This window comes from Ixodes scapularis, unplaced genomic scaffold (assembly GCF_016920785.2).
Source record: "Ixodes scapularis isolate PalLabHiFi unplaced genomic scaffold, ASM1692078v2 PGA_scaffold1__304_contigs__length_218370807, whole genome shotgun sequence".
Taxonomy (NCBI): domain Eukaryota; kingdom Metazoa; phylum Arthropoda; class Arachnida; order Ixodida; family Ixodidae; genus Ixodes; species Ixodes scapularis.
In genome coordinates this window covers 98112672-98352395 of record NW_024609846.1, presented here as the reverse complement: position 1 = coordinate 98352395, position 239724 = coordinate 98112672, and the positions used below count along the sequence as shown (strand labels likewise).

The 239724-nt window shown below is 46.8% G+C and overlaps 4 protein-coding genes and 1 pseudogene across 6 annotated transcripts; 4 read left to right on the top strand and 1 right to left on the bottom strand.

The window, feature by feature from the left end:
• The first annotated feature begins 2317 nt into the window (after nucleotides 1–2317).
• On the top strand, nucleotides 2318–3612 carry LOC121835960 (annotated as a pseudogene).
• Nucleotides 3613–18289: 14677 nt separating this feature from the next.
• Nucleotides 18290–23535, top strand: LOC8029224 (phosphoserine phosphatase). Its single transcript, XM_002403802.5, has 6 exons — nucleotides 18290–18530; nucleotides 18772–18992; nucleotides 19489–19623; nucleotides 20451–20596; nucleotides 22023–22171; nucleotides 22743–23535. Exons 1-6 carry the CDS (start codon nucleotides 18495–18497, stop codon nucleotides 22851–22853), a joined length of 798 nt encoding a protein of 265 aa, XP_002403846.3. The 5' UTR covers nucleotides 18290–18494; the 3' UTR covers nucleotides 22854–23535.
• A 2310-nt stretch (nucleotides 23536–25845) lies between these two features.
• Nucleotides 25846–27452, top strand: LOC120838283 (tRNA wybutosine-synthesizing protein 5). Of its 2 annotated transcripts, XM_040208135.2 has the most exons (7): nucleotides 25846–26059; nucleotides 26131–26285; nucleotides 26360–26429; nucleotides 26490–26672; nucleotides 26753–26840; nucleotides 26928–27044; nucleotides 27111–27452. In XM_040208135.2, exons 1-7 carry the CDS (start codon nucleotides 25982–25984, stop codon nucleotides 27353–27355), a joined length of 936 nt encoding a protein of 311 aa, XP_040064069.2. In that variant the 5' UTR covers nucleotides 25846–25981; the 3' UTR covers nucleotides 27356–27452. The 2 variants fall into 2 exon arrangements, with proteins under 2 accessions (XP_040064069.2, XP_042146788.1); XM_042290854.1 differs by having other exon boundaries at nucleotides 26360–26672.
• Nucleotides 27453–27851: 399 nt separating this feature from the next.
• Nucleotides 27852–47374, top strand: LOC120837088 (cdc42 homolog). Of its 2 annotated transcripts, XM_040206261.3 has the most exons (6): nucleotides 27852–27943; nucleotides 28641–28695; nucleotides 30158–30278; nucleotides 41877–42059; nucleotides 45062–45259; nucleotides 46281–47374. In XM_040206261.3, the coding sequence occupies exons 3-6, from the start codon at nucleotides 30174–30176 to the stop codon at nucleotides 46368–46370; spliced, it is 576 nt and encodes a 191-aa protein (XP_040062195.1). In that variant the 5' UTR covers nucleotides 27852–27943; nucleotides 28641–28695; nucleotides 30158–30173; the 3' UTR covers nucleotides 46371–47374. The 2 variants fall into 2 exon arrangements, with proteins under 2 accessions (XP_040062195.1, XP_040062196.1); XM_040206262.3 differs by lacking the exon at nucleotides 28641–28695 and having other exon boundaries at nucleotides 27866–27943.
• Nucleotides 47375–66251: 18877 nt separating this feature from the next.
• Nucleotides 66252–214296, bottom strand: LOC8039649 (helicase domino). The gene is made up of 44 exons (XM_029974730.4): nucleotides 214049–214296; nucleotides 187716–187877; nucleotides 180549–180726; nucleotides 179487–180296; nucleotides 177494–178047; nucleotides 175867–176221; nucleotides 168617–168876; nucleotides 165006–165150; nucleotides 164375–164500; nucleotides 163636–163790; nucleotides 163220–163330; nucleotides 162968–163145; nucleotides 160903–161039; nucleotides 159848–159958; nucleotides 159164–159415; nucleotides 158614–158750; nucleotides 151271–151457; nucleotides 149795–149995; nucleotides 148765–149131; nucleotides 147988–148263; nucleotides 146342–146488; nucleotides 143188–143273; nucleotides 141360–141658; nucleotides 140903–141105; nucleotides 139424–139790; nucleotides 138691–138805; nucleotides 138038–138334; nucleotides 135324–135407; nucleotides 130412–130552; nucleotides 119705–119740; nucleotides 119465–119624; nucleotides 116538–116860; nucleotides 103189–103416; nucleotides 100920–101210; nucleotides 99002–99196; nucleotides 98710–98850; nucleotides 94649–94928; nucleotides 93010–93143; nucleotides 77781–78122; nucleotides 77261–77491; nucleotides 74913–75062; nucleotides 71435–71608; nucleotides 70667–70930; nucleotides 66252–67389 (listed from the first exon to the last, which is right to left on the bottom strand). Exons 2-44 carry the CDS (start codon nucleotides 187851–187853, stop codon nucleotides 67312–67314), a joined length of 9444 nt encoding a protein of 3147 aa, XP_029830590.2. The 5' UTR covers nucleotides 187854–187877; nucleotides 214049–214296; the 3' UTR covers nucleotides 66252–67311.
• Nucleotides 214297–239724: the final 25428 nt, after the last annotated feature.

Genomic DNA, 239724 nt, shown 5'->3' with positions numbered 1-239724 from the left:
GGAAATATGCGCGATCCCACGTGTTTGGGGACAGTCTCTTGACATCGAGAGGCGGGTCATTGAGGCATAAAAGAAATAAACTGGGAAGTTTACGCGGCTGGCTCCTGCCCTTTTACACAATATGGAATCCGCTACAGTGGAGACACAGGTAGAAGAGTGGGAGAGAGGCTGGGTCGTCATGTTTCAGCTTTTTGGCGGACCCACAGAGCCTGGAGGGCACCGGTATAGGTGTACAAGTATCATGTGCATAGGCACCAGAGTCGGGAGAAGCTCCTGGGCGTGGGCACCGCAGGAGCAGCAGAAAGGGCGGGAAAAAGCCACGTAGAAATAAGAAATAAGGGAGTTAGAAACAGAATAAAGTGTGAGGAGATTCATGAACAATTAAAGGCTGAAAATTTCAGTGTGTGGGGTAGCAGAAACTGCACATTAAGCGCCGTTCACACACTTGAAACCGAGTATAGGATGAAGAGAGACAAGGCCGGTGTTTAAGCCTCTTGCGACGGCGTAGGACCAGATGCGCTGCCGCGGAGCGGGTCTGACGCCGTCGCAAGAGGCTTAAAAACCAGTCTCGCCTCTCTCCGTCCTACTCGGTCGCAAGTGTGCGAACGGCGCTTTACGGATGAGGAGGAACCACCGTACATATCCTACGGTATGAGCAGCAGAGTAGATGAGGAGCGGAATTGAGTAACAGTGGAGACGACCACAAGGGAATGGGATAAGGCAGAAAGAAAAGTTCCAGCAGGTACGGCGACAGGCCCAGACGACATACCCATAGACCTCATAACGACACTAGAAAAAAACAAGCAAATTTAAGTTACGGCATGTGATTAATCAAAGAATTATGGAAGGAGAGGTACCCAATGATTGGAAACTAAGTAATATTAGACTAATACATAAAGCTAGAGGAACCAGAGACAAGATTAAGTCCTATCGCCCGATAACGGTAACTTCAGTTCTGTACAGATTAGCTATGCAGATGGTAAAGCGGAAAAATGGAAGAATAGGTAGAAGATATGCAAATACTGCGTGACCTCCAAAATTGATTCCAGAGAGAAAGAGAACTGGAAGATAATTTATTCGTCACCACTCAATGTATAGAAATAGCAATAAATAACCAAACTTCTTCATGGTTAGCTTATTTAAACATCAAGGGAGCGTACGATAATGTGAGCCAGGAAAAACTCAGGGGTAGTATAATTTAGATGCAAATTTTCTTCAGTTTCTTCAGCGGGTGTACATAGACAATAAGGTAGTTATAACACAAGAAGCCGAAAAAGAGGGCTCAGGCAAGGCCGTCCACTGTCACCTCTACTCTTTATGATATATCTAAGTGAAATGCAAAAGAAATTAGAGCATATCAACTTAGGTTTTCATGCGAGTTATATGAAAGGAGGGAGAAACGTAATGCCGGTATAATACCAGGAATGATGTATGCGGACGACATAGCATTCATAGCAGATAACCAGGATACATTACAGGATATAGCTGAAATATGTGGGGAGGAAGGGGACGTCTCGGGCATGAGTTTTAGTAATGACAAGTCTGGAGTAATGGTGTTTAACGAAGAAAATAGGGAACCCCTGAAGATACGAGACATTGTAATAGACCATGTAGGAAAATACAAATATCTGGGAGTCTGGCTCAGTGAGGAAAGGAAATATCTAGAGTATGGCGCCCCGTGCATTCACGAGGGCGCCCATCAAACCACTCTGCCATCTTGGCCGCGAGTCGGCTATGCAGTTGCTTCGCCTCAGACACGACCACATGGCCCTGTCGCCGCGGGGTCGATTGGGATCTCAAATTCGGCTCCCGACGTGCCGCTTTCTCTCCTAGCCACTGGATGGCGCTGCAGGCGCCCCAGTCCTAAGGCCTTACCCAGTCCGGGCGAGGAAAAACCTCCTCGCCCATCGATCGACATAGTCGGGGGACCGGGAGGCAAAAGCCTCTTAGTACTCCGGAAGGCACCGAAAACAGGCAAGTGTGTGCGACCGGATCTAGGGTAATCGAGGGAGACAAGGCCTGGGGGCCGTCTTTGAGTTTAACTCGAACTTTACGGGCGTTTGTAAATATTTGTGTAATGTCGCGGGTATTTGTAGTTTCGACTAAGTGTTTTGTAGCGTTGTGTTTTATTGTACCAATAAGCGGGGAGCGGAATCCCGCTCCCGTGAAAGAACCAGGCTGGACATCGGGTAGTTGACGGACCACGTGGGAAACGGCGAATCGGCGGCGGTACGCGAATTCCTAAAAGAGGAACATGAGAATATGATTAAGAAGGGGAAAGAAATTAATCTGTTAAGAAGCTCAAGGCACTATGGAACTATAATAGATATGAAGTGGTCAGAGCTATATGGGAAGGAGAGATGGTACCAGGACTGTCTTTCGGCAAGGAAGTACTGTGCATGAAATTGGAGGTTCAAGAAAAACTAGAAATACGACAAAGAAGCGTAGGCAGATTGGCACTGGGAGCACATGGAAAGACACCAAATGAGGGAGTACGGGGGGGGGGGGGGGGGGGGACATGGGATGGCCGTCTTTTGAGAGCAGGGAGGCAGGCAATAAAGAAGTTGAAATTCGAACAAAGGTTGACCGAAATGGATGATACGCGTTGGGCACGGAAGGTATTCAAGTACTTATACATGAAAAGTTTAAGCACAGAATTAATGGGCAAACCGAACCTGAAAGAGTGATGGGGCTGAGCGGACTAGGCGGATCGGTGGCCGAGGCAATAAAGAAAAAAAAAAGGATCGGTGGCCGAGTGGGCTAAAGCGGCTAAAGCGCACACCCAGCTCGATGCGCGTGGAGCGAAACCTCGCGCTGCAGAACCCAGGGATCCTGAGTTCGAGCCCCACCCCTGCCCGTTTCGATCTGGATGAGCATCGTACCGGCCTGCGGTCGTGTATCATCACTACTGCGTGAGCACGTTAAAGACCCCAGGTTAGCAGTCGTACTGCACTGGCCAGATTGCTCATCTACAGTGTAAACCAGCGTCTGGCAGACCGACCTTACCCCCCATTCACACTGAAAGCGGATCCGCGTTCGCGAAGCGGTTGCGAAAGCGGTTGTATAAAGATCCAGTGCAATTGCACGCGCATTTGATGTCATCGTGTGCGCGTGCAATTGTACTGAATCCTTATACAACCGCGTTCGCAACCGCTTTGCGAACGCGGATCCGCTTCCAGTGTGAATGAGCCCTTACGCTGTATAAACGCTAAAACGCCCATTCTGACTTTATGAGCAGACTACTTCAGTGGAAAAGGGAGTGAAAGAGGCAGAAAGGAAAATGAGGGAGGGAAGAAAGCAGGAAAAATCAGCTCTTACAATATACAGGTCACAAAAACAGGACATAAGAAAGGAAAATGTGCTTGACAATTCACTGGGATATTAGAGAGTTTTAGTAGATCGTTCCCATGACTCCGATAACGATACCCGATACTCCGCCACCGCCTCCCTTGAGCATGCATAGTATCGTTATCGGGGCTATCGGAGGTATCGGAACGATCTACTAAAACTCTCTATTAAACGGGTATTTCGAGGACGAGGACGCTAAATTGCAGGAGACATACACATTATGTGCCGCCCGCCACAATGAGAGCGAGACAGTAGAGCACCTGGTTTTGAAGTGCATGGGGCTTCGCCCTGACCTCTCTGAGGCATTAACGGATTTGGTCGAGGCTCTGGGTTTTGCTGGCAGGCATGGAAGGACGGAAAAGAAAAGGATTACAGTCACAAAGAGGCGATTAGGAAATTGGTGGAAATTTTTATGGAAAATTCAATGATGGACAACTAACTAGCACAGATGAGGACAGGCGAGGCAGAGGAAAATTAGGACTCCCTCCCGCGTGGCTGCGACCCAAAGTCTCAACCTTGTCTCTCAGTGGGTCCGGTGCTGGGGTAACGCCGACAAAGCTTGACCAGAGCTAAATTGGCGACTCCCTCGACGGGGAAAAGAGGCGGGGGTTGACGTTTTTAGTATTTTTGCCCGATCCCCCGAAGGTTATCCTGGTGATATCCCATAGCGCCTGGTGATAGTTAGGGGGAGAAAATTTAGCATACAAGGACGGAAGGAATCAAATGTTTGTCTTTTTAGATAGGCTAGCTGGCGCAAGCTACCGCCCATTAAAAAAGGTGTCGCCATTAGCATACATTCATCCATCCACACTGTTCGCCTCCTTGCCGATACGAAGCTGTCGGGTTGCGGATCGATTCCCGGTGCACCGCTTGATAAATCAGTTATGATTAAGTATGATTAATTAGGACTAAGTATAGCTTACGCGTTGCCCTCTATGGGCTATGCATGCTCGATGTTGCCTTGGCATTCATGCAACGGCATTTCGCCAAACTCGAGCGCAACGCTTTTCGCATGAAATTCAGCCTATAAAGTTTAAACACATTCTGCGTAAAAACTAGCTGCGATCATACCGCGGTATAGCGAGATGACTGCTGCCGAGCCGCGCGCCTCCAGCGATCAGCTCACGAAATTTAACGAGTTCGGAATACAGCTGATACAGCTACTTTTAGTGAAGCGTCAGGGCGATGGAAGCAGAAGCGATCGAACGGCCTTGCTCAAAATCCAAACTAGACCGCTCTCCGCGCGCGGGGTGCATCATGGAGCATGCACGACGACACCCGAAGCTCAATTGTATCGAATTACAGTTACTCTTCCATAAAAGTAAGTGACCGTTATTCCTCAAAGCGTTACTTTTCGGGCGTTACTTAAAGCTTCCTAGAACACAGTAGTGTTATAGAAGCGTTTGTTGTTGCACCCAGTCAACAGGCTCTGCCTCAAATTACGCATTTCTGCTGATGACGAAGCGACATGGATGTCAAGCTTTAGTAGTTAGAAGACAAGGTGAAAAGCGTAACAAAATCGAATAAACATTCGCATCTTCCAAAGATGAGAAGTGTCATAACATCTTTTGAGCAGCGTGCCAGTTATTGTCACACCGTTTTCAGTCGATTTTCGAACATTATTTCAGCGTTAGAGGGAACGCCCCCTCCTGTTAATACATTATGCAAACTGTCGTCATCGAAATTTTGGAAGGCGCGCAATCGTTTGTGGTCCTCTCTCCGTCTTCGAATGCAAAACAAACAACCAAAAAAAAGTGAAGCGACCAAAAGAAAGGCGCGCACATATCCGCTACTCCAACTCCCGTGCACTTTGATCTTTATATATATATATATATATATATATATATATATATATATATATATATATAGTTTGCATTGAAAGTTTGCAATCTTTAAATCAGTATGCTCCACCCTTCCTTGTAGGTGAGCAAGCTGACAAGTTACGGTTTAAAACAACGAAATAAGAGCGAGAGAGAGAGAGAGGCTTTGCGTTTTGTAAGTGCAGGTGACAGTGTGATTTTGGCTAAACTTCCTTACAAAAAAAAAACATTTTTTTGTTGACGTTTAAAATTTCTGGTGTTATTCATCAGTGAATGAAAACGAGGACCTAACGGATTATAATCACGCCCTTTCATAAAAAGGTAAAGAAGGTACTTTACAATTACTGTGTAAAATGCGTAATTATTCCCCTACATAATTACTGATACATGTAAGGGATTATAAGTAATTTCGTTGCTTGTAACGGAGTACGTGCAAGGCTGCACGACGGTGCACGTGAGCCTGTCCAAGTGTGCTGCTCGGAAAGTTGAACTCTCCTTCTTTGTGCGCTTATGCCGTACAGTGTAGTGCACGTGAGCTTTCTTGTTTCGCATTTCGGCAGGCGCTACTAACGTGATGTGCCTGACACTGATCCTCTCTGGCCATTCTTTCTCCCGCAGACGCCCGAAAAGATTCCGGGATTCCTAAGGTCGGACTCGAATAATCGCTCGGGTAGGTAGAGCCGGATGCGCAGCGACCATTCCATCTGACTGAATAACAATGTCAGTCACGCCTCCTGTCATTCAAACTGTGTACAATACAACAAAACCCTACTCGAGTGACTCTCGCACGTCGGTTGTCAAGCGAGGAAGGCAGCCAACCAATACCAAAACAAAACAAAAACAGTGTTGTTTAACCGTCAAATATCACAATTTTCTTTTCTTTTTTTTTTCTGTTATCAGGAACGCTTGGAATATGTCCTTTCTTTGCGACACTAAAAACCGTGTTGTAAACATCTTTTTTTTTTTTTTTTTTTTTTAAAGTTTGATAGATTTTTTTGCAATCTACGAACCAGAAAGCTAAATAGGCATTCATCTTCTGCGGGACGTTTTACTCCCAACAAAGCAATGAATGGTCGCGAAATAATTTTAAAAAATACGCAATATCGGAGGAAAAAAAGAAGAAAAAAAAAAAAAAGAAAGCCAACGTGACAAGCCAGAACTGCAGGACCACAGAGAGGCGTAGAAGACCGACCGGTTCATGATGAATCTAGTCCTAGCCTTAGTTCCTCCGGCTCGGTTCTGGCAGACATCACCCTGCTTCGTGTAACGGTTTGCATCACCGTGCCGATACAGAGAGCTTTAGTGGATCGTTGCAATACCACGATAACGATACGATGAGTGTGCAAATAGGGAGTTTTAGTAGATCGTTCCGATACCTCCGATAGCCCCGATAACGATACTATGCATGCACAAGGGAGGCGGCGGCGAAGTATCGGGATATCGTTATCGGAGTCATGGGAACGATCTACTAAAACTCTCTAATGAGGCGGCGGAGTATCGAGTATCCTTATCGGAGTCATCAGTACGGTCTACTAAAACTCTCTGTTATGTGCTTCAGTGGGGACTTTTAGCAAACCGCTTCCGCGTTCCACGTGCCGCACTACCGGAGCCTTTGAAGCATGCTTTTAAGCGTGCAGGCCTCGTGGTCACGGTATCACCCGTGCGCGCGCTAGTGCGGTACCGGTGCCGTTACCGCACTACCGTTACGTGGACCCGACTGCGCATGCGCGACCGCGTACCGTTCAAGACCTGCTAAATTTGATTCTATCATACCGGGGACTCGTACCGTGGTACAGGAGCTAAAGTCCCTCGATGTGTTGTAATGCAAGCAGCGTGAAATGCACCAAGTACACGAGAAGCGTGTCTCGAGCGGCCCTTAGCACTGAAATGAACGGCCCCTTGGAAGCGAATGGCGGCGGAGCACCCGCTCGTGGAACGTGTCTGGCGCGTTTTCACAACAATGGTTGGCGGTGCTTGTAAGCGTGGAGTTTATCAAGTGACTTTAACCGGAGCAAGAGTACCTGTATACGGTACTCTGCTCCCTGTAAAGCAGAGTACCGCAATGGTGCTTCCAGGGCGGCCATGTTGGATCCAAGGCCGCACTAGAGTGTACTAGCAAGGCCAAAAGGGGAAACCGGAGTGCTATTTCTGCATAGAGTTATTATAATGTACGCTAGAGGTTCAACTGGCGCTATATGCGACTTCCGTGGCGCAAATTGAAGCAGACAGCAACCAGTCTACTTTTACAGAGCTCCTGTGCATTCCTATGGGAAAACGCGCGTGCATTTTGCCTCTTCGGCGAAAAATAACACGGAACACTTTGGTTATTTGGGTCCTACCGAAGAGTATACACCTTGATTAACGCTGTAAAAGTGTAATTGCTTTAGTTAGCGCATTTTTCTTCATCAGTGAACGATGCTTAACTTCGCTACATTTCAGTCCAAAACGTGTGTTCCGCAGCAGGTGTGTAAAAACAAGCGACGATTCAAAGCAAAATTGCAATCGAATGGAATATAGAGTATGTTCAAGGTTCACCAGCATTCCGGTGACGCTGATATAGTGATAATATGCCAGTCCTGTCACTATATGAAAATGACCCCGTCGTGCATTAGCGGATAAAAACATTCAAAACGTAGAGAATAAAGTCCGTGGGCTATAAAAGGTGTCTCTTCGTATTGTTTTCTCTGCCGGGCAGTTTTTATCGGTCACTTGGGCTCAAAGATTTCGAGCGTGCGAGTGATATTTTGAACGTAGAACAAACATCTTCGCTCAGAGCAGAAAGAATAAAGGGTACTTACTTATTTAAAATCGGAATAGATTACGTGGCGTTCAATTTATTTTGATCGTACATGCACAAGTAGTTACTGATCCAGTATTACTGCGTAGTTCTTGCTGTGTCCCTTAATTTCCAGATGTCCTTCGTTCGTTTGGCACGTGTATCCCTCATGCTGAAAAGCGCCGATGTCGTGTTCGCGCTAACAGTGTCCGACAGCGCACATAAATACACGTACGAAGCCGTTTTAGCACCGTTTCTAGTGCAATGAATTCGAGAGAAAAACGCCGTAACTGACCAATTTTTTCGTCGGCCTGACTGAGAAATGTTCGAAGCTACCTAGTACGTACGAATTATTGGGGATATTTGCTCTTATGATCGAGCGCAGGGACTTTTTTTTCCCTTTTTCGCATAGGAATGCATTGCCTGAAGTCAGTTTTGGACTGGTTGCTGTCTGCTTCAATTTGCGTCAGCACACGAGCGCCACTCGAACCTCTAGCCTGCATTATAATAACTCTATGTATTTCTTCACCTCCGCATGTGTGAAAAAAAGAAAAAAAAAAAACGGCGAATACGAATTACTAAAGAACCACTTCGCTCGTAGCGCCCTCTTGGGCGCTACGAGCGAAGTGGCTTGGGATTAGCCGTTTTTTCATGAAAAACGCGTTGCGTTCCAACGAGCTCGACCGGTTCACTGGTCAAGGTCATATGAACACTAGAACGCCTGGCTATATTTTTTATACAACCAGACGTGAGGCGTCACGTCAATAGATAACGTCACCGCGACCTGACCTGTCGTCACAACGCCAAGCGACATCACACGACGCCTTGACGTCAACGTCATCATCGACGTGGACAACGCGCGTTACACAACATCAAGGCTGCGTTCTGACGTCACATTGCGTTGACAACGACGTCGATGGAAATGTTGACGTTAACGACGGCGACGTCACGCGACGTTAAGATGACGGCGTCCTTGTCAATGCGACGTCATAAAGACGCTTCGTGTCAGGTCACGACGACATCCCGACAACTTCACTCCGTCGTCGTTGACGACGACGACGTTACACGACGTCAAAACTTCGTCGTGGCGGAGCGTCGACGTTGATGCTTGTGAAGACGACGACGTTACACGCCGTCAAGGCTTCGTCGTGACATCGTTGTGACGTTGAAGTTGACGACGACGTCATCAGGAAGACGCCAACGGAACGTCATAGCGATGTTTTCCGTGGGGTGGGGCGTGGACGTCAACGTCGGCATCGATTACCACGTCTACGTCGTTCGCGACGCGACGCGATGTCACGACCGCGTTGCAACGGCGACTTGTTGTCGCGTCGTTCTCAAAGCGACGTCGCAACCGCGTTACAACGGCAACTTGATGTCGCGAAACGGCGTCGTCCTCGACGCGACGCGATATCACGACGGCCTTACATCTTGGCGTCGCGTAACGTCGTAGTCGATGATGACGTCGTGGCGTCGTCGTAACGTCACGTCGTCGTGACGGGCTGTATTGACCCCCCCCCCCCCCGCCCCCCGCCCCCAGCCCGGGGGCGGGGGGGGGGGGGGGGGGGGGTTTCTAACGTGCATTATGCAGTAGTGATCACACTAACGCAGTGCTTAACTCATCCAGTTCGAAACGGCCAGGTGGCAGGCAGGTGGTTGAGACCCAGAAAAACCTTGAAGCTATCTGGCAAACTTCCTCTCTACCTCCTTGCACCCTGGTAGTAATCCGATCGAACGCCGTCCGAGTGACGCTGGCGTATAGTAAGTTTAGTTTGTACATGATGCAAAATCCTCAGACTGGGAATGAAATTTGAAAGAAAAAGTGTAAGAAGACAGAAAAAAAGGGGACAGGACAACGTCTCAAACTCAGCTCAGGAGAACGTCTCAAACTAAACTCAGCTGATATATCTCAAAACAACGTCTCAAACTCAACTGAGCTGAGTTTGAGACGTTGTCCTGTCCTCTCCTTTCTGTCTTACACTTTTTCTTACAAATATCATTCCCAGTTTCGGGATTTTGCATCATGATCAACATAGACCAGCTCGCTTGCACCTTGACAATTTTTTTAGTTTGTAATTGCTTTGGAGGTTTATTTTCCGGGACGGAAGAAACGCAGAGCAAAAAGCACAGAAGCCTACACAACTCGTGGTCGACGAGCGTTCTACCATACCAGTGGCGTCGGAAGAGGAAAAACGGGTAAGAACGGGTAAGAAGGGGAGGGCGGCTCCAGTCTCCCCCTTTTTCAGATATTTCGGACTGTTAAAAAAAAAAACAATACAGGGAAAGAGGCCATGGTCGAGCTTATTTTAATCTGAAATTATTTATGCATATGTATAGCCACTGTCGCTCTTCACTGCATAAAAGATCGCGTAGATTGTCATTGTTAGAAACTCGTTGTCAGAAGGCACTACTCGTCACATGCTCGGTGGTTCGGAAGTTCAAAGCTACGTCTTTTTGACCTAAATAACTGTGCCATTGGTAAAAAAAAAAAAAAAAAAAAATTAAACATAACAATAAACGTAAAAATAAAAAGCTGGAGAAAAAAAACGGTCCGTCGGAAGTGTTGTATTCTTGCATATTCAGAGGTCCAGAACTTTGAAACAAGCTTTTCCTACCAAAAACCAGAAGAGGCTGAAAGAAACACGTCCCAAAAACGTAAAATAAAAAAAAAAAGTTTTTTTTTTTTTTTATGACTTGCTGAATTTGAACAATATTAGAAATCTTCTCCCGTGAGTTAATTTATTCCTCAACACGGAAAAAATATCAATAAATACATTATTTTGTATTCTGCAGATGGCAATGATATGTACTGTCTGTGGTGTTAATTTAAATGCGATACCTCGAACAATTTAAACGAAAAAAATTACCAAGTTTAGGGCATAATTCCCGTAGATAATGTTTGGGCACTTCTTCGAAACTTATCTTGAACAACAATAATCATATCTTAGGACGAAAATTACCTAGGCTATGCATAGATCATTCTTAAAAAAAGTTTAACATCTCTAACATAAATAGCTTCGGCTCTAGCGCGCTTCAAATACGGCACAAACGACAATTGTCAAAAACCCGTCGTCCTTCCTCGCTCCTTCGGCAATTAATTTCTTTAAAACTAAGCATGCCAGAACATTGAAATAAATGGCATTGCCTTTCGCAAGGAATGCAACACCGCATGTAAAAATTCGAGAAAAAAAAATTACGAATGTACCTCACTGCTTGAATCCAAATGAAACCGCCCGCCGGTCTTTCGAAGTTCAACGTACTTCGAACTTTTACCCTAAAAGTTCGAAGTTCGTTGAACTTTTGACTTTTCTAATCAGAAATTTTCGAATCTTTTAGATAAATAAGTTCGAAAGTTCGAAAATTATCAAATTTTTTAGCGCAGGAAGTTCGAAAAGCTTCGACCTTTTTATTGCGAGAAGTTCGAAAGGTCGAAAATCATCGAGTCAAACTTTAGTTTGATTTAACTACGCATTTCAGTGAGGATAATTTGGTATACTTTGGCTTGAAATCGCCATTCTTCAGCCCACCATTGTTTCGAAATGTCAGGTTCCTCACCCCATCGAGTAAGCATGAATGAAGAAATATTGACTATTTTACTCATTTGAGCATTTTCTACCCCACAAACATTCCTCCCGAAAGCATATAAGTTGGAGATGGTCCTCGTTCCCCCTTTCCTCCGTGCCCCGTGCAAGACCGACTGCGTGAGCAGGGTTGCGAACGGGCCCAATGACCCCCCCCCCCCCCCCCCCCCCCAAAAAAAAAAAAAAAAAAAGGGGGGGGGGGGGAAGGGTAGCTTCGGCATTTCGGGGGGGTTCGACCCCCAAACCTCCCCCCCTGCCTACGCCACTGTTGAGAGAGTTTGGCCAATGGGCGGAGCTTGCTGCCCGCAAAAACCAGCGGATTTCGCGGTAACACAAAATGGCGCTACTTCTTTCTCTTCTTTATTAATGAGAAATCGCGTAGAGTTCCTGTGGAGTTAGAGCCACGAGCTTTTCTTAGAGCGCAGCTCTTAGGCGTCCGTTTCCGGCTTGAGCGGCGTCGGCGTAACCGCGCGGTGCAGCATGGGAAATGTCCCATAATGCACCGCGCGGGACCCTCGTGACGTCACGCAAGTCCCGCGCGGTGCATTATGGGACATTTCCCATGATGTAACGCGCGGGTAGGAGGAGGGGAGGGGAGGAGGAGGGAGAGGGGGAAGAGGAGGGAAGAAACTTGAAGGAGGAGGAAGATGAGGGAGGAGGAGTAGCAGGGAGGATGAGGAGGGAGGATGGATATACCCTTCCCTCCTCCTCCTCAGGATCAGCGCTCTAATTCGGCGTCAAAAGGTGTTGTACACGCTTTTCATTTTGTTTTCTTTCTATATAGTATATATAAATATATATATATTTTTTTTTTTTCAAGGATAAACGACTTTGTTAGTCGTTATAAAAGCAGCTCTCACCACTAAATATGACTTTACTAGCAATATTTGTTGCTGCGATTGTTTCAAGATGTCTTATCCAGCATTCTGAAACAGTAAGTGTGTCCTCGACACCTGCATTGGTGGAGCGGGGGCACCGTCATGTTGACAACCAAATATGCACCAAATAAGGGCGATAGAGACTTTTAGCAAACCTTTACCGTGTTTTGCGTACCGCACTACCGGAGCCTTTGCAGCATGCTTTTAAGCGCGCGCCCCGCCGTCACGGTATAAACTGGTGTGTGTATGTTCAGCCAGAACTTAGTTTGCCTCAGCGGGCGTCTAACCTGTAGATGAGCAATTTAGCCAGTGCAATATAACCGCTAACCTGTGGTCTTTAGCATGCACCGCGCAGTAGCGGTACACTACCGCAAGCCGGACAGACGCTCAACCAGATCAAATCGGACTGGATTCTGCAGCGCGAGCTTTCGCTCCACGTGCTCCAGGCGCGTATACCAGGGGGGGGGGGGGGGGGCATGGGCCCCCCCCCCCCCCCCCCCGAAATCTTCTATTTTGCTCGGACCTCCTCTCCCCCCTCCCCCTCATACAGCATTTTGTCATGGGTAAGCCCCCCCCCCCCCAGAAACAAAATCCTGGCTACGTGCTCCGAGCTGGGGTGCGTTCCGGTAGTGTGGTACGCGGAACACAGTAAAGGTTTGCGAAAATTCCCTACTGTAGCACAAAGTAGTGGATGGATGGATGAATACGGCTGAGCCCTTTGGATCGGGCGGTAGCCGCCACCTAGCCATTTTGTTTTACCATTTAAGCTTAGAATATTTAAATGTGAAATCTATATTCACTCCGCAGTGCAAAGAAAGTGAGGCTATGAAACCCCCTTGCCATCAGTGAATAAGAAAATACCTAGTTTTCTCTCGATTTCTGCCACCATTCACTTAATCTTTGCTTGGTAATCTCTACAGTCTTGAAATCCACTCTCCCTTCGCTGTCTCTAAAACCCAATGACTTTATTAAATCTATGTTGTCTTCGGTAGGCATAGGGTGAAGCCCTTTACAGTAGAGTATCAAGTGCTCAGCCGTCTCGTCCTCCTCTCCACAAGCATGGATGGATGGATGGATGGATGGATGGATGAATACGGCTGAGCCCTTTGGATCGGGCGGTAGCTTACGCCACCTAGCCATTTTGTTTTACCATTTAAGCTTAGAATATTTAAATGTGAAATCTATATTCACTCCGCAGTGCAAAGAAAGTGAGGCTATGAAACCCCCTTGCCATCAGTGATTAAGAAAATACCTAGTTTTCTCTCGATTTCTGCCACCATTCACTTAATCTTTGCTTGGTAATCCCTACAGTCTTGAAATCCACTCTCCCTTCGCTGTCTCTAAAACCCAATGACTTTATTAAATCTATGTTGTCTTCGGTAGGCATAGGGTGAAGCCCTTTACAGTAGAGTATCAAGTGCTCAGCCGTCTCGTCCTCCTCTCCACAAGCAGTGCACACTGTATCAATTTCCTGGTACTTCACTCTGTATGTTCTGGTTCGCAGAACACCCGTTCTTGCCTCAAACAGCAATGAGCTTCCCCTAGAATTGTCATAAATGCTTTCTTTGGCAATAACTCTTTTGTTTAATCTATAGCTTTCCAGAGCAGTCTTTGTCTGCATTCCCTCTAGCCACCGATCTCTTTCTGTGGCCTTAACTTTCTTCTTAACTGAGACTTGCTCTTCCGTATCTTCGCTATAGCCCAAAAACCTTCCTCTTAATTTCCTAGTGCGCTGTCTCCACTTTGTGTCTACACTCCTCATGTATAAATAGCTGAAAACCTTTCGTGCCCATTGCTCCCCATCCATTAGCCTCAACCTATCCTCAAATTCTACCTTGCTCACCGCTTCCCTGCTCTCAATGATGCCCATCCCATGTCTCCTTGTACTCCCTGGTTTGGCGTTTTGCAATGCGCCCCCAAAGCCAGTCTACCTACTCCGCGCTGTTTTATTTCTAGTTTCGCATGCACTTCGGATTTCATGCATAGCACTGCGTTTCCAAAAGTCAAGCCAGGCACCATGACCCCTTTCCAAATCTCTCTCACCACCTCATACCTGTTGTAATTCCAAAGTGCTCTATTTTTCATTACAGCTGCATTTCTGTTGCCCTTACCTATTATATACTTTTCATGGTCTCTGAGATATTCTGCACCATCACATATCCATACTCCTAGATACTTGTATTTACTAGCTCTCTCAACTGTAATATTCTGTATCTTCAGCCTCTCAACTTCATCCTCGTTAAAAATCATGACTGCCGATTTTTTGCTACTGAATTCTAAACCTAATTCCTCTCCTTCCCTACCACAGATGCTCATTAATTCCTGCAACTCTGTCCTGTTGTTAGCCATTAGTACAATATCGTCCGCATACATCAATCCCGGTAAGGATTGCTGAATTTTTTGGCCTAGCTTACTGTAAGAAAGGTTGAACCCAAGCCCACTCTTCTCTAGTCTATCCTCCAATCCTCTCAGATACAACATAAACAGCAAAGGCGATAACGGGCACCCCTGCCTAAGGCCTCGTCTTATCTCTATTTTCCCTGTCGCCTTTCCTTCCCATGTTATAATCACCTTGTTATCTTTGTAAATGTTCCTTAATAGTGCTGTTAGTCCTTCATCTAGGTTTAAGTTCTCCATTATGTCCCACAGGTTTCTTTGGTTCACATTGTCATAGGCACCCTTGATATTCAGAAATGCCAGCCAGAGCTGTCTGTTTTCTTTTTGCGCTATTTCTATACACTGTGTTAGAGAAAATAAGTTGTCCTCCAACCTTCTTTGTTTTCGAAACCCGTTCTGTAACTCGCCCAGTATGCCCTCACAATCTACCCATTCCTCCAGTCTGTTCTTTATAATCTGCATTACCAACCTGTAAATAACCGGTGTCACGGTTATAGGACGATAATTCCTAATATCAGACTTATCTCCCTTTCCCTTATATATCATACTCATCCTACTAAGCCTCCATTCATCTGGAATATTTCCTTTTGTTATCATGGTACTCACTACCTCCCTTAGTTTTGCCTTAGATTTAGGACCCAAATTCTTCACCAGCTTGATAGGGATACCATCTGTGCCTGTCGACGTGCCACTGTATCAGCGCCCAAAGCAGTGCACACTGTATCAGCGCCCCAAGCGGCTGGCTTTAGAACTACACGGATGAGGACAACAAAAAACAATGACTCAGCGCCCCGGCTGGAGTTCGTGTTCTCCGGGGAGGCGGGGGGGGGGGGGGGGGGGGGGACTCTTTTTTTGCTACTTCGGCCTGCATGAATTATGCAACACGCACGGTGCAAATGCCCAGCACAAAAGCCCAAGTCGGTCAAGCTCGAATTCTCTGACGACTGCTTTCGGGAGGGATGCGGCACTAACAATAAACGTCACTTCGAGTTTCACGTTACACTGTGCCCCGAGCTCTATTGCAGAAGATGGTGTAAAGAATCAAGTGCACAGGCCTTGAGTTGGATGACACCGAGGTGCGGGGACAAACAACAAGCGGGTCGGCGCGACCGCAGGCGGTTGTTGATGTGCCTGAACGACTTTGCGCTGTGTTCTGCACCGGGGCCCGCCGTCTGGAATGTCTCCGGCGGGTTGCACCACTGCACGCCTCCTCCTCGCTATCCGTGACGTGTTTCTCGGATGACGCAAAAAGAGACGCGCTCCCTTTATCGCAACCAGCGCTGATAAGCCGACACGCGAGGATCCTGAAGGATCGTCCGCCTCCGATAACGGTCTAGCAGCATCGGCGGCTGGCTGGGCGACCCCTGGCCCACGGCCAGCGCCAATGATGATGCCGTTTTTCATCGCACCGTAGCAACAACACGCGGGCATGGTCAGTGCTGGACCCACGATATACGATACGCGAAAACCAACGATGGCGAAAAAAAGCGAAATTTCGCAGATTCCACCCGTGACATCATAATGGTGACGGCCCATATCGGTTTTTTTTTCCCTTCTCCTTTTACGCCGCCATCAGAAATCGGAGTAGTGTGTTTCGCGGGAAAGAGGGCCACGAAAAGGAGCGTGTATGTGAGTCATGTGCGTGCGTTCGTGTAGATACCAGTCTGCTCAAGGCCACAGAGATTACTAGTGCAATGACCGGAAGCAATATGTTGGACGAAAGCGGCAGCGTCCCGGCCACCGTGGTCCCGGCTCGTGAAGCTGCAGGAGACATCGGTCCCAGGAATACTAAAAGCATCAGGGAACAAGGAGTAGAAAGAAGGCAAAAAGTGTGCTTTGTCTTCTTCACTGCTGCATGGTGGTTTTAGTACTTCTGAGCAGTAACGTAGCCAGAAAAAAAGCCCCCCCCCCCCCCCCCCCCCCCCCCGAAAAAAAGAAAGTATTCCGCCTACGCCATTGCGGTGCCACCAACTAGTCCATCTTTCCAATCTATGACACTGGTAATCGGCGGAACGGCTGAAGGAAGAGTAGTGAAAAGTGGAATAATAACGGTTGAACCAACGAAACGATGCAACTATATATATATATAATCATTCTGGTAACTGGCACACCGCTGCAAAAGGATACACAACAGTGTGTGCGCTGCAAAAGATAATGTTTCGCGTACGTACGGACGCAACTAGCTTGTGCACTGCTGACTTTTCGATCGCTATAATCTCCTGAAACGTCTGAAACCCGACCGCCGTCGCTTCGCGTGCTTGCTTTCTGCTTGAGACCACAGTGCCTCTTTCCTCGGACAAGATATCAGCCAATCGGACGGGGATCGTACGATCCCGGGCGAGGAGGCAAGGTCGTACGACAATCCCTTTACATTTGTCGCATATTTTCCGCACAGTCCGGTCGTGGAAAAGTACCCGGATCAGCCGGGAATGTCGAAGTCAAGGGAGCGTTTGTTTATTCTAGTTCGAAGAAAATCGAGACACGAGCCAACTATTCTCCTCTGCGTCAAGGAGGGAGGTTGTTACACCGACACGGTTTTATAGCCGACTAACAACCAAAGAACGAACGAAAACGACAGCAACAAAGAAGGAAGCACCGGAGGGGGATGGGGTACACGCTACACGAGGCCGCAACTGTTCACGCGCTCGCCACGTGCGCGCGTCCCACGGTCTCGCTCGCCAAGCCGGAAGCGCTCGGCTGGCTTCGCTGCTTCTCGGACACAGCTGGAACGGGACGGCAGCGCGGGTTTCAAGCGGAAACAGCGCCGCAAAAGCCGCCTTCCCGCCTGCAATGACCGGAAACTCCTTGCAATCATTGCACGAAGCAATCTGGGGTAGTTTGGTGCCTGCATCTGCGCGCTGTAGCAGATGCCTGGCTCATTAGATGAACTCTTGAACACACAGACACAGGAAACGAGTTTATAAAACCTGCTATTAGATCGATTTCTGTTGTTTTCGAGCCGAGGAAGGTCATAGAGGCACAAAACAACAGACGCGTTAAAAGTGGCGAAATAGCACTGGGGGACGGGCCAAGAACGTCAGCGCGGCAGCAGCAACAACCACTGGCAACAACAATCGCCACACACACTCCAAAGCGGAATGTTACGCAAGCCAGGTAACACGAACGCAGCATACTACGCGCGCGAAGGCGTTTCCGAGGGTAATATTTAGGCACAGAGTCATCGGGAACACGCGGAACAATATCCGCCCCCAACAACAACAGGTATGCCGCGGACAGCTGGGGAAGTGAGTTTCTGCGGCCTTGAACTCTCCTCGCGTCTCGAGCGAAGGACATCGCCGCGCCAGCCGCGCGGCCACTCCAAGCCCGCCAACGCTCAAGTTGAGCGTCCGTTGGCACCGAAGGAGCTCCGAACTTCATTCAAAGAAAAGCGCTAAACGCCGCCGATAAAAACAAAACCAATTCGGAAGGATCGCCAGCGGGGGGCAAGGGGAGGAAACCGACCGGTGTGCTGCCGAAAAAGAGCAGTGGAAAGTCCCCAGCTGAGCGGCATAAATACAGTGCCGCGGCAGAAAGAAAAAAAGACGCGCGAAAACTAAAACAAAAATCACCTGAGGGGCGCGCGCCGCTGCCGCCAGGGGACAGTCGCGCGCCGCGAGTGGCTGAGCCCCGTCCGCCTCGTGCAAGGCGGGTCCTGATTGGCCGTGCGGAATCTATTTCACGCTGCCCGTCCCTGATGCTCAATCTCTTCGCTAGATCTCTGGCCGTCCGCGTAAGTCCACCCCATCAACCTCATCCCCCAATCCGCGAAACAGTTAGACCAGTGGTCCCCCTCTACATTTCCCGCCCGAGACGCGAGCATCGTCTGCTTCCTCGCGCGCGATCCGTCTGCTGCTAAGCACGCGTCGTCTGCTAGTTGTGCCGAGGGGAGCGTAGCAACGGAGCAGCCAGCAGCTTCCTCCTCCATCCCGCCGCAGCTGACCGACGGGCGCGCGGTCTCTGGGAACTCGCAGGCCAACCGACCACTGAGGCACCTGTCCTGCCGTTACAACGGAACCAGCAACAACGCTAGCATGCCCGGATCCCTGACCGAGAACCTGACGGAGAGCCAGACGCGGGCCATGTGGAGGGCCGCAGACTGCGTCTGCTTCGACGTCGACTCGACCGTCTGCATGGACGAAGCCATCGACGAACTGGCCAGGTTCGCCGGAAGGGACAAGGAAGTGGCTGATCTGTGAGTCCGCTTTGACGACGACTCCACGGGCGACGTTTTTCGACGCGAGAGGAGAGAGTCTATTTTCGGCTCGCTGTAGCGCAGCTGCCGCATTGGCTGGCTGCTCGGTTCGGTGATCGGCGAGGTCGCTGCATCCTACCTTCCGTAGCAACAAGTGATCATTCAGATGCGGCGGTGAAGCTGCTTTAGTGAAAGCTGCGTCCGCTGTCCAAGACGCAATTTGTGTGATGTGCTTTGGGATTTTGGAATTGACAGCATCGCCAAACAAAACGCGCGCACCCCTATCCCCCCCCCCCCCCCCCCCCCCCTTTTCCAAGATCGCGCGCGAACACTTAGATACCCTGTGTTATTACCATTTATGAGTACGTTCGTTATTACTATTTCTTGCGTCTTGGTTCTTTTTTTGACGGTTGTTGGCAGGCTCGGGTCGCGAGTAAAACGGGAATCTCAAGGTAGAGGGGAGCGGGGCCTAAAGCGTGTGCTTCTCCGGGCGCAGCACCAACAAAGCCATGCGGGGAGGCATGACGTTCAGGGAAGCACTGGAGCGGCGGCTGGAGCTGATCAAGCCGACGGCACGCATGCTCCAGGAATACATCGAACAGAACCCTCCGCGGCTGTCCACAGGCATCGAGTAAGTCCGAACTTTGCAACTCTAATTAGTTGTTGTATATGGAACTGGCAATTGTGCAACTCATCCCAGCCCCGCGTGCATTATCATATATGCAATGCGTTCCTCAGCGTCAGTGAAGAGATAGTGTACGCTAGAGCCCTTGGCCTTCTTTTGGTACAAAGCCTTTCCTGATAAGACTGGAGAGGGTACGGTGAATTGGCATTCGACGTACTCAGTTCTTACGAAAACTTTTCACGTGGCAAATATCTGAAACGTGACATCAATTTCTTAACTTTTCATCGAATTAGAAATTAAGTTTTGTAGATTTTTGTGGAACACTGGCAATTTATCTCCTGGGCGTAATCACTAGGTGCATTTGTTTTACTAATAATACTCAAAATTGATGGTCTGTTTTTCATTGCGATATATTATTTTTTGTAATTTAATTATGGCGTCTCAGTATACATTTAGAATATAACGCGAACCCAGGTGAAAAAAGTTCCGGTATATATTTTTGTTGTCAAAGATATTGTAATCTTAAGAATGATTCACTTCAAGACATTTTTACTAAAAGGTTATTTGGTAATCAACTGTGAAAACTAATTCCACTGCTGTCAGGACCACGAGGTCAGCTTTAATTCCTATGAATCCTCGGATGGTGGGTTCGAACATCGCAGTCAAAACGCCTACACCTTGTGAATGAGATTGTGGCTGCATTTTTTAAGACTCTCAGGTGGTATAAATTACACCCTCATTCCTTCACAGGGGCTTACCAGCTGCTCTTTGTTAATCTAGCATGTAACCTCCGGAAATTCATTTGTTCTATCTTCTATTGCTGTCCGACTCAGGGAGCTAGTGGCACAACTGCAGTCTCGCGGCGTAGCAGTGTACCTGGTCTCGGGAGGCTTCCGGTCCATCATCGAAAGCGTGGCTGATGAGCTCGGCATACCCCGCAAGAACATCTACGCCAATCAAATCAAGTTTTACTTCAACGGTAGGTTTCGAGTTTGGCAACGCCAGCAGGCTGTTCCTGCCATCTCTCTTTTCCCCTGATAATCAATCTGTGTGCTTCCCACAGCACCCAGGCTGCTTATCACTCTCCAGAAGTGGCAGGCTGTTGTGTCAGGAATAGCTTCTGTCCCAGAGAGATACTGGCGGAAAAGAGATAGTCGTGTTTGTTCACTCGTGATAATGAAGAATGATGACTAGCAGAAAGGACTCTTTATCCCAACGTAGGGACTCTAGGTGCAGAATCTTGGAGCACAAAAGAGCATAGATATGCCCTGTAGTGTTATCCTGGGACGCTCAAGTGCGTGCACAGGGGAAGGATAGGTTGGTCATTTCATAATAATTCGCATCACAAAGCAAGGTGCAGGGCATTTCAAAGCGGGGTCGTTGATATTTATGACAGTATTCAATTAGATAATACCTGAAGAGTTAGTACCCACCTATGAATCTATAACTTACCCCGACTTCTTGCTCAGCAGTTTACTCTTGAAAAGAAAATTTTGTTCACTGCTGCTCACCGGAATGTAGCCCATGGAATTTGTTTACACAGTACACTTTCGAATTCAAGTAGGTTTCCTGCCAGGATATGGCAGCAGACTTCCGACAAGGGGGAAATGGGAAAGATAAGAGGCTGTCTGGCATTTCTTTGCAGCATTCCTAGACGTGAGCTAGATAACCCTCCTGAACTACGGCAAAACATTTATTCCTATGTCATATCACCACAACTGAATATTTCACCAGTAATTTTTTGGAGTAAGCAAGTTTTTGGACTATTTTGTGCCGGTGAAAATTTGTGATGAAGTGCAATGATTTATGGAGGCAATTTTCGTGCTTGATATTTTTTTTATTATTGGTTTTTCTTCGTGAAAGTTTGGACAAAATGAAGTGCTGCAAATTATGTCCTTAGCATATACCAAACATGCTTATGCTTTGAAAGTCACTAATACAACAGGCCTCGTGCTGAAAGTGCTGAATCGAATAGTGCAATGTCATTCGTAGCTTCAGCACTGTGGAAAACCAATATGTCGTAGCCTTTCTCTGCACTGCAGAAGCTGCGAGTGACATGCCACCGTTCGCTTCAAACCACTATCCCCAAACCCCTGGATTCGAGCAGTATTGAAATGATTTTATTGCAACACCATGGAAATTATTTCATTGCGACACCATTGAAGCTACAGTCTGTTTTAAGGAAAGTGGTACATGCTCTGCTCACCACGATTAGCTGTTTCCTCCTCTCCATAATCCGCTCTGCTGAAGTGAAAAGGGTCGAAGATTTTGTGGGAGGAGCCGGCCCCAGTTTGCTTAATCTGTAAGAGACTGCATTTATTTGAGAGAATATTTAAATTATTTCACGGCAGCGACATTGGATAGAGGCAAATAAGAATGGTGGCACTTGCGTCTCTTTCCACCAGGGGAGTATGCGGGCTTCGACGAGACGCAGCCCACCTCGCACCAGGACGGCAAGGCGAGAGTAGCAGCATTCCTCAAGCAGAAGCACGGCTTCCAGCGCGTCGTCATGGTGGGCGACGGAGCCACGGACATGGCTGCTTGCCCTCCTGCCGTACGTAGAAGCATTACTAAACTCCATGCACGTCGTAATCCATCTGGCAGCAACAGGGGCTGACCATTTTGAAAAAAACACAGAAACAAATTTTGCTAAAAAGAAATGTACAGCAAATAAAAAATAGCTCAGTCGCGTTTTTTTTTTTTTAGTTGAAGTTATAGTATGTGTTTTTTCCAAGCCAAAATTTATATTTGTTTCAATTGCGATGCCAGTGGAAGTCTTCTTCTATCAAGATCATGGTCAAACAAAATAAAGTGAATTTGGGACAGTAACGAATTTTCTTGTACAGTATTTTTTTTTTCTGGCAAGTGTTTTAATATTTAAAAATAAAAGTGCATTGAAATAAAACCCAGAAACTTCCAACCTCAAAAATGTAGAACCACAAAACATTTTGTTGGGTGAAAATCATGTCCCCTTACCTATCATGTTAGCCCATCACCCGATCGCATAATTTCTACCTTGACAGGCTGATGGAGATTAAATATGAGAGATGGATAAGTGTGACTATTTCGTGTATTTTTGTGTGGTTAAAAATGCATGCCAAATGTCTCTCTGTTGTACTTTCCAGGATGCTTTCATCGGCTACGGGGGCAACCAAGTCCGCGAGAAAGTGAAGAAGGCGGCGTCGTGGTTTGTCTACAGTTTCGACGAACTAGTGCAAGAGCTGAATAGGAACTGAGTGGAAGCCGTGCTCTCGCGCATATTTATTTTGTACAGCACACTAGCCAAACCTCTGTCCTTGTGCCTGTGACGGGAACCGAAAGTCGCGGAAACAAGCTCAACAGTTTTCTTCGTTGCATTGTCATCTTGTTTAACTTAACATTTTAGAAACTAACACCAACTAACACTATGATGCCTCCATGCTTCGAAGCTTCGTTTGCCAAGACGTGACACAGTGTCTACTGGAGGCTACTTTGTAGGGAGCACCAACAAAAATGCGGAACTAAACTATCCGCTCCAACAGCCTTGCAGGTTTTTGACAAAATGGCAAGTTGTTGATGAGCCTTTAAAAGTTCGACGTTAAGTTTTGCGAGAGTTGCTGTTGCTGGGAGTGGTTCTATAAAAATATACACAGTAACCGTTAAAGGGCGTTGTAAATGTTTGCCAAACATGGCATATAGTTTCATAAATCTTTTAATTGAGAGCTGTTGTAAATGTATGAAAAGCATGACATAGTTTAGTAAACTTTTGAAGAGCTGGCGTTCATCGTTTGGTCCACAAGCGATGTGCACGAGGACATGTTGGACCACCGTTCGTAGAGGTGAAGCAAAAAGATCTGGCCGCACGAGACTCTTAGCACGTGTGGATGTTGTGTACCGAAAAGAAATTGTGAAGAAAAAAAAAATGGTTGAGAAATGTGAGAAAGCGTTGTCTCCTTATTGTGAAAACGATCTATTAAACTCGCTCCGAGAATGGACCGCGATTCACGGTACATTTTCGGAGATACGCTGACCCGACACGAACTATACTCTCCCGTTCGCCTTCGGCACACCAGCATCATCGACTTGCTTTCCCCGTAGCCCCGAGGATAGCGGAGAGAAATTGGGGGAGAAACGAGAGTGCGCGCGGGGTCGTGACTCGTAAAAGCGTCAGCTCCGATTGGAAGGATAAGTGGGTGGACTCAAAGGCCAGCTGCCTTTGTCTGTACCCAAAGCGTCGTCTGCTCCTCGCGCAGTCTCATAAGCAGAGTAGGGACAAAGGCACCTCTTTCGCCTCCTTCCATTCGGACCTCCACGTTCGGACATCCCCGCGCGCTTTCATCTCCACTTCCTCGTTTATCTCCGTATTTTAACTTAGCAAATTCAAGCCTAGATCCAGAGCTACGACCTGCCTTCTTCGTATCTCCTTTTGGAACCCCGAAGAGAAAAGCAGGAAGGTACCAAGAGAGGGGCACGAAGTCAACAAATTTGTTTCGAACATATGACACGAGTGACACTCGGCTGCTCAAGCAACGTGGGCTGCAGTTACATGTCTAAACGTCGCATAGGATCAACCTAAACAATGCCATTAGCGAGCAGCCCGAAAATGTCCCAAACCAATGCTCAGAACCCGCATTTTTTTTTTTTTTTTTAACGAAACAATTTGTCTTACCGCGGTATGACTGTATGAACTGCACTGTGTTTTTTTCTTTAAACGCACCTGCCCAGTTAAAGGCCCCAAGGAAACTAACTCCAAGATGAATGGGCGAGCAGAGAGCAAACAGCCAGGTCTGCGCATTATCAAAAGACCGCGAAACGATTGCCAGCGAACCGATATTCACCGCTTGTTTCCGTGCTTTTAGAAATCAAACATTTCCCGTACGTAGTAAAAACATTCCATGACTGGGAAAAAGAGTCGACGGGCAAACACAGTCAGCACAGTGCACAGTCCAACCCGGCACAAATGCACGGTCGCACGCTGGAACGCGTCTACAACTACCACAACTACAATACTGTGTTATCATGTCCAAAAGAGTGGTCCCACGATTTCCGCCTGGTGACGTCAAAAAAATGTCATGCTATGCTATCGCCGGTCGCTTTCCTGATGGTGTCCCAGCAGCGGTGATGTTTCTGGCAGACGCCTGTCCTACTGCAGGTTGCTCTCCAGTTTGACAGTCCACAGAAGTCTTAGCAGCCAGAAGTTGAGACGCCGCGACGACAGCGACAATAAATACGTTCGCTCGTGCTTTTTGCCAGCATTTGTACGACCAACCGCCAGGACCGCGACATCCGACGGCATGATACCCCGGCTTCTGTGATGTCATTTGTTGCCTTTTCAGAGACACTTTTGATGCAAGGGCAGAAGGGAGACGCGCTCCGGGCCTGTCGGATTCGCTACGGATTTGTATATTAAGCATGTCTTGACTTCGTGGTCAGCATATTATTTTTGAATATTTTAAGATACGAAAAGTAGGGGTGTCGCGAACTTTTGTCGAACCAGATTTTTTGGTCGAACTTCCGGGGTTCGACTGAGTCGAACCGGTTCGACGAACCTTCGAACTTTTCACCAGAATCGACCGTTCGACTTTATGGACAGTGTGGCCAGACCTTATTACAAGCATCTCTAGGTTTGGAGAATTTTTTTTTTTTTATGCAAGGGGTTATTTTATTTTTTGAACAGCTGCAATTAAAAGAAACTAATTCTAATCACTGAAGAAGTTAATAACTTAATATTTAGTACTGTATTGACTGAAATAGCCAATCAGCGCTGCACTTAATTCATCCCTTAGCCATTACCATCCAATCCGAAGCCAACTGGCCAGCCTGTCGCGCATGCGCACACGAGTCGAACCTCAATACAAGGTTCGTCGAACTTTCCACTAAAAGTTCGAAAAAGTCGAACCTGGTCGAACTCGAACCGCGACCGGTTCGCGACACCCCTAACGAAAAGTTTTGTCAACAAAGGAAAAATATGTCTGGCTACTTGAAATAAAAGGGCACTATTTAGCGAAGTTTGTAGAGCATCGAGCATCACTGAAAATTGCGTTCGTTTGTAAGATTTATAACTGTTATGACGTCACAAAACGTTTCTGGCATAAAATTTATAAACCCATATTATAGCAATATTCAACAATTTTAAACATAAAACAAATTTTACCAAGGCTTTTTTTTTTTAATTAGAAGTTAGCGCTTTCAAGTCCTTGCGCAGTGACGTCACGGCAACTAGGAATTCACCGACGCTGGATAAAAGAATCGTGCTTGAAATGGCGTTATTTTTGTCATGGTTACTTTGCGTCGTGCTGCTTCGGTTCGGTAGCTCCCTGCTGATACGAACCTTCCTGAATCCTTACGACATATTTGTTGCTTTGGTTGGACGCCCCACAAGGAGATGAATCCTGCCTGCAAACGGATAGAAGTTTGGGAGGGTGTCGACGAAGAAACGTTCCGCCGTGGTATCTACTCGGCTGTACGTACCGCTGGAATTCTTCGTACAGTACATTGCAAACTCAAGCGAATTCCCGTTTTGCAACATTGCAGAGAGTGCCGGCTGTCTTACGGGGCATTCCTATCGGACCCTGTCAAAGCTTGTGGGACTGCGAATACCTCTCCAAGCACGGGGGAACGCAACCCGTCAAAATCCACGTCTCTCCTGACCGACACATGAATTTCCTGGACAAAAACTTTGTTTATAGGTGTGTGAAGACGCGAACTCTCAACACTACCTGGAATAGTCAATGAGCGACGTCTTTATTTATTTATTTCTCAGGACTTTGCCATTTGACGAGCTTGTGAAGCGATCAGCGCGCTCCGTGCAAGAGGAGTATTTTTTATGCGAGGTGAGCGTTATTTGTAAGCACATGCTTGTCATCAACACTATGCCTCTTCTTGATGTTCAGACGGAGCTTTACTACCTGAGATCTCTTGGGGCGGATTCCCGGAAGCAACCAGCCAACATTCAAGTCGAATTTCCCGAGCTGGCAAAAGACGTTGTCCTCCCCAACTTTTTTCCTGAGGAGGCATTCTTTTCGAGCGTGCTTCGAGTGGCTTCTCCTCAACTTTGCCTGTGGACACACTACGATGTACGCATTTTGCACCCTTGAATAATTGTACAACTTGCTGTACTTGAACTGTATAACTGTATACCTCTTGTCTTCTCTAGGTCATGGACAACTTTCTGATTCAAGTGAGGGGAAGGAAACGTGCAATATTGTTTCATCCCAATGACCTCGAATACTTGTACATGAAAGGCGAGTTAATCATCTTATATGTTAGTGTAATATGGAGCACTATGGCCGTTGCAAGATGTTTGGATAACTTTTGAACTTCTGTTGAAGGGGACAAGTCGCAAGTGCTGGATGTAGACAATCCAGACCTGGAAAGGTACCCGGACTTTTTGAAGGCGACACGCTATGAAGCCACTCTAGATGCTGGTGACATACTATTTATACCAGGTGAGGTAATTAATTACAAGGTTAATTTGTGGTGAATGTTGGCTGATCTGCACTTTTCCTGGACAGCCCTGTGGTTCCATAACATGACTGCATTGGACTTTGGTGTTGCTGTGAACGTTTTCTGGAGACACTTGAAGTCCGGACTGTACGACAAAAACGATCCCTATGGAAACAAAGATCCCTTGCCAGCTGGAAAAGCCCTTGCGTTGATCGCAAGGGCGCTGAAAGAGCTCCAAGAACTGCCAGAAGACTACCAACAGTTCTACAGTCGACAAATGATTTCTCAGATCAGGCAGGCACTTCACACATGAGAAAGAAAGCATTTCAATAGGTGCGGCGAAAAACGTTTTATAAGAAGCGATTAAAAAATTAATAAAAAGTCAAAGAATAAAGGCTGGTTCACACAGAGCCGTTTTCTTACATTACGTGTGAGTTAAGTCACCAAAATATTCCTGTCTCGAATGTCGCGTGCCAGGCTATCTTATTGCAAGGTAGCAATGCTTAATATGAGGCAGATATTTTCCGGTTATTTGTAGAGAAGGTTTCGTAACGCAACGTAACGTAAAAAAAAAAGAAAACAAAAAAAAAAAAACATTTGCTTTTACTTTTTTTTTTGCTTGCTCCGTAACGGTAACACGGAAATACATAATTAGCAAGCAGATATTGCATAAAGTGCCCTCAACCAATTTTAAAATCCAGTTCATTCCCAGCCATTCATAACTCGTAAAAAAATGTGTCACATAAAACTTTACGGCTGACTGCTGACTCTGCTTGCGGCCGCCAATCGCCGCGCCTGTTCCCGTTTCGATAGCGGAAGCGGAAATGACGCCATCTTAATAGTTACGCCCAGTAAGGCGAGTTTGTTGAGGCCGGCTGAAGAAATTATCGTTGTTCTCTCGGTGAGCTGAGTTCTTTCGCACCTTTCTCACGTTTGTCGAGCGAACACAACGCGGAAACGAGCCCAGTTCGTCACCCAACATAGCTGGCTTGCGCTGTCAACTTTGCTGTGGTCAATCTGACAAAGCTATCAAAATGGCGGTGCACGGTAAACTGCGTTGCATAAAAAAAATCGTTGCCACTAGGCCTAACATATTTGTATCTTCACACGTTCGACCAAGTTGTAAAAGCGGCTTAGTGAAGTCCGAGCTGTCCGCAGTAACGCGGGGAATCGGTCACTCTCATCTCCGTGGCAAGGCCCGTCGGTCTTTGTCATCGCGCTTGGCCATCGGCCGACTGGTCACCCGGGCGAGGAACCTCGGAGCAGTGTCATAGTTGAATAACTTGTTCCGGCATTTCCTGACTCGCGAAGTTTTACGTTCCGAGAGAGAACATACAGACGCATGATCGGTATTTGCTTTAACTGTTAATCGTCTTCTGTTTGTCGTGTTGAGGGGCAACTCTTCGGAATAGCAGCGTGCCGATTTTTACGCACTAGCTTCCCGTGTAATGCCGGCATTCCTCGAATGTTTCGCTGCTGCCGATGTCACTCTTCAGTTTTCTTTGACTTGTCGGCGCTCATCGGTCATGCGAAAGCGTCTCAGTCGAGGTTACAATATGAACACTGAGATCTTCGTCTTTTTCTCTCTCCATTGGCAGCGAGAGAAAACTTGCTTGATTAGGCCCACCTTGGAAGCAAGGTTTCCACTTCCAGGTAAGCGACTCTGACGCCGCGAGATTTAAGTAAATTTTTGGCGGTCGGTGTCGTATGCCGGCCTGTGTGTTGACAAAACCGCAAAACTTTAACAAACGTAAAAAGCAAAAAGGAATGGAGCAAGCTAACAAAGCATGGCATATTCAATTGGTCCCAACCACATACTCAAATCTGTATAATAATAATAATCTTTATTGGCTCAGAAGAGCCGTGGCACCGCGGAAAGGCGACTTCGCAATTTCCTTTTTGAGTAAATGGCGAAAGGGAACTTGTTTTCCTTTAGGAAGCGCGGGTAAAAACAATTAACGGCGCCGTTAAGTCCTTTGGTGTTTAGTGCGTGAAGGCTGTAAAGCTTGGAGGCAGATGGATGGTCTATTACATTGTGAGTGTACCACACAAGCAGTTAAATTTCCTGACGTTTTGATGTTTATACTAAAAATTCGGACGATTCGGTGTGCAATGCAGCATCGAGTAGTTTTGTGAATGCGTTTGGACAGGTTCGGTGTCAACAATAAGAGTTGCTTCTTTTTGGTCCTTGCTTCCTTTGAAATATGTTGTCAAACATAACACCTCAGATTCTTTGAGGCCCACCACAAAAGTATAGGGACATTATTTTCAAGTTTATCACATCACTTCTAGAGAACATAAGAATATTTTTATTTTGAAGCTTTTTTGTCAAAATAGCTAATATATTACTTTGGCATGTCCTTCCTCAATCAGCAGGTTCATTTTCGGTTGTGGAAGAATGTCAACATAACAATATTGCATACCAGAATGAATGGGGCCTTCCTGAGCAGTCCGTTTGGCACTCAACTTTATGATGATTTTCTCTAATTGTTCCTCAGTATGACAAACTATCTGGTAATAAATATTTGCACAGACAAAAAAAAAAAAAAAATTGCTAGCAAGTGAGAAACTTGTGTCAGATGCTGCTTCTCCAGTAAAGACACCACCTACAAGTTTTAGCATGCATGTCTGCTGTGTCTGAAATCAACATAGCTATATCTATTGTGAGGAAGATCAGTAACTTTGCAACAAGTGTGGCATTAAACAATTGATTTGATATGACCTTCATATAAACTAAAGGGAAGGAACTGCATGAAGCATGATGTATAATCTAAGACACACTTCTTTGTGGCAATGTGTCAGTGACAAAACCGAGGCTAAATTAAAGGACTTCTCATTTTCTCTGGGCCTCGAAGCACAAGTTTCGAGGTGAAACTTGTGCTGTTTTTGGAATCTCTGTGGCATGATTGAATTTATTTACACTTTCTCATTGTAGCAAAGGCATAACGTGCAGTTTTTGGGGCTGACCAGACCTTTACCTACAATCTGGAAAGGATTTTCACTCCAGATTCATTTACTTTTTGTGATTGGAGACAAATCGGTTGGGTAGAAAACTAAGCATGTACAAATATGGTGAATGAAATTAAAATTGACAGAATGTTTTCATTCTCTGCAGGGACAGTGCGACCACGATGCAGACCATAAAATGTGTGGTGGTTGGTGACGGCGCTGTTGGTAAAACATGTTTGCTGATTTCGTACACAACAAACAAGTTTCCATCAGAATACGTCCCCACGGTGAGTGGTGGTTTGCATTTCTACATTCCTCCTTTCTCTCGTCCGTCAGTTCTACTCGAGAAGTCTAACAACCCTCAACCTTGGCAGCTCTGTCACACATCCAACGGCTCCTCTTTTGTGTTACAATAGTGGCTCTAAAGGGCTCTTAAATGTTTTGCTGGCCCATGATAAATTAAAAGTTCCCACAGGGGCACCTGTGAAAGAAGATGTCTGGTGAGTGGCGTCGCCACAGACCCCGAGCCATGTGGGTTCGCCCTCCCACGTCTGGCTGTGTGTGGCTTTCCCGTGTCCGGGGAAAAGGGCGTACTGGTGGTTCAGCCGAGCCTGGTGTAGGTTTGAACCCTTCGGGGCCCCCTGGGTGAGGCTATACACCACTTCGGCCAGTCAGTCGCCTTTCTTCTCTCCTACCTTTTCCTTTTTTCTCTTTCTGCCCTTCTTTCCTCTTTCACCTTCTTTGGCGGCAAGGGCTAACCTTGGGTGTTGTTGACAACCCCAATTAGATCCACACTTGGTCATAGTTTCTGGGTAGCGCTAATACAGTAACACTTCCAGCAAAGTCATTTTCGTTATGGGGCATTACCTATCCCCTCTTTGGGCGCCAGAGATTCAAAACATTCTTTGCTCTCCTATGGTGCCCCACCCTTCCGAACCCCGTTCAGGGCAAGCCTTTAAAGGTTGCTGTCTTGAACTCAAGACCATCGACAAAGATTCTAAAGTAGAAGGATTTACAAAGTTTTTCGTTGTTCATTTGCTTGATGAACAGAAACCTGTTGCAAAGCTGTTGCCTTTTGTTGTAGCAAAGGTACTGGAAAACCTTGTCTGGTTCTCCTACAAGGCTAAAAAGCAGCACTCCGGAACCTCCTAGTGGAGGTAACCACTAAGAAACAAAGTGAAGCGCTCCTGAAGCTGACCAGTATTCTTGATGTAAAAGTGTCGGTGAGCCCTCACCGCATGCTCAACACCACCCGCGGAGTCCTCTCCAAGGATGACTTCTTGCACACTAGTGAGGAAGAACTCCTCAAAAGACTCCAAGGTGTCGGCATTGTTGCCATCAGTAGCATCATATTTCGTAAAAATGGTGAGGAAACTCCTTCCTAACACATCATCCTTACTTTTGAAAGACATGCACTGCCAGAAACTATCAAGGCAGGATATCTTAACTGCCGCATCCGCCCTTATATGCCCAACCCCCAGCGGTGCTTCCGTTGCCAGCGTTTTGGCCACGGATCACGCAGCTGTCGGGGGAAGGGAACATGTGCAAAGTGCGGCAGCCACGACCATCTAGCTGACATCTGTTAAGGTGCAGTTTCCTGCACCAACTGCAAGAGTCCTCACCCTGCATACTGTCCCTCCTGTCCCTTGTGACGGCAAGAAAGAGAAATACTCACCCTAAGAGCCAAAGGAAACATCTCATATCCATAGGCAAAGCAAAGATTCCCTTTCCTTTTGAAAGGCACATACTCTGACATGGTGCGCCCCCCTCCACTGCAAACGTAATCAAATTCTACCCAGGTCTCGCCTGAAGCCCTGGCAGTAGCTCTTCAGGCCCCAACCCCCACCCCCCACAGGGGCAGCAGCTCCCCCCACCTTCTGGAGGGAGCACATTAGCTGCCCCCAAGTCTTAAGACGGGCAGGCAACGCCTGTGCTTGTCCTTACTCCGAGGCCTTCCCCCGGTGGGAACGAGCGACACTCTTGCCCCAACTCACTGGAGAGGGCCTCCTCCTCCAAAGAGCAGCACAACTTTCGTGCTGCTTTCTCTCCTGGTGCTCCCGGAGAGGGCAGAATTGAAAGACGCTTTGTCCAGCACCTCCGCTGCCTCTTTGGCTGGTCGCGACCGGGGCCTTGCTTCCCATGATCCAAGCCGGAAGAAAACGCTAGCTAATACCAGCGGCACGCCCGAAGTCCGGGGAGTTTGACGATTCGGCTGCTCCTGCGTCCGACTCGGACAGCATGGAGTGGCAGATGCAGACCTGTGCAGCGAGGAACAAAAAAAACGCTTACTGCACCAAAGTAGTCCATGTTGTCTCTCTGCCTAGTTTAAATCTTTTTCACTACCAAGTTTTATTGATTTACATTTTCCGGTGTAAACAAATTTTATAAATGGCAAAAGTACATTTTATGCAATGGAACTGTCGCAGCCTTTTAATAAATATTGGTGATATAAATAATTTTTTAGATGAGCTTCGGCCGATAGCTCTTGCTCTGCAAGAAACTCATCTTCATGATCGCTCCGCTGATATTTTAAGATGTCGAAGGGTCTTTAGGAAAGGACAGTCTTTGTGATACTTCCTCTGGTGGCGTGGCAGCGATTGTACTGGGTGGGATCGCCTGGGTCCCACTTTGTACACCACTTGAAGCTGTGGCAGTGTGCCTTCTTTTAGACCACCTCATAACATAATCATAACTGTATTTACCGCCTATCACTCCGTTACATCTTGGAGAATTGCAGGGTCTTGTGGGCCAACTCCCACAACCCTTCATGGTTCTGGGTGATTTTAATGCCCATCACCCCATGTGGGGTAATGTTCAAGACTCCCATGGAGGTGTAGTCAAACGTCTTTTATTGGCATCTGGGCTATGTCTTCTTAATGGGAGAGAGCCAACATTTTTCAGTGCAGCTGACACCTCATTTACATCCATAGATCTGTCAATTTCGTTGCCGTCATTATTTCCTTGCTTTACTTGGAAAGGTCTAACAACCCTTTTGGTAGTGATCACTTTACGATTGCCTTAAAAAGGTTCAGCTGCCCTCAGTCTTAAAACGAATCCCTAGGTGGAAGTTAGATAAAGCTGATTGGTCACTTTTCGTGCTACATTCCACTTTGGACCCGTCTCTGCTTCCTTCTACTTCGCCCAAAGATGCTTCGCTCTATGTTACTGAGCAGATACTAAATGCTGCTGAGGTGTCTATTCCACGAACCTCGGGTAATGTGCCAAAGAAATGCAAACCATAGTGGAACAAGTGTGCCACAACCCTAGCGGATCAAAACAGACCTTGGGGAAAATTTTGCAGGTACCCTACATCATGTAATCTTGTGGAGTTCAGGCAGCAAAAAGTTAAAGCCCATTGGACCAGGAAGCAATCAAAATGGAAATCCTGGATGAAGTATGTTTCTTTTATAAATAGTTTTGTGCCAACCTCCTTGTTTGGGATAGATACAGGAAAATAAATGGAAATGCAGGGATAAATGGATATAGGAAAATAAACGGTGCAATTTCCACTCTCAATACCCCTCCTACATCTTTAGTCGACTTCGGCAACATACTTTAAGATTTTTATAACACGTCCAGCTCGGCAAACTACAGTGATTCTTCCAATAGATTTAAATCTCGTGCAGAGCGACAAAACGTCTCCACGTCTGGGGGAGACTCGGAGCATTATAACCAGCTGTTTACGCAGCGTGAACTTGAAATGGCACTTGACATTACGAGGGTTTCTGCTCCAGGGCCCGACGCAGTTCACTATGAAATGCTTCATTGCCTTTCTCCCGAGTCTAGTCTTCTCTTGCTCTTCAATTTCTTGTGGGAAAAAGCCTGCTTTCCCCATGCCTGGAAGCATGCACATGTCATCCCGCTTCTAAAGCCTCAGAAGGACCCTTCACTACCATCAAGTTACCTCCCAATTGCTCTGACGAGCTGTCAGGAAAACATTTAAAAGGTTTATAAATCGGCAGTTAGTATACACTCCGTGCGGGAACTATAGGGGGCGCTTTGAAAAACGCGCGCAGCGCCGCTAGCGGTGGAGCTGGCGTTTGACCGTGAGGCGCGTTCAGCAGCCTGCGGCGCCTTTTCGCATGCCAAGCTGTGGCGGCGGAAGTGCGCGTGGACGAAACCTTTGCTTTTTGAGCCGATACGTTGAGGGTGACATTGCATGAGTGCTGGGGCAGACCTAAGAAAGGCATTTAGCTGTTCTCCACTTCTTATATATTGAGTTTGAGTCGTTATTAGGGGTAATTTCTCTAGTTGCAGCCAAAAAAGGAGTTGGAGCGATTTTCCGAAAAGCAAGACGGCCGCCACCATAATTGCTCTGAGTGGTAAATTTATTCCGCTTATCGCTGTAAACGTAAGACTGCTGGAACGATGATATTGGAGGCGAGTGAGATGTTCACTAAGTTTGTGCACGAAGTGTGCCAAGTTTGATTAAGACAGCAGGTGTGAAAGTTATGTTTTTAACGAATAAAGAAATAAAGCTGTACGGTATATCCAATATTGAACCCAAAATGTTGTGTTATAGCGGGCTGTGCAAAGTGCAGATTTGGGCACACAGGTGCTTGGACTTGACAGTAACATGACACACCACTTATTATACAAAAAAAGGTGCCATAGGCAAACCAGGTGAAAATTTGGTTTGGGCGGCGTAACTCAATGGGAACCGGTTTTGACCATGAAAAGGCTGTCAAGAGAATACCACTGGTCGGGGGAGGTGGAGACTTTAGAGGTAGGAAGGGACTAGTGGGCTCTACTTCCAATTGAAACAACTTTACGAAAGGTGGTTCCAAAGCCGAGAAAACAAAGTTGTCGGCCAACACACGGTTTGGCCGCCAAGGGCTTTTGCGGTCAGCTGTTGTGTAATACCCTGTTGTGCGAGGTGCTGATCTCCGGCGCACAGGTACTTTGACATGACCGTCACTTGGCACAACACTTATTATAACAAAAATAGTTGGCATAGCGAAACCAGTTGGAAATTTAGTTTGGGCGGCGTAACTAAATGGGAACTGGCTTTTACCGTCAAAGGCTGTCAGATATTACCACTCATCGTGGGAGGTGCACACTTTACTGGTAGGAAGGGACCAGTGGACGGTACTTCCAGTTCGAACCACTTTGCGATAGGTGGCTCTAAAGCCGAGAAAAAAAAAATGTTGTCTACAGAACTCGGGGTGTCAGCGTTTCCACATCTAGAAGGAGGCTGATCAAGAAAGAAAGCACACCACATAAACTTCCATACCCAAACGCCGATTCTCCAGTGATTCCGAGTTTCATTGTTGTTTTCTTTAGATTTATATTTGTCACTTTTTTTACTCTTCGAATCTTTCTTCATGAAGTACAGATTGCGTGCCATACTTGTCCGGAAATATCATCGACACGTACGATGGGGACGAAACTTGTTTGGAGGCCATTCCTCCAACGAAATCGGCACAGCATACCCGCGAGTGTGGGTTGGCATTTCAGTTCGTCCCATCGGCGCTGACACATGTAGGCGTTACTGGTACGAAAACAAACGCAGAGCGCAAAGCGGCAGTGTAGAATATGTCAGCCGTGCCGACACAGTGGCAGACATGATCGGGACACCAAATTTCTCGCGTCGCACGGCACGGCTCCATCGTTGTCGCTGCCCCACAAAACATCGGCGAGGTGAAAAACTGTGAAACTTTGTCTCCACGAGATACGACGTATAACTATTGTAGAACTTAATGACGCAGCACAGGCAGCACTTCAGGCTGTGAACCCAGTGCAATCGCACCACTCCGCCTTCAATGCGTACCAACGTACGCGGCGTGGTTTCGGTTTCGTTTTCTCTGGAGTTCTCACTGCCCACCTTCGGTACCGGCTGCGCGGCGGCGCGCCAGTCGCGTCGCACGGAGTGTATAGATATTAGAAAAGCCAAAGGTCTTTGACAAAAATCAGTGTGGGTTTTGCCGAGGCCAATATACTCAATGATTTGGTTAGCCTGGAGGCGAACTATATTCACATATGCGAGGCGTTTGTGAACAACCGGCACTGTGTCGCGGTCTTTTTTTATTTAGACAAGGCATGTGATACGACTTGGGGATAAGGTATCTTGCAAGACTGGCATGCTTGCAATATCCGTGGTTGGATGTTGCAATGCATAAAGGACTTCCTAACAAACAGAACCTTTCCGGCTTGGCAGCCTAGTCTAATCCTTTTGTTCAGGAAAACAGAGTCCCACAGAGAGGCATTTTGAGCGTTACTTTGTTTGTACTGAAAATGAATTCTTTTGCGCAAATGCTACCTCGGTCTATTTCCTACTCTCTTTATGCTGATGATATACAGATCTCATCATCATATTGCAATATTTCTAGTTGTGAGTGGCAGTTACAACTGGCTATAAACTAACTTTGTAAGTGGGCAGACGAAAATGGTTTCAAGTAATAAGTAATATGTATCAACTTATATAGTGCTGTGTTGTGTTATGTTTTCATCCAGTGTTCTTGTTATTTATATTGTTTATTGCTTGTTTAACATTGTTAATGCCATCAATGTAATCACCTTTTCTTTTTTTTCCACTTGACCCATTCGTACCAAACTTTGTACCATCGCTTCCCACCCTTTGTAATGCCCGTAAGGGTCCTTTAGGGTAAATAAATAAATAAATAAATAAATAAATAAATAAGTTCTCCATTGCAAAGACAGTCTGTGGGCCTTTACCCCTGCACCACAAGCTGTCCTTGGATCCAGCTTTGGAACTAAATGGGACTCTGATCCCTCTAAGGAAGGGAGCAAAGATTTCTTGGTATTATATTTGACAAAAAACTTATTTTTGTTTCCCACCTGAAACTTTTCAAGAAAAAGTGCCTTTGTTCCACAAACCTTCTGAAACTTTTGGCTCATAAGTCATGGGGGTCGGATCGGAAATGTCTCTTGCTTTTGTACAACGCCCTTGTGCGACCTCGTCTTGATTATGACGCCGTCGTGTACGATCAGCTCGCTTGTCCGCTCTCAAGATGTTGGATATTGTTCATCCTCTTGGCTTGTGTTTGGCAACAGGTGCTTTTCGGACGTCACCTGTACTAGTTTGCATGCAGAAGCAAATGAGATGTCTCTGTGTAAAAGACGCCAGTATCTCAGTCTAACATATGTATTTTTATGCAGAATCAAATTAAATGTCTCTGTGTAAAAGATGCCAGTACCCCGTCTAACATATGCGTCTAGGATCCTAGCCAACTCTGATCATCCAACATATAATTCAGTACAAAGCTGTCAATTCTACCGTCTCTTTGAAAATAAGCCAAGCATTGTTAGACCCTAAAGTGTTTGTATAAAGCAATTTTGTTCCTCGCTTCAACTTCGTCTGGGCGAACTTAATCTATTTTAGAACAGAGTCTGCGTTGCCCCCTGGAATGTGGCGCGTGTTTTTTGCGGCTTGACTTTCACTGAGTTTAATTAGAATAGCATATCGGCTCTTGCAATTCAGCGGGTATTCCTTAACCTGGAAGAGAAATATAAAGATTATGCTCACTTTTACACTGATGGTGCCAAGACTTCATCTTTTGTCGGTTATCCAGTGCACTCTGGTCATTCTGTGAGAGTAAAACGTCTTGATGATTTTGCGAGTATATTTACTGCTGAAATCTATGCTGTGTCTTTTGCACTGGATTATATTCTGCGGACTAAAACTAGACAGGCCATATTATTTGTGGACTCCCAGAGTGCCATTACTGTAAATGCTCTCTAAAAGCCACTGAGGATATGCTTGCGGGGCAGGTGCGAAGTAAACTTAACGGAGCTTTACGTAAAGGTGACAATATAAAATTCTGCTGGGTTCCAAGTCATGTGGGAATAAATGGTAATGAGGAGGCAGATAGGCTCTCTGCATACTCAGGTAACTGCTCTCAATATCAAGCTAGCTTACCCTATCAGGATATCAAACCATTAAGTCGTCACTCTTTCGTTTATGGCAGTCAGAGTGGGCCAAGGAGTTTACTAACAAGCAGGGACGCCGGAAGTATATCGTGAGTGGGGGGGCTGAAGCCATGTTCCTTTTTGTCGTTTTTTGTATGATGTACTATTTTTTTTTTTACTAAAAAGAATTTAAATATTACGATCTGAGTTTCGTTTGAGAGAAAACACTATCCTAGCGGGTTCGTTTTTGTTCCTTTCACTAGGTCCTGTGCGGTTTCTATTTTCTGCATGAGAACTTCACGATGACACTGCTCGAGAGGCCTTTCAGAACAGGCATCTGGTAGCGATAGGAAAGCGAGGAAACAAGCAGTGTGATTGAATTGACGCATTTACACAAACGGAACTCATGATGAGCTAAGAAGAACTGCGGAATATCTTACCTTGAGAATCTCCGCTTCCTAGGCATGTACGCTTTGGGGCTGGTAGGAAGAAGCTGGTGATCTTCTTTGGATGGCCAGACATTGCATGTAATGGTGGAGTCTAAGAGACACTGACTGACGCTGACTGCATACGCCTCTGACGGGTTGGACCCTCCCGATGTCGTTGGGAGGGTAGGATCAGCCCCGATGATCTTGGAGCTTGGTGGCGGGCACGTTGTTGAATGATGCTCTGACTCGCTGCTTCTCATAAACTTCAACGTTTATCTAAACGCATTCTACTTGGACGACCACCTCGCTGGTTCCGAGTCTAAGACGAACTCCGCTAATTTCATTTCTCGCTTTTCGCATCACAACTCTTAACTTTCCCTCGCTCTCGAAGAAAGAGCCAATAATTTCAAACCTGAAGATCATCACGTGCTCTCGACCGGACCAGTCGCCGGCAAGGACATCTTGAGACCTTCCTAAACGAAAACAACCGTCAAAGCTCGTCAAATATGACAGAAAGCGTCCGGTCCGAGGCGACAATCTGGCGCCACACATGTCTCGTCGCAGTATCCCCCACGCTACGATAACAGCAACACCAACAAAACTATAATCCCCGGGCTCTAGAGGCCCCCATACTAAGCCCCAGTTGGCCCCCGCACGCCACTCCTCGGCCTTGCCACGGGCAGATCGGGTCCAGCTTGCTCTAAACCCTCGTAGCCGCCGTGCTGATGGACGACAGACATTGGATTAAAAAAAAAAAAAAAAAAAAAGTGCGCTCCCGAAACTAACTGTTCTTGTCTAAAATCTCTACGTGCGACAGGACTGTGCCTTGCTGCTCTGTGGCTTGCACCTAACATGGACGCACGTGATGCCTTCGTGACGAGCGCCTGGCTGGCGTTATATCCCCAAACTATTCTTATGAGGGCAAGGGGGCTGAGCCCCCCCATAAGAATACTTGGGGGGGGCTCTGGCCCCCCCTGCCCCCCCCTGCTAACAAGCTCAATGTAACTGGCCAGTCCTTGGGTCATGGAAGAGCTCCTCACTTAAAGGGGCCCTCCGGAGCGTTCTGCGATGGTCTATTTATGGCGGTAACAAAATCTACAGGCCCTAAGGATCCTAAAAATTATAAAATTACCGTCATGCGCCGCGGATTTTCCTTCTAAAATTGCTATCAAAGTCCCCGGCACTCCCCCCTTTCTGAGATGACCCTGGAAAACGGGAGGGGCGTCTCTTTACGCGTCAGCCAATAGCAAGCGAAGGATTCCGGCGTCACTGCGCGTCACCAACGCGGCCGACCGCCGACCCGCGGAGGAACCTCTCGAACACGCGCGGACCGTCGTCAAGGAGCCCGGACTTTGTGCTCGGCAGTCATCGTTCGTTGCACCGCACCGTCGCGCTGCTACTGCAATATGCAGTCGCATTCCACAGATGACAAGGAAAAGTTTAACTCGTTGACGTGCAAGGATCGCAAAGCTGGCTTCGGAGTCGGGATCCACGGGTAGAAGGAACACGTGTCCCGCAAACGCACGCCTGCAGACGCCCCAGGAAGCAGACCTGCAGACGCCCCAGGAAGCAGACGGGCCGACGCGCCGACGCATCACCCCCTAGCAACAAGCTTGCGGGGAGAAAACATAGTTCGCTGGTTTTGGAGCGATAATTGCGGACTATGTTTCCCGCACCACAGTCAGTTTACGTTTTTCTCAAACTCTAATTTACAACAAGCTTAAAAAGTGTTGCAATAACGTTCGCATTCACCGCGAGATGCAGAATTTCCATTGGTCAAGTTTTAGCGATGGGCAGGGAATGGGGGATTGTCTTCCAAGAGAAAATAGTCCCGATATATTTCTACTGCCATCTGCTTAATAAACGGTTTTGTAATCTAAAACTTTGTATACATATTAACTTGCACCTACTACACAATATAACAACATAAACAGACGATCGCAGAAAGCTCCGGAGGGCCCCTTTAAGGGGCAACACTGCTTCTAGAGCTTTTTTATATAACTTGTGATTCAATTCAAATGAAATTTACATGACTTATTTCCCATCACAAACTGACTACAAATATGTACTTGGTTTTGATGTAACCTAATTAGTTTTGTTAATATTGAAACTTTCATTTGCTAAGATTATGGGAAGGATTAAGACGAACTGAAATACTGAAATATAAAAATAAACATATATCAGTGACCTAAAAGGTATGTGGAATCCAACAAGGCATAAATGAAAGCTCTAGGATGCTTTATAAACTTTTTTGGACACTTTTGAACTTTCCAGTTTCAAAATGATTTATTGCAGGATGCCTAAAAGGCACCTAAAAAAGCCTGATACCCTATTTAATAAATTTGTACCCCTTATTGCACATGTCACACATACACCTAATAGAGAAAGAAAAAAATATGAAGAGTAGACATGTGCAAGTGGAGATATGGCTTCCATAAAATAGTAAAGGGTGTAAATAGTTCAATCGGAAATAATATAAAAAAAACATCCACAGTCTCATTTTAATTTGTTTCCAAGACAATATTTCAAGATAAGAGATTTGTTAAAAAAAAATCCTTCAGGACAAGATAAGTACCTGCCAATCTTCAAAAACACAATTTCAAAAATATGTTTTCTTGGAATATTTTTGCCTCAAAGAGGCAGTGTCTTCCCTTAAGAATTGCTTTCACGGAGTTGTATTGTGCTGGCTTCAAATTGTTCACTCTTTCCTTACACACAAATATCTCCTTTGTGGGGAAGATTCACGAGTTTGTGAGCACTGTGGAGACCATCTTACTATTCTCCATATTTTGTGGCTCTGCCCTGGATTGGACACTGAACGATATGCTCATTTTCCAGAGTTTTTTTAGATACAGTATTCCATTTCATCCCGCTCTCTTGCTGGAAAAGCACCCTCTCGTCCCTCTTGATTGAGTTTTAGCATTTATTACTAATACTGGCCTTATACACAAGATCTAGTCTTAGATATTTTCAGGATCGTCATTTTGTAATGACATGACCATAGGAGTTTCATCAGTTAATTTAGTCTGGTGCAGTATGGCCTCCGTTGCTGTTGCGCCATAAAACCTGCAAACACCATTTATTAGAGGTTAGAATACCCCATTGCAGAACATCTACTTTTAATGCCTCCCTAAATCTTGATTGATTGGAATTGCCTTCCCACAGTGATACTTTCATTACTAACACTGCTGATTTTAGAATTGCAATTACTAACTTCTTAAAGAATGATTTATACTAATTTTTTATGTGTGCCTTTTATTTATTTTTTTAACTTTTATGTTTATATTATAGTGCCTACTCCTCTCTCTAATGCCTTTGGTCCTGAGAGTAATGAAATGAATTTTGAAACTGTCTATTACGAAGAGAAATAGGAGCGACAAGCTTGCTATATCAAAGGAGGCACGTGGATGGTTGGAAGTTGCTAGGGCATGATAAGAGAGACTTGGTGTAATAGTGATTACTTGGCCATATTTCTTTGAAGATGGGAAGCCAAATATATCTGTACAGTGGGACTACCTTCGTCTCTCTTACACGGCGGGGGAGCTTTGAGTGTTTTAAGGATGCTCATGGATTGCTCGTGGCTTCCAGGTTTTCGACAACTATGCGGTGACTGTGATGATTGGTGGAGAGCCATACACTCTAGGACTGTTTGACACGGCTGGCCAAGAAGACTACGACCGATTGCGGCCTCTGAGCTATCCGCAGACAGACGTGTTCCTTGTCTGTTTCTCGGTGGTCTCACCCTCTTCATTTGAAAACGTCCGGGAAAAGGTAATTCTTTCTTTTCGGCGTGCCCACGTCATGGACACCCCAGCAACCTTAGCCCCACCCCTTCCCTCAGGAAATTTTGCCGGTGGAGCCCTCTTCATCAGTATGGCTCATTTTATCTTCAGGCAATCATTGAAACATGGTAAAAGTCAGTAAAAGTGAGTAGAAGCCACATAAAAACGAGGTTTGCATACTGGCACGGGCATATCTGAAGTTTTGAGCGCCTCACTCACATGCAGAGACGCGTCCTGGCAATTTGAACTTTGCGCGTACACAAGAAATGAAAGCAGACGATAGAAACGTGGGAGGCGTTCCAAAATATCCGAAAGCTACTTCGGCAGCTGTTGGCCTTGTTCGGCTCTCGGTTGCTATAGGAACTGAGCCAGCTCAGCCGGTTGCTATGACATTGTGCTAGGCCAATCGCTGCTAGAGGCTGCGCGGGGAAAAGCGTAGCGTTACTCGGGCAGCTAAAGCTGCCGTATACACAGACCCAACTCTGTTACGTCACATTGCAGTGGTGGTGCGTCGGGCGCACTTTCAGTCTGGGGCTGTGGGCGGAAGTCACCATATGGGACAGGCATTCCTGTGTTGTTTTAGAAGAAAACCAGACTGAAACCTGCCTTCTCGTCAAAAAAAATTGCGACTGGGGCTGTATACAGTTGGGAAAGGTTTGAAGATCACTTTTTATCTGTTTCCTGCCTGCTCGGTTTGTCTGAGAACGTTGGTAGGTGTTGTGAAAAATAAAATCCAGATGCTGTAGGACCACGATCGCTTGTGCAGGAAGCACTTTGGGTTGAATTCACAAATACTTATGGTTGCCAGATTTTTTTCTTTTTTGTTTCAACATGAACGCGGGAAATCATAAAGTTGGTCGGACCACCTACGGACCATGTTCAGTGCCTTTTCATGTTCAGATGGCCATATGCTCGTTCAAACTTGAGACGTTCTTTGTGTCTGTTCCTTCTACTGAAAGTTCTTCCGATTTCTTCCACCGCAGTCTCAGGTGTAATACGACATGATTCGTTCAAACTGTTGTCTGCACTTTCAAATGTTTCTGCTTGTTGTCTGCTCGTTCAAACGACGGCGGCCAGTAGACCAAACGTTGCGATAAGAGGGAAGTGCAGGCCTCGGAAGACTTTTAGGTTTGAAGGTTGTCTGGGTTAAGTATGCTCAATGTAAGGAGTAGATACAAGGCGATGTTCATCATTGTTACCAGTGGCCATCACCGACTTGTTATGCCCGATTCACTTGGTCCGATTCTGCTTGCAATTTTCAGTATCAGTGTTGAGCATCGCAGCTACCGTCCACGCTTTTGCAGCCCAAGCAACATCTCAACCGAAAATAGCGAGCAGAATCTCATCATGTTAATCGGGCTTCAGTGTTCATTCTGCTACACTCACGCGTAATGAATCGCCGCACGTCACATTATTTACTAAAAGTTTTGAGGTGCAACGAGCCTCATTAATTTCGTTCAAGCTACTAAAGTGGTTGCTAGGAAAAAAGTAAACAATTCCAATGCAAAAAAGTGCACGGGGAGTAACGCCGATGCCGACATCACATTCCAATGGTTTGTTGATGCGGGACAAGGCATTTCTTGCCCACACTTCATTGCGCATGTACCAACTTACGTTGGTGGCTTGCTGCTAGAGGCGCTCCAATTCGTTTGTAAACATGAGCTGGTGTATACAGTGAGCGACTCTAGTATAAGCAAGTGGTTGTCAGGTGTGAGGGTTTCAAGGTCATAATGTCATCTTTGTCCACACAGTATCACAATAATCAGAGCTGATGCGAAGCCAGCGAGAATCAAAACACTCATTACGGTGTTGCCAATGGGCATCTTCGTGAGTCCAATGATTTGGATATTTGTATTTCAACGATATTTCTGATATATTTTTGCTTTTAAAATGTTCGAGTGACTGGAATGGGGTTCTGTTTCTAGATATTTCAATTGGGCTGTAAACCTTAGGATGAGTGGGTCCGCCGATTGACGGCCATGTGGCAAGCGATTGCAAACATTTTGCGTTTGGTACACTGCTCATAACTTTTGAAAAAAATCGAAGGCGACCAGACTGGTGAAAGTTCAGTTTGTTTTTTGACCAGCTTGAATGAGTGCCTGTATGTGGCTGGAATATTTTGTGAACTCTGCCCCTCCATATGCAGTGGATCCTTTCCAAAATTCATTCTGGTCACTTTGATCACTACCATCATCTGAGGTATGGTGCATGTGTCAAATAGTGGCGGCCTTCTAGCGACTGATGGAGAAAGATGATGAAGGTATGTGGAAGCGGATGCAAGGCCTGCATATGGGAGACTTCAGTACAGTGTGACAAATGCATTGAATATAGACGCTTTGCAGCAGCTGTGCATGGACGCCGCCATAACTGACCTTCAGTTTTTGTTTCCTCTTATTTCGTTTATTTCACTTCATCATTACCATAGCAGACCAGGTTATTGCCACATTAGATTCAACTGTGTCCTTTTCTAAAGCATCGGCCTTTGTAGAGGATCGTCAACTACTGTTTCAGTTGCTCGGCATCTCGGTAAGACAACAGAAGGTCAGCAATGGCGGCTGTAATTTGGCGCGTGTGTAAAGCGTCTATAAGAGCTCCACAAGCACTCAATTAAAAGTTGGATCCCATCAATTTGTCGGGTCCCATCAATTTGTTGGCACGCAATCGGCTCTAAAGCACGTCGTGTAGTATTTTATCAACGTGGGTTTCGACCAATGGAATCTTCGTCGCCATCAAAACTGACCGGGATGAAGAAAAAAACTACACGGCGAACAACACTCGTCTGCCGTTAGACTCGCGAAAGTGGCTGTGCCCAATGAAATACACGTTCATTACCCTCCAATAGTATGGCAAAATATAAACTTTTCTTTGAGCCACCAGATGACGCTGAAATTTGGAAGACGTCTATTGCTGTAACGGCCTGCGCAGCCAGTGTTGTTGGCAGAGAGGCCATTGGGGTGTCTCATGCGCATCGTTGTTCGCCTTCCCTCTCAGTGGGTGCCCGAGATCACTCACCACTGCCAGAAGACGCCGTTCCTGCTGGTGGGCACCCAGATCGACCTGCGGGACGACGCGGCCACCCTGGAGAAGCTGGCCAAGAATAAGCAGAAGCCCATCTCCAATGAGCAGGGAGACAAGCTAGCCAAGGAGCTCAAGGCCGTCAAGTACGTCGAGTGCTCCGCCCTCACCCAGGTCAGTGGGACCCCCTTTGTCAGTCGTCGCGCATTTCGAATCGCCATGCTGTGGAAGGCACATTGTGGAAGGTGTGCGCAGATATCTAGCCACGGCCCGCTGCGCAAAATTCTTCTCGAGTCGTCTAAAACTAGTCGGAAAGACAATAGTCTGGATTCTTCAGTGTACTTCAAACAATATTTCGATGTTGCTGCTGGGCGCAACTTAATCGGTGAGCTCCTGGATGGCCAACGCTTCCGCCTCGCTGGCAAACCACCAGACTATGTGGGTGTTCTTTGATAAATTTAATAAATGAAGATAAAAAAAAAACTGTCAAATGTGAAAAGTTATAAAAGCGGTAGAGTGCAAGATATCGGTGCACTTGTTACCAGAGCGTGGTAGAAGGGCATGTCCGTCTCTCCCTGCTCCCAAGCCAGGCCGATGAACACCGCGTGGCTGTAACCTGGGGTTGCAACGAACTCCCTTTCCGAGGATGCATAAACAAAGTCTCGTTTCCATGTTTTGAGGGTTTTGGAAGGTTGCGGGGTCCTGTGAGGCAAGACCACATCAGTCGTAAACAAAGTGGTTGCCAGGCTCGCAACAGTGTATGGGTGTCACCAGACACATTCATAACATTTCTCATAACCTGAAGAAGATTGGGAATCGTGCAAATATCGATGGAGCCCCGCGAGTTTGCCACTCGTCTCTCGGCTCTGGTAGCTCTTAATGAACAGACTTGCGTGTCTGAAGTACTGCTACTTAAGATTGAAGTTTGGCGTTGGAGCCGAAAATACTTGAGTTTTAATTGCACAATTGTAGAGCGACTAGATATTGCTATACAAATTCAATGTTTTGATACAGCCTTCTATTGCTTTGATCGGAAAAGTTTATTCGCATGTATTTGTAAAGGTTGTGAATTTTGTTTGGAATATGGCTGTTATAATGGACTACATTTTTATGCCACCGAGCAAGTTTTAACTTTTAGTTGTCTTCTCGAGCTTGCCTCTGACCATGCCACGTCGTGACCTCGCTCGTTCTGCAGAAGGGGCTGAAGAATGTGTTTGACGAAGCCATCCTGGCAGCCCTGGAGCCGCCCGAGCCGAAGCCCAAGCGGAAGTGCGTCTTGCTCTAGGCCCCGGGGCCGAGGGGCGCAGGTCGCGGGCGCTGCTGCGCGGGCAAGCCGGCCAGCCGCCAATGACTTTTTTTGAGGAAGGGGCTGCCGCAGCAGCAGGAGGAATTGCCCGGTCCAGCCTAGACCACGACCACTGTCTAGCGGGGAAAAAGGGGGCCAACGGGGGACGCCGCCGGACTACCGAGGCACGACCCGCCGCCGGCGGGCAGAGATCCCGTTAACGGGGAGAGCAATTTGCGGTCAGTCTGAGTAGTCGGGACACTTAGGAAAGGGAGGGAAATGATGGCCTTGCTCAAAGCCAAGCAGGTTCCTTTGATCGGAACGAGAGGACGGAGGGGAGCTTCGTTCCCCAGAAGCCAAGCCAACGCTGCCAGGTTTTTTTCGGTCTGGGCGAGACTCAGTTTCTTACGCTTGATTCGCAGTATTGAAATGGGTGTGCGTCGTAGCTTTTATCGGAGCTCTTCTTTCCTCAGTTACCTTTTTGTGTTTTCTGTTCAGTGCCGTGTCAAATGTACAGAGGGCCATTAACCGATTTAACTAGTAATAAATGTTCCTACGAGAGAAAGCCTGTCCCCGTGGAGGCGAGGTCTTCTGGTGTCGATTTTGAGCTTTCTGGTGAAAGCGGCATCGGAGGAGAGGCAGGGGCCGACATTGTGCCCCACCGCCGCCGTCTTTTGCTTTCGATGTCTCGAATCTGCCTAGAGAGCCAAGTTCGGCGTCGAGAATTGTGCATGCGGTGCATGTGTCAAAAATATTTTTTGGTTGAAAGACTATGCGATGCTCTATTTATTTGCCGTTTGGGGACTTCATTTTTCCTCTTCGAGCATTTGCTTTTTGGAAACGACAAAAATACTTAAATGACCCGAACTTCTAACGAGATATTACTGTGCCTCTTAACAAATTAACATTCAGTTAGCTGTGTTTTGTAGTTTGAATAAAGAAGCGTCCTTTGGTATACTGTAAAAAGATCCGAGAAATGTTTTATAATAAATCCTTGAATTGAAGACTGATTTTGTTTGATTGTAGATTGCGTGCCGATAGTGGAGGCTCATCTCAAAACTTGCCGTGCCCGACCATGGCTGGACTAAGTTATAATAATTTTATTTTCCAAATGAATTGGGGGGACAGAAGGGAAAAAGCCTCCAGTGGAGGCTTGACGAGGTCGAAGCGCCATACAATGACGAGCGCAACAGCACGAGAAAAAAAAAAGCACATATACATAAGAAAACAAAAACTTCGTCAGAATTAAAATAACCCTATACAGTTCAAACAAACAAGTAAATAACAGGTAACATTATACAGTATCGGTGATGTGATTGCTGCGCCAATTGCACCAAACTGCGCCAAGGGGCTAACCCTGCTACATTTTGCCAAAATATGGGTAATCTGCGCCAAGCCTGCGCCAAAGGACCAATTTTGGTCACTTTTCGAGACCAAAACTAAACAGAGTACCATAATTGAGCGTGCGTAAGCTAGCTGGCGCAAGCGGCCGCTCGACACAGTGACAAAGTACCCTGCATCAATCGTTCATCCGGTCTTGCATGGTTCTTCCCGCCGTCTCTCGTTTCGCGCTCTCGTTGTCTCGCGTCTTTTTAACAAAATTTCAACGATAAACGCGGGCGTCTGCGGACGCTCCGACGCTAGCGTTCTGTTTACCAGCCATTCCGTCATGCTGTGAAACGAAACCCCGTTTTTGCGCGGCGGGAGTTGCTTTGTAAGCTGAAGCACTCGTTCCTGAAAGCAACGGCCATGGGAAAATTATTGTTGGTTTCTGCCTGCCAGTCACCGTAATCGCGCGACATCGGGTGTTGCCGTCCCCACGTCGCTGCAGATATGGCGCTTCCTAGACCGAAACGCAAAGACGTCCGGATGTTCGTAACGTTCCTGTTCTTGTTTAATACGCTACTACAAAAATCCCTCTAGCTCCAAGACTGCAGTATCGAAGTATTGATCACCTAGGTTTCTCCCGGTAGGCTTTCTTTTGAGAGGGACCCCGATACGTGAAAAATCTGCCTCGAAAGAAAGTTGGTGAAGAGAAGTGAGCTAAAGCAAAGAAGGCAATGTCTGCACGCTGAATCCGCACTGCGCGCTTGTTTGTCTTGAGTTCAGTCGTTGCATAAACCGCTACAAGAACTTTGTGGCACTGGCTCGCAATGTCTTGCATCGATGTGCTCAGTTGTTCTTTTTGTGTGTTTAGCTTGTACCTCGCCTGCCGGCCTGGCAAGCACGTGCCGCTGGACTGTGTTTTGTCGTATGCTGGACAGTTACATTTTGCATACAATTTTGGAAAGCAGTTAATTGGCGATGGAGCGGAGTGGCATGGTTTAGATCGAACAGCTATCTCCGCTCGCGCGACAATTTCGCCCTGCACTAGAGTAGTTCCGTGCTTCATCGATTGGAGACTGCTTCCATTTATCATAGAGCTAGTACACCTAATGCTGTGCTATTTACTACTAAGCTGGTCCTTTTCAAATAAATTTTAATATGTGCAGTTGGGTTCTTATATGTATCATATAACTGAAGAATTGCGAAATGTGTCCTGTCATAGGCATTTCAGTTAGATGTTCAAAGACTTCCAGGTGGTCTAACTACACTATAATTTGTTTATTGTGGCGAGCAAAGTGTCCTTCATTTGTCCAGCACTTGAAATTAATACTTTTATTGTTCTAAGAATATCTGCTCCGAAAGCCACTTTTGTTGCTCCAAAACATTGTTTTGGCTGCTCCTAAATTGGTGCTCCAAAACGGCTTACGCCAATCACGTCACTGCAGTATGCATCAGTGAAAGATCACAAGCGCAAATAGAATGAACGCTAATCTTTAGTTGATGTAGAGTCTATACAAATTACGCTGCTGTTGTGTTATTTGAGCCATTTAGGTATAGTGTAACATAGCATTTGTGTACCATAGTTTGTCTTGCAGCCGGCAACCTTCCAATATTCCATGTGTCGGGTTAAATAAATGTGATCGTTCGGCACTAACTCGGATAGGTCTGACGAGAAGCCCATGTTTTTTTGTTCTCGAGTTTTAAGCAGACACATAATCTATATTCATAGAGGTTAAATATTTTTAGCATTCTGAACTTTCGAAACAAGCCCTCACTATGGTAATCGTAAGGCACATTACAAATAATTCACAATATTAGTTTTTGCAATAAATGTAGTTTCTGCAAGTTTGATTATCGTATTACTCCAAACGAGGCGAAAGTAATTTAAATAGGACTGAAACAGGGCATTATATATTAGTAATTTTACATTAACGGGTAGGGAATAACCATGATGGTATGTTAGTCCTATAACACGTGACATTTTTGCAGCAAAGTGATCAATGTGGTTATCCCATGACATTCGTCCTGAAAAGAATACTCGGAGTGAAGTATGCGTAGAGAGACTGAGAGAGAAGAGGAGGCGTGGACGCACTGGGATGTCTGAGTGCCGAGCTCCGATTTGAATTGTGGGTAGATGCTAGCAGCCTTCATTGTTTTGGTAGAGGAAAAGGCTGCTGGCCTTTGCGCCTACCCACTAATTCTTCCCATTGAAGCTTGGCACTCCGACTTTCCCGCACACTCATCTCTTCTCCCTTCGTTTCTCTCCATACAGGAATATGGCCATATCTGCAGTCCCACTGCTAGGTTTGCTCCATTTGCATGATCAAATCTTCCTAAAAATGCTTACTTCAAATATTGACGTAACTTTATGCCTGTGACACAACGACCAATATATCGGAACGAATGGGAAATATATGCAGACTTCTAGCCTGCACGCGGTGGCACCACCGAGTTAGTCACAAAGTAAAAAAAAAGGGCAAACCATTTTGTGGATTTTCTTAAATCTGTGATTTTCAGGTGTACCGCTGGATGAAAATGTAAGCGGATGAGGAGGCCATGGGATTGGGGCAATTCTACTGCCCCAATCCCATGGGGGCAGTAGAAGTGCATCAGTTCTGTCAGTTCTTCACCACTGTTTTTGATTTACAGCAATTTCACCTGGAGGAAATCTACATCTTGTTCACAATCCATTGTTGGCAGATCTGTGCACATGGCCGCCTTGTGCTCAGTTTCCCATCGTGGAACGGTATAAAACTGGCGTAAAGATGACCTACAGATTCGTCTTCAGCCAGGCCTTCCTCCTCTCCACTCACTCACATATTTTTTCTCTTGAATGGAGTGGGTCTCCTAGCCTCTGGGCTTCACCCTACAGATAGAATCCAGCGCCGGTTTTGTCCTTTTTGGCTGCTCTTTGGCAGCTCCAACTCTAAAAAAAAGTTGGGTGTTCAATTTTTTTTTTTTTTTTAATTATAATCCAATTTCAATGCAATTTACCATTTGAATTCATCATCTGGCAGATTCAATACTTCCACTCGGTTCTTGGGTAGCTGTGGCCGATGCTATGTGGAGCGCAAGTTCGTCTGCTTGCGCAGGGGTGGCGGTGACGTCAGAACGCCAATCTATGATTGGCTCCATTGGAAGGATAGTGGGTACACCTCAAGGCAACATCTATCACTGAGGTCTACCCACTATCAATCAGAGCCAATAAGAACACGACGTTGCGACGTCACCCCAAGCCCTGCGCAAGAAGCAGATGAACTTGGGCTCCGCGTTGATAACATCTATTTAAATAATAAGTCTACTTAGCAGCATTCTTCCTGAACGACAAGCAAAAAATGTATGGATTTGCCAGGCAGTTGTTTTGCATACTTAAAACGGTCTACAGCAGCTCTTACGGCGCTTTTTTATCATAGAACGCGTACCATGTGTACACTTGATGGTTGTTCCTATAGTCGGTGACAGGTCAAAAACGAAGTGGAAGCTCCTCACACCTCTTTCCACTTTAGTAGAGCGAACGGTGGAAAGGCGACCTCCTCTCCACCGTTCACTCTGCCGAAGTGGAAAGGGGTGGGAGAAGCTTCCACTTCGTTCTTGACCTGTCACTATCGCTAATCGGGCAATCATCCAGAGTCTTCCATACTCGCGAGCACCTCTCAGTGCACACAGGTGGTCGAGCTGCTCCTCGCCTACCCCTATGGTCACGTGACCTCCCCCGTTAACCAATCGGCATCAAGCTTCGCAGCCACGCATATTGGGCATCAGATAATGCTGAACCAGCCAATGTTTCACGCTTGTTAAAAAAACCACGAAAAGGGATATCAAAACGAATGAAACGATTAGCAAAGAGCACCTGGTGGATTTCGTTAAAGGGACACTGACAGGGTATTCATGCTCGCCAAGGTTTTTATTTGTACGTGGCATATGAGAGCCCAACCACCCAGAACACAGTCTGCGGCTCGAAATTCATATTCTTTCCGCCCGAAAATCGCCGTTCGAGAACTGGCTGGTTTGAGTCGCGCTCACTCAATTCTCCGTGGTTATGTGCCATTTTCTATGGTTTAGACACAACCACCAAATATAATCCAAGTTGTGGATCATTGAAACCAGATGCTCAATATTAAAAATAGAAAGGAAATATGTAGACATGGGCGAATAGAGGATTTTGGATCCGAATCGGATTCGAAGCGAATAGTGATTTTGGCCGAATAATTTTGAATCGAATAGTTCGAATAGTACAAGCAACAAATACCACAAGATATGTTTAAACTATAGTTTTATATTTGCCCTTATTTGGTATTAGATGTACTGTAATTGTTAATTTCAACTGTATTGAGTTCGGGAGCACGAAATGGTTGAAAGCTTGTGCCACCTGGCCGGAAATCCAAGCCAGAGTAAGTCAAACCCGTTTATATTGAACTCGCAAAAAAAGTCTACCAGTTCGATATAGCGGGTAATTCGATGTAAAAGTTTTAATGAATTCGACTCTCAAAAATATACTTTCTGCTGAAATACTACACAGTGAAGTACGAAAAAATAGTCAGAGTGCAGGCGAGCTGGTGTAAGTTGAACATGATTGTAAACCTGAGACTGGGCAAGAAAAGAGAACACAACAGAAGGTAGAAAAAGAGGAGGCAACGTCTCAAACTCAGCTGCAAAGTTTATTTCGTACACGCCTTATATACCACAACTCCAACGCCGTCTCTACAAAAAAAAAAAAAAAAAAAGACAAGAGGACAATGCAATTTGGGTAAACCTTCTCTTATCTCCCTTGACCTCGCCTGCGAAACACTCACACAAAGGGTCACATTTTAGCATAGCCACCCCCACCCGGCGAACGTGGGGGAATCACTACTGAACACAAAGAAAGGGTTTGACCTTCAAAGATGCGTTTCCTCTAACAAACGCATCTTTGAAGGTCAAACCCTTTCTTTGTGTTCAGTAGTGATTCACCTACGTTCGCCGGGTGGCGGTGGCTATGCTAGAATGTGACCCTTTATGTGAATTTGCAGGCGAGGTCAAGGGAGATAAGAGAAGGTTTACCCAAATTTCATTGTCCTCTTGTCATTTCTTTTTCTGTAGAGACGGCGTTGGAGTTGTGGTATATAAGGCGTGTACGAAATAAACTTTGCAGCTGAGTTTGAGACGTTGCCTCCTCTTTTTCTACCTTCTGTTGTGTTCTCTTTTCTGCCCCAGTCTCAGGTTTACAATCATGTACAATGAAGTAGTCTTGCATCTCCTGCTTTTTCTTCATTGCATCCGCGATAACGATATTTTTCTACGCTATCGACGGACTCCAAAGTGCTGAGGCCCGCTGCCTTCTATATTCGTACATTAGCGCCGAACTATGACGAGAGCACGGAGCACGTCCGAGCAGGAGCACCTTCCCTTGCAGAGCGCCGTTTTGCACTGCAAGTTGGCTTTCCCCTAAGGCAGGCGGCTGCGTTGGGGAAAGCAAACCATAGCAAAGCAAGCTGGCTTTCTTCTTTTTTTTTTTTTTTTTTTTTTCTTTTTGGGCGGTGGCGTCTTTGGAAGAAAAAATGAAAGCCGCTTACAACTCCCTGTAACGCCGAATTAGAGCGCAGCTCTTGAGGAGGAGGAGGGAAGGGTACTGGGGGGGGGGTTAAACTAACCAGGGGGGGGGGGAAGTCACGTTACCTTGGGGGTCACGTGACCCCCAATGCCGATGATGTCATCACTGACGTCACTGATGACGTCATCAGTGACGATGACGATGCGGGTACCGATGACGTCATTAGTGACGTCACTGATGACTTCACCAGTGATGATGACGATGCGAATGTCGGTGACGTCATCAGTGACGTCGCTGATGTCGTCATCAGTGACGATGACGATGCGGATGCCGGTGACGACATCAGTGACGTCACTGATGACGTCATCAGTGATGATGACGATGACAATGCGGATGTCGGTGACGTCATCAGTGATGATGACGATGTGGATGCCGGTGACGTCATCAGTGATGATGACGATGACAATGTGGATGCCGGTGACGTCATCAGTGATGATGACGATGTGGATGCCGGTGACGTCATCAGTAATGATGACGATGACGATGCGGATGCCGGTGACGTCATCAGTGATGATGACGATGTGGATGCCGGTGACGTCATCAGTGATGATGACGATGACGATGTGGATGCCGGTGACGTCATCAGTGATGATGACGATGCGGATGCCGGTGACGTCATCAGTGATGACGATGTGGATGCCGGTGACGTCATCAGTGATGATGACGATGTGGATGCCGGTGACGTCATCAGTGATGATGACGATGACGATGTGGATGCCGGTGACGTCATCAGTGACGATGACGTCATCGGGGGTCACGTGACATCGGCGGGGGCCACGTGACCTCAGGGGAGTCACGTGACTTCGGGGGGTCACGTGACCCCCCACGAGGTCACGTGACCTTGGTGGGGGGCTCGCGCGGTGCATTATGGGACATTTCCCATGATGCACCGCGCGGTTACGCCGACGGCGACGGCGACGGCGACGCCGCTCAAGCCGGAAACGGGCCCCTAAGAGCTGCGCTCTAAAAATAATATTCTCTTTTGCGGACGGAGCGGGGAGAGGGAGCACCGAGTACCCTCTCTCCGCTCCCTCCGCAAAATATTTTTTTTCTTTTCTTCCAGGCAATCGACGCGGCGGACCCCCCCCCCCCCTCACCACACACACTTTTTCCCCCCTCAAAAAAAAAAAAAAAAAAAAAAAAAAACGGCCAGCGTGTTTTGCAAGTTGGCTTTCCCCCAATGCGGTCGCTCGCGTTGGGGGAAAGCCAGCTCGCAGAGCAAAACGGCGCTCTTGGCAGTTCGATATATCGGTAGCAGCTGCTATTTTTGTTCCATGTAACCATAGTTTTTGCTATATATTGTCACAAAAAATTGTTTGATATAAGGAATAATTCGATGTAAAGGGGTTCGATATAGTTGGGTTTGACTGTATTTAGGAAAGTAGAATAATTCGATATTGTCGAATACTTAAAGGGGCCCTGCAAGCACTTTTTTACTAATTTTTAATTTGCACCAAACCTGAGCGCACTGAACGTAGTACCTTAGTGTAACTTTTATTTTCTTGAAATTCGCTTTATTTTAAAAGTTATAGGCAAATCAAAATTACAAAAACAAGCAAAACATAACCTCCCTCATGACGTCCTTGGTTGCTTGAGCGGCCGTGAACTAGAGGGGGGTAGTGAGCTCATCGCGAGACATCGCGAGCGCCCACAGCTGCCGCATTCCGTGTCGACGGCGCGAGAGGGCGCCACTAAAGCGTGTTCTGGACAGGCTGTATGCAGCGGGCAGCCAGAGCGGCTCTCATTGCCTTTGCTGCGTGATTAAACACTAATTTGGCATGACACTTCATTGGCCACAAACGAAAGCAAACACGGGGTAAAGATCAGTTCAGGGTGGGAGCCACTTCGCGTTGCCATACCGCGAAACGGCCAAACCGCAAGACAAAGCATCTCGCCGACGGCCTTCGGAAGGCTCGGAGCCGGTTGGATCCTCCTGCCCATACGACCGCAGCGCTGCCGCGTACATCCGGGACCTTTCCGTGTCGGCCCTGATCCCACTTAGGGGTGTCGCGAACCGGCCGCGGTTCGAGTTCGACCAGGTTCGACTTTTTCGAACTTTTGGTGGAAATTTCGACGAACCTTCTATTGAGGTTCGACTCGTGTGCGCATGCGCGACAGGCTGGCCAGTTGGCTTCGGATTGGATGATAATGGCTAAGAGATGAATTAAGTGCAGCGCTGATTGGTTATTTCAGTTAATACAACACAAAACAATTAAGGTATTAACTTCTTCAGTGATTAGAATTGGTTTCTTTAATTGCAACTGTTCATAAATTTAAAGATAACCCTTCGCATAAAAAAAATTTCTCCAAACTTAGACATGCTTTTATAAAGGTCTGGCCACACTGTCCACAAAGTCGAACCGGTCGAATCTGGTTGAAAGTTCGAAGGTTCGTCGAACCGGTTCGACCCAGTCGAACCCCGGAAGTTCGACCAAAATATCTGGTTCGACAAAAGTTCGCGACACCCCTAATCCCACTACTTCTTTCTAGTATGCGCCGCCTTTTCCACCGCTTGGTGGCGGGTATGTCGACGGGTCATTTCTTGTTTCCGTACTTTATAAACTGCATTTGTTTCTTTTCTCATCTAAAATAGTGAACAAAAACATATAAGTAATTGAAACGGTTCGCGACACTTATATTTTGTATTTCGACTAAAAAGAAGCTTTTAGCGGCGCTGACCAGTAGTAAGCCAAGGACCAAAGACGTCACATTTTGCGCGCTTTCGGTACCGCGGGTCGCCCTCGTCGGTGGAGGAGGTTTCCGCGTCGTCCGGTTAAAATATGACGCACTGATATTTAGTTACTCTCTCCGTGCCCGCTGGCTTGCCCAAACTTCAAGAGACGTGGAAACCGCAAAAAAGGTAGACGCTTAAATATGATTGCAGGGCCCCTTTAAATTCGATTCGAAGCGAATGCCAAATAGAACAGAATTCGATTGGCTATTCGTAATAACCGAATATTCGCCCATCCCTAGAAATATGATACCCATTTTTCGTGGCTTTTAAAAAGCTGCAAGTATGTTAATTGGAGAGAAAGTGAAAGCCGTTTACAACCCCCTGTAACACCGAATTAGAGCGCAGCTCTTGAGGAGGAGGGAAGGGTACTGAGGGGAGGCTGTACGCCTCCTCCTCCTCCCCTCATTCTTCAACCTGTTCCGGTGGGGGGGGGGGGGGTCACGTGACCCCCCTCTCCCTGAGGTCCTCCCGAAGGAACCCGAGGTTTTCCCGAGGTCCTCCCGAGGGAACCCGAGGTCCTTCCGAAGGAACCCGAGGTCCTCCCGGAGGAACCCGAGGTTTTCCCGAGGTCCTCCCGAAGGAACCCGAGGTCCTCCCGAAGGAACCCAAGGTTTTCCCGAGGTAACCCGAGGTCCTTCCGAAAGAACCCAAGGTTTTCCCGAGGTAACCCGAGGTCCTTCCAAAGGAACCCGAGGTCTTCCTGAAGGAACCCGAGGCCCTCCCGAAGGAACCCGAGGCCCTCCCGAAGAAACCCGAGGTCCTCCCGAAGGAACCCGAGGTCCTCCTGAAGGAACCCGAGGTTTTCCCGAGGTCCTTCGGGAGGACCTCGGGTTGCTTCGGGAAAATTTACCCATAATGTACAGCGTGGTTACGGCGACGGCGACGCCGCTCAAGCCGGAAATAGGCGCCTAAGAGCTGCGCTCTAAAAAAAAAGTGCACGGTCGCCCGACTTCTACCAGCTTTCTCCTCCTCTATATTTCTTCCGCCCCTGTCCAGTTTCGGTTCCGAGCAGTTGCGTTTTCTGAATTTATTAAAAATATATGGGACGCTTTAGTAAAATATTGATTGGGTAGTCTTCCGAGCAAAAAAGTGGAAGGTCAATCTATATAGTGAGCTAGAAGAGGTGCAACGATTGCACTGGCAAAAGTGGTCCCACGAATTGGCCTACGGAGCACTCCTAGCAAGTGGGCCATAGTGGAAAGCAAGCGTAGCCGGCTAGTGGATTGCAGCTGTGGCACTGCATATCAAGGCATTGCGGAACCCCTCTCTCACCATGGGCATAGCGAGCAATCATCACCACCCTCCTCCGCCCCTTACTGCACTGGCCGCTACATGTCCGCCAGACCAAACAGCAGTCTCCGTCTCATTACTTGACCCGGCTCTCTGCGCACGGGTGCGGGCGGGAGCGTGATCACGTGGCAAGAGAGAGATGTACGACAGGTCCAAAAGACGAATAGCCCACCGCAAGGAAGCTTTTTTTTTTCTTTTTTAGCAAGCAACAGTAGAAATGGCAGCTATTTTATTGTGGATCGACCATTTGGAACCTAAGAAAGCACTGTCTGCGTCTGCCAAGCTCGTAAGGCTGCCAAACTGTGCATAACAATTTATACTACCTCTGCCGCACACACACACAAAAAAAAGTCATTGGAAAGGCAAGGAGCACCAGACTTACAAAAACTGTAGAGCCCACCCACTTCACGTGAAAATGGAGTAAGATTCCTAGAGGACGTCTAGGACATCTAGGACGACCTTGAGGACAATGCCTAGGATAACAAGGGATCAGGACCTCACTATCCAATAATGCCAAGGAAGGCTGACTCACACCAATTGCCCCCTCTTTTACAGTAGAGCTGTTAAGGGCTGGTTTCTTCAGTATCATGTCAGTGGACAAACAAATGTCGACACAAAACTCCAGACAGCTACCGCCATCTATGAGCGGCGGCGGCAACCTTTCCACTCTGGTTTTTGCCAGAGTGGAAAGGCTGAATTTCTCTAGGCGTTCGTTGTCCTTGAGGTAGTCCTAGAAGTGGTCCTTGAGGTTGTTCCCGATGTCGTCCTAAGCGCCGTCCTCTAGGCGGCGTCCTTGAGGTCGTCCTCTAGGCATTGTCCTAGACGTCGTAAAATAACAGCTTTGCTGGTCCTCCATCCTCACGATAAGTGGAAGGGCTCTACATTTTTTTTTTAATTTAATCACACTTGTTACGACCAATGGAGGAGCATGGTTGCCCCCTCTTTTTATTTTTGTTTATTCATACTTGCCACAACCAATGGGGAGTTTTCTGTCGATATGTAAGGGCGCATTTTCCCCCAGACCCTAGCCCACTAAAGCTTTGCTGTAAAAACGTATGCGCTGCAATGACGGGCCCCCTCTTGGGAAATCGGTGGCCGCGGGTGGGCTAGCGCACACCAGCTCGGAGCACGTGGAGCGAAAGCTCGCGCTGCTGAACCCAGGGATCCTGGGCTCAACCCTCACCCCTGCACGTTTCGATCTTGATGAGCATCGTACCGGCCTGCGGTCGTGCACCACTAATGCTGGGTGCACGTTAAAGACCCCAGGCTAGTGGTTGTACTGCACTGGTTAAATTGTCATCTACAGTGAGTGACTCGTCGCAACTTTAAAATGGCTGACCAACTACACGCTGTATAAATATCCACACAACCCCCAATTTTTCCCCCTCTTGTGCATTGATCACGTGCAAGCTTATCTTTCGGTGCAGCACAAACGGACAAGAACCAGCTGGTTTTGACACAATGCACATATCCGTCGCTCCTATGAGGAAGGGCAGAATATAACCCCGAAAAATCCCAATTATAGCAACAATTGTTTTTTTATTTCTTGATGTGCTAGTTTTTGACGCACATGTTTCCTGAAAGGCATGACCAGCAGGGAAAGGTCAATCACATTGCATATGGACTTTTCATTTTAAGTAGAGCAGTGAAAGAGTCATCTTTTCATCCAGAAAAAGATAGCTTGCTTTCCTCCTTTTGTGGAACACAATACCTGAAATGCAAATATTCTCTCCTCTGTGTCCTTTCCCAGCAGAACATAGAATTCGCAACTGCTCTGTTGTGCCATGTTACACCAGTAGAGACCCATATAGCACCTAGTGTACCGAGTGCACATTCCCCGGGTGTTCTGAATGTTGAAGGAACGTTAAAGGGATACTAAACCGAAATTTGAATTTCGCGAAATAAGGCTCTAGAAGCGTTGAACAGGACCCTACGAACTCCAAAATATTACTCGTACATCAATATCTCAAACGGATCGCCGCACTTTTGGAAAAGAAGGGCGCGATCAAGCGAGGTCTTTGACATCACTGTCCTCCGGGAGAATTTGAGAACGAGGGGGAGCGGCCTCGCTTCTCTCCTCCTCGCTTCGGTTAATTCACCAGCTTGACACTGGACGTCGCGAGGAGGAGAGGGAATAAGAATCGTGACGTGCCTTGTCTCGTCGGCCTCCTCGGCCAGGCACTTCTTTTCTAACAATATGGCGATCCGTTAGAGATATCGTTGTATGAGTGATGTTTTTGGGTTTTTCACCGTCCCGCCTATCTGTCCAGCCTTGTTTTGCGAGTTCAAAATTTCGGTTCAGTATCCCTTTAAAACACCATTCGGAACGTTCCTATGCAAACATTCATATGTGCAACAGTCTTGGAACATTCGCTTGCAAACATTCCTAGAATTTTCGCAGGTGAAGCCAACTTTACGGAGCTCTCACAAAGCCTGCCAAAAATACGCAAATTAAGTGGAGTTTCTGGAAACGGCATAAGCATGGGTGCACCAACCGGGGGGAGGCAAGGCATGTGTTTTGCCCCCCCCCCCCCCCCCCCCCCCCCCCCCCCCCCCCCGAAACGGCTGCCACTGGGCAGGGCAAACACTGGCCGGCGCCGCCCCTTGGGGAGCAGGGGGGGGGGGGGGGGGGGGGGTCTGGTTTGCCCCCTCACTCAAAAAAAAAAAAAAGTTGGTACGCCACTGAGCATAAAAGATCAGTTTTATCTTATACGAGTCTACCGAGGAATCTGATACAAGGTGTAGGAGAAAAGCAATTGGTTTCAGAAACTTGATAATGAACTTGGCACTCACTGCGTGTGAAGAGAGGCAGGGACCCGATTTTTAGCATCTGGGGTTCAAAACTTTGAAAAAGGTATTTCCCAGTTGAGTGTGGGAGGCCATAAACTGTCATTAGTATGTTCTCAGGCTGGTGCGCTGGGAAAACGGTTAGCTTACAAAAACTGTAGCTTACAAAACTGTGAAGGGGGGAAAGGAGAAATGCTCTCGCTTTCTCCTTTCCCCCCTTCTACCCTGTCCACCGTTGCCCGTTTCCTCCTCCCCCATGGTGAGGATCTTCTGCCTTGCAGAATCTCGAGTCTGGTCGTCGGCCTTTGATCCCGGAGTGAGTAATCGGTTATGTATGCAGCACACTTTGAATGAAATGAGTTGACAAGTGACAGGTAAACTGTCGTTAGTACATGCTCAGGCTGGTGCGCTGGGAAAGCGGCAAGCTTATGCCTTCTAATAATATCTTTAGGTAAAAAAATATTGATCGTCCTGTGAGGAGCTTTATCACATCCATATATGTAGTACGGCTCATTGGGGCTGTAGCCTAAGCAAGCCGTAATTGTGGAATCTTTGTAAATAGTCCTCAGAGAATGTTCCCTGAATGTAGCGGTGTACCCACGCCACATTCCGAGGAGATTGAAAGGATGTCCCTGCATAAATTTGCAACATTTTAAGAAAGTTGCAGTTCTTTGGATGTTCTGCGAACGTTCTTAGAACCTTGTTAGGATATTTGAATGTTGATTGAATGTCCTGGTAATGTTCTATATGATATCGTTCTCAGAACGTTCTAAGAATATCCCTTAGAAAACATTCCTCGATTGCAGCAATAAGTGCCTGCGCCACATTCTGCCAACGTTGAAAGAACATTCTTACATGAATTTGCAACATTCCAAGAATGTTGCAGAAGTTCTTTGGATGTTCTTAGAACCTTGTTAGGATATGTGAATGTTGATTGAATCTTCGGTAATGTTCTATGTCGTTCTCGGAACATTCTAAGAATATCCCTTTGAAAACATTCCCCGAATGCACCGATAAGTGCCTGCGCCACATTCTGACAACGTCGACAGAACGTTCTTACACAAATTTGCAACATTCCAAGAATGTTGCCTACACTCTTTTGAACATTCCCGGAATGTTCTCTGAAAGTTTTCGTGCTACGTGGAGAAGTGTCCAGTTAACATTTCTGGTTATCATTCTCATCAAGTGCAGGGCTCTGTCACCTCACTGGTAATCAGATTTGATCACAATCACAGTAGTAATCAAGCGTTCACAACACAAACTCGCTTCACAAGCTACATTATAAACCAATTGTTTATATATGTAAACACATAATGTTTTTTTTAGCTGCACCAAATTATTAAAAAAAAAAAAAAAAAAAAAAAAAAAAAAAACAGGAATGTAAGATAGAGTAATTTGAGTCCTGAGGAAGTGTTAGTGGCCATGGCGGCCTCTAAAAAAAAAAAAAAGAAAGGTAAAATTAGGTATTTAGCTATACTCCGTTCCACCTTCAGTCCGAGCGCAGTGGACGCCACGAGCCATCCCAGCCGATCCAGCGCCGGGAGATAATCGCGTGACCTGCCGGTGGGGCGGGGCGACACAGGGAGCTCAAGGTCGCATGACACTCCCTCAACGCCGCATTGGCTGGCATGGCTCCTAGCGTCCGCTGTGCTCGGACGGAAGGTGAAACGGAGTATAGCTAATTAACTAAAATGTTTTAATTAACTTTTTAATTTTTCACTTGAGGGCACATAATGTATTTAGAGGATTGAAGATCGACCACAGTATGGTCGTGTTGTCAAACTTGGATAAAAAAAATTCCTAGTAGGCGCTACGGGGTCAAAAAATGTCACTTTGGTAAATGGCGTCAAATGGGTATGCGATTCGTCATTATCGAGGGCGGCTCCACTTGCTTAAGCGAGCCGGCCCCTAACACTTCCCCAGGGCTCAAAGTACTCTATCTCACGTTCCCTTTTTCTTTTTTTTGAAAATTTGATGCAGCTAAAGAAAAAGAGAAAAAAAAAAAAAAAAAAAGAACCCGGTATATAGTATGTTTAAAATACAATATATACTGCACTTCAGGTACCTCCCAGAAGAACCTGCAGCTCAAACAAATTGCAACTCGGGGATAGGTTACGAACATTGTCAGTCCAAGTCTGTAGTAACATTATCAGTATCGAAAAGTTACCAGGGTAAATACGGATTATCATTGCAACTGGACTAGAAACAGGTCATTTCCACTTAGAAACTCATTGTTGTAAGCGGTACATCGTTTTATGTGGTATCGTAAGTGGGTTGCACTGCAATTCTTAGGGTTTTTTTAATCTGGAGGACTTAAATGTGCAAAAAAACACGAACGAAGAGAGACGTACAACATGGACTGGCGCTTTCTACGTCTTGCCACACTTGGACTTCGTTCGCAAAACACATACCCCCACGGCTGCCAGTACGTAGCAGTTAACGATTGTGCGTTCACTGTCATATGAATCGCAACTGTATGTTGTTCGCGCAGATCTTGGAATGGATCCCTCGGCTCATCAGTTCGCTTCATGCGCAGTTTGGATAATCAAGGCAAAGCCCGTTTCACGTGCTGTGTTTATTTGGTTAAGTGTTATTTGTAGTAGGACATATTACCAAAGTTTAAATCCACACGTGGCACGCATAGTTGTGCCAACAAACATTTTTGGTGCCGAGGTGTTGCAGCGCTCGGATGGTGGTATGCCGTTCTCTACCCCAGTACAAAAAGCTGGACGATGAAAGTAGAATATTCAGCGTTTTATCCCATTACAACATCTACCCCGGAGGATAGGGTATATTTTTTTATTACGATTCAAACAAACTAGAACTAAGAAAGGAATGTCTCATCAAATTGAAAATAGAAAAGCAAAATTCGAGAACCTCTCGCAAGTGAAACACTTCAGTGAAGACTCTGTGTATCCTGTTTGTTCCAATGTGTTCTGCGAGTGCCTGGGGTGCTATGTTGAGCTTTTTGGACTCCCAGGGGACTAGGGAGAAGGAAGTGACGTCAACGACACAGCAAGCGCAGATTGGATGTTGACAGAAGAAAACGAAATCAACACCCAATCTGCGTTTGCTGTGTCGTTGACGTCACTTCCTTCTCCCTAGTCTCCTGGGAGTCCAAAAAGCGCAACATAGCACTGGTCTCTTAGTTCAGACTTGATTCCTTTTTGAAGTTTGTAAATCAATAAACCAGCATTTCCCCAAAATAACTGGACGAAAGAAGCGGTGCCTGGCTTCCAGAGTCGTTAAAACTAAATCCCTGCTTATTCACCCGGTTGACGCGAAATGTGTGAGACCCCCTAGTAAGTCGGTGACACTTCAGCGTCTTGCGGACTCAAATGCGCATAATGCGTGATGTGCTTCTCAGCAAGCGATTTTAAATTTGTTAACAATTCCTAGTTAAAATAGGATAGAACAAAATAATCATTCGCCTGAATTTGGCAAGACATGTCCGACGTTTTAAAGGGGCAATGCAACCATTTTTGTACTTTGTGCAAATACCGCTTTAAACAAACCCCTGATGTTAATGACCTATGAAACATGCGTTCGTTTCTCACCACACGCAATAGAAGTTGCAGGAAAAAAAAAATGAATGAAAAACAAGCAGTGTTCACCCCCTCAACTCGCAGCCAGAACAAGCAGCCATGAGATCTGGAGCAGATTATATGCCACCAATGTCAATCATAGCCACGCGCTGGGGTTGTCAAAGCACATGACACGCGCCGAGTTCCAGGCATTGTTATGGTTCGGCTCTTGTCGTCATTGCAGCGGGTGGACATCGGCCACTACCCGAATGCACGTCGAGCTATTGATTATCAGTTATCACGAGCCCAAATCGAGTGCTCACGCAAGGCTCGGGTTGTCTATGAGCCGCATCCAAATATCGTCACAGGGAGATACTGCAATCCCTCAGCTACGTCATCAAGTTTGCAAAGGAAATTGAAAAAGAACGTTCCCTTCTGTCCTTGAAATGACACCAGAAAGGAGTTTCTTGGTCAGTGGTGTTGCGTGCGAGTATACTTCGATACCACTACAGGGGTGGAACTCATAAAATGTACTTGGGAGCAGCCACGGGAGCAGCTGAAACAGCTGTTTTGGAGCAGCTTCGGAGCAGCTAAAACCTGGAGCAGGCTAGGAGCAGCTCAGATAAGTTTTCACTGCACTTCAGCTTGTGTCTTAGACAAGCACGGGAGCAATTTCAATTGTGCTTAGCAGCACAGATGAACATGAGTGTTTAGGGACCTAGGTAAATGGGATAACAGTGTAACAGATGCGAAAACTTGAAACTTTGCGAGCCTTAATGAGGATCAAAAAGGCAAGCACCATATGTTTATGCAGATATTATATCCTTGATATTTTCTGAGTGGCTTACAGCTGCTCGAAATTAAAAAAAAAACAAAAAAAACACTGCATATCGCACAACCCACACATGCTCAACATACCAATTATATGCGCGAGCCACGTGACGTGCGCAAGCAACGGACGTGCAGTTGCGTGGAGGAACAGGGTAACAAATTTCGAGTTTATCTTATTGTGCAACTCAATATTGAAACAGCAGACTACGATTAACGGAGTTATCATATTCGAAGCGATAAGCAGGAGCAAGGTTAAAGTACGCCGAGCAGATCTACCCCTCGCGTGAGAGCTGCTGGCCGGCAAGGTTTCGGATCGGACCGCGTTTCAGTTCTATCAAATGACGATATATCTTCCGGGAATGCGGTTCCAACTTCTAACGATGAAGTACTAAAAGGAATCTTTTACTCATTTGTTTTCAACTGGCTGACGTCCGGATCCCCGGCCGCAGAGCCTCAGGCGATCTGACGCCTGAACGACTCAACCTCACCTCTGCCGACTTGCTGAACCACTGATGTTTGAATAACAATCCAGTCGCAGGTGCTGTAGCGCTAGGAATCCGACTCCCAAATTTTTTGCACGCTTCCGATTCGAGATACACAGGGAGAATAAATAGAGCAAAAGATTGCAATGCCGACCAAGCTAAACGCGCTCATTCTTGCCAATCGAGTCGATAGAAACCGAAACGAAGACAAAATACATTTTTTTGGGCGCACGTTTTGCGATTTGGTGCATAATGGCGCAAGGTATTGTCTGTGGCGCAGTTTCCGCTACATGGCGCAGGATGGCGCAGACAAATGCGTCTGGCGCAAAATGGCGCAAATGGCGCAGCCGTTCCACCTCTGCACTAGTGCCAGTAAGCTCGTGTAAAGTGAAAAACATTAGGCGAATATCGTTGCAAAGCCTCTTAAGAACTCATACATTTCTGCTTTTCTTTCGAGCAGAAGTCGTAATGCGACACAAACTTCTTTGCCACGTATTTGATGCAGCAGTTGCTGACGACAGTAACTGTTGAGTCACACTTGGATAGAGGCGTCGGTAACGGCAAGCTCAATGTAGCTAAAACAAGTGCTTGGCGCTTTGCAACAAAATTGTGCGTGTGTGCACAGCTAAGACGACAGCACGGCATTTACTCTGGTGAATGCAAAACTTTTTCCTACAGCAGCCTCAACAGATCTGAAAAACCAAGAATCAGAGGCTTCAAATAGCCCTGACATATGCCGTGCAAGCTGTAATGTGAAGTGCCAGGCTTGTTTTTGAACATTTTAAAGTTTTTTCTAATATAAAATGCAACTTTGAGGTGCTGTTATTCATTAAAAAGATCACTCACAAAAACATTATAAGCATTTCTTTAACAAATAAACCATTTTTAATTGGCATAGATGCAAACTAACCTAGCCACTCCGTGCATTGACATAGCGTGTCGTCTGCTCGCTTGCAGCTGCGTCACAGGAGGGTGCCTGTGAGGTGGCGCCATTAAAACATCTCGTCGCCAATACTATCTTTGTTACGTGACATGACCAGCCAAAGTAACTCGTTTCCATTCAAGTTAAGGTCTGGAACACTCTCCTCGGGCCACTGGCTGAGGCAAGGCTTGGTTGTGCACGTGATCAATCCATCTCTATCCTTCTATCCTCCTTTCTCATGCTCAGAGACGCCTTTGGGTTGACTTGCTCGCCGTATAACCGTGCCCCTATTTTCCGTCCACTGAAAATTCAGATTCCCCAACATCGGCCCACCGACGACAATAAAAACCCCAAAAGCCACGAATTCCTACAGCACGTAATGAAACAAAAGTACAGACACCTCGTTTTATCTTTAATATAAATTACCACGAAACGATATATACACGGTAAAATCTACAAAAGGTGGTGACAAACAAGTAAAAAAAAAACCCTGTTTGGTGTTTGAAATGAGGCTTTATGTACAAGATGAGTCTCAGCTATACAACAATACAGTTTTTGTGTCTCACAAATCAAGACACTAAAGGAGAAAGGCATGCCCTCCAGAAAAAAACGAAAACCACAGAGACTCCCGCAACTTTCTGCAGAGGAACAGACGCATGTACACACAAAAGTGCAGAAGGCCACGAGTTCCAGCACTGCAACTATGGACGCCGCCGTCCCGCATGCCGCCAGATCCGTCCCCAACATCTGTCGTGTCGAAGCCGGGGTTCGTCGAAACCCTGGTTCCAGCCTTGACGGCGTCGGTCTTGAAACGAAACGATCCCCTCGCTCGACGGGCGGCCGCTCGCAGACAGACTACGGCCTCTCCTACCTTCGAGGTGTCCCGAGATTATCGAAGAGGCCCAGGAAAGATTGTGTTCCCACGAGAAGAAAGAAAGTAACGTACAGTGTGCCTAGCTTCACCGTAAAATAATGATGCGACAGATTTTTTTTTCTTCTCCTCGCCCTTTTTGGCGAAAAGTTTGCACATAGTCGGATCGAGCTGTGGCTATGCCGGCTTGGGAGGGTTGTTGCGCAGGCGCATGGTGTAGGGCAGTGCCCCCTGCTGGCGGGCCGCCTCGATGGCTGCCTGCACTGCCTGCACCGTGGCCGCGCTCACGTCCACGTTCACAGAGGGCGCCCTGGATGGCGGCGCGCCCTCTGCCGAGGGGGCCGTCACGTTGGGCGGTGGCGCCGACTCCCCGGCCGCTGCGCTCGTTGCCGCCTTGGCGGACGCGACGTCCACCGCCTTCGCGGGTGCCTCGGTGGTGACGATGGTGGCCACCAGGGGGTTGCCGGAGCCCTCCACCGTGTAGGTGGCGGTGGCAGAGGCCGGCTGGCTGGCCGACGAAGTGGCTATCACCTGACATGGGTGTGGGGGGGAGGGATGTACGTTTGGTGGGGGGTGGGCTAAGGTCAGAGCCTGCCACCGTCGTGGGGAGGGTGGGGTGCCCTCTTGCTACCGCCGCCGCTGCCTTGCTCCGAGGGGGGCGCCTTGAGGGACGCGGGAGGAACCAAGGAAGGAAACAAAGGTTGAAACCAAACGGTTCAGAACGGGTGCAGGGAAACAAAAAGCAAACAAAAACGGGCAAGAACGTAAGATGCCCGAGCATATCGAGGAAAGGCAAGTCGAGTTTACTTCGGTTTGGGAAGATTTAGCGTCAAATGACGTCAATAACCCCAAAGTCAATGGATACGTATGCGGCAGCGCCGGCATAATACCTGCATTATAAGTGGACGTTTATTAGTGCTTATAACCAAAGTCATAAGTGGTATTGCACATAACTTGTATCGTTAAAAGTAATTCGTCCGAGCTCCTTACCAACTCTCATTATCCACCAGGAGGTGATTCCAACTGTTTGATCTCCGTACGAAGCATCATATTGGCTTCAAGTTTATATTAGATATAGCTAAGAAAAATTTAAACTTAATTATGGTACAAGCAGGAATTCGCCTCCTTGATATGCCCGTACAAACAAATTAAAAAAAGGGTGAAAAAAACCCCAAACAGAAACAGATAATTTTAAAGCCTGACGGCAAGTTAAAACCAATGGCAAGTGCAAAATACTCCAAAAGCCATAAAAATGTTCCAACAAAAATAAGCAAGCCAACTCCACAATAAAAAGAAGGTTTTCCCATAATGAATTTCCTTTTAGCGCTATGAGAAGCCGGCACACTTACAATGTTTACGATCCGCAGAAAGTAAACGACATAGCAACACCCACACCGGGGCATCTCAACATTGTCATCGCAACTGCCAATCTAAGCCTGTCGGTAAAGGGTTGTGTTCAAACTAAATTCAAGACATGAAATACGAACAGGAACCACAGCTTCCTTCCACCCACTGACGGAATTGTCGAGAATGGCTTCACAGGGTTCGGCACAAAGGAAAAATTTAGTACAGCTTTAGCAAGAGCCTCGATGTGCCCAGCATCCTGCACTCCTCGAGGACTTCACGCAAGTATGGTGCCTGGAGCGTGTCTCCGACTGGCCCGTCTTTACCACACCCTTAAGAGAGGTCCCTTAGTATTCACCCGACGACGTCATAAGAGCGTCGTACCGTTGCCTGCCGCAACCCTAACAACCAAACAAAATTCTGAAGAGAGAGAGAGAAAAAAAAAAAAGCATGAAAGAAGGTTAATATTACGGGGTTTCGACCCCTGGCTGCCGAAGCTTCCGTCAACTGTCAATTAGGGAAATACAGGAAAAAGAAATACATTCTCGGTAGAAAAATATGTCGACTGGGAAAAATAATGCGAAAAATACAAACACAAATTCTTAAAATGATTGGAAACAATTATTGATATACAAAAAAAAATACCTAAAAAAAATTAGGTAATCAGTAATACTAGTAAAAAAGAAATGTTCTAAAACCTAAGGCAATTTACCGAATAAAACGGGCAATTCCGAAAAACAGACTTGTACTTCCTCACCGTCAAAAAGTAGGATAACAAAATATTCTCAGAACTAATTTAAATCTAACATTCCATTCTTCCTCAGAAACTAAATGACCAGGCACAGCTTACATTTCCCCAGCAATAAATAGTGCTACAATGAAAGATATCCTTAAAGGGGCGGTGCAATGATTTTAACACTGAACGAATGTGCAGCTTGTATTTTTTATATTTTTTACTTCGGCATAAGTAAGAGAAAAAGTGCCACCATACCCCAAAATACCTCTATTTCGCTGCGTAATCGCAAAATAAAAAACGCTTTTTTTCCCAACCTGCGGCCACATGGTGACCGCAAATGGAACCTGTGGTGTGACGTCATTCGGAGTGGTTTTTGTAAGTGATAGTGTTAGGCATTTCTAAGCTTGATTTCAGGTTAAGTTTTAAAAAATCTTGTTGTTTAGGCATGCAGAAACGCTTCAAAAGCCTAATATTGCCGCTAAAAGGGTATGAATTATTTGTGGCGCCATCTACCGCAAGTCAACCAAACCGGCCGTCGCCGTCATCCGTCGACGCCCGAGGCGCCTACGGCGGCTACACGAGCAACCCGGACGTTTTGTCTTTCCCTCGCTCGACGGAGTGCGTTGGTCGTGGTCTGTAGTATCGTGGTATCGTTATTGTTCCTGGTGTCTCGACCTCGACTTCGACTTCGACTGCCCGCCGCGTCGCAAGCATCTTGCGCTCGACGTTGCTCAGGCTGTCCGCCCATGCCGCCATGTTGGTCGGGAATCGGCGGGAGAGCGGCGAGCCTGGCGAGCCGGCGAGCGTTGGGGAAACGGAAGCCAGAAGAACCCAACCGGAAACCAACGCCACTCCGAATGACGTCACAGGCGAAGCTGGTGCCGCTTCAATGTTGAGTTGAGGGGTGCCGGCGATACCAATTTTTTTCTTTTTTTTTAATGAAAACTATGGCAAGTAGGAAACAATGGTTTTCGGTCCTTCGTTTCATATGTGGCCGGGATCAATTCCCGCAATTAATTAGCCAAAGTCCGCAAACTGTTGCACCGCCCCTTTAAATGCCTGTAAACGTCACACACAGAAAAAAAAAAAAAAAAAAAGGAAGTTATATTGATATATACATAAAATAAATGCCCACTAATTTCACTTACCCACTTTTTTATTCTTCATGAATTGGTGCTCTTACTAAAATATCGAGGTTCATTTGAACCTCTACAGCCTTTATTTAAACCTGTTATACCTCGAGTGGTGCAGGTTAGAGAAAACCGTTTATTCTCTCTTTAGTTTTGTTTTATTTATGTGAAGCTGGAGAGCGACCTGCCACAGGACAGGCATCTTCCACATGCACCACCCCTGCTCGGCCCCGTAGCAAAAGTGACAGCACGTCACTTTTGCTACGTCGTCGGGCAGAGATCGAGAAATCGCTTTTTACGGCGAAGCTGTCTATGGCTAGGTTCTGGCAGATTGTCTCCGGCGACAAGCAAACGATTCTCCTCTCCGCTGCCTCTTTCCCGAGTCGTGCATAATCCTCGCCATGCGTGGCGTCTCTTTGCTCCCTGACACTGCGCAATACCGTGCGTTCTTCGGCGCAGAAAACTAGAGCCTGCGCCATGATTGGCGTAGCCGCGCTATAATAAAACGTCTCTATCCCCCCCCTACACTTTGCCATGTGTGGAGTCTCTCCACCCCCTGACATGGCACAATGCTGCACTCTTCAGAGCACCCGCTTCGCTGGACTTCCCTCTTGACGGGGTGGAAGGGCTCTCAATTTTTTTAGAAGCAGTAAACGGCCCAGTTGGAGACGCATTCCGTAGTACGAGGGCAAGATTCCGTGGCCCCCCCAAGCCAGGGGTGGGGCTCACCTGCAGCCCCTGCTTGAGAGCCACTGTCTGGGTGGGTGCCCCCGGCTGCTGCTGCAGGGTCATGATGCGGGTGGGCACCAGGGTGGCCGTCGTCACTCCCCCCGTGCTGCCGCTGGGGGCCAGCGTCACCGTGGCCACCGTGCCCCCCTGCTGCTGCTGCTGCTGGGAGGACTTCTGCAACATGGCGTGCAGTTGCATCTGCGTCGCGGGGCTCACCGTTGTCGCCCCGCCCACCGTGCCGCCGGACGTCACCGCACCCGACACCTGCACGCAGAAAGACCCTCGACGCTCTGGGACTGCAGGTATGCGACTGGAAACCAGAACAAGCAACTACGGCCACTGACAAGATGAGAACGGCAGGAAGGATTCAGTTGTCCCCCCCTCCGGGGCAAGCTTCTCGCGCAACTCGAGTGCTTGTGCACAGCCAAAGCGCGGCGGAAGGCATGGAACACATGCTCGAGGCCGGGCATTCGAAAGGCGTGCCCATCGTTCTCATTCTGTCTGTGACTACACCCTCGGATGTCTTTATGACAAACTCCGCGGGACTGCCAGAAAAGCTTGCTATTAGAGAACACTAAGCTCCCACGAATAAAAACGCAACAAGGTAGCAGGCGTCGTGTTTGGAGTAGTCGTGCTGTGCGGTACACTACTACACAGTACACAAGTTTGAAGTCACAACCGCGCCCTGTACGGCAAACGAGCCGCTCCCGCGCCACCTGCTCCGACGGGGTACGGCAAATGGACTGCTCTTGAGGAGGTTGTGCTCACCAGGAAGTTCTGGTTGACGGGCAGCACCTGCTTGATGATCTGCTGGACAGTGATGGCGGTGGCTGAGGGCAGGGCGCCGCCCTTGGCGCCCCCGGAGGAGCCCTGCTGCACAATTTGCACAGTGCCCAGCTGGGCTGCCAGCCCCGGGGAGGAGCCCTTGCTCTGCAGCTGGGCCTGGGGAAGGGAACACGGTCACACCTTTTTAACACCGACTGTGTCGACACGCTGGTTTTCGAGAAAAAAACTGCCACGCTCCGATGTAGCACTCAACCGTTACAACTATGTTAAAGTTGTGTAAAGCCAGGGGACATTTTAAAACACAAATACAAAAGTATTCCCGACAAGAATTGAACCTGGAACTTGGCGGCTTTCACTTAGTTCCACTATGGACACAATTAACCCTAATTATAGGCAGGAAGGTTTCAATTTCCCAGGGGGGAACGCCCGACGTGCCCGTCCTACCCTTTCCCCCAATACAGGATGTCCCCAAAAAACTTTAGTGTTGTTATAATCGCAAAAATAAGCAACACATCACCAGACATACTGTCTCCACCCCAAATGTGCCACTGGTGGTTCAGACCAGATGCCAAAGTTTCAGAACAAATCGTTCTATGATTCAAATGGTATAAACTATTTTCGGAAATTTTAAATGGGAAAATGGTGGCTGACAGTGCCAAAAGTACATGGGGCTGAGTAGCGCAAAGCACTGATCTCTCTAACAATTGTTGGATCACGCTTCCCCGCTACGTGAGTGCGGCCACCGGACGGTCATCTTGCAAGCAGAAAAATCATGTTTTTGAGACCGTTGCAGACACCGGTGGTAGCGTGTTAAAGACACGCGTTCTACTCGCCGAAGAAATTTTTTAAACCCTGCGAAAACAATGAAACTCGCCCTTAAGAACATGTATAAATTTTTATGAAAGCGCAGCTCCGCAGGAAAAAGGCACAACTCATTGAAAGCAAGTTTCGCCGGTCTCGCAGCGTGATGAAAGCGTTCTTGGCACACTGAAGTGCTGCCTCGCTGTGTCTTCGCACACTTGGATACCGATCCAGAATCGACGCCGCGGGAGAGTTTTGTAGATGTAACGCGCGTAGATGTCTTTGCATCATATATCGGCCTCGGAGTTCTGAATCGTCCACCTGTTCCGGCGTGTAGCTATTCATAAAGGGAAAAAAACAATCTGTACGGCTGCTCTTATCCACTATTAAACAGTACATGGCAGCACAGATAGAGCAACGCTGTGGAGCAAGGAAGCTTTTCGAAAGCAAAAGTACAAGACGGCGAGATTGAATCTGTTTTGAACAATGGAGCCAGAGGCATCTGAAGTGTTTGGTAGGTAAGGGGGGGCGACGGGTTGAACAGAAATAAAGATTTTTGTTCTACTCAATTGATTGCCATGTGTGCCTAGTAAATAAAACAAAAAAAAATTGTGCCCCCCTCCCCTCTCCTCCATCACCACTGGACACTGGATCCAGCTCGTTTCTGGACCGCGAGTGCCTCAAGTTACAAATACAGTCGTCAGAGTAAATTAAAACGCTGTTCCAGAGGCACAAACGGCTTCATACACATTGCACTCACAAAACAGATCCACTAGGCGTCGATTCTTGATTGGTATTCAGGCGTGCGAAGGTACAGAGATGCAGCACTCGGTATGTAAAAAAAGCTTCGATCATGCCGCGAGACTGGCGAAACTTTCTTTCGACAAGTTGTGCCTTTTCCCTGCGGTGCTGCGCTTTTGTCAAAATTTCTACGTGTTCTCAAAGGCAAGTCTCACAGTTTTCACAGGGGTTTAGGAAACTTCTTCGGCGAATGACGACGAACGAGTGGAAAACGTGTCTTCAGTATGCTGCCGCCAGCCTGTGCAACGCTTGAAAGAAGCATGATTTTTCTGCATGCAAGTTGGCCGTTTGGTGGCCGCGCTCGCGCTGCAGTGACCAAGCGGGGATGCGCGATCCAGCAAATTGTCACAGGGATCAATGGCACGAACTATAAAAAAATGGACCCCATTTTCCATTTGAAAATTAAAAAAAAAAAACTTTTTAATAAGATAATTTTTTGTTCTTTAAATGCACACCTGCGGTTCTCAAATGCTTTAGGTAGTCCTAAAATTGAGTGATTTGAGGGAGGAAGTGGCTTCTTCAATTTTTCATATTTATAGTCTTATCTCTTTTATATTTGGCATGGTATTTGATTTGTTTTGCTGATTTCAGAAATGTAATCCCATTTTAGATATGTTTTCTTTTTTTGAACTCATAAACATTGTAAAAAATGAAAGCCGTTTACAATTCCTTGTGATGCCGTATTAGAGCGCAGCTCTCGAGGAGGAGGACGGAAGCGTACTGAGGGATAGGCGACTCCTTGAGGTCACGTGACCTCAGGGGGGGTCGTGTGACGTCAGGGGGGTCACGTGACCTTAGGGGAATCATGTGACCTTAAGGGGGGGGGGGGGTCACGTGACCTCGCGGTTACACCAACGGCGACGCCGTAGGCCGGAAACGGGCCCCTAAGAGCTGCGCTCTAAAAGAGTAATTAGTTAATTTTTACGGGGTTTCAAAACACTTTCCTTCTAAAATATATATATATTTTTTTTTAAATCGGTGTCAGTTGGTTTCAAGAGATACGCCATGCAAGCTAAAGTATTTACTTCAACTAAGTAAAAAATCAAGTTTAGATAATTATCTTGCAAATTAGTATTTTAGTTTGCAATTCATGACATCGGCAATCTCCGACAAAGGATGGGGGGGCTCTGCCCCTCTTGAAAAATTATAGGTGGGGTTAGGGACACCCCCCTCTTTTCCATAGTCTGTGCCTATGGCTCTAACCAACACTACTATTCCAGTATCAAGACAGTGAAAAAAATTGCGGTGGCTTAGCTCGGCTATGCCAGGATATACGTAGCGCGAGCTTATGCGCACAAAATGAGAGGCGCTATCAAGCGGCTCTGGTGCAGCGTCAGACTTGGCTACTGCGCAACGGAGGCGCACAGCTGGGCACGCAGCGGTTCCAGTGCGTCTGCCGCGGCTATGACGTCACTCCTCTGTAATGTGCAGACCGGCGAGGCACGCGCAATGGCGGCGGAGCACGCGCAACGGCGGCGGAGCGCACGGCGGCGGCGGCTCTGGCGCGCCAGCTGTGCGCTGTGTGACGTCACTGCTCCTCATGCATGCGCAGCACGGCTCATTATCCAAGCCATGCGAAACTGCTCAACCTCAGCCAGTGTAGCTCACGCTACAAAATGGCCAACTCTCGGAGAAGCACTCCAGAAGCCCGCATATTACGCCGTCGGATGTCGCAATCCTGGCAGTTGGTTGGAGAAGTGCCGGAGAAAAAAGGCGAGTGGACGCAAGGGTTGCCCTCGCTGCAGCGTCCCGAGGAGTCGAACACACGTTTATTTTTTAACGTTGCGCACAAGTCCCTCGTTTTGAAAGGTCTAGCTAAACCGAATGGCGCGCCGTCGAGAGGGGGCGGGGGTCTCACCTGCGAGAGTCCCGGCACCTTCTGCGTCTGCAGGGTGACCTTACGCTGCTGCTGCTGCAGTAGGTGCTGCTGAATCTGCAGCTGCCTCAGCTGCACCTGCTGCTGCTGGCTCACGGTGGTGGCTGGCTTGCTCTGAATGCCCAGCTTGCCCTGTGGAATTTAAGCCGCACGACGTCAGACCCTCAGCCCGGGGCCGCTCTTCGCCAACTGCTTTGGGCACATTGATTTCCTTTGCCCAGCATACTTGCAGAACCGGCGAACGATTTTCATAGCTGCAATAGTCTATACAGGTGTGTGAAAATATGTTGGCAAAGCCACCAAGAACAACTTTGATTCATTCGCGCTTGTCGATGCGGACATTCCCGTTGTTGCTCCTGACACGGATGCTGCGATGATAGACCTCGCGTGCTGCCAGGGTAAACACAAAGGGACGTCAGAGAGGCACCTCGGGAAATGCCGACCACTGCGGAGACGCAAAACATCCTACAGCTGCTTGGAGACAAAGTGGAGTGCAGCGGCGGTGACAGTTGCTTGCGATGCCAGAAGCAGTTCGAGGAGAACCAAAGCCCGGCCGAAATTATCGGCAAACTCAACTTAATTCCTTTCTTGCTTGGTAAAGCTGCCGCGAGATGTTCCTAACCAAGGTTTGCGTGATTAATTATACGGTCAGAGTGTTCTGCAGTGTTTCCGTCTGCTGGCACTGTTTTTTATGGCTCTATCGCTTTTATCGAATTACCGCTTATATAAAAATTTTTTGCCGTCCTGCTGACTTCATTATAACAAGGAATTACTGTATATATATTTTATTTATTTTTTTATTTGTGCGTGGGTAGCACTTTAAAAATCAACCGTTGAATGTGAAAAGAAAAAAAAAAAGAGTGTTGCTCTTACACGAGATGAGTTCGTATAGGAGAGTGTTTTAATAAATCCCCTTAGACTCTGTCCTAACCCCAGTACGCGTATCTTCTCTTCCACCACATTCGAGAGCGCAAGACAATGTGGTCACTCATCGACACCGACGAAGGCATCTATCGAACTGACCCACGGTAACATAGCCCTAAACACTGTCTATATTGCTGCGAGATGTGAGGACCACACTACAGTCAAATCTTGTTATTTCAAGCTCGAGGGGGATCGAAAATTTGTTTGAATAAAACAAAGTTTGAATTACCGGGAGTTTCCTACCATAGAGACGCATAGGATGAGACCTGCATGTTAGTTTGAATTATCCACAAGTATGAAATAACGAGATTCGACTGTACTAGGTTTGAGGTCTCCTTTGAGATCACCGCTAATCTTGAGATAACCCTTTGGTTACTCCTCAGCACCTCAGTTAGTAGCTAGAAAAGAGTCGCCTCGCCTTGGGGGGCCCTCCTCTTATCATTCTCTCCCGTGGGGTCCCTTTTCCATCCCACCACTCATCGGGGAACCTAGTTGTTTTGGGTGAGGATGATGCCCACGGGGGGAGGAGGTCGACGCGCATTCCCGACTCTGGAAATGGAGGGACTCCTCCCACGGAAGCGATAGAGATTGAATGTGTCGCGAAGGTTTTCCTTTGCTCGGTTCTGGACTGCACTCTCGGGATGGTGTCGACAGGGGTCTGACCTTGTCAGCGCGGGGGTTTTTGGGACAGTGTGTTTTTACAGCATAGCTGCTAAGGGCTGGTTTTCTCAGGATCGTGTCTGTCCTCGAATGACCTGATGACACAGAACTCTGCACAGCTACCGCCATCTATGAGCGACGGCGGCAACCTTTCGAGCCTTTCCACTCTGGCTTGGCAACTTGCGGCCGGCATAGTACAGCTTCACTGGTCTTCCTTCTTCACCGGAGTGAAAAGGATGAAAGTTTTTTGGTGTTCTAATAAACACCGTTGGACCCAGTCCTATTGTGGTACGTGCACCTCTTTCTTAAAGAAGCGATCAGATGTGCGGCTGATGTTCGGACCCACCCGTAGCGGTGTTCTCGAGAGAAAGCTGCGAGGTGTGGGAGTAGACTTGGCGTCTCCCCAATAGAGGCCGCTGCTGAGCCCTTTGGCTACCATCACCCGTGACCATCCCACAAGCTCAGTGGCTATATAGCATCCGACTTCCGTCACGCCCATCCAGGATTGGAGTCCCTCCGGGGTTCAGACTTCATACATATCCTTAACGTCTGCAATGCTCCCAGCGTGTCGCTCATTCACGATGCCTGTTATGATGCTCAATCATGATACTTTCTCATAGGAAACGAGCCATAAACCACATTGTTTTAAAAAGAAAAGGAAACTTTCTTTCACAACATACGAGTAACTGAAGTGATAAAAGAAGCAAAGCCGAGATGGGACACATTGCTCCTACGGTTCCCCCTACCTGTGGCAGGCTGACGTTGATGTTAACGCCGGCCATGGTGACGGCGGACACCGGGATGGTAACCGAGGCGGCGCTGGTGCCCAGGGCCGAGGGGGCAGACACTGTCTTGACCAATGTGGCCACGGGGGTCTGAACCCCTGCCGTGAGCGACTGCTGGGACGCTGCCGCCGCCTGCTGCTGCTGCTGCAGCTGCTGCGCCTGGGCCAGCAGGTGCACCTGAGCCTGAGTCATCTGGGCAGGGGGAGGAGACACGGGGTGGTCAGGGTGCTGCCATGCTTGATGCAGAGGTGCCATACAGCCTGTCACGTAGGAGCTAGAACGTAAGGCATGGGCTGTCAAAAACTATCACAAAGGTGACACTATGATGTCACCAGTGTTACGTCACCATCGAAGCTATATGCCTTGAACATGGAACCGTTATCAATGCCACGCATTCAGCAACACCACGTTACAGCACTGCCTTGACGAAGTGAACACATCACTTCTGCGGAGCTGAGCTGCTCTGCCCGGTGTCGCCCACCTGCTTGCTCCTCAGCTCCTGCCTCTTGAAGAGCTGCTGCATCTCGGCATCTGTGATGGGGCGGGTTATAGCCAGGGGCTTGCTTGCTGCCTGCTGGGAGGACGCCCCGCCGGGACCCTGCTGCTGCTGCTGCTGCTTAGTGCCCTGCTGCTGCTGTTGCAGGGGTCTCTGCTGGGGGGCTGCCACCGAGACCGCCACCTTGGCAGTGGGGGCAGGGGCCACCGGGGTGCCACCTTGGCCCGCACCGGGGGAGGCCCCGCTCGCCCCTGCCTGGGCCCCACCGGCTGCCTGCTGCTGTTGCTGCTGAAGACGCTTCAGCTGCTGCTGCTTCAGCTGCTGCTCCTGCAGCAGGAGGGAGACAAGACTTTAGGACGAGCCGACTAAGACAACTCAGCCAAGTGGTTCCCGGAAATTTTAGAACATTGTGCATCTTTCATGAAACAACTACCATAATATCCTGAGTCATTGCCCACCCCCCTGCTGCCTAAATTCATAAAAAAAGTGGGGTGGGCCATGTCTCGATGGGTAAGCACAAAAAGTTCAGAAGCAGCTAGAAAAACTAGAATTTTTCTGTACACATCTAGCACGGCTGCAGAAGTAATACATTAAACTCAAAACTTGATTTAGTTTCGTTTTATGCAAGAAATGCTCATGAAAGAATATTTTACTATCGCAAGGTCCGTTGCTTACATACCGTATTTACACGAATGTAGGTCGACCCTTTTTCAATTTTGGAAAATCTGAAGTGGGGGGGGTCGACTTATAATCGAACCAAACCATTCCACTGCCGGCAAAAACGAAACAATCGCGATATCATGGACACCTCGGCTTGCTACGGGTTCTGCTGGCTGTACCCCTAGCATTACACTGTTTTGTACGCTCATTTTACAAATTAATTATTCTTTATTTGCGCGAACGAGTATTATGGGTAGCGATTTGCAAATTAACCCGAATGCACGGCGGTGAACACAGCACGGAGCGCCCGACTCCCGGGGGGGGTGACGGCACTTCTCGTAAGAGCCACTCCGGAGGCCGCTGGAACAGCAGCAGCGCCGCGGCTTCTCTTCGCAGTTTTTCGCACGATTCACAGTCGCACATTGTTTGATCGAGTACAAGATCATGCTGGTGCGCGAATCATGTTCATTTGTATTGATACGCGTGATCCGGGCAGTTTAGGTTTTCGGTGCTTGTTTACGGCCATTCTTCACTCAGAAGCAACCAACAACTGCGCTGTTGGACGCAAGTTCGTCGGAGTGGGTGATACTCCAGTGGAGTCTGCGGTGGCGCGGAATTTTAAAGTGTGACGGCAAACGAAAAAGCTTCCGCAGGCCAAAGTCTGGATAGGTGGGGATGCCTTCCGAAGTTGGAGGTCAGGCTTGCAACAGTACGCCGCAAACGTGCGCAATCGGTCCCTACCCGTGACGTCCAACGCGATCGCCGAGCAAGCGCGGAAGATGCGGTTGATCCTGTCATTTGCGAAGTGCGAGATTTCATTGGACGACGCCGACGACGTGCTTCGAGAACGTAGCAGTGATAACGACGGGACTGACATCACCAGTGCGGACGAGTCGTAGTCTAGTCGCGGATGGAGTGAGAACGACAGTGAGCAGCTTCAGTTGTCCCGCCTCCAGCGTGAACTTCCTAGTTCTGATAACGCCCGGCCATCTTTTCCGTTCTCACGTGCTCGCAATAAAATGCGCATCTAAAAAAAAAAAAAAATTTTTTTTTTTTTTTTTGTTGATGTGCGATCTGGGGGGGTCGACTTACAATCGAGTCGACCAACAATCGTGTAAATACGGTACGCACCATGAACACCGCCGCCTGGTATACAGCGCAAACGTTTGTTCCGTGAAAGCATGTTTCTAACACCACTATGTTCTCTTCGTTAATAACAAAAAAGGAAAAAAGGACTTGGGAGCGACGAGCGGGTGAAAGAACCGATGCTGGGAAACAAGAAAGCCAGCGATCGCGTTGGCAAATACTTTGGCGCCGGGCCAAGTCGGGCACCTTGTCGATCGCAAGAAGTGGGGTCTCGTGCAACTTCCTTTACATTTGTGTGTCCGTGCATGGCATGCTACCAACACAGGTTGAGGCGGCGTTGCTGCAGGGTGGGGAAACGCAGCAACACGAAATGACACAAACATGAAGCTCGAAATGGGATGTTTTACAAGCGTCTGTGTGCGCCATTCCAGCAAATCTTTATACAGGGTGTTTCAGAGAACGCAGGCCAAATCGCTCCTGTGAGAAGTACTCATCGCAACGAAAAAAAGCTTGTGGCGTTTTGGCGTCTGTGAACACTAGTTTACAGACGCCGGTTTGATGCTACGGTGACCTCGAGCACACGTCGGGTCTGCGGAGGCTACGATGAAACGGTGGAGCACGTTGTGCTCGATTGTGCGGGACTTCAGCCGTCTCAGTGCCCACGCCTGCAGAGCCCCTTAGTGCTCGCTGAGGCGTTGGGCTTCACAATTACTGAAATCGGGCGCAACCAAGCAGACTACTCTGATGCACAAAGCTCTGCAGCTACGCAGATAAAGGGGCCTTCTAGCGGCCTGCACAGGCTTGTGGTGGCCACTAAACGAAGACTTGAAGATTGGTGGAATAAGATCTATCTCAGGGGACATTAAGATCTCCTCGCTCCCAGGCTTGGGCACGAACTTAGTTCGCGCTCGCCCGTTTCAAAGGGAACAAGCTGCATCCTCATCATCATCATCATGTTAATTATTTTTGCGTGACTAACTTTTTTAATATTGTGTTTAAAGGCATGGTTTAAATTAAAAAATTGCTCAGCATCATTGAAAAACACTAAATGAACAAACTGCAGAACGACAGAAGGCACGCGAAGCATTTTATGGCTTTCTGAAAAACCGCACAAAATCGCCGGGTTTTTAAGTTTCGGTTTGCTATCAGAGCGCATCTCTGCCCCGGCAGCACCGCGCCACGTGCAGAGATAGTGCAACCAGCCTCTGCTGCGTCGCGCGATGACAGCGCACCAAAGGTTGGATGCACTATCTCTCCACGGGGCGCGGTGCCGCCGGGGCTGAGATGCGCTCTGATAGCAAACCGAAACTTAAAGACCTGTCGATTTTGTGCGGTTTTTCAGAAAGCCGTAAAGTGCTTCGCGTGCTTTCAATCGTTCTGCAATTTCTTGTTTTAGTGTTTTTTGACGATGCTGAGCAATTTTCTAATTTAAACCATGCGCTTAAACACAATATTAAAAAATTTAATCATGCAAAAATAATTAACTTAATTATCCCAGACTTTAATAATTTTCCTAAATGGGCCCCTCGCCCAGGACCAAAACGCCACAAGCCTTTTTTCGTAGCGATGAGTAGTTTTCGCAGTAACGATTTGGCCTGCGTTCTCTGAAACACCCCATATACCTGTTGGCTCTGTCTCAAACACTGCACAACCTTACCAATCGCGGTCGCGACGTTATGGGAGAAGGAGCGGGTTCGCTGACCTCTCGATGCCTGAATGGGTTACTGTGTGTGTTGTCTTTAGAACTTAAAAAAAAAAAAAATTTTTTTTGAACACTTTTTTGTAAGAAATGCAGTTTTATTTTGTTATCTCCATCGTTTTCCGTTTGCACGCATGTACTTCGTCTTCAGGGTCGCAGAAATCGAGGATAATATACGTTAACAGAGTGAAGTGTCTTTCCCTCCTTCGTTTTACTTTGTTACGAACGTCCACCAACCGTAAGGGCTGCAGCCACGTCATTCGGGTAGGGTGAATGTTCGGGGATCGAGGAGCCCGCATTGGGTATTTGTAGGGTTAGACAATCACTCCATGTTTTTTAGAAATCGTTATTCGTAGAAAAAGAGGGTGGGCAATAACTCAGGGATGGGCGATGGCTCGGGATATTGCGATGCTCGGCGTGCCTCCTTCAAATAAGAATGTACTAATCTCACGTTCTTAGACCAGATTTGACACTTGTCGAGAAAAATTATACAGGCTTGGTCATGCAGACAAACAGAATATTTGCCTGCATGACCAAGCCTGTATAATTCCCCGCGTGTAAGCCTGTAAGCTACATGCAGGGCGTAGCTTGTGTCTACACACAAGCTACGCCCCGCGTGTAGTTTGTGATATATTCTTCAATCTTGTTATTATCTTTTTTTTTTTTTTTCATTTATATATATTTTTTCTTTTTTACAAAAATCTTTTTTTTAATTATTTTATCTCTCATTTCATTTTTATTTATTATTAAATTTATTATTTTTATCCAAACCTGCTGCCATCGCCGGCACTTGCATTCAAATAAAAACATTGACTAATTCGTAGCAGTAGTAAAAAAAAAAAAGTGCAAGTAGCTCTGCGGCTATTGGCGACTCCAGCGAAACTGACGCCGCGTAGAGGCAACGCCGAGAAGCTCAGGAGAGGTGGTCGTTTCGGTTCTGTTGTTTGCTATCGCAGCTTGGTTCCCAAAGGCAGCATTGAAACAAACATTGTTTTCAGTAACTATTTTTATGCTTCTGCCATGTCATTCCTATGCACTGAGTATAAGAAGGTTTGTACCGTCGAAAAATCGCTTTGCTTTCATATGTAACAGCGATTTTATGCTGCAAAGCAAGAAATTTATGGTGGTCTGCGTGCTGAACGACGAAAACGACCTCCTCTCGTCCGCCATTTTGCCTGACCAGCGTGCCCCCTATAGTTCGCTAGAGTCGCAAATAGAAACTCTTACTGTTTACAAACACGAACTGCTGCTTGTATCCTGAACGACTTCCGGTCGCTCAGTCTTTGCAAGTCTGCCGAGCTTGTTTTATGTTACCAGTGCTAGGAAACGTAAGTGCCTCACGGATAACAAAGTTGGAGATTTCGCGAGGGCATTCAGCTGTACGATTTAACGTCTTGGAGAGACAAATTGGTTAACAAGAATATTCAAAAAATTTTAACAAATCTCACGCTTTTTTTTTTTTCATTCACCTGGAGAATTGGTAGTTTAATGTTTCATCAAGGTCTCAAGCAGTGATGTTAAGGTGGGCTTTGTTCATTCTTTTCATGAAACGGAAATTTGGTGGGACGGCAAAGACCGGAGCACCGCCTGGTGGCATTCGCGAAGAAAAAGTCAGAGGACACCTAAGCAGTTCTATGAATGTCATTCTTCCGCTCCTCTTCATCTCGCGCCGTCGCTTTCCTTTTCGTAGGAGCGGGGGTACGCCCAGACGCCTCGAGACCCCACCGTCGGCGGGCGGTGCGGGCACACCCAGCGAGTGGAGGTGAAAGCCGCTCGGGCAGTCTTAGCCGCCTGGTCCTGGCCCGCACTGCCGCACAAGAGCCAATGGGAGCCTCGTTCCTTGATGACGCGTGCCAGCCAATGGGAGCCTATGCTATCACAGACGACATTGAGATAGGGGAGGGAGCCGTCTGGCATGGCTTCCAAGCTGATGACATAGGTTCGCTCCATGGGACCAGTTAATGCTTCAGCATTAAAAGGGTCTATAGCATCCGACTGCCACCACACCGACCCAGGTTCGGGACCCGCCAGGGGCTAAACTGTAGATGTATATAAGCTTTACATATAACCTTAAAGGGACACTGACACCCCCCCAAAATAATTTTTTTATTTTTTGCCAGGCAATTCATTATGATGTCGGAGGACTACCCAATTAATATTTTGCAACAGAGTAGCGTATTTCTTTAATAAAGCCAAAAGACGCAACTGCTCGAAACCGAAACCGAAACCCGACGGAGGTTGGAGAAGTGGAGAGAAGAGGGTGACTGGCGGAAGTCACGTGGCTACACCCGACCGTGCGTTTTTTTTTTCTCCTTTCCGGTAGCAGACGGCACGACATGCGGCGTGCGATGCTGCGTGCGGGAACTGCTTGCCGTGCGATTCTTTTGCAGTTATGTTTGTTCCGCTCGTTGTTCTGTACTCCAAGATGAGTTGTTTTGTACATTGAGGAGTTGGAGATGAGTAGTGAGTGCCCGTGGTGAATTTCCATGATCGGCTCCGAAAAGAATAAACCCAAGATGTTGCGTGAAGAGCTGGCTCACATGTCCTGCATCCGAAAAAAAGGGGCATTGTGCGACAGAGTTTCTGAAAAATCAACGGGATCGGGACCAATGGCTGGCTGCAATTCCTGTAGAACATTTACGGGCACCTCGGAAAGCGGACGCTACCTGATTTATATGCTCCTTGCATTTTGTGGAAAAACGGAAATCCCATACCGTTTAATTCAGCGAAGTATCGTCCACAACATTTGTTTGTTATTTTTTTGTTCGTTTCTTCAGTGATGATTGTAAAAAAAAGAAAAAGATATGTAAACATCGGAAAATGTTAAAAAAAAAAAAAAAATTCACGGGGGATTGAACTCGGTCCTACCGCGTGTGAAGCGGACGCCTTTCCCACTGAGCTACTGGGGCATCTCTCTTCTGGTGGATCTCTTTCCTCAGTAATAATTCGGCCGGTAAACTGTAAGTTGGAAAGTTTGCTGTCGATTTTTCTCTAGCAAAAGCACTCCCGGGTCGAAGTCGGGAAGCACCACGCTTTGGGGACATTCGCACCTCGTAAAGAAATCGTGCGCGTGCATATTCAACTCGAAGTAGACACGTCGTGCTTGACGTTTGCGCGAGCGTTGTCGTCAGCCACGAGAAGGGAGTGACGGCTCGGCGACGTCTTCGTGCAAATCGGCTTGGTGGCCGGGCGTGTCGTAAGGGATGAATACCAATTCTTTTGATCAGTCCCAAATTTCTCTTTTAACGGTAGACAGAATTCGCCGGTACCGCGAACGACAGTTCTGAAATAGAGGTCCCACGCCCGTCGTCCGCTGCCATCGCCGTCCCCGCGAGTCCCGCGATACGCGAAACGACGAACGCACAGAATGCTTCCGGTTGTCTGTGGAACTTTTTTTTTCAATCAACATATTTACAGCTTTTTAGAAGGCACAAAAAATGGGTTTCATATTTTTTTCTATTTTTAACATTGAGTGTGTGTCTTCAGTGACCCACAACTTTGATTGAATTTGGTGGTCGCATCGATACCTTAGAAAACGGCCCGTGACCGTGAAAAAGAGAGTGAGCGAGACTCGAACCGGCCAATTCTTGATCGGCGGTTTTCGGGCGGAAAGAAACCGAATTTCGAGCCGCAAATTCTGTTCTGGGTAGTTGAGCTCTCATATGTCACGTACAACTAAAAACCTCGGCGAGCATAAATACCCTGTCAGTGTCCCTTTAAAGGGACCATGAAACGATTCTGAAATCGAATTTCATCCACCGATCGTCGTAAAAGGTGTGAAAAGAAACACAAAAACACAAAAATAGAGAGCCAAAAAAAATTCTTCGCTATAGAACTTTTAAAAGAAAACTGGACCCTTTTGCGCCTTTTTTCCTTCGAAAACTCTCTGCCTTTTCAATGTGATGCATCCGCGGAATCGCAGCACGTCAGCTGAATCCACGTCGCCATAGGGTAAGAGCCTACCACACCAGCAACGCAATCGTAAACAATAAATAGCCGACGAATGTTTCCTAGAAGTTTTGTTAAATAATATTCAGATCCACATTTTGTAGCATAATTAGAGATGTGATGAAAATTGCCAAATTTCATAATGCTGAGAGCCAAGTGCCATCTATCGCGTGGTAAACGAAGTAACTACTGCACTTGCGCAGTAGGGCCAGTAGGGCTGACAGAGTCGCACCACTTGGTCGCGACGACCAACGAACGTTTATTTTTCTATGTGTTCTCCTCGCGTGTACAAACTTCAAGCAGCAAGAAAAAAGTACTTGAAACAGACCACGACGAACAAGAACGCTGGATCTATAAACACCCGAGAAAAGCTACAACGGTGACGAATCCACCTACCCCGACCAAGCCAACGTTGGACCAAGTGAGCTCGGCAGATAGGCCTAGCTGGCACTCCGACTCGGTGCAGCGTGGCTTCAACGGTACTTGGCCAAGACCGTCTGCCCACGACCGGCTGGCGTGCTGAATGGAATATGCCCGCGCGACCCTTGTGGACCCTTCCCGTATTATAGTTTGATCGCTGACCTCAATTTTAGATTAAGAGGTGAGGTCAATCTCTTCCCCTTGTTTTCTGAGGCAGTGTTGACGAACACTGTCATCGAAAAGGGACTCTTGTCGATTTTGTCTTCTTGTTTTGTGTGATATAAAGCTCAAATAAACGCCATATGGATTACCTTCGTAACACGATATGTACACTTTGTTATTAGTATGCCATTTTTATTCTGACACGACTGCACGTCACTGTCGAGCTATAACAGTTCATGGGAGCTACGTGCAATGCCAAATCAACCTTCCCTTGCCGAGTGTCACGTCAGCATCTAGTTGCAATCGTAAAAGATCGGTCCTGAAGCGCTTACCAACAGCGCAAATACAGCACTTCCATCAAATGCGCGCGTCTGCTCCAAGTGTGAACAGGTATTTACGTGGCTCTTGCTGACACTGTCGTAATTCAAACACATCTTTTTTTAACGCCGGCTCGCTCCTGCATCTCCGAGGCCGCGAAAAACGCCGCGGCAATGTTTCCATCTATGTCGCTTTGCAAACGACTGACATGGGCTGCCCTTTACCAACAATGACAGTTGGCTTGACTTCTGGAGTTTTCACCGGAATACTTGCCGCACTTCCTAAAAGGCATACCGGTGTATGGGACTAGTCCCATGCTGTCGCTGTAGCGCAACATATCTCATTGGATTTCGCTCAGCTGCGATGTGCCCATGTCTATCGCGGCAATGAGAGGCGCCGATTCCGAAAATACGTCAGTGACATCGGCGCCCTCAGCGCAGTAAAACCTACCAGCGCACCCTCAACTCGCCGTCGCTAATGCTCCCATTCTCCTACAGCTGAAAGAACTTCCCGTTCCTGTGCCAGGGTACGTCACGACTGTCAAAATTACGGCGCAACTTGTTTTGCGGTCAGTTGGAGAGAAAGAAAAGGTCGATATTTCATTAATTTTTTGTGTACAAGTTAATAAACCGAGACGAAAACGGATGCCTGTTTGGCATTCAGGGAACGTTGAAGGTTTAATGTAAAAGTTATCTGGCAAAAGTAAAAAGGTAATTTCATGGTCCCTTTAATGTTTTTTATAATCCCAAAATGTCACTCGTTCATGACGCTCATTCGGGACAATTTTCCCACAAGAAACGCAGCATAAAACATATTCTGTGTTGAAAGTAGCCATAAAGGGGCACTGACACCCCAAAGGTCGTATTCTTTTTTATTGTCTAAAACGATGCAAGTTGTAGTCATAAACATGCAAAAAAAACCGCATTGCGAAAAAAAATTTCCCCGCGCGCGCCTTTTTATTTTTGGCGTTTATATTTCCCGCGCTTGCTTCTTTTGATCGGTGACGTCAAAAATCAGGTAATTTAGAAGCTTTGTAGGCGACCTTTCTATAACATTTAATAACGGCAATCGTAAAACATGTTTTTTAACGCAATTGCGAACGCACTACGGCCTTTCTTTTTGAAATACCGAAAATAAGATTTCGGTGTGATGTCGCTTCCTGGATTTGTATGCTCCCTCGAAAAACTTGGCGTCGCTCGAGCAGAGAATTATCGGTGAGTCGGGGACGAAACCGGTTTTTTTCCGCGCCGGCACCCTTCTATCCCGCCTGCTCGCCTCCTCCTCGCTTCGGGCCGCGGTAGCAACGGCGGTTAGCTTCACAGCGTGGAGCGGAGGTCCGAAAGAAAGTCAAGTCGCAGGAGACTGCAAAATTTGACTCACTGCACTGGCGCGGATCGCGCGGGAACTTCAAATTCGGCATTTGGAAATTGTTTTTTTAATTCAGAAATACTGAATTCCCAAGTTTCAAATTTTGAGGGTAATGTCCAGGCATCGTTTTCAATCGTTTCGGATAGTAAAATAAAATATGATTTTGATGTGTCAGTGCCCCTTTAAAGCCATAAGCACAAAAACAAAAGTTTATAAATCGGCAAACTTTGACTAGAAATTCAGAAAGGATCAGTCGACATAATGCAGTTCGCGTCTTCCGCGGTTGTACTAGTGGTGCAAAACTCGATACAGTGTAGACCGCATATAACGTATGTCGCGGGAGTCGCGAAAATCCGCATTATAAGCGGTGCCGTGCTATAACCAAAACATCAATTTTTCAGGCCAAAATACATGCCATGAGACAACTTACCTTTGTAAAATAATTTGATTTATGTTAGATGAAAAATAAAGCTTAGTTTGAGGAAAGTCTTTATTTCACCAGACTAGTACACTTCTCTCTCAAGTCTGTCACACATTTTGAAAGAAATGGGTGACTTTCGCCTGGCGCAGCCTTTTAACGGTGTCGCGGGTTGCAGACGGACGTTGTGAGCGTTCAGGATTGCTAACCCTAATCACTTTTCTCCAGTGATGAAAACGCGTGAAAATTCGCATCCTTTATACCAGGGGTCTCAAAAACACGCGGCCCGCACAGCCAAGCATAAGTGAATTTTTTTTTTGTTTAATTTAATTTTGGTCTTTTAATGATGTTTTCACTTTCGCTCACCCCGAGTGTGTAAAAAGCTTGCTAAAATAAAAAAAAATCCAAGCTGTTCTACTTTGATCATATGCCAGGATACATAACGCAAACATAGAGCGCGGTGTCATGCAATCGCGTCTGAGGAAGAGAGAGGGCCGCTTTTGGTTAAAAATGGATAGTCGGACCGGACGCAGTAGCTGAGGCGTCGGCAAAGGGCTTCCAAGAGTCCTTGGCGCTGAGTGTCGAAGCATAGCCTCGTACAATCCTGGTCCACACCTCCACACATGCGGATGGCGTATCCGAGGCAACTAATCTCCCCCTCCATTTCACTGCACCTTCTTCCTATACTACGTTCACTCCTAAGCTGACAGTGCGATGGAAGCTGCACACTCGCTGGACCACTCAACTGTCGGCCTTGAACCATGTGAACACTCCCCTTTCCCCACACTCCTGTGCGTTGAGCGAAGTCGAGCAATAACATTGGTCCTGCGAACACGTAGCCTCCAGCGCACTGTCAGCTTAGGGGTGAACGGAGTATAACCTCGTCAAAGCGTTGGGCTCTCCCAACCTCCCTTTTGTGTTCATTGTCACTTCCTTATACTTTGCACCCAAGTTTATCTCAGTCGAAACTGGTGGATTCCACCGTTGTATGCTTCCCTTCAAGTTCTTGGAAAAGCATTTTACCCTCAATGCGGTAACCCCTTCTCCAAGCCCACAGTGATCTTCGGTTGACGGTGGCATTGTGCACCCGAGATTTGCTCTGATCAGCACAGGTTGTTGCGTTCTCTTTCAACGATTCAGTCTTGCGACGTCAACTCTCAAGCAGACATCTCAATGTCGTTGTCCAAGCCGTCTGCAAAACGCAAAGTTGAAGACGAGAAGCGGCTCTTTCAAGAGCGATGGAAACTATCCTATTTCTTCATGGAATCGCGAGACAAGGTGGTGTGTTTAAATTGTCATCAGACTGTAGCTGTGCCAAAGGAATATAATGTGCGACGTCACTTCATGTCATGCCATCAAGAGAAGTACGAAGCCCTCACCGGAAAGATCCACGAGAACACGGTGTTCCAACTTAAGGCGTCGCTGGGAAAACAGCAAGACCTCTTCCAAAAGGCGGTCAAAACAAGCGACGAAACTGTGAGAGCTAGTTTTACTGTTTCCGAGCTTATCACCAAATCGTCCAAGCCATTTACTGATGGCCTGCTAATAAAAAAGTGTCTGCTTGAGGTTGCTGACGCTGTCTGTCCCAGCATGAAGAAGACATTTGAGAAGATACGCCTTTCCCCAAACACAATGGCAGAAAGAATTAATGAGCTCAGTGAAAACGTAGAGAAAGAATTATTCACCAGACGCAACGGCTCCAACGCATTCTCAATCGCCGTCGACGAGAGCACCGATATTACTGACAACGCTCAGTGCCCCATTTTTGTAAGGGGCGTAAACAAAGATTTGGACGTCATAGAAGAACTCTTGGACCTAGTGCCAATGAAAGGAACAACCACAGGTGCTGATATTGTTTCCGCCTTCGAACAAGTGGTTGATCGTGCTGGGCTGGCATGGGAGAAGTTGGTGTGCCTCGCAACCGACGGCGCACCGTCAATGGTGGGAAAGAAAAGCGGCCTTGTCGGACGATTAAGGACGAAACTCACTGGACTGGATATCAGCAAGCGGTTTGCAGCAGTCCACTGCATTTTACACCAAGAGGCACTCTGCAGCAAGTCACTGCAGATGAAAGGAGTCATGGACATTGTGTTTGGTGCAGTAAACTTCATTCGCTCCAGAGCGTTTGTATCTCTGTTGGAGATGGTTGGCAGCGAGCATAGCGAAATTTTGTACCACACTGAAGTACGGTGGCTGAGTCGCGGGAAAGTTCTGAACAGGTTTTTTGATCTTTGACACGAGATTGAAACTTTTTTGGAAAGCAAAAACAAGGCCGTCGCTGAACTGTCCGACCCCAGCTGGCTTTGCTCCCTCGCATTCCTCACGGATATCACCAAGTACCTGAACCGCCTAAATGGGAAACTTCAGGGGAAGGACAAACTTATTACGACAATGTATGATGACAACCAGGCGTTTCAATCGAAGTTACAGCTCTGGGAGCGCCAAATGAGGCTGCTCAAACTATACCATTTCCCTACGCTCCAGTCACTAAGGCACGCGAGCCAAGAATCGTGCGACATTTTTTCGAACCTCCTGCGTGATCTCCAACAAGAATTCCAAGAAAGGTTCCAGGACGTGAGCAGCCTGTCAAGAGAAATTGAACTTTTTTTCTTTGCCCTTCTCAGTGCGAGTGGACGACGTTGCATCTGAACTACAGATGGAACTGCTTGAACTGCAAGCGAACACTGTACTCAAGCAGAAGTTTGAGGACGTCGGAGTCCCGAAGTTTTGCAAGTTCCTCGACGAGGAAAACTTTCCCTTGCTGCGCCAACAAGCAGTAAGCATAATCGCCATGTTCGGGAGCATGTACTTGAGCGAGCAATTGTTTTCCTTGCTAAAGGTAAACAAGTCGACACTTCGGTCAAAGATGATCGACGAACATCTGCGATCGATCATGAGGATTGTCTCCGCACAAGGGTTAAAGGCGGACATTGATTTTCTCGTCACCGCTAAGCATTGTCAGGTGTCAAGCCAGCGTTCATAGAATTTTAGCTCTCATATTTGTGATTCACATGAATAAATATATCTTGGCTTTCCCAAATTGTTTTGGACATTATCTTTGTAATACTGCAAATTGCAACATAATTTATGCAGGTAAACTTTTGCGGCAATAAGATGCAGCATGGTTGGAGCAGATTTCGACTGTTGTCGAAAGCGGTGATAGTATCTGGCATGAACCCCGTGTTGGTCAAAATCAAAAACCAGACGTCACACACTTCCGAATGGCGACAATTGCAATTGCAAGTCCAAAACCCCCCCCCCCCCCCCCCCCCCCCCTCCCCCCGCTCCCGACGTGCCGGCCCTTGCGAACCTAGGATTTCTGGATGCGGCCCGGCTCCTAACGTGAGTTTCAGACCCCTGCTTTATACGATTTGCACCAGTAATACCTTCAACTTGAGCACAGGCATGAAATGCTCCAAATAAGAAATATGGGCGATGTTCGAAAACACAAATGCTTAGAAAGCACCACTGTAGTCGAAGTAAACAAACACGACGACACGGGCGTTTCTGCCGTCTTGAGAGTGCTGCCACGACATCGCCGCACGAGTAGGTGGATCTTCCCTTCTAGTACGTGCTGGGTTATCATAGCGACACACAATGAAAATTCACAGCCAAGGATAGCGCTTTTACGTGGAACGATGAGCTTCCACCACGCCGTCTATGTCGACAATCACAACCGACGCCATTTTTGCCGATAGAAGAAGCCGGCCCGCGACCGGCATGCAACGCGCGCGAACACTTCTCTTCGATCTGCGATTGGTCTGTCGCTGCGGTTGTTGCCAACGCAGCGGAGGGACGCACGCACGTGAACGACACGTGCGTGCGTCCCTCCGTTGCTATGGCAACTGAAGCCTCTCTCTTCACTTCTTCGAGCAACCTCCGTGCCCCGCGAGTGCCACTTGCGGCCAGCGCCGTTATCTAGTGTTGCACAGGGAAGCGTGCTCGCTGTGCAGGTCAGTCGGCACGGTCGGCAGGCTGTTCCAGAAACCGCACTAAAACCGGTCTTTCCCTTCGCGCGCCTGCATTTTAAGCGGTATGTAATTACATGGAGTTCAATGGGAGGCGAACCGGTCGTTTAAAAAAGCCGCGTTATACCCGGTCCTGCACTATAAGCGGTTACATTGTAAGTGGTCTATACTGTAGTATCGATAGTTGCCAGAAATCTGACTATCGATAGTAAAAAAACTACCGATATACTATCGATAGTCGACTACCGAAAAACTATCGATAGTACTATCGATAGTCGACTATTTAAAAACTATCGATAATACTATCGAAAGTCGACTATCGAAAAACTATCGATAGTACTATCGAAAGTCTACTATCGAAAAACTATTGATAGCACTATCGAAAGTCTACTATCGAAAAACTATTGATAGTACTATCGAAAAACTAATGATAGTCGACTATCGAAACGCTCTGGATAGTACTATCGATAGTCGACTATTGGAAAATTATCGTTAATCAACTGTCGGGAAACTATCGAGAGTCGGCTATCGTAAACCTATCGATAGCACTGTCGACGGTTTTCTATCGATAGTTTTGTGACACAGTAGTTTGCGTCGCTCCCTCTTCTCTTTTTCTCTTTATTTTTTCAAATGGGACATTAACTAGCCCAAGCACTTACCATCCCAACTTTGGTTCAGCTTTCTGTGATGACGAAGACGGGTGTTTGGGCAAAGAGAGGAGGAAGCGAGGCAAGCAGCAGTGCGGTAACTTTGTTTGCTCTAGTGGTGCTAATCCATCGATACTACTATCAATAGTATCGGTAGTCGCCAGAAATCTGACTATCGATAGTCGACTATCAAAAAACGATCGATAGTACTATTGATAGTCGACTATCCATAGTTCTGCAACACTATCGATAGTCAATGTATCGATAGTTTTGCATCACTAGGTTGTACGCTTTAGCAAAAAACACAGCGAAGCACGTGTTCGTTCCCTTCCCCGCACACTCTTCCACCAAATGCCAGCTCCCCCCTGCATAACGAGTATGCAGTGCTGAAGTTGCTACGTTGCCCGCCAGAGGCCAGCATGGGGCACAGATTGGACCTTGCTACACGAACTGAGCCAGTCGTACGAGACAATTCACGTTCAAAGACTCGAAAAGGGAGCCCCAGTGGGGAATGCTTCACCTGTAGCCTCTGCTGTTGTTGCTGCTGCTGCTGCTGACGGTACAGGGAGTTCTGGCGCATGGCCTGCAGCTGGGAGGCTGTCAGGCGACTGCCCTGCACCGTGGCCACCCCCGGTGCTGCCGCCACCTGGCCCACTGCACAGAAAGCGAGGCCCTACCGTCGGCTCGCGCACGTCTAGGCCCGTTCTCGCCGTTGACGATGGCGCGATGCAGGTACTGTGTGAATTCCGTGGAAGTCGCCTCTTCTCCAGAGTTCACTGTGCTAAAGTGTGAAGAGGTCGAAGGAGCTTTCCTCGATCCTTTAACTTGTTGTTGGCTGTAAACCGATAGTTTTGCAGCATTTGCGGGATGAAATCTGTGCACCATCTGTGAGGACTGGTCGCTTATAACTAGGGTGTGCATTTTCCGGTTTTAACCGAAAAACACCGATAAACATCCGTCGGTGACGAAAATATAAAATCGGTTAAAACCGAAAAACACCGGTGGTTTGATATTTTCGCCCTGGTTAAAACCGAAAAACACCGGTCGTTGCTAGTTTCCGACCTAGCGAAACCCTTTCCCCGTAGAGGTTCGTCAAACGTGTTATCTCGTGGATCCTGCATTCTTCCCGTGTTTATACATGGCTTGCAGGTGGCGTCAGTCCGCCCTCCTTTCTGGGGGTCAAAAGCGTCTAGTGAACGCAGTGGAAGCTAAGCTCTCATACGCCTTTCCCCTATTGTGTCTCCCATGGCCCCCTTTTGTGGAAAAATTAGCACATTGAAGGGTAGGCTCTCACGTGCCTTTTCCTCGTTGTGTCTGGCCAAGTGATGTCGGTGCAAGCCATGTATTCAGAGGTTGCTGTGGTTCCTGGAAGACACTGCCAACGTCCGTGTCGTACAGGAGCGTGCGTTTTCATAATTGCGGGTTGCGAACCGCAAGGAACGTGGTGCCATGAAGGCAGCACGTTCCTTGCGTGTAGATGAAAGCATGAAAGTATGCTTGCATCTACTATAATAACCAAGTGTTAGAAGTAGTTGCTTCCTAGAGAAGAAGTGTATGAACTATGTGAATAAAATTGCAACTCTCTTTCTGTGATCAATCGCTTTTTTTTTCACCGATATTCATCGATTTTAGCCTCGTCGTGAGACGTTCCACCGAAATACACCGGTGTTTTGAAAATAAATAAACACTGAAAAACATCCGCCGATTTTTCTCACAAATAAACACCGGAAAGTACACACCCTACTTATAACACTAACATAATTATTTCGAGCGTGAGGTAAAAACAATTATGCATTAATTGGTAGGAAATATACAAACACCAGGAGTGTTTTTGAGCTACTTGGTAAATGGTATCTGTGCATTCTCTTGTCTGAAGTACCTCGATAAAATTCACCCAGGGCGTTTCTTACCGATACTGCCAACCATTGTTCCGCGAACGTGCAAAACATACGAGGCGTGCGCCTCTTGCAGTGGTGCATTTGATGCTTTTCGTAAGACAAATGTACCAAAGGACTTTACTCTTGTCGCAAGTGGTCGAAAGGCGGTGGGTCACGGTCAAACGCAAACGCGCAAAACAACCTTAAGGTAAACTGAAACGCGGCCTCGTCTGCAAACAACGCAAAAAAACGACAGGCAATTTAACTGGTGCATGCACCCACCGGCGGCGACAGCAGCGATGCGCTGGGGCGCCGCCTGGAGCTGCGCGGGTGCCAGCCCCGTGACCGAAACCACCGCGGGGGCGCTGCCGGCCGCTGTGGTGGCCGTGGTGACCAGCGCCGCCTGTGCCCCGCTGGCCGCCAGCCCCCGCACCTGCCCCGTGGCCACGGCCATGATGTCCTGCATCGTCATGGTGGTGGTGACCCCAGCAGCGCCCACCACCGCCGTCTGCGGCCGCTGGGCCCGCAGGGTGCCCTGGGTCAGGGTGGCCACCGCAGTCACCTGCGAGTGTGCGGGTATTGTGTTCGGACGAGTAGGCCAGTAAAGCATCGTGTCTGTCCACTGCACTCTGAAAATCCGTATTTAAATAAAACAAAATAAATAAATAAATAAAAAAGAATGGCACATTTCTACCAGGTTGTCCTTTCCAGTGTCTAATGCGTGTAATTCACATTGCACGTAAATTCTGTGCGATGTAATTAAAAAAGACATTGGGCAGTCGGTAATGTTCATTTACAGTATACAGTGGGCTACCATTACGATGGGCATCAAGGAACCTTGAAAGTTTGATCGGCTCATCAGATGTTCAGCTGGAAAGACGCCAGGACATTGCGGAAGCTTGAATTGACCGAAACGTGCGTGCATGTGCGAAGTTGTTAGTGTTACGTGACTATCCTTTGCATTGTATAAATGGGAAACCAACCCAATGTTCGAATGTCAATGTTGCAACAGAAACTGCGAGACGACTAATTTCGACGAGGCTTGCTTATAATTTCAGTTTGGGCGCACCTTGGCTCAATTTCGTACTAATACTTTTGTATCAGTTTTGTATCAGTGTGGCGCATGAAAAGTCATAAGGCGCACAATAGCACAATCGGCGAGGCAGTTGCATCCCTGGAATACTTGAAAAAAACATAAAAAGTGACATTACTGCTTAGCTGTATTTCACTTGGCTGGCACCTTTCCTCAGTCAAGTTGACTATTCTCATTCAGCTCAATTGCTCAGGAGAACGAAAGTTTTTATAGCATCACTGGAAAATGCCAACCAAAAAAAAAAAAAAAGGAAAATTAAAAAAACTGCAAGTTAGGGGCCCATTGGGGATGAATACACTTCAAGTGATCAATCGCTTTTCCTCTTATGACATGAGAACGACGGATGTATTGAATTCAAAGGGGATTGTAAAATAGTTCGATATATCAATAATTTGATATACAAAAATATGTTAACTGAAGCTTCGGTTGAAATTTCCGCGCGTCCCTGCTAATACAGAAGGCCGCGACAAACTGGGCCTCACCTAATAGAGCCTCTAAGAGCGGCTAAGTACAGTAGAGCTTAGTTGGTGAAGATCACAAACACCGCCGCATTTACGCAACGGTGTTTGCGACCTCAACACAGCGCCAACAACAAAACACACACACACAAAAAAAGTGAGTGGCATAAAAAAAATCTTGACTTATGGAATAAAGTTAAGCAAGCGACAAAAAAGATAAATTCAGGCAGCAAAAAAAAAAAAAAGAAAGACAAAAAAGAAAAAAAAAAGGAGCAAAGCAAAAACAACGGCGAAAGAAAAAGGTAAACAAAGGGAAGGGGTTCAAAGTGCGATTGCTCAACCGTTGTTGTCGGCACACTGAACTTAACTAAAACTTATTTCCGGTTTTTTTTTTTGCTTATTTTATTTTGAAAGGGCTAAGGAGTCCCGCAGCGACAGTGTTTGGGGAAAGAGCGCATGCTACCGCTACTGTTCCAACAGCTGGTACTCCCTGCCCTCCCTACTAGTGCGCGTGCCCTTCCCCTTGCTTTTGCCATCATCCAATTTTTTTTTTTTTTACAGCTGCATTTTTGGTTGCGTTTCTCTGTGCCCTGCACGTAGGCTGGCTTGGCGGTTTGGCAGCCCCACAACGCGAGCTATGTACTCGCCGGCGCAATCTGACCGCGCAATCCGACCGCGGGAGAAGCGACAGGCGCCCCTGTCGCTTCTCCCACGTTGATAAAAAAAGAGCTTTCGCCTCAATCTCCTTTCGTTTGGCGACGATGTTGTTCAAAGTTGATGGCGCGAGTCCGAGGTCTCTTGCAACGTCACATCTCTTCCGGCTGGGATTGCGATCCACCGTCTAAAGTATATCAAACTTCTCTTCAAAAAAGAGAGTGCCTTCCTTTTTTGCGGTGCCATGACCGCCGTCGATGGGTGCAAAGCGCACATACTCTGAAACACCACGGTTCACGCAATCGAGCGGAACAGAAACTAGAGGCGCAGCATGCACGCGGGCACACCTCGTGCCAGAGAAGGAGAAGGACAGATGAAAGAGAGAGCAAAAGAGAACGAGCGTTTGCCGCCTCGCCAGCCTTGCTCCCCGTCCGAACAGTGCTCCAAGGTCATACCCGGCCCTGGGCAAGATGCGAAGCTGTGGCAGAACGGAAAAGAGGGGCAAAGGAGTAAAGGGAAGACGGGCATCTGCGTGCCCACGGGTGCCGTGCGACCTGCATTGCAAGGTTTGGCTATGCTCCGCTAGCTTCACTTCAAAGCCAGCGTGGCAGCCTGGTGCTGGGCACACCGAGGTGCCGCGATGCCGACACTTTCGGACATAAAAACCGGAAAAGCAAATGTAACAGGCAGGAAACTAATACATGTATCTCCATGGAAGTAAAACGGGACCGGCGTTTTTGAATGCACCAGCCGGGAAAACGTATCAACCGAGAATGTATCAAGGAGGTTCTACTGTAGAAAATAGCCTATTCTGTACATCTTGTATGTTCAGTGGCAGCCCTATTTCCGAGAACTGCAGGTGTGGGGCACAAAAAAGCAAAGTCAAGGTCAATTTTGACCCAGCGTTCAGCTATGGCTTCCAATATAGAAATTGATGAAGAAAGAATACGAGTGACTGCAGCCCATTACTCACTTTAAGTATTGATTACTAAAAAAAAAACTTTCGCTTACTTCAGCTTATCTTTTTTTTTAGAGTACAGATCTTAGACGCCCGTTTCCAGATTGGGCGTCAGCGGCGTAACCGCGCGTTGCATTATGGGACATTTCCCATAATGACGCCCCACGTCACGTGTGACGTCACAAGGGTTACGAGGGTTACCCTCACGAGCGTTACCTTCACGAGGGTAACGTCACGACGTTACCCTCGTGACGTCATACATCACGTGACGTACGCGTGTGACGTCACATGCATCTAACATTGCCAATATTCCCGCTAAATTTAGCGGGGAAATGTTTCCGCTAAATTTGGTGGAAAAATATTTATTCCCTCTAAATGTACCCTCGTGACGTCATAAGGCTAAATTTTCCCGCTAGCGAAAAAATTTCCCGGCTAAACTTAGCGGGGAGAAAGAGGGGCATACCCTCCCTCCTCCTTCTCAAGAGCTGCGCTCTAACTCGGCGTTACACAAAATTGCAAACATCTTTAATTTTTTTTTCTTGTAAGAATACATTTACTTGTTGCATGTGGTTTTACCTTTGTCTCTAGCAGCTTTTTCAGGGTTAATATTCTTCTAGGTCTAAACAAAACGTAGAGCAACGGCAAAAGTTAAAAAACAAGCCAAACTTTTTAATATTGTTCAGCAGCAACTTCTACGCAGCTGCGCAATCACATACAAAAAAACTAATTTGGTATTCAAAGTTAATTTACTACCCTATTCATATTTGATACATATTAGAAGATGTCTGATATTTCTACACTCCTACAAGTTAGTAATGTCTGGAATAACATTTATATAATACAAAACTAGAACCTTCACTAAATTTCCATTTCTAAGAAGTTCCTTACTGTTAGGATAAGGGAATGTTAGTTACACTTCAGTTTTAGTCTTGTCGAGTGAAGACGAGTTTTTCGCCACGTTTACAGCCAAGAGTAACATTTGCGCACACGCTCAAAGCACTTTTCCTCTCCACACTGCATCAATAACTTCAACAAAGAAGTTCTGTAGTCCTTGTGATCAGAAAAACAAGTTTCAGAAATTAATGCAACTGTGTCAGAGCCATCCAATCTGCACAGGAACTGTCGGGGAGTGCTAGTGTCAATGAGTGAACGAGAGAGGGGTAAAAAGGCTTGCACTCACAGGCACCTTGGTCAGAGCAAAGGTGGGCGCAGCCGTGACCACTCCGCCAGAGGCGGTGGTGGCCGTGGTAGTGACCGCAGTGCTCACCAGGATGCCTCCTGCAGTGCCCAGGGACTTGGCCAGGGCCACCGTGGTCACACCCTGAGTGAGGGACGGACATAATTTAACCCCACACGTCATTTCTACCATTCACTAGAGTCGCAAACGCTGCTGGGGTTATCCGAGCACGGTGGCCACGGTAATCCCTGGCACCAATCCCGTACCAAAAGGTTCTCGGGGGAGGGGTCCTCACCTTCTGCAGCTGTGTCCCCGGCTGTAGCTGCTGCGGCTGCCCCAGGGAGGCCAGCACCGCCTGGGTGGCCACCTGCTGCTGGGCCAGCAGGGCCGCCGCCGCCGAACCTGGGGCCGCCACTTGCGCCACTCCTGCCACCGGCGTGGCCGCCGCGCCGCCCGCCTGCGCCTGCTGCCGCTGGGCCTCCGCAGCCACCTGGCACAGGGAGACACGCAACTTCAGAACCGGCGTGGAATGAACCAAAGAAGTTTCTTCAATTTGCAGACTGGAAAGTTGACAGTGGTGAACAAGCTTCCATCTCAAACTGATCTGAACATTCTTTTAAGAAAGGGGCGTCCACGCTCACTGCATTGAATACTATTCATGTGTTCTGTTCTAAAGATCCCAAAATGCCACTCTGGCAAGCAATTTTTAGGCTATGGGTACTACCAATTCATGTTCCCTCTCTATGACTGGCAGAGCGCTTCTATGTCAGGGTATGGTCGAAGTCAAATTTGGGAGTTTTACGTGCCAAACCAACGAAGAGCATCTGGCACGCCCCAGCGGAGGACCGAGGATTAGTTTTGACCACTTGGGGATTGTTTGGTGCACATCTGAAATCATAGTTACACAGTCTGCAATACACCTCCGTCAGACTGCGGACACCTCGGCCGGGATTCAAACAAGCCACCTGCCAAACCGTAGGCCGACGCTTCGCCTCGGCACCACCGAAACGGCTCCAGGGGTATGGTATTATCCTGCTGGCAACACTGTGGCCTAACAGGAATGGCAAGCTTCCAGGGTCTTGGTTCCACATGTCTCGCTTGTTTCGCTGAAAACTACTTTCCTGTCTAACTACCATTAATTGTCATACAGTCACCGACAAATTTTTTGGACACCGATAATTCCAACATGTTCAATATTTCGGACCTAAATGGAGAAGCGTGACCTACCCAACAGAAACGAGTGCACATTCACAACCAATGTTTCGGACAGCTAGAAGTTAGAAAGTTTGATGTTTCACACAAAATCGTGGCGAGCAATCATGAAAAAACACTGCCAAGAAGCAACCATTTTAGATTTTATTTTTGGCTGCAGATGGATTGGCTTGGTTTGGCAGGACTACTTGAGTACTGCTAAGTCGTACTCAAGTCATACTTTAGCAGCACATGAAATTATTTTTACCGTTAACATTTTCTTTATTCATTTGCCATTCTGCAGCCGTGGATTTGTGCCTCTCATCCCTCACCTTGTTTTAGTGAATTGTGTTTTTGTACGAGGCTGGCTTGGACATCATGGCCCCATCCGTTCTTCCGCTACCGCGAAGTGTCGTGCAGAAAGTACTCGACCATAATGCTAGAAAAGAAGGCAGTGATTCTCGAGCTAATAGAAAGTGACCGAGCAGAAGCGGAGGAGTAACCTGAAGCAAGGCACCATTGACGGCTTCTTTAAACCTGCTTAGACATAGTAAAGGCAAGTTTTTTAATTTGCTGATTTTTCTGACTGCTCTATTATTTGGGCGTTTTTCGGTCACTGCGATGTCCGAAAAATCGGGTCGGCGACTGATATCGTTGACCTTTCGCCCCAAAATTTAGTCCCTCAAGTCAAGAGGAGACTTTCACGTAAGGTACCCTAATCCGCGGCATTGACAAATAATTTTTCGTTGCCGATTTGGGCAGCTCGGATGAATTGGAAATTGTCTAGGGCATCTTGAAAGGCTCGCACCAATTTATTTGTGGAATTCCGTCTTTTTTTTTTTTCATCACCGTCGTGACCTTGAGATTAGAGTTGTTTGGGTAAATCCCAACTGGCTAAAATTTTGTTGGCGAGTATTTTTTGGGTTTTAGCAGATTTATCCAAAAACACGAAACTCTGTGTAAAAGAAATATTGCTGAACCAACCCCCGCACGAAGACCACAACAAGAAAGAGTCAACTCACGGCGGCGGCCACCTGGTTCTTCTGCTTCTCGCGGGCAATGCGCTCGGCCCGCTGCGCGGCCAACTTGACGGGGCTCAGGGGCTGGTCGTAGTTGATGCCGTTCTCAGCCAGCACGGCCGCGTGCTTGGGGTTTTTGGCCATCGGGTTGGTGAAGTGGGGCTTCAGAGTTGGCGTCCGCTTAGCCGCCACCGCCCGGATCGTCTCAAACCGGGTGCTGTACAGCGCTGTGAAGGCCTGGTTGCAATCCTGGGAGAACAGCTGGCTCGTCCGCATTGGTTTGTTGTTCTTTGTCTGCAATCCGGTCCAAGAGGTGCAGGTTAGGGGACGCGAGACATAATTGAAAAAATTGCCCTGTCGGCAAGTTCCAACCAATGTTCAGAAGGCAGCCTCCAAAACCATCCGTGTCTTGTTTCAACGACTCTTGCCCGTGTGCTCGAGCGAAGGTTTGACACACAATACCGAAGCGATCCTGATGCACGTGGGACCTTTGTTTGGCTCGTGCAACAACCCAAAACCGTTTTCTCCGGCGACACACCCATTTACATTCGGCACGTAAGACAACACGACAGAACCAAATGCTTTAATTCGATACTGTCACGTCATCTCGCGCAATTGTTACGAGCGTTGCATTTGCACACTATAAGATGTATAAAGTTGTTAAGACCGCTAACAGTGAGCTAAACCGCCGGATGCCAGAGCCCTCAGTGGCCCCCCAATGAACGAGGACACTGAGCTACAAAACATACACTTGACAGACCAGACAGTGAAAACAGATTTTAGGGGCGAAGCTCCTTAGGGGCTAGCCATGTCCGTATGTCCGTCCGCCATCGGGTGCACATGCTCCTGCTCGTCAGCTCACGTGCTCGTATAGGGGAAAAAAAGAAAACAACTGCATCTCCACGTGGTGAATGATGTTGATAAGGGCGAAGCTCTAATGGTGCTTGTCCGCGTAGACGGTGAGCCGCAGCATGCCGAGCCTTTCGTTCGTTTCCATCCACGTCAGAGAGAGAATGTGTGGTATGGAACGTGGTTATATACGCATTTGAGCATTTGACCGCAGCGTGACATGGATAAAAACGAACGAAAAGCTTGGCATGCTGCGGCTCAGCGTCTACGCAGACAAGCACCACCATAGCTTCGCCCCAATCAACATCATTCACCACGTGGAAATGCGGTTTTTTGCCTTTTTTACAGCGAAGCTGTTTATGGCTACGGTTCTGCAAATTTTTCGTGTGCAGCGACTAAGAACTTTACGATTTCACCGCCTTCCCCGTATAAAAAATCCGAAGTAAATAACCAAAATAAAGCATTGACGAACGTGCGTGCAAGATGCCATTTGTTTTAAGCTTTTGCTTTAGAACAGTTACTGCTGCAGACGCCGGCATGTGCAACGCGTGGAACACCATTCCCTGCATTCTCCTTAATGCTAGGGTAATTTAGCAATAAGTCTATTGAGTAGATAAGTTATCAATAGGCACCATTTTTAAGATCAGTAGACTCTCAGGTAGATAATAAAGCTGACGAGGGTGGAGTGTTGGGCGAGTTGGTGATTCATAATGGTTAAAAAGCGCAACAGGACAACGGACAGAAAGGAAGACACAGACACAGTGCTACTTAATAAAGGTTTCTCAAACATTTGCCACTGTGCGACCTGCATCGGCCATGTCTGCACTCACACCACCCTCTTTTTGTCGTTGTTCCAAGCACTTGCGTGCCTACAAGGCCAAAAATTCCCTTTAGATCCAATTGGAATTCTAACTGGTTTTAATTGAAACCAGTTGATTTTAGTGGGTTCCAATCGGAAGCACACTAGCCAATGGGTCTCACCAATTGGAATAATTTTTCCAGTTGGAACCTAAATGGGTTCCAAATGGTTTTTGTTGGTTTCCATTGGTTCCTCTTGGCAGTGACCAACTGGTTGTCCAAACACCTAACTGGTACCAATGGGAAATTCCAAATGGAATCTAATGTGAATTTTCAACTGGGATAGTTTCCTTCCCTTCTGCTCTCCCGGGGTGGTGGTCCCGTCATGCGGGTTTACTTTCCTCCAACTCCTCGGGGGGGGTCTGAGATCCACCTTCACAGAGTGGAATGGCTCGTGAATTTTTCTTGAATTCCAGTCTTTTGACACCCAAGAAATGTACACTATGGACCAAGCTTTTTCTTTTTTTTTTTTTCCCCACTCCGACTTTTGGCATTTCTCCCGGCAGAGATCGGAGGCGAGGTTCGGCATCGGCGGGCAGGCAGCGAGGAAGAGAGGGACCCCCACCTTGTAGATGCCTTTGGTCTTCTTCTGCTTCTTGGGGTTGGTGTCGTAGAGTATCTTGCCCTCCTCCCTGGGCACGATGACCGTCTCGTAGCGGTCCTTGCACTGCTTGGGGGAGCGGTAGATGCGGCTGACCGCGTTCACCACGTCCGACATCAGGTCCCAGTTGGGGGTGTGGCCGGGAGACAACACCGTCAGGTTCAGGGGGATGTCCTGCATCTGCTGCAGCACCTGCACAGTCACCCACGCACAGCTCTCTGAAGCGCCGATTAACCTACGGGACTCTATAGACACTGGCAATGTCTATAATTAATTCACCCAAAGTCACAGTGAACTCAAAGGCTAAAAGAAATACAAACACCGGCGCACAAGCTAGAAACACACAGTCACGGCACATTCACCGTGATTGATCAATTTAACCAGCGATGGCACACGCGCCGCAAGACAACGAATGCTGCAATGTTGCTTTTTTGGAGCTGCTCGAGTGGTTTCATCGGCTTGTCGTGTTGGCTGTGCTCTCACTTGCGGTGAAACTAAGTATAGTTGGGGCGGTGAACTAGCTGCAAAAGATATCTCTCACCAATCACAACCTCCTTTCGAACTGTTCTAGCGACAGCCCCCGCCTTACTGCCATTGCTCTATGTCGGGAGACTTTTAGAGCGCAGCTCTTAGGGGCCCGTTTCCGGCTTGAGCGGCGTCGCCGTCGGCGTAACCGCGCGATGCATCATCGGAAATGTCCCATAATGTACCGCACGAGCCCCCTACCGGGGTCACGTGACCTCGTGGGGGGTCACGTAACCCCCTCCCCCCCCCCCCCCCCCCCCCCGAGGTCACGTGACTCTCCTGAGGTCACGTGACCCCCTCCTCGAGGTCACGTGACCCCCGCCGATGTCGCGTGACCCCCCCATGACGTCATCGTCACTGATGACGTCACCGGCATCCACATCGTCATCGTCATCATCACTGATGACGTCACCGGCATCCACATCGTCATCATTACTGATGACGTCACCGGCATCCACATCGTCATCGTCACTGATGACGTCACCGGCATCCGCATCGTCATCATCACTGATGACGTCACCGGCATCCGCATCGTCATCGTCACTGATGACGTCACCGGCATCCACATCGTCATCATCACTGATGACGTCACCGGCATCCACATCGTCATCATCACTGATGACGTCACCGGCATCCACATCGTCATCGTCATCATCACTGATGACGTCACCGGCATCGTCATCATCACTGATGACGTTACCGACACCCGCATCGTCATCGTCACTGATGACGTCATCAGTGACGTCACTGATGTCGTCACTGGCATCCGCATCGTCATCATCACTGATGACCATACCTCGGCGAAGTCACTCACGAACTCGCTCACTCACACTCACTCACGCTCACCGCGTCATGGTGAAGGGCTGTGAATGACTTCGTGAACTCGGACCAAGTCGTGATGTGAAGGGGATGTGACTTCGTGAATGCGGAAGGAGTCGTGATGTGAATGGGCGTGACTCCGTGAACGCGAAAAAACCCGTGATGTGAAGGGGATGTGACTTCGTGAACGCGGAAGGAGTCGTGATGTGAACAGGCGTGACTCCGTGAACTCGGAAGAAGCCGTGATGTGAAGTGGATGTGACTTCGTGAACGCGGAACGAGTCGTGATGCGAAGGGGAGTGACTTCATGAACTCGGAAGGAGCCGCGATGTGACGGGGAGTGACCTCGTGAACTCCGACGCACCAGTGATGCTGTGGTGAAGGACTTCGTCACTCTGGTGTATACGTGATGTGATGGTGAATGAATTCGTGAACTGAATTTGTGGTGTGATGGGGACTGAGTTCGTGAACTAGGAGTCAGGACTCAGGAGATGTTGGTATGGATTTGCTTGCGTGTGCGTACTCTTGGCGACTGATAGCCGACTTGACATTTGGTAGTGTCTGCAGCATGTTGGTGCCCTTACACGCACAAACATGCTGTGGCGGTTAGTATAGAGTGTAGACGGAGCAGAAACTTGGAAGGAACTTCTGTTAGAGGCCAGTACGAGATTCGTAGGGGTGGTCTGGTAACGTTTGGGGGGAGCAGCTGCAGGGGCGTTTGCTTTGGAGGACTTTGAGAGAGGATGTGACATTTTGCGTGTGCGACTGTGCGCGGCTTAAGCGCGAAATCGGAAATGGGGAGGGGACTGTGTATTGCAGACGAAGCGGCACCAGCGCTTCCCAGATGGGGATTGGGGGGGAGGGGGGGGGGGATGTTTGGACCGGCACAGACTCAGCGGCGACTCCAACGAGTTTGGCGGGCCTCCGCTCTTCTGCCGCGATACTGCGTGCGTGCGTACCCGCGTCGCGTAGTACACGTGCAGCTTAGCGAACGTTAGGGGGGCTTTGTCTGTGCGCGGCAGACGTTTGAGCCTCCTGCATGGCCGTGGGGTTCCGTTTACGCGGCGCGGCTTGGCGGCTCCTCCTTTCGGTGTGTGTCTGTGTGTGTCATTGTGTGTGGGGGGCCGGGGAAGGTGTCGTTTTGCCACTGTGCTATTCTGCCACGGGAGGGTTTCTCTTCGCGTTGATTGCATCTGCGTGCGTCCGTGCGCCCATGTTTTTGTCTTTTGTAAGCGCGTGCGTGCGCGCACGCCTCAAGGAAACACAAATAAAACCGTCTTCCCGGAGCTTTTACGCGAGTACTGGTGTGACCCTCACCGAGTATACAATGTTTGTTTTCTCGCTCTCGCTTAATAATGCTTACAGATATTCTGATGCTGGTAATATGCGGCATACGCTCGTTTTTATCCGTCCACACGAAAAAGCGTGCGCCGGATTTGATCTGTTTCGGCCGCTTCCGGATTTTTTCAAACGCTATTTAGCATCTAAGATCTCGGGAAGGCTTGACTCTATTCTAGAAAAATCACGAAAGTTTACGGGTTTTATCCATATGCCAGAGAATTATGATAATTTTAAAAATGTGAGGAAGCAGCCGATTGGCATCACGGTTTGTCGCCCACGTTTCCTAACAAGCGCGCGGACCTGTCCGTTGCAATAACAGGCGGAGAGAATTTTACGTGGTGTTTAGGTGGTGGACTTCGCTTGCTGTTGCCGATAATAGGTTTCATCACAGTCGTGCATATGCCTGAGTTCTTGAATTCTAGGAATACGAACAGAGTTCTTCGATCTCCGTTGAACGTGAATATTGACTAAAGGGGTTTTTGTTTCTGTTTATTTGAGCAAAAGTCAGCTACTGGCACGATACTTGTCTGTAAAACCCGGACCCCATCAAAAAATATGCGACGAACACGTGGCGAAACTCAATCCACTAAGCAGCCTAGCCTTACTCCGTGAACAGCGCTTCGAACGCGAAGGCGGAGTACGAGTGTTCAAAGATTCTTGATAAAATGACATAAATCTTTTCCAAGGGGGGAGACAGATAGTCCGTCCCCATTTCTGAATTTATCTATTTTTCTTACGCTAGCTAGTTTTGCATACGAACCATATCGACCACATTTTGCTGGAGTGCTTTTCATTTGAAATCGAGACAACTCTTCTTACATAAGCGCTTAGACATTCGTCTCCTCGTTATTTTCCTGAGCAAGTGACTCATTCAAAGGTCTGCTGAGTTTTTTCAACAGCGTCGGAGCGATACGAATGGCTCTCACTTCGATCGGAAGTGAGAGCCCATCACGCAGGACCACAAGCAAACCGCGATTGCGTTGTCATCACCGTCATCCATCTGTTGCAAGCAGGCTACCAATGAAAAACAAGGTGCGCGGTCGAGGTCGAAGTCAAATTCGAAGTAAGTGTTTATACGACGTGCAAGAAGGGGTACCAACACGTGTCTTCCGCGCTTGCGAACGTTATCGTCACCCATTGAAAAGAAGTAAATACGAAGAATATCACAACAATCAGCGGGAAACATAAAGGGCGCGCACAGAACGCGCGAAGATGAGACAGAAAAGCGCGCGCCGTCATTGGTCAAAACGAGGTGTAAATAGCGGTACATCAGAGCGTCTGAGGGGTAAATAAACACACGAGGTGCGCAAAGAGCTGAATAAGCCTGTTATTTTTAAAACATGGAAAACTATTGAACCGGGCTTGCCGCGTTCCTTTAAATTTTTTCATGCTCGTCGCTGTGCTGTTCTGGGGCACGTATCGTCGGTTCACTCAAAGAGCTTTTACTTTCCCACGCTCTTTAGAGCCTGGCATTGCACCTTTTTGTCAGATGAGCCGGCGATGTCCAGTTTTTCTGACAGGCTGTGTTCCCCGTCTAGAAGTGTGGACGAGCTGTTTACCCGTCCTCCCATCTTGCATTTCCCACCAGACCTTGTTTCAAAATGACCCTTCTTTTGTAACAAAAACAAAATTAAGAACCTGCCTCTATTCATCTCAAAGACTATGTTTGATGTTCGCTGAAGGCGTCCTCACTGGCTCTGTCTGCTTGAAGAAATCACCGGTTATCAAGGGGAGCTGAGGGAGCGAAGACGACCTCTGTTTCCCTTCCCTTCGAGGTTAGTTAGCTTGCTTCTCCTTGCTAACGTCGTCTTTAATTTCACTAGAAAAACGATAAACGGTAGGGAGTTCTTTTAGACGGTTTTTGTGCTCGGTAACGATACCCAATAACGATACTATGCATGCACAAAAACGACAGAGGAGTATCGGGTATCCTTACAGGAATTATTGGAACAACACATAAAACTCCCTTGTTTCTTAGACGTGTAAAGAAAGTATAAGCACTTACTTAATTCGTCCCCAACACGCTCGTTTGTGATTAGTGCTTTTGTGTTTCAAGCTTGGGGTAAGCTTTTGTGTTTCAAGCTTGAGGCAACCTGTAGGTACAAAGTTTGACCTTGCCAAGTATAGGGAAAAGTTCGCTGTTCGGGTTTTTCCTTACGTCCTTTGTCGACTCGTTGTGACCTGTTCTTTTTTGTTACGGGTTACGTGCGGAGTCTGTCGGTTTTGGTTCTGAGGGGCCTTTTGGTTTTTGTATTGAGGAGCATCTCTGTTACGCCCAACGCGCCACCACCGCGCCGTGACGTAACAGAGATGAGTTCATGTATAGGCGAATATGTCGCCGAAATTATGTTCTGGCTATACACGAACCAACGAACTCATCTCTGTTACGTCACGGCGCGATGGTCGCGCGTCGGGCGCACTTCCGGTCTGGGGCTGAAGGCGGAAGTCCCTATGTGAGACGTGTATTCTAGGGTTGCATTAAAAAAAAACCTGAAAAAAACTTGCCTTCTCGTCAAAACGCCGCGACTGGGGCTGCACCAAAAGAGTCGAGAAAGGTTTAAAGATCAGTTTTCTTGTGCTCGGTTCGTCCGAGAACGTGGATATGTGCCGTGAAAATGGAAAACCAGTCACCGTCGGACCACGATTGCTTGGGCGGGAAGCAGTTTAGGTTAAATTCACGGATACTTGTTGTCATCAGATTTATTTGTTTTGTTCCGTCATGAAAGCGGGAATACCGCCAAGTTGTTGGGACCGCCTGCATGCGGACGTTCAGTGCGTCTTCAAGATCGAACGGCCGCCTGATCGCTCGAACTGTCGTCTGCTCTTTCAAACGCTTCTGCTCGTCGTCTGCTCTTTTAGACGACACCGGCCCGTGGACCAAATGTTGGCCCGGTACTTGCGATAAGAACTGAGTGCAGGCCTCAAAATACTTAAGTTTGAAAATTGGTAAGCAGGCTCGATGTAAACAGTGGATACGAGGAGATGGTGATCGTTGTTACCAGTGACCATCAACGACTTGTTATGCCTCATTCACTTGGTCCGATTCTGCTTGCGATTTTCAGTATCGATGTTGAACATCTCCGCTACGGTTCACGCTGTTGTAACCCGAGCGACGTCATGACTGAAAATTGCGACCGAAATTTCATCATGCGAATCAGGCTTTAGCGTACCCTCTGCGGCGTCCACGCGGAATGAATCGCCGCATGTCACATTATTCACGCGAAGTTTTGTGGTATAGCGAGCCTCAGTAATTTCGCTGAGGCTGCTCAAGTAGTCAGGCATTGCCCAGGAAGACGTAGAATCAACAATTCCAAAGCAGAAACCTGCGTTGGACTCACACCACCGCCGACAACAACGCAATTCAATGGTTTGTTTATCGGCGACGCGGCGAGCTTCTTGCCCACACCCCATCGCGCATGCGCGGCGCCGGTGGCGTCGGCTAGGAGCGCTCCAGTTTGTTTGTAAACATGAGTTGGTGTATAAAATATAGTGGAAAAATGATGTGAAATGAGGTGCCACTGAGCACCACGTTTTATATGCTCACGGCACGTCATGTGAGTATAAGGTTAGGAAATTCATTTTTAAAGGGGCGATGCAACGATTTTTGTATTTTGCGCAAATACCGCTTAGGACGGATTCCTGACGTTAATGACCTGTAAATTACCCGTTCGTTTTTCACCACACGCAATCGAAGTGGTAGAAAAAAAAATAAAGAAAAACGAGCAGCGTTCATCCCCCACAACTCGCAGCCAGAACAAGCGGCCACGTGATCTGGAGCCGATTATATGCCGCCAGTGTTGATCATAGCCACGCGCTGGTGTTGGCAAGGCACAGGACACGCGCTGCGTTCCAGACATTGTTATGGTTCGGCTGTTTTCGTCATTGCAGCGCTTGGACACCGGACATACCCGAATGCTTCTCGAGCTATCGATTATCACGAGCCCAAATCGAGTGTCCACGCAATGCTCGGGTCCAATCTAGTATGAGCCGCATTCACATGTCGTCACTGGGCGGTACTGCTACCGCCCAGCTACGTTACCAGGTTTTCCGAAGGAGAGATTGAATGAAAACGCTCGGTTTTGTCCTCGAAATTACAGCGCAACAAAGGAGTTTCTTGGCCAGTGGTGTTGCGTGTGAGTATCCTTGAGAACCACGTGCCAGTAGCTCATGTAAAGTGAAAAACATTCCAATTGAATATCGTTGCACCGCCCCTTTAAGTCTAGATACTTTAGACCTCGTCATTCGCAGTTTTCTCCGTTGGTAGCAGCCGCCTGCATTACTGGTGTTCTCGCGGAAAGTGGCGCACTAGCTCCCAATCAATTGCACAGCGCGTGCCATCCTGACTGAAAGCAATGTCAAGGGGTGAAACTAGAAGACTCTGTCCTCTAATAAAACGCTTCGTAGAGATTCCCGCTTCAAGAACTTGCGTCCCATAAAGTTTCCGAGTCTATTAAATTCGCGAACACCGCCCCGTCGGACTTTAGCAAATGATTGACTTTTTGTCCAACAGATGTTTAGTCGAACTGTGGTAAAGTTTGAAGGTAGGCCAGTCGGTGCTGACACGTGTGACGTCACTGCTCCTCGCGCATACGCAGCACGGCTCGCCAGAAGCCACGCGAAACTGCTCAACCTCGGCCAGTGTAGACTACGCTACAAAATAAACTCCTAAAAACACGCTCCGATTCTATTCAAACATGAACTCCGAAAACACAGTACGCTACCTATAATACGAGTCTATGCGCAACCAAACCCCGGCGTAAAACAACGAGCGCGAGGCGCTCGTGAGTCGCGCGCCTCGCCTCGGTTCAAAGCTGAGAAAAGTGGAGTCGAGCGCCATCATTAGTTATCTCGACTGCATTTCGCTCAAAGTAGGTTGAGCGACACGAACACGCTCGGAAGTAAACATATTGCTTTGAGGTGAATGATCCAATGAGTGGTTTAATTAATGATGAGGTGTACTCTGACCAACGGGTTCGAATAAAACTCAGATTTCATTGCTTCGGCAAGCTGCAAACCTCTTAAAGAGGCGACCTCTTTAAGAGGTTTTTCAGGCGAGGCACTTACTTTTTTTATTTATTTGTTTAACTGACATACCCTCAGGGCCATCAGCATTACAGAGGTGAGCGGCAGTTAGAAGAAAACAAAGCTGTACACTTTGGAGCTCAGTCTGAGCTGTATAGATTATTTACGGCAATTTTTAAACATATAGTAAGTGGCAATTGTGGCAACAGATGTGGGAAGGTAGTTCCAGTCCACTGAAATTTTTGGGAATGGATGACTCTTGTTTTGGAATGTCTACTTTATATATATATATGATGAAATCCGTGACAAAATATTAGACGGGTGATTCAGCGGTCGGCTGTGAAGTACTGCGTTATTATGGTATCTCTTATGAAAGTGACATCAACGTGCTATTTTACGACGTAAAGTGAGGTAGGCAACGATAGGCTGGTTGCCATGGATCATAATTATTAAGATAAAATACACAGAACAATTTTGTACTGATCGAACGACGGTTTAGCGAGCGAAACCTGGCCCACCACGTTTCATTGCATGCCACTTGAGCGAATGGCGGCGTTCATTTGACCGAATAGATAAAATGAAGGCCGCCGCTGTCCTGTTTTCGAGCTTGCCGAACCTTTGGCGATGGACGCTCGAACTTGAGTTCATATTATTTTCCCCAAACTATAGCGAAGCACCCCTTGCTATCGTTCTGAACAGACCGCCTGGTGCGGTCTGTTTGGATGCCCAGTTTGCCGCCCCTACAAATGCCTAAACGTCGACTCGCGTATGTGATCTCTATTCGCTAAACTCTAATGCGCTAAAACGTCTTCGTTCATATAATATGGACTCGTATTAATGTTTGTAAGATGTTTCACAAAAATCGTGCACGCAGGTTCGTGTCTGTCTCTCCTTTTTGCCCCCTCGGTGAGCGGTCGTTGGCAAAAATATAAGCGCCTTCTTTTTTTTTCGTAGAAAAAACCGTGCGCAACAAAAGGTAAAAAAGAAAAAGAGAAGAAAAAAAGGACAGGCCAGAAGGTTTTGAGGTGGGGTCCCCTCCACAATCACAACGCCGACAACCAGGCGAAGTCTAGGGAGCCTTCATGTGCGCTTTGCTAGAGTGATGCCACCCTTTGTAATACCGCTCGCCCACAAACCAGCAGCCATTTTGGTTCTGGGCATCCGTGGGGCTAATAACTCTCCCGGAAACAAGCACCTTATCTCACAAGTTCGGAGCAGGGAAGTCAAGAAGCCGCTCGCTCTCCACAGCATGCGCGCTCGATGAAGAAAGCGCGAAACAAAACGAAAATAAAAGAAACGGGACAACAAAACTAAAACCAGAGGGAACAAGCTAAACAAAGAAAATGACAAGTGCAGGGTGCGTCGCCAGGCCCAGCCCAATACCCCCCCCCCCCCCCCCCCCCCCACACACACACACACACACACACATCTGGAGCCGTCAGCGCCGCTGCGAAAGAACTTCGAGGATGGCTGAGAGCCGGAGGCAGTGGCGGTGGCCGCGGCTGCAGGGGCCGACGCCGCTTTCCGTGACCTCGGTGACTCGGTGAATGGCTGTGACTCGGTGAATGACTGTGACTCGGTGAAGGGCCGTGAAGTCGAACCGGTCGAACGACTTCATGAACGGGATCAGTTCACGGACGTGAGGGGAACGACTTGCTGAACTCGATGAGCTCGTGATGGGACGGTGAGCGACTTCGTGAATTCAGAGTTGGCGGTGATGGGATGGGGAATGCTTCATGAACTCTGTCGGATTCGTGATGTGACGGTGAGCGACTTTGGGAATTCAGAGCTGGCGGTGATGGGATGGGGAATGCTTCATGAACTCTATAGGATTCGTGATGTGACGGTGAAGTACTTCGTGAACTTGACGGATTCGTGAAGTGACGGTGAATGACTTTGTGAGTTCAGAGATTGAGGTGACGTGATGGGGATGAGTTTGTTGTCCGGTTGAACTCCGTGATGTGAATGGCCGTGACTTTTGGACGTCGGTGTACTTTGTGATGTGAAGGGCCGTGAATATTTGACATCGGTGTACTCTGTGATGTGAAGGGCTGTGACGTTTGGACGTCGGTGTACTTTGTGATGTGAAAGGCCGTGACTTTTAGACGTCGGTGTACTCTGTGATGTGAAAGGCTGTGACTTTTGGACGTCGATGTACTTTGTGATGTGAAGGGCTGTGACTTTTGGATGTTGCTGTAATTAGTGATGTGATGGTGAGTGAGTGGGTTCGGAAATGCCGACCTATGCTGATGACGTCATCAGCGACGTCACCGACATTCGCATCGTCATCGTCACTGGTGAAGTCATCAGTGACGTCACTAATGACGTCATCGGTACCCGCATCGTCATCGTCACTGATGACGTCATCAGTGACGTCAGTGATGACATCATCGGCATTAGGGGTCACGTGACCCCCCCTGGTTAGTTTAACCCCCCCCCCCAGTGCCCTTCCCTCCTCCTCCTCAAGAGCTGCGCTCTAATTCGGCGTTACAGAAAGTTGTAAGCGGCTTTCATTTTTTTAACCTCAAGGATCGCCTATCTTTCTCAAAGGACGGCCGAGAAATTCGTCCCGGTCTCGGCACTCGTGCAATAATGTGGTGCGGAAGCCTGCAGACATCATAAACAATAACACACACTAGGGACTGTTCGGCTCAAGGTTATGCATCAATGGGCAACTCTAAAGGGTTCTAAAAGGATGTTTAACCCTTTGCGGTCAGATACTCTGACCAACTTAATGGTCGTTCCAGTCAGAAACTATTTTGGATGCACGGGCCACGGAAACATAAAATTATTTTGGCGTACAAAGGTAACATGAAATATTTATTTTTGCAGAGCTCCTGCTTTCTCACGTTTTCTAGCGGAACTTCGTCAGTGTGTAATACTTCTCGAAGCATTCTCCAGGGTGGAGGCCGGGATGCTTGCTGCAGGTGTTGCAGAAGAAAACTGTCTCTCTCCTGCCCCCTTTAGTTTTCCGGTCACTGCACACTGCGCAGTCCTTGCTGCTGCGTTCTGGCAGCTTGTAGATAAAGTGCTGCCTTCCATCTAGCCGCTCTTCACAGTCGGATTGGGATGCCGGACCTCTTTTCTTAGGTCGCACTCGGAGGTCCCCGACAAGCTGCTCGATGAACTTGCAACGGTACTGCAGGTGTTTCTGCCCTTTCAGTCCCTTTGAGTCCATCTGCATTTTCATCAGTAGGTAGCTGTTGACAATGGAAACTTCAAGCATCCAGAAAAAAAGTTTCCTCCACCACTTGAGAGATTTCCGAGAGAAGGCATAGCTTGCGCAGTAATGGTCGGCTCGGTCCACTGCCCTCATGTTTTCAGTATAGTCGCAAATGACGATGGGCTTCTGGAGCGTCACAGTTTGACCATGAGCTTGAGTTCTTGTCACAGCCTTCATCGAGGGGTTGTGAGCTGAGCTCAGCATAGTTACTTGGCGCTTATCTTGCCAAGCAAGGGCCATGAACGAGTTCCCTTGTCGGTAAGCAACTACGTCACCCTTCTTCACCTTTTTCTTCAGCTGCTGCGGCACATTTTTTCTGTTGGTCATCACAGTCCCCGTCAGCTTGACGTCCTGCGAAAGCAACTCCTCGGCGAGTGTTGGCGACGTATAAAGACTATCTGTGTACAGGTGGTACCCCCTTCCAGGTGAAGCACACTGCACTTTGTCGAGAAGGTGAAGGACGATTCAGCAAGTGAAAGGAAGGTCTGGCCGAGGGAGGCTCTCCGTAGTATGGCTCGAATGCAGAAACATACCCAGTTCCGCAGTCCGCGAGTGCGTACACCCGAAGGCCCCACTTTGTCGGCTTCTGTGGGTTGTAACACTTGAAGGAGACTCGCCCCTTAAAGCCCACGGTGCTCTCATCTACGCAAATCTTCGGACCGGGCTTGAAATGCTCTCTGCACTTTGAATCAATGTAGCTGACAACGTTTCTCACCTTGCTGCCACGTGTCGGCTGTCCTGATTGACCTTGCGGAGGAGGAGAAACAGGCAGCATCCAGAAAATTTGCAGAAATCTTGTTCGGGTGAACACCAGTCGAAAAAAAAGGCATCTTCTTCAGAATTTCTTCACTGAAGTACTCTTTGATATCTGGCTTGGGATTCAGAGCCATGTTCAGAAGGACTCCGAGAAATGCTTTGAACTCATCGACAGTGACGTCCTCCCAGCTTTTCCAAATGGAATGTTTTGCAAGAGGTTCCGCAGACGAAATCTTCTCGCACGCATACTGGTTTGTTTCGTGAACGATTTCTCCAATCAGTTGATCCGTAAAAAATAATTGAAAAAACTGGAGCTCAGATTGAAGATCTGAGGGCCCAATTTGTAATCCGGGATTACTCACACTGAAGATTAGCACAGGAAAGTCCGGGAGATTGTTTGTGTACAAACTCCAGGACGATGCTTGTGGCTGAGCGGCTCCGCGGTTGTTGTCTTGAGCAGTCGTTTCATCTTCATCACTACTTTCGCTCAAATCACCAGAGGACGTCTCTTCATCATCTGACGGAGGGATATAGTTGTCCTCTTCACTGAAATTGTCGTCACTTTCAACTACATCACGCGAAGAGTTACTATAAAATGAGCGTGGCTGGAACGTAGCCATCCCTCGTGGCAGCGAAGTTGAAATTTGCACGCTCCTCCGTTGTTTAGACTGTTTAGGATTAGTACTGCCCTCTATGAGAAAAAATTCAAACCCTTTCAAAAGTGAAGTGTATAAACGTTCCAAGAGATGGCGCCACCAATCCAGCAAAAAAGAGCGAAGGAGCATGTTTAAAAGGGCGCGGGAACGAGTGTCGGGCAATGCCCGACACCGGACCGGAAGCGCGTTTCTTCGATGTCGGGCGTGGCCCGACACATGACCGCAAAGGGTTAAACTGGTCAAAATACTCCATTTTAGGGTAAGTCCGGCCCAGAAAATTTGAGAGCATGGAAAACCATTGTGTCCCTGCCGCAAACAGCACGAATGAGTGCCCGCCCAAAATGTGAAGATAACCTCGAAAAACAGAAGAATAGGCACTTGTTAGGTCTGAGAGCGCTGACAAAAAGGAGCATCACGGTTAGCTATACTTCGTCTCACCTTACAATGGACTACGAGCCAAACCAGAGCTGTGAAAGTATCACGTGACTATGCCCAATGCGCACCACTGTGCCCCTTTTGAAGGTCACATGGCACCTACACGGCATTGGATTGGGCTCGATGGCTCCTAACATCCTCTCCTGTTCATCGTAAGGTGAAACAGAATATGGAGGTTTGAAAGCAGCCGCACTTCCCAACTAGCCTGGCCACTGTGGATGGAAAACATTTTGTTTGGGTGCCAGTCTGGAAACCGTGGGTGGGCCTCAGCAATGCTTCACTATCAGACGATCCACCCCCACCAGCACCAAGGTGGCAGCGCTCAGAGGCCGTACTTGCAAACGTCTATACGGGGTCTCAAAAGTCTTGGGTGGGCGCTTGGTGTGTCCTCTGCTTAGTTTCCACACATCTAAAAAGTAGCAGGTGGCTGTTTGTTCCAAGGTGGGCCTGTGCTCAGTATTTTACGGTGGGAAGCAAGTTTGAGACCCCTGCTCAATGGGCCAAGGATAAACCCCCTTTAAAGAGTGCAGACGTACCTGCAGTGCTGCCCAGTCCTCGTGGATGAGCCACTCTGGGGTGTCCTGGGAGAGGTCCACCAGGGGTCGTGCGGCCATGAAGGCCCCCGGGTTGAGGGGCCGCACCCCGGCCAGGGGTCCCCCCACCAGGGCCTTGGGCACCGCCAGGCCCCCCGTGGAGCCCCCGGGGATGCCCCCTCCGCCCGACACCATCAGGTTCTTCACCTTCTGCATCTTGGCCTCCCGGCGCATCTTGAGGATTGCCGCCGTGGGACGATCGAACAGCGACTTGGGGATGTGCACCGCGTCTTCCTTGCGCGCCTTTTGCTTGCGGGACGCTGTCGCTGGGAGAGGGGGGAGAGGGGTTGCGGTCACTCCCTCCCCCATGCATGCGAGGTAGTGTGTCGGAGTAGGCATTTGAACCACCTCAAATCCCTTGAGCTCTTTTCCCCCAACTACTGTTTCCAAAAATCTCCCGTTCCCCATACAGCCATGGGACCCTCTTTTGCAAAGGGCTTCATAAGGAGCATTTGAACAGTCTTAAATCCCCACAGCACCCCTTTACCTCGACTACAGTTCGCAAAAATCTAAAAGAGAAACAGGGACCAACCATACCTCTGTGAGGTTAGAATCTAACACTCCATCCAATGAGAAGTTTAGTTTATAAAGAAACAGCACTTATGTTGTTCACAGCATTTATCTTTACGGCTTTTTCTGGACCTTCATTTTTTTTCCTCCAATTTTGGCAAGCATTTCAGAACATGCCTGATAATGCTCAATTTCTCTACCAACTTACTTCACAATATATCTATGCTACAGTGAGTTATTGAAATTCTATTGTAACTTGGGAAGTATTTAATCACTGAAACCATAGCTAACTAAGGTAACTTAGGTACAGTACAACCTCGATCGCTCATGCACTCTCGGTTTATATGCCTCATTACCTGTTTAGCTTATGAATGCCTGCGCATACCTATACAGATGGATATGAATATCAATTTTTTGTTACATTCACTTTCTCGGTTACAAAGCATTTTCCCACTACAAACCATGTGATGCGGTAACTGATGCTCTAGATTGCGGACACTGCAAATTCGTGTTACACAATGCGATAAACACAGAAGAATTCACGACAAATTCTTGTGTCACAGGAAAGGATACCGCAGGTTGCGGATGCAGCAGATTTGCGTTTTAACGTGCGAAGGGCACACTGAAATGTGCCGAGAACTCGCATTTCACGGGAACGAATACCGTGAATCGCGGACGCAGCAGATTCAAGTTTTATGGTGCAATAAACATGCAAGAACCCGCAACAAACTTGCCTGCCACAGGAACCCATATCGCACGCGCAGATTGTGGACAAAAACGCGGGAATCCGCCACAAACTCGTATGTCACGGGAACGAATACCGCAGATCGTGGATGCAGCAAAATCGTATTTCACGATGCAATACACACGCAGGACCAGCTTGCGTGTTACGGGAATTGATATCACGTGCGCGGGTCGCAGACAAAAACGCGAGAATTCGGTACAAACTCTCATGTCACGGAAATGGATATCGCAGATGCAGTATTCGCATTTCATGATGCAATGCATATGCAGGAACAACTCACGTGTTACAGGAGCAGATATTGCGCGCGGAGATAGTAGACCAAAACGCGGGAACCCACTGTGAACTCGCTTATCAGACGAACCGGTACAGCGCGGTGCACGGCGACGGCGCAGCGAATGCAATACAGTCGAATCTCGTTAATTCAAACTCTCTTAATTCAAACTTCCGGATAATTCAAACTAACATGCTGGTCCCATCCTATGCATTTCTATCAGAAGAAACTCCCGGTAATTCAAACTCTGCTTTATTCAAACAAATTTTTGGACCCCCTCGAGTTTGAATTAACGAGATTAGACTGTACCTGCGGACATCACGTGACGTCCGACGGGAATTGAGGGTGGGCGATGTTTAGGAATTTTTATGTTACAGATATTTAGCCAGAAAGATGGGATGAATGATCTCTTGGGGGCAGGCATTCTCTCAGGACTTTACAGTATATATAGACCCCTAATTTAAATTAGAAGCTAAAAAAAAAAAAAAAAAGAATTAACAGCAACTTTTGTTTCTGAAGTCTCAAAATGAACGGAAGGCAGTATTTAAAAAGTGATTGTTTAAACTTGCTCAAAAGGCACGAAACGTCTCGCGGCACTATTGCGTCGTAACTGTGTTGCGTGACACGATGATGTCGTATGACATGGTCATGTGACATCACATTATAGCACGACTCAGCACCCAACGACAACGAAACTGGTTGGGCCGACACGCCCTGCCATGGGGTGCGCATGGTCAAATGGATGGACAAATTTTCATTATAAAGCATACCACTATTTAAAAAATTTCAGACTCCATTTAAATAAACCTGATAGTTCCCATTGCTGTGAAAGTTTGCGTAAAATAAATTGCTGCACAAGTATTACTTCCCGTCTTATCAATAGGCCAAGGTTTAGGGTTGTAACATATTCCCCAGCGACAGACTTCTTTATTACTGTCAACCAGCTTCTACTATACCGTGAGATAGTTACTTTACAGCTCAGACCTTGGGTGAGCCACATCTGGAGGGACTAAACCCAGCTTCACCTTACGATAGACCGCGGAGGAGTCAACCGGTCTATTCCGCACAATGTCACATGACCTTAGGGTGGGGCCCAGCGACGCACAAGTGCATGGTCGAGCAATACATTTGCAGTGTTAAGCTGGCTGGGATGGCTCGTAGCATCTGTTGCAGCCCAGCAGATGCTGGGCTGCAGCTGTTTAATAAGCAAACTGCTTATTAAACAGTTTGCTTAAACCATCCTCCTCAGCTTAACTAGCAACATAACAGTCAAAGGGAAGGAAAGAGTTGGACCGCGGTGCCACGACCGGACCCCTCGAGAGAGAAGAAGCAAAGGGCAGCCACCTGTGGAGAGGGCGTCCACCTTGAGCCTCTTGGCCTCCTTCTTGACGTGGATCTCCGGCAGGTTAGACTCCGACATAACCGAGGGCTCGTACAGGAACCCCACGCTGTAGTCGATGTACAGGTCGTTCTCGTCCTGGGGCGGAGTCGGGGGAGCCCAGATCTGCAACGGGGGGATCCAGCTACTGAGCCCCCGCACGTTTCCCCCCATGCCGTCCAACGTACGGGGCAGAGCCCACTTACCGGCATCTGTTCGTGTCCATTGAGGGAGAGGTAGATCTGGGAAGAGGAGAGACAAGAGTTAATCGAGGCACGCTGAGGCGCGACGAGATCCACAGAAGAAGATATGCAATGAGAAGATTCCCTTAAACTCTGCCATTGCCAAGATGGCACTAGGCAATGCTACCTACACATTTATGCGGCGTTACCGCCCACACGAAAAATGTTGAGTCACCGGGCCGTGGACGCATGCATTAATATTTCGTAAAAGAGAGCTACCGCACATACTCAGAAGACATTCCTCGGTGCAGCAAGACAAATATGGCAGTGCATAGAAGGTTATTACAGGAATTGTCCATAGTTGGAAACATGTTAAGAATGTACCAAATAAACAACCCTGTACCGGCCACAGCACCGAATCGCTTTCTAGACCCGTTAGAAGAGGTTGGCCTGACACGACGCGTTATGCAATGTCGGCGTAACGTGCGCCTCTGAAGCGGACCATTTGTGCATTGCGGAGAAGCGGTGGCTGGAGAAGCTTCTGACGCATTTTTAAGCGTGAACTAGCGATGGCCAATCTCTTCTGCGAGTTTTTCCCTAGAAAAAAAAAAGGCATGCCATCAAAACTACTAGTGTGGTGGAAAGTATTCGTACGGGGTCCTAACATTAACAGAAAAATTTAATGCTCGCCAATACCATTTCCAAATAAAATGAAGAAAAAAAAAAAAAAAGCCGTTGTGTTTGTGGCAACGGTGTAGCACAGTGTGCTTGTCTACAGATAAGACTAGGCCTGTGTGTCCAGTGCTGCTTTCGTCACACTGCATCGAGCTGTCTGCATGCAGCCCAAACTCCAATTTCTTTGAATTACATACTCGTCCTCCCCCTAATCATTGCATCTATGATCAATTATGGCAGCGGGCGCTTCGGGGAGTGCAACAAAAGGCAAGCGGATCCTCGCATATGGTGGGTGGCTCTGGGTGGGGCCGGTCAAGAAGCAGCGAGGAACACACCTGGAACTAATTCAATGCAAGGGCATTCCGAGGGAGTCATTTTGACTGCTGACTACCACACAGTGGTAGAAGTGGGTGGACCTCAATCCATTTCTATATCTGCGTCAGCTATAGCTACACACACAATTTTGAGTAAGACTTTTAGAAGGTTAAAAAAATTTTTAAAAGGTGCCCGAGGATGATCGCAAAAAGGGGGCAAGCAAAAAATAAATGAAGGAAAATATATATATGCAAAGGAGATACGAGTGTGTAGAAAGGTGGAAATTTCTCTTCAAAGTAGACGGTATAGAAGATAGTTACAACTCTGTACTTCACTTTACCCTAGGATACAGGGCATTTCTCAAAACGCTGGTCAAATCGTTCCAGTAGAAAGTATGCATCGCACAAAACAAAAACAAAAAAAACAAAAAAAAAAGTTAATGTCATTTGGGAAAATTAATGTTTGGTATGATTCATTCATTAATTACTTTAGAGTAATAAACTTTTACAGTGAAGCTGTTTATGGCTAGGGTATCACAGATTTTTCATGTGCACGACAGAAAACTCTACGCTCACACCATGGCACGTGCTCGCTTTCCCCGTATAAAAGTAGATAACTAAAATAAAGCATTGACAAACGCACGTGCAAGATGCCACTAATTGTTCTAAAGCTTTCGCTTTAGAACAATTACTGCTGCAGATGCCGGCACGTGGAACACCATTCCCTGCACTTTCCTTGATGCTTCGGCAATGTAGCAATAGATCATCTATTCAGTAGATTAGTTATCAATAGGCACCATTTTCAAGATCAGTAGACTCTCTGGTGGACAATAAAGTTTTCTCAAAGATTTGTAAATGTGCGACCTGCGTCGGCCATGTCTACGCTCGCACCACCCTCTCTTTGTCGCCGTTCCAAGCGCTTGCGTGCCTAGTTTCCTTTCCCTGCGCTCTCCCGAGATAGCAGTCCCGTCGCGCGTGTCTAGTTTCCTCCAGCTCCTCGGGGTGGGTCTGTGTCGTGTGCTAAACAGCTTTGCTGGTCATCCACCTCCACAGAGTGGAATGGCTCACGATTTTCAGTTAGTAAATTTAAATGTATGGCTTCAAAAAAAGTAGAAATTCGGGCTAGTTGGTTCATGATCAGTAAATACAGCGCCAAAAAACGACAGGACAAAGACGAGAGTAAACAGGACGAGGCGCTCCTGTTTACTCTCCTGCGCCTCGTCCTGTTTACTCTCGTCTTTGTCCTGTCGTTTTTTGGCGCTGTATTTACTGTTCAAAAAAAGATTGGCTGGACATCACGAGAAACCACTAAATCAACAAATTTTAGAAAAGTATAAGGGACATCAGGCATTTTACGACCCTTCGAAGAAACACCTAATTCTATTGGAGTGCATCTTTGAGCGAGCGGTCCAGCCCTTTGCGGCCGGGGCACGCAATGCATGTTCAACATGTTTACTTCCCTTTCGCAAGGGAGGCAGAGTGGTGGCAGCGTGTCTCAGAGGGCAGGATTGTTGGCACAACAATGCACTCCAATATGAAACCGAGAACCGTCCAAGTTGGGCGTTTTTCAGAATGCTTTAAAATGCTGCATGTGCCAAATTTCTTTCTAGACCAAGATAATTCAGAGGTTTTCGATGATGCCCCCCAAGCAACTTTTAGACTGAAACCATACCCCAAATTTACTAATTGAAAAGTTAATCACTCAAAAGTAATTAAGAAACTGATTATACCGAATGTTACATATTTTCCCAAATGGGCCCTTTGGCAGAAACCAATATGACATCAACCTTTTTTCTGTGGGAGGCATACCTCTTGCAGAAACGATTTGGCCTGCATTTCGTGAAACGCCTTATTTATACAGGGTGTTCGATTTTAATTGAAAACAGATTTTAAGAAAAAGGAGGTGAAAGTTCACCATGTATTTATCAGGCTCGCGGACATTCGACAAGAGGATAATTGTCATGATAAGTAGATTAATGAATTAAAATGTAACTTGTGTACTTAATGCTTTGAGGGGTCGTGTTGCCATTGCAGTATTGACGGCAATTACAATTAAAGGCCGGACCAATTTTAAAAAATTTTGAAAGTCGTAATGGCTTTTGAGATCTTAATTGATCATTTTCCTGTTTTCCAGGCAGGCTTAAGAATAGTCCACAAAAAATATACCGCAAGCCCTGCTCACGACGACGCTTCGAGTAACGTAGTCGTTTTGGTCACATCATCCCTTGCGTCGTCTGCGTACCCACCAGGGACATGCTGCCGAGACGGTAAAGGCACGAATGAAACGATTACATCACTCCTCCAAGCACGACTGTGGGCAGGGCCTTGCTATGTGCTTTTTGCGCACCATTCTAAGATTGGGATAAAAAAAAGTGAAAACATCTCAATATCTCACAAACTACATTTTTGCAAATTCCTTTAATTGGGCTGGGCTCTTATAGTTATTGCCATCAACACTGCCATTGTAATTGGACCTCTAAAACCAATAATTAAAGAGGTAATTAACAGACTTTAGTTAACATACTTACCATGATGATTATCCCCTCATCCAATGTCTGCCGAGCCTGATGAATACGTAATGAAAATGGCACTCGTCCAACCATTGCCCCTTTTTAAAATATCTGTTAGAATTATGTTCAAGCACCCTGTGTATATGGTACATAAAACTATGGGTGCTAACTTGCAGTTTCAGAGCAGCACAAGCATGCAAACAATGAGCTTTACTCCCTTCACTCTTAAGTCGACAGCACGGCGGAAGCTATGCATGCTTCAACACATGACCAAGCTTATCTTTCAGTACCCACGCGAGGACAGCGGGGTCACGTGATGAAAGGGAGGCCGTTCAGGGAGGCCGTTCCTTGGTTTGGCGAGCACGTATTCCATCGCATCGCCAGCTTAGGGGTGAATGGAGTATAGGCGTGTGCAATTGTGCATACTGATGCTAGGGAAAAAAAAAAAAATTATAAAATTAACTTGCCTTATCTAAAATTTCATTTAAAAAATAAGCTTGTAATCCGTAGCTATGACTTTAACGTGGTGGTGGGGGAAAGCATTTAGCAGCAAGTTTATTAAACAATGTAAAAAAAAAAAAAAGGAATGAAAAGGCTTTTTTTTTTTACAGTTAAATTTGGAGGCAAGTTGCAAAAGAATTTAAAAGGGTGACCCCATCCACTAGCTGGGTAAGATGACCGCTCTTCCCTAGATATATGTCTCCTATCTGTGCCTGAATAATACAAGAAACCTCACATGAATCGCCACGTGTTGGTCAAACAGAGGCGTAGATTCCCCTCAAGGTGCTCGAGACCACCGTACTCACAGCAATATTGGTGTTCCTTCAGCACTTCTCAACCGACCCCGAGCCTTGTTACAAGCGTACTTGTCGTCACGCGTACGAGTGATGCAGGATAGCAATGCAATGTATTACAACTGTATTGCCACCCCCTGGATCAATTTATCCTTGTTTCGCTTCTTCGGACAAGCTGAGACAGATAATGATGCTCATGGCCAACTGTTGCCCAAAGCAACAATGCTGCTCCAGTGGCCTTGGCTACATGTGTTCCAAAAACAAGAGGGTTGAATGTGGCTCGTAATATTGTTGAAAAAGTTTCGAGGCATTTTCACGTTTTTAAATTGGAAACTATCATGCAGTATGATTTTAACCCTGATCTGAAATTCCGCTGGTCAGTTAGAAGTGACAATGTGAATTCGTGTTTGAGCAGACGAACTGCACCGAGCAGACACTTTTCAAAGCAATCGACCGCAGATACACTTCGTCTCTCCTTACAACAAACTGCAGTGGAAGCTACAAGCCACCGGAGCCAATCCACAGTTCAAAGGGTGTCATGTGCCCTTGAGGGTGGACGAAACGATCAAAGGTGTGCGAAGGCACACGACACACTTGGAGCTATGGACTGGCTCCAGCTGCCGACGACATCCACTGCAGTACATTACAAGGTGAAACGAAGTGTACACCAACACGTGGCTTCGACATCCCGTTGCTGTTGGCACAGACTCTTCGCTTCACGAGAGTTCAGTGTCTGTGCACGTACACAGTGACCGTCTAGGCAAATCTTTTTTTTGTAAACAGCGTGCTGGTCTAAGGTGGTGGACCCTCCATGTCCAACAGCTGCAAGTTTCATCAGAGCTACTTATATTGCGAGTGGGGCAGTCCTTTGCAAATTCATACAGGCCAAGAACCAAGACTCGAGGTAATAGGGGAATGCAAGCATCTTCTGCCACTTTTGGTCACTGAAGCTTAAAGGATTAGTCTCCCTAAAAGGGGTAATTTCATGTTGCACTCAGTAGGGCATAAGCTACGTCCATCACCCAAACTGTCAGTATAAACTGGCATCAAATACCTCGATGGCAGGTCTTCAAATCTAACAAATCTGATTGGTTGGCAGTAAATGTCTACTCCAGTTTGTGTACAGGTGGCATAAATAGACTGGTTGGCTGTAAAGCGAACCAGAAAAATTGGTGCCTGAATGCAGAATTCAAACTTTCATTACTACAGTACTTTCGCGGTGGATTTTACCTGGTGAAATTTGAAGGCATAGCTCCGTTACCATGAAGTATAAGGAGTATTCACTGGGTGCCATATTTGTGGGTGATGTCTAGAGTGCATGCTCTGAACGAGCCCACATTAATAGGCTGCTAAAACTGGCAATCTTGAGGGTGGGGAATGCACGTTACAAAAGAACTGTGGAAGCTCGACATTAGCACGCGCTCAGCAGTCGTGCACACAGCTATGGCCGCCAGTGTGAATACTTCCTGTTGGAACACTCGTGAGATTTTCTATGGAGGGCTCCAACGCAGATGAGTTGTTGGAGTATCGTGCTTGTGGTGCAGTCTCCCAACAAGTGCTGCAAGCACTTATGACACAATTAGCTTTTGGCCATACACTTGCTGTGCACTACAAGCATAACTTTCGAGGACTGTCAACTGTATCGAGGACTGTCAACTGAACCTTAAAAAAAATGCCGTAAATGCTCAAATATTTCATGGTAATTCGCGACTCCAGCGACCTATAGGGGGCGCCACCACCAAACAAACATGGCGGCTGAGTCCAGGTCGCGGCGGCTCGGCCGGGCCGCCTGAATGGGTGGCGCGTTCAATTTAACAGATTTTGTTTTGTTTAATGTCCAATTTTATAGGTATTTGAACTGAGACGGTGAAGTGTAGCCGGTGCAGATAAACTTGCAAAGCATAGTTTTGTTTTGCAGTGTGTTTTTTTGTTCTTTTCGTGTCAAACTTTCGTTTCGGCGATTTCGTTCAAAACCGAAACTATGGGCTCCGGAGAGACGGTAATATACTAATCAGTTTTGATCATCTAAGGAAAGCGGCGATGACTATAGAATTGTTCCACAGATAGTAATTTTTCAGCTAACTCGCATGCCTCGACCATGCGACTTATCTGTCCGCAGAATCGAGCTTTTGTGCGTATCCGCGTTTACGAAACAGCTCCAGTCGTCTGCTCGGCCATCAACACAGGCTGCAGGAAAATTACGAAAATTGAGCAACCGCTTTTTGAGCCAAGGACCATGTTAACCCGCCGGCGCCCAACTAAGCAGCTGATACTCGTATTTCAATTCAGGTTTTAGTAGCAATCGAGAAGTCATTTTGACGAGCGGGTTATGTATTATATTACGTGCTATGGTCCCACTAAAGCGATATTAGTATATCCTTCGGGTTGAAATATGAGCTTAGTTGACTAGCTATTAGGTGAGCTGCTGAATAAAAGTATATTTGACAGACGAACATACCACTTAAATTTAGCCAAATGGTTCTATAGCCGGCAGCACGGAGACAAACTGAAGAGAGTCTTCATTAAAGATCCACGCAGAACCTCTCTGCATTGAACTTTACTTCGAATCCTGAACGGAGAAAATTAGTATTTTTCGTGGCCGGTCAACCTGATCAATGTAGACGTATATTACTGCTGGCTTCGACGTCCTGGTAATATAAATATTGGAAGCGCGATAGGTCAAAATGCCGTGGCAGCATTTAACGTTGCGAGACTTGTCTCCCACCTTTTGAAAACAAATAATTTCCCTCATTCATCATTTGCAGCGAGCAAGTTTTCCTGAATCAAGTAATTGCGAAATCAGCCCAACTCCTTCAGTGTGGTCCAGAGGCTTTTTCGGCGAAAAGCAGCCAAGATGAATAGCCAACGCACCGACCGGCGTGGGTGGCTCAAACTTGAACCTAACCGAACACAACCAAACTCAAGAAAAGCAGCTATCGAACCTTCCCATTCACTTGACTGCAACATTGATGTTCCCTCCAGTATCAGTTACCAAGCAGTCGTCACTTTGAATGTGATTCGAGACAGACAAGAAATCAAAAAGTTTTTCCGTGATTCCTCCCCATCCAAGAAATCGAAAGCACGCGACCGTGTGCTGTGGAGTAAACGGGCGTTCAAACACGTGGTTGAAGGAAACAATCTACTGAGGCTTCACCACACTAATGATCACTCAGGCAAACTTAAGAAATATTCGGACCTTCGTCAAATTACATCGTTCGCCACCGCGCCGACAACACGTCTCCGCGAAAGCCACCAGAGACGCGGAGGGGCGCGGAGCGACCTGGACCGGCTGGTTCCCGGTTTTCCCGCTTGGCGGCGACCGTTTTGCTGGAGTCGCGAATAAAGCCATGCCTTGAAATTTCACAAGCTAAAAATTCAAGTTTTTTTTAGTGTCCCCAACCTCATGTACTACCTAAAAATAATGTAAAAAAAAAGTGTCTTAGCCCAACTTTTTACAATAATATTAGCACTGCAGGAGCTCTTGGCAACCACTTACAGATGCAAAAGATCACATCAAATAAAAAAAAAAAAAATGGCTGGACTTTCTCTGGTTCTCTTAATCCCAAGAACAAGCCCAATGTTGACTCTATTAGCAATACGGTTTCCAAAGCTGCAATTTGTAATCCTCGTGCACAAGTAGCTAAAGAAACCAATTCATGGAGAGAAAACCATAAAGGGGCTGCAGTTCCCTCAATTTTTGACGAAAGCTCCGAAAATTCTTTGACACCAAGACAAAAAGAAAAAAGGGAGGCATTTCTCCCTTCTATTTTTTTTCTTGGAAGCTGAAAGTCATAACAAGAGAAAAGCATCCCCAAAAGATCAGTTCCACACATCTTGCTCTCCGAAACCAAATGCATCTCATCTCTTGGTAGAGGTGGACTAGTCCATGGCCCGGCCATCTTTTCAAGTTTTGGTGCCAGACAAAAAAAGAAAAATACTCGGGCTACTTGGTACAGCACACGTGGACAAAGAAGCCTCTGCCCGGGTGCAACTGGCCTCGGCACTGAGCAGAGTGAAAGAGCTGGCCCCGCTAAGCTAAGCTGAAGGCAACCCTCTTTCCGATACCGGTTAAAGCCAATGTTGCAACATAAAAATAAAGGTGCCGTGAGCGTGCGGTTCCAAAAAAAAAAGTAACGTGGTGGCCAACTCTACCAAAAGAAATGCTGCATTTAGGAGCAAGAGTGGCACAGTGCGACACCAAAACCTGAGAAGGTGCACCGAGCGTCACCTCTCTCCCAAGAATGAGACACACTGGAGTCCGACGAAAAAGTGTGCTTCACTGTCTTTTATTAACATGTTCTGCGCCGGCTTTGGGGAGTCGCCGCAATGACGTTCCACGGCCCCGCCACGGGGGGAGGAAAGAGAAAACAGGCGGCCCCGTGTGCCCTTTTGCTCATAAATACTGGGAAGAGGAAAACAACCGAGGACGCGGGACTGCAAAAATCAAAGCGAGTAAAAAAATGAACACATCCAGATGGACCTAGATGAGAAACTAATGATGACCAGCCTGCCTAACGAACCTCCTCCCACCTCAAAAGAAAAGGAGGGAGACTAAAAAGAACCGACCCCTTCCCCCCAATCGACCCCTTTCTGCAGAAGGCCAACGTCGCATCACGCTCTGCAGCTGCGGCAGGGTGGGAGAACAAGCAACGAAACGATGCCCGAGCAAGAGGAGCACACCGAGGCAACCTCCCCTCCCCTCCGCCCAAAGGCCCACCCTTTGCCCGGAGGGGAAAAGGAGGCGAATTTTCTTTAAAAGGTCCTAGGTACTATTTAGAGTCCTTTGCACTTTCAAGCTCCCGCACACAAGCACGTATCACACGGCAGGGAGAAGACGCCCGCTGTCCCTCGCTCAGACGGCGCAGGCCTGTGCCTGCCACACTCACGCATATACACACACATTCTATGTACACTTTTTGTCTTCTTTCACAGAAAAAAGAAAAAAGGGGAAGGCCTAACGACGTAAATTTACACGGCGGCGCACTGTACGCGCCTACGCCCCTCAACTAGCGACGACCGAGGGCCGCTTAAGATTTCAGCTTAAAAAAAAACTGAGGAATGGACAAAAAAAAAAAAAAAAAAGATCTACTCCAGGCTTCGCCTAGAGCTCCTCGAGTGGCGTGTCCGCCGCGACCTCGTCGTCCCCGCCCTGGAAGACGGAGGAGAGGGAGGAGGCTCCTCCGCCGTGGTCTCCACCACCGTCTCAGCCGTGGTCTCCACCACAACCGTGGAGACCGCAGGGGGCGGCATCAGCTCGGGCCCCAGAGCGTCCACCACCACCTCTCCAAGCACCGGCACCACATCAGAGTTAAACTCTTCAATCGCTTCTTCGCCCACGCACACCTCCATGGGCTCCTCCACCACGACATAGTCCTCATCCGCAACCTGCTCTTCGACGTACTGCTCCGCGTAACCCTCCTCGCCAAGCATGGATAGTATCTCTGGAGCCAGCTCCGGCATCAGTTCCCTGATCATGTCCGGGGTCAGTTCGTAGACCACTTCCGCCTCCTCCTCCTCCTGGCCAAGCTCCTGCCCCGGCTCGGCCAAAAACTCAGTATCGAACACGACTTCCGTTTCCACAACTTCCGTCTCTACAACTTCCGTCTCCAGGACTTCCGTCTCCACCACTTGCTCCACCTCAAGCTCAGGATTGGGCTCGAGTGCCGGCTCAGATTCCGGTTCCGACAACTTTTCGGTTTCCGACACGCTTTCCGAGGGCGGCTCTGCCCTTGGTTTGAGTTCCTGCTCCGAGCCAGAGTCCGACTCTGCTGCCCTCGCGCGGCGCGTCCGTATGACCAGATTTGGATTGGAGAAAGGCTTGGGCGCGGCGGCATTGCCCCCGACGCCCGGTTGACGCACCGCGTGCTTGTTCACTTTCAGAGTCTTGGGGCTACCGGGCAGGTTGTTACAGTGGTTGCCGACAGGCCCCGCAGAGGGGGTCCTAACCGGTGCTCCTGGAAGGTTTTTGCCATGACTTCTAACGGCAGCAGAGGCCTTGTCCATGGGTGCCGCTTTGGACACCAGCTCTAGGGTTTTGAGCCCATACGCCTTCTCGTCCAACGGAGACAGCTTGATGACGGCAACCTTGTCCGTGGAGGGTGTTTTGAGCTTTTTGGCATCGGACGGCACCTTGACGGGCGACAACTCCGTGTCCGCCTTTGCGGTGGACAGTTTCGAGTGCACGCGCTGCGAGAGGTGGTGGTGGTTCAGCCCCGGTGCCACCGTCCCCTTCTTTTTCCGAACTGCTACCTCCTCCACCTCCTCCTCCTCCTCCGTCCCCTCCCCTCCACTGACAGAACTACCCCGCTTGCGGGAAGAGGCCCTGCTGGCGCGCCTCGTCGTAGGCCGGGGCAGGCCCCCGTTCACTTGTGGGGTGGTGGCCTGGGGTGCCCCCCTGTGGGACCTGCTGCGGACTGTTGCCCTCCCCTGGTTATGCACCTGGGCGTGGGCGTCCTCCCGCGAGTACACCAGGGCGGGGCCCTCCTCCTGCTCCCGGCCCCCGGCCCGACGCTCTTCCTCCTCCTTGATGGCCTTGAGTCGGCCCAGCTCCCAGTCCTTCTTCTGGGCCTCAATCTCCTCCTGGGAGAAGAGGGGGGGCATGTCAACAAATGCTTACCTCAACCCGGCCAGGACGAGCCCTTTCCGCCGTGGCCACTAATGAGAAAGCAAGCGTGGGTCTCTTCTTGTTCTCACAACTACACTCATATCTGCCGTAATATCCAGTCATCGTTTACCCCCCTGCCACCTGCCTGAAATGCATTAAAAAATGGGGAACGCCATCTTTTAACGAGTGAACACAAAAAGTAAAAAGTTGTCAGGCAGGCAAACAAGGTAACACATAAAAAAGCAAGAAAGAACCTGAGCGTATCGATGCAAGACATCGCAAGCCAGGGTCAAAAAGTCCTTGGAGCGCTTTGTGCAACGACTAAAGCGCAACGACTAAACTCGAAACAAACAAGCGCGCTGTGTGGGTTAAGCGCAGACAATGCCTTCTTTGCTTTGGCTCACTTCTCTTCAACTTTCTTATCGCAACAGATTTTTCACGTACCGGGGTCCCTTTAGAAAGAAAGCCCACCGAGAGAAACTTAGGTAATCAATACTTCGACACAGGAATCTTTGAGTTGAAGAGGGATTTTGTAGTAACGTATGATTTAAACAAGAACAGGAATGTTGATGAACATGCGGTGGTACTTAGTTTCATTTTAGAAAACGCTATATCTGCAGTGACGTCGGGACGGCGACACCCAACGTCGCGCGACCACTGTGACTGGAAGGCAGGGACCAAGTAGATTTCCCAAGGCTGTTGCTTTCACGAGCGAGTGCTTCATTCACAAAGTAACTCCCGCCACGCAAAAAATTGGTTTCGTTGCACAGCATGACGGCATGGCTGGTACCCGGTACGCTATAGCGTCGGAGCCTCCGCACGCACCCGCGTCTATCAATGAAAATATATATATATATAAAAAAAAAAAGATGTGAGACGAGACCCACGAGACGACGAGAGCACGCAGGACCGGATGGACAATTGATGCAGCGTACTTTGCGTCAGTCCGCCGCTTGAGCCACATAACACACGCATGTTCAATTACAGTGCTGAGTTTCGTTTCGGTTTTGAAAGGGGACCTAATATGGTCTTTTGGCGCAGGCTTGGCATAGATTACCAATATTTTGGCAAAATGTAGCCGGATGTAGCAGGGTTAGCCCCTTGGCGCAGTTTTGCGCAATTGGCGCAGCAATCACATCACTGTCATAGTCTCTAGTCGTGGACAGAGTGAGAATGACAGAGAGCAGCCTCAGTTGTTCCGCCTCCAGCGTGGGCTTCCTAGTTTCAGTAACGCCTGTCTCATGCGCCTCGTGTGTGCATGCCCAACCAAAGCATACCAGAAGGCATCGATCGTGTGTTAGGGACTACCGTAAAATTCCGAGAGATAGCCCACCTAATATCAAGAGCAAATCGGGCGAAAATAGGGAGTGGGCTAACTTTCCTTATATAATTAAGAAAAGTTTTAACAATTGCTATTTTTCGATTGTGTCCCTTCCAAGCTTAATATGGCAAGGGGCAAAGATGACTGCACTTCCCAGTCAGCAGCGTTCGCTTATATCCTGCCGTAGCTAACTAGCTGCATTTACGTTGAAACCATCATTGATCCCAACATAACTATTACAGGGGTGGGCTGTCTTTTGGGGCTTCAAAATATAGCAAATCAAGCCAAAAATAGTGGTCGGCTATCTTTCGGGATTTTACAGTAGGCTTTTGAAAGAACTTTGCCGTTCTCACGTGTTTGCCGTAAAATGCGCCTCTAAAGTGTTCCCTTTTTTTTTTTTTGCCGATGTACAATGTGGGGTGGCCGACTTACAATTGTGTAAATGCGGTAGTTTTATTGTTTTATGCAAGAAATAGTTGTGAAAGAATGTTTTACCATTGCAAAGTCCGTTGCTTGCATGCAAACCCCACCGATTGGAACACAGCGCGAACGTTTGTTCCGTAAAAGCATGCTTCTAACACTCCTATGCTCTCTTCATTAGGAGGTACACATCGCGACACTGTTAGCACGAACACGACATCGGCGCATTTTCGCATTTTACTTCTAAATAGTATTAGCGAGCACGTATTTTTAACGCTTAGATTATAGAACTAAATGAGCTCTTCCCGTAGCGATAATAACTTGGATGACATCCCTTGGTTTCAAAAAGAAAAAACTAGAAAAACCGGCGATAGCTTGTTCGCGCTAACAGTGTCGCGCTCTGTACTTCAAAGGAGTCAACAAGAGAAAATAAAAATCAACCAGGGGCAATGAGCAAGAGAGCGAGCAGACGAAAGCAGCAGCGAAGAACGATGCTGGGGAAGCGGCAGTGGCGTCACAAGGGGGGGGGGGATTGCAGCACTCCTGGGGGGTGTCGCGGCAGGACGAGGGGGGGGGGGGGGGGGGGGGGGGGGGGGTGTGAAGGCGGGCGATGAGCCGGGGGGAGGGTGTTGCCGAGGGCCACCGCCCCGGGTGCCTCTGACCCTAGTGACGCCTCAGGGAAGCGGGAAAGCTGGCGATCGCGTTGGCAATTACTTTGGTGTCGGGCCAAGTTGGACACCTTGTCTATAACAAGGAGAAGACTCTTGTGTAACTTTCTTGTTTGGCATGTGTCTGTGCGGCATGCTATCAACATGGGTAGAGCTGGCGTAGCTGTGTGGCATGGACAGCACCACAAACACGAAGCTCGAAATGGGATGCTTTACGAACGCCTGTGTGGGGCATTCCAGCAAATCTTTATGTACTCGTTGGCTTTGTCTCACACATTGCACAACTGCAGTTGCGACGATCAAGGAAAAACGGACGGGTTCGCGGTGACCTTACTTCGGCGGAGGCGGACTTTGAGCTTTTATCACTGACCTTACACTGCAAGGTTACATTCTATGATATAGGGCGTTCATTGACCTCGCTATCCCCGAATGAGTTACTGCTTGTGTCATCTTTCCATTGCTTGTTCTTCTGTTTCTTTTTGGTCTCAACAAAATTTTTCTTAATCAAAATTATGTCATTTTGTTATCTTCAATTTCCTTTCGCATGCATGTACTCCGACTTCGAGGTTGCAGAAGCCGGGTAGGAATGTGTATACAAAAGCGAAATGTCTTTTCCTCCTTCGTTTTACTTTGTCACGGACGTCCTCGAACCGTAAGGTCCACGGCCGCGTCTTCGGGTACGATGATTGTTTGCAGATCGCGGAGTCCACGTTGGGGTATTTGTAGGGGTGGGCGATCACTCGGTGTTTTTTTTTTTGGAAATCGATATTCGTCCAAAAGAGGGGTGGGCGATGACTTGAGGATGGGAAATGACTCTGGATATTACAATAGTTATTATGAACTCCATTAATATAAACACGTTCTATATAGTCAAAGTTTTGAGGGACAAACTGGGTAAATATGTGGATTTTCCCCTCAGTATTAGGGATGCCTTTTGGGGGAAACAGAGGTGTCCATATTAATGAGACATGACTGTATGGGAACCAAGTTTCTATTTCATGAAAAAGTCTTAATTGTTGTAGTTCCTCTTAAGGAGTATTATGTTAAGCTCCAATGCTCAGGAAGCCTTAAGGCTTGTTCACACATTTGTGACCGAGTACGACGGAGGGAGACCAGATCGGTTTTAATAGGGGTGTGCGAATACTCGAATATACGAATTCGAATCGAATAGAAAGTTCCTGAATAATTCGATTCGCGAATCGAATTTCTAGTATTCAGTCACTCGAATATTCGATATATTCGGCCAAAGACGCGCGGTCGCCGCGGAGCTGACAAAAAAAAAAAGCCGTTTTTCCCCCCGATGTAAGCGCCGTGATGTTAGACAAACCATGCGAAAAACAGCTCTTGGTCCTACCATTCCACAAAAATCTAACGCACAGGTTAGTAAAAAGAAAAGTAACGAGCGCCACGAACTTTATAGCACGAAGATTTACTCACGATTGTGATACAACCGACCCTTGAACCACAACCGAAACATCCCGTTTGCGCCGCTTCCAGTGAGGAATTGTTGGGAGGCCGAAATCCCGCGCCATGCCTATACTCTGTTTCATACTTAGCGTGCAACGTTGTCAGAGCTACTGGCGCGAGCTTGGGGCTTGATCTCGTTGATCATTTGCACGCGTTCTCGCTCAAACAAAACCATAGATGAAGCCACGCGCTCGCGCCAGTAGCTTTCACAGCGTTGCACGCTAAGTATGAAACAGAGTATAATTCTTTTCACGAGTAAAGCCCGTTTCAAATTGAAGCACCGATGTTAAACACACCTGCTTTTATTTAATTTTTTTTTTTTTCACCAGAATATTTTTACATTTTAGCTTTTGTTCTGCACAAGATGCATATTCTGCAACAGGTGCATACTCTGCACATATAATAATCTCTTTCGCAGCACACTTTGAAGAATTCCTACAAATAAAATCACTATTCGATATTCGGCTTTTTTTTCTTGATTCGATTCGGTATTCGATTTGAAAACTACTATTCGGTATTCGCACACCCTTAGTTTTTAAGCCTTTTGCGGCCTCTTAGGGCCAGCTCCACTGCGGTGCACCCGGTCCTAAGACGTCGCAAAAGGCTTAAAACTGGTCTGGTCTCTCTCGGTCTTACTCGGTTGCATATGTGTGAACGGCGCTTTAGTTGCATTACACTAGGGTTGCATATTTTACTACATAAAGCATGTAATCTGCTTAGATCCCCCAGTGTACCCTTTCAAATTACAACATCCTTACAAACAAAAGTGTCGCCAAATCATAAATTAAAACATGCTATACTGCACAAAAAAAAAAAAAAAAAAAAAAAAAGAAGACTAACTTCAGAACAGTGGCCAGGACAGTTACATACCTCGGCCTGCTTCAGCTGCTCCAGAGTCAACGGCTCCTGAAGTGACTCCAGGAACTGCATGGCATACTTCTCTACTGGTGATAACTGCAGAAATCCACAAGAGATAAAAGCGAATGAGCTACAGGTCATTCCGGTGCTACGGCCCAATCATTCCCCTTTCCTCTTCATTTTCTACGAGTCTACCAAGGAATACTGTACACTTTCTGACCCACTTGCCCCCCCCAAAAAAAACAATAGAGAGCACATCAAACAAAATTGCGCAGCATCGAATTGCATCATTCTATTCAAGCCTAATAGTCTATTATGGTGAATGCCACAACATGCTCGAAATAACTCATATGTCACGAGCGGACGCAGGGAAAAGCATAAAGTGTGCACAAAAAACATTTGTGGTACTATACAGAAGAGTTGTTTCGCATTTAATAATAGTTAATAACGGCAGCGAGTACTATACTCCGCGACAACTTTTCTTGGCAATGCAGTGGAAGGTACGTCCCGCGTCCCCTCTCCCATTTTGAGTGTATGCAGGCTCTCCTCCTCTCCTCGGAAATGGGGGAGGAGGAGAGCCTGCGTACACTCAGAATGGGAGAGGGGACGCGGGACATACCTTCCACTGCATTGCCAGGAAAAGTTGTCGCGGAGTATAGCAGCGAACTCTGGAATGTGATCCCACTGCATTTGTGCTACCATTGTTAAAAGGCCCAGGTAAGGCAGCTCCAAGTCCACATGTACTGTGGAATCAAGCTTATCTCTGGAATGTGACCCCACTGCATTTGCGCTACCATTGTGAAAAGACCCAGGTAAGGCAGCTCCAAGTCCACATGTACTGTGGAACCAAGCTTATTTACATCAAAAGAGTCACCATTCTTGAATTTTCACGAAGAAAACTTAACACAGATCAGTGGGACTGAAACCAGTTTGGGAGGCAAGGAGCCTCCCAAACATCAACCAAGAGGAGAGATATGGCTGGACGGCGACTCCAAAGGCAGACAGCAGGGCTGGTGCTGGCTTGCACACAATCCAGTCTGTGCCACGAAAGATTCCAGCCAGGCACCCCCACATCCTAGCGGCTTCTACCTCCGTGCAAGCCGTAAGCAATGCCGCTTCGGCCATCATGGCGCTTAAAATCGGTGCTGCCAGTTATTTGAAGCTTCATACCAAGTCGCAGGAAATGCATTTCCATCCTCCAGAAATGTTAAAACAGACCGTGACAGAGCAAGTTGACATCTCCCGAGCTTCCCGACGTCGCACCAAAAGCTCAGGAAGTCGCATTCTCTAATCGTAACAATTGCCAATCACACTTGCTCTGCACTAAGACCGAAATGGCTGCGCCCACAAGAAAATTGAGGGCCAAAAGCTGTAGGGCTTTCTACCCTCGACAAACCCCCCCTCTATATTGAATGGCAGCCGAGGCAACCCTCCCGTCTTATACCGGTTATAGTGCGGTTTTCGGAACAGCCCGGCGACCACGCCGACTGACCGACGCAGAGAGCACGCTTCCCTGTGCGACACTAGATAACGGCGCGAGCCGTAAGCGGCACTCGTGGGGCAAAGAGGTTGCTCGATGAAGCGAAGAGAGAGGCTTCAGTTGCCATGTCGACGGAGGGACGCACGCACGTGTCGTTCACGTGCGTGCGTCCCTCCGCTGCGTTAGAAAACAACCGCAACGACAGACCAATCGCAAGTCCAGGAGAAGTGTTTGCGCGCGTTGCACGCCGATTGCCGGCCGGCTGCTTCTATCCGCGAACATGGCGTCAGTTTTGAACGTCGACGTAGACGGCGTAGAAGCTCATCGTTCCGCGTAAAAGCGCTATCCTTGACTGTGAATTTTCGTTGTGTGTCGCTATGATAACCCAGCACGTACTAGAAGGGAAGATCCACCTACTCGTGCGGCGATGTTGTGGCGGCACTCTCAAGACGGAAGAAACGCCCATGCCGTCGTGTTTGTTTACTTCGACTACAGTGGTGCTTTCTAAGCATTTGTGTTTTCGAACATCGCCCGGATTTCTTCTTTGGAGCATTTCATGCCTGTGCTCAAGTTGAAGGTATTACGGGCGCGTACCGTATAAAGGATGCGAATTTTCACGAGTTTTCATCGCCGGAGAAAAGTGATTAGGGTTAGCAATCCTGAACGCTCGCAACGTTCGTCCGCAACCCGCGACGCCGTCAAAAGGCTACGCCAGGCAAAAGTCGCTCATTTCTTTCAAATTGTGTGACACACTTGAGAGAGGTGTACTAGTCTGGTGAAATAAAGACTTTCCTCATACTAAAGCTTTATTTTTCATCCAACATAAAATAAATTCTTTAACAAAGGTAAGTTGTCTGATGGCATGCATTTTGGCTTGAAAAATTGATGTTTTGGTTATAGTGCGATACCGCTTATAGTGCGGATTTTTGCGACTCCTGCGACATACGTTATATGCGGTCTACACTGTATTAGGGAGTGCTTGGGCCAAAGTTTTTCACCAATGAGCCACCCAAATTCACTAGAACACTGCCTGAACTGGAAATGTAATTCACTAAGGGGCAGGGACGCAGAAAGAAATTTGAGAACTCTGAGAACCCGTGAGGATGCTCTGGAGCAGTGGCTCTGAAGTGGGGTTCTGCAGACCCGAAGCCATTATTGGAGTCCGTGAAGCCCTCGCTTTAACCCTCAAACCCCCCCCCCCCCCCCCCCCCGCTCCCCCTCCCTAACCCCCATTAAAAAAACCTGCCTGGTCCATGAGCTTGTCGAGCTCCTCCTCGGCCTGGGACTTCTCCTCGTTGTCCCGGCTGTCCGTATCCAGGGGGATGGACTCGTCGAACTCGGCCAGCTCGGCGGCCGCCTCCGCCCGGGCTGTGTGGGCCGCCTGCACGTCCAGCTCCTCCTCCGCCATGCCCAGGGCCTTCTCAAACTCCATGGCCGAGAACTTCTCCGAGCCGTCGGGAGCCCTCTCTTCTGGCGGCCGGGGGGGCTCCTCCCTCGCCTCGTTCGTGTCGAAGTTGTTGCCAAACAGGTCCTTGAGGGTCGTCTGCAGATGCAGGCACGCCAACACACTATGCATTCAACTTCTGTCTCCACTACGGTAAGGAAGTCTGAGACACAGCTAGAGTTCACCTTGCAAGTTGTATACAGTGCAGGCACGAGCATGTGGCCTTTGAAAGTGCGCGAGTGCTTGTGCAAACAAAGCATCCTGCGGAACTATGCCCGAGCACACTGAACACAACTTACAATACAGAACACAATAGGTTCGCCTTCTTGAACACCACAAGAAAGGTGCCACAAATATAATGCGTTTACATTCTCTTTTTGAGCTGCCTCAGAGTTGATCTCGGCTATCACAATGTACAAATCCCAAAGGACTATTATTAATACCCAGGAACCTACCTTTTTGAAGAAAGCTGTTGTGAAGTTTCCACCTTCGATTGCAACGTCGCCCAACATCCTCTTCTGGGTGGCCTTCTTGAGGATGTTTTCCTCCACAGTCTCTCGACTTATTAGCCTGTCGTGAAAAACAAAGCATTTCTACTTGGGCTCCCCCCACAGCAGAAGCACCCAGCTCCACATTTAAGTTCACGGCAGACACCAAGCTAAGTAGCTAATCTCAAAATTAAGGAATGGAACAAGAGGAAAATGAAAGAAAGCAGTAACATGAGTATGACCTCCAAATAGCGTAAATCATGGCCATGAAGGTAAGAAAAATATCAACCGAATAAGCTCTGCAAGCAAATATAAACCAAAAATAATTTCCCTCCAAAATAGGGGGGAAAAAAAAAAAAAAAAGAGAAGTACACCATTTAGGAACTCTGATACTGTTAAAGTGCTACCAAAAACAATATTTTCTATGGCTAGGAGGGGACACTGCAATGGTGTCTCAATTCCTTCTCGCGTCTCAAAAACATACTTTTTCCACAAAAAATAAAGCGCTATTCAAATTGCAGTCTAAACGCTCGCCATTTTCCACATATTCCTCTAGCGTGCTTGAGCGCAGTGATTTACGAGAATCCGACGGCTTCGTGTCCCGAGGCTTTGGCGGTGGCCGTCACCTACACCTTGCTCATCCTCACATTAACTTTGCTAATCGGGCGGAAAGCTGGCGAGAGGAGCAGGAGGGACCTGCCTGTAGATGTGAACATCCCGGGTCTGGCCGATGCGGTGGCAGCGGTCCTGGGCCTGGGCGTCCATGGTGGGGTTCCAGTCCGAGTCGTAGAAGACCACAGTGTCGGCCCCCGTCAGGTTGACCCCAATGCCCCCCGACCGTGTGGACAGGATGAAGCAGAAGATGCGCCGGTCGGCGTTGAAGCGCTCCATCAGGGCCTGCCGCTGGTCCACCCGGGTGCTGCCGTCCAGCCGCAGGTACGTGTGGCCATGGTAGTTGAGGAACTGCTCCAGAATGTCCAGCATGCGCGTCATCTGGGTGAAGATCAGCACCCGGTGCTGGCCCCCCCGCAGCTGCCACAGCAGCCGGTCCAGCACCTGCAGCTTGCCTGCAACACGGACTAGGGTGTCAGGCACCAGGCTGGGCATGGCCAAGGCCTTACAGACTTCTATGTTCTTCATTAACTTAGTTTTCAATGAGTGTTTCTCAAGAAAGAGCCTAAACACTTGTTCTAGGAGCTCCTAGAGCGCACGGGCTGCAGCCGTAACTGTAGGAGAAGAATAAAAAAGAGGACGATTTGCTCGTTCAAACGGGACCTGACTGGTCCCGTTTGCTCGTCCGCTCGCCGGAACACTAAATACCGAACACAACACCACCCAAGCGCTTGGTGTCACTCTACAGCAGTGGCATCGCTCCGGTACACCAAAGTGTGGACATTCGACACATGTCCTTGCTTTACTTTACACTCCATTTCACCTTCCAATGAACTGCTATGAACACTACAAGCCACTGGCCCAGAGGCCTTCCACTCGGGTGGAGATTCGCACAAAGCGTGAAGTCACTGGTATGCATGAAGCACCACATTAGTTAACATGGCTCGCAACGTTTGTTGCGGCAGTACATTACAAGTTGAAACCGAGTAAAATTTCTGCACGCCCACCACATACACCAGAGTTGGCATACATCAGCTCGCCCACCTTATTACTTCAGTTTGCACACAAAATGGTGAATGCAGAACCACAGAAAGGATCCAATTGCTTCTTTTAATGCAGAATGTGTTTTATTAGCCAGTTATCATGGAGTTCTGCAAGGTATGGCTGTAGCAGCCGTCTGTAGTGGCTGACTGCAACGACACCGAACAGCCTATAGGGGACCATATAAGAAGACTTCAATCCCACGCAGGATTTGAACACCTTATGATTGCGAGCCAGGTGCTTTGCAAACTGAGGTGTCCAGGGCCGGTAGTCGGATCTTTCAAAAGCAATGTCTTCGGTGCGGTGCGCGTCGGAGCGGTAGCACGCTACGCCCTTCTCTTCTTCCCTGGAAGGCCTATTACACGTTCTGTGCTTGCCAGCCTTTGTCAGCGTGATCGAGCTTGTATAACTTTTGGGTGGTTGTACATACAAAGAATCCTACTCTTCTGCCCTTACCAGCACTGCACACACCGCAGAGATAAAGAGGGGCCGCATGTTGAGGCAAGGTGGAAGACAGCAGACTCACCACAGTCGTATTGGATGAGCCGCAGCTCGGGGAACTGCGTCTGGAGGTTGGCCACAATGGGGTGCAGGAAGGCACACTGGGGCCCCAGCTCGTCCCTCAGGCGCTCCTCCAGCACCCGCTCCGCATTGAGAGACGAGGGCGACGGGTGCGAGACCCGCATCTCGATCCGGGGTGCAGTCACCCCGGGCACCGCAAACACAAACCTGGACAAACATGCACACTTGTCAAAGTGGGTCCTACCAGCCCCTGTTGTCTTCTTGTTATGTTGTCAACATTGTTCTTAAACCTCATTTCATCTGGCAACTGTGTTGTACACAATTGTTTCTGCTGATTGTGAAAAGTAAAGCACACTTCATTCACCGTTACGCTTTAGATTGGTGCAATAAACATAGTTAGCAATCTGTCTGGCATTAGTAATGAAGAAGAGCAACCCAAGAAGCAGCCCCAGAGGACCCACCTGGTGAGCAGGTCCCTCATCTGATCGAGCAGCTGGGGCGGGGTGTGGACGAGGGAGCGCAGTGCCCGGGTGTAGCGCCACAGCTGGGCGTCCCCCTTGGCCGGGGCGTTGAGGCAGGCCACGTAGCCCGTGCCCCCCCAGCGGCAGCGCAGCGGGGGTCGGGGGTCCTGCACTACCGTCACCGCCTCCACCAGGTCCCGGCCGTATGTGGGGCAGGCCGCGCACCGCAGGGCGTTGGTCTGGCCGAGCAAGCGCAGCTTGTCCCGACGCTGCTGCCGCCGGCGGTTCTCCAGGGACTCCTGCAGGGAAGAGGGGGTGAACCTCCCTCGCCAACCGGTACTGGCAACGAGGGCAACCCAAAGCACTGCCGTGATCGTGCAAAACTATCAAAATCGACTTTCGATAGTGGAAGCCAAATCTCACTATTGATACTACACTATTGTGAAACCATCTGTGGCCAACTATCGTAAAGCCATCTAGGAAATGTCGTAAACTCAGAGAAAATGCAACTGGATAGTTTTGCATCGGTACATGGTAGGCCTACACATCTGACCAAACACTCACTCCGACGTCTTCACGGTCGCCGGCAGGGTGAAAATGGCAGAAAAGTCTGTCCCGCCTCCAGGATGAGCTTCCTTCATTCAATAATGCCTTGGCGTCTCGTGATGCTCAAACATGCAAGCTGCACACACAGCCAAAGCACGGCGAAAAGGCAACGAGTGCTTGCTGGGCGCTAGGCTTCCAAAAGAGATGCCATCCTGTTAGACTGTGGTAGGATTAGCTCTGCTTTCATCGACAGAGTAGTGTCAGACTGTCATCTGCGATGGTATTTGTCTAGGAATGCAAGGCCTCCGAGCGCCCACAAACTTGTCGTTTGCAACTGATAATAAGTGTACGACGTCATGGCTAGGAAGCATAATAGGACACCACCTGGACATATTCTCACCAGTACAGATGGTAGCCGTTCGCTGCTCTGCACCTCCGGCGGAGATATAACAAAACTACTAAAAACAAAATATAACTTCATGCTGGATGTTAGGGTCATCCCAGACAAGCCACACAATCAGGTGTAACAACGAGCAGCATTCTGTGGTTGTGCAAACAAATTCTATGAACAATCCACCAGGGAAGTTTTAGCCGTTTACGTTTATTTACGAGCTGGAGATGTCAAAAGGGGTGTACTCTCGGTCACTAGCTCCCGCTCAGCAGACCCTTTTAACCGTTTGCACTTCCATCAATTTTGGCTACCCCACACCACCCTACAAATGTCCAAATAGCATAGACCATGTTTTAGAGCGCAGCTCTTAGGCGCCCGTTTCCGGCTTGAACGGCGTAGCCGTTTCTGCACCATGCCAAAACGTAGTGTCACACGATTGAGGGGGGTCCTGAGGGAATCACGTGACCTCATGGGGAGGGTCACGTGACCTCAGAGGGTCCTGAGGGGGGTCACGTCACCCCCGTGAGGTCACGAGGGTCATGCAACGTCACAGGGGTCATATGACTTCCCGGTTACGCCAACGGCGATGGAGGAGTAGCAGGCAGAAAGAGGAGGTGAGGAGGGGTATACCTTCCCCTCAGTACCCTTCCCTCCTCCTCAAGAGCTGCACTCTAATTTGGCGTTACAGGGAGTTGTAAACGGCTTTCTTTTTTTCTTTTTTTTTTCTTCTTTTTTTACAAGCATGCTTAGGAGACAGTTACACATTCCTGCACAGGCTCCTTGGCAATGTCTAAACTTTCCACGAGGTCTTTGTGAGTATCCACTATCAACGACAACCCAGGCGAAGAGAGTCTACTAATGGAGGCAGGAGCCTAGTGGTGTCTGGCTCACCAGGTAGAGGGGTCCCCGTGAGCTGGAAGACTCTGTAGATGCCGTGGTCCCCTTGACAGGACCTGCTACTGGGGCCTTGGCATTCACTGTTGCACCAAAACAAACCATCCTCCAATTACAAAAAGGACACAGCACCTCATGTATGTCTTTGCATCAGGCCCCAAAAGTCAGCAGCACGAACAGTGATACCTAGCTATCTTGCTTCTCCACTAACATCACCTCAATTACAAGTCAGCTTTAAAATGTAAGCTTAGAGGCTTACTTTGGAACCTAAAGGTCCATCAAGCCAGGTATATGAAACACTGGGTGTGCATTTCAGATCTCAAATGGCCATCTAGCCAGAAAAATTGATGACACGAGACCTCTAAATGCTGGCAATATCGAGCGGAGTTTCTAATTCCCCCAGTTTCTCAATAGCAAGGCGGGTATTCCCAGGAGGTTTTTTTCCATTCCTGCTTACTTGTCCCCAGCAAAAATACTTTGACGGTGCAGTGAAATACCACTTGAACCACTTGCCAAGAAAAGGTTTGCCCAACTGAATGCACTGGATACAATGGGGTCTTGCTGGAGAATTTTCCAAAAGCTTGTCACCCAAATAAGGTAACCCCTTATAAAGAAATCACTTTTCTCGAATTATTGCTTTTATCAAAGGTTCAACATGGTCCCGACCGAAATGCACGCGTTTTTAACAGGATTATTCGAAGTGTATTAAGGGGGGACACTGCTCCTTGAAACAAAAAAAGGACAAAAAAAATCACATTTTTGAAATTATGTTTTTTAATATCTACAGGTATTTTCGCATCTTTTCTCAAAATATTATCGCAAAATACGCCCTATTTATTTTGGGGTATTGATTTGAAGTATCTAAACGGAAATGCTTCCTCCGAAAAAAGCAAAAAAAAAAAAAAAGTACAATTTGACCGTTGGTAGCTCGAGAACAACGCGATAGAAGGGGGGGCATCTTGGTCTCATTTGAAAGCTCCGCTCCCGCTCTTCCTTCTCCCGCCATTCACGATGCTAGATGGCGATTGGCCGCCGAGAACGAAGCACAAATAAAAATCTAAATCTTGCCACGCGGTTGGCTGTTTCGGATCACGTGTGCAAATGGCGCTTTCTCATTGGCCGTTAGGGTTACGAAGCGTCTGCTTGTTGTTTCCGATCCACCATCTTGTTTGGTTCTCGTGCGCGTCTCTGACCATGCCGATCACAACAACTCCACGGAGAACGTTTCACACAGCCCACAATTTCGAAAAAAAAAACGAAAAAAGGGCCCGAGGAAGCTAATCCATGGTGCAGTTCAACTTCCCGCGAGCCTGAACGTCGATGACGAGGTGCGGGAGCCCGAACACGAAGATGTCGCATCGACGGTGCCGTCGACATCCTGACTTCAAGCGAGCGAGTGCGGCTCGACACGGTGATGCTCAGCGCTTCCGAGATCGACGAGAAAGAAAAAAAAGCCAAGGAAAAACTCGAAGAACTTTCGTCGACGTCCGCTACGACGTGGAAAGCTGACCTGATAGCTGGCGTTTCCGGCGCCGATCAAGAAGCTCCCCAGAGTACAGAGAGTTTCATCGTCGTAAGCCTTGACGTCGTGAACTCGCTTCTTCAACTCGCGAAGTGTAAAGCTTGTTGCGGCGATGTCGAACTCATAAAATGTGATCGCAGAGTATGGACTTGCAGTAAAACTCAAGCTATGTTGCAAGATCTGCGGGGATGTCGCATCCGAGTGGAGTTCGCCGAGGGTAGCAGTAAAAATCTGGCCGTGAACGTTTTTTGCTGTTTTCTCGAAATGAACTTTTTGCGCAGCTTGCTATTTTGCGGAAGCCGTATCTCGGCCTGTACACAACCAATCTTCCTAATTCTTTCTTTCTTTGGTAGGTGTATAAGTGGGGTATCCAATAAGGGGTCTAATTGCATCAACCTAGGCATCAGTATTTTTTGTTAGCACCTCCAATATAGATTGTAAAAATTAATTTATAAACTGAAAATTTCGAAATGCCGTAAAAATGTTATAAATAATCATGGAGCCTTCATTTATACCTTATTGGATTCTGTAGACCTTCTAGTTTACAGAGATATATTCCTTTTTGAGTTTTGTCTTCATAATTTTTTGGAATCTCGCCCATAAAATGTTCAAATAAAATAGTTAATTTTATCAAAACTAACAAGCGAAGTACATATTTGTCATCAGAATGGGAACATGATTATGCTCTATAAATTTCATTTGGATTGGACCATAAATAAAAAAAAAAAGCTCAAGAAGCAGTGTTTCCCCTTAAAGCTGACCACGCTTATTACGGAGGCCGCAGTGCCGAAAGCATGCAAGCCTATACGGAGGTGCACGGAAACCCTTGCGTTTTTTCTCCCTTCTCCACTGAGGCAAACGGCATACTGAAAAAACGGAGTAAACATGTGACAGAGGGCAGGGCATGCAAAGCTGGCAGAGTGCCGCTCCCGATGCCGATGCGCCGACGCGGGCAGGGAGCAGCAGCGCAGTGCCCACGCTCTAACGCTATTCACGACACCCATGGCCAATGCTGTCCAACTCCTGTCGGAATCGAGTTAAGGGAGCGATGAAGCCCGGAGATAATTGCTTCAGGAACCCCCAATGCACACTACACGCACACGTGAGTCGTACGAAAAATCGGAAATGTTTACCAAAGTCGCTTAGATCTGCAACATTGAGAACAGTGGCCAGCCCAAGTATTAAATCGCCAAAGAATTTGACATACCGCCATCGGCTCTTCGACACTGTCCACCATTCTGCAGAACTAAGGTATTGGACGGATTCGAGAAGTTTCTCATGCAAAGTGGAGTGCGGTGGCGGTGACTGTGTTACTCCACTTAATTATTTTTTTTTACTCGGTTAGAGCTGCCGTGAATGTTCCTAGCCAAGGTTTGTTTGGTTAAATATATGGTTAGAGTACCGTAGTGTTCCCATCTACCTTCAAAGCTGCTGGCACTGTTTTTTTTAATTCTTTCTTTCTTATCAAATTACCGCTTATATAAAATTTTTTTGCTGTCCCGTTGACTTCGTTATAATGAGGGATAACTGCAGTTTGTTCAACTGGAGTTCGTTGAAGCGGTATTTCAGCGTGCAATGTTTTGTCAGGAAAACGGCCTTGAGATGCCGGCACGACCGCAGTGCCCGTACCGTTCTTGGCGGCTGCTGCCAGCTGGTTGTTCACGTTGAGGGGCGCCACTCGCACCACGGGTTTTCCCCCAGCGGCAGCGGCAGGGACGGCTGTCACAGGGGCGTTGCCAGCTGAGCTGGTCACCATCCGTCCCACCTGGCTCAGGGCTGGGGGGAGGACACCACAGACTCCTCATGCCCCAGGAATGCCCTGCCTAAGCTTACACCTCGAATCGCACTCTGCTACTGCTGCGGCTCGGCTCAAATTGCCATTTACACTTGGTAAGCGTGCTTGCAAGACGTCATAGCTTATAGTGAAGCTTTGCCAAGAAAAGAACAACAGGCCATCTTATGTTGACAAAACTCGAGCGCTAAAATATATAATTTCCAGCTTGGAAACGGATGTCACGCAGCAGTGGTACAAAGTTCTAGTTTTACCACTTCGCTGCTCAAATGTGACGCATGCTCGGCACGAGCATGAGAGGCCCCCAGTGGCAAATTAAAGAAGAAAGCTCAATGAAATGAGACAATTTAGCTATATTCCTACATCCAGTAACTCTAGGGAGAGTGTACACTGCTAATGCTTACCAAAAACTGCCGCTTGCTTGCACACATACAACACAGACAAACATGTGCGTGCATGTACAATAGTGAACAATACAAGCTGCAACAATCCCTCACCAGTTTTGTCATACTTTCCAGTTTCTAAAAAAAAAAAAACTTTGGTTCAAACTTTGATGAAACACTAAGCTTACGAGCCATTCTTTGAACAGCGCGACAAATTGACAAATAATGGAAAATAAAGACATTGCGGAAGCAAAAAAAAAAAAAAAGGGGCCAGAATGGGTATTGCAGCTCAAATTGTCCGCAGGAAAATACACAGACAGGTCCTCAAGCAAGGAAGCAAGCAGCACCTGTAACCACCCTGCAGAAAGGGCCATACTACAATAGAATCTTGATGATATGAATCTCTTGGGATCGCCAAAACAATTTGCATCATTTCAAAATTGTATTATACAAAACAGCTCTACAAAGTAATAAAATATGCATACATACTCAGTGAGAACAGATGGCTCTGGGTTAGAAACTTGATTCAATCCCGGAGGCCATGCAATATAGCTGGTATTGCACTGCCTTAGGGATTCGTCCATTTTGTCTTTATTTCTCGAAGTTTTTACAACCCTAGCACTAGATGCGGCTAAAGAGCCTCGGCTAGGGCTACAGTAGAGCACCCTAAACCTAGTAGTAGCTCCTAACCATGGCGACTATGGCCCTGTGGCAGTCGCGATTTCTAGCGCCGCAGCGGCTGGCCTTGACTACCAAGACTGCACAAAGATCCGACCTATTGGATCAACAGTGATCGTATCATAGAGGTTCTACCATTCAGTCACTCACAAGATGAAATAGCAGGGCGTCTCTTTCCGAGGTCTGGCCTTCAGCACACAACCGCAGCCTTCCACTGTGTTTTAAATGTGCATGCAAGCTCATAACTCATGAGATGTCAAAGTGTCACTGACGGTAGCAAGCTCGTGCTAGAGGCGGGACAACTCAAGGACCACACTGCCATTGTCATCCTGTCACTGACTACAGATCATCCCTCTCCAGACCAGTCCGGACCACGCAACAGAGAATTTGAGCCCGAGAGGACAAACTCTTGAGGCCCTCACCCGCTGTGGTCCTGACCGCCGTGGTCTGGATGGCCGATGTGGCCAGCATGACCTGTTGCTGTTGCTGGGAGACTCCCCCCAGGGCCCCCTCCGCGTGGGCCCCCTGGCCGGCTGTCACCTGTCCCGCGGCCGGCGTGAGGAGCAGGTGCTGCCCGGTCGTCGTCTGTACGAGGCGCCCAATGCCGAAGGGCATCGAGAGGCGGGCGGGGCCGCCCCCGTGCCCGCTCTGCTGGATCTGGACCGTGATCGGGGGGCCCACCACCTGGTTCGAGCTCACTGTCCGTCCAGGGGAGAGGGAGAATGGTTATCGTGAGGAGAATGACAACGGTGGCTTCGTGGTGGCAACACTTTGTTTGGCCTCACTTGCATCGCAGTGGACGCTACGAGTCATTCTAGGTAATGTAGAGCAGCGAATGCACCACGCACGAAGCTGTACACTAGCCGAAGGCCACGAAACGATCAGGTCGCACTGGATTGTCCCCGAGGGTTTGTGGCGTCATCCGCGGTGTATTCCAAGGCAAAACCAAGTACGGGTGACTGACTATAAGTGTCGGTCAGAATTATTTCAAGCTCATGACGAAAGAACAAAGCCTCAAAATGTATGTAAAGAACAAAGCATCAAAATGTATGCGAGTCGGAAGAGTTCCGGGCCTTTCCGACACGACACCAATGTGCTCCCTTGCCGTAGGCCTTCTCGTGCAATCGTACGCAAATGTGTGAACGGGCTTTTAGAGATATTGCAAACTTTTGGCCTGCACGAGAGAAGAGCTTACTCACGTGCGTTGGACTTCTGCACCAGCTGCAGCATGTACTCCCCTCCGCCCGCGGAGGAGGAGGCCCCCTGGACACCCGTGGCCGCCACTGGGCTCTGAGCTCGCGACGAGGGTGCCGACCCCGGGGTGGACACCACCACCAGGCGCTGCTGCTGCTGCTGCTGGAGCAGGGGCACCCCGGCGGCCCCGGCCACCTGGGCCCCACCGGCTGCCAGGGTGCCTGCCCTGGCCACTGCGTACGTGGTGGCTCCGGCCCCCGAGGAGGGCCGCACGGCACCCGGGTGGGCCCCTGAGGCAACCAACCGCTGGTGGTGGTGGGCGTGGTGGTGGGCGCCCGCCACCATCGGGGAGGCTGCACGCACCGCCCCACCCTGTGCAAAGAAACAAGCAAAATCGAGGAACCGTCGGACCCCTTACAAGCAGTTTCGAGCGGGCTTCTCTCTTCTTGACGAAGGGTAAATGCAACAGAGAATTTGAGCCCAACGAGAAATGCCAAAGAATGGTAGGTGGGCAAAAAAAGAAATTCCTTAGGGAGTCAAATTGAGACGGAAGCAACAATAACAGATGAACCGAGGAGACTTGCTGCGGTCGTTGTTTCACTAAATTGAACCTCTAATTAGGGCAGTTTCCCGTGGAATACCTCCAGTGCCAGGCCTTTGATTTATGAACCAGCAGCAAAACACCCTGCACTCATTTTGGCACTGTGAATCATATAAATAACAAAAAATGCCAATGTGTAAAAAAAAAATTAATTCAAAAGAGGTTTACTATAATGCCCACGTCGACGTGAGCTAGTGAAAGCGGGAACGACACTGGCATGGCCCATTCATTTAGACACTTTGGTTAGCTGAACCAACACGAGAAAGCTTGTTCCTGGCCTGATTCAGTTCACCAAGCATCGGATAACCGAGGCATGCTTGCCCTACGTTTAAAACCCCTTTCAGCCGTAGAATAAACCCGTGGTTAGACTCGCGGCAAGAAATTCCGCCCGCAAGCGCTCTGCACGCCCCAGACTGAGAAAGAGGAGTCCTGACCTGGGCAGAGGAGGGAGCGGAGGTGCGTATGTGTAGCCGGATCTTGCCCGGGGGACAGCGTGGAGGCGGGGGAGGGTGGCTCTCTATCGTCTCCACAAAGTGACACGACGTCTGGAACTTCTTGATGCGGTGCGCAGCAAACGCCGTCAGGCACAGCTCCACGTCAGCCAGGAGCAGGTTCAGAGCCGAGAAGCTCACATGCTGCGTCACACAACGGAGGACATGTTGGCTCAGAAAGTTCCACTTTGGCTAGCCGTGTGCACCGCACAGGCGTGATATCTTTTCAACACAAAACGACAGGGCCCAACTTTTGATATCTGGTTTTCTGAATATTTCCAAGAACTTCCATAAAACCTCACAAAGTTCATTTAACAATGACACCTACTGGTGCCAAGGTTACCACATAATCTAGTAATTTCTGAAACCCAGTTGTCTCGGGGCGCTGACAAACCCGAGCAATCACTTGCTGTTCCTGCTATTTAAAATTTTGAATATGAATAAATTACTTTTATTCAGCTGGAAGATTAATAAGCAAAAATGGCCTATTTGACAATGATTATGCAGCCCTGCCAAATAGTAGCGAAGGAAGGTAACTTCAAGTTTGCTCCAATCATTTGCGAATGCGCTAAAACCACCGTGGTATAGCGACTACAGTCTAAGCTCATTATAACAGACCTGGTTACAACAGACATTTGGATATAACATACCAATTTGTGAAGTTCGGTTGGTTTTCCTCTATGCGCCATTGACTTAACTTCACATCTGCATACAACATACTCTTCTTACAACAGACCGAAAACTTGGTAAAAATCAAGGTCTCTTATAACGAGCTTAGACTGTAGCTGGTAGTGTTCACTCAAAGGCTTACACTTGGAAAAGTTGCAAGAAAGCACTTGTGAGAGATTGCTGCCTGTCTGTCACCTATATGCCAATTCCAGAGAAAAACCTATAGAAAACTGCAAAGTAATTTTAATTTTTTTTAACGTGATAGCGTTTAAGGGCTTGTATTGCAAAAAATCCGGTGTCGGCACTGGTGGGACCAAAAAATTCCATAATGCAATGCACGTAGCCACGTGTGACGTCACACGTGGCTGTGACATCTTGACCCTATCGATCTGCTATATTTTCCAACTAAATTTAGTGGAAAATTTTGCGCTAAATTTAGCAGGTCAATAGGGTCATGACATCACAGCCACGTGTGACGTCACGCAACACGTGACATGACGTCACGTGATGTCACGTGATGCTACAAACCAGACCACACACACACTTGCATGGCTTGGGAACAAGCGCGGGTTTGTATGAGAAGGCTTTGCGAACGGGGCCCAATAACGCTATCACGTTCCACTCTGAAGGGCAAAGCGTAAGCATCCCCCCAGTTATTTTTTTCATAAAAATTAACAAACTATTTTTAAGCCCCCCCCCCCCCCCCCCCCCCCTTCCAAAAAAAAAGTACTGCTCCGGCATGCAGCTCACCTTGAATGGGTTGTATTTACAGATGTCGTATACACAAGATGCAGTATAGTACACAAGGCCCTCCATGCGGTAGGGCGACACGATGGGTCTCGGCTCGAACATGTTGGGATGATTGCACACTTTGCGCAGCTGCATCAGCACGTTGATCACACTCATGAAGTTCCCAGTGGCCAGCGTCTCCTTGGTCCTGGGACGAAACCGACAATCAGCTGTCAGGGCGGAGGAAAACTAAAACCTCCAGCTTCCTTCAACTAAACATGGCACATTCATTAGTGCTACCCGACAATTCCACAACAGGCAGGACAATTAAAAGACCTCCCTGCCACTCTCATCGTCTCCGTGACTACCGTAAAGCTCGGAAAAAACGCCCACCCAAAATGAAGGGCGAAATGGCGAAAAACGCGGTGTGGTCTATGCTTGGGGGATGCCAGAGCAAAACTTTATAAAAAAAAAGTAGTGATAAACACCGGGGCACCTACTACGAACCATGTGACGTGGGAACTGATATGATACTCCAGATCACTGACACCGGAAATTCACATTTCAAGATAAAATAAACACACGGGAATTTGCGACTCCAGCGACCATAGGGGACGCCACTATTGGGCAAATATGGCAGTCGAATCCAGGTCATGCTGTGCCATGTGCCAGTTCAACGCACAACGCTGGGGCACCGGCAAGTAAGCATTAAACTCAAAAATGGTTCCCCCGCGTTTTATCTGACACGTTTCGAACCTGCGGCGATGTGTTGGGTAAGCGAACTTCCAGAGGCTTCACTTTCTTCAAGGAAACGACTTCCCACTGTTTTTCCACAGTGCTGATGGACATTGATAAACGCAGAGTGTCTGGCTCACGCGGTTACATAAGTCGCGTGCAGAGCAAACTGGGACACAAGGCGATACTATGGTTACGACACAGTCACCGGTAGAACTGTTCTGTCGCGCAAACCACCGACATGTAAACGTGGAAGCCAGAAGAGACGAGCAGAAATCGCGAAGGGATCTGTTCCGGCCAATTCAGTGTTTTCCTGCTAGGTGCCGCTCGTTTTGCTGGAGTCACAAATTTGCTACGAACTCCTGTGTCACAAGAAAGGATACCGCAGGTTACAGACGCAGCAGATTTGCGTTTCGTCGTGCGAAGGATTGTTTGTTTGTTGTTTGCGGGTTTTATGGCGCAAGAGCAACGATGGCCATACTGCGCCAAACTAGGTAAATTAAATTCAACTAGAAACGATGTACCAAAAAAGGTATTTCCACTATAGTTTGTGTAAAATTGCTATATACAGTAAAACCTCGTTATAACAAAACGGGATATAACAAACTAATGGATATAACAAAGCAATCATAATTCCCCTTGCTTGCTAATAGTGGGAAGAAATGGACATTGGCTATAACAAACTAATGGTTATAACGAAATAATTACGACCGCTCCTTCAACTTTGTTATAACGAGGTTTTACTGTATTTCAGAAAAGCTAAGAGACGGTCAATTGATATTAGAGGTTGCTCCCCTAGGAAAAGGGTGGGATGGAAAGGGATACTGTACTTGAAAAGCTCAGGAAAGAAGAGCTTGTGTTGTTGTAGAAGACCAGGGCAAAGAAAAATATGTAGAACGGACAAAGTGTCTCCACAGTGGTCACACTCCGGTGGTTCCTCACCAACAAGTAGGTATCGATGGGTGAGGGAAGGTGTGCCCGATCCTCAACCGGCACAGAAGAACCTCACGGAAACGGCTCCGGTTATTAGCCCCGAGAAGTTCGCCTGGCGCCCCCTTACGGCGAACCGCGGTGACGTCACGGCGAGGAGAGAATTTTTCCCCGACTCGTCCCGCTCGCCCTGTGGACGCTGTGACGACGCTAGCTGTCGGCGCGGTCGTTTCTATTTAATTTTTTTTTTTGGCGTGCTTTTCGTAGGAAGTGTAAATTTTTATATACGCCTTTATTGAGGTATTGCCTGTAGCTACAGGCGAAACTTCAACGAGCATTTTAAGCATGGCTGACAGGCCAGGCAACGCATGAACCACAGCTGGTATGTGAAAATAAAGAAATATGGCCACAATTGCAGGGGCATCACTACAGATTTACATCTCGCACAATAAACGCTGCTGATGGTCCGAATGAATTGGCAGGATGTATACTATTTTTTTTTTTTTTTTATCTCTGTCTTTAAACAAGATCGCCGAAGCAGAAAAGCTGCATGCTGATCGAGCAACGTGCTAAATACAGTCTCGGCCATGGGGAGAGAATCACAAGTAAGACAGCCCAAGTGCAGGGGCAAAGTAAAAAAACACACAAGGAACATTTATTATATACATTGCTCGCACTTGACCTTTGCTGGATTCGGATAGTATTTCAATGAACTACACGGATGGTATCTGTGGACTTGTTTATATCAATTTTCAAGTAATATATAACAAACATAAGTTAGGGTGTCTAGCTCGTTATTAGTCCATTAAGCCCTAAAATTTAGATTTTACTTAAATCCAATTGTCCTGAAGCTAAAGTACCAGAAGCTTTTCTCACGAAGACTGTCGCCCTTCACAGGTTCCACATTTTCTGCTACTAGTGCTGCATCTACCACTGGACAGACGTTCGAATGCTTGCTTTTACTCCTGTTTTCCTCTGTTGTCAGAGAGTCCAGTTGCAGGGAGTTTGGAGGCTGAGGAAGCTTTTGGGGACCTGCGGCAGTGACTCTTAAATGGAAATGACAATTCAGACTAAACGGTGCATTTTCCGAATACCGAAGGCTGGAATAAAGAATGTCAGGAAAAAGTATAAACATCCCAAATTACGGCACTATTGCTGTGCATATTTTGGGCAGTTTACTGCATATCATAGAGCCAACTGGGGGAAATTCGGCCGTTTTTGCTGCTACCATACAAACTAATTTCCAGTAATTGTGAATCCTCTAAGAAATATGCCTGCATAAGCGTATAAACTATATAATTAATTCAGGAAGAAGCTACATTTATGTAAAACAACCCTGTTTCATGAGCACTTCAAAGATCATCAGACGCAGGGCCTTTAAAACATCTGCAAACCAGCGCATGCAGAGTGGAAGCGCAGAGTCGGGGTCGCGAGCTAATTTGCCGACCACCGAAAGGCTCATGATATAAAGGCCGCTTCAGATGCCTTGAAAGTGGGATGTAATATCGTCCTAAATCATGAACATGCAAGGAACAGAATTCCAGCGTCTGAAACACTTGCGTCACCGCTTCACCGACCCCTCTCAAGATTGCCTTGCGTCCTGTGGACGGACGGGGAGGTTCATCGGCGTAATTGCCTCCGCCGATAGTTTTCGGGATTTGTAACCCAATTTTAAAGGTAAAAAGGACAAGCAGGCTTATAAGATGTACGGAAGCACGTTAATATCGGCCTAACTCAACGTCTTGTACACCGGGTAAACGAAGTCCGGCTCCTCGAAGAGCTTGCGGCACACAACGCCAAACCAGGAAACCGGCGCTGGGAAGCGACCCGATGCGAGATCGCGGAGCGGGGTACTCGCCCTGACGTCACGGTATACCTCACCCAATCAGGGCGCGGCGACCGCAGCGACGCTTGTGTTCGCTCTCGGGGCTAATAGGAGCTTTCCCAGGTACCGATCCTTGGCTTGATGATATGAAGCTTGTTGTTATCAGCCAAATCCCACTCAGACTGCCACAGTTTTAGAAGTGCAAGCCGTATGGACCTTGTTAGGTCTTGGTATGGAATGCATGCGTGTGATAGTAAGAGGTTACGCGAGGAGGCGGCCAGTCTATCTGCAGCCTCGTTGCCTGCAATGCCCACATGGCTCGGGATCCAACAAAACCTAATATCCTTCCCATCTCCGAGGCCCAGTTGAATTTTAGCACGTACCAGTTGAGTTAGCTTGTTGTTGGTTGGATTGAGTGAACATGCTGCAGTAACAACGCTCCGGGAGTCTACAAAAAGAACTGCTTTCATCACTTTGCTCCGGATAATATAGTCAAGTGCTGAGAGCACGCCATATAGCTCGGCAGTAAAAATGCTAGCGATATTATTTAGCCGTGTGACATGTGTAAACGAATTTGGATGAACAGATGAGCCTACATACGTTGAGGACTTGGCTCCATCAGTGTAAAATTTGTGATAAGTCTTGTACTTTTCTTGAAGTGCAAGAAATTCTTGTTGAAAAGCAAGTGGCGAGACATTATGTTTATTAAATTTTGTGAAGTACCAATCACAAGCTATAGGCTTGATATCCCATGGGGCAGTGTGACTTGCACTTTCTATGAGGTAGACATTTTCACGAGGCAGGCCAAGGGATAGACGCAGGTTCTCAAAACGAAGACTCAAGGGTCGAACAACAGTTGGCTTATGGTCAAAGGTGCGACAAAATCTGGACTCTCGGATATAAGTGTGAGCTGGATGACTAGAATCCGACAAAATTTTGTAAACATAGACTAGACTAAGGAGCTGCCGCCTTTTCTCGAGTGACATTTCATTAGAGTCAACATACAAGCTTGGGATAGGGGATGTTCGAAAAGCACCACTTGCTAGACGCAACCCAAGATGGTGCACTGGATCAAGCATCTTCAATGCAGACGGTCGAGCAGATGTGTACACAACAGCACCATAATCAAGACGTGATCTTACGAGAGAGGAATAGAGACGAAGAAGACACCTTTTATCGGAGCCCCAAGACTTGTGAGAGAGAACTTTTAGGATATTCATAGCCTGCATACACTTTTGCTTCAGCCACTTGAGGTGAGATACAAAGCTAAGTTTACGGTCGAAAATCAGTCCCAGGAACTTATGCTCTGGTCTTACTGCAATGCTATTTCCATTTAAACTGAGAATCGGATCTAACCAAAGCTTACGCCGCAGAGAAAAGGGGACACAGATTGTTTTTTCTGAAGAGAACTTAAAACCATTTTCGTTTGCCCATTTAGTCATTTTATTTATGGTTAGCTGCAACTGTCTTTCGCAGCTAGACATATTACAAGATGCCACAGAAATTTGAATATCATCCACATATAGGGAGTACGACACGGAAGAAGGTATGACCTGACAGAGAGAATTAATTTTTACAGCAAAAAGAGTAACACTCAGGACTCCACCCTGAGGAACCCCGTTCTCCTGAACAAACAAGTCGGAAAGTGTTGTCCCTAGCCGTACACGAAAAGAGCGATCACATAAAAAGTTTTTAATGCAGTAAAGCAATCTGCCGCGTACTCCACACATAAAAAGGTCACGCAGGATGCCATGTCGCCAAGTGGTATCATAAGCTTTCTCCAAGTCGAAAAATACCGATACGCAATGCTGCCTGTTCACAAATGCCTCTCGTACAAAAGTCTCCAGCCGAACCAAGTGGTCGGTCGTGGAGCGTCCAGGTCGGCAGCCGCACTGATTTGCATCCAAAATATCATTTTGTTCAAGGAAGTAAACAAGATGCTTGTTGATTAACCTTTCATATGTTTTTCCCAGGCAGCTCGTCAATGCTATCGGCCTGTAACTTGACGGGAGGGAAGGGTCTTTTCCAGGCTTCAATAACGGGATCACTTCTGCCTGTTTCCATTCAGTAGGGAAGTATGAATCTTTCCATAAGCCATTAAAATAAATTAGGAGAGCTGAGAGTGATTGTCGTTGTCTTGGAACATTGTCTTTCCAGGCGTTGTCTTGGAACGTTACGGTATTATTATGGTCGGTGACAGTTTAAGAGTGAAGTGGAGGTTCGTCTCAACCATTCCACTTTAGCAGAACGAACACTGGAGAGGATCTCCTCTCCAGCATTTACTCTGCTGAAGAGGAAAGGGGTGGAAGGATTTCCACTTGACTCTTGACCAGTTACCGACTATAATTATGAGCCAGCAAAGACACCCAGGTTGACGAACGAACACTAATCATGTCCAAACTTACCATGCCCCGCCACAAAGCTACCGTATTTACACGATTGTAGGTCGACTCGATTGTAAAGGGCTGTTTATACTCCAACATAGACAAACGCAACGCACGCTGTCGCAGACCGACATTCGTCGGCCACTACGTTGAGCCGAGAAGCGCCCGAACAATGGTGTTTACAGTCCAGCGCAGACAAACGCTGGTCCAGCGCGCCCCGACGAACTGCCCCACTATACGCATGCGAGTCTCAGTGGCAACCGCATCGTCTCTACGCACACAATGGGCCTCCAACACGGGATCGACGCCTTCTGGCGTGCTTTGGCTGCGCATGCACGTGCAAGGTGCATGAGATGGCCAGGCGTTATCGGAACTAGTTCACGCTGGAGGCGGGACAACTGAAGCACTGTCGTTCTCACTCCGTCCGCGACTAGACTACGACTCGTCCACACTGGTGATGTCAGTCCCGTCGTCATCACTGCTATGTTCTTTAAGCACGTCGTCGGCATCGTCCAATGAAATCTCGCACTTCGCAAATGACAGCATCAACCGCATCTTCCGCGCTTGCTCGGTGATCGCGTTGGACGTCACGAGTAGAGACCGATTGCGCACGTTTGCGGCGTACGTTGCAAGCCTGACCTCACTCCGGAAGGTATCCCCACCTATCCAGACTTCGGCCTGCTTCGTTTGCCGTCACACTTTAAGATTCCACGCCAGCGCAGACTCCACTGGAGCATCACCCACTCCGGCGGGTCGAACTTACGTCCAACAGCGCAGTTGTTGGTTGCTTCTGAGTGAAGAATGGAACGAGCACCGAAAACCTAAAGTGTCCGGATCACGCGTTTCAATACGAATGAGCATACAGTAGTTAGCGTACCAGCAATATCTCGTACTCGATCAAACGATGTGCGACCGCGAGTCATGCGAAAAACTGCGAAGAGAGGCCGCGGCGCCGCGGGCTGAGCGAGCCAAGTAGAGGGGCTTTAGCCAGAGTGGCTCTTACGAGAAGTGTCGCCACCCCCCGGGAGTCGGGCGCTCCGTGCTCTGTTCACCGCCGTGCATTCGGGTTAATTTGCGAATCGCTACCAATAATACTCGTTCGCGCTAATAAAAAATAATTAATTTGTAAAAAGAGCGCACAAAACAGTGTAATGCTAGGGGTACAGCCGGCTGAACTCGTAACAAGCCGAGGTGTCCATGATATCACGATTGTTTCGTTTTTGCCGGCGGTGGAATGCTTCGGTTAGATTATCAGTCGACCCCCCCACTTCTAATTTTGAAAAATTGGAAAAAGGGTCGACCTACATTCGTGTAAATACGGTACGCAGATGCTTGCCCCTCCCAATCCGTTTTTGCGGAGAGGTCGCTGCGCACTGTCACGGAAACAACCACGGCCCCTCAGACCTACCGCCAACCCCAAACGTCCAAGCCACGTTCCTCGCGCTCGGCCATAAAGAGGCGAGCAATCTGAAATGGGAGACCCCACTCACTTTGTCTGGGCCATGAAGTCGTCGTAGAGGTACCTCTGCCTCTTGGTCAATTGGCAGAACACCACATGCTCATACTTTTTGGGCAGCTGCTTTTCCACCTCGCACTTTAACCTCCGCAGGAGGAAAGGACGAAGCACCTGGCGGGACAAGGAGAGGAACATTAACTCTCACTGACACTTTTCCTATTTTTTGTTTACATAAAAAAGAAGGTAAAAAGAGCCTAAGATATAAAGCACAGTTGAGATCTAATCTAAACCCTGTCAGGGTATACACAAGAGTGACATGTTTACACCCACAGTAAATCTCTCCTTGGAACGGCCTGCGCCCGTTGCCTTTAGCCGCGCACGCACGCTCGAGGCTCACTACGCACCCAACTGTTATCAAAAATGCAAAAACTCGCGCCGTAGGTGAGACAATGGAAACTCCTGCCTGTAGGCCTTATTCCGCCAGCGGCTAAAGTAGTCAAAAGGTACCAATTCATTGTAAAGAGCATACTGCTAGGAAGTTTGTGCATGCACCTAAAAGCAGAAAGAACAGAGGCAGCAGTAACCTTATGAAGCCGCCTGATGAGGCTCTCGTTGTAGTCGCTGTTGCCCTCAATCATGCCCGTCACGGGGTTGGCAAACCATTCGCGGAATTCCCGGTGGGACTGGAACACGTTGGGCATGAGGAAGTGCATCAGGGACCACAGCTCCATAAGGCTGTTCTGCAGAGGGGTCCCTGTGAGCAGCAGCCGCCGAGAGCTCTGGAAGTTGAGCAGCATCTGCCACCGCTGCGACTTGAAGTTCTTGATGTTCTGGGCCTGCACCGCAAAGGGAGGGACGGGGTCACCAAAGGCCACCCGCCAACGACAACAGGCCTCGAAATCGCACTGCCACACTCCATTTCCTGTAGCAAGCTCGCATCAATGCCGGATACTCCATGGGCGTCGGGTCCTTCTAGAATTTAGGAATGTCTACAAAAAGGTGGCATTGGTAAGAATGAAAAGCAATGCATTCGTTATTAATACTTTAACAATACGCTAGAATAACCGGGTACTTTTAATGTTTATCACCGGCCAGTCACAATAGACTCCTTTCATCGTGGTCTACTGCAGCCAAGTTATTTTAGCTCCACTAACCAACCGCCGGTTAAATTTTCAGTCCCTAGAAATGCCATAAACACACAACTCCGGGAACACTTGCTCTAGTCTGCAACAAACGAAAGAGAAACAATGGCTGTAGCCAATCCCCACCTCGTCTAGAATGAAGTATTTCCACTTCTTCCGACGAAAGGCCTGGTGGTCTTGTACCACCAACTTGTAGGATGTGATGCACACGTGGAACGCATTTGGCTTCGTCCACCCCTGAAACAGTCATCCAGATCGTCTACAATCCTCCGCACTCGCAACGCAGATTCATTAATGCCGTTTCGTGTTTGCATTCTCGTCTTATGCAACACTTGCAGGAAGATGCCACCGCGCTTCCATCGTCGCTTCCCCCACGTTGGCAAAATGCCTCGCTGCCGGCCATCCGCCTATACACCTTTCCAAAAAACGCTCCTAGGCCACTGCCAGGTCGCTGATGCTGATGAGGTTGGTGCGACTCTTGCGACCCTTTCAGCTAGAAATTTTCTGCCACTCTCTCGGATTGTGGAAACCTGCTCAGCGTGATTCTCTACCTTTGTTTTTCAGTTTTGCCTTCAACGTTTTCTGGCCCCTCTTGAAAGTTTCCACTTAATTTTTCTGATGCAGGCTGCATACCCTTTATGTGTTATCTTCCACTGTGAGAAACAGGGCTGGCAAGTGCCTGGCATTGAAGTGTTTCTGCATGACATTCACGGGAAACGAAGGAGAGGAAAAACGTTGAATGGCACTCGACGCAATTTTGCAAGCAATGACAACTATTCTTTACCCCTCTCAGAGATAATCTGCGTAGGGTCCTTCTCAGTCATAGCCAAAAATAGTTGTTCGGTTGGACTGGGCTCGAAAATGGTTTGTTGCCCCCCTGGGGTCAAGTGTTTCTTGAAAAGGTGTATTCAATAAGTTTATCTCCTTGTGAGAGGTCGAGATCCTTACAAAAGCATAGAAAACCAAAAATTTCAGTTTCAGTTTTTTTCCCAGGATATTTCTTACGTTCCACCGATGCCAACTTCATTTATTTAGAGATTTTGCAATATCTATGTGCCATCAACTCGACTCTCCGAAGTCTAAAGACAAATCCCGCCCCTAAGGATGCGCGTGTCGACGTGCCCCTCCTGCGCCGGCAGACCCCCTTCTTAGAAAGAGCAAACGAGGAGAGGACAACCCACCTGACGCTTCTGCTTGCGCTCCTTGGGGACCCCGTAGTACGTGAGGATCTTGAAGGCAGGGCACCACTTCTTGAACTCCATCTCCCAGTTGAGCATCACACTCGTGGGCACGACTATCAGGTGCGGGCCCCACACCCCTGGGAAGAGACCGCCACACCACGACGGTTCAGAGGCAAAAGAAGCAGACGCTCCGAGACGGTCGAAAACGAGGGAGGAACCGTGGTGCCTGCAACGAGTCTCCGACTGGTCTTTACTGCATTCTAGCATGTGGTACCTTGATCTCCACCCGGCGCCGTAGTAGAAATCTTGCGCCATTGCCTGCTACGATTTCGGCAATGACACAATGGTAAAGGCAATGTGGCGGGCGCCCGATCGACTGCAGGTCACCCTCCAGCTTGAGAGCCCACGAAAGGTTCGGCAGCCAGAAGCGAATGTGCTGCGTCGACAGCGACGCTCCCATTATCTCACACAGTAGACTCTCGTTACTTCAAACTCCAGGAAGCCACGAATTTTGTTTGAATTATTTGGAATTCGTTTAAGTATGATGCAAGTTAAAAAAATAATTTCTCGTATGGATGGCCACGCACTAAAAGCAGATGCTCAAAGATTTCCTCTACACGTGGCTACTAATCGTAAGCAGATGTGTGAAGCATTCAAGGAATGAGGCTCCCATAGGCTGGTGCGCATCATAGTTTCAAAGAACGCCACCCCATGGCGCTGCGGGCCCCGCGCCAGAAAAAGGGACACGGTGGCATGCGTTTGGCCGCTTCTGCCCCTTTTAACGCCAACGAACAAGGCGGTGCCTCAAGCACTTACATCATCAGCAGCCGCAACCTCAGCAGTAGCAAAACCTGCTTGTCCATGCAAGTACACCACAGACGAACTAAGGGAGCGGAATAACAGAGCACAACGAGCGAGGAGGCAGGCAGCGAATAGAAGTCTCAGAATATTCGGCGGGTGGAACGAGCAGTGGCATAACGTGCTTGGAGACAGAACAAAGCCTTTAGAAAGTGAGGCACAAGTGGATCAGAATTCAAAGCGTCTCAGGTGGCAAGAGGACAAGGCCCTTCGACAAGGCAAGGCGGAAGCAATACGTCACAGGCGGCACGCTTTCGCATTCAACACTCATAAGAAGTGCTTAGGTGTCCCCGGACTTTTTTTTTTTTGCCAGCAATCTGCAAGTCGTGACATGCAAGTTAGTAGCAGGTTCCCAGGGGTTTATTGCGTTGTCAAACGTAAATCTGCTGCGTCCGCGATATCGGTTCCCATGACATGCTAGTTTGCGACGGGTTCCCACATGTCCTTCCTACCCACGTGAAAAGTGAATCTTCCCGCGACACAGGACTTCGTAGTGAATCCCCGCGTATTTATCGCACGGTTAAACGCCAATTTGCCGTCTCTGAAATTTCAGTTCCCCATTTCACAAGGTTTGCAGCAAGTGCCTCAATGTTTTCTTACAATTTTTTTTTTTTTTTTTTTTTTATAGTTTCATTGTAGCATTTTTAAAGGTGGCCCACCCCATGTTTTTCACTATTGAACTTTTCATTTTGGATGGGTGTTCCAACGGGATTTTCAATACGCATTAAGGCCCATTGAGTGCGCTTCTTACCGAGCACCTGTGTACTGCGGAGAAGCATCACCCGCGAAAGCGAGCTCTTTTGGAGTTGCTTCTCCGCAGTGCATCGGTGCTCGGTAAGAAGCACTCCCAACAGGGGCACGAGAACGAAAAGTGTGAATTACACGAAAATGCCGTTAGAATTAGGCGGCTTATGAATACATTGAAAACGTAGCGGGACAACTAAAAATTTGAAGTTTGTTTGAATTAACCAGAAGTATGAAATATCAGAACTGGAATTATCACGAACCTGCTGTACTTATCTACGACCAACTGCCAGGATCACAACATCCGGCAGCGGGACATTCCGGCTCTAGTGACCACGTTGGTTGCAACTTTGGATCATTTTCATTGCACGGGTGGTGCAGTACACTAAACACACCCGTTGGAGACACGTTCGAGGCACCTTAGTTCGACACGGCAACACCGACCAACAAACTGGCCACCCACCCTTGTCGCAGGCCATGTGCGCCAGGAGGGAGATGGTCTGGATGGTCTTCCCCAGGCCCATCTCGTCAGCCAAGATCCCGTTGAGCTTCTTGTCGTGCATGGTCACCAGCCAGTCCAGGCCAATGTGCTGGTACTCCCGGAGTGTGTGCTTCAGGAGCCAGGGAACCTTGGTGGCCACCTGGAAGCGACAAAACACGCTCAGGTTCGTGCACGCCTGCATGTGGATGTATGTTGGTTTGTCATGGGACGCACCTGCGTTGTCGAAAGCGTGTTTCCCTTTGGCTGGAAGCTCTGTGCGGTGGCCGCAATGTCCGTGATCTCTTTGGTTGGACCCTTGCAAGAGTCGCCGCCTCCCTTTTCCACCTGTAACCAAACGAAAGAATGTCATCTTCACCATTAGCTCTGGTGCCAGCGAATGGGCCAGTTCACCAAGCATCTCGGCACTGAAATAATGCAATGTCAGCGCTGCATCGGCACTAGTGTCGGCGCCGCCTCTACACTGAATGAGCACTGCATTGTGTGTGTAGGCAAAAAAAGGGAGCGGAAGGCCGATAAATTGCGAGGTCGGCACTTCGTCTGTAGTGCCGACTGATCACTGCAGTGTATGTGTGGACAGATCTGAAATGTCGAGCCAGGTCACGACGGCGTAATTTGCGCATGGCACTTGCCTTGGCTTCGGCGTCCACCTCGTCCGACATGGGGTTGATGAGGTACTCCATGCCAATGTCCTGCACCTCTCCCTCGCTGGACGTGTCCATGTCTTCCTCCTCCTCCTCTTCCTCGTCCTCATCTTCCTCTTCCTCCTCGGAGCTGTCCTCAGAGTCTGCGGCAAGATGGCCAGTCAGTCGGCTCGTCCAATCAGACAAGTTACGGGCACGCCGCAACTCGTGTGCGGTGTGTCCTACGGGCACACCGCTCGGTCCAAGCACGGTACTGACATTTCCTTCCGTTCCGCTCGTCGAGCCTCGAACATTGTTCAAATCTAGTTACGACCGTAGCCTGCCTTCTAGCCATGTAGAAAAAAATCGATTGAGAATTTTCGTAAATGATTCATGACTAGGCCACCTCATTTTCTCATACTGTATAGTCACCGTAAACTGAGAAAAAAACACCACTTACATGTAAGTAGGGAAACACTACTATAATACTCAGAGTCATTGCCTACCCCACCTTTTTGGGCAAAATATCTACTTCCAAAGAAACACAGAGTGATTGCAACACTATTTCAAGTTTTGAGTTCACAGTATATCTCGCATGCAGCTGAGCACGAGATATGCACGAGGATGTCGGAAAAACTTGCCATGAGACCTCCAGCAAATCGAGGACCCCCAAACTTACAACCAACTTCATGGCACATTCTGAATTTTGTGCTGCAGCAGTACTCCTGCAGGCAAGAAACCAGCTTGCCTTGTTCGTTGTCGGCCACCTCCACATCTTCGTCCTCGTCGGAACCCGCGATAGAATTCGGAACCTCGAAGTCGCTGGAATAGGCGGCCCTATATTTTTCATACAGGGCCTCCAATGACATCTCCCCTGGAAAGACAGAAGCAACACCATGTGAAATGCAACTATCAGAATTCGTTGCAAAGCAGAGCAATACAACAGATCCGCAAATGAAGGGAGTTTGGCCTGGTTTTTATCACACCACCTTGTGCCCCCTTAAAAAAAGCATGCTACTGGCCCCCTTGGTGCCATTAACAGATGCTGCAATGTTCAATCCAAAACCATGTGAAATGGATATCCTCAGCAAACCTCAGACATCAGATGCACCTGCATCTTCAACTTTTGACTACAAAGCTGCCGCTACTCTTTGTTTCATTTTTTGATGAACACGCCATCGAAGCCACTCCAATGCATGCTAGTGTCATGTGACCTTCGAGAGGGGCACAGCAGCGCATGGCAATATACGTTAGCAGCGCTGGATAGGCTGGGACGGCTTGTGGCATTCACTCCGGTCCCTCATAAGATTGAACGAAGTATAGCGCCCATGGGACCTTCCCCACAGCCCTTCAACCAGATGCCACAGGACCCCACCCACCTTCCTCAGCCAGCTCCTTGAGCTCTGCCGTGTGGTCCACGCTCTGCTCCTGCTCCTCCTGCTCCTCCATGGTTGCTTCGTCGTCCCCGCCCTCCTCTTCTCCTACCAGGAACTCTTCGTCCTCCTCTCCCCTGCTGTCGTCCACCTGGGAACAGAGGGCAAACGTCAGAGCCAGACCTCGTCCAGTAAGTTAGTTCCCCTCTCTCCCAACACTTGAGCTTACAGCACTTCTTCAGGTACCCACCAAGCTCGCCATAAATGGCCTGCCAGTCTACTTCAATGAGGAGGGTGCAGAGAGACTAAGTCTACAGAAAGACTCATGCCAGAAACTAAACTTAGGATTACTGCACACACATACTCATGTAAACTTGCCCATAGTCTGGTGAAGTGTAAAGAACATGGTGGACGCACTGAGAAATTACCGTATTTATACGAATGTAGGTGGACCCATTTTTCAACTTTTGAAAATTTGAAGTGGGGGGGTCGACTTATATTCGAACCAAAGCATTCCCCCGCCGACAAAAACAAAATAATCATGATATCAAGAACACCTCGGCTTGTTACGAGTTCAGCCGGCTGTACCTGTAGCATTGTGCTATTCTGTGCGCTCATTTTACAATTTTTTTTTTTTTTTGTGTGTGTGTGTGAGAACAAGTATTCTTGTTAGCGATTTGCAAATTAACTCGAATATATGGCAGTGAACAGCGCATGGCATGCCCAAATCCTGTGGGTGGCAACACTTCTTGTAAAAGCCACTCCGGAGGCCGGTGGAACAGCCTTACGGCTCACTGGTTCACTCCCCAGGGCTTCTTTCCGCAGATTTTCGCACGATTCACGGTTGCACGTCGTTTGATCGAGTGTCAAGATCATGCTGGAGCGCTAACTATGTTTTTACAGCGGAGCTGTTAAGGGCTAGTTTCCCCAGGATCATGTCCCCCGCAAAGAAATGTCGACACAAAACTCTGGTTGCCGCCGTCGCTCATAGATGAGGTAGCTGTCCAGAGCGTTGTGTTTGCTGGTTGTCCGCTTGCCGCCGTCGCTCATAGATGGCGCAACCTTTCGAGCCTTTCCACTCTGGCTTGCCGACTTGCGGCCGGCCATTACTTCATTCCCATCATAGTACAGCTTCGCTGGTCTTCCTTCTATACCAAATTGAAAAAGCTAAAAGATTTTTTGTATTGACATGCGTGATCCGGGCAGTTTAAGTTTTCAATGCTCGTTTATGGCCATTCTTTACCCAGAAGCAACCATCAACTGCGCTGCTGGATGCAAGTTCGACCACGAAAGTCAGATTTTGAGGTTTTACGTGTTAAACCAACGAAGGGCATCTGGCACGCCCCAGCGGAGTACTGAAAATTAATTTCGACCACCTGGGGATCTTTTGACGTGCAACCAAAAGCTCGGTTACACGGCGCCTTCTCTGCAATATGCCTCCGTCACATTGCGGGCACCTCGGCCGGTATTCGAACCCGCCACTTGGCGCAAGTTCGGCAAGTCGGAGCAGGTGATGTTTTAGTGGAGTCTGCAATGGCGTGGGATCTTAAACTGTGACGGCAAACAAAGAGGCTTCCGAAGGCCAAAGTCTGGATAGGTGGGAATGCCTTCCGGAGTTGGAGGTCAAGCTTATCATCATTCTTGTCCAGCTCGCTTGCGCCTTTGCATTAATTGCATTACAGTAAACTTTTGTAAATTCGACATCGACGGGACCTTGATATTTGGTCAAATTATCCGAATGATTGAATTACAAAAAGGACAGGAAAACTGTTAAAATTAAACTTCCTTTTATCCTCCAAAGTACTCACAGATGGTCTGATGCCGTCTGCGCTTAAAACGCATGTCCAAAAGCATGCTTAGGGGAGCACCTTAACTAAACGTCACGTCCCCGGAAAATCGCGCACTACAAAAAAAAAAAAAAATACATAAATAAAACGAAAAGAGTAAGTTTTACGAGCCGACTTTGGCTCCGAGCCAAAGTCTGCTCAGCGACAAAAGAAAAAAAAAAAAAGGAAAAGAGAATTTGCGGTTTTTGACGTGCAAGATGGACCGCACACGATGCTACAGAGAAGCGCTTTGAGAGCGCGCGCTGAGAATGCTTCGAGCCGACTTCGGCGCCGAGCGGCTAGACCGTCGGCGACAAAAAAAAAATCACACAAAAAAGAGGAAAAGAGAACTTACGCGTTCCTGTGCGTAAAATGGAGCGCACACGATGCTACAGAAAAACGCTTTGAGAGCGCGCGCTGGCACGTGCGCGCCGCGTCAGACTACGTGCTATGTTCTCTGTGCTACTCCACGCCAGAGTGGTTGCGCTGGTGCCATTCGCTACGGTCCATCTCAACGGGGTAGCAGAGCAGGCGAATATTTCCACACGTTCGGCTTTTCTGCCTTGGTGCTGTGCAATGTGAGCCCGCGCGCATTCGCTCGGGACGAATCATCCGATAGGGAGTCCTCCCGAGTTCGAACTATCGAACTTTTCCTCCCATAGAAATGCTCCCTAGAAACGCTCGCCGGGACTTTTGAACATGATCGAATTAAACGAAAGGTCGATTTAACCGAGGTCGAACTAACGAAAGTTTACTGTATAATAATTGCAACGTATGCCGCAAAAGTGCGCAATCGGTCCCTACCCGTGATGTGCAACGCTATCGCCGAGCAAGCGCAGGAGGTGCGGTTGATGCTGTCATTTGCTAAGTGCAAGATTTGGTTGGACGCCGCCAACGACGTGCTCTGAGAAAGTAGCAGTGATGACGACGGGATTGACACCACCAGTGTGGATGAGTCGTAGTCTAGTCGCGGACAGTGAAAACGACAAGGAGCAGCTTCAGTTGTCCCGCCTCCAGCGTAACTTCCTAGCACGCCAGAAGGCAACTATTGCGCGTTAGAGGTTAAGCTTTCAAAACAGATACCTTGCTGTTCTCAAGTGTTCGCAGTGAAATGCGCATCTAAACATCTTTAATTTATTTTTTGCTGATGCGCAATGTTGTGCACATCAGCTGCATGACATTGCTGACATGCAACTTAGAATTCAGACTACTTACAATCGTGCAAATACGGTAGATTCTTCCGTCAATTAGGGTAGCCTTGACTTTACTCTTATTTTTGTCTACAAAGGACAGTAAATCAAACTAAAGATGTCACAGTGAATGTTTGGCCAATTGTGGAAGGCTAACCAGGTCAAAGGTTTTTGATCAATGCATTGCTTACATAAGACGTCATCGCACCAAGCTAGCAGTCATTCCTACTTGTTCTTGATGAGAAAAAGAAACCTGATGGTGTGAAATGTGCACTACAAAAGGTAAGCACTCGCAGCAAGGTCACCACAATGACTGCTAAAGTGATGTCAATGCAAGCCATGTACAGAGCTGCTTCAGCATGTCTAGAACACATCTGCAACTCGACCAATCCGAGCCCACCCGGCTGAGCTTTATTTCTGCAGAGGGCGGGGGGGGGGGGGGGGGGGGAGGGCTGCCAGACCATGAATGTCCAACAAGGGGTGTTATAGCGAATGTTTGCCTAGTTGCAGGAGGCCGAACACAACTAAGTTTTCAGTCCTGCCAGGAGCACGTCTGTCTCCGCAATCGGAAAGCCTCCCTTTTGAGGAGAGCCAGACTCACGTCGATGGGGCTTCCCGACCGGTCCGAGCTGACCTCCCCGTCGTCCTGGGAGCTGTGGGAGGGCCTCCGGCGAGGGGCCGGCCCCTCCAGGATCTCGGGAGGCAGCGAGTCCAGCAGCTGGTCCAGGGGCAGCTCCCCCTCCCTCTGCAGCAGCTCCAGCTCCCTGCTCTGCTCCTCCGGCTGCAGGCGGGACGCACTCTCCTCCCGGTCTATCGTCTCCTCGTCGTCAGAGTCGCTCAGGTCCGGCTCAAAGTCCTCGTCTGCACAGGGAGCAGAAAGAGGGGTGCCGTGAGTGGACACACAAGCCGAGGTAGCAGGCAGGCTGGCGTTCAAAACAAGGGCGGGAAACCTAAAACAGCGTGCTCTTGAATTGTCCACCATTCTTTTCTTCTGGAGCAGAAATAATTAAAAAAAAATTTAAATATGGTCTTTTTTTTTTTATTTAAAAGGTGCTCCTGTTGATAGCAATTTATGAAGGTTTGCAACACCTTTGCCACACTTTCCCCGGGAAAGTTTGGAATATGACAAATGTTGAATGTTATATCAAACTCAAATTTTGCCAGATTCATTTCACTATCAGATACTCACCGCTGACGTTTACAAAGCAAGGTCTTCTAGATTACTATACTTGGCAATAGGTTAAGAACCCAGTAGATAACCTGCCTCCAGTGCGCACTTGTTGCCTTCAACCGGGTTCTGGCTGCACGTGCACCGGTGAAGTGATGTGATTGGTGCAGATTCATTTTGGAGCACCTTTTGGAGCAACCAAAAGTCCGTTTTGAGGCAGAAAAAAGCACTCTTGGAGCGTAAGCACACACTTCTACTGATATTACTGCAAATACTGCACGGCAGGTTTGATTCTCTCGAACACAGAATGAGCTGTTTAATTGCACGCAGAAGCAATAGGCATGGCAACAAGATGCTGAATGATGAAGGACACTATAGAATGCTGTGAATGGTTCTTTTAGGCACAATGTAAAATCTAAACCAAATACTCCATTCCACTGGAATAATATTAGAATTGAGTAGTCTTGAGCACACAAACTGATGCCTCATTCAAATTCTTAATGTTGCAATAAAAAACAAATTCTTACCTCAGGTATAAAGAAAACTTTTGTCACTGGATCATGAACATCCAAGCATGTTTTAAGTAGAACTTCTTGATAACAAGAGTCGGAATGTGAACAATAATTAGGCATTTTTAAAACAATCTAGCCATAATCATTAAGGGTATTACCAAGCTTCTTTTTACTGCTTTATCTAATTTCATTTTAAGGGAAGACATAGGCCTAAATTTCACTTTTTAAAAAAAAATTCATTTTTCAGTTTTAGGTTTTTGGTTATACACCCTTACCCTAAATTTCATAACCATACACCAAATAGTTACTTTGATGTAAAATATTTTCGACAGATTGTGAGGGAGTAACAAAGTAAAGAGGTTCACAATACTCGAAGCCTCTGTCACCTGGTTTTTCACTTCGATTTTATTTAGTTTTGATCGTTGATCTCTAGTTTTTGTTGTGAACTTTTCGGTGAAGGCTATGCCTGTGGTGAAGCCGCTGACGCGACAAAGCTTTGGCTGGCACTTGTGATTCACGAAGACGCAAGGACAGAGCGGTGGAAACCACGTGGCTGCCACCGATGAAAACAACCCAGCGCCCCAGATACCTTCACGCGCTGGACTGGCTGAACCGGAGCCTGCAGCAGCGGTGTTGACAACGGAAAGTGCTACCGCTGCTGCCATGCAATGTGCCACGGACATGCTCCCAGCGTTTGAGCGAAAGCTGAGCTTTTTGGAGACTGGCGGAGGCAGTGCGAGCGTGGAAAACGATGAAGACGCCAAAAAGTCTTCCGGCGACAATGCGGCCGGCTACCGTTTAGTGAGCATGTAGTCTTTACGAAGCTTGATAGAAGTGCTTTTATCCTACGTGTCGTGCTTGCTATTTGGAATTACAGGAAAGTGGTGTCAATGCGCATCCGACGTTCTTTGTTGTGTGCCAGGGGGGCACTCAGTTCGTCAAACAACATTTTAGCGAAAGCAGACTTTTCATCGACACTTCAGTGAATGGTCATCCTCCACGAAGCTACATTCACGGGTGGGCTAGGTGGATAAACATTTTTGTAATGAGCCGCCACAAACTCTTGACTCGAAGCGGTGTGAACGGAGGCGGGGGTTCGGTTAACACGCGTCCCAGTTATTCGCTAAAACGTTGATTCGCTCAAATGACCGCTGTTCGCTGAAACATCATTCACTCATGCGATATATCAGAAGATTGCGACAAATGTGCATGACGCGGCTGCACGAGCGTCGGCTGACGCGATGGCAGAGGCTGCGCGGACTGTTCAGAAGACTTGGGGGGCAGCTGCGAGATGCGTGCGTCAGCCACGACAGAACGTGGCATAAGCAAGGCCACACATCGCATTTCAGAGTTTGCGCCACCGTCGAACTTGACAAAGGCCTCATTCTTGATTATGCGAATGTAAGCAACTACTGCCATGGCTGCAGCCTTGGGCCAAAGAGACCTAAGAAGGGCACAAAGAGTGGCTCGAAGGGCACCAGTCAAAATGCCAGAAGAATTTTGCTGGGTCATCCAACGCAATGGGAGCTGAAGCAGCTGTAGTGATCTTCAGCCAATTAGTTGACCTCTACAAGCTGCAGAATGTGACTGTTCTCTGATGGGGACTCAAAAGCATTCAACCATGTACAGTAGAATCTCGATGATACAATCACGGTTCATCCCAATTTCAGGATGATACAAATTTTTCAAAATTCCCGGCCAAAGCCCCTTAAGACTAATGTATCACATTTCGGGATAGTCCGAATGCCTCATTGGGCTGCGGTGGAACATACAAACAATGATCGACAACGTTTACACATCTTTTAGGGCGGCATCACTCGACTCCGACAACCGTAGCCGCCATTTTTGCGTTATTTTTCTTGCCATTCTTTTTACATACGCACCGCAATCACAATACCCACGGCCATGTTCCAAAGCTCGAAAACACACCCCCGTCCACTGCTGCACTATCTGTCTTGTCACGTGATTCGAATTCGGATTGCTAGAGTAACTCGCATTCACCTAATCCAGGGTTGCTGCTTTATTTTTATTGTCATGTGATAAACGGGTTTTAGCAACTCTCAGTCACTCGAGTGAACACGGTAAACGACATTCAGAATCGGCGTTGATGACGTGAACGTCAAAGATCAAGCATCCTTTGTTTGTATGCGCATGTGCACGTTTGTAGAACTTTGTGCGATTTTCATCAACAAACTTTCGGGAGGATATCCCTCATCCTGCCTCGTCTGTCCAGCGCGAGTTGCAACTTGATTTAACATGTCTCGCAGGAGAAAATTTCTCTTTCAAAGAGAAGCTGGAGGTTCTGAGGAAAGTAGACGAGGACCCTAAAGGAAAACGCAAGGATTTGGAGGAGTTTTGGAACGTTTTTACATGTTCCAAAACGGTCTCCTGGGTGATATTGAAAAAAAGAAGACTCAGAAGAACATTACTAGCTTCTTTGGCCGGGAGTGTGAGCAATAAACGGCAAGTAGCCCCCACTTTGCTTTCATGTACTTATGTGACTTGTTTTTCGTTCATACGAATTTCGGATTATACGAGTATTTTCCGCTATCTTGCGAGATTCGTATCATTGAGATTCTACTGTAGCTGCACTGGAGCTGTCTGACAAGGAGGTCACCAAGGAAGATTGCGTGAACCACGTTGCCAAGAATGTCCCGCTGGAATGGAGCAGTTGAACAGGGCGAAAAGAGGACTAGGAGGACGGGGCAAGCTGACGAACGTGCTGATGAAAGTGACTATTATGCCAGTGCCCTGACACAAAACGCCCCAGACGTGACTGCGATGCAGCAAGGATTCTTCTCAACCCTGCTGCATATGTATTCCACGGACGAGGAGCCTCGACATATGGCATGTTTGAAGGGTGAAGGATCCTAATGCAGCTTGGAGTGCACCTGGCACTCCAAGCTGCCGGAAAGGCATCGGTTGCAAAGCCCCACTGACCAGCCTTCTCAAGAGGTGGCCAAGGAACTTGTTCCAATGTACAACTGTCTGACCCAGAGGAACCTATTGGCCAGGTGCTCTCGCATGAATATCCAAAGGCCAACGAGTCCTTCAACACTCATTTGAAAGAAATGTCCGAAAACGGAGTTTGCCTCCCTCTAGACTGTCAAAACAGCAGTGGCCCTAGCTGTTCTGGAAAACTATCTTGGACCTAGAGGCTTCGAAAGAGCACTTCTCAAAATGAAGATAGAATCTGGGAGCCGCCAGATGTCCCAGCAGAAAAAGGCGACCCAGCATTGACTCGCCAGCTCTCGAGCAAGTGCACTGCAGTCATCCAGTGTCGCCCACAAGCCATGCAAGATGGAACCTGTGACCTCCAAGCAGAAGTGCCTCCAAGAGGAGGGCCCCACCTACGCTGCTGGGCACTTTTAGTGTCCTTTTAGAGCAGGGTTCTGTTGGATATAGCATGTCGGAGCTCACGCGCGTAAGAAAAAGACGTCGAGGTTGTTCATGCGCGGTGAGACTCTCGCGGGCTTGTGCATGTCTTGACATGGCGGACTGTTTGGTATTCTTTTAGTACATACGTTGCTGACCTTAGTGTAAAATAAACCCTTTTGTCCTGCTAGTCCACAGCGACTATGTCTCTTTTATTCTGCACCCCGCAGAATAAAACAGGTTCGTACAGGATCTAAAGAAAGATATTCAAGGATAATCAAGGAATTTCCCAGACCTTGTGGGAGTATTTTCAAGGACCTAACGTGGGATGTGACGACCTTCAGAGACCATAACACTTCGGCGTTTGTCACCAACTCGTGTGCCTGGCAAGCAGAGTTTAGGTATGGCAACTTTGGTGGAGCCTAGTCAATGGTTTGTTCACTTGTCCCCAGAGCCAGGTAATTTTGTACCGAGCTCTTGCTGTGATCTTCATGATGCCGGCATGTTTTGCGCTCTTCCCATATGGCTCTTCAACACCAACTCGCCCATGGCGGCGACATCGAAAAATTTTCCGCATGGCTTGCATCTTGCACGATGCTTATTTGTCATATCTGGCACCACCCAGTCCTCATATTCACCACTGCAGAGCCACACACCATCCTGCCTTTGCTGGACATTTTCCCACGACCGACGTCAAGACACGAGAATAATGGCGGACAGTGGGCACAGCATTCCTGGATCAGATTGGATTCGGACTGCTCCAATGTGGCCAACCATCCAACAAACATCGGCTAAATCAAAATAAATTGAGAAAACCTAGACTGAAACAAAAAAATCGATAAGCATCACAAAAATGTACAATATATACCCGCATATGATATTATAAATAGCCATTCACGGATTTTAAAAGTCTAGCCAAAAAAATCCAGGGCTTTCAAGGGCCCTGCAAGCCAAATTTTAAATTCAAAGGTTTTCAAGGTCTAACAAAAAATCCGGGGTTTTCAAGGGCCTTGAAAATGCAATTTCTAAATTCAAGGGTTTTCAAGGGTTTCAAGAACCGGCACGCACCCTGTTAGAGGCCCTAAATTAAAGGCAGGGTTGTAGACACTTTGGATGCATTTTTCTTCATTTCACTTTTTGCTATAATTTCAGTTTAGTCAATCTATCGTTAGCTAACGTGACTGAGTGAAAGGCTCATGTTTAGTTTTTCTTTGACTGAATTTTAGTAAGCACTGTGACTATAGAACTGTTCGTTTACAAAGGTTTTCTAAACAATTTTTTAACATTCCTTCAAAGACACAGGAGGCCGAAAAGTAATTTTATATTGAAAACCAATTTTTTTGTAAAAGAAAACAACTTTTCAGAAAAATAATTTCACAGGCACTTTGCTTCACATCTAGCAAACGAAAAACTTTGGTACTGCATTAGTTTTCTAACGCTAGATTGACTAAGCAATGATGGTGTACAATCATATGAGTTGCTGTAATTTCCTTCACATTTACCGTATTATCCAGAGATGCCCCACCCCCGAAAGATTTGCTATTTCTCGGAAACACCGAAAGATAGCCCACTTCGAGCAATTGCGGGGCCTTGGCCAACGCTGGCCTTGGCAGGAATAGTGTTACTTTGCCAAGACGGGAGATAAGCAAACATTGTTGACTGGGAAGGACAGTCAATTTTGGTCCATCGCCCCTCCCTGCAATCGCAAGTTTCGCAGGTCACAGACTCTAGAACTATAATTTTTTTAACCTTCGATCGCACACCAAAAGTTAGCTCACTCCATATTTTCACCCGATTCGCTTTCACTGTTAGACGGCTTATCTCTCGGGATATTAGGGTAGTGTGCAGAGCTGGAACTCTTTCTGCACCCTTTATCATTACTAGAAGTCTACAAAGAAAATTTCCACCAATTTCAGACAGCGGTTCAAAAGTTGGCCTTCCTCAACAGTGTCCCGCTCTGGAGGAGTGCTTTCCTCTTAGCACATGGGTGCGATGCAGCAAAACAAGATGAGCAAAATCGTTATGCTTGCTTTGTGGCTGTTTCTTCGCTGCAGTGCACCAATTCCACCAATTTCAGACAGCGGTTCAAAAGTTGGCCGTCCTCGACAGTGTCCCGCTCTGGAGGAGTGCTTTCCTCTTAGCACATGGGTGCGATGCAGCAAAACAAGATGAGCAAAATCATTATGCTTGCTTTGTGGCTGTTTCTTCGCTGCAGTGCACAAGAGCACAATGAGAAGTGCTCAATGAAGCTGTTCCTTTTTTCTGTCGTTACTGCAATCTCGGGTAATTCTACAACGATGAATGACTAACTTACCTGCCGGAGCAGGCTACGAACATGAGAGAGATAGCGAAAATTCCGAGCGCTGCCAATGTTTGACAGAGATCAAACCGAATAGTATGTTATTTGCAGCAATAATCGAAAGTTTTGAAAATTCGCGCAAGCCTACTGCAACAATCCGGACATGCAGCGGAGCCTGAGCTATTAGTTTCAGTATCAATAAGGTGAAATAAAGTCTGGGAACATTGTTGGTCAAATCCTTCACATTTTGGCTAAATGTAGCAGGACGTAGCAGGGTAAGCCCCCTTAGTACAAATGGCACAGCAATCCCACCGCTGCCAGTGCTATCTAAGGCAGAGAGCTCGTTCCGGAGGCGGAAGATGTACTGTGGGCGGCACCAATTAAAGCTGCGCACCCACTCCTCTCTATGATATGCCAAAGAAAGTTGACACCATAGACTCCAGAAAATGAAGAGGCCGCGAGGGAAGCGATGGGCTCACTGGGTCAACCGATCTCACCGTTAGAGGAGCCGGACCTTGCAGGGCTCGAGGGGGCGGGAGGTGCATCGCTCTTGTCGGCGGCCGCTGCTGACGAGTTGTTGAGACGGTCGGCCATGCCCTCCCTGAGCCAGGACGAGTACTTCTCCGTCTGGTCCATGATGAAGTTGAGGTGCAGGTCGAGGGCCTTCTTGCGTTTCTCCTCCAGCCGTGTCTGCTGCTTGAACTCCACCAGCTTCTCGATATTGGCCCAGAACAGCTTGATCTCCTTGGCCACCTGGCCCGCTATCCGACGCAGCTTCTGCAGCTCCTCCTTCTCGGCACGCTCCGCCTTCAGGTCACGCTCCTGGTGGTACTTGAGCACCATGCGGGCGCACTGAAACACCGCCGCGGAAAAGGCTTATACCCCACCCAACCACGTCGTGCTGCCTTAATAATTTTGATGCCCCTCAACTGGACACATGCAAAGAAAACAATTTTTTTTAAACAACCTAGATGGAAAAAGGATGTCATAAAACGATTTTACAAGGAAGAAAAAAAATTTTTAGAGTTATATTTATGGCGCTATACAAAATTGTAGCTGGCGCCCACGGGCGCCGCGGAAAAGTGGACCTTATTTATCACGTGGTGCTTGCGCTCTTTCGGAAGCTTCCTTTGGCCTTTAAAAGTAACTTATTCATCTTTGTTTGAAGTATAACAAAAAGCTAAGATTAATAAGTAACTTTTAGAGCCCAAAGGAAACTCCTGAAAAAGCGAAAGCAGATGTGATAGACCTGTGCGCCGGTCAGATGACGGCGGCGGCGCCCTGAAGCAGGCGAACTTGAGCGGCGGCGGCGACAACGGCGTGGAGAACCGCGTTGAAGCGGCGTCGCACAATGCTTAGCGTGTGGCGGCGGCGCGACTTTGTGGCAGCGGCAGCAACGCAGCGCGGTGGCGCGTGCTCCTACCACGTGACCAGTGGCGGCTCCCGCGGGTGCTAACTACAAATTAGTTTTGCACCGTAAATATAGCTCTAAATTTTTTTTCTCTTCGTTGTAAATTCGTTTTATAGTATTCTTTTTCCATCTAGCCTGTTTTAAAAAAAAGTTTTTTCCCTTTGTATGTGTCCTTTAAGTTACAGGTATACCCCGGAATGAGTCTTCAACCGCTGTGTTTTGCGTCCCATCCCGCCTGTGCACGCTCCCGAAGCGGCGATAAATTGAGTCATGGGGGCCGGCGCGTCAAGCTTTTGGTCGCACAATCCTGGGAGGGGGAGGGGGAGGGGGAGGGGGGGGGGGGGGGGGGGGTTGGTCGTAGAAACAAATGCGAGTGGAGGCGTGGGCTGCCATCGTGGCGGCTTCCCGTCTCGCGTCTGCTGTTGTTTCTGTCGACCGTCTGGCTACAGAGTGGCCTGCGGTAAAACAGACGTCTGCCACATACACCTCCGCCGTCGCCAGGATCGTGGCAATCGACAATGCGACGCTTCTACGACGTCCTCAGGAGTAAATCGAGGGACCCCGTTCAGAGACACGGTAAACACACAGGTCGGAAATGTGTTCCGGGCAACACAGTGACGGAGACCAGCAGTCGAAAGTATGAACTGAACCTGTCGCGCATCCGCTTCTTCACCCGAAGCACCCGGGAAAGGAGGCGAGAGACGCCCACCCACCTTCTTGGCGGCGGCCTTCTTCCACTTGCGCTCCTGGGCAAAGTCCGTGGCCAGCCAGACCATCTCCTCAAGAAGGTAGTCCCAGTGGGCCTTGGCCCGAGGGGGCTCCTGCACTTTGGGCAGCCGCCGAGCCGACCACATTCCCTCCCTCCTCAGCTCGGCTATCCGCTGCATCACGTATGCCTCCTGCTTGGCCCGCTCCACAATCTCTTCCTGGGAGCCGATGGACGAGTCGTACACTGCGGAGATCGAGTGCTGCCGCGTCGCCAGGCGCCCCGCGGGCAGCACCAGTGCTGCCGGGGAGGAAGGAACGGCCGCCGCCAGGGCCTGCCGGGCCTTCGACGAGGGGGACCCCCCGGAGGCCGGTTGGTGGGGGGCAGGGGGATGCCGCAGGGGGGACCCGGGGGTTCGGGGGACCTGTGGCTGTGGGTGATGATGCTGCTGCTGTGGCTGCAGCTGCTGCTGCAGCTGCTGTGGCGTGGGGCCGGGGGATTGACTAGACGGAAGAGACGGTCCTCTGGAGCTGGGCGCCAGAGGGGAAGGGGATGGGAGCCCTGCAACGGGACAGAGCGGAAGTCAGTCGAAGGACACGAGATTGGAGAGCGATGTCCTTTCTCTGGCGGTCAGGGCCCCCAAACCCCACAAGCACTGCCTCGCGCATGGTTTACGAGCAGAAAGAGTAAACGACAGACGGTACACATGGTTTATGGTAGTTTCAGTTAACACTTGATTTGAAATATTTTTCACGAAATTACATGAAAATTACACAACATATAAAGCAAAACTCCATGACACGGGATGGAACCGACTTGCAAAGAGGTAAATATAAACACAGGTAGAAATAGCTTCTAGCATGTACCTTGCTCCGTCATATGCCTCACTGATTGCTCTCCTTTGTCATGTTCCCAAGTTTTCTTCGTGGGGTTTCAGGGCGTGCCAACGCGGGGCTTGCAGGCTTGCAGTACACTTTTACATAAAAGCTTATTAGGGCACGTTCATTGCAGTGTTTGTGTAATTATGCACACGCAGTTTCTGGCTGACTGCAATTGCAAGCGAGCACTGGCTATACTGTGAGTTTGCTCGTGTGGACTGTGATTTTTTTGTAGACAGTGGAAACGTCTCTAGTTATGCAAGTACAGCCAAGAGGGAGGTGTGCCAACTTTAATACATTTGAGTTTATCGCAATATGGTGGCACTGTTTGCTCCACTATGCAGATGAAGTTACTCCAGGACGCCAGTGAGCAGTAAAAAGTCCATTCAACGAAACTATCCTGCCAGAACAGACTACAAGTATGAGAAATACTGCAAAAATTTCGGGTACTGTCATTGTTTCATAGAGAGATCAAATCGAGTAGTACATTATTTGAGGCGGAAGTTTTGGAAACCTGCACAAGCCTATAGTAATGATACGGCCGGGTAACGAGGCCCAAGCCAATATATTTTCAGTATTATTAAAGGGAAATTAAGTTTTAGTGCAATGCTAGAGCAATCGGAAAAATGTAGCAGGATGTAGCAGTGTAAGCACTTTGGCGCAACATGGTACAAATGGTGCAGCAATTGCATCACTGAACGTCCCATGGAAATTCTGCTGTTGGGTCAGTGCTTTCGAGTGTTTTTCTCAATAATGTATGCCTTGGTAGTGAAAAGGCCGTATTAAAAGGTAGAAAATTGCTGTTCCTGCCGGTTTGTTTTTCTTTATCTGATGGTAGATCTATCATCATTTGCCTAAGTAGAAACAAATTGATCAAGGAATTTTGCATTTCTCTTTTTTACGCATTGTTAGCAGCATATAAAATCCTGTTGGACGTCTTATGACATGCACAATCGCATTAAAAATCCTCCAATAAAACTAAATGTAACTGCCGGAAGGGGGCAAAGGATATCGGAGTGGGGAGGCTTCCCTAGTCAGCCAGCTGTCCCAAAACATGAAGACAGTCTTGCACGGTGCAAACTCCTGTCCAAAACCAGAGTGACTCAAAGCAGCACCACTCACCGGGAGGTGTGGCGTGCTGGCCAGCCACTGAGGCCACAGGAGGTACGGCCGTGGTGTTTGTGGACGAAGAGGACGAGGTGGGAGCCGAGGAGGAGGATGGAGGCCGGGTGTCCAGCAGCTGCAGGGGGTCCTCCTCGTCCTCGCTGTCTAGTGCGTGTGCCCTCAGCATGGCCACTAGCTGGGGCGTGGGCCTGCGCTTCCACGCGTAGTAGTCCATCATGTTGCCCCCATTCTGGAGAAAGAACAGCTCCGTCAGGTGCTCCACGTAGCGCTCCTTGTTCCGCCGCAGCTCCCGCCAGCGGTACTCGTGGATGCGCTGCCGCAGCGCCGCCACTTCCTCGCTGGCCGCTGGCCGCTCCTCCAGCTTGGGGCGCTTCGAGGCCCGTGGGCACTCCACCCCCACAAGGCCCCCCACGCGTGCCGGCGACCCAACGCCGCTCGACGTCGTCGAAGACGGGGGCAGGGCAGTCCGTTTGGGCACCAGGAACTGGGCGGTGGGGGGTGGCGAGGGAGGGGGAGGCCGCGGCACCACCTGGGGTGGCGTGGCCGGTTGCACAACGTACTGGTGGTGGCCACCATCATCGTCGTGCATGGTGTCCATGACGATGGCCTGCTGCTGGGCCAGGGGCTGGGTGGTGGCCAGTAGGGCGGCGGGGCTGGTGGCTGCCAGCCGGGCCACCCTGGGCGGCGACAACAGCCCCTTGGTGCCGCCTGTCGACCCGTAGCCCTGCTGGTTGGCAACTGCCAGGATGCGAGCCAGGTTCTGCTGCGAGGGGGAGGCTGCTGCTACGGCCACGCCAGGGCTCGTTACTGCAGAGGGGGGAGCAACGCCGGCCGGTGAGCAAGTTCTTCATCCGAACATTAAAACAAACTCTGAATGCGAGAAGTAATGATGACCGGCACTGTGTGTCGCACCTTAACAACGGGTAGTGTTACTTAAAGCTGTACTGTCTAGAAGCAGGTTTACATTTGCTGCCAAGGAAGGAAGTAAGGGCTTCAGCCAATGCTGCCCCTCATACTTTGAAATTTTGCCGAGGTGAGAACAGGGGCGTCAACACCCACCGGAGACCTGGGCAGGAATGGTGATGTTCTGGATGTGGCCTCCCATCGACACGGCCGGTGCCAGGAAGTGCTGATAGGAGGCCGTCCCGGTGATGGGCACCCCAGAGCTCGTCACCACGCTCACCGTGGTGGCTGCCTGGTGGGCCGAGGTCTCCGCAGGTGGGGCCACGCTGCGCACCTACACCAACACCATATCCCAACAATGAGCCAAGGGTGACGTAGAGGCAAAATTTTACGTTTCCTTTGTGATTGGATATCTGTGCCAAGTTTGTTGTCCCTTAAAAATAAGATTTAGATTGTTTTCACGTCTAAAATACTCCATAACTTCTCAATGTATGAAGGCATTTTCTAACTTGCAGTGATGTGATTGGCCTAAGACATTTTGGAGCACCTTTTGGAGCAGCCAGAACAGTGTTTTGGAGCAGCAAATGTGGCCTCTGGAGCAACCAAAACAGTGTTTTGGAGCAGTCAAGACAGTGTTTTGGAGCAGCAAAATTGGCTTTTGGAGCAGATATTCTTAGAAAAATAAGAATATTTGTTTTAAGTGCTGTACAAACGAACGGCCCTTTGTGTTGTGTTATGTTCTGATGTGACGTGTTGTGACGGAACTCGCTGCTTGTGTTCTTACTGCTGAGAGATCCCACAAGCGTACAGTGCTGTAGGCATTGCCGAGCAATTCTAAAAAAACCGCTTGCCACTGTTTAACTGGTTCCCAACGTGCCAGATTTTCGTCATAAGTAAGCAAACGTAAAACGATGGATTACAAGCTTCCCGGCTGTGCCTCTGTCATGCAATCATGTTCGCATGCGCATGAGGGTAACTTCCACAGGTGTGCAGTTGCGCGTGCTTCGTCATGCGAGCGAAGACAACGGCTGCTTTATTGCACCCAAAACCATGCCACTCCGCTACGTTGTCAACTGATTCCCGAAATTGTATGCAAAATGTAACTATCGAACATACAACAAAAAACAGTCCAGCGGCATGTGCTTGCCAGGCTGGCAAACAAGGTAGAAGCTAAACATACACACACAAGAAAGAACCTGAATGCATCGATGCAAGACATTGCGAGCCAAAGTCAAAAGGTTCTTGGAGCGCTTTGTGCAACAACTGAACACGAGACAAACAAGCGCGCTGTGCAGGTTCAGCGTGCACACATTGTCTTCTTTGCTTGAGCTCACTTCTCTTCACCAACTTTCTTTTACGGCAGATTTTTCACGTACCGGGGTACCTCTCAAAAAAAAAGTCCACCAAGAGAAACCTAGGTGTAATCAATACTTTGACACTGCAGTCTTTGAGCTGGAGGGATATTTGTAGTAATGTATGATTTAAACAAGAACAGGAATGTTGATGAACATGAAGCAGTACTTTGTTTCATTTCAGAAAGCGTTATATCTGCAGCGACTTGGGGACGACAACATCCGATGTTGCGCGACCTCGGTGACTGGAAGGCAGGAACCGAATATAGTTTTTCCACAGCCGTTGCTTTCAGGAGCGAGTGCTTCAGCTCACAAAGTAACTCCCACCACGTAAAAACGTGCTTTCATTTCACAGCATGACGGCATGGCTGGTACCCGGCACGCTAGCGTCGGAGCGTCTGCACACACCCGCGTCTATCGTTGAAAATGTCTTAAAAAGACACGAGACGAGACCTACGAGACGAGGGCGCGTAACTTGAGATGGCGGGAAAACCATGCAAGACCGGATGGAATAGACTACTTCCATAAAGCCCTACATGCAACACGGCGCGCGTTGCACTCTGGGAACTAGTTGGCCAGCCAGGGAGGAGGGTGGCATGGTTTCGGTTTCGATTGACTCGTCGACAAAAGATTATACACAGAGCGTGGACTATTAACGGCCGTTATCTCATGTTTTCTGGTCCCGAGAGCGTCATTTGTGGTCTCTAAACTAACCTAAATGGCCAGACCTTGAAGCTTTAGACAAGCCCGCGACGTATAGTTTGTCTTAACTCATGCTTGTTGTATTTTTGTACTTTAGCCTTTCTGTTAGCGTTGTGGTATGTGGACGAGCCAGTGCTGGGAATCTCGACGCTGCGAAGCTCGGGGATTTTGCCTATGTAGCAAGATCCCCGAGCCTATGTATCTTGCCTATGTAACAAGCTGTAGCAACCAATAAGTATGCATACATCGAGCTCGCGCCTTTACATTAGTGTTGTTGATCAGGAAGTTTGTTTGTTTCGTGCGTCCATAGACGAAAAATCACTTTTTGCAATTACTGTTTTTCTTAATACGCCTGAGTACGCGAGGTAAAACTCGGAGGCGCCATTGAAAAGCTCAATTTTAACACACTTCTAATCCCTTATCTGTACTGACCCGCAGCACTGCACGAAGTGAGGTCCCCACCCGCTTGCATTCCACTAATGTTCAACATGGCGTATGCGCATAAAGTTATCCTGCAATCATATAGGCACATTCGCACATACATACCATTTTTAGTAAGCAAAGGTCGAGCACTTGTGTGAAGAATGTCGCACCGTTCGCCGGGAGTGCGCCGGACGGGCAAGAACCCCTATGTGGTGCGCCAAACGAACGAAATTATTCAAAGCGCGTTTGCCAGTTGTTAATGGCCATTATATTTGTTATGTATTTGCTTTCTTCCTGCCTGAGTATGTCGAGATAATTTCAGACACACCGTTCAGGCACAGATCTTGGGCGTCAGTAAAAGCTCGTCCAAAAAGGCTTAGCGAGGAGTAGGGGACGCTTGTTATAGGGCCTCCGTCGTAGCTAGCCGATCTCAGCGTCTGCAAAAACTGAATCTTCCATCAGCATAAAATTTGAGTGGGAGATATATGATGACACGAGGAAGACATCGTAGTAACTTTTGTGCAGTGGCGAGGTCGAATTTATTGCGTTTCCTTAAAAGTTCATGCGTCAACGCTGGGCTCAACTTTGATACTCCTGTGAGAATGCGGCTTGCTTTTTGCCCAATGAAGTAACAAGAAGCGGACGTTTGGCAAACAAAATAGGTGAAAGGCTCCAGGTGAACAAATTTCAGTTCTAGTTCACTGGTACTAGACGGGATTATTGAAATTGAACTCAAAGATGCACTCGTTGGGTGAGGTGACTAAGCCACGCCTTACTACGTTTGCATACGCACTCATAATATCCGGTGTTTCGGGAACCAAGAAAAGTGCCCCGGTCTTCGTTTTGTATCGCTCGAGAATGAGCGTATTGTACGTTCGTGAAAAGTAAGATAATCGAAAACGCAAGCAGCGCATTCGGTTGCGGCGTGATAGCATGAGATGAAGCTGCTCAATCGAAACCGAAACTGAGCGGCCAACTAGTTCCCAGAGTGCACTGCGTGGTATTTCGCCGCGATGGGGCGTGTCGGTTTTGGAAGAAGTCCATTGATGCAGGGCACTTTATGTCGTGCGGCCGCTAGCGTCACATAACTATACCTGCCAACCTAGCAACACGAAAATTCGGGAGACCGCCGCGCAAGGGGGGGAAGGGGTTGAAGCAATATTTTTTTTCTTTTTTTTTTAGTTTGACAAGAAACCTTGTGAAGAGGCACTCTGCGCGAATAGCACTGTCTTCGCAGTTGTTTTGGAGTAAACTGCCGGTGGTGCCCTGCCCTTCTACGGCACGAGCATGGTTCTGATGCTTTCGTGAAGTGATGTGTATCTTAATGACAAGCTTGCCGCCATGCGAAACGCTCACAGATCACAGGCGCACATGGTACAGAATTCATACTTGTCAGCTTTCCGCGAAGCGACAAAGCACGGAAACTCAGTCGCGTATGATCTTAGAAATACTTGCAAGTACTTCTTCGTGGCTTATGAAAGTGCCATCGATCGTCCCAACAGATCAGTAATTCCAACTAAACTCGGGGAAACACGAAGAGTAATTCGACGTTCCGCACCTCACTCAATGACCTGACAAAGCCAACTGAAGCCTAGCGCCGCACCCATGGTCATATAAGCTGTGTTCCAAAATGCGCTGTTTCAGGAGTAAAGGTTTCGTACCTTGGCGTTTGAAAATCCACCCTCGTTTTACACTACTGCTCCGAGTTGTTACGTGGTAACCCGCCGGAGTAACCTAAACCTACTCTAGAGTAACTCGCAATGACACACGCGTAATGACTATAGCAATAAAGCATCATTAAAAAAAAAAATTACGGCAGACATTGTTCGGGAGATCTGAGGTCGCGTCCGTACAATCGGGAGATGTGATCAAAATTCGGGAGGCTCCTGGAAAATTCGGGAGAAATGGCAGGTATGCATAACATAAACATGCTCAATTACTGTACTCAGTTTCGGCATTGAAAGGAGACCGAAATTGGTTTCTTGGTGCAGGCTTGGCACAAATCACCCATATCTTGGCAAAATGTAGCAGGAAGTAGCAGGGTTAGCCCCTTGGCACAGTCTGGCGCAACAATCACATTACTGAACTTGCTGTCAAAGTCAAAGACAAGATTCAACACTACGGCTAGTTTCTCAAAATGTAGTACCAACTTCCTCTGACATTCACATTTGGCAGACTGGCCAGATTCAGTAACTACTGCGCCTCACTTTGTCTGCTTAGCAGTTTTGAATGAAAATGTTCAAAGAGGGCATTTCTAAGTTGACAGTTGCCTGGGAATATATGTTATGTGTCAACACAATCATATAAAGCAATTCCTGCCTACATCTGTTCCATCAACCTGTGGAAGTTTCCCATTTCATCAAAGGGGATAGACTACTTTATTATAATTATAAATTCTATATATGGAGGTATTTTGACCAAGAATGGCAACAAGACTTGGAAGACAGTAAAAATAAAATAAAAAAATATTTCACAGCCACACTTTAGAAATTCTAGTCCCCTCTTTTTAATCCTTCATTCTACCGTGTTGCTTCCAGCATGCCATAAATACAGTTAAGCTTATGTTGTGCAAGAATAAAGATAGTTATGTTTGGTGGTAAATGTGTATTCATTAATTTCTAAGGGAGATGAGAAACATTATATTGGTGCATGCCATACTCCAATGTATGTTCGTACAGTTTCATTTTGCGAACAAGCGATGAAAAGGGGTGCCATGCGGCAGTATCCATAGCAACCAGTGCTAGCATCCCTACGTCGCTTCCTCGCGGCGTCACGGCGCTCGGATATGGTCAATGCAGGTAATACCGTGTGGTGCACCTGTGGTGAGCTTAGCAACGAGCAGCGAGTGTCGTGCGGCGCCCAGTTCCACCTATCATGTGTTTCATGCTTTACAGTATGGAAAGCTCCGCAACACAGGGAACTGAATCATTTGATCCCATGCCAGTTGTGCACTCGGCAAATTAACTTATGATCTCTCTTAGCACATTGCAAGATTTGACTTGCCAATTGCTTTTCTTTTTTACAGCGGAGCTGTTAAGGGCTAGGTTCCCCAGGATCGTGTCCGTGTATGCCGACACAAACCTACCTAGACAACTACCGCCATCTATAAGCGACGGCGGCAAGCAGACAACCAGTATGGTTTCCGTCGTCGCTCGTAGATGGCGGCAACCTTTGCAGCTATAATAGAAGAATGGATAGTTGGGCGCGTTGGTGGGAATTCATCGTAGGAAACAGCGCGAAAAACAGACGACGACGAAGAAGAAGCACACAGTGTATTGAGTACAGCTCCGCTGGTCTTCCTTCTTCACGAGAGTGGAAAGGCTGAACGATTTTAATTTGACGTTTGTGTTTACACAGCGCAAGGATAGTCTGCCTTTGAGGTGCGGCGCCACTTGTTTATGCCATAGATGAGAGGTTTAGCCAGTGCAGTGACACCCCTAGCCTTGTGTCTTTAACATGCATCACGCAGTAGTGACACACGACCGATGATACACGATGCTCGTCCATATTGAAACGGGCAGGGGTGGGGATTGAACCCAGGATCTCTGGGTTCTGCAGCACGAGCTTTCGCTCTACCAGCTCCGAGCTGCGGTGCGCCAAAACGCTTGGCCACCGATTCCACCACCCCGAAAATTAAATAAAGTTCCTACATGGCACAGATACGACACACCACCATCCCTGGAATCTACAGATGCTTATAGTCTGTTGTAGGTTAGAAAGAGCAGGTCAAGCTCCATCCACAAAGCCCTCCCCTCTCTCTTCTCGTTGCCAGAGCAAACATCAGCAGGGTGTCTACCAAATTTTTCTTTTTCAAATTGTTCGAACCAAGTGAATCAGGCAAAATAAGCCCGTGATGGCCACTGGTAACAATGATCAACATCTTGTATCTGCTGTTTACACCGAGCCTACTTACCTCAAAATGCTTCAAACTTAAAAGTCTTCTGAGGCCTGCACTTACTTCTTATTGCCAAGTTTGGTCTACTGGCCACTGTCGTCTGAACGAGCAGACAACAGTTTGAACGAGCTTGAAAGGGCCGACGACAGTCCGAACGAGCAGATGACAGTTTCAACAATCAGACAGCTGTTCGAATGTGAAAATGCATTGAACAGGGTCCGTGGGTGGTCCAGACAACGCTGGCCACCATAATCCAACAATGTCCGATTTTTTTTTTTTTTCATGGCACTTATTTACGTTCTCAAATGAACCGAGTAGGCAGAAAACACATGAAAACTGATCCTCACACCCTTCCCAGATTTTTTAGTACACCCCCAGTCACAGCGTTTTGACAAGAAGGCATGTTTTAGTCTGGTTTCTTCCAAAAAACAACACAGGAATGCCTATCCCGCACAATGACTTCCACCCACAACCCCAGAGCATCAAATATTGAAGGAGGAGGCATGTTTAAAGGTTAGAGCTTTAAATGATTGCGGCCTCTGTTCCAGCACGTCGTAAAAGCCAGAGACAAGCGCAGTCATCATTGACGTGACGGTAACGTGGCTTCTGGTGCATTCTGACAAGCGCCTTAAAACTTCAGTTTTTTTTTTTTTTTGTTTGTTACTGATTTAGTTTTTTCATTTCATTGTTTGTGCTTTTCTGCAGCCGAAAACAACACCTGCATTTTTTAAACATCATTTTTAGTATCTTTGAGTGCTCAGTGCTGTCTGCTTCAGCAAGAGACACTTAGCAACATTGTATTATGACAAGCAGCAAACGTCCTGGCTGGAGTGGAGGTCGGCACACGGTTCAAGTTCAAGCTGGGATCCCACTTGCAAAGGTCTATAGAGAATCTTTGTGCCAGCAAAACAGAGATCTTCAAGGGCAAGGAAACGACGGGGCCTTGCCCACCTGTGGGATCCTGGGTTGAGAGAGGAGGTCCCCTGAAGCCTGGGTGGCCTGGAGGAGGCTGGCGACGGCGGGAGTGGTCGACTGCAAGCACTCATGGTCGTTTCCCTCTCCATTGGACTCCCCACCAACCTGGATCATGGCCCTGACCCCCGGGGCAGAGATCTGCACAGCGGGAGAGGCAAGGCACAAGCTCAGCGTCCCGTGGGCCGTTCCGAGACTCGCAGGAGGTTTCATTTTAAGTGTGAGCATAGTAGAAGAGTGAGCTCTGGACTTTCAGCGTTCCTGCCAAGCATGTGCACTTGCCTAGTGCAAGCAATGTTCAGAGCAACATGCTCCTGCTTGTTGCTTTGGCTTCACTTTCAAATAAATGAAAACTATAGTACATACGGACCCTACAAGTCATTTCTGGCCATGTTTGTGTGAGACTCGAGCACGCTGACACTTTCCTGAAAACAGACTGTGAGGCCATTTGTCAGATCACACGTGACAAATGACCTCACAGTGGGTTTGCAGGGCAGTGATCGGAAGCTGTGCAATGCGCTGACCAGAACAGGCGTAGGCCTAGTGGCCTTGTGAGCCCAGAACCCAGAGTGTGTCAGCTTCCCGCTATGTTGCGCACAGGGGACATGGGAGTGTGCGCACCCAAGGCACCCTGAGAATGGTGCTGAAACATACCGCAATGCTGCACAGAACTCTGCAGTTTGATGAGCACAATGACTGCAAAGGGCTAAAAGTAGGATGCACTCTCACGCTGTACTTTCCATATTCTGTGTAGAATATAGGAAGCATGAAATGAACCAAACACTAGAAGAGGTTTCTTTCAGTTAAAAGGGGTCACACAAAATAATATTTTGCCTGGCTAAGATTTTCTCTCTTTTTCCCTTGCCTTTTCTTTTCCTCAGAAAAGTGATGGGGCCTCAGGACTAATTATTTTCAATGCTTTGAACAATGATAGTCAGGCAGGCAGGCACAGAATGTCGTTGAAAATGGGTGTATTTTGCCTCGACTGAAAGAACTTGATGAGCAAGGACAGAAACTAAAAGAAGGCATTTCGCCACTTTCCCGCAACTGCATGGTTCATCTAAACTAGGGGTAGCCAGCCAAATTGAGACTCTCTTGTTGGAAGCAGCTGTGTGTTTACTTAATTTAGGTAATAAAGCTAACAAAGGGATAGGTCAAAGGGGGCAAAGAGAAATGGTGGAAGAATAAAGGAAGAATGAGTTGCGTATTGCTTATGAGCTCAAATGTTCAAGGTAATAGATATAATATAATACCTTCACTTTCTTTTCGGTCGTGTAACTTTGTTGACCTACTAAAAGGATTTTTAATGGTTTACATCTTTTTAAGAATATAATGCACCTTCTTCAGGTATTGATGAGCATGGTGCTCTATGTGGCCAATATGAATTGAGAAGTACCAAACCAAGAATGTCTTGAATGCACATGGAGTATTTCAGTGACAGAAAACCAACTGTCTAATTTAGTTTCCACCATGTCTGCAAACAATCGCAAGCAAACATTGTTGTCTTACTTTTCGTTAGTTATGTAAATAAATCACAAATGTGCACACTAATGACTGGGCACTTCTGTAGAACATTCCTTGAAAATGTAATGGCATACAATGATGTAATATGTTCCTCTTCTCAGAGGCCTCAAACACAAAGCCCGCGCAGGCGGGAGCTTCCCGCTCCCGCCAGCACGGGCCAAGCTCGCAACAGGGCCATGTGTTTGAGGCCAGCAAGAACTGTCAAATTAACTGATTTGTTTTTTTAGACACGCTGAGCTTGGTTAATTCCTGAGCAAACTGAGTAACAAGAGTGGGTGCACTTGCTCTCTCGTTCTATTAAAAATACCAGCATGCTGGTGGGGCAGTGTCATTTTAATTCTTGTTAACACATCAGGTCAGGGCCCAAAGTGGTCATATAAACAAATCAAATCCAAAGCTGGCAAAACTGTTGGTGTGGCTCATTTGGCCACTGCACTCAAATGGGTTTGAGACCACTGCTCCAAGAGGTAACTCTATGAGACAGATTAGCAAGAAATATATAACAGCAAGTGCAGTGATGGAAGCGGCAATCAACCTTTTGTAGCAGGTTTTGTAGGAGGCAAAATATTGGTCTGGAGAAGCAACCGGTGCTTTGGGAGCAGATGTCAGCATCTATATGCACAACACTTGAAAATAAAAAACTGATTCTAATGCAAAATGAGTTCTTTGATAATGAAGGATTCCTCTTTTAATAATAGTAATACAGACATGTATTACTTATTACCTTTTGTAATAAGAATAGCTAAGATGTGAAAAGGAATGCACAGCTATCTTTTAGAAATAGAAGGCCCATTTACACATTTGCAGTGGACTATGACCGACTGAGACGAGAGCTGTTTTCAAGCCTCTTGTGATGGCTTACGACCAGCTGCGCAGCAATGCAGCCAGTCAAGTGAGAGTGTGTGAATGGCTTAGGTCAAAGTAGGTCCTATTTACAGTAGGTATTAAAAATAGCGAAAAATTAATCACCGAGCCAATACCTCAGATGTGATAAAGTCTCTCTTTCCCTCTCTTCTACACTCTGTAGTTTATTTAGTCTGTAAATGTAATTTACATAAAATGCCGGCAGAAACTAGCATATCGGGTAAAACGCTCAACAATAAAAGCATGTCACCCAAGCTTTTTAACCTACCAAACTAATGATTCCACGGTGATGTCTCTTTAATATGGACACCTCCGTTCCCCCAACATATTGTTCATAATTTGAGTCGTGCATAATAACAAGACAAAAATACATGCATTCACTCAGTTTGCCTCCGAAAATGGTGTCCATATAGTGGGGCATTCATAGTAAAGGGAGCAGTATTAATGAGACATGACTAATATAATACACTGCACAAACTAGCACTTACAAATATTATAAAAACTTTGTACGTGAAACCGCACATTAGTGGCATTGTAACTAAAGTTGAGTCAAAGTTTGCTACCTTTCAATCAACTTCCGCACATAAACTACTTTGACTACCATATTTATTCAAATATAGACCCGCGATTTTTTTTCTTTTCTCTGCACAGCTTTCTAAAATTAAAGGTTAAATTACAACCAAGATAAAAAATGTCGACCTGTAATAGTTCCCAGCCAATCACGCTCAAGACGCCAACCTAGGTGCTGCGGTAAAGTTTGAAGCGCGCGCGCTAGTGCGAGGTGGTGAAGGTTGACAAGCGGGGAAACCACCATGCTATTCGCGACTCCAGCGACCTATAGGGGGCGCCACCACCAAACAAACATGGCGGCTGAGTCCAGGTCGCGTCGGCTCGGCCGGGCCGCCTGAACAGGTGGCATGCTTAATTTAACAGATTTTCTTTAGTTTAATGCCCAATTTTATAGGTATTTGAACTGAGACGGTTAAGTGTAGCCGGTGCACATAAACTTGCAAAACATAGTTTTGTTTTCCCGGCGTTTTTTTTCTTTTTTTTTTTTTTCTTTTCATGTCAAACTTTTGTTTCGGAGATTTCGTTCAAAAGCGAAACTATGGGCTCCGGAGAGACGGTAATATACTAATCAGTTTTGATCATCTAAGGAAAGCGGCGATGACTACAGAATTGTTCCACCGAGAGTAATTTTCAGCTGACTTGCATGCCTCGACCATGCGACTTATCTGTCCGCGAAATCGAGCTTTTGTGCGCATCCGCTCTTAAGAAACAGCTCCAGTCGTCTGCTCGGTCAACAGCACAGGCTACAGGAAAATTACGAAAATTAAGCAAGCGCTTCTTGAGCCAAGGACCATGTTAACCCGCCGGCGCCCCACTAAGCAGCTGATATTCGTATTTCAATGCAGGTTTTAGTAGCAATCGAGAAGTCATTTTGATGAGTGGGTTATTTATTAAATTGCGTACTATGTCCCACTAAAGCGATATTAGTATATTCTTCGGGTTGAAATATGAGCTTAGTTGACTAGCTGTTAGGTGAACTGCTGAATAAAAGTATATTTGACAGACAGAGAGATACTACTTAAACTTAGCCAAATGCTTCTAGCCGGCAGCACGGAGACAAACTGAAGAGAGTCTTCATCGGAGATTCACGCAGAACCTCTCTGCATTGAACTTTGCTTCGAATCCTGAATGGAGAAAATTAGTATATTTTGTGGCCGGTCAACCTGAGCAATGCAGGCGTATATTGCTGTTGGCTTCGACGGGGGTATAATATAAATATTGGAGGCGCGATAGATCAAAATGCCGTGACAGCTTCTAACTTTTTGAAAACAGCTTCTAACCTTTTGAAAACAGATAATTTCCCTCATTCATCACTTGCAGCGAGCAGGTTTTCCTGGATCAAGTAATTGCGAAATAAGCCCAACACCTTTAGTGTGGTCCAGAGGCTTTTTCGGCAAAAAGCAGCCAAGATGAATAGCCAACGCACCGACCGGCGTGGGTGTCTCAAACTTGAAGCTAACCGAACACAACCAAACTCAAGAAAAGCAGCTATCGAACCTTCCCATTCACTTGACTGCAACATTGGTGTTCCCTCCAGTGAAATGCCTCGTCTGTCGTCCTCAGTCCACTGTTCCACATCCTTACGAAGAAACCAGTTATCAGTTACCAATTCGTCGTCACTTTGAATGTGATTCGAGACAGACAAGAAATCATAACGTTTTTCCGCGATTCCTCCCCATCCAAGAAATCGAAAGCACACGACCGTGTGTTGTAGAGTAAACGGGGTTTCAAACATGTGATGGATGGAAACAATCGACAGAGGCTTCACAACACTAATGAACACTCAGGCAAACTTAAGAAATATTCGCACGTTCGTCAAATTACGTTGTTCGCCACCGCGCCGACAACACTAATCGGCGAAAGCCGCCAGAGACGCGGAGGGGCACGGAGCGACCTGGTCCGGCTGGTTCCCGGTTTTCCCGCTTGGTGGCGTCCGTTTTGCTGGAGTCGCGAATACTGCAGCCACGGCATGAAGGCATGTAGCAGACATGATAATAAAGTGATCTCAACAGGAGTAAAAAGCTCTGGTTTTGTCTTCTCATAAATAGCTGCGATCCCACTACTTTGCAAATATTTCTCAAGACTTCTCTAGCTCCTGACATTGACGACATTGCCTCAAAGTTAAAATGATAGCGGGGCCACAGCAGTTGGTTAAATCAAAGTGCAGCCGCCGCTACGAGCCAATGGGACTAATAAAACAGCATAAAAGGTGTGACACTGTGGCATGTGTCATCTTTCTATATGTGCGTTATTTCAATGGTAAACCAAACAGGCTCAGCAACTCCACTGTTACTTAAGATTTTAGTGCTGTGTGTGTGTTTATGTGCTTGAGCCTTTAACTGTACTTTGACCTAATGTGAAATAAACAACTATGACGAGTGGAGGCAGTTACTGTACACATTTCCTTCTACTTCTTAAAATATTAAAATTGACAAATAAGATATCATAATATTTTTTTTCTTCGTTCAAGCCTATCTCGGCACAGGTGTGGCACAATTCTTAGCAAAAATGGCGTTTTGGTGCAAGATGTAGCAGACTTTAGTTCGTGGTGCCATTTGGCGCTAATGGTGCAGCACTTCCGAACACTGCAACTAATATAAACTCAGCAACTTCATGAATAAAAGTGAAATTACCCTTTGTCTTTGGATCATCCTACAAGAATGTCATTGGAGTGCCAAGCTTTAGCTAGCCTCTCAAAGCTAACTGTACATGAGTCAAATTCAGTTCAACCCCCAGATTTTGATTGTGCCTTACACGTGCATATATATTTCCTGTTGCTCTCAACTTCCCTCACCCTTCCCCATCTCTCACCAGCACCGCAATGCATTGTGGCAAAAGACGAAATATGTATATCACATTTCAGATCTTTTTTACAAGCAACAGAAGCCTTCCAAAGTCAAATTGTGTTGCCTGGTTTTAGCATCAAAGGTCGGCACCGAGCTTAGCGAAACATTGGTTCACGCAGTGTGGAGTACCAATGCGGCTAATGTAGCAAGACTGCCACCAGAGGCTTCAACTTGCGTTACGCAGTCTTGATACAGGACACATACAGGTACAGTGGCCCTTCATGTTTAAAACTGGTGGGGTGTGGATTACGAAATTAAACCTGGCTAAATTAAATAGGGCCCAAACTAAAGCTGCGAGGTTTATATTTAAAACATACTGGAGGACATCACTACACAGTCTTGTCCAGAGAGCTGGCCTTCAGTCAATGATAAAAAAAAAAAAAAAGATGTGTAGGTAAAAACTTCGATCAGATTATTCGCAAAAATTATAAAATGAATACTGTAAAACCCTTTATTTTCGCGGCCCCTATTTTTGCGAATCGGTCACAGATGACATAATCGCGACCACTAAATTTTGCGAATTCCAGACGCCTGCATTGAAAATCTTAAAGACCGAAATTTTCGCGCGCCCTTAAATTTCGCGAATTCTTCAATTCATGAAATTCGCAAAAATTGAGGGCTCGCGAACATTAAGGGTTTTACAGTATACATGATTACACTACTTTGTCACAGGGCTATTTGACAAGGCAAAGGCATAGCTTTTCTACAGTTCTGTTTATGCCTAGAAATAATTGTTTCAAGTTTTTGTTTTTTCCACTAACTGTGGAAGAGTTTAATGGGCTTCCTCTGGAGACTGTTCAACTAAAATCGTTTGTTTGCTGCAATAAGTTTGTGTAAGTTCTTTCAGTGTTCAAATGACATTATTGCTTGTATCGTTCGTCTATTGTGAATTATTTTGCTTAAATCCTACCTGATAGAATCTCCCCTGGGAGATTAGCAGTATTGGTAAATAAATAAACAATAAAATAAAATGTCATGCTCCGAGAGCGATGAAGAAGAGGGGCGGCGCGGCTCGGAAAAGACAGCACGAGAAGCAGACCTTAGTCTGCACCCGGAAAATGCCAGTCACGTATTCGGCGACACTTTGAAAAGCCCCTGATGGTCAACAAAATTAATTCAGCGGTGCCACAATCACCCCTGGCATTAATGGATTTGGCAACGTGCCGATCAGGGAAAAAACCAACCAACGCGGGTAGACCTGGCAGTGTATCTGTCCAACTACACTTTTCGGCCATGACCCAAGGATGAAGTACACCATCACTGAGGCTGACCAAGGAGACCTACAAGAGCGAGACAAGGTCGACTACTTGTCTACCAAGCAAGCACATCAACCACTATGTGAGATGAACATGAATCTATGTATATTTGTATATACACCAACTCATGTTTACAAACAAACCGTAGCGCCCCTAGCGGACGCCACCGGCGCCGCGCATGCGCGATGGGGGTGTGGGCAAAAAGCTCGCCGTCGCCCATAAACAAACCATTGGAACGCGATGTTGTCGGCGTCCGTGTGAGTCCCCCTGCCCTTTTTTGCGTTCGAATCGGTGATTCTACGTCTTCTTGGCGATGTCTGACTACTTGAGCGGCGTCACCGAAATTACCGAGGCTCGTTACACCGCAAAACTTCGCGTGAATAATGTGACATGTGGCGATTCATTCCGCGTGGACGCGGCAGTATGTACGCTACAGCCCGATTCGCATGATGAGATTTCGTTCGCAATTTTCAGTCGCGATGCCGCTCGGGCTGCAAAAGCGTGAACCGTAGCTGAGATGGTCGACGTTGATACTGAAAATCGCAAGCAGAATCGGACCAAGTGAATTAGGCATAACAACTCGGTGATGGCCACTGGTAACAATGATCAACATCTCCTTGTATCTACTGTTTACATCCAGCCTGCTTACCAACCTTCAAACTTTAGTCTTTTGAGGCCTGCACTTACTTCTTATCGCAAGTACCGGGCCAACAATTGGTCTACGGGCCGGCGTCGTGAGAGCAGACGACAAGCGGAAACGTTCGAAAGAGCAGACGACAGTCCGAACGATCCGGCCGCCGTTTGAGATTGAAGACACACTGAACGTAGTCCGCACGTGGTTCGCACAACTTGACGGTTTTCCGGCGTTCATGTTGGAAGAAAACAAATAAATCTGATGACCACAAGCATCCGTGAATTCAATCCAAAGTGCTTCCCGTCTTAGCAATCGTAGTCCGACGGCGTCTGCTTTTCCCTTTTCACGGCACATATCCAGATTCTCGGACGAACCGAGCACGTGAAAACTGACCTTCAAACTTTTCTCCACACTTTTGGTACGGCCACAGTTCCGGCGTTTTGACGAGAAGGCAGGTTTTTGTCTGGTTCCTTTCAAAACAACGCAGGAATACACGTCTGGCATGGGGACTTCTGCCCACAGCCCCAGACCGGAAGTGCGACCGATGCGCCACCACCGCGCCGTGACGTAACAGAGATGAGTTTGTGTATATAGCTAATCCTAAAGGGTATATTTTACCAAATATATATATATATATATATATATATATATATATATATATATTTTATATATATTTATACAGTGGGTCTCGGTTTCTCCATTCGAAGGTCTGGCCTCACCCAAACACCACAATCAATCAGCAACTTTTCATTCATTAAAAATTTGAAACTTTAATGAACCCTTTTGTTTACATTCCTAGCTTTCTTTTTCTCTCGAGTAAAACTTTATTTCAAAACTGTAGTCGAAGGTAGCGAGAAAAGTTAACCGCAGAATTGGCTGGGACCAACCGGTGCCAGCTTGCAAAAACAATTTCTGGCCTTGTTTTTTGTACTCCTCGAGATTCGAGGGCCAATACACGGCTTTAGGTGACAGCACAGACAGATCCTAGGCCCACTTCAGACGGGGCAATTCTGAAGTGGTGAGTCAACAAAATAGCAAGCAGTTTCCTCTTTTCTTTTTGTAGGAGTGACAGGAACGGGTCCCTTCTTTGTTATTACAAAGTCAGCTTTTAGAGCTGAAAATTTCTTTCTTAAAAACAGGCTACCCAGCAATGGAGATGGCTTTGAGCTAAAAGCAACTGGCAAGAAGAGATTCGTGGTAGTTTCTTTTAACCCTAACAAGGTGAAACAGTTGTCCACTATTATACTGCTCCTCAAGAGATACAATAAAGATTCAGCAGTGGACAACAGCAGTAGGATTGTAGCTTAGCATTCTGCCACTAAGCAGTACAGGCCCACTGCAGTGGCCAGCGCTCGCTTTACCTTTATGTACCGTGTTTGGCGTGAGTTTGTAGTGTGAGGGTGCCGCAGTATTCTGTGCTCCGGTAGTCTTCCTGGGGTGTGGTTATTTACTCTTCCGCAAAGCACAGTGATGAGAAAAGACTATTCTTTGACTAATTCATAATTATACACGAACTCATCTCTGTGACGTCACGGCGCGGCGGTGGCGCGTCGGTCGCACTTCCGGTCTGGGGCTGTGGGCAGAAGTCCCCATGCCAGACGTGTATTCCTGCGTTGTTTTGAAAGGAACCAGACAAAAACTTGCCTTCTCGTCAAAACGCCGCGACTGGGGCCGTACCAAAAGTGTCGAGAAAGGTTTGAAGGTCAGTTTTCACGTGTTCGGTTCGTCCGAGAATCTGGATATGTGCCGTGAAAAGGGAAAAGCAGACGCCGTCGGACAACGATTGCTTGGGCTGAATTCACGGATACTTGTGGTCATCAGATTTATTTGTTTTGTTCCAACATGAACGCGAGAAAACTCAAGTTGTGCGGACCACCTGTCTACGTTCAGTGCGTCTTCAAGTTCAAACGGCCGCCTGATTGTTCGAATTGTCGTCTGCTCTTTCAAACGTTTCTGCTTGTCGTCTGCTCTCTTAGACGACGCCGGTCCGTAGACCAAATGTTGGCCCGGTACTTGCGATAAGAAGTGAGTGCAGGCCTCAAAAGACTTAAATTTGAAGGTTGGTAAGCATGCTCGATGTAAACAGAAGATACAAGGAGATGTTAGTCATTGTTACCAGTGACAAACACCGACTTGTTATGCCTAATTCAGTTGGTCTGATTCTGCTTGCGATTTTCAGTATCGTCGTCGACCATCTCAGCTACGGTTCACGCTTTTACAGCCCGAGCGACGTCGCTACTGAAAATTCCGAGCGAAATCTCATCATACGAATCAGGTTTTAGCGTACAATCTGCGGCGTCCACGCGTAATGAATCGCCACATGTCACATTATTCACGCTAAGTTTTGCGGTGTAACAAGCCTCGGTAATTTCGCTGAGGCCGCTCAAGATAGTTAGACATTGCCAGGAAGACGTAGAACCAACAATTGGAACGCGAAAAAGGGCTGGGGGACTCACACCGACGCCGACAACATCGCATTTCAATGGTTTGTTTATGGGCGACGGCGAGCTTCTTGCCCACACCCCCATCGCGCATGCGCGGCGCCGGTGGCGTCCGCTAGGGGCGCTTCGGGCGCTCCGGTTTGTTTGTAAACATGAGTTGGTGTATACTAAACCTGGGAGAACATGTGCACATTTCGAGAAAAACAATGAGAGCAAAAATAACAAAAAGATTGGAAGTGTGCAGGGGTCTGTGGATAAGAGACAGTAACAAGCTTGTTTATAAACAAAGGCCTGTGAATACCAGACCCAAGCACACCAGGGTACTCCCCATGGTGGGCAGCAGTGGTTTTGCCACTCATTAGTTTGGCTGACTGTCCAACTCCACTATGTCCAGCCCACTAGACAAGACTACTGTAAAATACCGGACAAGCGCCCAATCAAACTTTAGAGATAATTGCAAAAAAATGGGGATGGGCATTTGTCCGGTCATCAATTTTACATATAAATGTACTGTGCATATTTTCTCATATCTTACAAATTTGGGAATGGGCAGTCAATGTGGAATGAGCAGATGTGTGGTATTCTACAGTATGCAGATTTTGAAAAAGCATGATGCCCTAGACTGTTGTGTTTGGCAGACTTGTGTGGCACTATGCAACGGATATGACCACTGCAAACAAAATAGCAATTGCCCCTCCTCTTTCTTTCTTTCTTTCTTTCTCCCTCCCTCCCTCCCCCCCTCCCTCCCTCCCTCCCTCCCTCCCTCCCTCCCTCTCCTCTCCTCTCCTCTCCTCTCCTCCTCCTCTCCTCTCCTCTCCCCTCCCCAACATTGTGAAAATTGTCAGTTGTCCACACATTTCAAAAATTTCTGGGGACAGCACTCCAGCAGATATATAAAAATTTGCAGCTGTTACTTCGTTGTCAATTTTCATTTTCATGCCAAGAATGTTTCAAATGCAAATTGAAAACAGCTGTCGTGTCCCTTCTAGGCAGAAATATTCCATTCCATAGGTAAAGAAAATTTGACTCATGAGCATAAACTGGAAAATTAAGAGTATTTTGGAGCTACCAATCCACTTTGCACAAGTACGAGCTGGCACCTAAACCTTTCCTTAGCTGGCAGTCTTCCAGCTAAGGAATCCATAGAGCCCTGCGCGTGTAAAAGTTTGATTATCCGCGTCCGATCAGCATCCGCAGACTTCATGTCCGCATCCGCAAACTTTTTACGTTATTGTATCCGTATCCGATCCGCATCTGCATACTTTGTAACAGCATCCGAACCGCATCCGCAAAATGTGGAACCGCATCCGACTCACAATTCAGGCATTTATTGTATATCGTAACATCAAGCATGAATGAAAAAATATAGCTTGTTTTAAGCTGTTTGCTTATTTTTGCACAAAGAAATCTTCGGGACACCATTCAAAGGGGATGCCATCTTGTCATTATCACTTTCATCGTATTTATATTAAAAACGATCAGCCTTTTCGAGACACTGCGCGTTGAAGGAAAAATGATGTCAGCTATGTGATCGTCCCAGGAGTCCACACTCTGTCCAGAAAACCGCACAAAAAAAAAAAAAAAAAATATATATATATATATATATATATATATATATATATATTTCTTTCTTTTAATTTTTCTTGCTTTGTAATACTTATTTTATGGCGACGTGTAGTTTCGAAACATAAAAGCTAAATAGGGCATACTAAATTATGAGATTTTAGTTCCGTCAAACAATTAAAAAGTAAGAGGTTCATAATCGTCCGGCTACGACGCCCTGGCGTCATAGTTGGACGAATATGGTCTGCCAGACTTTTTGGCTAGGTCTCTAAGCATAGAAAAAAGAAACACACAGGCAGCTTATGGGCTGCCTATATGCGTGCGCTGTTGATATTGAAACTTTACAAACCATGGTGCCACAGGCTTGCTGTCGAGGCACTTCTTTTGTTTTTGGAATCATGACCACACACTCTTTGCGGAGAGGGGGACGTTTCTTCTACTTTCTTGTGACTTGTACATTTGATGTTTTCTTTGCCCGAAGAAAGTTTCCGCTCTTTCCCTGCCAATACACTAGCTTTCTCGGGACAGTTGATGCCCTGCAATATTTACTGTTCCTATAGATAGCAGTTTTGATGATAGGAAACCCACTAACTGAAGCGATCTTCAGTGAGAATCAGATCTTTCTTAGTATCCCTATCGTTTCTTCAAAACACGTTTTGTCGAAATACGTTTCATGGACAACTTTTCATGGACATAGACACACGGTTCGTCGAACCTGTACATTCTGTGGGGACATTCCCTGCGACATTTTGTCGAAAACTTATTTCTTTACTAAGCCGCTAAAAGCTAGAGCGCGATTCACTAAGGCAAGCTTAGCCAAACCATGCCCCCCTCCCCCCTGTAATCCCGGCGAGACGCAAAAAGTTTGTTACGAAAATAGCAGGGTTGTGTCAGACGAAAGGTCTCAGGTTTTTCAATGAAATGAACACGAGAAGCCTTTCGATCAAACGTCGTATGTCAACGAAACGATCTGTCGATGAAACGTCAGTCAACAAACAATGCCACCGGGCAAATATTTAGATCCGGATCCACAATCCGCCAAAATTTGTCTAATTTTTATCCGCATTCGCCCGTTTACTGCGGATATGCGGGGCTCTAGAAATCCACAAATAAAGACCTTAATATAACTGAAAAAAAAAATATATATATATATATATATTTTTGTGTGTCGTTATGACATGACAAGAAAAATAACTGATTATCCATCAACTATTTTGTGCAACAGTTGGGTGAAATTTAACTTTGGGGATTTACCCAGTGAGACTGGTTTAAACCAGCTGGAATGTATACTGCCCAACCAAATCTAAACTATATGGCACCTACACTGTGTAGTAAGCCTCTGTTTAACTAAACAATCCTCTATCGACCTTTTCCAAATTAACTCGAGCACCAAGGAGAATGTTGAAGTGTAGGTGCACACCTATCTACTGAAAACGTCTATTTTCACAACCTCAATATGTGAATTTGGCGAAATGCCGTCTGGGGGATGTCTCACATTTTACGTGCATCTATTCTGAACGTAAATTTTAGGTATGAAAGAATTAAAATAAATTACTAAAATATGGAAAGATATTTTGTTTAGAAAAGTTACTGCTGCGAATGCAAGAAAGTGGAGCGTGTGTAACTACACTCATAGCATGCTCCGTGGTGCTTAAGTAATTTAGGTAAAGGTCTACGGGATTAAAACCTGCCATGGAGTGGTGCATAAGCCAGCCCTTGGCCCTGGAGCCACCGAGAGAGTGACTGAGGCTGGATGACTCATACCCAGGGTGTCAGATAGGCAGGTGGGGAAACGAGAGCAGATTGGGAGACCTGATTGTGTCCCCGCTTCAGGAAGGTTTGCAGTAACTCCACTATACCTGTTTTCACATCAAGAAAAATGCAAGTTATGCACACTGTTCATAACTGTGCGAAGTAGTTCTTACGAGATGTGGTTGTCGGAGGAAAAAGCGATGCTCTTGGCGTTTGGAACATTTAAGTCCTGATAAGATAATATATATCTAATCTAAAATTCGCATACATAGAGCTTAATTAGCCACATAAAGGGGGGAATTGGTAATGCTCTGCGAGGAGCCGGACTTTTTTTACTAGGGCTCTTAGCTGAAAATAGGTATAAATGGCACCACAAAAAAAGAAAAAAAAAGAAAAAAAATATTTATTTGTTTTTCAGGCAACGTGACTCACTGGCAATTTATTTTATAAACTGTCCATGAACCACCCAAGTTCAACTGAGCAAAGTAATATGTTTCGCCTGTAGTTTTACACTACAAACTAAAATGCGACAAATGAAGGACAGCTAGGAAGTCAGCTGAGGATGGCTGAGAAGCTGAGCCGTGTGGTGAATGCGTCGACGGTGTCGATTCCACTACTCCTGAAGATGTGTCTGGCGATCTAAATCATACGTTTCTGCTGTTTACGGGCAAGCAAGGTAAGTTTCCGTTCGGCGTCATTTGAAGCCAGCAGAATGCCACCGCACTTCACTGCTGTCATATTGTGCTCAGCACGACAGTTACCCAAAATCAACATCGCCCGCGTTAAAGGGCTACTCCACCGATTTTTTCATTGTCTCCGATTTGCTTGAAATTTTGCTAAACTAACCGACAAACATCGCGAAAATAGTATCCCAAATATTAGGTCAAAATATTGTTTTTTCGCGAAGTTATTGAATTTACAGTTTTGGTCCTCACCGTGTTTTTCAAGCTCGAAGTCTCTACTGGCAACAGTGAAAAAGTGACGTCAGTGGAAGGCAGGGGTTCACTCTTTGGGCTGTAGATTTTGTTTTAAACTGATTCGAAGCAGTTTCATGGTCTCAAATGAATGCTTGGGAAGCTCACTGCAGTACCCGCGCTCCAGCACGGAGCAAATGATCGGCATATTCGATTTTTTGGCTGCTTGCTCGACTGGCAATCCTGCCTGCCACTGACGTCACGGCCCTGAAAAGCGCGCGTATATTTGAATGTTGGTTTTTGCATCATTTTCATTTGGCGATTTCGCAATAACTATTATGAATTTCGCGATTCTAAATAGCATACCGGAGAGAGTAAAGGCCGGGGAGTCAGAAAATATAGTTAGTTGAGGTAGCTCAAAAAATCGGTGGAGTTCCCCTTTAAATATCACCACTTTTTCCTTCTTTGGGTCATAACTCGAAAGACAGTTCCAAACACAACGGCAGTGTATACCTCAAGAATCTTGGCAATTTTGTTTGCTACTGCCGAACTTGTCCGCCCTACAGTCTGCTTGAAGTCTGTTCGGACCAAAACAAACAAAACAAAAAGCAAAGAGCACAAGAGACATTTTGCAGACGACTTCCCATTGCCAGCCGCTCACGCGACTTGGAAAGTACATGAAAAGTTAAGAAAGATGTTGATAGATAATCACGTCACTTTATTTTGCCAGGATTTAGTAAATGTTAGTTTAAATTAAAGAATATCGCTAACACGGTGCGTCCCATATGAACCCGAGTTCCTCGCCTTCCATATGCCGCCACGTTATCTATTGTAAAGGGGAGGTAGCTGCCGAGCTGAAGCCGCCAGGAGGACACAATCCGGTCGCACCGCTGTGGCAGGTTTCAGTGGTTGTTTCCCCACCTGCCTATCTTATACCTTGCTCATACCACTGTTCCACCCAAATGGAATACTATGGTTGGCTTGATACCAAAACTGCATTTGTTTCCTTTCTCCTTATCACACAAAGTGACTGAAAAAATGGCCTCGCCCTCACCTGCCATAAAAATTATCTACAACATCTACAAAAAAAACAGCAACACAGGCTTTAACATTTGTAAGTGGGGCTTCCCATTTTACTCTATCCTCAGATGTTCTTTCCTTCTACTATAGTCGGTTGCAAGCTAAGAAAACACCGGAAATGCCTCTCAGAGGGAAATGTAATCCTACGCCGAGAAACGCCAGCCAATCGTTTTCATGATGTCACGATTCCGTGGACCAATCACGATCCTTTTGAAAAAAAAAAAGCTCAACATGGCTGCTGGCCTTAGCAACGCGACGCTAGTTTATCGTGACAATTATTCTGCTTTTTTGCACCGTGTTTTACGTGCCCGAGGTTATGCCACGAAATCTTAATGGTATCGGCTTGCATTTGCAGCAGTTTTTGCGCGACAACCTGAGACATTGAACATGACTTTCTTTCTTTACTAAACAGCTATTTCGTTGACAAAAACATATTCTTGCTTATTTAAATGTCCTGAATGAATTAAATAAATATTGTAGTAGTTTAAAACACAATTCCTGGAGGAAGAAAAAACAACGTTGCTAGCGAACTACTTTCTCGACGGCGGAGGCACTTCAGATGGGCGCAATGCGCTTGTGGGTGGAGCTAAAAGATTGTTCTCAGGTTGCATCCGACTATAGTGTTTGTCCTTTAGCACTCTGCGTATTTCATTATGTGTATCCAACTAGCTCGCCTTAATTTTGATTCTCTTACGTTCTCTGCTTGTCTGGAGCCCTCATGGTCATGTCTGACTAAGTGACTTAGTAGCAGTCAACACGGACTGTAAGCGTAACAAAAGCAGCCCACTAAAACCTTTATAAAGCTTCAGATTCATCAAGCAGCAACAAAGAACCACATTTGTCAACAGGAATGCCAACCGAGGCACAAACAAGTCACCTAACAGACATTGTTCTCTTCTTTGCAAGCGAAGTTGGCCTTTTGGAACTCAGTTCTTTGAAATCACACCGCAGGGCAGTCATGATAAGCAGACACACCTTTGTAACCTTTCAGACCTTTTTCCAAATGTCAGGTGAACAGTTACAATTTCAATAAAACCACAAACGGCTATTTGTATGTTGAGACTGCTGTCTGCTTATGCCAAACAGACAAGTTACATATTTTTTGCAGCATACAAAGCTTTGTTTCTAATTGTGAACATTATATGGCCTCACACCTTTATAAACAGTGTGCATTATACCGCCCTTTCTGCAAGCCATTACCGACAAAGTAGATGATCGAACATGTTAGAAACTAGGCATATACCCAGTTCAAAGTAACAATAAAAGCCAACCATGCTGACCAAAGTTTAAAAATACTGAAAAATGCCGGAAAAAGTCAGAATTAAGCAGAATATGTTTTTTCTATATGTGTTTGTGCATATGTTTGCTACTTTTGTCTTGGGTTATTCACAGAGCTCAGTGGAAAAGTTTTCCCATTAACCCATTCGCTACTGCGCGCGTCGCGTCCTGCCGGGACGTTCATACCGCATGTTTTCCCCCTAAAACAAGGCCACACTAGGCATGACTGTTTTACTTGTATGATAAGCTTTTACAGTAAAGCTCAGAGCAGAAAACAAGAAAGCATACTTGACGGTGACAGCGCAGGAAAAATCAATCTCACACCAGACACTCAGGAAGACAAGCACACGCGCTGAACTTACAACTCTTGTGTATTCGATTACTTCATTTTTCTCTTCAACGTCTGGGTTGACTCAAGTTGGTCAAGTTGGTCTGGGTTGGTCAAGTTGGTCAAGTTGGTCAAGAGTTGTAAGTTCAGCGCGTGTGCTTGTCTTCCTGAGTGTCTGGTGTGAGATTGATTTTTCCTGCGCTGTCACCGTCAAGTATGGTTCACCAACTCGCCCAAGCTTCCATCCTATCAAGAAAGCATGTTTGTTTACATGCTTTAGTGGTTCCTTCACGTCTTTAAATCAATAGGCCCTCACAGATTCTTCCTTATATGAAAGATCTCCAAGCACTCCATCCTCGGCCGCTTAGGCATCGCACAACCAGTGCGCTCTTGTTGTGATTCGGACTCAGAACTGCTGTCGGAATCGCCCCTGTCGTTGACAGAAGTCTCCGAAAAATCGCTATCCTCACCATACGTCCAGTCATCATCGCTGTCTAAGAGGATATCTATGACTTTATCGTCAGAAAGGCCATACCGCAACTGGATGCTGCTATCTTCTCCAAGCAGGCAGCGATCGAGCGGGAAAGATGACAGACAAAAGAACAAGCTCAAACAAACACAGCAAACAGAACGACCCTCGCCATCTGTTGGCAATGTATCTAACTACACTACCCCAAGTCTACATAGCACGCCATCTATGAATGGCTCTTTAAAACAAATTCATGCAGACTGGCGAATCGCCGACTTTGGCGATACGACCCGTGACGGCACGCCCAGCGATTCGCCGGCTTTGGTAGCGGATGGCTTAAACTCTGCGAGAAAACTTCCAGGCTTAATTTAGCGGTTCCTGCTTTTTCATTACAAACGTTAACACTCAAAGGCCAAAATAGGCTTAGTCTGCATTCAAAAAGACTATTACAAAAAAAAAAATAATAAAAAAAAAGTTTTTTTGTTGCTGTGTATGGACAAAATACAATCTACCACTGTGCAGCAAACACAATCCCATAGCACTCCAGATAGTGCCTCTGATATGCAGACAATAGAATGAAAGTTGCCGGAATATACTGCTGGTAGGAAAGTTGAACAAGGGCTACATTTGCATGACTCCGTTCCAATCTTGATTTTTAATCTATAGCATTTGCAGCATTTACTAGGCTGCTATCCTAACTTCCTCATGTGGCATGAAAAACCGTGCAAGCTACCGAAATGCATTTCTGTACAGCGTGGGAGTAGAGTCACAGTCAGACATATATATCCTCCCACTAAAGCGCCGCTCACACTTGCAACCGAGAGAGACCAGACCGGTTTTTAAGCCTTTTGCGACTTCTTAGGACCGGATGCGCGGCAGCAGAGCTGGTCCTAAGAGATCCCAAGAGGCTTAAAAACCGGTCTGGTCTCTCTCGGTCGTACTCAATGCAAGAGTGTAAACGGGCCTTAAAACCTCGACTTATTGGGTGGACGTCAAGCATCATGCCCAGCTGCTCTGTGTTTGGATAGCACCTTCTGATGCTTCCTCTAGCCACTTGTAGGATCAGAAAGGCACAGAGTTTTTCTCAAATGCTCAGCCTCCAGAATGCATTCGTTGCCTTCCGTCATGCTTTGGCTGCTGTGCATGCTCGAGGCTCACAAAATGCTCAAGTGCTATCAAAGTTGGGATGTTTGCACTGAAGGCGGCACAACGGAAGAACCTTTTTGCCATTCTCACTCTGTCAGTGACTATCGCTGTGATGCCATGACTGGGATATACGAGCGCTTGAGATCCGATGACTGCCCAGATGAGAACAAGATTGGCAATGTGTACAATGTTTGTGCAAGCTGCAGTAACAAAATCCTACCACATGGCTTTGGCTAAATCCAACTGTGAATGATTGTCCATAATACCTTGCAGCCTAAAATTCTACACTTGGCAGATTCCGGAACTGTTTGGTTTTGCTACATAAGAGATCTTACTCATTCCTGTTTCATTTGCAGAGTGGGTTCGGAAGTAATGAGAGTGTAGAGAGTTGCTTCTATTTTCTTGTTCCCATGCTGTTGATTTCTTTATTAATGAGACATTCGGATTTCAATTAAAGAATTTTACAGGACATGGTGCACTGCTTGCACGAATGCACTGCATGTAGGAATGCTTTTGCATTCTTACACATAATTTAGTTTAAGTGTCTTCGTTTAAATTTTTTTTAACTCTGTCTTTAACACATTTGGGTTGCAGCGAGGCACAGCATGCAGAATCGCTGTGCCCACAATATGGTTGCTTCTCCATAGTTCCCTCAAAGCCTACTGAAAAACCACCAAAAAAAAAAGTCTTTAAACAGAGGTTGGGACATGCGTGTCAAAAAATTAACTTTACGTGAAAAAAATGTTTAGAGCAATATTGACGACTTTATTTCAAATTCTGAGCACGAAGTCCATAACGTCACGGAATGGTCATAGTTGTTCTTTTCCACCTCAACGAGATGGTCATACACTCTCTCCACCTCAACGTGATGGCCAAGCCAATCTACCTCTCCTCCATGTGCCCGAAATGCCGAGAAAACACAAGTGGAACGGAGGTGACTACCAACTAAATCGTGACTCGCGCCGTCAATATATTTGTAAAAAAATGTTTTTTGCATAAAATTAATTTCTTGACACGCGTGTGTCCCAACCCCACTGTTTGAAAAAATTTTATTTTTCTCTTCCAGGTTTTTTTAAGAAGCACAGTTTCTGGTGAATTGTAGCAACAGGTAGCAGAGTGAGCCTATTGGCACGATTGGCGCAGCAATCACATCACTGCATTCCTTAAACTGCAATGGACTACAGGCAATTTCGGGGATACCATTTCTAGCTTGAGCGTGATCTCACTCTCATCTCCAGTGCAGTCTGTTGAAGATTCAAACAAGCTTTCCCGGTCATGCACCTAAACAATAACAATCTTAAAAGATAGAAAAAAAAAGTGACAGGTGTAATTGTCATTGGATCAAAACAACAAAGTGGAGTCGCTGTAACCTACAATTGTGTAAATGTTATATACATCTCATTTCGAATATGTGTCTGATTTGATACTGAATACCACAGTGCTGAACACTGTCAACCACCGGCATCGACTAAAATATGCTGGAATCTTCACATAACTTTGATTTCACCTCTCCTCATCTCATCAGCGAAGGTAACTTCGAATTCACGTCCCACCATCTCATCAGCGAAGGTAGCATATCTTTCTAGTAGTGCAGGCCACCAGACAATCTGTGCTTAATGTGCACTTGGGGTGCGACATTTAGAAGTTCATTGTGGACCTCCCTTTAGTTTTATCGACTCCCTTTAGTTTTACACAGTAGCTCACAACCGACGTCATATTGTGTACTGACCGTGCTCGACGCTTAAAACAGCAGTGCTGGGATGGGCTTTGACAGGTACTCAGCTGTGGGTTCAGTCGGTACCCTCACACGCTGTATTGGCACTTGCAAAGCCCCACAAGTTTACGAAAGTGCAGTGAGGCAGAGATTCCATATACATATTTTGCCTCCTAAAAAAAGTTGCGCGCCATATTTTCCACTGTAGAAGTTGCTATTAATGTGTGAGCATTACTACCTACATGACAGGTAAAAGCTGGCGCCGTCCGTTTGCGGACAAAACAGTGGAAAGGGAAACGGGCCGCGTAAAAGGGGACGAGAGTAGTGAATGACAAAGGTGAGAGGGGGGCGAGGTCAGAGGGCGCAAGCCAATGCGCGCGCGGGAAACGGGCGAACAGCGAAAGCAGCGTCGGGCAGCAGCGCCTGGCTCGGTTGGCCGAAATGCGGCGCAAGAGGCAAGCCGACGCCGCGGGTCTGCGTGCGACAGAGGCTGGAGCGAAGCGGGCTCGGCAATACCGCTTCGCAGAAAAAAAAAAAAAAAAAAAAAAAAATTAACGAAGATGTTGGATTTTTAGGCGATGCGTTAGCATGACCCTTGAGAGACGTCACGCACGTCCCCTTTTGGGAAACGCTAACGCTGACATCATAATGAAGCCAGAAAGAAACAGCCGAAAAACAGGAAGCAAAAAAAAAAAAGGGGGGGAAGTCAAAACATAAAGAAAAAAAAGGGGGATGGGGGGAGGCAGCGTTAGTATTTCTTAAAGTTCATGCTAACGCATTTTCTAAGGGTCCACCAATGGATCTTTCTTATTCCGAAATTTCCGTCAGTGCATCTTATACAAAAGTGAGACTTGACGAGAATATTGAAAATTCTCTCGCTTGCGCATCATTACGATCAATACACGCACGCGGGCTTTTCAAAGCCGTTTTGCCGCAGCGACAGTACAAATACATTGTCGCAGGATGGACGCACTGTGATCCTCGTGACGAACTTTTGATAGGAGGCGCAGCACCTCAGGAAAGGTGCCGCTGTAGGCCACGTTGAGTAACTCAAACGCCGCAATGATCGCCGCGATCTCCGATGAACCCTCGCCAGCTAAGCCGTACAGTACACCGCCGCCGCAGCTTGACGTTATAACCCGATACTCAGTGACACAGAACTTTGAGCTTGGAGACCTCCTCGCCGAATTCAGCGGCTGCTTTGCGACGACGTCGAAACAGCGCCGGGCAACAGTTGCGAAACATCGCTTCGCTACCAACGAAGATGCGCTCCCTGTGCATCGGCCGCCGTACCAGGTCTCCCCAAAGGAAAGAGGGGGCGCATTCATGAACAAGTCCAATAAATGTCCAAAGACCACACCATCCAGCCGTCAAGCAGTCCGTCGGCCCCTCCAGTCGTACTGGTGAAAAAGAAGGACGGAACGCTTCGATTATGCGTGGATCACCGGCGGCTCAACGCGGTGACGAAGAAAGACGTGGATCCGCTCCCCCGCATCGACGACACACTGGACCGGCTGCACCACTCGCGATACTTTTCGCCGATGTGCCTGAAGAGTGGCTACCGCCAGATCGATGTCGACGAACGGGACCAAGAGAAGACTGCCTTCGTCACGCCCGATGGCCAGTATAAGTTCCCTTCGGGCTATGCCCGTCGCCGGAACCTTCCAGCGTGTCACAGATCCCGCACTGGCAGGCCTCAAATGGCAGAGCTGTCTCGCTTACCTCGACGACGTCGTGGTAGTCTCGGAAAACTTCGACGAGCACTTGCGACGCCTTCGGCCCGTATTCCAAGCAATCAGGACCGGCGGACTAACCCTCAGCCGACGAAGTGCCGGTTCGCCTAGGGCGAACTGAAGTTCCTAAGTTACGTTGTGAGCAACGAAGATGTTCGTCCTGACCCCGAGAAAATTCGCGCCGTAGCGGAATTTCCACCTTCAACAGACAAGAAGGCCGCCCGAAGATTCCTGAGACTTTGCGCGTACAGCAGGCGGTTCGTAGGGGATTTCGCCAAGCTTTCTGCGTCGCTCACGTACCTCACAAAAGACGCCGTGAACTTCGAGTGGGGAGAACAGGCATTCAACGAACTACAACCAAGAGGGTACAGAGCGTGATCGCCTACGCTAGTCGGACGTTGTCGAACGCGGAACAATATTACTCGACGACTGAGAAGGAATGTTTTGCCGTTCGTCCGTACCTGTACGCAAGCCCGTTTCGAGCGGTCACAGACCACCACCATTCACTTATTTGGCTCGCAGACCTAAAAGATCTCTCATGAAGTCTCGCACGGTGGAGTCTTCGACTTCAAGAATTCGACGTGTGGTCTACAAGTCCGGCCGCAAGCACAGCGACGCTTATTGTTTGTCGAGGGAACCAGTCGAGTTGGCGTCTGAGCGCACCGACGACAGCGACGACGCCGACGTTTTTTCGGCCCGGTTACCGTGGACAACATTGCAGCACTTCAACCAGACGATCCTGAGCTGCGTGCACTCATCGAGCATCTGGAGGAACGAGGGAGTGAAGTTCAATGTGTCTTCCGACGATCCCTGCCAACCTTTGCTGTTCGAGAAAGTACAAAGCAAACTTCGGCGGCACCAACTCGACGTGGCTACTGGTTATCCCTGCGAGTGTCTTCCAACCGTGCCGTGACGATCCGATGGCAGGGCACCTGGGCTACAGCAGAACACTTGCACGGATTCGAGAAAAATACTACCGGCCCAAGTTACCGAAGACTGTCCACCTCTACGTCCGATCGTGCCGCGAATGCCAAAGACGCAAGAAACCACTGACGAAGCTGGCAGGACTCCTCCAGCCGATCACTCCCCAGACTACGCCGTTCCAGCAGATCGGAATGGACTTTCTCGGACCGTTCCCACCATCAACGCAAGGAAACCGGTGGATCACCATCGCGACCGATTACCTCGCAAAGTAAAAATCGTCGCTGCGACCTCAGCGAAAATTTTGATCCAGCTAGGATTGTTTTTCTTGAAATTCTCCCCCCTTAGACTAGGATTCTTAGTTGCTCTTTTGCCGATAATCACCATTTCTAGCGTTAGTCTAAAGCAGATCACCGAAATACACCGATATATTGAAAATAAATAAAAAAACCGAAAAACATGTGCCCATTTCCCTTATAAACACCAGAAAATAAAGGGATTATTTATAGCTACACTCTTCACATTAAGAAAAGGTAAGTTTTGTGCATTGTTTGCATTGCTGTTAGAAGTAGTCCTAAGAAGATTTGATTGTTGGGGGAAGGAACAATTCTTTTGGCATTTTAAATGTGTACATCTTGGTAAAAAAAAATATATATATATATATATATATATATATATATATATATATATATATATATATATATATATATATATATATATATATTTGCCTAGAACGAGGAGTGAGCTTAGCAGTAGGTTTGCCTAGAACTTGACTGGCTGAACAGCCAGTCAAGTTCTAGGCAAACCTACTGCTAAGCTCACTCCCATATTTTGCCAAGAACACATGACTCCATCAAGGTAAAGTCCCCCAAATCATGCACATTAATGTTTTCCACTTCCCCTCTTGTCATGTGCACCAATGATTGGAACAGCACACCATTTGTGATAGATTGTGACGTGACCCATTGTGCGTCATTTTTTTGACGTGCGAAGGAGCTAACACTCACCAAAGTGCTTTGCTTTTTTTATTGTCATATATGCTTAAATTTTCTTCTTTGTTTTTTGTAAGTAAATTGACACAGGTAGGTGTTACATGGAATATGCAAACCATGTTTCATACTCAATATGAAGAAAGCGAAACAAAAACGGGACAGAGTTCCCTGCTATAGTTTTCATTCATTCATTCATTTGGTTATTGTTTTGGTGCTCGTGAACAGCTTTTGCCTTTGTAATGATGCACAGTATACATCTAGCAAAAAGGGGGTAATATGTTATAGAATTTCCAGTGGCAATCCACCCAAAAAAGAGTGCCTTTGCACGTCGTTAGAAATTCTCTATATGCTAACACACCCTCAATTGGCTAAAAAAAAAAAAAAAAAAATGTCTGAACAATTAGTGTTGAGCAAGATTTCCTGGGTTACCAAAAATCTCCTACCCTCTTATAAACAGGATAACTGGGCGAGTTGGTATGGATTCATAATGGAACAGCGCGAATTTTTGCAAGGACAGAGAAGGAACTGGACAGGACGAGCGCTGTCCTGTCCAGTTTTTTCCTCTGTCCTTGCAAAAATTCGCGCTGTTCCATTATGAATCCTACCCTCTTGTTGGCGGACAAATCTCGGTGTTCGTCGCCCGAATGGGAAAAAAGCCAACAAGCCCCCCCCCCCCCCCCCCCCCCCCTCCCCCCAAAAAAAAAAAACCTAAAAAAAATTTTTTTTTTTTTTTTTTTTGATAATTGCACGTAAACTGGCGAAGGTTTTTGCCGCAGCCAAGGCGAACTTTCTAGAGCAGTTTGTCCTTCTCGCGAGAGCGCTCAGGCTATGTCGACATCGAGCGCCCACTCCAGCGATATGACATAACCCCCCGCGTAGTACAAGTACCACACGCCACGTGCATCGAGTTCCTGGGCACGAATTCTTCAAATTAAGCGAGACCTTTTGGAGGCCTCCGAAGGGAATCCGTCGCAGAGTGGAACACCTGCCGCGCCCTTCCACCAACGGCGAAGCTGTATAGCCCAGTAAACAAGACTCCTCGATCGCCCAACAGGTTCGACAAACCAAGTAAACAATAGACGGCTAGACAGGCAGGCAAACTCAAATGCGGAGAAGCGTTACCACCGCAATGTTCAAAACACAGTTGCGGCAGCGAGATTTAGTAGTAAGTGATTAACTATAAACTTATAAGGGTATGTGCGCGTAAAGCATCGAAGGTAACGTGGGAGGGCGCCGAAGCGACCACCGAAACGTTGCCGAAGCCAACCGTTCGTGTACGGACCTCGCTTCTCACCCAACCAATGCCGACGGTAGCTGGACGGCCTCACGGACACGGGGTAGTCCCGTAGTTTAATGGAGCTAGGAACCCCTGATAATAGTAGTAGAGGCGATCGGAAGAGTGCATTGAGCAAGATGCGTACGAGCCACGATGACGCAATCGCGCCGGCGTGCTAAAACATAAACAATTAAATTTTATTTTATTTATTTTTCGTCGGCTCTGGTCCGTGTGGCGGCAAGAAACGAACAAAAGTAGGGGTGGGAAATGTCGGGAAAACACATTGAGCATAGGTCCGTCGTCACGAACGGAGCTAGTTATTCATTTGCATACAGGGAACCGTGCCTCATGCGCGCACGCCCAAAACGAACCGATCTCACCCGAGACCTTGGACAACAACACAAATGCTGCAAAGATTTCCTACGAGCACGTTACGAAGATAATGATGCGATTGTCGGAGTACTAAAGTGACCTTAAACAGCGGCGGAGAACTTTCTCAAATCCAGGGCATGTAGACACTGAACATACACGATGTTTCTTTGGAATCAATCAACTTCTCCCATTCACAACCTGTTCATTCAAAACTTTCTCGATTTAATGATCGTATCGAAATGAGAATAAAAACAGATCGCCTGATCAACTGGCCTATTTATGGGAAAGCCTTTCGGCGTACTCACGATTAGGTCCGTAAAATTTATAGAGTAAGAAAAACATACATTCCGTGATTGATCTTTAAAAGTCGACTGCCGGTGCCGCTAGCCCGGCGAACTTTTTTTCTTTTTTTTACAATTGAAGTTTATTTTTTTTTAATTATGAAGTAAAACTGCACAAACGTGGCGAGTGAAAAAATAGCGACTTTTTATTTCTAGCAAGGTCAAGGCGATAGGACAAGAGAGCAGGAATCTCTTGTCACATGGCACGCCGAAACGCAATTCGAACGGGCAGCAGAACGAACAAAGACTGGGCGTCCGCCATATTGAAATCCGCAGAGGAAAAAGTCGGTTGTCTTACCTGATTGAGATCAGGTTTTACGACAAGAGCGTTCCCATCGGAAGCCTAACGTGTTCAATCCCACGAGATGAACATCCGATGCAGCCTATGACGCATCTTCTGGTAATCCGTGCGGGCTTGTCGTCATTATTTTCGCCACAAATCTTGGTCACTCCACAATACTTATAAACATCCTCCTACTTCTGAATCGTAAGCTCAAAATGGCCGCCCTGCGCCGCCGTTCGGAGCATGCGCGCGGAGGAAGAAGCGCGTGACGTTCCAAAAGAAATCAACGCTTTCCGGTTTCCCAGGACAACAGCCCAGTGTTGCCCGACGTGAAAGGAAAATACGTGCGTTTTTTCTCCAGAAAACGAATGCGCGTTTCTATTTTCGCCGTCGTTTTAGAATTAGTGTAAATTTTATATACAATTTTAATACAGGTAGTATATCCTTCATAATCTAGGCAGTAATATACTAACCAAACATAGGGAAATATTAACAACAATAAACAGAAGAGTTTCGGTTTTGATATGGTTGCGGTGGTTTTGGTTTATTTTTCATTAAACGCTATCTTTCGAAAAAAATGTGACGTTGTATTCATTTTTAAAAATATATCGCGGACATTACTAGAATTTTTCTTATATAATAATTGATTTATGAAACGTGTCCACGAGCGTAAATGACAGGGGAGGGTGAGGGAGGTATTTAGTAGTTATGGTAATAGGTACTTTTTAGCAAACCGCTACCACGCACGAGTGATACCACGACCGCGCGCACCCGCGGAACACGGTAACGGTGTGCTAAAAGTCCCCATTATTTAATATATGCGCAAAGAAGAAGGGAAAGAGGTGGGAAAGTGAAGAGTGAAAAGACTACACACATTATTTAAAAGGGGTTTAGCAATTAGCCTGGGCAAAGGAAGCTTTGCCCAGTGCGTTTTCAGCAGTCGCTGATCTGTAAAGGGGCTGCAAATAGGCTGTTTCTGAACCGGTCTATTTTCATTTTATTTCATTACCCTAGAGACACACTTTCGAGCGCATTACATGAGGGGGAAAGTTGATTGCATACATATAAAGTAAAATATAAAATATAGAGTTCATAAATTCACAGATTCACTTACAGTAACAATCAAAGTTTTAAAAAGAAAAAGAAAAAACACTAGGAAAAGCATTGTCTTAACTATTTTGCGATTTTTTTTATTATTTTATTTTGTGGATAACGTTTAATCACTCCAACGCATTTGAACAAGTGTAAGCAGAAGCTCCGCCAAATATTTCATAGATTTTTGATTAAACAAGATAATATTATTTAAAAAAACGTCGAATTAATGAAAGATGAAGAATTGTTTGTTTGCAGGTACATCTCACATTTTGTTGTAAAGGTTGTGTGGTTTGTCTCCGATATTATTGCATGCTGTTCCAATCATTGGTGCATATTAGAAAAAGGTGAAGGTGAGAATAACATTGGGTGCGAGATTTCACATGGGAGGCAAGTTTGGCTAAAAATTGACAGGATGTTCACAATGGCATGGAATAGACATTGTCTGCCCAACCGACGACGTTTATTGAAAAATGACTGTTACCAAGCTGGTTATCGTTTTTTTTTTCTTTTTAAGTAACGTGACGCTGCTAAAAAAAAATGCGCGGTTTTATTTTGAATTTATTCCAATTGGGGCGTTCCTGTCAGAACCGGCGCATACTACTTCTAGTGATTAAAAAGGCTTAGTTTTTTGGATACTTAAAATTTCGTTATCTGCATGTTTAGACCAGTTTGTCGTTTCTGAGAAGTGAAACATAAGTACTTCCAATAAGACAAATATCTTGTCGATGTTTCGCGTCAAAGGGAAAGATTTAAAAGACGATTAAAGCTACTTCTGTCGAGAAAAATAAGGCCTCTGTTTTTGTTTGTGTTTATATTATTATTCCTAAGCCAATCAGTGCACCACCTCCAATTCTGTCAAAGTAATAACAATAATCGGATGTATAGAACATTTTTATAAAGTAATGACTTTTTTTCTTTCTCTCTCTTTTTTTTTTATCGCCCCAAAATAAGGATAGCAATATGAAGGTTTACGGGTTGCAACATTGATGTTTCCTGCACACATCCATGCAATGTCGCGGTCGTTGCACAAAGGATGGCTGTTGTAAGAATCCATGAAAATGGTGTGTCTGTGTCTTGACATCCGTTACCAGCAACTAGCTGTAATCAGGGGCACAGAAAAGAAAAGCCCGCGGGGAAAATGTAAAACCATTCGTGTGCTGTGTATGGAACTTGCTCAAGTGAATACTGAGTGAAAAAAAAAAAAAAAAAGCTTCAGGAGGTTGACAGACGGAGCTGCATGATCGGTCGCAGTCGGAGCGTCCTGCCACCGGCCCACCGCCGCCAACCCAAACATGTAGCAGCGCCCCAATGAATTTATTCGTGCGAATTTGCACATTACGAGCCGACGGTGAGCTCTATAGATCTTGTAGTGAGTGCGCAGGCGAGCTGGTGGAAATTAACCATTCTGATGTTAGCCTGAGACTGAGGCAGGAAACTTCCTCTTTTCCTGCCTCAGTCTCAGGCTAACATCAGAAAAGAGCTCTATAGAGTCAGCAAAGGGAGTGCATTTCCAATTGTAGACGTTACTGCAATTATAGACGTTACTGGCATGTGTGGTGAAAGAGGAGTCCAAGAGACTTTTCTCCAGCATGACAACACCCGCCTTCAAATATCTCAAAAGCCAGGAGGCACCATACCTCTATAAGCCTGACTTGGCGCTGCCAGATTTTCATATCTTACGCCACTAAAAGATGCAGTGCGCTGAGCAAGGCTTGAAAGCAACCAGCATCATTTTGTCGAGTAAGGAACATAGCAACAGAAGCAGAAAATGAACAGAAAATGCATGCATGCCCTTGTTCCACGCTAGCGCATAAGGCCACAAAATTAAACAAAAATTAAATAAAAAAAACATATATATATATATGGGCGGTTTTATTTGGATTCAGGTAACGAGGTGCGGTCGTATTTTTTAGTTTTCTTCAAACATTTCTATTACGTGGAGCATGTTCCAAGTAGAACAATCGTTTTTATGTTAATGTCCTGACATGTTTAGTTTCTGAGAAAAAAAAATCTCAAAGAAGGGGGAAAGAACGACGAGGTTTTGACGATTGTCGTGTGTGGCGTTTTTGAATCCCTCTCAATCTCAAAGTATTCAAAAGAGAGGTTCTATATTTTTTATTGTGATATATATGCAACTAGGTAAAACGACATTACAACTATTATTTATTATTCGTCACTCCAATTTTTGTAAAAATCCCCAAAACATGACTTAGCGAACAACTGTAACCGAAACTGCGGGTTCTTTTTTTTTTTTAGTCGATTATGTTTAGTATTGCTTTTAAAATAATACCACGTGTAGAACCTTTCATTGCCTACCACATTATGCAAAGTTTGTGTCTTAATCATGCACGAGTAATGAGAAATGAATTATGAAACAGAGGTTTTCACCCTTTGTTCAATTTCAGCACGCTGTATAGAAAAATGCTTTTTAATTTTAGTTTTCTCGCATCGCGTTTTCTTCACACCCTTCTTTTAGCCAGACTACATTCTGTTAGGGGTATATGCACTAGTCTCGAGTTTCAAGCCTCTAAATATGTTTAAAAAGAGCAAATGCCGATGGTGGCGGGTTTATGGGTTATATTGACGATTGTCGTGTGTAGCGTTTTTGAATCCTTCTCAATCTCAAAGTATTCGAAAGAGAGCTTCTATATTTTTTTTTATTGTGACATATATGCAAGTACGTAAAACTACATTCCAACTACTATTTTTTATTCATCGCTCCCTCTTCGTAAAACTCCCCAAACATGCCTCCGCGAACAACCGTGACCTAAACTGCGGATTTTTTTTTTTTTTTTAGTCGACTATGTTTAGTATTGCTTCTAAAATAATACCACGTGTAAAACCTTTCATTTCCTTCCACGTTATGCAAAATTTGTGTTTTAATCGCGTATGAGTACTTAGAAATAAATTATGAAACAAAAAAAAAAAAAGGTTTTCCTTTCTTGTTCAATTTTAACACGCAGTATAAAAAAAATATGTTTTCACGTCGCTTTTTTTTTTTTTTTTGCACTTTTCTTTTAGCCAGCGTACATGTTGGGTTTATGGGTTATAGCCGTATATTTTGTTCTTTATTATAAGAATCTAAGGGACGTTTAATAAATATGGCATAAACGACATTAATGCCGTTAGGCGTATAATAACAAGTTTGCGATTCCAAACGTCTAAACACTCTATAAAATCGCAACTGCCGAAAGCAGGGTTTGAGACAATTTTCGCCGGTGCCACGATTAAAGAGGCCTCAAGCGTAAACCCTACGCGCTACATAATATATACTATGTTAGAAATGTCAAAGTATAATATTGTAAAACATTTGAGTAAAATGTCGTTTTACCTACTTGCATATATATCGCGATGAAAAATATATAAGCTCTCTTTTGAACACTTTGAGATTGAGATTCAGAAACGCCACGTATGACCATCGTCAGAACCTCGTCGTTCTTTTCCGCTTCTTTGAGTTTTTTTTTTTTTTTTTTTCTCAGAAACTAAACATGTCAGGACATTAAAAAAAAAAGGATTGTTTTTATTTATTTATTTATTTATTTATTTATAATACCCTCAGGGCCACAAGTGGCGTTACAGAGGGGAGTGGGTTTACATGAAGTAGTTGGTGATGGCGTCCCGAAATCTTCCACTGTCGGTGATGCCGATGAGGTTCTCGGGGAGGTCATTCCAGTCCACAATCGCAGATGGTAAGAGCGCCTTCAGGTGTGCGAGGGTGAAGCATTGAGGGCGGGCGATCTTACAAGGATGGTCAATTCTAGCCGAGATGTATGATGGGGGGTTTAAGAGAGATTGTTTAAAGATGGGCGTATAAAATACCTTGTGAAGAAGACAAAGGCGAGAGATCCTACGACGTGAAGATAACAGCGGAAGGTCAAGGTGAGCTTTCATTAACGAGACACTCGAAAAACGGGAATAATCTTGGAACATGCGCCACAAAATATAAAATTTTGAAGCAAAATAAAAAAAATACGACTGCACCTCGTTGCCTGAATACAAATGAAACCTCCCATATAAATACACTGTATATGTATATAGCATGTATACAAGATAGGTGCAGTAATGTTAGGTGTGAATTCCGTATATACTGAATAAACGGTGTCCGAGACAGAAAAAAAAAAATGCGAGGCAGTATTTTCTGAGCAACCCTCGTGTATATATATAACGCAGTCATCAGAAGGAGTACGACCGTAAATGAAGAAGGCAGGTCATTGGTATGTGTATTAGTAATAAAAGTGGTCCAATAACTCTCCCTTGCGGAACACCAGACAACACTAAACATTGGTATGGAAGAGTGGTGTTTCTTTTTACCGCAGTGAATTTTATTAGAAAGAAATGGGGGGGGGGGGGGGGGGGGGGGCGATCCAGTTAAAAATGCACGACTGAATACGGAGGCTCGCCTCAAGAGGAGGTGAATTTTTGTGAGAAAATCAAGAGCGTTGGAAAATTCGAGGAAAATGACGTCGGGTTTAATTATTGCTGTGATTGTTGACGTGAAGACCAGTAACAAGCTCGAATGGATGGGTGACACATGAGAAGTCTTTTCTAAAGCCATGTAGTTAGGAAAGATAAATTTGAATCAAACGAGATCAACCAGAATGTGCGTACGCATGAATTGTTCCGCGAGTTTGCAGGGCACACTGGTGAGAGATACCGGTCTATAGGTTTTTATAGTAGAGATGCGGACACCATTATGACTTGACATTTTGGTTCAAATCGTTTACTAAGTCCCACTGAACGATATCAATCGTTTATATCGGCAGCTCTTGGGATATTAAGAAGAAAAAAAAATTAAGTATTAGTTTCTTATTTGTATTTTCAGCTTTCTTGTAAAATTTCTAAAAAAAAGTATATCTTCTAGGTTTTTTTTTCTTCTATCGAATAACATAATTTAGTCGCATGGTAGGCGTAAAAAAATCACGCATAAGAACCGTTTGTACAAAAATTTCGTTACTACAAGGGACCCGAGTAAATTGATAGTATTCAAAAAGTATCGCAATGCTCTGACGTCGGAACTCAAGAAGGCCAAACATGATTACTACAAAGCTTTATTCAGTGAATGTGCAAAAAAAACGTCCAGATGTCGTCTGGAAATCAATAAATGAAATTCTCCAACCCGGCAGACAACATAATTTTTTAGGAGAGCTCCAGGTAAATGGAAAATTGCTGTCTGGAACCTCGCTTGCTGAATGTTTTAACTCTCATTTTGTCAACCTGGCCTCGAGTTCATACTGCGAGGATGCAGTAGAAGGCATTTATCAAAGGGTTAGTGAAACCCTGTTTCTTGATCCAACAAGCGAACATGAAGTGTTTCGGGTATTTATGGGCCTAAAAAACAGCAAAACGTGTGATATTGACGACCTTCAAATAAAACCAATTAAATTTGTTCTTGATATAATTACACCATGCCTTGTACATATTTTTAATCTGTGTTTATCCTGCGGAAAATTCCCGCAAAAAATGAAGCTTGCAAAAGTGTCCGTGATATATAAGGGTGGAGATAAAAATGTTCTGTCAAATTATAGACCCATATCTGTTCTGCCTGTTTTTTCAAAGGGACTCGAAAAAATCATTTTTTGTCGTCTGAATAGTTTTTTGTGCAAACACTCTGTAATCACAGAATCTCAGTTTGGTTTTAGAAAAGGAAGATCTACCGAATCTGCGCTTCTTTTGCAAAAAGAAATCATATTACAAAATATAGAAAGCAAACTCTTGACACTTGGCATCTTCATTGATTTTAGTAAAGCCTTCGACTGTCTCAATCATGGCATACTCATTGACAAACTAAGTAGGTATGGTATACGCGGTCCATCACTTTCACTTCTGTATTCTTACTTATATGAACGTAGGCAATCTGTAATCATCGATGGTCACTTCTCATCACTGTTGCAGATTAAGTATGGCGTGCCACAAGGTAGCATTTTGGGTCCGTTGCTCTTTAATATTTATATCAATGATCTTGTGAATATTTCCGAAAATGTCAAATTTGTCTTGTATGCCGACGACACCAGTCTGTTCCTCAGTGACGCGGATGCGGATAACCTAATAACCAAAGGAAATTTAATTTTGTCTAGATTTTTTTTGTGGTCGCGAATAAATGGCCTATATATTAATGATACAAAAACAAAGGCAATTTTATTTAAACCGTCCAATAAACAGGTAAATATAAATGAAACTCTCCATTTTCAATCCACGCCGATTGAATTAGTGAAAGAACATAAAACATTAGGTATTATATTTTCAGATAACTTACAGTGGGATAAACACATAAACCAGGTCGTCAGCAAATTATGCAAAATTGTAGGTGTGCTTGCACGTTGTCGAGCCATTCTCCCCGAAAAAATAAAACTACAAATATATCATGCATTATTTAAATCCCAAATATCCTATTGCCATCTCGTTTGGGGCACGACCACAAGGACAAATCTGAACAGAATATTATTACTACAAAAAAAAGTTTTGCGCTTTGTTGGAAACGTTCATTTCTTAGCCCACACGGAGGCTCTATTTTCACGATACAAAATTATAAATATACATCGTTTTTATGAGTACCTTTTGACTCGATCATTTCTTTTTTCTTCCCCTGAATCTATTAATTTTCTGAAACAGACATCGGGATTAATCAAAAACATACCCACCATTTGCACCCGCTACTCCGAGGAATGGAAAGTGTTTCCGTTTCGCACGAACTACAGTTACCAGTCTTTAAAACATAATCTACCCTCATTGCTAAACAAATATTGCGTAGATGACGTGGACATCTACAATATAAACCCTAAGTCATTGTACTTACTTTTTGTATAGAGCTGTTTTCGTTAACCTGTGAAACCTAGGTCTCTTTTATATATGTATTTTACGTATTGCTGTAATCTCTGCAGTTATTTTTGTATCGCCATAGCTGTCTGCCAAGTGCACGGGGCCCGGACCCCGTCAAGTCAACATTTGTTGACTTTTTGTCCGTGGCTCCGGCGTCTGTAACCCATACGGATGCAAAAATAAAAATTATTATTATTATTATTATTACATTTGCCTAAAATTTTCTGTTCAGCGTTAGCGAGCAGACGGTCTCAGGTGGAATGTCAACAACTTCGGTCAACTTACTGGAGAAATAAAACCCGAGAATAAAAATAATGCTCTAACAAAATAAAATATTTTTTTTAAATCTTTTATTAAAAGAGATAGTAATGATTGTATTACGTGTTGATGTTTTCTTCCTTTTAGGGGGGAAGGAAAAATGGGAAAAGCGTTCGTAATCGACTTTGTCCAATGAAATAGTTAGCTGCGTTCTCGCCCCAAAGTTGACAGTGCGGTGGGAGCTACGAACTCGCCGGGCCAATCAACCGCTTCCCTTTCATAACCTGACCTCACGCGGGCCGGTATGGGCCGAAGCGTGACCACGTGGCGGAAAATAAACAAACGTTATTTACAAAAAAAAAAAAAAATACTCCTATATTTTTTTTCCTTTTTGGTAAAGAATGTGTTTATGCGAGTTTATTTTTAGGTGTTAATACCCTCTAACATGGAATGCCCTACTGTTGCGTGGTCCCGGCAAAGAAACATGCGCGCTGCGTGGTGTGTTTGTAGCTGCGTCACGCTTTACGTCATATTTTTTTTCCTTCTCGTATTCTCAGCTGAAGTTTCGGTTTCGGCGGTTCCCTCTAGCACCTCTGTACATCGCCCTTTTTATTTTAAACACGAATATTCTCCTAATTCTCTAAGCAGGGGAGAAAAAAAAAAAGGGGGGGGGGGGGGGGGGTATTAAAAAAAAAAGAAAAGAAAAAAACTGCTCTGAAGAACGATAATTAATCGTCTGTAGTAAATTTGGTTTACCGAGTATCAGACGGTTTTTTTACGTCACGAAAACCGAACTCGGAAATAATTGACAACTTGCGTGCTTTGTACTCAAGCGATCTGGATTTCTGTGTGCAACGTCCATCAGAAATAGCCAGACTGTCAAAGAATCAAACCTTGGATGCAACACGGAGAGTGCAATATCCCACTCCTGTCTAGCGCTCTCTATCTCTCTCTCTCTCCTCGGGTGGAAAGGGGTGAAAATGTTGTTGCGCGATGCAATGCGCGCTGAACTTTCGCCGAATTTGAAAAGAGAAACTGAGAGAGTGAGAAAGAGCATACCTTTATCCAGGACCTCGCGCTTTTTTATTCGCTTTTTTTTTTTTATTTATGGCACGTGGACAAACAATATCTGCCTCTATGCGCAATTAGCAGCCCCGCCTGTTCCGTGCTCGCTTGTTGTTGGCATTAGAAGCTAGAAGCGAATTTCTGTAACTTAAATCTTTAGAAAAGTTTTCTTTTTTATTTATTTTATTTTTTTGCTCGATTGGAGCATTTTGCTTTTGGAAAAGTGTTCTGCACAAGGCGTGCGCTCTCCGGGCATTGTTGGGAGTGGTTGAAGAGGGGCCTGCCTTGGGACGGTATTCTTAGACGGACGAGTGAGTGGTCGAGCTTCCTCGATCCTCGTGTCGTCAGCGACCGCTCTCCGCTTTCGTCATGCCGGAAACCTCGCGGGTAGACGACGACCAGATCGCTTCCTGAATTCAAACTCCTTTTCCTTTTGTTTCGCTTCCTTCGCACCACCTCCGGGAATGCATCCGTGTGCGTGAGACGAGAGAAGGGTGCGCGCGTGTGTGTGCGTGCAGTGTGGTTCGCATTCAGAAGAGTGCAGGTAACCCTTTTTCTTCCGTTATTTTATTTTACTTTCCCACGAATGCTCCATGAATATTGAAATTCGAACACATATGTCACAAATGAGGTGAAAAAAAAAAAAATAAGACATTGTTCAAGGTTTTCACTTTTTTTTTCTTTGCATAAAGTATAAATGTGTTGCAGTTTTTTTAATTTTTTTTTATGACGGCAAAAGCCGAGAGTATCCTGAAGTTTTTATTATTATGATTATTATTATTATTATTATTATTATTATTATTATTATTATTATTATTGCATTCAGGACACAGGACAGTATACATACAGGCCCCTTGTCGGGCCTCTGTCACGTCTTAAACCTCATACCATACTTCCATTTTTTTTTTGTGCACATTAAAATTTGCATTTGTTTTGGTTAGTACATTGGAAATGGTGATTAACTCTGGTCGCGTGGGCTTCAGTTTCCAGTCGTCCTTCGCATGAAATGGGCTCCACGCAAAGTTGCACTGATTGAACTGCAAAATTTGCTGCATAAACGACGTGTTGATTCTGTTGCATTAAATTGACCGACAAACACTGTTCCCCATGATAGTAGGCTGTGCACTTTCCTGTTTTGACCGAAAAACACTGATAAACTTCCCTCCGTGACGAAAATACAAAATCGATTAAAACCGGAAAACACCGGTGGTCGAATATTTTTGCCGTGATAAAAACCGAAAAACACCGGTTGTTGTCATGTTTCCGCCCTAGCGACGGTTGTTTTCTTCGAAACTCTTTCCCGTGGTGGTTCGCCGAAAGTGCATCCTTCCAGTGTCTATTCAGAGGTCGCTGTGGTTCTTCGAACACTCTGCCAGTATCAGTGTGGACCAGGGCCTTGGAGAATGCGTCTCTTCGCCTGAGGAACGGAGATGCGTTCCCTGTTATCTGTTTAGGTTCCAAGGGCTTTTGGGGCTACGGGTTCGGTTTGATGTCACACTGTCTTGGGTACAATAAAACTGTTCCACTTTTTTTTTTTTTTGATAGGGGGTTAACGGGTGTATACGTTTTGCACTCCTCGCATTCACAAAAGGTGCTCTGAAAATCCTGCCACTTCCACAGTAAAACGCGGATTCTGTACATCTTTTCTCAAGTTTCGATAGCAAAGAGTGAACTAAGAAACAAAAAGGAAACAGCGCATATTTTTGGCGACTCTGAGACTGAAGTTAGTGCCGCGGCTACCGAGCTCCTTTAAATTAATGAACGTAAGTTACTCTCGTGGCAGCATTTAGGTTGAAGCCCGACCTACAAAGTCATTTTTCGCAAACTAGGAAAATCCTCCTCGCCACCCCTCCTATTTTCTCCTCTGGAACTGATACCTTGACGGACGGGGAGTCCTTTTGTTGAGGCCAGATGAGCCCTGTGGATGAGCCGGGACAAGCTCCCGGTTTATCCGGCCCCTATGGTGCATCAACAAAAGGAGTCCCCCCCGCCAAGATAAGAGTGAGAGAGGAGGAAATGGGAACGTTTTTTGACACCTCTCAACTCCTTCTTCCGAGTCACGTACGCTGTGACGTGAAGGGGGACGCGGGGTGTTCCGGTGAAGCCGTGAAGCTCTTTCTCTAGCACCATCAATGAGCAGCGAGAACTCAGTGCTCAACCGCTTGCGACCACGTGCGGCTTTCGGCGGTAGTTCTCCGGCCGTCCCATTTGAGTCGCGACTCACTCCCCAGCAGTACGAGTGTACTTGCGCTAACTCTGTCGCTCGCCGCGAGGGGGCGATGTCTGCCCAGCCATAACAGAGAGGCAAGCCGTCAGCATCGCAGGTGGAGATCTGCACTGGTAAGGGCCAGGCCGCGGGCCACAGGCCGGCTCGGCCCGCGGGCCGGGCTCGGGCTTCACGGCTACATTCATGAAGGGTCCGGGTCGGGTACGGGCCTTTCATTCAAGTCTACAAGGGGGTTCAAAGCGAACCAAGCCGTCCATTACTTTTTGTCTTTTTCTTTAGAGGCATGTTTTTCGGAAGCGTGTTCGGGGGTTGGGAGAGGAACCACAGTGGGGGATAAACAGATGCTGAAGCATGTGTGTGTGCGTGTATGGTTTGGTACTGTTCGGTGTGTGCCGGAAATGTTCGCGTCCAGGGTACTAGCGGCGCGGCGTTCCTTTTCGTTCCCGGACCCGCCGCCATCATACGATCGCTTCTCAACGCTCACCCTCGCCGGCGTAAACCACCTCTGCGTATGAGTGCTTGCATCCTCAACATGGCTGAAGAGGTCGCCCTGAGGGGTACTTTTCCTAAACAATTTCTCGCAAACCACCGTAAAAAAACGGCAATTTTCTTTTTTTTTATTATTATTATTTAACGTTTGTGCGCAGCGAGAGTGGCCAATTTAGAACTTTGTCTTTTGTCCCAACCCGTCGCGACGTTTCCCTTTCTTTTCAATGGTGGTAAGTTTGTTTCCTGCTGCTTGTTATTTTTGTTTTTCCGTCCTTTCCGCACGGGTTTGATCCCAAGAAGGAAAGTCGGGGTGATTTTTCGCAGCAAGCTGCCTAACCCTGCATATTAATCAAAACAATAAGAGCAGCAAAAAAAAAGATGCCTAATATTTACTATTGGGTCCCGTAATCAACTTATGCGTAGCAGTGGTAAGCGAGGCGCCATGCCGAGCAATTTGTGAGCTATTTATACTGGGCTAAAATAAAGCGCAGCTGTTTCGTGAAAATTCGCTTCCAGGTCGGGCCTGTCCGGGCCGGCTATCGGAAACGGATAGCGGGCCGCAACGGGCCGGGCTAGGCCGGGCTTCTAAATATCGGCCTGTGCAGACCTCAGGCATCGCGGGTGGATGGTGTCAGTCGCGTCGTCGTGCTTCATCTTGCGTTCACCCGGGCTCATCGGATAAAAAAAAAGTACAGCATGGTTGTTACAAATCAGAAATATATATATTTGTACGAAGCTTAATTTTTTGGGGAGTTTTAATTGCGCTACAAGAGATGACGGTCAACAGAAAGAATAAAACAAACTCCGGACAAGGGGCAACGAACATTTGTTTCAACTGGCAACAACATGTTGCCAGTTGAAAGAAATGTTCGTTGTCGCTTGTCCGCAGTATGTTTTATTTTATCTGTTGCCAGTGATTGTTACCAACACGCTCAAAAAATTCTAGGATTGTAATAGAGAAGTTTGTACGGCCATTCCGACAGGATGACTATGACACACAGGGTAGCGTATCGAAAGAAAGTGCTTGAAGCCATTGCATGATTTGCATCGCAATGTACTTCGCGTCTAACCTAAAAATTCAAGGCTTGGAATCTGTAAATATACCAGGCTGGAATTTCGAATAAAACACGTCAGAACTAAGAAGTAAACGAACACCTAAAAACCTCCTCCGATTTTTCTCAATGATAAATACCGAAAAATACACACCCTAGATGTAAATAAAGTTCAAAATGGAAAAAAATAAATAAAGGTTAGAACACCAGCAGAGGTTTTAATTAACAAACGTACCCTCTAAAAAAAAAAGAGGGAAAGGGGGAACTGTGTGTTTACTTTGTTGCAGAAAAAAAAAAGAAAAAAGAAAGGCCATCGCAAGAATTTGTGGGAAAATTGGCGTAGAAGGAACGAGGGAAGGAATCATACTTTTGTCCATTTTGGTTTCTAGGTGGTGCAATCTACCGCCCGTTATAAAGGGCACAACCATTGGCATCCATCCATCCGAACACGGAGACAGGCAATATGCATGATAAAACTCGGAATACGATTAATTAAAAGAAAAAGAAATAAAAAAAAAAAGCTACGTGCTCACTGTCCCTGCGCAAATCGCATTTTTTTTGCTGTTGTTTTTGGTTTAGTCGTAACTTTTGGCGCAGCTTGGTTGGCGCCATCGTGTTGTAGCGTCGGCTGCGGTGGAATGTAGCTGCCTCTGTGTTCTGCAGGAAAGTACACTCACAAACTTGTACTCTTTTCTTCTTTTTGAAGGAAAAAAAGGGGGGGGGGGGGGGGGGCACGCTGTCGTAATATTGCAGCCAGTGCTAAATTATCGATTACGGAGGCACGAGGCCATCGCAGGAGCTCGTCGGTTTTATTTTTGATCGTATTTCGATTATTCGTGCGAAGAGTGCAGTCTGCTCTCGGCAGTAGGTAATTTAATCAACTCGGGGAAAACCAGAGGCTAAGAGGCTACTCGTCGAAAGAAAATTCTTCAGGAACCAGGGATCGTCGGAACAGTCCGAACTCGCCAATTAACCATTTAACTAGCTGTTGACTGACACGATTTTACACAAACGAATGAAAAAAAAAGAAACAGACAGACATAGAAAGTATTTCTTTTAGCTTCTACAGTTATAAGTTCTGTCCCTCGCTGGCTCTGACAAGAACCGTACTTGAGTTTCTCAAATCAGAGATGACTCTGTTGATCTTACTTTGCATCTTATCTTATCATATCTTTTCTCCTTCCTCTTTTAGTCACTTTCCCTTTCTTCAATTTTCCCACATTTCATTGGTTGCTCGCTTCTTGGAATTTTTATATGTCGGTCGCCAGCTGAAAGATGTGATCATGTCCTCGTCTTACGTGTTTATTTTTTCGGCAAACTTGGTAAATAAAGAAGGAACGATGTAAACATTTTGTTTCTATTTGTATTATGGTGTTTGAAAGCAGGTTTTCGAAATAATGCAATCATCTATAAACCTTAGAGAAACTACTCTAAACTTCTTGATTCTTCTCGCATTCGTAAATTATGTCAACTAAACAAAATCTTGAAACAAAATTGAGAATTTCCGAATTCCGCGTAAACGCAAGCGAAGCACCGAAAAGAGCTCCGAATTCTGAAAAAGAAATTAACCGTGAGAAACACGCTCTGATCCAAATATTGCAACTGTCACAATTGTGTCGTCGCGTTTCTCGTGCATTCACCGTGTAAGGTCGTGATTCGGGCCAACTAAGTCATACAAACAGCGAAAAGAAAACACACACACACACACACACACGCGCACGCACGCACACACGCACGCACGCACGCACGCACGCACGCACGCACGCACGCACGCACGCACACAGGGACCAGGGCAAGAGGGACAAAACAAGACGAATTGTCTTCTCCCCCTTGCTTGGACCCTTGTGTTACTTACCTTCGTCGTGTTTTCATTTTGCGTTCCTAGAGCCGTGGAAGCAAAACATCCCACTACAAAAAGTGAGGGCGCAAGCAAGCTGGTGATGGTTTAACATTATAGAGAAACCCCGAGACTGGCGGGAAAAGAAGGACAACACAACACAAAGTCTCAAACACAGCTGAAATTCATTGGACAGATTATTGTGGTTTATAGGGTACAAGTACACCGAAAACCAAAAGGAAGGAAAAAGGGGGAAGGGGAGGTTGAACTTCTCTTTCCCGAACGTTAGAGGAGTTCTTTGAAGCTCTTGGTCAGGTATTGGTTAACGCTCAGGTGAAATATGATGGAAAAATAACATCGGAAAGAAAGAACTCGCACTCGACTATTGGCTGTTTAATGTCGCGTAAGATATACAACAAATTAGGAGGTATGGAAATGGATAAGGAAGACAAAAAGTCTGGGGAGCGACCATAAGAGAATCAAGATCAGATTTGGCACAGTAAAACCAGAAAAGCAAAATAAAAAACAAAAGGGTAGGAATAACTTAAGGGGGGACACTACCTTGAATTCCACCTTTTTTTAAAAAAATGCATATTCAGAACTGCAAAGTTTTGGAATGTATGGATAACAAAGAACACTCTCACAAAATGTTGGCAATGTCGGCACTGAAACATTGTCAAAAATAATTATTCTTTATATATTGGTGAGGTGTGCTGTACTGCGTAGCACTCGTCATCCACAAGTGAAAATAGCTGAAAGCAATGTCAGTATATCAGAAGAAGTTTGAGGAAGACATCACTTACACTGGTGGAAAGAATTTTTGACATTTAAGACGCAAAAAATAAAATTTTAAAACGTCATCATGAAACTTCAAGTGCATTTACCTCAGCTTAACTTTTTAGTGTCAAATATCAGTTCAGGGAAGCTATCATTTCATAATCAAATTATGCGTGCAGATATATTTTGGTTTTTCTATATTGAAATTTTCTGGAGAACACGACTGACTGTGAATTTACTTTCTGCATTTTTATGCTCTTTTGTTATGAAAAGCTTATATTTCTTTTAAATCAAATGTACACAAAAAAAAACTTTTTTTCCATTTTTTTTTGTGAATAAATTTTATAATTTTTGAAATTTCTTTTCATAGTCGTTTGAAGCAAGTATTCTGCTGTATGTTCCAGCAAAAAAACTGGTCATTTTCATTACCCTTTCTAAACGATAGCTTTCCTCTGCAGATACACTTTTTTATTATGAACTTTTATGTAACTCATCGTGGGATAAATTTATAGGGTTGAAAATGTCCACAGCATCCTTGTCCAGTGCTATGAGTACACCCTGCAAATTTCATGCAAATAAGACAAGCGGTTCAAAAGTTAGCCTTCCGGAGTAGTGTTTCGTCTTAAATGAAAAACAATTACAGGAAGTATCTAAGCGAGGCGAGAACCTAGTATCCAAGCAACCGGAAAGAGAATGGACATATGAAGACTTAGTTATTGTTTTCAGAAGAGAGTTAGAGAAATATCGAATCAAACAAGGAGGAAAAAAACTAAAACGCAAGCTCAAAAGCTGGTGGGATAAAGAGGTTAAGGCAGCAATATCGAGACGCCAAGCGGCATCTAAAGAACACAGATGGGCAAAGAAAAAGGGCGCCACGCTAGACGAAGTAGCATCAAAATGGGAGAAATGTCAGGAAAGAAAGCGGGAGGCATCAGCATTAATACAGGCCAAAATTGGGAGGGCAGGGGCCCAGTGGGTGATAGACATAAACCAGAAGGATAGGAATGCGGCAAAAAGGTTCTGGGAACACATCAGTGCACGGGGAAAAAAGACCGAGGGGAACCAACAGACACTAACCACACGGGAAGGGACAAAGGTAGAGGGAGAAGAGGCAAGAGAATAACATACAATCGAAGCAGCATTTTCGGAGTTAAAACCAGATCAGGCCGTAGGGAATGGTAGCGTCTACAGGAGGATCATAGTGAAGACGAGGAAATGACCACTGAGGGGAATGGGGGAAAAGCAGAAGGAAAGGTTCCGGCTGGAACTGCGGCAGGGCCGGAAGGCATACTAATGAGTTTGATAAAAGTTATATGCAAAACAAGCAAATCGAAACTAAGGCAGGTGATTGACCAGATGCTTATGGCAGGGGAGGTACCCAGTGACTGGAAATTGAGCAGGATGAGATTATTATATAAGGGCAAGGGAGACAAAGCCAGTATCAAATCATACCGACCAATCACAGTAACTTCAGTAATTTACACACTAGCTACGCAAATTGTAAAAAGAAGAATGGAAGAATGGGCAGAGAGCCTAGCAGATTCTGGGGGAGCTTCAAAAAGGTTTCAGGAGGGATAGACGACTAGATGATAACTTGTTCGTATCACTCAGTGCATAGAGATAGCAATGACAAGTCAAAGGCCATTATGGGTAGCATTTTTAGACATCAAAGGGGCATATGACAATGTGAATCAGGAAAAACTCTGGAACCAATTTAAGGGATATGGGCTAGGGGGAACCGGTTAAGTTTCTAGAACGGGTTTATACGGAGAATAGGGTGGTTATAACATGGGAAGCCGAAACTACAAGACCAGCAGCAATAGAAAGAAGATTTAGACAGGGTTGCCCATTGTCTCCCCTGCTCTTTATGATATAAGGAACGAAGGACGAAAGCTAGCGAAAGTGACGTAATCGGCGACTCTTTTTCGCCTTTCAGTTGGCTTGGGGTAGAGGCCGACCACGACGTCACGACGCCTTTGTCAGAAAACAAAATGAACCATAATATAGCACCTGAGACTGTGGTGCGGAAAAATTAATCCTCGAAGTCGAAGAAAAGGACAACAAAGGAGAAGGTCACAATGTTTTGAGACAATCTCTTTTGTCTTTTCCTTCGACTTGAAAGTTCCCTTAATTTTTTTTGCACCCCAATCTCACGTGTCACATTCGATTAGTTATCCCCAGCTCACCGACACACTCACTGTTTTTTTTTCTTTCTTTTCACACTCTTGTAGGAGAGGATTGCTTGCGGAAGCTACGGGGCTGGCGGAACGCTGACGTCATGCTCTCTCCTAATACATTTAACCTCCTTGGGTACAAGAAGCCCCTGGCGACAAATTCAGAAGACGGGGGACTGGTTAATTTGGCGGCGCCATTTCTGAAAATAACTAAGTACTCTGAGGATGCTTGACTTCCCATATTCGCCGCCGTTTCCGAAAATAGGTCATACATTCGTGATTATATCCTGGGGCAGCGCATACCAGTTAAAAAATCACGCCCACGCGCGCCTATTTATCTTTGGCGCTTTTCTCTCCCCCTTCTCACCTCCTCGCTTCTTTTTATTTGTGACGTAATCGATTATGAAATTGAGAACCTTTTAAGCGACTTTTTTATAATGAACGGGCATCATCGAAAGATTGTGTTAAAACATAGTTGTACTTTACTTTGAAAGTACATTGCATTTATAGTAATTTACTTCAAGTACATTGCAGCCAGTGTACTTACTACTTAACTTGAAGTGCATCACCTCTCATTTACTTTGTACTTTACTCGAAGTACTTTTTAGATGTATTTTACCCAACAAGGTCGAGGGGCTTAGAGCGATAAACTGGGAGCTATGTTGCACATTTTTGACCACTAGACACGTCACCTTATAGTTTTACGTCTCGATCTTAACGAAGTACCGCGCACAAAAAATTGCTTATTGATCTCTTTAATAACCTTCGCAATGTCTCCGCTTGATGCCGTCAGCCGCGGTGCTGTATTTTGGGTTTTTGTCGGAGCTACACTGATCTCTGGGGCTAACGCCGTTGAAAAACAGTTTGTCAGCGATCGCGATAGAAATCTCGGCTCAGTTTTGCTTAAAAGCCTCAGGATTTGGTACCGTCGCGTGTCTAGAGGTCAAAATTGTACAAAATGGCGGCAGCCAATGGGGGCTCACTTTTGCCTGGTGAACGGGAGACCAGTTTATCGCTCTAAGCCCCTCTTACTCGTTGACTTTACCCAACACTGGGTCCGCCGCATTACAAAAAACCGTTCCTGACAAACACCCTTGTGAGTGTCGAGGGCTGTACACATAGAACACGACTCCTTCCGACTTGGGCACAATTTATGCAAATTTGCATAAATTGTGCCCAAGTCGGATTAACGACAGGGGGGAGCTTAAGCTCCCCAAGCTCCCACCGGCCGTTAATGCGCTTTGTGTGCGCGCCTTTGGAGAGCAAGTTCGTTCCGACAAGAATAGGAAGGAGGGGAGTTCTCGGATGAACAGCTCTTTTAAACAACGTCAAATCAATCGTTTTCTTTTTTTCTCGCATTATCGAAAGATAGGGACTCTTAAAGGGGCACTGACAACTCAAAGGGCGGTATTTTTTTATACCATGTAAGTTGTATAGCTATGCACACCTAAAAAATACCACAACGCGAAAAAATATTTCCCCACGCCCACACGCGCCTACTTAGCTTTGGCGCTTTGCCCTCCCCCTTCTCACCTCCTCGCTTCTTTTTATTTGTGACGTAATCGACTATGACATTGAGAAGCTTTCTAAGCGACTTTTTTATAATATTTAACAACGACATTCGCAAAACATGTCTTTTTAACGCAATATCGAACGCACCGCGGCCTTTCTTTTTGAAATAGCGAAAATCGGAATCGGGGGGGGATGTCGCCTCCTGGCTTTGTATCCTCCCTCGGAAAACATGGCGGCGCCGCGGCATTTGGCACATGTAGCACCGAGGATGATCGGTGAATCGGGGAATCGTACGGCGTCTTTTCTTTTATATTTCCGACGGCCTCTCAGACCTCAAAAAAAAAAAAAAAAAAAAATGAAATCGTCAAACGGTTAAAACAATTGGGCCTGGTGTTTGTATCGTAGTTTCGGTTGTGACTCCGCGGGGGCAGCCTTTCACGCATCACCGGCGCAATGTGGCATCCTCACGTCGCTCACAAAAGTCCACTCCGCGTTCTCTTCGACCTCACACCGTTTCAAAGAATTTGAGATCGCTGAAAGGGCCCTAAAAGAACTTCAAACTCGAAAGTAGAGCGTCGCCTGCTCGCAACGATAGGTGGCACGCACGAAACAACAGCGGTCGTTCGCGGGACGAGGCGGACATGACATTTCGGGTCGGGACGGTTCGGAGGCGTGAGAAAAACACGAGTTACAGGACGACTCATTTTTTGACGTCATTGCACTAACGCAAGTCGCGCGCAAACACCTTTTTTTTTTTTTCACTTTAGAAATATTTAGTTTTCAAGTTTCGAATTTTGTGGGTAATGTCTAGGCATCGCTTTCGATAGTTTCGGATAATAAAAAAAATAATACGAGTTTGATCTGTGAGTGCCCCTTTAAAGCCCTTTACTTTTTTCACTACCGGAGAGGAGGTGAGGAGGAACTCGCCTCCTTCCCAGCGTTCGCTATGCTAAAGGGAAAAAAGCGGAGGGCTTTGTGGGAGTTTGCGTGGCGCCCCCTCACGGCGAACCGGGGTGACGTCACGCCGAGGACGGAATTTTTCCTTGACTTGCCCTGCTCGCCTTGTGGAGGCTGCGTCGACGTTAGCACGCTCGTTTGTATTTCCTTTTATTTTTCTTTCTTTTTTTTGCGTGTTTTTGTAGGAAGTGGGAATTTTCATATATGGGTTTTATTGAGGTGTTGGCCTCTAGCTCCAGGCGAACCTTCGTCCAACATTTCAGGCATGGCTGACATGCAGGCACCGCATGAATCACAGCTAATACGTGGAAAGGAAAAAAAAAACAAAAACGTGACCACTCTTGCAGTAGCATCACGATAGATTTACATCTCGCACACTCAGTGCATCTTATGGTCTGAATGAATCGACAAGTTATGTGTAGACTATTTCGTTTCTTTTTTAATTTGTATTTTTTTCTTTTAAATAAAAACTCCGAAACAGAAAAGATATGTGCTGCTCGAGCAACATATGTTAAATAAAGTCTGGGCCATGGAGATAAAATCACAAGTCAGACAGCCCAAATACAGTTCAGCAATGGAATGAAAGAAGGAACACAGGAATATGTCAGTTTTTTTTTTAGTTTTTTTATATACATATATGGGCGGTTTCATTTGGATTCAGGCAGCGAGGTGCAATCGTATTTTTTTATTTTACTTCAAATTTTTTTTTTTATATTACGTGGCATATGTTCCAAGAAGAACAATCCTTTTTATTTTAATGTCCTGAGACGTTTAGTTTTTGAGAAAAAAAAAAAAACTTAAAGAAGCGGGAAAGAATGACGATGTTTTGACGACTGTCGTGTGTGGCGTTTTTCAATCCCTTTCAATCTCAAAGTATTCAAAAGAGAGCTTCTATATTTTTTTTTTTATTGTGATATATATGCAAGTAGGTAAAACTACATTTCAACTACTATCTATTATCCGTCGCTCCAATCTTTGTAAAAATCCCCAAACATGCCTCCTCGAACAACTGTGACCAAACTGAGGATTTGTTTTTTAGTCGACTATGCTTAGTGTAGCTTTTAAAATATTACCACCGTGGTGGACCTTTCATTGCCTTCGTAACTTTACGCCTTCGACATTATGCAAATGTTGTGTCTTAATCACGTACCAGTACTGAGAAATAAATTATAAAACAAAAAAGATTTTCACTTTTTGTTCAATCTCAGAAGCTGTACATAAAAAAAAAAAAAACCACACATTTGTACTTATTTTTTTTTTCGCGTCGCGTTTTTTTTTACGCTTTTTTATTAGCTAGCATACATTCCGTTAGCACTAGGGAGCCTTCATGTGCGCTTTCACATGAAGGCACCCTATTCCAAAAAACGCTCCTAGGCCGCCGCCATGTTGCTGATGCTGATGCGGCTGGTGCGACTCTCGCGCCCTCTATCAGCTAGAAATTTTCTGCCACTCTCTGGGACTGTGAAGACCCGCTCAGAGCAGTTCTCTACCTACGTTTTTGCGGTTTTGCATTCGACGTTTTCTCGCCCCTCTTGAAAGTTTCCACTTAATTTTCTTTATGCGTGCTGCGTACCCTTTTTGTGTTACTATCGTCCATTGTGAGAAATAAGGCTGGTAAGTGCCTGCCATTCAAGTTTTTCTGCTTTACATTCACGGGAAACGAAGGACGTGAAGGACGTCGAACGACCCTCGACGCGATTTTGCGAACATTGTTCTCCCCCCTCCCAGAGATAATCCGCGTAGAACATCTCCAGAAATAGTTGTCCGGGTTGGGGTGAGAAACGGGTCAGTCGCGTTTGTTTCTTTGCCTTGCTGCGGTTGTGAAAAAAGGAAGCTCTCCCCAAAATGTGCCCCAAAACGAAGTCATCTCGGATTCCGTCCGATCGTCAAGATGTGACTGTCGTCGACTGTGACTGTGTTATTTGAGATCTTTCTCAAATAATTTTTTTTTTTTCGGATAACGCTGCATCGTGTGGTACGTACGATATATTGTTCGGATGTTAACGCTTCCTCAATTGTATGTCCGTGTTTTGTCCATCGGTAAACACGTTATTTGTGAGCGTGAAAAATGCAGGACTTTCGGCCCTTTTCTGTTGCAATTTATTTTTGACAGCAAAGCGCTTTGTCGTTTCACATGTGGCGAATCCCGCGGCGCCGTCAAAACTTATCGTAAGAAAGAAACAAATAACTAGAACTATACATTCCAGTCGCATTCGTTCTGTCGCGCGCGTACCCAACAAAAATAGTTTACAACTTTTTTTTTTTTTTTTTTTTAATGTGGCATAATGCTTTCTCAATGTCCTCGGGAACATAGATGTACCATGAAACACAAAATATAGCGGGAAAAGACGAGAATTTAGCCGCCAGCAGCGTTTGAAACTGCGCCTACGCAGGCTGCGCCTACTGAAATCACAGTCCACTCGGTTAGGGTTAGGAGGGACGCCGGTGAGAGTCTAGCCTCAAACTCAGTGACTGGGCTCGAAAACGGTTTGTTGCCCCTGGGGTCGAGTGTTTTTTGGAAAGTGTCCATTAGGGTCATAGCAGAGAGGGTAAAAGAAAAAAAAAATGCGCTCCCCCTCTCACCCCGTATGTCGTCCGCTCCGCCGAGTGGGCTGTATGTAGCGTCCGGCTGGCGTGCAAACTCTTTAAAAGCGCGTCATTTTGGAACTTTCAAGCGCAGATGCGCAGATTTTGGTATGCCAGTTGTCGTGTAATACTATGCTAGATAAAAAGACTCATGGGGTCCAATTGCGCTGTTACCTCGTGCACATAAAAAAAAATACAGTAGGGAAAACTGTCAGATTGGTAGTCTCTCTGGTGGAAAGTAAATCCGGTTGCTGTACCTTTTTTACTATACAAAGTTCGTACTGGTGTAGGCCTTTAGCGACCATGAGTGGATGTCTGAAATAATAAATAAAAACGTGCTCTCCTGCCGCAGTACACGCAGTAGTTGAGGGTAGTACTGCCGGCTGACTCAACTGTATAGTTAAGTAACGGAAAAAAGATATGCTAGTTGAACATTTACAGAAATAAAACAACAGAGAGCTATAGGATGATTTTGGAGTAGCCACAACTATTCTAAGAACGCGAACCACTTCACAACGGCAGCCACGAGCGAGAGTTTGATATTCCGTGCAGCCCGCCGATACAGCTCAAAGATGGAAAACGGCAACCTCCCGGTTTGACGTCTGCTAGCGGAGTCGGGCGCGTGCCCTCTCTCTCGTTTTACTCCGCCGAACGCTGTTGGCCGAACCCGCTGAATTTCCCGGATGTATGGAGAGGGCGCCGCTGTCGAACAAAATGGTGCCGCCCAGAGAGCGCTAAATGCTTTGAGTTTCAAGCCTCTTCACACCCTAAAAGCTAAAAGCTTTTAGTTTTTGGCGAAAAGAACGGTGTAAAAAAAAACGCGAAGCAAAAAAAAATTGTTTTTTTAGTATTGCATGTTTAATTTGAGCTGAAAGTGAAAACCTTTTTTGTTTTATTATTTATTTCAGAGTTCTCGTACACGATTAAGACGCAAACTTTGCCCAATGTGATTGGCAATGAAACGTTCTAGACGTGGATATTATTTTAAAGCCAATACTAAACATAATTGATTAAAAAAAGAAAAGAAAAATCCGCAGTGTAGGTTACAGTTGCCCGCGGAGGCATGTTTGGGAATTTTTACATTAATTGGAGCGACAAATAATAAATAGTTGTTGGAATGTATTTTTACCTACTTAAAAAAAAAAAAATATATATATATATAATATATAGAAGCTCTCATTTGAATGCTTTGAGAGTGATTCAAAAACGCCACACACGACAATCGTCAAAACCTCGTCGTTCTTTCCCGCTTCTTTGAGATTTTTTTACCCAGAAACTAAACATGTCAGGACATTAAAATAAAATGGATTGTTCTTCTTGGAACGTTCGCCACGAAATACAAATATTTGAAGCAAATAAATATAAGACTGCACCTCGTTGTCTAAATCCAAATGAAATCGCCCGTATACTATATGTTTACATTGTATGCTCGCATTTGACTTGCTGGATTCGGATAGTATGTTTATAATATCCCTCAAGTAATGTACAATAACGTAAGTGAATGTGTCTAGCCCGGTATTCGTCCCTTCTCGACAGTTTACTTTTTACAAGCTCTAAAATTGAGATTTTAGCTAAATTATATTATCCTGACGCTAAAATACCAGAAGATGTTCTCACGCAAACTGTCACCCTCCACAGGTTCCACATTTTCCGCTATTAGTGCAGCATCTTCCACTGGACAGTCGTCTGAATGTTTGCTGTTCCTCCTGTTTTCCTCTGCTGCCAGAGAGTCCAGCTGTAGGGAGTTGGGAGGCCTAGGAAGCTTTCGGGGATCTGCAGGAGTGCAGCAGTGTCTCGTTCAAACTAAACGGTGTATTTTCCATATACACAAGGCTGGAATAAAGAAATGACGTTAGGAAAAAACTATATATATTTCAAATTACGGCACTATATTACTGTACATATTTTGGGCAGTTCAATACAACATCTTCTACAGGCAACTGGGGGCAATTCGGCTGTTTTTCTTGCTATCATACAAACACATTTCCAGTAATTTCGCGTGTTCTAAAAAAAAAAAAAAGACATTACTGAATACGTGTACGAATTGCGTCGTTAGTTCACGAAGAAGCTACATTTATGTAAAACAACCCTGTTCCCCGAGCATTTGAGAGGCCTAGTGGCGTAGCCAGTAATTTTCTTTTTTTTTTTTTTTTTGCAAGGGGGGATTGAGATGGCTGGGATGTACATGACTTGAGGTGCAGAAGGAGAAGAGGGGGAGGGGGGGGGGGGGGGGGGGGGGGGGGGCTGAAGCCCCATAAGGCTCTACCCCGGCTACGCCACTGCTTCAGACCGAAGGCCTTTAACTGCGAACAATCCTTTGCTCGGTGGGCAGTACGGGGCGACGGGGCGGAGCTACAGCCAATTTTTAATTGGCGATTATATCACTCCTACTGACAACATCGAAAGAAAAACAAACACTTGACACAACTTACTTTGAAAGTGCCCAAACTATAATTTCATAAATCCTTTATAACGGTGGAACATCCATGTCATATGGGCATCACAGACATCATCACAAGCTTGTATGGTCCTACCATAAGGAGAATTCGAACACAAGAACACCCGTAAGGAAGGGTGTGTACTCTTTACTCGGCCTAAGTTTGTTTTCAGGTTGAAGGGAATGTCCCCTCCAGCGTGGACCCGGGGTGAAAACTGCCAAGAACACGTCTCCGCGTCGTCCCGACGCCGCCGAATACCGTATGCGCGTCGGACACGATAAGAGTATCAGGTTTTCCCCTCCGGTTTCCTGTTGATTCGCACTCAAAGCCTCGCGTCAAGCGCTTCGCGGGCAAATCCCGCTCCGGCCTCGTTTCGGTTCTCCCCTTGTTTGGTCGCGTTGCACACCA

Excerpts from the sequence above, each read along its gene's own strand:
- LOC8029224 (XM_002403802.5), top strand. The coding sequence starts at position 18,495 with ATGCTCAATCTCTTCGCTAGATCTCTGGCCGTCCGC. Across the intron at positions 18,531-18,771 it reads CTAGATCTCTGGCCGTCCGC|GCCAACCGACCACTGAGGCA; the intron begins GTAAGTCCACCC and ends GGGAACTCGCAG. Across the intron at positions 19,624-20,450 it reads CGGCTGTCCACAGGCATCGA|GGAGCTAGTGGCACAACTGC; the intron begins GTAAGTCCGAAC and ends TGTCCGACTCAG.
- LOC8039649 (XM_029974730.4), bottom strand. The coding sequence starts at position 187,853 with ATGATCCAGGTTGGTGGGGAGTCCAATGGAGAGGGAAACGACCATGAG. Across the intron at positions 103,417-116,537 it reads AGGACTGGGCAGCACTGCAG|GTGCTGCAGCAGATGCAGGA; the intron begins GTACGTCTGCAC and ends GTGACTGTGCAG. Across the intron at positions 70,931-71,434 it reads CCGTCAACCAGAACTTCCTG|GTGTCGGGTGCGGTGACGTC; the intron begins GTGAGCACAACC and ends TTCTGCGTGCAG.
- LOC120838283 (XM_042290854.1), top strand. The coding sequence starts at position 25,982 with ATGAATCCTGCCTGCAAACGGATAGAAGTTTGGGAGGGTGTCGACGAA. Across the intron at positions 26,286-26,359 it reads GACAAAAACTTTGTTTATAG|GACTTTGCCATTTGACGAGC; the intron begins GTGTGTGAAGAC and ends TTTATTTCTCAG. Across the intron at positions 26,841-26,927 it reads CGAATACTTGTACATGAAAG|GGGACAAGTCGCAAGTGCTG; the intron begins GCGAGTTAATCA and ends CTTCTGTTGAAG.
- LOC120837088 (XM_040206261.3), top strand. The coding sequence starts at position 30,174 with ATGCAGACCATAAAATGTGTGGTGGTTGGTGACGGCGCTGTTGGTAAA. Across the intron at positions 42,060-45,061 it reads TTGAAAACGTCCGGGAAAAG|TGGGTGCCCGAGATCACTCA; the intron begins GTAATTCTTTCT and ends CTTCCCTCTCAG. Across the intron at positions 45,260-46,280 it reads AGTGCTCCGCCCTCACCCAG|AAGGGGCTGAAGAATGTGTT; the intron begins GTCAGTGGGACC and ends CTCGTTCTGCAG.